At 38.5% G+C, this 215,304-nt stretch overlaps 1 protein-coding gene and 1 long non-coding RNA gene across 6 annotated transcripts; one reads left to right on the top strand and one right to left on the bottom strand.

Moving 5' to 3' along the window:
• Positions 1-20,153: 20,153 nt before the first annotated feature.
• On the bottom strand, positions 20,154-114,188 carry TNFRSF19 (TNF receptor superfamily member 19). 5 transcript variants are annotated; one of them, XM_079138868.1, is made up of 10 exons: positions 113,650-114,188; positions 96,758-96,859; positions 94,688-94,798; positions 80,230-80,408; positions 67,809-67,894; positions 33,325-33,489; positions 32,364-32,489; positions 28,043-28,145; positions 27,045-27,450; positions 20,154-22,928 (listed from the first exon to the last, which is right to left on the bottom strand). In XM_079138868.1, exons 2-10 carry the CDS (start codon positions 96,824-96,826, stop codon positions 22,920-22,922), a joined length of 1,254 nt encoding a protein of 417 aa, XP_078994994.1. In that variant the 5' UTR covers positions 96,827-96,859; positions 113,650-114,188; the 3' UTR covers positions 20,154-22,919. The 5 variants fall into 5 exon arrangements, with proteins under 5 accessions (XP_078994994.1, XP_078994993.1, XP_078994996.1 ...); XM_079138867.1 differs by having other exon boundaries at positions 113,681-114,187; XM_079138870.1 differs by lacking the exon at positions 113,650-114,188 and adding an exon at positions 105,911-106,062 and having other exon boundaries at positions 27,045-27,396.
• An 81,872-nt stretch (positions 114,189-196,060) lies between these two features.
• LOC306659611 lies at positions 196,061-208,769 on the top strand. Its single transcript, XR_013763351.1, has 3 exons — positions 196,061-196,163; positions 207,703-207,756; positions 207,961-208,769. It is a non-coding gene; the product is annotated as an uncharacterized lncRNA (long non-coding RNA).
• The last annotated feature ends 6,535 nt before the right edge of the window (positions 208,770-215,304 follow it).

The following is a 215,304-nucleotide window of genomic DNA, read 5'->3' as shown; positions in this document are numbered from 1 at the left end:
TCTCCTGGGTCTCAGTTTTCCCATACTGACATATTTATATGCAGGATTTGAATATATATAAGGTTCTTTCCAATTCAGATTTACTCTGTAGAGTTAAATTGGCAGAATACTTCATACCATCTCATCATGACTAAAGTCCATGGAATTGGGTGGATCTTCAAAGAATGGGGTGGTTAATTCAAAATCTTGTAGTTTGAGTATCCCTAATTTGAAAATCCAAAATCCAAAACACTTCAAAATCTGAAAGTTTTTGGGGGTCTGACATGAAGCCCCAAGGGGAAAATTCCAAATCTTGCCTCAGTTGTAGCTGAAATGCAAGTGCACTAAAAATATTATAGAAAATTATCTTCAGGCTAGTGTATAAATTTCATAAGAAACATGAATGAATTTCATGTTTAGACTTGGGTTTCATCCCCAATATACCTCATTACATGTATGCAAAGATTCTAAAATCTGAAGAAAAAAATTGGAATTCAGAAACTATTCTGGTCCAAACACTTCCGATAAGGACTACTCAACTTGTATTTTCCATGAAGTTGAACTTTTCTGGTCTTTTTATTTTTGAGAAAGAATGATTTGAGGTGCTGTGAGATCTAGAAAACAATGTAGGATTCGAGTGTTCCCTTGACCAATTCGTGGAGGTTCACTCAATTTTCATACCTTTCTTCTAATTTTTTCTATCACTGGGGCTCCACTGACTCCTACCTCCCCATGCTGTTTTTCAGGACTCCTTTGTAAGGCACAGGAAGTAAGGACCGAGCCCAATCCTCCAGAACACCAACAACAACAAAGAAAAAAACAAAACCAAAAAAGCCAAAGTAATCATAGATCCTCAAGTAATCAGTTGCATTCTCTTGGATCTAGCCATAAGAAGTGCCATTGGTTCTCCAGTCTCTAGTGTCTTGGCAGCCCTACAAAGCCATTGCCAGCTGTTTTTTTTTTTTTTTTTTTTTTCTTTTTTTTCTTTTTTTCTATACTTAGGAAATCATCTGGTTTCCTCTGATTGAGCAATATCAGGATTTCAAAGGAAGGTTCAATCCTCATTTTCAAGTTAATTTGAGATGCTTTCAACTCAGTGATACCAGAGGGAGCGGGGCATGTGACTGAGTTCCTGTGGACAGGTTGTCCAACATTCTTCCAGACCCAGAGTTCCAGTAACAGGCCAGGCATATGCAGGGAGAAGAGGTGAGAAGGGGAAGTGATGTTTCAGTACATGATAATGGAGTGCCCATTCAGGGCATGAAGGAGTCCAATGTGAGCACCACCCCCTTGTTAGGAGAACCACATTCCACCTCATCATGTGCTTCCCTTCAGTCTCTCCTGGGCATCCCTCTGATCTTGCCACTCAAATGAAAATGCTGACCAATTCACTGACCAGTTAGGCCCAAAGTTTCCACCCCCAGAGCATGCCCAGTATCTTGGGAAATGGGTTCATTCCATAATTTATGGTGTCCTGTTAGCAATGAGAAGATGGTGTCCCTTGTTTAAAAATTTTTGAACTTTATGAGGTTGACAGTAAGCTAAGCATGAATCCAAGCTCTGGGTCCTCCTGAGTACAGGGCCACATGTAACTGCACAAGTTCTGTGCCCCAAAGGCAGCCCTGACTCCAGGCCATCGCCACAACAACCATGTGGCTGTGGAAAGGCCAAGGTGGTTTTGTCAACACTCAGGCCTAGACTGAGCCTGGATTAAATTGTCCCCTGCTTGTACATGTGAGGTTCTTCTCCTCCCCTTTCTGGGCCCAATCAAAGGCACCCAGCTTCCCTGAGGGCCCTTTGTTTGGATGAGAAAGGGCAGCAGTGTCTGGGATGGAATGTGCTGCAGGTAGCCATCTAAACGTCACCAGCAGAGGCACAGAAAGGGAGGGGAGGGAAGGGCACGCAGCCTGCTGCTTGGAGAGACTTCAGAGGAATGTAAGCCGAAGGACCTCAAAGAAGCCACAACAAGGAAGAAATTCCTCCTCTCCCAGGCTCATGCTAAGAGGACTGGTATCAGATTAATCAACCCAGCCAGCTGGCCTCCTGAAAAGAAAGAGCACACTGCTGAGTGTAATAGCTTGCACAGGGCCAGAGGGCTCCCTGGCCTTCCTGAACCCAGGCTGCTGTGAACCATGCTCTCTGTGTGGGTATCTGCAGTGGTAAGTCCTGGGAAAGGCACCCTCGGGCCATTCAGTCCTTTCCAAGGTAGAAGCTGTTACTGGCTTGGTATGTGTTATTTCTGAGCTGGGTGTCCTGCATTTGAACCCCCTTGGCTAAAAGAGGGCTCTGGGCCCCTGTAGGCTGTGGCAGAGATGAGGAATTTTTGCCTGGGCCTTGCTAAAGAAGCATTAGGAAACAAACTTACAAGTGTTATCAGTGACTTTCTCTGGATGCCCTTCCCAGGTTGTCCTGCTGTAATAAAAATCAAATGAAAATCAGAACATGCAGACCACACTCTGCGTGTGTGTGTGTGTGTGTGTGTGTGTGTGTGTGTGTGTTTTCAGGATCAAACCTAGGACCTCATATATGCTAGGCAAGTGCTCTACCACTGAGCTACATCCCAGCCCACAACCTTGCTTTCTTGTAAGCATTAGAATAGGACCTACCACAAGCTTGATTGGTTACCTGTCTGCATGGAGTCCCATGAATGAGTTCTCACCCTGGGTGTGGCTGTCTGTGGGCCACGGGGACTTTATCCCTGACCTTGCCTCACCTTCTAGCCAGTGACTCCTGATTCCTGCTCAGCAACTTTCCAACGATGCCACCATATGGCACAATGCCAATCGCCCATTCCTTGATCATTTCCCCTACTAAGCACTTCCTGTACCCTCTTTTAACATGCAGTAAACATTTGGAAAATAGATTAAATTCTTATTAATGTTTTTCCATAGTTGCTTCGGAGGTCTTTAAACAAAATTATAGTTTCAGCTACTCCCTACCTCAACTTCCAACTGTTGGTCACTCGTTTTTTCTTGAGAGTCAAATATGTCTACCATCTTGATAGCTTTCTTTTTTCATGAGTAAGAATATTCATTCTTTATTGGTTATATGCTTTGCAAAATCTTTTCCCTATGGTTTGTCTTATCAGTTCATGGTGACTTTAGTGATAAGCATGTTTATTTGAAATCTGAATGTCATTGAGTGTGCCCATCTTTTTCTTTATTGTTTGTGTTTTTTAATGTTTCATTAAAGAAATATTGCCTTACACAAGGACCCCAAATAATTTCCTTTCTTTTATTCTAAAAATTTCAAATTTTGCTTTGAACATTTAGATCTTTAATTCATAAGAAATTTATTTTGGGGCAAAAGTGAACTGGACCTTCAATTTTATCTAAAATGTCCACATAGAAATGAACTGACATCCCCTGATGGGCAGTGCCACCCATTGTATGATAAGTTTTCATGTGTCGCTGGCCTGTTTTCTGAGCTCTCCGATATGTTCTACTTGTCCCTTGGCTAATTCTGCATCATCACAACTGTATTCTCTTTATAGTGTCTTGACATCTGATATGCACTGTACTGTGCTCCTCTTCAGGAATGTCTTGACTGTTCTTCACTCTTCCAGAAAATTCTTAGAATCAGCACCTCTCATAGGAAACCATCAGGTTTTGATTGGAGCTTTATTAAATTTATTGTGAGAAGCGTGTTAAATCCTCACCGTGAAGGTCAATTAATCCTATTCACTGTGTCATTCTGTCCATGGTATATATTTTGTCTATATATTTTGTCATTTGTTCACTTACATATTTGAACCTATGCCATCGGGATCATACATTGCTATATTTTCTTGGTTTTTTTTCATGTTTATACAATGACTCTCTATAAAAACCTTAATGAAGATAGTTTTGTCTTATTAGATCAAGTTCACTTGATCTGTTATTAATAGATTTAGATTATTTTTCCCTGGATATTTTTCTCTGTCACTTTAAGCTTTCATTCTTTTGTTTTAGGTATGCCTTTTGTCCATAGCCATATTTTATTTTTATGTAATCTGATAGTCTTTGCATTTAATGTTTAGATAATTTACTGTAATTGTGGCAATTGAGATGTTAATAATATTATTTTGTATTTCATGCTTACCATATTTTTTCTTCTCCTCTCCATTTTTGCCTTTTTGTAACTTCAAGATTTGTTTGTTCCAACTATTTGGAAGTTATGTAATCTATCTCTTTTCTTTTAGTAGGTTACACTAAAATTTTTGGATCATATTCTTGACTTCACAGTGTCTAATGGTAGTATCTTTAACTTTCTTCTGAACAAAAGAACTTAGAAACTCTAACTCTGATCTTATTTCTGGTCTCTCATGGAAATTACTCTTGAGAATTTTAGTTCTACTTTTCTATCTTCTTCAAGTAATTTTGTTGACATACAACTTTTAATATAGTATCGACCTATTTAAAGTGTAAAACTTGAGGTATTTTAATATGTGTACATAATCAAGACAATAAGCACACACTTTGATCCAAAACCTCTGTCTGCCAGAATTATTATGGCCACATACACCTAGTTCATAATGATTTACCCAGGTAATAATTTGATTTATTGCTTCTTCCACTTCACCTTTCAACCAGGTTAATTTCTTTCGTTTTTTTTTTTTTTTTCCCAATTAAACATCTGGTTCCTCAGTGAGGTTCTGTGAGTTGTTAAGTTCTATTTTTATCAAAATGTCTATATTTTACCTTTGTATTTAAGTGAGGTTTTATCTGGTTGCAGAATTCCATGTTGATAGTTTCCTGCAGCATTTAAAGAGCATTGTTCCAAGATTGTCTGACCTCTATAGCTGTAGAGGACTCTGATGCAATAGCATCTTTTATTCATGTGTAGGCCACCTGTCTGATGTTCTCTCTGCCTTTCATGGCGTTAGCCTCTCAGTTTACCCTAACAGCTTTACTCATATATATTCATTATTGCTGATAACTGGTGGACTGTGGAGGGCCCTGAGCAAATATTTTTTGTGTGTGTTCTTGGCTCTAGAAACCATTTGAGTCTGACATCATGCGTCATCCTCGCTCTGACAGCCCAATCACACACAATTCCAAGAATTCCAATGAGTTGTACTTGGACCACAGAAAGGAATCTACTTGCCAGGCTGCCCTCCTGGAGCCAGTGCCCAGCTAGGGACCCAGGACTACCCATAGGTGCAAATCTTCAAATCTTTCAGAGTATCTATTGTCCTCATAAGTCAGGCAGAAGGACAGAGAGAGTCTCCTGAAGGGAAGACCCAGGACTGTACCCCACATGATACTTGTTCTCATCTCTGGGGACCTGCCTTTGGAGGGAGATGTAGAAAACTTCAAGAAAGGCACTCCAAAGTGCCAGGGTTCCCTGAGGTGCAGGGTCCAGAGCAAGGTCCTTTTCACTTGGGTCTCAGGGTGATACTATATATATATATATATATATAAAACATTCTTTCCATTTCCTCATATTCTATTTCCAATTTATTGATTTTCTGTATGACCATGTCTTTTCTGTATTTAAGTCCAAAATTTCAATTGCATTTATCCCTCTGTTTCTGTGTGTTCTTCATTCACTAATTAAACCAATTGTGGGTTGAAAATATCTGAAAAAGAAACTGGGTCTGCACTGAACATGTACAGATTTTCTTTTCATTATTCCCTGAATAATATAGCATAACAACTATTGCATAGCATTTATATTATATTAGAAATTATAAGTCATCTAGAGATAATTTAAAGTCTATGAGAGAATATACATGAATGCTATGAAAATACCACACCATTTAATATATGGGACTTGAGCATTCCCAGAGTTTTGGCATCCTTGGTGGTCTTGGAAACAACCCTTGTAGATACTGAGGGATGATCGCATTATATTTTTCATTTTCAAAAATTATCTTCATTTATTTTGCCAAATATGCTTGTTTTTCTTTCCCATCATTTTTACTTCTTTTATATCTAATCATTTAACAAGATATGCTCTTCTAGACAGTGGCTATATTATAGCAAGCCCTTGGAGCGTTCAGTCTTGCCCTCTGTTTTGTCTGCTGGTTTGTTCACGATGGCTAATTTTCTCTTATGAGATATTTTTGTGGAGGACAGGGAAGAGGGCTTTATGTTTGTCTTTCTCAGATGACTCTGTCTGGTCCTTTCTTTACCTTGCTTTTTTCTTCAGAGATTCCTCTGTCTCTGCAAGTGGACTTCTACAGAAGTTTTGCACGGGCAGCACCTTAGCTTGAGGTGAGTTGGCTTTTACTGCTGTTCCTGGCTCCCTGGCATTTCCTGATAACGAGCATTTCTCAAGTCAATCTTCATTCCCTCAAGAGTATGGACAACTTTACCCAATAGTGATGGATCAGATCCCAGATCCTAAAGAACCTGTGAATTGTGCAAACGCCTGGGCCCAGGATATGCTATGCCATCTGCTGAGACCTATTTCCCAGTTGCTGCCACTTCAGTGCCTCTTCTGACTCACTGCTTCCTTCACGCCTGCTGACCTGGCATCTGGAGTCCCCCGAGCCACCCACCTCCTGCTGAGGAAGGGACCTTTCCTTGCTGCCGTGACACTCCTGGAGGCATACAGGAGCCTTCCTGCCAGGCACTGGGAAATTCCCTGGGAAACCTCAACCAGTTCCTCCCTCAGCCTCCCACTTTCTTCATTTCTGCCCTCTGCATGATAGTGGAAAGACCTGTTGCCAATACTAGGGGCCTTTTACCTCCAGGTAAAAGGACTGGGTCCTTGCTGCAAAACTGGGCCCACTTTCTCTTCTCTGGAAGCCTACCACGGACTAGGGGATGAAACATCTTCTGTCTCTCTGCATTCCCACTCCACCCTACCCACCTGTCTTTGGAGAGCATGAGACCAGGCCCTCAAACCACCTGGTTATACCCTTTCCTACACAGCCAATGGAGCGAATGTATTAATGGTTGTAAGTAGGTTAGTAGAAAAATAGTTGGATTTTATCATTGGGGTAGGGTTGAGATGAATTGAGTCAGAGGCATATGGAGAAATAGTGGGAACGGTGTGTTGGACACAGTATCTCCCTATGGTTCCCTCCTGGTGACCATTGCATACATTTGGTTTCACAGTAACCTGGATCCTTCTGGAGCTCTTTGGTGACTCTAAAGCTGGCCTTGCATGGGTCAGGTTGGATCTTAAGGAATTCTGTAAGACCACACGCCTGTCAGGTCAGGCAGTCTGAATCTGGCCCCCAAAGAGCTCAGTCAATGGCTGCCATGCTGACTTGACCCTGGGGCAGAAAGGGACTCTCCTTGCGAAGGACCCCTCAGAGCTGACGGAAGCCCAGGCAACTACCCTATCCTTTCCCCACACCCTCAATGGCCAGCACAACCCTCGTCCTGGACACCGGCTGCAGAAGCTTGCAGACTGGGGCCACTATCAGCTCCTACCCTTTGTGTGTTCACCTCCAAATGTTCTTCCCTTTCCATTGGATGGAAACAGAGCCCTTGAAGAGGAAGTGACCATACTTCCCATCCCTCCCAAGGGTTACGGTTTAATATAAGAAGGCCTTTTTGTCAGCTCCCAGCTGCCGAGGTGACCTGGGCTTTCCTCAGCAGTTGTCTTAATAAACAGATGACACAGCGTGATTCAGCCTCACCTTGTCTGCCTGGGCACGCTCGGTGAGGCTCAGCCAACACCTCTGTCTGGCAGGCGTTTCCCTGCTCTTCTTCCAGCTCTTCTGTGGAGCCACGTGTCCAGATTATCTTGGTAAAGTGCTGGGAAAGTGTCCTCTTCTGGAGATGGCAGCGTGAGCTCTGGGCTGGGGTCAGCTACCATTTCCTCTCCTACTACCTGTGCACCTCAGGGAAATGGCCCGGTAGCTTTGGCTTCAGTCTCCTCCTCTGTAAAACAACAGTGGATGATCTGTTTGCAAGCCTCCTAGAATCACCTGCAGCTTGGAGGTTGTGGGGATCAGTCTGTTTGGGTTGGTCCCCAGTGAGTCCTGATTTAGGTAATATGTTACATTTAAAAAATATTTCCACACTCCTGTCAGGATGGCTATTAGCAAAAAGAGTGAAGGTAACAAGTGCTGGAGAGGGCATGGAGAAAAGGGAACCCTTGGGCACTCTTGGTGGGAATGTAAAGTAGTACAGCCATGTGGAAACCACCGTGGAGTTCCTAAAAATAATGATTGGAATTAGCATATGATCCAGCCATCCAGCTACAGGGTCTATATCCAAAAAATGAAATCAGCATGTTGAAGAGACATCTGCACTGCCACGTTCACTGCAGCATCATTCACTACAGACAAGATTTGGTCAACCCAAGTGTCCACTGATGGATGACTGGGTAGGGACAGTGTGGTATATGTATGTAATGGAATACTATTCAGGAAAAAAAAAAAAAAGGAAATCTGTCATTTGTAAAACAGGATGATCCTGGAGGTTATGATGCTAACTGACATGAGCCAGACACGGGAAGAAAAATAATGCATGATCTCACTCATATGTGGAATCTAAAAATGTTGGTCTCATCAAAGTAGAGGGTAGAATGGTGGTTTCTCATAACTGGAAGGAGAAAGGCTGGGGAGATGTTTATCAAAGGGTACAAACTTTCAGAGGACAGGAGTAGTAAATTCAAGAGATTTACTGCACAGAATGATCACTATAGTTAATGATAAATGATATTTTGAAAAATGCTAAGAGAGCAGATGTAATGTGTTTTCCCTACAAGAATGATAAGTATGTGAAGGGTTGCATCTGTTAATTGACTATATTTATTCATTCCACAATGATTTATACTTCAAAATATCACGTCGTACATGGTAAATACATATGATTTTATGTGTCATTTTAAAAAAATTAAAACATATATTGTGGTAACACAAAATTTACTGTTTTAGCCATTTGTAAATATGCGGTTCAGTGCTATAAAACACATTTGCACAATCATCACCATCTACACCCAAAGTTTTTTCATTATCTCCAATAGAAACTCTACACATTCAAACAAGAACTCCCTATGTTCCCCTCTCCCCAGCCCCTGGCAACCATTGCTTTACTTTCTGTCTATATGAATTTGACTAGTCTAGAGGCCTCCCCTGTATGGATCATACAGAATTCATTTTTTTGTGACTCTCTTATTTTATTTAGCATCAAGTCTTTAAGGTTCATCCATGCTGTTGCATGGGTCAGAACTTTGGTTATGAATGAATAATATTGCACTGCCTGTATTTTTCACATTTTTCTTATGCATTGATCCATCAATGGGTAAAGAACATTTTGGGGGAGATGAAAAAGAGAAAAAGAAGATTAGATGAACTCCCAGATCTCCAAATCTGTGGTCTGCAAACTCCCTTTATTTGTGGTATGGGGGATTGAACCCAGAGGTGCTTTACCACTGAGCCACATCCCCAGCCCCTTTTTATATTTTATTTAGAGATAGGGTCTCACTAAGTTGCTGAAACTGGCTTTGAACTCGTGGTCCTCCTGCCTCAGCCTCCCGAGCTGCTGGGATTCCCAGTGTGCTCCATTGCACCTGGCAGTCTGCAAACTTTTGATAGCATCCTGGAGCTTCTATTCCAACAGTGTCTGGAAGTAGAGGTGGAGGGGGAATCAAGCCAGGTCCTGCCATTTTCTGGGGATAGAAATAACAAGAGGAGAGGACCCTGGGACTGTCACAGGAAATTTCCTTGCAGAAGGCACATGGCAAGTGAAGAAGGTGAGTGCAGCAGGGGAGAAGTCAGCCTCTGGAACCCCTGTGACCCCAGGTTTCACCACACAGCAAGAGAGCCCCAGAGAGCATGTGAAATCGGACTCTTTTATTTTAAAGAACAAGAAAAGCAAGATCCAGAGAAGTAGAGAGATGTGCCTGAGCTCACTTAGTTGGTTTGCAGCAGAACTCAGACTAGAAGCTGGTCTCTTTGTCCTTTGTCTTAGCGTCCATTTTCATCAAGTCCTTGCCTACCCTCTTGGACAATAGTTACTGGGCACCTGGAAAAATGTATAAGACAATAATGGGAAATGGATGACCATTAACTCTGGGTTTTTGTGCATTAAGTTCTCATTTAATTCTCAAAACTATAGTAAGTTAGAGACAGTTGTTGTTTCCATTTGATAATGGAGGTACCTGGTGCTGAAAGAGACCACAGGACATTGACAGGGTCCCACAGCTGTTATGTGTTGTGGTCCTGACCAAGACTCGTATTTGGTCTATCTGCTTCAGAACCTAAGCTCTCCGCCACCATATTAAGTTGCCTCTGTATAAAATCCAGCCCTTCTTTTGCTGAAAAATCCCTAAGTCTGATAGGTTACTACTTCAACCTCAAATAGAAAATAGACATTTTGTGTAGTCTGATGATAAAACAATTTCAAAAAAAAAAAAATAGATGAAGGTCAGAAATAAATGTATCGGGAATCAGGAAAGGTCACATTAAGCAAATGGATCCATAAACCACATGGATTTCTTAACTTTATTTAATCATTTGCTAAACAAATATCTGTTAAGCATCTGTGTGCCATGTGGTGCTCCAGTCTTGGAATTTAATGATGAATAAAACAGATAAGGTCTTTCCCTGTTTGGAACTTAATAATTATTGGAAGGCAGACTAAGAACAACAAATATTAATGAATGCTCAGTGTTGTAAAGAAAGTAATTAAGGCAATGGGGGTGTTACCTGGTGTTGTGTTAAAAAAGATAAGGATGGTTGGGGAAAGGCTTTTCAGAGTTTGCACCACAGCAAAAGTCCTTGGATAAAACTGAGTTAGCTATCATAGCCCAAGGGAAGAGCAAGTGCAAATGTCCAAGGAATTGAGCTGCTGCTGAGAGGTAAGCATAAGTGGATTGGGAGGTGGACAAGGACCGACACAGGAGGGATGTGTCAATCAGAATAGCAGGTTTGTAATTTTTTCCAAGAACTAAGGGACTTCAAGGGATCTGAGAGTTATTCATTCAGTCAGCAAATGTGTAATAAATATATGTGCCAACCACTATTGTACATTAGAAATATGTCCTGTTTTGAGTTACTATAAAATATCCGAAATTGGGTATTACTACTTTTTGTTTGCTACTTTTCTTTTTTTAAATTTGTTCTTATACCTGACAGTAAAATGTATTTTGACATACATGGAGTATAACTCCCTTTCTTGTGGTAGTTCATGATGTGGAGTTATGCTGGTTGTGTATTCATATACGAATATAGGAAATTTATGTCCAGTTCATTCTACTGTCTTTCCCATTCCTATCTCCCCTCACTTCTTCCCATTCCCCCCGTCCAATCCAATGAACCTCCACTCCTCCCTCCCTGCACCTATTATGAGTCAGCATCCACATATCAGAGAGAACATTTGGCCTTTGTGTTTTGGGGATGGGCTTTTTCATTTAGCATTATAGTCTCCAGTTCTAACCATTTATGGGCAAATGTCATACTTTCATTCTTCTTTTTATTTATTTATTTATTTATTTATTTATTTATTTTCATACATTTACATAAAGTAATGATGTTTGATTAATTCCGTTATTTTTCCTTCCCCCCCATCCCTCCCACCCCTCTTTTCCCTCTATACAGTCCCTCCTTCCTCCATTCTTGCCCCCCTCCCACCCCCCATTATGTGTCATCATCCACTTATCAGTGAGATCATTCATCTTTTGGATTTTTGAGATTCGCTTATCTCACTTAACATGATATTCTCCAATTTCATCCATTTGCCTGCAAATGCCATAATTTTATTATTCTTTATGGCTGAGTAATATTCCATTGTATATATATATACCACAGTTTCTTTATCCATTCATCAATTGAAGGGCATCTAGGTTGGTTCCATAGTCTGGCTATTGTGAATTGAGCAGCTATGAACATTGATGTGGCTGTGTCTCTATAGTATGCTGATTTTAAGTCCTTTGGGTATAGGCCAAGGAGTGGGATAGCTGGGTCAAATGGTAGATCCATTCCAAGTTTTCTAAGGAATCTCCACACTGCTTTCCAGAGTGGCTACACTAATTTGCAGCCCCACCAGCAATGTATGAGTGTACCTTTTTCCCCACATCCTCTCCAACACTTATTGTTGCTGTATTCTTGATAATCACCATTCTAATTGGGGTGAGATAAAATCTTAGTGTAGTTTTGATTTGCATTTCTCTTATTACTAGAGATGGTGAACATTTTTTCATATGTTTGTTGATTGCTTGTAGATCTTCTTCTGTGAAGTATCTGTTCATATCCTTAGCCCATTTGTTGATTGGGTTATTTGTATTCTTGGTGTAGAGTTTTTTGAGTTCTTTATATATTCTGGAAATTAGTGCCCTATCTGCAGTATGAGTGGCAAAGATATTCTCCCACTCTGTAGGCTCTCTCTTCATACTTTCATTCTTCTTTATTGCTGAGTAATACTCCATTTGGTATATGTACCACATTTTCTTTATCCATTTCATCTGATGAAGGGCACCTAGTTGGCTCCATAGCTTAGTTATTGTGAATTGAGCTGCTATGAACAATGATGTGGCTGGGTCACTATAGTATGCTGATTTTAAGTCCTTTGGGTATATGCCAAGGAGTAGGATAACTGGGTCAAATGATGGTTCTATTCTAAGTTTTCTGAGGAATCTCTGTACCGCTTTCCATAGTGGTTGCACAAATTTTACAGTCCCACCAGCAACATATGAGTGTTCCCCTTTCCCCACATCCTCACCAACACTTATTGTTGCTTGTGTTCTTGATAATTGTCATTCTGACTGGAGTGAGATGAAATCTCAGTGTAGTTTTAATTTGCATTTCTCTAATTGCTAGAGATGTTGAACATTTTTTCATATATTTGTTGATCAATTGTATTTCTTCTTCTGTGAAGTGTCTGTTCAGTCCCTTTGCCCATTTATTGATTGGGTTATGTGTTTTTTTTGGTGTTAAGTTTTGCAATGGAACTGGGTATTTTGCAGAGGTTTATTTAGCTCAGTTCTGGAGGTCCAAGAGCATTTTGCCAACATCCATGTGTGATGAGGACCTCGTGGCAGATAGTATCACTAGGCAAGAGTGTATGAGAAAGAGATCACACGGCGAGAGAGGAAGCGAGAGGGCAGACTGAGAATGCCGAATTCACTGTGTAACAACAGACTCCTGTAGCCACCAATCCCCCAAGGCCTAATCCAGTCTCAAGTAAACCAAACCCAGCCTCTGCATCAAGCCTCAACACGAGTCTGGTGGTGTCCACATTGGAAGCACAGCAAACTGTGGAAAAGGAAAGATAAAAATCCTTGCTTGCAGGTCGACAGGAGGCAAGGCATGCACACACAATGATGAAATTGCTAGAATGGAAACATCACAGTGAATGCTTTCAGGGAAAGAATGTTGTAAACTGAGAAGAGAGTTTAGGGAAAACTTCACATAGGAATTAGTTAATGATTTGAGGCTTGAAGCTTGAATTCCTCAGGGAGACCTGGAGGTGAGAGCTGGTGAAGGTCATGGGCAGAGCAAATATCTGCTGCTGAGATGAAAGAAAAGAGCACACCAGAGCTTGGTCAGTTCAATGTGCCTCGAGCAGAGATTTGAGGCACGGGTGGGGTGAGAGATTGGGGCTGAATGGGAGGCAGAGGGAGGTGGAGCTGAGTTGGGGAAGCAGGGCTCACTGGGAAGGGGCTTGATGGCACACTCCATCTGGAGGACCTGGAAGATCAGAGAGGCACCATGGGGTTGGTAAAGGAGGTGCATGATCAGATTTGATGTTGGAAAGGGCCCTGAGTGGTGTTGGTGTGACTGTGGGACAGGTCAGGACAGTGTCCCAGGTCAGGGGGATGACTCATGGCTGTTTGGAGCTGGGAGAGCAAAGATGAAGTACCTCCATTTACAAAATGAAAGGGTTAATGGTCCTGTGTTTGGAATAAGGCCTAAATACTCTGATTTCCTCCACCTCAGACCCCTCTCTCACTCCCTGAAGCAACCACCTTCAACTCTGGGGCACGTGGATCACGGTGTCAAAAACCACTAGGCCCGGCAATCCTCTTAAGATTCTTTCTAGAGGGGGCTGGGTATGCAGTTCAGTGATTTGCATTTACAAAGTCCCGAGTTTGATCCCCAGCATTGTGATAAATAAACATTGAGAAAATTTCATGCATGTAAAAACATTCCTTCTAGTTCTTTTCAGGCTTAATAACACATCTTTTGTTTGTTGTAACAACCCTCTGACTTCATTCTGCATAGATATGGCCATGAAACCCTGGGCTTCTGTTCCTGTCCCAGTGGAACTGTACTGTGTGGCAGAAAGATCAGGCTGAGGCACGCAGAAATCCAGGATTCAAATCTCAGCTCTACCACTTACTGGCTGGAAACATCTGAAAACATTTTCACCCTTTCTACCATTCAGTAAGTTTGGGGCTAGTTACTTCATTTCTTCATAGGATTAATGTGAAGATCCAATGAAGTAATGGGTACTGAACAGAAGATGAATTATCACTGAATATTTCATATCATATCAGCAAAGCTGGGTGAAGACTATGGTTTGAATAGATTCATTACTTTCAACAGAATGTCCAGTGTCTAAGGTGAGGCTGTTAAGTATTGAAATATAAACAAACATTGAATAGAGAAATTAATACCATGAACTTCAAAGATGTCCCTTGGTGGTGAGACTCATTTTGATAAAGTGACTATTACTTAACTTTGAAATGTATCCCTAGGATGTGTCTTCAAAACTGGTGGTGAGCAGTATATCTATTCATGGATTTGTATTGAAGTTTGATGAAAAACTAATCATGATACCCATCAAACTATCGATTAAGAATATGAGGCAGGTCAAACTAGGTACCTCAAATGTGTTTAAAAACAAGGAGGGATACCTGCATGCTATTAGCATATTTTCTTGTGTTGTAATATTTTTCTAAAATTCAAGCACCTGATCAATACTGACAAATTACACCAGTTGTTTGAAGAAGTATGGAAATGGATAGTTGAACTGGTTTGTTTAGGAAATGGCATGTCAGGACTTTTGACCAAGAATGAAAATGTCCTGGAGGATACTAAATGTCAAAGCTGAAGAGCTACACAGAATGTGTGCTTAGAAGGGAAACAAATTGTTTCTCCAAAGGGATTTGTAAGATTGAGTAGGCGGGGTTGGCTTCTCTGGAAGGGGAAGTTAGCAAGTTTCTACTGGACTCAGGGAAATGATGCTTGGGAACTGTAGGAGACAGCTCTTCTGGGATTCTTCCTGAGTCACGGGGAGACCCCAGGCTCTGGGCATTGCTCTCTTTACTGCAAAGGGTAAAGAATTCCTTGGATTGTCTGAGAGATGGACTAATTATAAGAACTGTAGCTCTCAGCGGCCTGAAACCACATGCAGAGGCTGTTTTGCGTGTCTAATAAGTGACAGTAGTGTGCTTTAATGCAAGGGCTCATCTCAAATGAAATCATTTTGGCCATCCTTTCAGAAATAGAACCACCACTGTATTTCCCTTATTTCCCCCCAACTAATATCAGAAATGACTTGATCCACCCCTTTCCCTTTTATCATTGATGAGAGGCAAAGTTCACACAGTAAGGAAGAGTGGGGAAAGGGACAGGGAAAGGAGCAGAAAAAACTGTGGGCCTGAAGAAAAAGGTCAGAAGTTCTAGCCATTTCAGGCTGACAGATTGCTGGGCTACTTTTGGGCTATGTGACTTGGGCTTTTAAGAAATCTTTGAGCCCCTGGAGAGCCAACATTTTGTCCTACATAAACCATTTCCCTCAATTGCCACACCACACACTTGGTCTGGTTGACTTGGGGAATTATTGCTTGATTGATCAGTTCCTGTACAAGGCAGAGCTCTCCAGAGAAAAAATAGTGTGTAATAGTGTGTGTGTGTGTGTGTGTGTGTGTGTGTGTGTGTGACTATATCTCTGGATCTGTCAATCTCTCACTCCTAGTCACTCATCATCTATTTTAATCAATATACTGTTCTATATATTATCTATATCTATTCATATTCATTCATCTATTTCTATCATCTCTCTACTATTCGATCTACTCTTTCTTTTTTCTTTCTTTCTTTCTTTCTTCCTTTCTTTCTTTTCTTTCTTTCTTTCTTTCTCATCTTTCTTACTAGAGGAAGTTAGAATGGTTGTATGGAATTGCCTCATGCATTGTGAGGCTGTAGAGTCTGAAATCTGCAGGGCAGGCTGGGGACCCAGGGAAGAGCTGGTGATTCAGTGTAGAATATGCAGGCAGTCTGGGCAGAATTCCCTTTTCCTTGAGGAACTTCAGTCTTTAAAGTCCTTCCATTGATTGGATGAAGCCACCCATGGAGAGTTAACTGTATTACTCAACGTCTGTGTCGATCTCACCAAAGAATGTCTTCACAGTGACCTCTAGTCTAGTGTTTGACTATATACCCTAGGACTGCGGCCCAGCGAAGCTGACACATGAAGTTAACCTCCCTGGGCCCTTTCACAGTATCTGAGATCCACAGCGTTACTGGTAGTTGACAGGTTTATAAACTGAGAGAAGACATTTTCCAAAGAGATCTTCCATCACCTCCTCACCAAGCTTCCATCTCAGGAAAGGCCATCTGCAAATGTGCTTTTGTCCTCAGGGTCAACCGCCATGCTCAGAGATTCCTGTGCAGATTTATTCCACATTAGGTTCCTCCAGGGAATAGAATACACAGTAAGATGCGCAGGGATGTGGCCCTGAGCTGCATTTCATGTGTTGCTCTGTGATTTGAACCAGTGGCTGTTAGACCACGGAGGAAACTGCTTCTACATCTGCTGGGACAGACTGTGTTGCTGGAGAGCTGGAGACCAAGGTTCCGGGAGTGTTCAGATGCATGATGAGGGCTGTGAAACGAAGGAGAAGCCAATAACGAAAGAAGGAACAACTTCTTTCCTGCAAGAATTCATTCTAATGCCCCTCCTGCACATTAACCCCATACTTCCGGAATCTGCCATTTGAAAAGACATGTAGCTCCCTCTTAGCTTTCTCTCTCAAGATCCAGTGCTAGGTTTCAGCCACATTAGTGTCAACACCTTCATTCTGCAGAAAGAGGCAATGCTGTGGTCACATCACCATGGGAATTGATGCCCTCCAAGAAAATACGAGAGCTGGGCAAAGTGCTGCAGGCCTGTAATCCCAGCAGTTCCAGAGACCAAGGCAGGAGGTTTGCAAGTTTAAAGCCAGTCTCGGCAACTCAGCGAGACCCTGTCTCAAAGTAAAATAGATAAAGGGCTAGAGATGTGGCTCAGTGATTAAGCACCCCTGGGTTCAATCCCTGATACTGAAAAACAACAACAACAACAACAACAAAAATACTAGCATCCCTCAGGTCTGATAACAGAATCTGGGGAGAATTCTTGGGTTCCCTCAACTTTATGCTTGGGCTGCACCTCTAGTTGGCTCATTTATTAATCTAGAAGCCTCTTAGTGAATTTATTTGCAGTTAAAATATATGAAAAGTTCTTAGACATGACCAGAAGCTAGTGCTGAGGAGCAGACAGGCCAGTGTGATCTGGAGGGATGGAGGGCATGGCCCTGGTGAGCAGGCATGCATTGCTGCCCTTCCCAAGCCACGGGCCAGCCTCCTGGTCCTCCTAGATATCCTGGGGATGCTGCTCAGGCAGGACAAGAACGAACAACAAAGGCAGTAGCATTTCCAAGACAAGGGTGTTAGAAAAAAATAAATGATCAGGCAAGATGTTAGTCCTCAGGTAAGGGTGACTGGTTGAGTTAGAAGTGGGTAGACAAAGCTGTTTTGCCCCGGAGGTTGACTCAGACCTGCTGGCATGGTTGGCAGGACCCTGAGTCTGAAGCCTGGTGCTCTCCACTAGCACAGGGAGGGGCGAGACCACACAAGTAGATTTGTCATGCCTGCTTGGAGTATCCTCAAAGACTCGGAATATTGGCTTGATGTTAGTAGGTACCTCAGCCAAATTCTACACCTACACCTGATGGTCAGCACCGAGCAGTGGAAGTTGGGACGGGTCCAAGGTGACCTAGATGATGGAGGAAATGAGCTCACACTCAATATTTCCAACCAGGGTGCTGACTTTCCACCTCTACCCCTGGACAGTGGCCACTTCCTCTCATTAGTGGGAATTTTCTGCTTCTGGAGAGAGGTCAAATTCCTCTCACTCTGTGCTTCCAAACTTACGAAAGATTAGGAATTTTAAGAGTTTTCAGGTCATGCTATTTGTTTAAAGGTGAGCAAATCCTCTGGAGGGTGATGTTCAAGCCCCGGGAGGGGCACATTGGACCCGTCAGCCCTCAGCCACCTCATCCTGTTCCACGTGCTCCAGCACACCCTGCACGCTCTCTCAACAAGCTGGGCCTTTCCTCATGCAGTTCCAGCTCCTTCACCCCCACCCCCTCACCTGCCTGGTGAGCCTTCAGAGATTTCCCTCCCATCTGTGCTCCCTCCTGGCTGCCCAGAGCATCACTGCTCCCCTATGCTCAAGAATTTGCATTTGTGCCTTTATAGTTAAGAAGTATTTAATAAATAGTTAAAAGGTCTGCCACCCTCACATCTCAATATCTGCTTAAGCCCTGGCATTGTATTTAGAATCCAGCAAACACTCTATGCTACCATATAAACACCTGTTGAATGACTGAATTGAGGATCGACACAGGGGAAGCCCTCTTCTGAGAGTGCACCTTCTGAGAGGAATTAAGACTGTGTTCAGAACTTCAGGGGAAGCTTGTCGGATCTGACAGATGGAGGTGGTGGCACAATGCCTCACCTCCCGTGTGGAAGCTGCTCTCCTAACCTGCTATTAAGAGATCACCAGCAGTGTTCCGCAGATCTTCTGTTTACTGGCAATAGTCAACCCAGGTAAGGAAAATCCCTCTGCATAGTTCTGCTGGTTAAATTCCACCCTTAACAAAACCTGACAGGACACAGCTATTTTGGTCTGATCTAGGAATAGCTTATGCCATCAAAATCAAGGAAAAAAGAGAAAGAAGCCCTTTGTCTTTATTGACTAATAATTGAAACCTACTTCAGAAGACCACCCACCGTTCTAGAGAAAGTGTTTTTGCAGAAAAAGTTTTTAAAGACTTCTGGCAAGCCTAATTCGAAAGTAGCTGTAAATCACAATGATTCAAATGCTATTGGTAGTTTATGAAATGACCCAAACAGGGTCTTCTCAATCTTTGGGGTAGAAGGCTTGTGACCCTCCTTTGGCTGAAATGTGAGAGAATGAATATTACTGTGAACCATCTACTTTATCCAACATAATTATATCATAGAATACCATACCAGGTCTTACTGATGATAGGTTTTGGAAATTTTCAGACACCATTTAGTTTCAAAATGATTGACTGACACACTTAAACTTTACTTTCATAACTTTACTGGGTATGATTACTTGATTTTTTTAAGAAAAATTTTTCTTTGTGCCAACTTGATGTTTTTAAAAAACAGACAATAACTTCTCAAGTTACAATGGGACAAATTCACAATACCAAGTAGCTAAATGCAAAGATCTTATAATGGCAGTAATGACGAAAGCATGTTCCTACAGAATACTTGAGACCTCTTGTGGGAACCTCATAAGCTTTCAGTTATTTTTCTCAGAGTTGGTGGATGTGTGCTTTGTCCATAAGCTCGGCCCATCTTCATGGATAAGTCCACATGAAGAGAGGACTGGGCTTGGGGCGGGGTGGAAAGGGAAACAAACCAGTGTCCTTTCCACATGGAATCCAGTGCCATTTAACATGAGACTCACCAGCTGGGACAACATGGTGTCAAGTTAAAATAAGAAAATACATTTTTTTCCAGGAAGTGTAAACTCTTCTCTTAAAATCTAATAACGATCTTACAAGCTCTCCTGAAGGGAAGGAAGAGGTTGAGAAAGAAGAGAAATAGAACCATGAAAGAAAAAGAAACTCCTACAGTGATCACGGTGGCTCTGCGGACATTCTTTCCTTCTTTCAGTCTACTCTGTGGTTGGCACACACCCAACTGACCTACAAAAAGAAGGACTACAAAACTTTTTTAAAAGTTTTTTTCCCTTCCTCTTTGTGTCAAAAAAAATGAAGAGAAAAAATATAAGATCATGGTAAAATCTTGAAACCAAACTTCTCAAAGTAATTCTGGGAATCTAGCAGTAGCTTGACTGACATACCTGAGAAACATAACAAGGTAGCTAGTAAGGATCCGCCCTCTTAAAGTTTGAGGAACTGAAGAAGGTTCCCTCTGAAGGAATAGGACTTTGCACAATTCTCAAGTGACCTTCTGGTAAGAAATTAAAAAAAAATACCTATATCCACAAAATCAATGATTTTCTCACTGGACACATAAATAAGAATAACAAGTATTGATTTTATTCACAAATAAAAAAGTATTACAAAACTATTTGTATAGGAAAATGATAATTTACAAATTTATAAATTCTAGTTTGTAAAATAGTAATGAAATCTAAATTGATTCAAACTATCTTAAAGCAGTGATGGTTTTTTTTTTTTCTTTACTAGCACCAACAATGGTGCTTAACCTAATAGCAAAACTTGATCTAAAGTAGAAAAATCTATATTTAAAATATATATTCCATATACACAAAAGTAGAAAATCCATGACTTGACTTGGTTGTGCTTGAAACCCTTGTCTCATTCTTGTCATGAGCTTCCACAGCAAGGAAAATAGCACTGATACCCGCTGGACCACGTTTCTCCTTCAGCAACTGAGCTTATTGAAAGTTGTAGGATATTCCAACACTGTCAAATGCAAATTGTATTTTTTTCTTAATTGTTTACAAAGAATGCAAAATCTAACATTGTTGTATGTTTCTAGAGTTGGTGGTGGTGGTCAGATGTCTTCATCTTGACAAAAATAACCCAAGATATTTCAAATGCAGAATCAAATGAAATCAATTTTCAACCTCTACGGATCAAAAGTGATGTTTGATTATTTAGGCCAAAGTCTCCTTCCCATCGGTCTGGCTTTCTTCAGCAGGCATCTGTCTTTGAAATTAATCAGGGCTCTCCATATGGAAAATATATTCAGGTTACACAAAGGGACACAACCCTGCCTACTTTGATCATCCCTGTCATAACAGAGATGATCGGATTGCAAACAAAGGCACACATCTGTGAACTACATGAAGCCACTCAAGGAAACCAGACTTGCGTTTTCGTAGATGTCTTGTGGCCAAATCCTAAATATTTTACAAGAATTTCCTAAGGGCAATTTTCATAAGAGTTGGTGATTACCAAAGTTTAAGAACCATTGCCTTATGCTACAACAGGAAACAAAAAAAGAAAATCCATTGGTTATGACCTGGCACTAGGTAAATATGAATAACCATGGGTTATCATGAAACAGTCTGATTTCCTATTTTGGATAAAAGAATTGAAGTCATGAGCAGAAACAGACACAGGCAGTTAATATACCCATGTTAGAACCTAACTATGAATAGAGAAATGGCCACAGGGAAGAAGGTTCGCTTCTTAAATTTTACTAATGTCTTACAAAGAAAGAAAATGTTGGGGTAAATAAATGATAATATGATAAAATGATAAAGACAAAACTAGAAAAGACAGATTAATTTTAATGTTCAACTTAAATGTTAGGTGTTTACCTCACCTTGATTTTGAGCAGGGCAATACCCAGATTTTTCAGTGCCCTCTAACACATTGATGTTCAAAGGTCTATTTACTTTTTTTTTTTTCTATTTACTTTTTAAGTGTAAATGTGACAGCTAATGAAGGCCAGATCTGATTATGAATCTTGCAACAGGGAAAAAAATCCTGCTCAATTAAGGTTCTAGGGTATTTAAGATTAGGAGCAAATGAGCTATCCACTGCTTCTTGACTGAACTGATTTTGTTTCTTTCTTAGCCCTAGAGAAAATGCCAGTTTGTAAATACTAAGGTGATAGAATATGGAGCACCTTAATGGAAGCACCAGACTTCTAAATTCAATATTATCTGGCTAAAATGAGAGATTTTATGTGTAACCTCAGAAGTAATATTAGAGGGACAACCACAGAGTTCTGGTCAAACCACACAGTGCCAGTTACAGACTTTTCTTCTTTTTCTTCTACTATGTAGTGTAGTGTGTTCTCATTGAAGAGTACTTCAGTAGCCAGGGAACCTTATATGCTGAGATGGTCAAAACCTTTAATGTAAGATACAATACAAATACAAGATCACCATGTTTAGAAATATCCTCTTTTATAAAAGAAATCCTGAAACTTCTCAGCTCAGGCATACAGACAGATATGACAAATGGTTCCATATCAAGGAATTTAATATGAGTATCAATGATTTTAACTTGTGTCTAGGCTATGCATGTTAAGTGGTTTTTATGCCAAGGTGATGGGCCACCTTCTGCTGACCACAGTAACTCAGGTCCTTTCTCCTACCAGCACCAGAAGGTGTCCATGTGACAGAGGCTGAGGTTAGAAGTGAGATTCTGGAAAAGAACTGTTTTCTGATTCCTGGTCAGTTAACTGCATCTAATACAACTAAGATTTAGACAGGTGTTACAAAGTCAATTTTAACCACCTAAGCTAATCAGTTTTAGATGATGAAAAAGTTACCTTATTCAACAGAAATACTAAATTTCAAACCCATTCTACATAAAAACTAATGTAAAGAATCTGACATGTACTTTTAGCAGAATTACAGGCTAAGTGAAATTATTCCTGGAAAGAAAATGCCAGTGACAATGGGAACTCTGGGTCTTCAGTCTTGTTAGACCACATTCACCATGAAAATGAGCATGAACACCTGGTTGTATCTTGTTATGTGTCCATCATCTCATAGGCTGCTCTTAACCCACCAGTCTTTGAAGTTGTTCATGTAGATGGGAAACTTCTGGTTTAGGGAAGATGCAAATAATCATAAGTCTGCCTACAGGCTCTCCTTGCTTCTCACTGAGGTTTCGGCTTACAGCTGGTCTGGCTCAGACGCAACTAGTTGAAAGGCTTAAAATGCCGTCAGTTTGGTTCAGCTTTATTTTTTCTCCAGAAGCTGTGCAGGGTCCAGACTGCTCAGTCCATAAGCCTAACAGAGCAGTGCCCTTTGGGTTCCAGACACACACTTCCACTGCAGGAAGAAGCACGGCCTTTAGGCTTCCTAAAACAGCAACAGAAGAAGAGCTTTAAAAATAATCCCTTGCAAGCTGCTAAACTGTAATCATAAAAGATGACTATGCATGACTTTTACTAGTAGTCTTCATGAATTTAATAATACATGCACAAGAAACTCATTCAGTAGGATTGTAATTCCCAGGTACCCATATACTGAGAATAAAACTGAGCTTTCCATAACAAGTCATAGTCACTCAATCTTTGTGAAGATTACTTGAAAGATGATAATGTAACCCACAGTGATCACAATGAATAAACAATGCTTTTGCTGATTTCCAATCTCATCCAAGCATTGAAATTCTGTTTCTCCTGTGCTGTGGTCCTTTAAAGCATTCATAGGTAAAGATTTTAGGATTCTTTATACCCTTCTTTCAAAGAATAAAGATGATCAATGAATAGTGCTATTCTTCATCTGTCAACTTAGTCTTTGAATTCAAGACTTCCATTCAATTATCGGAGAATGTCTAGAATAGGGAATGAGATTTCTCTTATCATGATCTTCCTGGAATAGTCACAATCATCATAGGATGACTATCCTCAGTGAAGGGGAGTCATTTTATTTGTCCTTATCAGGAAAGGCACTGATCCCACTGAAAGAAGGGAGGAGGCCTCGGCCAACTGAGCATGACCAAAAAGGAGTGGGACCTTACTCTCGCTTACTGACTTATTTACCATTAATTAGCATCACTGACCTAGATGAATTTAGAGAAAATGTTTTTTTCTAGATCTTAAGAGCTATAACTAAAATAAAAGCTCCTGAAGTTCTTTTGAATACTAGGAGATAGTTTTATCAAATATGTTGATCAACTGACCTCATCATAATAACTACATTAACCCTGCTGCAGAAGGCAAATTATCTTCAGTTTGTCTATGTGGAAAAAGTAGATTTCAGTGGACTGAAAAACTAGAACCCAGGCCTTATCATTCTTTCTGTTCCTTTAGGTTCACATTTAAAACAATGTTTAAAAATTAACATCAAGAAAAGCTTTGCCTGTAAGTTAAGAGGCTGGTTTCATTCTCCTAAATATCTCAGCAAATGATGTGCCAAATGCCTCAGTTCTGTTCCCTCTGGGGAGAAGTGTATAAGGAAAACTTGATTAAAATTGAGTCCTATTGACTGAAGAAGGCTTTCACACCTATTAGCTTTATCCTGAACCATAACTCTCATCATCAAATTCTAGGTAGTCTTAAATGACCTACAAGAAAACTACCCTGTAAAAATATAGTTTTTGGAAACAAATGCATCTTGCATTAGAAATCACAGCCTCACACCCAGTAAAGACATAGTGCTGTTAAAGCTATAGCTACCCCTTTTATATCTCCAAACAGACACACAGTGCCTTCCAGAATTCTGAATGAGTCGATATTATAGATACAAACTGATTGAAAATGAGTCAAGGAATGGATAGAATTAACTAGAAGTCCTGTGCATTAGGGCTTTTAGTAATAAGCTGCTGAAATCAAATTCTTTATGAGAAGTAAATGTGTTCTCTCCCTTGGAAAATTGAACCTGCTAGGAGAAAATGTGATTGCTTTTTAAAATTTAGTATTTTAGAAAACCAAACAACAAAAAACTAATTGAGTTAAATACCCAGCTGACCCCTGAAGTGAAGCGGCCCAGCTCCTGAAGGTTTACAGCTACTGCCACCTCTATTTACTTTGGAATATTTTGGGTTCATTCAGTGTATTTCATGGATTCAGTAAATACAACCGAAGGGAAAATGCTTTGTAGAATCTGGAAAAGATTATCTCTTAAAACGGGCTCAGGGCTGGGGGTGTAGTTTGGTGGTTGAGTGCTTGCCTAGCATGCACCAGGCCCTGGGTTTGAACCCCAGAACCCCCCAACACACATAAATAAAATGGACTCAAACTATTATTTATTGTATTTTATTGTAGGGGGAAAATTGAAAAGGTTTACATTTTCATAATTCTTTATCAAATTTAGAATGTCATACTTAGATTTACCTATATGATCTAATAATTATAAGAACACATCTTAGAAAATTATTAAAAGCCTTTAATAAATTATGCAACATTTTCTCAGCAGGTTCATTTTAGATGTGATTACAACTTACTTTTCAATTCATAATAATTTGAGTTGAAAGTATCTTTAAGTAGGTCATGACAATTACCTGAACTTTCCTGAAAAGGAATTAATGTCACCTATGCCAGTTTTATGTACTAACATATGTTTCTCAAATCTCACATTCATAAAGCTGTGGTAACAGTGCTTACAAGCCGTACCCCCATCCTCCAACACCACGAGTAAAGAAAGGGAGCTGGTTCTGATAAGACTTAGTGATCAGATATTCCCTCGTCTCAGCAATTTACACCATGAGCCCAGGGACAAACTACAAACTTGATGGTAATTCTCTTTACTGACAAGCCTCTGCAAAACCCTAGTTAGTCAGCTGGGAGCTGATAATCCTCCTTACTCAGACTTTTCTGTGACAATGGACACACAGAGGATGCAACAGGCCTGGGGAAAGGTAACTCATTTGGGATAGCTGGCAAGGCATACAGGGCTTTGTTGTTCAAGGGTGGGACTCACCTCCACCCTGTGCTGCACCTGCCCTTCCCTTACATGGAGACCCGGATGGCAGGACTTGTTACCTGCTGGAGGCTGCTGGGCCTTCTCAGCCCCTAAGTTTTGTGGGGCACAATTCATTCTAAATTCTTAACCCTTTTCTTATTCATTATCATGAAACTTACATAAATTATGGGGTGGCTCAAAAAAAAAAACAAAAAAAAAAAAAAACAGGATTAATAAGTAAACTTCCCTAGCTACAAGCAGAGTTCAGATGAGTGTAGTTTATGTTTTTTTCAACTGCCCAACCTGTTTTTCCTCCCTTTACTTACCTCTTCTCCATTTCCCCCATTTTGAGACTAAAACCAAAGTCTTTCCCCTTTAAAGCCAAAAATTGTTTTCTGCATAGAATTCTCTATGAAGTCTTTAGCAAATTTCTTTGCAGTTAAAAAAAAATGATGTGATCTCTGCAGTGATCATAAAAGGAACACATCTACATCACGCTTGACCTTTGGCTAAGTTTTTGATACAAGTGGACAAGGATACCAAGTCTCCTGGAAATGGAGGCCACACTCTGGAGCATGTGCAGTGTGTTTCCAGCGTCTGCTCAGCCCTAAAGCCCTGACTTGGCACAGCAAGGACCAAACAGGGAGAGCAACACTGCTGCGGTGCAAGGCAAGGTCTCCTGGGTCTGAGAACTGATGGCACGGCTGTGACTTGCTCTTTCTAATCAAGGCTGACCTCATCCCAAGACTTATACTGATAATGCAGGCACTTCTATTTAAGGAAATATACATAAGTATCAAGGCAAATTCAGCAAAGGCCACATCACCTGGAGGAGAAAGCAGAGATGGTGCCAGTTCTCCCTGAATCTTTCCTGTCCCCAGCACTACAGGGTACCAGGAAGCCCCCATCTATCTGTACTGGCTACCACTCCCCCTCTTGCCCCTAAACCTGATTTTAAACCATTCAACCTGGGGGGATCTTATGATGCATTTGACTACAGCACAACCACCAATCAATTTCTGACCAGATCCATCAATTTGTCAAAGCTGAGTAATCCAGTAAACAACAGTGAAAGAGGGAAGAGGGGAAGAATAGTTTTAGACCTAAATTTTGATTACCCTGGCAGTGAATGAAGTGTGCTGAAGATTGGGCATAAGAATATATTTAGAAAAATGAAGGTCAGGAAAATTGTGAGATGCTCTGGTAACTAACCTCTCTAGTCAAGAAAAGAGACTGTACTAACTAATCAGACTTATAAAGAAGAATAAAAGAATGCAGCAGCCCTTTACAGTCTTATACAACAGCTCTGCTAGTTAAAAATAAAAGACTCTTGAAGTTTATTTTAAAACATATTCTATAATGTACTTTCTGAAATTATGAAAAATGGAAAAACCTTATCAGGATCCCCCCTGAAATCCAGAACTTTATGCCTGCTAAGGCAAATGCCCTTCCACTGAGCTACATTCACAGTCCAGATTCTTCCAAATTTACTGTAGGAAGAGTTCCATTCCCTTCCCTCTGGATTACAAGTCAACGTCAAGCTCATGCTGAAGTCAGACACTGCCTTACCTGGAGGGATACTGGAGTGGTGGGGTGCACAGTATCTCCACCCTCCGGATCTAGCTGGCTTCCAGTAGTTAGTGCATCCTGAGTTAGTGCTGATTCTGCCACTGTGTCCTTATGTCTAGATAAATCAGCAGTTTCTGTGAAGTTTCCAGAAAGAGCTTGAATTGAAACAGCTCCATCAACCAGATCTTGACAACTGCTTGAATCCAAAGACGTTGAGCTTTTGTTTTCTGGATTGAGAGAATCAATATCTTCTCCATTGAGTTCAGTATAAGAGTCACAAAAAGAGATGTTGTCACCACCCATGGGATTTTGTATCAGAGGCCAGGCATCCGAAAACTCACCACACATGGACCTTGAAAGGGACCCGAAGAAAGTTGGCATGGTCTCCCCGAGTGGCACTGCATTTCTGAACACATGTTCAAAGGATCTTTAAGTATTTCATGGTGAGAAAGAATACTACTACAAAGTAGCACTTCAGCTATGATTTTAAGTCTTCTAAATGAAATAGCAATTTATTAAGTCAGAATTCTCCTGTTTCCTGTTTTTATAAAGTTGCATCAATACAAGGACTCAGAATAATATGTTTACTTTAAAACTGATTTCCTATACATATTTCCAATTAATATTCTTAACTTAATGTATGATACATGCCATTTCCTATAGGTCTTCGCTGAGTTTCCTTGACTGCTGCTCTAAAATTCTAAACAAATACACAATAAGTACTCGGCATGTTAACAGTACTTGATGACAGAGGTGTCATGATATAGGACAAAAATAAACTTTTTGGGGAGAAAAATACAAAGAATATTATTTGTACAAAGAATTATTAGATATTAGCACCTTAAGAGACTTCCTTAATTCTTGCCAAAGAATTACTACTTTCCAATATCCAGAATGTCATTAATAATATTTAAAAAGCAACATTTCTATAGTTTCACATGAAAATTAGTAAGTTAGAAGAATGCACAAGGGAATGTGAAATCATGGAAGTGACTTACCTCTCTGGAAGGGTGGCCCTGGAATGCACCCCACAACCAAGCGCTGCCCGGTCAGTGCCGCAGGCCTCACCACAGCACAAGGATGGGATCAAGTGGACAGGCCCTGGGGAAGCCAGAAGAGGCATGAGACACAGTGCTTTTCTCTGGAACTTTCTCTTTAATACCAGTTTAGCAGGGTTCTGGGAAATTCAGCTAGTCGGCGTTGGGTGGTCTTTGTGTGGGAAAGAGATACAAAATTATTTTTTTCCTTACCTTAAAAAAATAAAAGAGATGAACCACTTCTGTGAGGTACCTAGAGTGGTCAAACCCACAGAGATAGATGTAGAGCAGGGGCTTCTAGGAGCTGTGGGGAAGGAATTGTTCCCTAGTGGGGTTTTTTTTTTTTTTTTCATTGTGGAATAAGTTTTTATTGTAAATGCTCCTCATTTCCTCAGAATATTTTAAATTGTTCTGGATTTTAAAAATTTTAAAATATTTATGCATTTATTGCTAGCCTTCATTTTTTCCTCACCTTATTTTATTGGTGCATTGTAGTTTTACAGAATGGTGGGTTCAGTTGTTACATTACACTAGTGTTTAATGTTGACAGCTTTGGCTTGGGAAGTTCTGGGGGTTCTGGAGACGGTGGTGGTGATTCCAGAGCAATGTGAATGTGTATGTGTATGCCACTGAACTGTTCACTTAGAAATGGTTAAGATGGTAAGTGTTGTGTTATGTGTATTTACCCCGATTAAAAAACGATGGAAGGTAATATTGCAGGTTATGGGAAGGCAAGTGAAATGAGACTCTCACGCTGCTGACAGGAGAACAGTACGACTTCTCTGCTGAGTGTGCAGTAACATAGACATGAGTCTAAAAAAGTTCAGAGCCCTTAACTCAATGCACACATATGCATATTTTTTATTGCTGGGAATGTAAGTTTAAGGAATAAGCAGATGCGTTCCCTCCACATCACAAACCACTGTGTTCACTGAAGAAGAAAAAAATTAAAAAAAACAAAAAGAGATGTTAGATGAGCAATTTAAAAATAAATCTTTCCCAGTCCCATAAGCTGCAAATAAATATTGTCAGACTCTCTAGACTTCTTGCTCTCTATGCACATTTAAGTATAATTTTGGTTTTATGAAACAATAAAGACATTCAAGCACACATACAAAGACACACATATATACATAGTGAAATCAGACATCTACACATATTAATATGTGTTTTTGTGTATATCAGATTTTTCTATGGAGAATAGATCTATTTTTATGAATGGGAAAACATTATGAAATTAATATTTATTTCCCTTTCAAAAAATGAATTTCATATATTGAGATGCAACTGCAAACCACTGTTAACAGAAAGGACAGCCAGGCAGACTTCACCTAAATCTCTCTCAAAGCAAGACCTCTGTGTCATACCATCTGAATATACCATGGTGCCTGGGAACTGTGACTGTGGGACTTGGTTTGTGTCTTCCACTAATCAACTCAACAAGTATGTCATGCTCACTGTGAAACATTTCAAAATTATTTAAAAGCAAAAGGCAATGCCATTCCTGGTAGAAATGGCTGACTTAAGAAAAATACAAGAAGAACCTGAAGTTCTTTTTGTGCCAGAAAGTAATAAGGTGCTAAAAATAAAAAGGGGACATATCAAAATGGTACATGACAGTCTGAGGGAACGTCTACTGGCCACACCTAGAAGAATTTGAACAAAAAAATTAAAAATGATTCCAAAGAATTGTAACCACTGAATAAGGTTCACAAGTCTGGAGTCTAGACTAACTGATTAATAAATAAGTGGGGAAGAAGGGAAAGTTCCTTCATATCAAAGGAAGCCAAGTCATAAATGTAGAAAGAATGATGGAATTAGAAGTCATTGGTAACACCAGTGTAACTCCACATCATGTGCAACCATAAAATGACATGTCAAATGATATAATGTGTCACAATATATTCTACTGTCATGAATAACTAAAAAGAACAAATAAATTATAATAATAATAATAAAGAAATCATTAGTAACAATTGGCTCAGGTAAGAATCATACGGGATGCTAACCTGCTGGGTCAGTCTGGGGAGGAACAGGATATTTACATAGTCTCTGAGTATCTTTCCCCATATATTTATTAACTTAAGAGAACAATAACTTTACAGTGGAGTAAAGCTGGCAGATACCCTTTAACTAAGTGCCAAAGTCAACCTGAGAAGACATGCAACAGAGGGACACCAGTGCCTCCTGATCCAGTGCACCAAGAAGGCTATGGCATTCCCTCTGCAATATTTCTGAGTCTAATCCTGAGGAAATAACAGGCAAACCCAAAGTGAGGGTCATCCTGCAAAATTACTGGCCTGTACTTTTCAAAAACATCAATGCCATGAAACACAAAGAAAGACTAAGGAAAAATTCCAGCTTAAAAGAGAACAAAGACATTTGATGACTAAATGCAACAGAGGTATCAGGTGTTCTTTGCCAGGAAGGACATTATTGGGATGGATAAGGAAACTGAATATGGCTGTAGATTGTGAGACGCATTGCATTAGTGAAAATTTCCTGATTTTAATACTTGTGCTGTTATGTATGAGAATGTTCTTAGGAAACAAACACTGACATATTAAGGGGCAAATGCACCCATACATGCGACTGAATTTTAAATGGCAAACAAAAATACGTATATATATATGCACATATATATGAGGGGATAAAGCAAATCTGGAAATGAGATAAAATATTAATATTTTTGAAATCTGGGTAAAGGATAGGTAGAAATTTTTTGTCCTACTCTTTCAATGTTCATATGACAGAACTTAAGTCAGAATAAAATGTAAAAGAAAAGGGGCACTGTCATTAGGAGGGAATGCTTGTAATGACAAGCTCTACTGAATGTGGGCATTGGTACAGGGAATCTGCTCTGTTAAGACTGTATACAAACTAGGCCATCTGTAGGTTTAATCTTTTGTATTACAGATGAAATTTTTTGAGTTAAAATTTAGAGTTCATCTCTCAAGAAATTATCCCTACTTACTCTGATTCTAGTGACAATGTCCATGGAATAGTATGCAAGGAGACACAACGCTTGGGTGTGTTTGGGGATCACAAAGTTACTGTCAATAGCTTAGAGCTTATCATCTATAGGCAAAGGCAAAACTGGACCCACAAACATCACAGAAAATCTTGTACCTTACTTTTTAACTCATTCCTAAAACCAAAGATAGAAATGATCAGTAGAAAATGAAACAGTTATGAGATTGAAACACAATATGAGATTGAAACACTTCAGTCTTCATTTTGTGAAAAGCAAGATTGGATGGTTCCAAGAGGACAAGTCAATCTCAGGGACATATTTAACTTAAAGCAAAAAAAAAAAAAACGTGCTTACAAGAGACAACATGGTGTTATTTAACCTTGCACTCATGGGTACTAACAGAAAGGCAAAGTTAGGGAGAGAAGGGGAGCTAGGATAGACCCAGGGAAGGATGTTGGCCACATGCAATTTTAATTTGGAGAAGTGAGATCATTTGGTGGGGACTGGAATGGGACATGTAGGTGTAGGAACCTCATGTTGATGAATGCATGTAAGTGGCAAAGAAAGTCAGTTTCAAACTTTGTTCCTATTTGCCCAAGTGAGAAAGCAATTTCCATTTAAATTACTTTCTTAAACTGTCAAGTCTGTCAATTCTGAGAAGCAATTATGGTTTGTGAAAAATCCTGGCATGAACCTCCTTGCTCCTTTTAAGACATCAAAAAAAGACATTAAAATAAAAACATTAGGGTCAGGCATAGAGTTTAGTGGTTTGAGTTGAAGGTTTTGTTTGAATTCACAAGATAACAAAGGATTAAAAACTCCTACTCTACAATAGGTTAACATGATTTCAAATCAAAGTGACTCAAAACAGGAAAGGCAAACTTGCCTAAAAAGTTGCTGAAAAATGTTCATTTCAATGAGATGCTTACTTATTTACTTATGGTACTGGGGATTGAACTTACGGGCATTCTATCACTGAGATAAATCCCCAGCCCTTTATAATTTGACAGGGTCTCATTAAGTTGCTGAGGCTGGTCTCGAAATTGCAATACTCCTGCTTCAGCCTCGGATTACAGGTATGTGCCACTGACCTGGTTTTATTTTCTTTTTAATAGTGAAGAGAGCTGAAATACCCCAACCAACAAGAGACAGTGGAGAATGATTTAGCAAGATTAACTGGAACTAGAAAACTGAGCCCAGCCACCTCACTGTGAGGCCAATATGGATAATTCTTTGCAGTTAATTCTTTGCAGTTTCAATCTCTGCCTTCCTCTGGTTGTCTGTCAGGCTAATAGTGGCTGAACTTACCGTAGGTCTGGGCAGAGTCCTGGTGGCACTGACAACATGTTCTGTGAGCATATTCACTGAGCTGAGTTCTGTCAAAGCATGACAGTTCAGAGCCATTGTACTGAATGTCCTGTGATCTCAGAGACCCTAAAGACAGAAATGACAGTTCTATCAGTGAACACAATTTCCTTTGTAAGGGAGTTCCAAGATCACCATCATGCAGACTGGAACCATTCTAGCTTTTGTATCTTTAGAGAAAAAGTCAGCTATCATTACAATTTTTGATTATAGATCCTGTTCCATCTAGCATGGGATCTGTAGTGATAGAAACCTTTTGCTGATATGAGTTCAAGTGACAGAGAAAGTTGGTATCACCTTTGCCCAGATCTGCCCAAGTAAGAAACCAATTTTCACTTGGAAACCCCATTGCAAAATGAAAATAATGTCGAAATGCATTAATACAACTAACCTACTAAACATCATCACCTGGCCTAGCTTACCTTAAATGTGCTCAGCACCCTCCCAGCAGCCTACAGTTTGGCAGAATCATCTAGCACAAAGCGTATGGATAATGAAGTGTCAAATAGCTCATGTAATTTATAGGATACTGTGCTGAAAGTAGCTGCTATGTGGGCATGCTTTCATGACATCATACAGTCAAAAAACTGTTAAGTTGTATTGAGGTAAGTTGAGGACTGTTCCTTCTCACACAGAGATATGAAACTAATTGGTTAAGAAAGCTCAGAATTTAGGGTACTTATATTGCCAATCTCAGGACAATTTTAATTTTTGCCTCGTGGCACAGGGACATCCCAGCCTTAGCGGTGTTGTTATGAAGTTGTGCCATTCCTGGTGAGGTCTATTTTCTTGTGCCCACTATACTTTAGCAACTGTTGATGCCTGCCTCAGCCAATGCTCTTGTCAAACACTTAGATGACAATGATAATTAATAACAAGGAAATAGAAAGAGTTAGAGACTTACAACTGGGTTTCTTCTCCATGAACTGTCTCTTACAGTAGATGACACACAGGATGAGGAGGGCCAGCAGCACAGTGGCCAGAGCACTGCAGATGACTGCAGCCAGGGCTGTGTCCCGAGGGCTGGAGGCCGTGGACGCGATCTTCACGAGGTTGACCTTGCTGGTACCTGAAAATCACAGGAATGGGGTCAGTGTGCTCTCAGCAACTCAAAGTGCTCACATCATAGTTGGTGGGCCCCTTCACATGAAGCAATGGCCTTCATGTGACAGACATAAAAGCTAAGAAAATCAGTGTGAGAGACTTTAAGATGAATGAAGTACTCTCCTCTTGAAGATTTTTTTTAATGCTTTATCTTCCACGCTATACCCCTAAATGTATTGGTTGTGCCTCTTCTGTTCCTTTAACACTACGAACACACACACACACACTAATACACTGTCTTTGGTCCACTAGAACAGAAAGCAAGAGTCTGTCATCTTGACCTCTGGATCTTCACTACTTGGCACACAGCAGTGGTGGGGTAAAGGGACATTTCCTCTCCTTGCTCTAAAGGTTCACTGACATGAACAATAATAAGTTAAATGGAGAAAAAACAATATACATTTATATTTCCATGCATATGGGCTCCGCAGGAGAGTGAATACCCATAACACAAGGGGTTTAGATGCCTTTCTTCAAGGGAAGAGGGAGATAGGGATGTAGACCATTTTTGAGCAGTAGTAGATGACTGTTGGGAAGAACGAATGGGCCCTGAGACAGTGATTCGTGGATGATTCTCTTTGGGAACTGAATGGGATCAAAGAACAGACAATAGCTTGCAATGAAGTCTATTCAGGTGCGGTGATACTTCTCAGTCTCCCTTCTTGTAATGTGAATTCAACTTTCTCTGGTTGATCAAATTTCTGGGAGGCGACCTAATTCAATTATGTTCAGCTTAGGCAGATCAGGCTTCTAGGTAGATAAGGGATTTCAGAGAAAAGTTTTTTGCCAGCATTCCCTGATCCCCAAGTGTCTTTAATTCAAAAATAATTCACACGCCAGTATCTGATATTTGGGGGGATGTTCTCCGAACTCCTTCATTAGGTATTTAATAGTGTTTATTTCATTGGAATTAGGCTATCTTTATTTTCAGAAATACTGACCTAAAATATACTTTTTTGGGCAACTATAAGGTAAAACAAGAAGTTGAATCATTCACAAACTAATTATAGGCTGCCCAATGCTGATTTACAATTGATTATTTTTATTAAATTAAAACCTCTATGTTTTTAGCAGAAAGAACTAATGTTATTGTATACAGAAGCAGATATGGTTACGCATTATAAAAGTCATCCCGGGACACCATGGTCTAAGTCAATGTCTACTTGTGTCACCTTGAGCCACTAAGTCTCTTTGAACCTCAAGTTGATACCTGTTCAAATGGAGATAATAAGTCATCCAGCTGTTAAGAGGATTAAATGAAGTATTATGGAAAGTACTCAGGAGGGGCCTAAGTGCACCTAGTATTACAGAATTATAAGCTATTGTGGTGATGATGATCATAACTAGCATTTCCATTATCCTTAAGCTATTCAGTTGAACAGACACATAAATCAGAAATCTGTATACAATGGAGTCACAGCAGATGCTATTTAACTCAGCCCAAATGAATCAGAGAAAAATAAATTTGAGAGAGAACTAGCATCTAAACTAAGCAGAAATTATGTTTTTTTCTACTCTTGAGTGAATGTCTCGAGTGAGTTCACTGGGGTGGGCCTGATTCTGCTCCCTCTTTGGGTCCTCAGTGCTGGATGCTGCTCCCGGGTCCCTCCACTGAAGGTTTCCCCCACGCCAGTGGTATCCAAAGAAGCACAATGCATGCCTCACATGTAATTTTAAATTGTCCAGAGGTCACATTTTTAAAAAGTAAAAAAAGAAACAGACAAAATTAGCCTTTATCTATTTTATTTAACCAGAATCTCTTAAAATATATATATATATATATGTATATATATATTTTTTTTTTCCCCTCTGAGGCGCCGGGGATTCGAACTGTGGGTGGCCCTTGCGGCATGCTAGGCGAGCGCTCTCCAAAACAAGCTATTTCTTCAGTTCCTTAAAATATTTTAACATGTATTCAGTATAAAAATTTTACATTCCCTATTTTGTACAAAAATCTCAAAATTCAGTGTGATTTTAAAAGGACAGCTCATCTCAGTTCAGACTATCCACATTTCAAGTGCTCAGTAGCCACATGTAGCTGATGGCTGATGGCCATCATAAAGGACATAAAAACTCCAGAGAATGAAGGCTTTAATTTATATTTGTACAGTATGGCACCTAAATGCAAGATAACTTGTAATCTGGGGGCCTTCTTTTCAGTCCTGGCTGCACATTCCCCATCCCTAGTAAGGCTGTTCTCCATAGTATGACATTTGAGAGACTGGAACCAGAGAGAAATATTTGGGTTTAATATTACTCAATCATGAAAACAGGATGCCGGGAACAATTATATTGGGGCATGAGTCCTAGAATTTCTAGTCTCAATGATTTGGGTCACACTGATCAAAGTTTCTTCACATCTGCATGCCTTGGGCTTGGATGAATAGGGGCCCAAATTGTGTGTTTTAAAGGCCATTTCTTTGTAAACATGTTTAAATCTCGCAAAATATTTTAATCACACTGCTATATGGAAATGCTGTGATAATCAAATAGGACATATTAAATGTTGTTCATACAGCAATTTAAACAAATTATACCCATAGCCTGATAGAGATTAAATCTAAATCTGAAACAGCCTCAATCAGTGCACAGAGTCACAAAAGGATGTATGAACACAGGCCCAGCTGTACAAACACTGACAGATAAATAACTAAGAGCTTACATTCCCTGAAAGTTAAAATAGCAGTCCACACTGAAGGGGAAGTGACTTGGAAGCATAAGCATTATCTATTTGGGCCAAAGGGTAAAGCTGTGGGAAACTGTCATCTCACTTATATTTGTCCACTTCAGAGTGAGAACAGTTTCCTTAGCTTAAACTCTGGATCACATAATCCAGCCCTGCTAAATATGGGGTTTCAGCAAAAGATGTCATCAAAAATAAGGCATAATACATTGACGTAAGTTGAAGCTCTCAAAGTTCCATATTGTAACTTTGAAGTTAAGATCATCAATTGATATATCACTGGATATTCAGGAAAATGCTCCTAAGAATAGAAATTGTAGGTTAAAGTGGAATTGCTTTTTAGAGTTCAAGTTGTCAATATTTAAAATCCTTCCAATTTGGACTGGTCAACTTATTTGCCTTAAAATAAAAGGAATTGTCTCTAACTTACAAATGGGTTTAAAATTTCTCTGAAGTAAGGATTTATTTTTAACTTGGTATTTTGTAACCATGGAATTATTTTCTCTAAACATAAAAGTCTTTATACTATACATCTTTTCGAGATGGAAAACAAATATAATAATTTCATTTTTTTCTTTATTTGTTCTTTTTAGCTATATATGACAATAGAATGTATTTTGACATATCCATCATACATGGAATATAACTTCCCATTTTTGTGGTTGTACATGATGTGGAGTTACACTGGTTGTGTATTCATATACGACCATAGGAAATTATGTCTTTTCATTCTACTGTCTTTTCCATTCTCATCCCCCCTTCCTTCCCTCCACTCCCCCTGTCCAATCCAGTGAACCTCCACTCCTCCCTCCCCCACTGCCTATTAATACTGTAATTTCAATGACATCAAGTTGCCATAATAATATCAGTTTTGAAGAAAAGTACACCCCTTGTGTTCATTCTCTATTCATTTTCCTATGCAGTGACATGTATCGACAAACAAGAAAAGCACACAAGTTTTATCTCCCAAATTTTGACGTTTATATAAGACAAGCCATCCTGTTAATTCTTATACCCTCAGTCCTCAGGAGAGGTAAGACTCTAGAACTGCCTTTTTGCTCATAGGTGCAAGTTTGTGACAACACTTAGGCAAACCACAATATTTACAGGAAATGGGCTCATCATTTCTGGTTCCTCATTTAGTTTTGTCACATACAGCAATGCTGATATAAATATGGAAGCTGCAGAGACTGGGATGAATATCATCTGATCTCCCCAAACTGATTCACGCTAAGTGTTTAACTTTAAAAGTCTACTTTTTTATAGTTAGTTTTCATTTGAACAGTAAAAATACAATGTTGAGGGGAAGCAGGGAGGTTTGTACTAGCTATAAAATGACATCTCTCTTAAGTTGTGGTTAACAGAGATGCTACTGAGAATTTCTCAGAAAATAACTTACCTACTACAAGCTAAAAAGCATTTGTTTTGTTGACCTGTGGCTACTGCAATAATGCTAACATTAAAGATTAATTCCACAAACACGCCTGGTCCAAATACCTTGTCCAGAGTTCACTAAGCATATTGACTGTCTGCAAGGAATTTTACCCGTACCTTATTAGGATTTTGACAGTACTTCTCAAGAATTGGGAATAGAAATGGCCACATTCTTTTGAAAACAACTTTTTCTAGTCTACAAAGGCATGCTTACCCTAACCAATTAAATTATTAAATTAATTAAATTAATTAAATTATTAAATTACTCTATGTAAATATATGAATATGCAGATGGTATGCTGTTACTCCATGTACAAACTGAAACAACATGTATCCCATTTGTTTATAATAAAAATAAATTTAAAAAAATGTATAAGTGTATCCCACTGTTCTGTACAACCAATTAGAACAAATAAAAATTTAAAAATTAAAAAAAATTATGAAATTGTTATTAATTACTTCACATTGTGAGTTTTTATACCCATGTGCCTTGCTAACATCCCTTCAGGGATTTCATCATCCTACTTAGTTAGTGTGGGGAAAGTTCACTGATGACCCCATTTGCCCTCCAAGCAGGCAAGACCTTGAATCCCTTGCTCAAGGTTACAAAGCAAAGGGACCTTGGGAGCTGGAATCCAATCTTCTGATCCCATCCAGGAGATTGTACTGCTCCATGGATATATGTATCTTCAAAGACAGTAAAATATTCTGCCAGGTAATGTTAAACCAAATGTAGTTCCTATGTGTTTATATAAAGGTCATGCTTGTTTCTATAGGGAGAAGCAGCTAGGCCACACAGTGACTGTAGGACTTTCTTGAGGCCAGACCCCTGCAAGTATACAGGCAGCTGGTTCCACATGAGCTCCTCTGCCCTAAGAGGAATGCTCAGTCCCTCAGTCTCACAGGGGATGTAGTGTCTGCAGAAGAGCCACTATGGGTGGGTATGGCAGCCATAGCATGCTGAGCAATGACCAGGTGGGTGTCACTGGGGCAAGGGGAGAGGACATTCTATGGGGGTGACTGAGTCTGGAAAGGCCCCACTTGAGAGAGAAATGGAAAAAAGGACATGCAAAGATGGTCCCTGGAAGCACCAGGATCATGATCACATCTGAACCCTGCCTGGGCCTTCCAGAGTCTATAGCTTTGCTTTCTATTGATTGCTCTACTTGTTTACCTTTTCAAACTTCCTAGTACCTGATGTTTAGAAACCTGCTAAACAAAAGATCCTTTTTTTCCAGAGAACATTGCTAACAAAGACCCTGTTCAGGCTGGGCTGGCTGGAGAAGGAAGAACTGGGGTCCAAAATTTGGCTTTTGCCACTTCCCACCAGGACTGTGAACAAAGTTTTTCATCTGTTCTCAGCTTCCTCCCAGGGAAGATGGAACAGTGGCTCATTCCACGATCCTTTGTGAGGCTGAGGCACTGAGCACTCCTTTTAAGACAGAAAGAGCTCATGCGGAATCAGCTGCAGTGCACACCTGGACACATGGCTGTCAGTGAAGTGCAGCCCCCACCCTGTGGCCTGGTGGCTTCTCTCTGCAGAAAGGAGCATGGCCCTTACATCAAAGATTGAGATCAAATAGGACAGTTCCACTACTCTGTAATTTATACTCCCTGCCTGAGCTGCTGTCCTGAGTTCCAGATTCATGCATCCAACAAACTACTCACCATCTCCGAGACTCAGATGATGGAGCACCAGAAACTCAACAGCCCAAAGAATGAGTTCCTCATTACAACCATGATCACCTCCCCTAATAAAACTCCCTGTTCCTCTCCCAAATCGTTCTCACCTGTCATTGCTGCTTTCTGTAATGCTCTTCACCCTGCTGCATGAATTATTCCCTCAGCTGTTGTAGGTCCTTCCTCAAATTCACCTACTCAGTAAGGTTTCCCCACTGAACTAAAATTGCAATCTCATTCCACTGTTTTCTACCTGCTTGCCTGCTTTCTTTTCCTCCACAGCATTTATTGCCATCTGACATTTTATATATTTGACTTGTTTGGTTCATGGTCATTTTCCCCACAGTGGGAGTCATGAAACCTATCCAGCCTGGCTATGGCTAGGCTGGTCCAGCAAGCGGCCAATCTTTCCAGCCTCTTTTGCAGCTAGGTGAGATAATGACCAAGGTAGAGTCACTAGGAAGGAGGGGTGGGCAGAAGAGATGTGTGTAACCTGTGAGTCATCTCAACTTAGGGACAAATTGCTTGCCCTGGTCTTTCCTTCACTGTGAGCTGGAAGCCGGGTACAGCAGCAGCCCAATTGTGATCAATGGGTGAGGCAGGTAGATATATATATAGAGGTTGCACAGCAGCAAGGCAGGAAGCTGGCCTTTGAATTCATCCAGCACAGCTGTCTGCCACGTGGAACTGGCTGGACTGTTACCTAAGAGAGAGAGAAAAACTTCTAGCTTACTTAGGCCAAAATACTTTTGGGTCTCTTTGTTATCATAGCTTAGCCTTTGGCCTAACCAAGTATTTCCTCCACCAAAATACAGGTTCACAAGGTCAAGGATTTTTGTGAGTTTTATTCACTACTGCATTTACAATATTTCTAAGGGATCTTGGCACATAGCTGGTTCCTGATAAATATTTGTTAAATAGCAGAATGAATGAATGTTTACAAAAGAAATGAAACACTCCGAGAAGTCCAAAAAGTTTATGGGGACTTGCCCAATCAATAAAACGAGATTATGGCAATGACATGTTTATTGGGTATCTCCTATCCTCTCACCCTTGGCAATTGCAGTTGGTGACAATGCAGATGGAAACAGCCTGGAGCAAAGGACAGTTGTGTTTGCATGCACTCACTTGTAATGTTAGTTTGACTACAGATGAAAAAGCCAGGGCTGCTCAGATTGATCAATTCACAAACCTGAAGGTTAGGGGCTCTATCTTCAGCCAATGAATACCAAACAAAAACAGCCTTCTCTAGACAATTTTAATTAGCACTCCAGGGAGACATCACAAAGAGATCTTACTTAAGTTACTAGATGCCAAATGTAATTTTAATTAATGATACATTTTAAATGATGCTGATTTATAATGGATGTCCAAAGAAGTCAGAAAACTCAAAGACCTTTGGGAGGCCAGTCACTTCTTCCAATGAAAGCTATTTTGAGCCAATTTCAGAAACTATTAGGAAAATAGGATAAAGGAAACAATGGGCCTTCACATCATTTTAATCAAATTCTGCATATGAATTTGATTTACCCCCAACCCCCAACACTACTCAGAGGTAGTATAAGATTGCCTAGAGTTGTTAACAGCAAGAGTGCCATTTCTCTTTGGTAGACAGTTTTCCAAGTCGTCACCCACACTGTCATAGCTATCACATGCCCAACATGTTAGTAAGGAAGGCCAGCCCCTTCCTTACTAACTTCCTAGGAGTCATAATGATGCTTTACAGTAAGGGTTTTATACTTGAAGAAAGCCATATGTATCCAGGAACATTTTTTTCATGTCAAACCACCAGTAGGTGGTTGGATCTAGATTTAAACCTAAGTTTGTCTGACTCTAAAACTTATGCTCCTTTTTTTTTTTTTTTTTAAGTTATACAATTTCTTTACAACCATCTGGAGTAAAGAAAAATACTGTTGTATGAAAGATTATTGGCTCCAATTTTGTATAGAAGAATAAATTCTAGTTAATTGGCTAATACATACAATATGGTTTGACCTAATTAAAACCACAAATACGACCTTGCAAATTCAACCTGTTTTATCCCAAAGATTAAAGAGGCTACTGCATTTTATTAAAGGTAAAAGCAACATATGGTTTTTAAACTTTATTTTTTAAATGTTATTTTTATAGTCTATATGGTATAAATAGGTGAGTACTGAATATAGTAGGGAAGAACAAGTTGTAAATGAACTAATTATGTTTTCTGTCTGGCTGATGTCTTGTGCTTTCATCAGAGAGTTTAGCATATGAAATGAAACCAGTTTAGCATCTGGTTTCCTGCTGTATAACATATCTTTGGAAACCCCAACATAATCAGATGTGAACATTTTTATTTGTTGATGACTACATTGTGGCATATGCAATTCAATTAATAGTTAGTTCTGGAATATAAGCATATAACTTAGACATTTAAAAATATTTCTCATTGAAATATTTTCTCTTGGACCTTTATATTTGTTTCAAGAAAACTACAATTCAATTCATTGCATTCTGTGCTATTCCACCATCTCCAACAAACCTCCCAAATCAAATAAAGGTTTAACAAATTAAAACCTGAAGATGAATCTATTTATAGCCTTGCTCTTTAATTAAAAAAAAAAAAAAGATTATTAACAATGAACTCTTTGCAATCTTAACTGAGGCAAGGATGTAGTTCTGGAGTACAGGCTTTATCTTGTTAATCTAAACTGGTTAGACAAAAATATATATGGTAACATTTAACATATGAATTCCAGATGTAATACAAAAGAGTTTTCCAATAAACAAATGGCTGGACTTTTTATCCACTTTATACCAAGCACTCTGACACTGGATAAATATGAACCTTCATTTACATTTTCTTTATTGTATACTTTGATCTTAATTTTTTCAATAACTGATAGAAATGTTATTCCAAAATGAGATTTTTCTATCTATATATATACCTATTTCTTGAAAATGTGATTGATATCCATACATTTACCCTTAGAGACACCATTGTACAATTATCACCAGTAATTTCAGAACATTTTCAACATTTCCCCAAAACCCCAGAAACCTAAGTAGTCACTCCATTTCCCTCAAGCCTCAGTCCCTGGCAAGCATTAATTTACTTTCTGTCTCTATGAATTTGACTACTCTGCACATTTCATGTCATACAATATTATGTATCCTTTCACGTCTGGCTTCTGTCACTTGGTTTCAAGGCTCATCTATGGTTTAGAATGTATCAGAACTTCATTTCTGTTTATGACTGAATGATATTTAATTTCATGGATATACCATATTTTTGTTTATACATTGGTCAGATTACAGGCATTTTTTAGAACTTTTGGCTATTGTGAATAATGCTGTATGAATGTACAAGCTTTTCCTACATATTTTAAAACTTTCCACAAAGACATTGTAAATGTTCCACATATTATCAAAAGATTCATTATTGCTATAACATTAATGCTTAAGTTCATTCATAAGTCAGTCAAAAATATTTCCCAAGAAGAGTTGAAAGAGATGATACCAGATGAGCTGAGCAAGGTCAGTTAAATTAGGAATGCAAACCACAGTGAGGAGTTGAATTCTATTCTAATAAAAATAGGAAGCACTCAACAATATTGGAATAAACTTCTTCAGAATAGATCATATGTAAGGTAAGAAAACAAGTTTCAATAAATCTGAAAAGATTGAAATTACATAAAATATTTTTTGAGTCACAATGGAATAGAACTAGAAATAAAGGAAAGAAAATTCACAAATTTTCACAAATATTTGGAAATTAAAAAACACACTCTTTAATAACCAATGAGTCAAAGAAGAGATCACAAAGGAAATCAGAAAATACTTTGAGATGAATGAAAATGAAAACACAACATGCCAGAACTTTCAGGATAGGGCTATAGTAGTACCTAAAGGGAAATTTATAGCAGTAAATGTCTACATTAAAAAAAAAAAAGAGAGAGCTGGGGTTGTGGTTCAGTGGTAGAATGCTTGCTTTGCATGTTATCCTCAGCACCACATAAAAATAAATACATAAATAAAGATATTGTGTCCATATACAACTAAAAACAATTAAAAAAAAAGAAAAACTAAAGTCAACAACCTAACCTACTTTGAAACATTAGAAAATGAAAACAGAACCAAAAAATATGTAATGGAATCATGTAAAAAGGATCATAGCCAAGATCAATAGAAATAGAAGAATAGAAAAAAAAATCAATAAAATAAAAAATTGCTTCTTTGAAAACAGAAGTAAAATCAACAAAATTTTAGATTGAAAAGAAAAAAGAGAATACTCAAATTACTAAAATCAAAAAGAAAAAGAGGACATCACTACTGACTAAACAGAAATAAAGCAGATCACATAAGAATTTATGAATGATTTTATGTCAACATATTAGAGAACTTAGATGAAATGGACATATTCCTATAAACATATAAATTAACAAAAGTGACACAAGAAGAAGTAGAAAATGTAAATAGACCTAAAATAAGTAAGGAGACCAAATTGGTAATCAAATACTTCCCAGCAAAGAAAAGCTCAGGACCAGAGGCCTTCACTGGTAAATTCTACCAAATATATAAAGAATTAAATCCAATCCTTCTCTAGCTCTTCCCAAAATCTAAAGAGAGAATGCTATTTAATTCATTCTACAAGGTCAGCATTACCCTATACCAAAGCCAGATAAAAGCACTTACAAAGGAAGAAAATTGCAGATCAGGATTCCTTATAAATATCTAGGCATAAACACTAAGCAAACCAAATTAAAAGAAGCATAATAAAGGATTGCACATCATGACCAAAAGGGATTTGTTCCAGACATTGATGACTAATCATACAAAAATCAATCATTACTATGTAATAATAAAATGAAAGGGGAAAAAAACTACAGTGTCATCTCAGTTATGCTGAAAAATTATTTGACAATCCACTACCCTCTCATGATAAAAACACTCAATTAACTAGGAAGTAAAAAGAACGTCCTCAATGAGATAAATGTCACACATGAAAAACACTGTATTTCGAAGTGAAAGATGAATGCTTTTCCCTAAAATGAAGAAGACGAGGATGCCCACTTACCATTTCTACCTAACATAGTACTAGAACTCCTGAACTAGAGCAAGTAGCCAAGAAAAGGAAATAAGATATCTAAATTGGAAAGGAAGTAAAACTATCTCTGTTTGCTGATGACATGATCATACATATAGAAAATCCTATGGACTGAAAAACCCCAAAAAAGAACTATTAGAAATAACAAAAGAATTTGGTGAAATTGAAGCATACAAATCAATATCTAAAAATCCATTATATATTTATATAATAGCAATGAATCAAAAAATTAAGAAATTCTGTTTACAAATCATCAAAAAGACTAAAATACTTGAAAATAAATTTTACTAAGGAGGCACAATGTTTATACAATGAAAATTAAAAAAGTGTTAAAAAAGTTAAAAGATCAGAATAAATGGAGACATCTAATGTTCATAGATTGGAAGACTTAATATTGTTCAGATCACAACAGTCTACCCCAAGTGACATGCAATTTGGAGTAATGCCTATCAAAATTTAATAGAGTTCTTTATGGAAATGTAAAAAATCTCCTAAAATACAAATGGTATTTCAAGGAACCCTGAAATAGGCAAAACAATCTTCAAAGAAGAAAAAATATAATTTAGAAGACTCACCTCCCCTTTTGATAACTACAAAATCTATAGTAATAAAAAAAAAGTGTGGTACTGGAATAGACATAGAACGATGGAACGGAATGGACAGCCCAGAAATAAACCCCTACATTCATGATCAAATAAATTTTGGCAACACCATTTAATGGGAAGAGAAAGAGTATTTTCAAAACATGGTGTTGGGAAAGTAAGCTTTTTTGCAGCTAGGAAACCTGCAAAAGAATGAAGTTGGATACCACCTCATATCACATTCAAAAATTAACTAAAAATGTACGAAAGACCTAAATTGAAGAGCTAAAACTAACATTCTTAGAAGATGTAGGGGGAAATCTCCATGACTTTGGGTGTGAAATGGTTTCGTACATATACACTGCAAGTATAGGAAAGAAAAGAAAAATAAATACATAAGGCTTTATAAAAGTAAAAATTTTTGTTCTTCATGGGACACCAACAAGAACATAAAATGACAACCCACAGAATGGGAAAAATCATTTGTGAATCACACACTTGTAAAGATTTAACATTCAAAATATATAAAGAATTCCTACAACTTGACAAGAAAAAGATACAAACAATTCAATTAAAAAAGGGCAAACACTCCCCTAGACAGAGAATTGGGTCTGCTAAAACAAATTGCTTTAAGATAGATTATGATCATATGCTAAATTTGAGTAGAATTATAATCCATGAAAAAAATGGACAAAGTACTCAAAATAGATATTTCTCCAAAGAGAATAAATGATGAATATGCACAGGGAAAGATGTTCAGTTAACACTCAGCTAACCATGGATATGCTGTCTAGTGTTTCAACTTGAGCAATATCTGTTTTCTGAGCAATTGGTATACTGATGGATCGTGAGTCAGGCACAAGGAAAGACAGTCAAGAACGGTACCTATGTTTTGGAATAAACCACCAGGTAAATTATGGTGCCATCTATTAACTTACAGAGATGGTGCAAATTTGAGGGACAGTGGATTTGGTGTTGGAAGGGGAGGCATAAAATGTTTTATTTGGAAATGTTGTTTGAGGTATCTATTATCTATCCATATGGCTATATGAACTAGAGCAGAAAAGAGATAGTAGCTGCAGATATAAATCTGAAAACTATAAATGCAAAAGCAAGTAACACCCATAGCTAGGGGTTTGATAAAACATCAAAATGTATAGTAAAGGTAAAGAAGAAAATCCAGGGCAGAACCAGGTATGTAGTAAAATTAGGAAATCAGAAGAGGATCTAGTACCTGAGATAAAGAGAGAATAAGTAGGTGCATTGTTAAGGACACCTGAAGAACACATTTCCAGAGAGAAGTAAGGTGAAGCTTAACTGGGTGAATTCTTTCTGATTCTTAAATAACGGGGCTACATTAGGATATTTTATTTTGAAAATTAACTACAGAAAGAAAATTTCAACATTCTGAAGAACAGTCTGATAGCTTGTGATTTTAGAAAAATTACTGACTTTGTCAGTTGGGAAATAAATTGATGATTGTATGAACCTGGACTAAAATGAAACCAAAATGTGATTTGGAAATAGAATGCCACAAAATAAGAGAAAAGAAGCAAAGTTCAGTGAAAATTTATAATACATAGTAATTATGATCCTTTACATAAGCAAGATTATTTAAAAAGAAAGCATCACTTTATGAATGAATTATACAAGAATTTGCATCTTTTTCTTAAGAATTATTCTTTGGTCCCTTTTGAAGCTTCTCCCAAATGCATACTTCTTTTTTTTGCTTGATTTCTCTTCTTGCCAGCATCTGGGACTGGTGATACCAGACCAGTCCATCTTCTAACATCTGTACCTAGGGCAGCTAGTGTGTGCGTGAAGTACAGGTAAAGCACATCATGTCAGACCACAGCCTTTGACTTGTGGCTGAGTTTCCAACTCAGCATCAGATACTGTTTTTATTGATTTTTGGTTTTTGAACTGGGAGCACATCAAAAACAGTGTAGCTATGGAAGCTGCAAGTGGTGTTGAGCAATGCTGTAGCATTTGTTTATAGATACAGAACTGAGCTTGATACTCCTTTTAAGTTCTCTGGGTAGGCACTGCCCTAATTACCAGCCCTTTCATGCTTTAAAGTGCAAGTGAATCAAGGCAGAACCCCACAGTGCCCCAAGCTGTCTTTGTTATAATACTAATTCTGATGATTCATCAGTATGCTCTTATTATGAGCAGAACCCACCCCTAAGAAGTACTGTTCCGTATCTTTATTTCCCACTTGGATCACTGTGTTTAAGTTGTATCTAAGAGCAGAGTACCTGAGTAAGTATAGTGAAAGATAAAAGTTGCCAGGATATTCCTGGAACAAAAGGAATCCATCCTATGTTGCAATGGCATTGACCTGCTCTCGACTACAGCATTATGGGATATGGGTTATTTTAATTAATTTTATTATTTATTTATTTTTAAGCTTGTAGATAAAAACATAAAAATTGTCCTTATTAATGGGGTACCATGCAATGTTTGCTATTTGTATACCTTGTATAAAGTTTAATTCAGGTTAAACATATATCTCCTCAAACATTTATCATTTCTTTATGGTGAAAACTTTCAAAATCTGTTCTTGCAGCTTTTTGAAATGTACTTAGTAAATTATTGTTATCTGTGGTCATCCTATCTTCTGTGCAGTAGCACAACGGAACTTCTTGCTCTTATCTAACTGTAGCACTGCACCCTTGAACAGCCTCTCCTCACCCCTCCCTTCATCCTCCCGATCCTCTGGTAGCCACCCTCTATTCAACTCATAGGAGAACAACATGTTGAGATTCTATATGTGAGTGAGATTGTGTGATACTTGTCTTTCTGTCCTTGGCTTACTGCACTTTATAATGCTCTCCAGTTCCATCCAGGTTGCCATAAATGACAGGATTTCATTCTTCTGATGGCTAAATAGTATTCCATGATGTATATGTACAACTTATTTTATCTTTAATTGACAAAAATTAGTGTACAGGTTTATGGGGTCCAAGTTGATGTTTTGATACATATATATTGCATAATGATGAAATTAATTAGCACATTAATCACCTCAAACATTAATCATTTTTTTGTAGTAAGAACATTCAAAATAATCTCTTCTAGGTATTTTATAAACTAAAAATAGAATTACCACATGACCCAGACATTTCACTAGTAGGTATTTATTCACCCAAAGGAAATGAAGTCAGTGTGTGAAAAAGACACCTGTGTTCCCATGTTCACTGCAGCATTATTGACAAATAGCCACCATATGGAATCATCCTAAGTGTCCATTAAAAGCTGAATGGGTAAAGAAATGTGGAATTACATGTACAATGGAATACTCTTCACTTAAAGATAAGTAAATCCTGTCATCTGTGAAAACATGGATGAACCTTGGAAGACAATATGGAAAGTGAAATAAGCCAGGCACAGGAAGGAAACACTGCATGATCTTTTATGTAGAATCTAAAAACGTTGATCTCATAGAAGCTGAGAGCTGAATGGTGGTTACCAGAGGGAGGGGTGGAAAGGGAGAGGGGAGACCATCCATGGGTACAATGTTTAGTTAGGAGGAATAAGTTCTGGTATTCTATTGCATAGTAGGGAAACTGTAGCTAATAATAATATACGGTAGGTGGTTATTCAGAACTTTACAGAGGAGAACACAGCCCTCAGATGCTCTGAGGAGGATCTTTGGGCTTCTCTCTTTCCATTAATCCCAATATATCCATTTGTTTTATCACTGTTTTATCACCATCTATCAGTTACCCTGAATGTTGAAGTGAAACCATGACAAAATACAAAATGTTTTTCTTAAAATGGCAGGGGGGAAGGGGTACTTATATTTGTTCTTAAGTTTAAAACGCTTAATGATTTACATTTATTCTCGAATTCTTATGAGTCATTTAAAAATAGTTTCCTTTAGATTATTAATAAAACATTACTTCTACCACAAGACATTTAAAAAGATAGCCAATGTTCTAAGATGGTTTCCATTATCACATTTTTAACTTTTGAATTATAGAAGGAAAGGTCCAAATCTTGCAATTATGTGAATCAAAGCCATCCATTGTATTCTGGAAAGCTTTCATCAAAATATGTTGCTGATTTTCTTTTAACAAAAGAGATATGTTATTAGAAAAGTAGAAACTTCTTTAAATAACAACTTCTTACTCCATCAGTTCTTAGCTGCTGCTTTATCTCTGCTCTTGAAAAATCTTAACTAAAGGCAGTGGCTTTAGATCACCTTTCAGAGAGAAAAATAAGGTATGTAATTGATTGCTCATAGTTTGGTGCAGACAGAACATTACTCCAAACCAAAGAGTGAACATAAGAATGCAATACAAAGAACTGTTGCTTTTAATTAGACCTAGTGATGAAGCAGAAAATGAGAGTAATGATAGCCTAGATAAATTAATCAACATAATAACAGAATGAAATAGCAGATTCAGTGTAATAAACATTTCACATATTAGAGCTGTATGTGCATGAGCCTGATTTTATTAAGTGAGAAACTAGCAAACACACACTCTGAAGAACTGACTTGATGCTTTTGTGAGGACTTTGGTGGAGGCAGATCCTGGAAGCGGTGCTTCATTGATCCATTTAAACACTTTGTTTTTGAGGGATCACAGATGAAATTTTGAAAGGCTTTAGATGGCCCAAAGTCTATGTGAATCAAAACACTGCACAGTATCTCACAAATATGCATAATTATTATACAGCAATAAAAAAATAACAAGCAGGCTTTAGATGGGAGCCTACCTCCACGTGGGCTGCTTATGGGTGAGCAGGCCATCAGTCCTTTCCCTTCTCTCTCCTCCTGGCTTTAAAACTTACCAGGAGGTGCTGCACACTCTAATGGTCAAGAGTTTTGCAGTCAACAATCGGGGTTCAAATCCTGGGTTTGCCATTCACTAGCTGTAACCACCAGCAAATGACAACCTCTTGCCTCAGTTCCTTATTGGTAAAACCAGAAGTGACAGTACCTATCTTAATAGGATTTTTGTGAGAATGTAAATGCATGGCACCTGGCACACAGTAAAACTTCTGAAGAGCAGGCCATGCATCTCCTATTATTATTTGGAATCAGATGTTATGTTATGTCAGGATCTGGATTGTCTCTTAACTGAAGCCATCTATATAGATAGTAGGTGGGTGACTGAGCAAATTGATGGAATCAATTACTTACAACAGATTGTTCCTGCACGTGTCCTCACGTCCCTAAAGCATGGCAAAGTTAATGATTAAAAACAAACCCAAATAGTTCTCTCTTGAAATTTAAACTTTTTTTTTTTTTTAACAAAAGACTTAGATACTACTACTTTTACCTAAAAATCTCAAAGGGCATTACCAAAATGATCTCTTAATTGGTAACATTAAGCAATAGTTGGCAAACACAAAATAATTAATCCTCAAAGAATATTGTGAATAAAATGGTAAAGACAGTACTGAGAAATCCTTTAGAAAAACATCTTTGCTAGGCAAGTAAGAGAATTTAAAAATATTTATCAGTTACTGAGATAGCTCTGACAATGCTGTGCCGAGGCAAACCTGAAAAATCCTTAAAGGAATGTTTATGGTTAAGATTCTCACTCCAGGGGAGTGGAAGACCATCTGTCAGATCTGTGCATACTTCTCCTGATATGCACCTTCAGAGTACTGTATCCGCACACATGAGGTGCACACTGACAGTATTATGACTTAGTAGAACTTCTGTGGCAATTTCAAAATCTATTCCAAAGGTTTTTATTAAGTATTGTTGGTCTAAGGATTTAGACAGACTGATTCTTTCCTCCCTAGCTGCTTGAGTACTAAGACCATGGCTTTGTTAGGTCTGGTCTAAAGCTACCCATGTACATATCTTAAGTATGGCCTAAAAGTTTCCCTGTACATAGTGAACTGCTCCCTAGCTTGATATGTAGAAGACTGTGACATTCTTATAATAGGTTAGTCTCAGTCTACCACAAGAGGCCAACACTACATACAAATAAGACAGGCAGGAGCTATAACCTCTTCTATTTTCTGGACCTTACTTCCTTTTCTGTGGCTATAAATATAACCTGTCCATGTGGTTGGGTGAAGCCATCTGACGCATTTTTGGTGGTGACTGCTGCCAGATTCTAGAATAGCAAATAAAGCCAATTAAGATCATAACAATTAGATTTGTTATAATTTTTTTAATGGTTTAGACTTAATTATAAAGGACAGGAACAAAAACAAATGTTAAGCAAAAATAGCACTGCATATTTAAATCACATGAAAAAGGGGGCATGGAAGTTAAAGAGATTGATAGAAATGAGCCTGAAAGGGAGAGAGAAGAAATCTACATTTTCTTAGGTACGTATATTTGTCCAGGTCTACAGTCAATATTCAGTCTCCCCTTACTGAAAACGATGGCAGTAGAAAAGAGGAGTTCCAAGAGCATGTGACAATTCTCTTTGAGGACAAGTCAGTAGGACTTAGTGCAGTCACAAGAGGGGATTAGTGACATTCAGATGAACATCTTTGACATTCCTGATGACCAACAGGAGAGAAATTCTTGCACTTGAGAGGAAGAGGATGACCGGGAGAAGGAAGACCAGAAGACCACCTGGCTCACCGCAGCATTTCTAACCCCAGACATAAACTGACCACGGAAATTACATCCAATGTTGGTGATATTCTATCCGACTCTATCTTCTCTCCCTGCCTTTACCTTTTAATTTTTACCTGGAGGGAATCACTCTCACTCAAAGCTGGATACACTTAGTAGTCAAGGAAGTTGGTGGTAGCATTTATTTGTCAATATGCCGGCAGTATGAAGTTAAGTAGAAATTAGGATTTCTAATTATTCTGATGAAATTAATTGGCTATGTTTTCTGACTTGTATTACTAACTGACTTGGTTACTAATACTGTTTTAAAAAATGAGCCAGTGTCCAGGTCTCTACTTGGTGTGGGCTTGTTTCCTTGTCTAATGGAGATCATCCTTTCCATCAAAACTCCTCCAACTACATAAACAGACGCCACATGTTTTAAACAGTCCCTTGGGCAGCCAACCCCTTCTTTTTAGATAGTACCTCACAGAACTCGCCTCACTGCTCCATTCTTCAGTATCCAGTGTGTTAGTCAAATGAAAACATCACGTAGGTCTATGAAGTAAATTGATGGTACTTAACAACCTAAGCAGAAATCACTATGCTTGTGCCAATATGGTTGTTTTTTTTTTTTTTTTGGCTGTTGTTCTAAGCTGAAAACCACAGTATCATCATTCATTTTGACTCCAATAATAAGCTCTTTATATTTCAATTTCTGGAAGAATAACGATTTTTGCATATACTTTAAACCCAGTAGTATATCATGCTTTAGAAATTGTTTTTCTAATCCCCTGGAGGTTGTTTCTCCTCTCCTTCCTCCCACAGTTGCCTTGGTTTTTGTTTATCTTCTCCTCTTTCAATTGCATGGCTTTCTACCTGACCTGTGTCCTGCCAGCTCAGGGAACACAGACCACTTCCCTGCTTGCCAGACTGGCCACAGAAGCCTGTTTGGCTCAACCAGACTTTATTGGCTAGGAAGCTATCTAAGAAATAAGCAGAAAGCAGGGATTCTGAGTAGTCATCCTTCATGGTTCACTCCCCACAGGTGGGAGACACCAGGGGCAAAGGGGTGGCACCTGGTAGAACAGAAGGAGTGTGACCTGCACAAGTATCCCAGCAACACCTGTCATCCCTCAAGAGCAGCTGAAACTGACTGACTAGTTACTGAGTCACTGTTAGCTTTATCAACAGTAAGTGGTAAAGATGTTTAAACTTTCTTTAAACTTGACTTTGGATTTATTAGTATAAAATGTGAATGTTTCTATCCAGACAATGAAAAGTCCCTTATAAGGGATTGAGCTGAACAGTTCTATTTCTTTTCTACAGGACAAAAGCAAATTATAGATGGACAAGATAAAAATATAGTTTTCCACTCTTTGAGATGTGTACATTATCTAATACTAGCAGAAATGCTATCATGATGCTTCAATAAAACTAAAGGAAAATAGCATGAAGGGATCCTCAGCAGCACAGGGACAGGATGTGGCACGTGTGACAGGAGGTATGGGGCCAAGAGGTCAGAAGGAAGGGCTGAGAGTGTAGATCAGTGGCAGAGCACTTGCCTAGTGTGCACATAGCCCTGGGTTCAATCCCTAGCACTGCAAAAAAGAAAAAGGCTGAGATTGGGAGGTCCTTGGTGGATGCATGGGGGGACATGGAGGATGCAGACTGGCAACACTCAGGAAGTTAGGAGGCAGCAAGAGTGACGGCATCCTGAAGTTTAATCATGAAACAGAGGTGCATTATCACAAAGGAGAAAATCTAAAGTAGGGACCTGGCTGCTGGAAGGTTGAAGGTCATAGTAATTCAGACCTAGTAAATAACTTCATAAAATTTAGTCCCTACAATTCTCAATCTTGCTTCCAGATCATTTAGCCTAGAGATCTGTTTCCCACTGGGATTATATAGACCAAATATTATCATGCATGTCTTTGAGGTAAGAAAAGAAGAAAAAAGGAAAGACAGGAAAAGCAGTTACCACAGGAGAATGGCTGGCCAGGCAGGGAGGTGAACGATAGGCCATCATCGCCCACAGTTCTGACTACATGATTGATTGAAAACATTTACCACCATGCCCTGTTCAAAGAAAGACTGTTATGCCAGGAGCGAGCTCATTACTTGAGATTCCTCTTTGGCACTTGGAGGATTCTAAGTATAACTGTTTTGTACTTTAATTACCATAAATGCCATAATTAACACTGAAAAAATTATAAGCCACAAAATGGCAGCAGATTATCTACATCTTTCTGTGCAAATACAATAAAGTTAAAAGAAATTTTCCTGCTTTCAAGGATGTTTTTCTTCTTTTTATTATCCCACTGACCTATACGGTCTTATAGTGTTTATTTGATGAAACAATGAAGCTTTTAAACTTCTACACCAAGAAACAGAAAAGACACCATAAAAGAAACACATTATTATGGCCTTGAACATCTGTGCTGAGGGCTAGCAAGCTCAAAAATAGTTGTGCTTCAATTGGGACTAAGACAGGATTGCCATTTGGGAATTGGAACAAAGACACTTGTTGGGTCTCTGCCCTCCCCGTTTAGAGCACGAAAGCTCCTTAACTCTTTGAGTGCCAGACTCCATTTGGAACTCTGACTCCACATCCCTATGAAACTATGGCCTTGTCCATTTTATCTCATCTGTGGAGAAGGCCATGCTGAGATGGGCATGCTGTAGCCTAAGGACCCTTCATCCTGTAATCCTCAGGTTCTCTGTCATTAGTAAAGTGGATAATTTCACTGCAGTATTTAAAGAAGTAATCTCCTGTGAAATTATTCTCAGATGATGAAACTCAAATTATTTCCACCCATTAACTTCCAACTAAGAAAAACTGTGTATATGTGCACAATTTAACCTGACTGATTTGGTCTAGTTTGTGAAAAGAGAAATCTAGACTAGACAGTGTTTGCAGCTACCTCTAATTCCAGCAGAATTGTTTCTGCTTATTGATTTACAATTTTACAATTGATAGAACTTAAAGGAAAGAGCAAAAGACTCTGGGTTAGGCCAGACAGACTACACTTTTCTCAAGATTTGGAACATGAAATGATTAAGGAATTCAATTCATGTTTTGTTGCCTCTTAAAATTATTAGAATCTTCTGGTACATGAAGAAAGAGAGACACAAAAATTAAGTTGTTTGTCTGAAAGTTAAGTGTTAGGACCAGGACTCAAAATCGAACTTTCTTCACAGTGAAGAGTAAATGAGCCAATCTAAGAAAGACATCAAATACACACCAGTTTGCATTAATCTTGAGATGATCAAATGCTGTCATTAAGCAAAACTACCAATTTCAGTTCCAAATAGTGTTAGAGATTAGAGAGAATACCCCTGATTTTAGTTTCAGACCTTTATCTGTGTCCCTGGGGTCTAAAATAATAGATAATATTTATGATGATGTAAAATCTTAAGGTATGATGTAAAATCTTGTTAACCTCTTCCAAACGTGTTTTTTTACCTTGGTTTAGAAAAAATAATCAACGAAATGCTATTGCATGATTTTCACTGACATCACAGGGAGCCCCCAAAACATAATTGTCCCTTGATATTTTGGGGAGATCAGACCTCAGATATCCGCCCCCCTCCATCCTTTGGTTTCCAAAGTCTAAGAATGCTCAAGTCCCTTATTTATATAAGGATGGCTAAGTTTACACATATAACCTGCACTCTTGTATACTAAAATCATTTCTAGATAACTCATATTACCTAATACAATGTAAATAGTTGTATACAGTATTATTTAGGGAATGATGACAAGAAAAAAAGATTTGCACGTTTGATGCAGACATATTTCTTCTTCAAATATTTTCTTGGTTTGTTGAATCTGCAAATGTGGACTCTAGAGATGGAAAGCCAACTAAATAACCAATATGTCATTCAAAAATGACACAGTTAAATCAATCAAGTGGACACAGTTAAATCAATCAAGTGGACACAGTTAAATCAATCAAGTGGAATATGTTTAAGCTAAATTAAATAAATTGCAATGATTAAATTAATTAAACTAATAATTGACTCTTGAAAAAGGAGTGGAAAACCTGTTCCTCAAAGTGCATACATTCATCATATCTGCTAAAAATATTCTATTTAACTAGAATATTAAGTTTCTGCTTCCTCACTCAATCCCTGGAAGCCTATTTTCAATGGCAGCCATTCCTGTAGTGAACATTTCCCAGCTCATAGGAGCCTCTTGGATGGTCTAGCTGATCTACCACCCACTCCTTCCCCTACACACATTGGGCTCCAGCCTCTGTTGAGGGGGCTGTTGCCCCTGCTCCTCCTTCAGGCCCTGACCAAAAACCACCTGTAGGCCTTTCTTCAATACCTATTGTAAATCACACCTCCTCTCTGGATCATTGGTATTTCAACTCCTGAGGACAAGAAATTTAGTGTGTGGTTTTCACCTGGGGTCCCTACTACCTGCACCTGTGCTGGGGATATTGTCACTGAAGAAGAAGGAAGTCGAGCCTCCCAACACAGGGGAGATGTCTTTATGAAGCACTTTGCCTTCCTGCATTCAAAAGGTACTCCTTGACATACTTCCTGAGTTGACAGTCTAATACTAAGAATTTTAAAAGCATTTTTTTTTTTCTCATTTTAAGGAAAGCAAGACTTCTAGCAAGTGCTTTGGGAATTATTAATTTTCAATGACATTTTTAAAAGTTCAATATTGAAGATTTTGTAGAAAATCATATAAAGACAAAATTTTATACCATAACCTTTAGGTCTCTTGATGGAAAATGAGACATGATTAGAACATGATCATACATGCATGAATTTTAAAATAACACTAGAATAAAAAGATGCCTAAACAACATCCTGAAGACAGTTCATAGAGAGAACTCATCTGAGGCCACTCCAGGAAAGTCAATGCTTAAAAGGAATCACTTTCCTTACAGGGGTGACAGAAATATCCTGTATCGTCAGGTGTAGGGGCAATCATTAGTGAAATGTGTACACATTGTCAAAACTCACTTAAAATAGGTGCATCTTCTCATATGGAAGTTAGGTTTTAGAAAACTTACGTTGAAAAAGTTAAAAAAAATCACTTCCTTCCTTTTAAAATTACAATTGTGTACCAACAAAAGATGTTTGTTGAATATTTAATTAAGAAAATGTCTCTATGAATCATAATATAGATAAAACACTTATGCAAATGCAAAATATCTTCTCCAAGATGGTCAAAAGAAATGAAGCAGTTAACATAACGTTTTAAAGTCTAAAAATAGGATATTATCTTTTAAAAAACAAATTCTTATCTAAAATTCAACTTCAAGTTCTATTTTTTATTTTCTAATAACTTTTTAACCTTTGAATTATTTTTGCTTTTGTTTGTCAAGTAGGATGACTTATTTACATTTCATTTATAGTTTCAAATTTTTTTCTTAATTTTTATTTATTTATTTTGATACTAGGGATTGAACCCAGAGGTGCTTAACCACTGAGCCATATTCTCAGCAATTTTTTATTTAAAGACAGTGTCTTTCTGAGTTGCTTAGGGGCTCACTAAGTTGCTGAGGCTGGCTTTGAACTTGTGATTTTCCTGCCTCAGGCTCCCAAGGTGCTAGGATTACAGGCCTCTGACACCATGCCTGGCTTAATTTTTAAACTGTAGCATTTGAAAAAATAATGTAGCTTTACTTAACACATGCAGATTTTTCCTTGTCATTATTCCCCAAACAATATAGTATAACAATTATTTACATAGCATTTATGTTGTATTAGGTATTATAAGTCGGCTAGAGATGATTTAAAGTATACAGGAGGAAGTAAATAGGCTCTATGCAAATACATCATTTGATATAAGAGACTTGAGCATCTGTGAATTCTAGAACCCTGTAGAGTTGGGGGTGTGATCCTGGAACCTATATCCTTGCCAAAGGATGACTGTGTTTTTTTAAATTTTGGAGGCGCTGGGATTGAACCCAGGGCCTCACACATGCTAGGCAAGTGCTTTACCATTGAGCTACATTCCCAGTCTGGCTGTACTGTTTAAACTCAGATAACAATAGTCCCTTGAAGTTCACCTAAAGAGGGAGTTTTGACAGAGTTGGGAAGGTATCCCATGGCCTCCTCCACACGATCCTTTGTTGTGGGTGAAGTGAAGGCTTTAAGGAAACACATGCCAAGAGAATTACTTCAGGGACAGCCTGAGAAATGCGGATGAAGTGCCTGGCACCTTTCCTAATTCAAAAAGCATTTACTATTTAACACTGTCCTAGTACTTTCTCTTTTTCCTTCTTGGAATGATGTTTCTCAAGTTACCCCCTTCCTTAGGGACCTTGTGGCCAGACACAGGGATCCTAGTCATTGATTAAGTCCACAAAACCTGGTCCCCTCTAGCATGTGAGCCCACAGGGGACAGATTTCTCTCCTGCACATGCCACCTCACAAGAATAAATGCCCCAGGACTGATCTCTGAGCAAACTTTTGAATATTTCCATTGCAAAGTTGGCATCAACTGTTAGACTGCTTTTCTCCCTAAACTCACATTTATTTATTTTTAGCATTTACTAGGCACACACACAAATCACTGATCCATTTGTCCACAACTTCGTGAAAGAGGCCTGCTGGACTTTATATTTTTTCAGATAAACTTCACTTAATCTAAAATTCACTTAATTTAGTGATACCCTTAAACAAACCACAACCTGTTTCTTCACGTGTAAATATTTAAACCAGCTCACTGGCTTTAAATGCCTAAAAGAAACTGAGGATAAAAGCCAGAGAAGTTAGATTTATTGGAGACTGGGTAATAAGCAACTGGGACAATTCTCAGAGGACCTGATCAAAGTCTTCTGATCTCCTGAGCCTTTTGGCCTCCCAGACAGTCTCAGGCAAACAGGGACCCTCAGCACCAGCTCCAGGTTCAAGGGGTGCTGCGAAATTAGTCACGGTATTTAACTTTTTTTCTCTTTTTTTCCCCACTGATAACAGACAAAGTTAATGGCTTACAAATATTTGGCAGTTTTATACTGGGAGAAAAGAATGAATACAGAGCACATAAGTTTAAGAAACTTTTAAAAGAATTTTCTGTTTTTTGTAACTTTAATGAAATGGGTTTGGGAAAGACTTTTAGAAGATATGTGTTGGAAATAGCCAAATAATCATACAAAGCAATTATGTTGACGATGAACTTTTTCTCTGAAGAGGACAGGATGTATAAACTCCCCAGTTAGTGTTTTCAACATCTCAGAAAATGAGAAGTGTGCTTTAACAAATTTTGGACATATTTTAAAAAACAATCGTTGACCATTATCATCAAATAAGCTTAAAAAAATGCACATCATTCTGAAATGAATTGCAATGGCTTTCTTAAAAAGAGTTTAGCTGGGTGGGGCAGATAGCTCAGTTGTATATCACTTGCCTAGGATTCCTAGCCCCACAAAGGGGAGAAAGAAAAAAAAAAAAAAAAAAAGCTTCCACAAATGTAATTTGATCATTCTCTCCACCCTTTTTTGGGGGCCAGAATAAGAATGAGAACTATAATTATCATACTGAGAGGCATTAGAGAGAAAACCTCAGGGGTCAGTCATTAGGATGAGGAGGTCTGTTTGTTCTACACTAAATGTCACAAAATTACAGAGTGTTTTGGGTCCTTGTGGCTGCTTTTTGAGGGTTTTTGACTCCTCCCTCCTTGAACTGCAGGCTGCCCTTTCATTTCCTCTTGCATCCATCTCTCTGCCTCCAGGAGGTTCTTCCTTCTGTTACAATTCCCTCTACCATGGCTGGTTTGGTTTGGTTTAGTAATGCTTGCAAAAAAAAAAAAAAAAAGAAATGGATGCCGAGGGAGGGGCTTAAAAAGTATGTTCTCTCAACAGAGAACTGAAGTGCTGGGACTTCACAGGTAGAACTGGTTGATTTTTATGTTGTCAGCTAGGTTTCTTTCCAGTTGTTTTCAATAAAATAATGAAATCACATAATAATACCAAAAAAGAACAAGAAAGAAACATGCTAACACAAAAGCAAGGAACTACAAAAAACGAAAGGAAAGGCAGAAAGAGCGATCCTATTTAAAGCAACCAATGAATGGGTGAGTACAGGAAGGAATCCCTGCTCCAAACGTCAGAGAGCAGGGCTGGCTTTCCAATCTGTATTCCACAAGCCAGGGGCTTTTTTGTCTGTGCTAAATTTCCTTTGATCTTATTGTTTTATCTTCCCTATCCTACAAATTCTGTTTAGCAGGAAGGAGGTATATTTTTTAGGCTTCTCTATAAGAAGCTCCCCTCCTCTACTGCAGTAGATAGATATTTGTTTAAAATGGACAGGAGCACTCATCCTTTCTGAAGCAATCCCCCTAGCCAGGTACAAGCAGCAGCCCTGCCAGCAAACCTCTGGCCGGACATTCAGGAGCCTTGGTCTGAGCACTGTAGACTACTTCAAAACCCTCAGCAAACTGAGCCCTTCATTAGCACACTTTGGCTTTGTGGACCCATAATGCAGAGACTCCAGTAAATGCTCTGGAAAATCAAGCCATTAAGTATTAGCAAACTCATCAGAAAAACTGCTGCAGAAACAAAAATAAAACCATACCTACACATAATAAAAATCATATGCTGTTTCCAAAAAGTGATTTTGGATCCTATGTATCCTCTTCTGCATCCCATTATATGGTAATTTTCTCTGATCAGATTCAGCAAGTGTTTTAAGTCCCCAGGAATGATGAGTACTAGGTGCTGGGAGGGAACCAGGAACTGGTTTCTTAACCTCAGGGTTAGGACATAAAATATTTAGGAACAAGCTGAAGTCAACTTGGAATTCATCAAAAGGAACTTACTGCTTCTCCTCTTCCCATGCTTCTACTGCCCCTCCTTTCTCCTACAGAAAGCCTGAAACTCATATTGGTATTAATTTCAAAAGACTCACACACTTCATTTCCTCTTAAATTTGTTTTTGTTTTCTTTAAAAGAGGTGTTTGCCAGCACTCTTACTACAAAATATCTGAGCACTGCATGTTAAGAGATTAAAAATAGTAGTGTCTTTGGACATCAACAGACTTGCGGGCATCCATCTGTCAGCTCACTAATGACTACCTCACCTGCCTGCATCCTGCTCTCACTGGTGAACAGCAATGTGTGTACTGGAGACAGCCTTAAAAGTCAACTCAGTCCAAATACCTCTATGACACATTACTCAATAAAGCCTTTAAAATAATGCTTATGAATAATACATGAAAAACTATAACTGAAGTTGGAAAAGGATAAAAATAGCAAATATAGCCTAATTATATATACACATATATGTGTGTGTATGTATATGTGTATGTATATATATATATATATATATATATATATATAATTATTATTACTTTTTAATGCTAGGGATTGAACCCACAGCCTCACAAGTACTGTGCAGGTACTCTATTACATTTGTATTTTAAAAATTAGTTTATGAAAGAGAAAACTCAAATTGCTGTATTTTTGTTTTTTATTGTTGTTCTTTTTGCTGTATTTTATAACACTGGGAATGTTTTGTTTAGGGAAATATTGTGGTTCCCCACCTTTTTTATCTATTAAACTTTAAGAGTTATCTTTAATGAGCAAATATTTCTTTAGAAAGTTCATTTAAAAGTTCACTTTGAAATTACTTGTATTTGTTACCTAAGAAGGCACTTTAAATTTCCTTTGGAAAATACTCATCTTTTAATAATGTAATTTATTACTTAATGGTACAAGGAACTGTTTTCTGAGTACTGAGCCACGTAAAATTCTTAAACAGTTACAGGTCAACATAGCTCCTACTTTTTTCTCCCATGCAGTGATTTATCTGATCTCTATCTCTTCTGAATCACGTGGCTTGTTTTACAAAGCCCCTGAGAACAAAGCAAACATCTAGGTTAAATACACTTAAATAAAGTTGTACTCTGGTGAAAACCACTTTGAATTTTTTTCAAAACCATTTGTTCCAACCACAGTATTTGTTCCAAATTAAGTAAACAGTGCTGAAAGAAATCACACAAAATCTGCATTTCTTATCAGTCCCAAGGCAGGATATAGTTCTAAAATTTCATGTGTATTTTTCTCTACTTCTCCAGAATGTTCTAAATGGACACACATTATTAGGATCAGAAGATTCAATAAGAGCACAGCCTGCAGTCAGTATTTCTATATAGAGTGTGCCTTTTATTTATCTTCAATTGACAGTAATGTCACAATAATCACCCTGTGCTCCCTGCCCACAGTCATCGTCACCCACTGATGCTATCAGTGACCTGATGAAGGAGTTATGGGTGGACACACTGATTATCATCACTAATCCATCATTATTTCAGGGGCAGGGGTTTACTCATCTGGTGGGGCTTGGAGCCTCAGGAACAGGATAGAGAAAGAGACCAGCCGAAGGTGGGTGTCCTCAGCTTGGCAGTCTAACCACGAGCACTTTCCAAACACCACACTCGGTAGAGGTCCCTTTTCAGTATTGTTCCCTGCTCAACCACCAGCAGAGGTGAAGCACCAGCAAGAAAAACATCAAGGCCTCTGCATCACGGGATCCTGGCAGGAGGGGATACCAACCAGCCACCCTCCAAACAGCACACCTGGTGGGGCAGGCCCAGGCGAAGGAGGGCAGGTGAGCTCACTGAGGAACAAGGCAGCATGTAGACAGACTGAACTGCCCCTGTGGCTGGTATTATGTAACTGGATGATAGTTCACTTAGTTCTATCCCAAATTTGTAGACATAGCAGTATCATCTCTTTTCTAGGGAAAAAACAGGTTCAAAGAGGGAAAACAATCTGCCTGAACTTATGCTATCAGTATAAGACAGAGCCAAGATATGAATCCAAACTTTCTGGCAACGGGTCCAAGTTGCTCTACCCCACTCTGCCACCTCTGATTCACATCGCATGTTTTAGGACTCCTTAAGACTGTGTCAGTACCAAGAGTCATGAGGGACAGAAACTTCTTTCTTGTTTTTGAAATCATGTTATGGGGAACACCGGTATAACCTACAAAGAGAGAAACTTGTATTTAGACAGGTGTCTGTGGTGTGTCTGTGTGGTACCAGGGGCTGGACCAGGAGCCTTGTGCATGCTGGGCAACACTGAGCTACACTCCCAGCCTTTTATTATTTTTTTTTTTTGAGATGGGGTCTTACCATTTTACCCAGGCTGATCTAAGCTCCTGGGCTCAAGCAATCCTCATGCCCTGGCCTCCAGAGTAACTGGGACTCCAGGAACTTGCCATCACCCCTGATTTTAGACATTCAATTACACATTTGAGCTATAGAGAACATATTTGTTATCTGACAACTGAATTCTCCTCAACTTCCCAACATACCATTTCCTGTTGAGTGGAGTTGTACCCATACAATGCCAGTCGCACTGTTTTTCTTTGAACCACTGCCTCTGTTGAATACCATATGTCCTGGACAGTCCCGTGCTCCTTCCTCAAGATAGCAGCTTCCCCAAACAACAGAAGAGAAGAGCTAAGCAATCATTAAGAGCCCGGAGAAGCAAGCCAGGAAGTCAACAGATAGGAAACCCTGGTGGTGCCAAACACGGTTCAAGGCAGTCACATGATCTCACTTAGCACTTACCTTAACAGGTAGGTATCATTCCATTTAGTAGGGGAAGAAACCTACTCCTAAGGGAGTTACATCACTTCCCAAAATTACACCAGCCATAAACAGGTATGGAACCAGAGTGGCCCCTTGGATCAGGTGACAGAAACTTGGGAAGTTTACAGCCTTGCATTTTCGATTGTTAGTTTGTCTCAGATATTGCATAAATGTAAGAAAATGTACTTGCATTCATCCACAGTTATATTTATATTATTAACACTTGGATGGCCATCCTCTTTAAAGATTTGTTTGTAGCTTGACAACCCTGTAGCACACGCCCCTAGAAATGTCCTAGGAGAAGCAAACTAATGCCACACTTTGACGACTGCCTTCAGTGGGGCTCTTGGCACTCTACTTAGAAAGTCACAATTTTCCTGAACCAATGGCTCCTCCCCATTCTGTACTGAGAAACTCCAACACCTGTGCTCTTCCAGCCTGGGAGTTCCTTGGCTCCTGCCTCACAGAGAGACCCCTGCATACTCCTGCCATGGCATGAAGAAGCCCATGTTGGTGGGATGGCTAACCTGCGCCCTGTGCTTGGATCCTTCTCCATCTTCCTGGTTACACTCTCATTATCTCATATGAAATCCTCTATCTCACAAAAGAAAGCACAAGAAAGAAATGGATCCTTCCTTTCAATCTTAAAAAACATACAGATATGTCTCTTGCCTAAAAACTGAAAGACAGTCGTACAGCATAACAACATTTTAGTCAATGACATACTGTGTATGACAGTGGTCTCACAAGATCATACCATCTACTGACAACATAGGGTCTGAGTTTGTGTAAGTACAGAATACTCTATGGTATTCTATGAGAATCCACACAATGACGGAATTGCCTAATGATTCATTTCTCAGAACAAGTCCCATTGTTAAATGACACAAAACTGTGTAATTAAAAAGCTTGGCATCACCCATACAGCTTCTTTCACCCATCACCCTGTCGCTTCTTCACAGGCAAACATCTGGAATGGGTCTTCTACTGTGGCTGACTGCATTCCATCCCTGATGTTAGCTTCTACTTTCATCATGATCTTGCTTCTGATTCCATGACTCACTACATGGCTCTTATTGATGACATCAAAGACCTCCAGAGTGCCAAGTCCAGAGGACATTTCTAGTTGTCAACTGACTTATGCACACAGCATCCAAAGCTTCGGGGTATGCTTCATTCTTTCTTTGGTCCTTCTGTTTAGTCTCCTGTTCTGTTTGTTCTCCTCAGGATGATTCTGTCAATCATGACTCAAAAGTCACTGTTCGGAAAGCCATGCCTACCCTGCCTACACCATTATATATCCGTTCTTAGAACACCGTGGATCCTGCCAGGCATGGGATCCACTGCTGTCACATTTCGCACCTGCACGTGGGGTATGGGAATACTGTTTAACTCAGAGTCTGTATCTGACTACTCCCCCACTAGACGGTAAGCTCCACAAAGAGGGAGGGGTCTGCTTATTCCCCACGTGTGGCTAGCATTCAGCAGTCACTCAAGCGCAGTTAGGCATTGCTTAATGACAGGGATATGTTCTAAGAAATGCTTTATTAGGGGCCAGGTGCAGTGGCGCATGCCTATAATCCCAGCAGCTCCAGAGGCTGAGGCAAGCAGGAAAATAGCAAGTTCAAAGCCAGCTTCAGCGACTTAGTGAGGCCCTAAACAACTCAGTGAGACCTTGTCTCTAAATCAAATATAAAAAAGGGCTGGGGATGTGGCTGAGTGGTTAAGTGACCCTAGGTTCAAGCCCTGGTACCAAAAAAGAAAAAAAACTTGTTAGGCAATTCTGTCACTACATGAAAAACAGAGTGTACTGACACAAGCGTAGAGAGAGGTACAGCCTTCTACACACCAGGGCTATATGGCTATGGCCTACAACCGTGCAGCATGTCACTGCATTGAATACTGTAGATGACCAGAACACAATGGTTAAGTATTTGTGTATCTAAACATAGAAAAGGTACAGCAAAAATATGAGGCGACAGGAATTTTTCAGCTCCATTATAATCCTATGGAACCCATGCTATGGTGGCGTCCATCACTGAGTGAAACATTATGCCGCGCATGCCTGTTTCAACAGGTCAGAGAGAAAGGTCCTGCTTCACCAGATGGTGGTATTGAACTAGACCAATCAGACTGTGTTCTCAAGAATCATGAACAGGCAAGAATGGAGCAAAGTGGTGTGTTAGAAGCATGAGAAAGAACTAAAGATCATAAGCGATTGTACTGATGGCAGGGCCCCACACAGAACTCGGGACCTCCTATTGTAAGGAAGCTATGACCCTCAGGCTCCAGGGCCATCTGGGACTCCAGTGAGGGGGACTCCTGGGTTCCAGGAAGGCCCAGCTTCTTCACTACCCCATGCATTCTGAAAAAAAAAAAAAAAAAAAAAAAAAAAAAAAAAAAAAAAAATCTCTATTCCTTGGGAAAGCATGAGAGTCATCCCTTGCCTGCAGCCATGAGTCTCAATGATACAGGAACTTCTCAGGGGAAATCACTAAGAAGCAGCCTTTGTGGATGAGTTGAAAAGCCCAAAGTAGAAGAAATGAAAACATAAGGCGCCTTGCACAATTTCCTCCAAAGACTTCAAGATGTCTTTTGAGGAGATTATTTGCATTCTGGAATCATTCCCAAAAACAGAGCCAAAGGCAGTGAGCTTTCTTTTCCAGAGATAAGCATTACCATTTACTAAAGACCACCAGACTGTGGTGCTTTATGGCTTGAAAGGTCCTTAGCTGTGCACATTGTATTTTTTACTTTGACAAATGATTTGCTTTTCTTTTCTTTATAAAGAATTTCACACATGGAGAATATCTACTTATCTAGGTTAAACTAATTAATTTTCTTTTCAAAATTATACCTTCTTAAGGGCTTCATAATACATGAAAAGATGCATGTGACCTATGTTCAAAAGCTAATTTGTGATGTCTAAGCTTAGCCAGACCCCCAAAGGCAAACTGTTCCAAAGTTTCAAGCTCTTTACTATATTATATTTTATTTACACCCAATACCATAAAGGGTGGGGGGAAACCTTAATACTAACCAACTCTAAGTTGGGCAATACTAACTACTTCTCTAAGTGTCTGCATGATGCTTTGGGATGAACTTGCTTCATAATTAAACCATGGTGAAGCTGAGACCTGGGCATGGCCAGCTTGCTGATTTTACCTGGCAAGAGGACATGTCCTTTATGGACTGTGCAGCTGCATAAAGAAGACCTCTCAGGATCCCTTATATAACAGATTTTTACAGTTTTTGTTAACTGGCAAACATTACAACAAACAACATCAGAAAAGTCAACCTGTAGGACAGGTCATGTAGTTTGAGTTTTTGTACAGAGATATAGAGCCTGGTGGAAAGACTCCAATATTTGGCATTAAGCATATTTGGGTTGGAATACTGTCTCTGCCATGTACCAGCCAATAATGGAAAGCTATTAACATCTCTGAACTCATGTTCTCACTGATAAATTGGGGTTGATGATAGAATTTATTGAAAAATGTAAGTCAAACAAATAAGCAAAGCACCTGTACTGTGATTGACACCTAACAGGCATTCTATGTTTACATATTATAAAATGATGACAATACACATTTTCTATAAAAATCAGAGTGTCCCATTTTTTCCCCTTTTCTATCACTTCACATGAGGAATGGAGAGTACTACATTCTGGTAGAGAACATGATATTAAGAACATGGTATTCTTGGAAAGAGAAATAGTACTAGTGACCTTATCCAATGATCTAATAACTTTCAGTTCCTTTGGAGGGAACTTTTGTTGTACAAAGAAGAAAGAGGTCAGACTCCATGTATTAGGCATTGTAACACAACAGTCTTCCCTAGAAAGACTTCCATGACTTGGGCTCCTCCATCCTCTTGCCTGGTCTTAGCAGTTTCTTGTTTACTGTGAATCTTAGCACTGCAAAGCCCTGCTCAGACACAGAGGAACATGCCCTGGGCCCTCAGGGGAGCCCACTTGCTGACTGCTCCCCTGTCCCAGCACCTGCAGTTTTTCATTGGTCGGATTTAGAATTAAGAGGAGTGACCAGTACTTATCTTCCTATTAAAAATCAATGTGGTTGATAACTTGTAACAAATACCTTTTATAACTAAGGAAAATATATAGTCAAAAAGATTAATTTGTGTTACTATGAAGAGGCAAAGGTACCATTGTCTCATTAATGGTTATATCCCTGGCATATAATAAGTGGTCTCTTCTTATTCGTTAAGTGAGAAAAAGGAAGGAATAAATGAAGTGAACTAAGAGTCCACCTAATCATATGCTAATGAGGGCAGGGGATTCACAGACAGGACTGTCTTTAGAAAGACAGACACCACCACATGATCATGTCTGGAGACTAAGAAAGGAAAACCCAGGAATGCATGGGGCCACAACACAAAGACACTTAGCATTAGGGTCTGGACCACCTAGTTAATTGGAGTTGCCTGCATTATGTATCTAAAAGAAAGATAAGAATTGAATGGAGCACAGCAGCAGCAAAATGTCTGCATTTCACTTTGAGATTCAAATCAACAGCAGTTTACAGACTGAGACACACAACAAAGAGGCTTTATGTCCTGCTACGAGTGGGATAAAAGAGTGCACCCTATGAGCCCCACCGTAGAGGTAGATTTTGCTGCACTTGCCAACTGAAGAAAGGTTTAAGAAATAAAAACTCTGCCAAAGGCCCATTGCCCCTGCTGCTTGGCTTGACCGTGTTCACTCACAGTGTGGTTCGTAGGGAGGAGGGGGATCTCCACAAGGCACACACTCCATGTCTTGAAAACCAACGAGTTTAGTCTTCCTATAAAATCTGGAAGAAAAAGAAAAATAATCCTTGTTAGCACTGTCATATATGCTCACATTTGCAGCCAAAAAGATTTACATCATACTTTTCAGTAGTCTCCATTACCAGTTCTATGGTTAAAAAAAAAAAAAAGGTATGCGAAGGTTTTGATCTAACAGAGTCTTAAAGAGGCACATCTTGGAGAGCCTTCCTGAGCAGGCAGCTGACACTTAATCATTACCTATTCCATTAAATTACAGATTCTTCTCAGTCCACTCTTTTTCTATATTGAGGTTAGAGTACTAGTGGGGAAGTATGAAGTCAGTGTTCTTTGGCATTTCTATTATAATTTGAACTACAAAACTTTATAAGTAAAGTGCTGGTTTTTAACATTTGAAATGCAGGGACCAAAAAGCCACACGAATCATAAAAGCAATGGAAAAAATGTAGAGAAATATTCACACAGTTTTGACATGGGATTTTCTAGTCATGATAAGAAACCCAGGAGCCAGAGAGGAAGAGACTGATAGCTTTGACTAGGAGATAAATAAGGGAAATGAAGTAAAATAAAATCAAATAAAAACTTTTTTCTAAGTTTTTGAAATTTTTAATTAATTATTTTTTGAATTGGGAATTGAATCCAGGGGCACTTTACCACTAAGCTACATTCCCTCAAATAAAAACTTGAAGACATCTGAAGGGCGAAAATAAAGCATCATGAACATAGATACCAGGTAATAAAACTGAAAATTCTCCTAATTATAGCAGTATCTATAACTTAAGTCTGTAAGGGAAAATTAATAATCATTAGGGTAAAAGTGACACTACAATTAAAAAGCAGGCAAAGAACATTCATCCTAAAAGAACATAATCTTCATAATTTTAAGATTTTATAAATAAAATAATCCCAGCAATTTAGGAAACGGAGGCAGAAGGATGGCAATTTCGAGTCTAGCCTCAGCAACTTAATGAGACCCTGTCTTGAAAAAATAAAAATAAAAAATGACTGGGGATGTAGCTCAGTGGTAAAGTGTCCCTGGGTTCAATCCCTAGTAAAAACAACAAAAACCCTAAAAAGCTCTATGCAATTAAAAAATTTTTAAATCCAATAAATGCTTAACTTCATTATTAATCAAGAAAATGTGAGTTGAAGTGAAACTATAACATTTTTGCTTAAAAACTGGGGAAGTGTTGGTGTAATCAAAGGCTATAATAGGCACATATATACATTCCTAGTGGCAACTGGAATAAATTGCAACTTTTAAGATGGAAATTTAGAAATATACCATCAAAACTCAATAAAAGAGTTTATCTAGTACTCTCATTTTTTCGAAATGTATCCCAAAGAGACAATCACTGGGCAAAGGTGTATGTGCACCAACAAAGTCACCACAGTATTGTTTATGAGGGGGCAGGACTCAACTAGGCACAATCTCAATGCCCACCAGCAGGAATAACCAACCATGATAGGTCCAAGGCAATGGAGTAGAAGGTTGCCTTTAGAAATGATGGTGTGGATCTGCCATACACATTTTTTTAAAATTCATAAAGTACCATTAAGTAAAAAGAAGAGAAATGCACATAATTCTATTTTGTACAAACATGTACTTTCAGTAAATTCACTCAGATTATTAATCAATGCATGTGAAAATAAAAACATTTGTGTATACATTTGCATTTTAAAAAGTTTAGAAGGGTGTAATACACTAAATATTAATAGTGGCTATTTCTAGATGGTAGCAATTCATGTGATTTTTCTTTAAGACATATAACTTCCAACTTTTCTATGGACAAAAATAGACATATGGATCAAGTCTAAAAAGGATAGGTCAGGTGCAATTATTTTGTGAAATTTTATAATGTAGTAACAAATCTGTATAAATTTAATGTTGAAGCAAAATGTGAACTTGAAACTAGGTAAGTTATTTCAAATTCCCAGATAACACTCAGTAATTGCTCAACCTTCCATCTTTATTTGACTATGAAAATTTGTCCAAATGATATCTAATACAGTGACTTCCTATCAGATTTTAATAAAATTATTCATTTTGGAATTTATCAAGTAAAAATAAGAAAGTCCTGCTTCTAAAACACATCACAAAGTTAAAATAATCAAGCGTGTGGTGCTGGTATCAAGACAGATAAACAGATCAGTAGAATAAAAAAGAAAACCCAGAAATAAACCCTGTTTATGGTCAATGAATGTTGTTGACAAGGATGCCAAGACTACTCAGTGAGAAGAGTCTCTTCAAGAAATGGTGTTGGGAAAGTAGATGAGAGAATGAATCTGAACTCTCATATTACATCACATACAAAAATTAACTCAAAATGGGTTAAAGACCCCAAAAGTAAAAAGTATAAAACTCTGAGTATAATCTATTGTCCTGTACAACCAAAAAGAACAAATAAAAAAATGAAAAAATAAATAATATCACAAAACTGAGAAGAAAACAGGGGGAAGCTTCATGCCACTGGATTAGGTTGTACTTGTTCTGGATATGACATCAAAAGTATAGGGAGCAAAAACTGACAAACTTCATCAAACTTAAACCTTTGCACATCAAAGAACATACCAACAGGGTGAAAAAGACAACCTAGGGAATGGGAGAAAATTTCTGCAAATCATATATCTGTTAAGAGTTTAATAACCAAAATATATAAAGACTACAACTCGACAACAACAAAGATCAAATAACCTGATTTAAAAAGTAGGCAAAGGACTTTCTGCAAAGATGATATACACATGACCAACAAGCACATGAAAAGATGCCTACCATCACTAGTCATCAGGGAAGTGCAAATCAAAACCACACTGAGTTGGCACTTCACACTCATTAAGATAGCTGCTATCAAAAAACAAGACAAAATAACAGTAAGAAAATAACCAGTGTTGGAGAGGGTAGAGAAACTGGAATCCTGTGTACTATCGGTGGGACTGTAAAACGGTGTAGCCACTACAGAAAACATTATGGCAGTTCCTCAAAATATTAAAAATAGAACTACCATATTACCCAGTAGTCCAATTTCAGGGTATAGACCCAAGATAATTCAAAGCCAAGTCTTAAAGAAATACCTGCATGCACATATTCATTGGAGCATTATTCTCAATAGCCAAGAGGTGGAAGAAGTTCAAATGTTCATTGACAAAGAAATAGATAACTAAAATCTACTAAGTGCTACAAAGGAATATTGTTAACTGTAAAAAGGAAGTTGATCCTATCATATGCTATAAGAGGGATGAAACTTGAAGACATTATGCTAAGTGAAATAGGCCAGTCACAGACACTGTACAATTCATTTATATGAGATATTTAGAGTAGTCAAAGTCACAGAACAAAAAGTAGAAGGGTGAATTACAGGGCCTGGCAGCAAGGGAAAAGAAGGAATTGATTAACAATGGGTTGCTATTTGGGAAGTTGAAAAAGTTAGGAGATTGGTTTAACAACAACATAAATATACTTAAAAGACTAAAGTGTACATTTAAAAGTGGTTGAGATAATAAATTTTATGTTATACATTTTACTACAATAGGAAGATGCATATAAGACTTCAAAATAAAAATAACAGGGCAATATAAGAGATTTCTTCTTTAACATGTATGTCATGCTAAACATGGTAACATATTCAGATGAAATTTTTTATCCTTTCAGTCAGAAAATTTACAAAATTATAAGTTGATTAAATTATATATTGACAAAGTTCAGTAAAACTCATTCTGTATTAAAAAGGTAAAAAATTTACAACCCACATTTTAACAGCAAAAATCGAGGATACAGAAATACATCTTTTAAAACTTTTTTAAAATCAGGAATTGGGAATCAAATGTAGATATTACATAACATTTTTTTTGTTTGTTCCCCTCTGAGGCGCGGGGGACATTTTTAAAATAAGAAATCACCTTGTGGTGAAACAGTGTTGGTGTCTAAGCCTTTCCTAATCATCAAATGGGATCAATTTGTCAAAAATATATTTATTAAAATATGAATTTGAAGACCATCACAAAAATAGGGCTATAAGGTAAGCGAATCATATTGTTTTGAGTGACCGTTAGAGGCTAAGGGAAAGGTGTAGGAAGGAGGCTGAGTGGACAGGACGATTTACAGGGCTCCAAAGGGAGGGAGGCACAGGTGTGCTCTGACAGAAGCTACCAGCAGCTGTGCACAGGTCAAACAAGAGCATCCAGAACATGGTCTCCTTGCTTTTTTATTCCAATGGCTTGAATGCAGAATCTGAGATGTTTTATTTTTATTTAATTTGATTTTGGGGGGGTGTTCTGGAGATTGAACCCAGGAGTGCTCCACCGTTGAGCTACATCCCAACCCTTTCTATTTACTTATTTTTAAAAATTTTGAGACAGGATCTCACTAAGTTACTTAGGGTCTAAGTTACTGAGGCTGGCCTCCAACTTGTGATTCTCCTGCCGCAGCCTCATGAGTTGCTGGGCTTATTGGTATGCACCACTGTGCCTGGCAGAATTTAAGAATTTTTAACTCCAACGAATGTTTCAAAACCATCACTGACTTACTTTTTCAATCAGTGCAAAGAGAAATTAAGGTCAGAATCTTAAAGTACAGGATAATTGCTATCAATAATGATCAAGGACAACATTTTTAATTTTTAAAAAATTAAAAATCTAAGATGAAGATCTAGAAGTTAGTTTTTAAGATATGACTTAGAATAAGTGGATAAAAAACTCTATATTCAAAAATTAGTCCTTTTTTTTTTTTTTTTTTTTTTTTTTCTACTGGGGATTGAACCCACAGTCTCTTGCATGCTAAGCTCATGCTCTAACACAGAGTTACACTGGTTCCTTACTTTCTCTTTATTTTGTTTAGGGTGTCATGGCTTGGGGGGACATAGAAACATTTGCAACTTCATTTCCTGCTCAAGTGACAGGACACAATTTTTAAAAATGAAAAGAAATAAAAGGGAACAGAGATTTTATACAAGATGTCTGGTTAAACTGGTTTATAAAGCTCAACATTAACTTTTACTCCTGGTTTTCAGAGAGATACTGACAAAAGGCAAAAGAGAAGCACATTGGATTTTACTTAATCACTGTTTGATGAAAAGTAACATATAAATGTATTTATATGCTGACTGTGAATGTGAAATTTTAATTGATCTGAATCCAAATAATACTGGTTAACCTAGTGAATACTAAGTTTGAAAACTGCTATGTTAAGAAGACCTACTGTAGACCATCAATTCTACAATCGATACACAGATTTTTGCATAGAGATGACATAATTCCAAGCTCTGGTTTTATAATGACCTTGCTTAATACCAGATCAAATGCAGTTACTGTCCTGTGAATTACAATCAAATCAGGGTGGAATTTTCTGAAGTACACAGTCAGATGCTGGAGAAGACTTTGTTCTCTCCTAGTCTTGGCTTCAAATTGTGGCTAAATGACAACACAAACTATTAGGATAAGAGCCCCGGCCCAGACCTCATAGAGTGTCACGGTCACTAGACAGCAACAGGTAATAGCAGTGGGATCTAGACAAGAGGATGCAAAATGACCCAGGGTGATTCAGGCAGCTTTCAGGACAGGCGGGGAGGGGTGGGTAGGTGAGGACTTGGGGGCAGAGTGGATGCAGGGCACAGAATGAACAGAGACAGTAATTGTGATGAGCCATAAATCCTTATAAGAACCTTCCAGTGAAATCAAACACAAGCTTAATTAAACATGGGGCCCAGCAGTGCACTTGAATCCCAATCCCTACATTAACAAGTTGGGTGACTTTGGTCAAGTTGTTTATCCATGCTAAGGGTCAGTTTCTTCCCTTTTAAAGAGGGGACAATATTAATTCCTACTTTACAGAGTGGTTTGATGATTAATAAACTGCTTAACTCAATAAATATTTGCTGTTGTGGTTACTGGAAGCAGGGAAGAGCTAGGCCAGACTATTCTTTCAGGACTGGGTGCCAGTTCTGCTTAGAAGGGGGATGGGTCACGAGAGGCGCCTTGGCTATACTCCGAAAAAACAACTACACAATGCTTTTGTTGCCCTCCAAGGCATGACTGGGTGTAATGAGACAAGGAAATAATAGGAATTGCTATAGCTATGTGTTATGTACTAATAATAAGCTGTATTTGGTATTTGCCTGGACTTGTAAAACTAAAACCATAAAAGGCGCCTGGTGACAAACCTGCTGTGTGGCAGGATGACACTCCTGAACAATGCCGATATGAACCTTTATCTATGACTTGAGTGGTGGCTCCTAGTCTAGTTGTGTTCTGGTCTTTATCAATGAAGACCATGACTGGGCTAAAAATCACTACTTAAACCCTTCGACTTTTGGAGCAAACTGTCAGCAGCACCGTGACCAGAGAACTCCACGTCGCTCTGTCTCTTGACTGCCCGGGCTGCTGTCCACACTATTGCTGATTGCTGATCGACCATTGTCACCAAGGCCAGACCACTAACCACCTCTTCTGTGATGACAACTGCCATCCAACATCTGGCTTATTGGACACCCAAGGACATCCAAAGACATCCGAGGAGCTGAGAGGGGCTACGGCTAAGAAGAATCCCCTTGGTCTTGTTAACTAACTTCTTGGCTAAGAGACGTTGCATTAAGTCCATGGGGATTGGACTCTAGGTGAATAAGGGACTGAATCTTCAATGTATTTGTGACTTGCTATTATTAGGAATGTTAAGTTGAGTGTGCATTGCATGAATAAAATCCACTTGTTGGAACCAAACGTGATTCCTCTCTTACTCGCTGCTCGAGACCCTGGGTAATCAAGTTCAATATTTATGTAGTGCTTACTATGGACCAGGTAGCTCTGCTAGGCACTTTTCGTGTATTATATTTTTAATCCTCCCAGCAATGTATCAGGTGGTTGTGAATATCAGGTGACACTTTTATAGGGGAGAAGAGTGGATGTTGGAGAATTTAAGTAGCTAGCTGATCTGAAATTGTTGAACATATCTGGGAGCAAGTGGACTGGCTTCCTATTATCACCTAGGTTATGGGCATCAAAGTGGGGCAGTTTTCATACCAGCTGGTGTCCTGTGGGGCCTGAGCCTCTGGGCAGTAGCAGTCCTTTATTATAGCGGGGCTGAGGCTGCAGAGGGCAGAAATGGCACTAGAAATAACAATGCCCCTTTATGTGTGACCTTGGCATCATTTTTCTGGATGGAAGGAATAAGCATTTTACTTATTTCCTCAGTTCTACTGTTGGAAAAACGAGTTTAACTATTTTCCATCTTCACATAAATATAGTCAGCTAGAAGAGTACTTTTAAAATTATCTGAAAATAGCTGGGCATACCAGCACCCAGCAAGTCAGGAAGCTCAGGCAGGAGGTTTACAAGTTCAAGGCAAGGTGGGGCAATGAGGTGAGACCCTGCCTCAAAACAAAAAATAAAAAAGGCTGAGAGTAGAGCTCAGGGATAGAGCAACCCTGAGTTCCACACCCAGTACCACAAATAACAATAATAATTAACTAAATAAATAAATAAATAAAGTCATCTGAAAAGACCAGGTACAAGTCACTATATAATTATCACCTACTTCATGTATTAATGCTGGCTTAGAAAGGATGTAATTTTAAACTAATCATATAAACAAAGTGAAACATCATTCAAGCATCTATTCATTTGCAACTTTCCCTCATTTAAGTATTTACTTAAAGAATGAGCCAAGCCAACATTGTAAAACTAGCCAGGGGCTCAGATGACAATGAAGGGGGATAAGCATGAGGACCACGTTTGGAGGGAAGTCCTGTGGGAGAGACCTGCTCTCTCACTGGGCAGCACACACACTCTGGTTCTCTGTGTAAAGACTGAGGAGGTGGCTTTTATAAGCCAAGTCCTTGGATCCTGCCTTTTTAGCCACTGTCACTGGGCACTGCCTACCTCGGCCCATGCATCCCTTGGGGACATCCTCTTCTCCCCATCCCCTGGATGAAGAGCAGAGACATGCATAGACGTACTTTCATCAGAAAACTGTAGAATATGGACAACAGATGCGTCAGATGTTCAGGTCATGATCCCCAACTAGGTTTGCACAAGATCAAATTCTGGGTAATGACATCCATAGACATCATTAGAGGTCTCAGATTTTACAGACTGTTACTTCTTTTTAAATGACAGATTTATCGAGATATAATTCACAAACCATACAATTTACCCCTTTGAAAGTGCACTCAGTGGTTTTCAGTACATACACAGAAGTGTGTAGCCTTCACCATGACTGAATCCAGAATATATATATATATATTTTTTTTTTTTTTTGCAGTGCTGGGGATTGAACCCAGGACCTTGTGCTTGATAGGCAAGCACTGTACCAACTGAGCTATATCCCCAGCCCCAGAACATTTGTATAACTTCAAAAAGCAAGGTTTTAACCTTTAACAGTCACCCCAAGTCTTCCCAACCCTCCCCTCATCCCCAAGCCCCCAGCAATCCTAATCAACTCTCTAGTTCTATAGATTCACCTATTCTGGACATTTCATACAAATGGAATCATGTAATATGTGGTCTTTTGTGACAAGCTTCTTTCACTCAGCACAATGTTTCTCAGGTTCATCTGCTACAATGGGTCAGAATTTCCTCTCCTCTTATTGCTGAACACTATTCCATTCTTCAAACACACCCATCTTGCTTATCCATTCATCTGTTGATGGATTCTTGGGTTTGTCTTCATCTGTCTATAAAGAACAGGAACTGACCGCTCACAGTTCTGGAGGCTGGGAAGGCCAAGGCCAAGGAGCAGCGCCCAGCATCTGGTGGAGGCCTTCTTGCTGCCCCTTCACGAGGGGAGCCACATGGTGGCCTCACGTGGCAGAAGGCACAAGGGCAGAAAAGGAACACACTCTCTCCATGAGTGCCTTCTATACTATAAGGACACTTACCGCTGCTCTTGGGGGCAGGTGTCCCCATGACCTAAGTGCCTCCTGAAGACCTCACTTTTAACTGTCACATTTGTAGCATGTGATTTTTGGAGGGGACACATTCAAAACAGAGCAGGGTTGCTTCAGCTTCTTGGCTGTTATAAATCACGCTACTGTGAACATTAGTGTACGAGCTCTGCTGTGGATGTAGGTTTTCAATAGAACTGCTGGGTCACATGGTAACTGGATGTTTAACATTTTCAAGAAATATCAGACTGTTTTCCAATGTGGCCACACTACTTTATAGTCACAATTAGAGTTGAACAGTTTCCAACAGGTTTCTACATTCTGGCCAACAAATGTTATTGTCCATTTTTTTAGCAAGAATCATTTTAGTGGGCATAAAGTAGTACCTCACTGTGGTTTTGATTTGTATTTCCCTGGTGGTTACAGATGCTGGGCATTTTTTTTTTTATGTGTATATCGACCATTTGTTTTATATTTTTTTTGAGGAATATCTATTCAGACCCTGTGTATTTATTTTAATTGGATTATTATCTATCTTAAAAATTACTGAGTTGTGGTGGACATGGTAGCACACTCTTGTAATCCCAGCACCTTGGGAGGCTAGGGCAGGAGGACTGCAAATTCAAGGTCAGCCTCAGCAACTTAGTGTGACCCTGTCTCAAAATAAAAAATAAAAAGGGCTGGGGATGTAGTTCAGTGGAAAAGCACCTCTGAGTTCAATCACCAGTACCAAAAAGAAAAAAATGATTAAGTCATAAGAGTTCTTCATATATCCTAGACAGACATGATTTGCAAATATTTTCTCCCTTTCTGTGGGTTGTCTTTTTGCTTTCCTGATGGTGTCCTTTAAAGCATAAAAGTTTTTAATTTTGATGACGTTCAGCACAGCTATTGTTTTGATTCATTGTGTGTCAGATCCCTACATTTTGTAGCTTCTTAGGTGTTGGGTCTCTGCAGATCATTCTTGACTCATCAAGCTATTTCCTATGCATTTTCCACTCTCCAAGTCCAAAGCTTTATCTCTCCCTTGGCTTCAACGGAAGACTCATTGGGACATGTGGTAAAAAGTATCCTGATCCATAGAGTCCAACCAGTCTTTTGATTATAGTGGACACAACTTCAAACTTCACAATATGCAGGCTAAGATATCTTGCCTGAATAACCTTAAACCCTGGAGAAGACTTGGTTTCTTTATTTTGAAACATATGAAAACTACAGAAAATAATTCATGTAAAGTTACATTATAAGTAAGAAATGTAGTATGGTTTGGATATGTGGTGACCTCCAAAAGCTCCTGTGTTAATGCATGAATGTTCAGAGGTGAAATGATTAGATTGTGAGAGTTGTAACCTAAGCAGTCCATCCTAGTGTGAATGGACTGAGTGGTAACTAGAGGAAGAGGGGGTAAGGCTGGAGGAGGGAGGTTGCTGGGGTGTGCTCTGGAAGGGTTCATTTTCCCTGTGGTCCCTTTCTCCTTTTCTCTTTCTCTCTCTCCCTCTCTGTTTCCTGGCCACCTTGATCTGAACAGTATTCTTAGCCACACCCTCTACCTCACCTTGGGCCCAGAGCAATGGAGTCTGACCATGGATTGAAACTCTGAAACCATGAGTCCCAAAAAACATTTCCTCCTTTAGGTTGGTCTTGCTGGTATTTTGGTCACAGCAATGAAAAGCTAAAAAAAAAAAAAAAAGGTTTGCTACTCCAATAACATTGCTGTTTTTGTTTGTTTGTTTGTTTGTTTCTTTCTTTCTTTCTTTCTTTTTTTTTTTTTTGCAATAATCCTGGTTTTTGCAGCTCTAGTTTTGGTTTTGCTTCCTCTTCTGTCTTTGCTCAGTAACCCTGGCTCTGCTTGATGTGCCTTCAGTTATTGTGATATTCTGTTTTGTCTCTTTCCCTTCTCATCTAGTATAGCACTTCTCTTCAAGCCATTACATATGGACACCCTCACCTCCGAGTCTAGCCCTTCATTGAGATTCTACCCTCACTGTGTTTTATCTGGCATGTCTGGTCCCATGGGTACTAGAAAGCATTCTCCTCCTGGGCTTTGCACTCCTTGGGCCCAGGTATAGTCCCCATTCCTATCCAAATGGGATAGGAAATAGCCTAGTGGATCAAGTACAATTTTCTGCAGAGACCCAATACCTAAGGAGCTGAAATATGCACGCATGTAATACTAAAACATACACAACGAAAGAAAAAATAGCTATTCAGGATTTTATCCGAGTTAAAAACTTGGGTTCAGTCCCCAGAATCACCCCCACCGTCCCCCACACAAAGAAAATTAAAAACATTTGTGCTGCAAAGGACACCATCAAGAAATTGAAAATCAACACACAGATTGGGAGGAAATGTCAACAAACCATCTCTCTGATAAAAGACTATCTTTTCTAGAATATATGAAGAACTCTTACAAGTTTTTAATGTGTCTGCTTGCTTAAGGCTTTTACCACTTACACCTGCTCATCTCTCCTATTCTTTCCTTCTCCTGCCACTCTCTTGAACTCTCTGCAGTTTCTTTGGTTTTTTTTTTTTTTTTGAGGTGGAGCTACTGGAATTGAACACAGAGGCACTTGACCACTGAGTTGCTTAGCACTTGGCTTTTGCTGAGGCTGGCTTTGAACTTGGGCTCCTCCTGCATCAGCTGCCTGAGTCACTGGGATTATAAGCATGTGCCACTGTGCCTGGCCTGTGGTTTCTTAAATATACCAGATTCATGTTCACCTTGGGGCCGCTCGCTAGATGTTGCCTCCTTCTGCACTCTTCTTCCCCACATACCTGCTTGGCTAATTGCCTCCACTACTTCAAGTCTCTGCTTAGATCTCACCTTTGCAATCAAGCTACCCTGATTCCCTAGGTGAAAACTGTAACTTGCTCACCCATCATTTGGGCATGCCTAATTGCCTTTATCTGCTTTAAATTCTTTTTTTCTCCATAGCAATTATCGTCTTCTATCTCTCTGTACACTTTCCTTCTTTATTTTTTTGCATTTTTAAAAACCCTATCAGGATATAAGCTCCATATGGGCAGGGATCTTTGCCATGTTATCTTCTGACATATCCCAAAGACCTGGAGTGGTGCCACCTAGTTACTTGGCTAATATCTGTTGAAACAGTGGTGCATATCTGTGATTACTAAGGAGGATGAATGCTTTCATATGATTACTAGCTATATGTGTCCTCTTTTGTGGGTTCCCTGCTCATTCCTTTGTCCAAGTTTTCTTTGTGATTTGTTTGTAGGAACTCCAGATTTTCATGCCACTGCTGCTTTGTCAGTATGCCTCTTCATTTGATTTGTAAGTAGTCAATGCATGGCATATGGTAGGCACTGAGAATTTAGTGGATGATGTTGAGACCAGAAGTCACATGCACTCTGCAAACATCTTTGGGCTAGTATCAGTGTGCATTCACATTTGGAAGGGAACAAGAGAAATGTCTTTGAAAACATGATTTAATTAAATAATAACAAGAATAAGAAATTGCCAGACTCACCCTGGCAGGCAATCCCCGCAGACGGCATCGCTGGTGACTGAACAATTGGCCTTCTGAAAGCGGTTCACCAGTGCACAGTCCAGACAAGGCTTGCACTTCTGGAAGCCCCAGTCCTCCTTGAACCTGTGCGGCCGGCATGTCACACACTGTGCATCCTCCCCATAGCCAAAGCCACATTCCTGTGGGGATTAACAGGCAATAGAAAGCTATTCAGACTTTGCAAGCGTGAAAAAGCAAAGATTGCTGGGATAAAATGAAGACCTGGTCTAATAATTACCAAGTGTCGCCCTTCCTCTATACAAAGGCAACCCTTTCAGCAAGTTCAAATGTGTCTTCCACTGCTAATAATCTCTCTTACTGCGGTAAGTATACTTAGTCATCCACTTTATTCAAGAAGCCATGAGCAAGTGAATAAGAAAAGGTCTCCCGGACTCCTACTGTGGCATTATTGTTAGCTTATGGCAGAATTATGGCACTTTCTTCTTTTCTAATTAAACCAGTCATGTGAATGTCCAGAAGCTAAAGCCAGTGAAATGTTCAGACACTTACTCACTTATCAAGGCAGAAAGTAAGTCCAACAAAATCAAGGGTGATATTCTCAAAAATGAAGATAACTGCATGAAGATTTCATAAGCTTACAAGCCTAGAGATTTATCCAGCACAGACCTCTTTGAAATGCTTAGCAATTTAATTTTTTTTGAAAGTGGAAAGAGTTTTACACATTTGTTAAAGCAATGTGAAATTCTTGTTCAGACAAAACTCTGTGGGACTAATGGTCTCAAGCTTCTCCAGATGTGGACATCATAATACAGCACTGTTTCCAAGGATGGCAAAACAATTGTCTCTTTGACCCACAGATGATCATTTCCACACATTCAAGAGTGAAATATATTATAGTATGGCATATAACATGATTACAATGCAGCCATAAAAACAATGTAGACGTGTTTTAAAAATGTTATAACATGAAATTAGAAGTAGGATCCCATTGACTACAAACATAATAACCCTATGCCCATGTTTCTTTTGTAGAATCATTTCCTAAAGAAAACCACTCCTTGCCTGTTGCCCTGTCAGAATTGTGTGCACTCTGTAATCTCTGCGGTCATGGCAATCCAATCTTCCTAATAATTTTGCTAATGTGCTATGAAAGGTAGAAAATTTGAGGATGCAGTGTAGATGAAATTAAATTGGGAATTGGTTGGACTCATGTCTCAAAGATAATGGTCCTTGATAATCTCCTAAGGAAAATTTGCCTCCAAATTTGAAGCTGGAAGGCCTTTGGAACTGTTTAAGAAGGAATCATATTTCACAGCTTTCTAGATTTTTAGTAGTCACATTAAGAATTGCATACAAATTAAAATGCTACCTATTAATTCTCAGCACAACCAATAAAATCTCAATTATGGAAAAAAAAAAACAAAAAAAAAACAAGTACTGACATTTAATCAGTGTTTATTCCAGGGCAAGAACTTTATACATACTTTCTCAATAAGTGAGGAACATTGTCATTATGCCCATTGTGTTGAAAGAGATGCAGTTCTGAAGAAGTGATATACCTTAAGTAAGGTATCAGGACCAGGATTTGAACCTACACCATTCAATTCCAGAGTCAGGCTCCATAACTGTTTCACTCTGGGGTCAGCTGGGTGCTTTATGTACATGCATTACATATACATAGGAAGATGTCTGAAAGATGACATACTTGTAACTCATTATTTGTACTTTGTGATGGGCAGTAAAATAAAAATAGGTATCAGCTTGAGAGTTGTATGAAGAACACCTTTGCAGAGAGGGGCTGGGTCAGACCAGGAACACTGAATAGATGAAATACAGGGGACGGGGCTCAGATAAAAAAAATCTCTTAGCGACTCGGTTTCCCCATCTGTAAACCATGGATGCTCAAATAGAAGTCCAAGCTAGTTCAAAATGCCCATTTTTCTATAAAATTTATATATTTTAAAATTTCTCCATCTATTCATATTTATATGCAAAACCAATTAAGCAATACCAGGTGATCAAAAATTTAAATCAAAATCAACTAAAGGATAGTACTGCTTGTAATCAGTTAAACTACTCAATAAAGGATACTGAATAATCACTTCAATCTAGGGTTTTTCACTAATTAACTCATTCACATTTTGGAAGAGCGACATCTTTTCTCCTCCTCTCAGTTACTCTGCCTGTCTTTCAAATAAATGCACATCTCGAACATGCACCACAAAGAGCTGGGGAGAAAAAAAGTGAAGGGTCAACCACCCTCTTAATCCTGAGTGCTCCTGCTACACAATGTTTTAAACCAAAGGCACAGACAGGAGAGAGAGAAAAGCAACATGAGTTGAAGAACTGACTCACAAATCAGAATTTCTTTAAAATTCCATAGGTGGAATTATAATTTTTTGTAATTCTGTAATAATTCATTGTTTGCAATGAAGAAAACGATAAAGGGATATTTATTCAAAAAGAATTTCTCTGGACCTGTGCTAGGTCTTTGCGGGGAGGTCATTGTTAAAGGCTTTGGTGCTTTGTACTGGGCATTGTAGCTCTGTGCTGGGACAGATGTGTGTTTTTGCTGAGCACTTTTGTTGCTGAGAGAGCTGTGAGCATGCAAAGGCTTTCTGTAAGCATAGAAGAGAGCCTCCCACACACAGTGTCTGGGATCAAAGCACAGTGCACGTGACGTGGGGGCTGCATTGTTCACATGCTAGGCATCCCCATGGCAGAGGCTCAGGCAAGAGCAGAGGGTTTCAAAATCATGCTTTGATCCTAGCAGTTTGGATGGCAAGAGACTCGTGTACAAGGTTACAACACGACAAAGAAGGAAGTGCAAAAAGGAAGAGTAGAAGAAGGACATAAAGAGAGAAATGAGGTACACAGAAGAAGAGGTACATTCACAGGGAGTAAACATGGTATGGAAATTTTTTTTTCAACTCAGGTTGATATAGAAGAAAAAACTATGTAGTTTCCTACATTGGATCCAAATATTTATGAGTTTTCATGCCAACTCTGCCACATTGGCTAAAAGTTACTCTGAGAACTCTCTGATCCTGAGGTTCTTTATCTATGAAATGATAATATCTGCCCTATGGGATTGTTTTGAAAAATAAATTGGAAAACATATAAACTCTACATCAAGCACAGAGTAGGCATCATTAAATAAGTTATAACCATGGTTATTTTGGATTTTCAATAAACCAATAAAACAACTTTACTGATTAAAGTATAATAAAGCTTCATTAGGGAACCTGGGGAATCTCCTGACCCCAATTTTCTTCTAGGTTACTTGAAACACCACTTTCCATCTATAATATTTTAATTGAATAAAAATAATTTTAAAATGAGTTGCAATCCCCCCCCCCCCCAGTACTGCATATTGAACCCACAGTCTTACTCAGTAGGCAAGAGCTCAACCACAGAGCTACATCCCAGCCTTTTATTTTTACTTTTAGATAGGATATCACTAAGTTGCCCAGGTTGGCCTTGAACTTGCAATCCCCCTGCCTCAACAAATTACAAATTTTTACTTAAAAAATGTAAATGGTACACAAAATACCTGAGTTTGACTTCATCAAGTCACCTGCTACATTGTGCTATTACACAAAAGACATGGTACCCTGTATCTACACAGATGCTTCTGCTGGCTTAATCCCTGCCAGGCAGTCCACCTTCACTCTTGGCTCCTACTAAGAGACTGCCTCCAACAATCCACTTTTTCTCTCCATGGGGAAACTAGAGAAGTGATCCAATTGGACATGAGTTTAAAATAAATATCAATAGGAATTTTGATAGTCTCATTTTTTTGAAAAAGAACAAAAATGTTACTGTAGAAGAAGCATTTATACCTATTTTTGGATTCCTGAATATATGCTAGAATTGTACATAAGGAACATTTGCACCAATGTGTTTTTGCCATACAATGTTCTGTGTTAATCACATGACATTATATTTGGTAGAATAAACATCTCATGAACTTTTTCTCCCCCATTCTACACTGGATTAAATGATATGTAGAAGTCAAAGTCAAGACTCCACACACTTCATATTTTGCCTTCATTATCTGGATATGAACTTACTATGTCTATTTAGAGTTCATGTGTTTTGATATCAACAGCAATAAATTTCACTGGGGTGGGTTTAGGTAAGGAATTGAGATAAAGCCTGCATCCAGGACTAGTAACAAAATAATAAAATTTATTGAGCCTATATCATACACTTTCCTGAATACTTTTAACAAAATAATAACATTCATTGAACCTATATCAAACGCTTTCCTGAATACTTTTATAGAGATGGCTTATTTGAGAGAATTTTATTTAAATCGTTTATTTATGTTTTTTAGTTATAGGTGAACACAATACCTTTATTTTTATGTGGTGCTAAGGATCGAACCCAGGACCCTGCTCATGCTGGGTGAGCACGCTACCACTGAGCCACAACCCCAGTCCATCATCTTATTTTTAAACTTATAGAAATAGCTTATAGTTAGTTCCTGACAGTCTAAGAAAGAAATGAAGGGACCATTCTACACATTAACTGGAAAGCTTGAATTGACTAGAAATTCAGAGAAGTTGTTTCCAAGGCATTAAAGTATAGTACAGTGTCCATAGCAGCAATCACTTTTCGAGTTGACTGTCATAATTCTAAAGCACCATAAATAGAGACTCTGTAATTATTTGTAATCTAGGCTATAAAGTAAACAGCATATAAATATTAAATTACCCCCAATATAAACGTCTGCTTTGATGTTTTTATTTCACTCAGTAAAACCAGGTGGTTAAAATGCCTTGAAATCTTCCACAGTAAGTCCAATAAATAAGTGAAAAAGAAGCAAAGCAGCTGAAAGGGAAACTCAGCAGCCTCCCATCTGCCACAATACTGGTTGGCACAGACTGTGCCTTTACAAACTTGAATCGTCTCCCTAGCGAGAGACTATTCCTTTTCCCTTTTTATTACTTTGTGTATTAAAAAGTACTACATGTACAAGATTAAGAAAGAAAAAAAAAAAAAAAAACCAGTACGCCCCTCTTCCCATCCCGAGTCCTAACTTCCTACTCGCTCCACACAGGCAAACACTGGTACCAGTTTTGGGGTAACCTGCAGAAATACCCTGTGTGCACACACATGCACATTTACCACACTGTTTTGCAGCTATTTTTTTTTTCCCACTGAACGCATCTTGGAGAGATTTCCCTATCAGCAAACGGAGAGAGTATGCCAGTATATCAATATAGCTGAATTTATTTCCCTAGAACTGAGCTGGGACAGAGAGGGAATTCATGTTTGATCAATTGTATTGGCATTGATCAGATGACCTAATTGTGTATCTAATGAAAACAGTTTCATTTTTTTTTTGTCTTTCCCCCATAATTTACAGATAGAAAGAGGTCATTTCCTCTATATTATTTATTGCAGCAGGCAAATAAGTCAGTCAGTAAGTAAATGAATAAGAGAATGAGATGGTTTGGGTTCAGCCTTTTAACAAAGATTCTCCTTGATCAAATTCCAGCCATGCTCCTCTGAGCCAGTTTTTCGTGGAACCTTATGCTCAAGAAGCCAGTTACCCAAGAATCCTGTCAAGTCGGTTTAGCCAGAACTCCCCCTCCTCCATATCTGGTTAGGTACCTCATCCTGGGGGAGACCTTCCCCCAGGAGACATTTGTTCTGGTCACCCAGGCCTGTCTTAGTAAGAATCCTCTTTGGTCAGTTTAGCCAAAATTCCCCCAACCCCTAATGCTTTCTTTCTAGTAATTTTCCATCCACTGAGCCTCAACCTGCTCCTTGGCTACAAATCCCCAATTTTCCATGCTGTATTCAGAGTTGAGCCCGGTTCTGTACTAAGGTCTATCCCCCCTATAGCAACAGTCCTGAGTAAAATCTATTTTGCCACATTATTTTCTATCTCTGGGTGTTTTGGACATTTTCCAGGTTGCACTGGAGTTCTTCTCTTCATTTCATAAGAAAGGATGGGAGGGGCAGATGAGGGAATGGAAGAGAAAAGAAGGGAGAGGAAAAGTAAGTCATCACTGGTCTAGGTTTGAATTAGATATACTGTTTCATTTTTGTGGAGTATGGACTACCATTAATATCAATGGCAGAAATGCATCTTAGCTTTAACATACCTTAGTCTTTATTTTTGAGATTATGACATGGTATCTAAAGAGCTCAAAGGAAATAGCTAGCACTGCCCCAAATCCCTGATAAGATTTTTTTATGAATAAATTTTCAGTTCAGAAAAATATACACATATGTTAAATAATAATGCAATGAAAAAAACTATTGTTTGAGGGCCTTACTTCCTAAAATCAGAAGGGAGCAATCCTTGGTGTCTGAAGCTGCTCTCCATTTTCCTCCCTCAAAAGTCTGTCACTTTCCCTGACTCACAATAGGCCAGTGAGTGAGAAGTAAGTGCTGCTGAGTAAACAAACGGATATACAAATATTGTTTAAGGCAGCATTTCCTAAAGACTGACTTTATTTTTATAATTCTGGGGAGCAAAACATGTGAAGCCCACAGGAGTCGCTCCTGCTTGGTCAGGCCAAACAGTCCTCCTGGGCTGCGGGGTGGTGGGATGGGTGGGGTAGGAAGCGGGTGCTGGGTGGAGCTGGGGTGAGCAGCCTTCCTTATCTTGGTTCTGGATCCAGCTGGGCTGCTACCACCCCAGCTGGCGGCAGCAGTAGCTCTGTCACTAAGCCCAAGATTTTGAAGCCACATTTGGTGGCTGTCCAATAACAAAATGACTCAAAGAAAACAGTCCCCAAATCCCCTTTTCTCTTTTCTCCCTCTGTAAATCCAGCACTTAACAGAAATATAAGTTGGTCCCACCTAGGTGGTGAATATACAGTTTCCTTGCACCATGGTGGAGAAACCCATGGACCCCCAACATTTAGGATTTACATCTGGGGTCTTGGGTCAAATGCACTATTTATTTGTACAGCCAATATGTTATTAACTTTGGTTCTCTGAACTTTAAAAGTTAAACATTAAATTCCACATTTGGATGGGAAAGAAATTATTTGTGGAGAAAATCTAGGGCACACAAATGGAAATGACAAATTAGATTTATGTGGCCGGTACTTAGAAATCAACTTTTTAATTTCCTTTAATAAAACAACACCAAAGAGATATTTCCCCCCACCTTATGAAAATCTGTAGCGGAGTTTTTTAAAGAAAAATGACAAGTGAGAGCTTGTTAATATCTGCCAAACATCCCTAGGCTTGATCAAGTGTCATTAAACATAAATAAAGTGAGCAACGCTGTAATTAAGTGGCAGAAATAAATCTTTTTTTTTTAAATGCTTGCAAATTATGTGGGCTTTTGGTGACTTTCTTCATATGAATAAAAACTTTTCAAACATCAGACATCTTTAAAAATATGAAGTTGGACACGTACCCTGTGGAGGAAAGTATATTGTTGTTTACAAGAGTTAATTTTTTCACATTAACCAAAGTCATCCCAATAATTGGTTAGAAAAGCTTACTTTGAAAACCATGCCAGAGGCTTGAAGCCTGTTTCAAGTGGTTCATGCAAAAACTCGTTTCCTGATTTACTGCTGTGAAGCGATCATGTTAAAAGCACACTGTTGGCATTAACACCGTGAGGAGGAGGGGCGGCGGCTTGGCGCATTCTAGGCAGTGAGAATTAAAAGGCTAATGCGGTTACTTTGGGAAAACAAAAATCATCCTCTCCCACATATCCCAAAGCTAGGTTTATTTTCAAGAGCTGAAAAGATGCCCAATGGCTGAGTAACGCTCTGGGGCACATTTATGGTTCAAAATACCCACCAGGTGCTACTTAAGGAGCAAGGTAGACGATGTCTTGTCATTTCTGACTCTGAAATCCGGAAAATATTCTCTATCATCTTTATTATAAACTTTCAACAATGGAATTCTGTAGTGGAAGAGAAATAAAGTAAACATGGCCCAATGGGACAAAATCCTCCATACTCTGAATGGCTCAGTGACCTGTCATATATTTTTCCAAAAATACTATAAAGCTAACCATTTATTAAGCTGAATGACTAAATGAGAGGGAAGATGTTTGGGGCTTTCAGGGAAGCAGACTGGGAACCAAATTAGCTAAAGTGATGAGACTGTTCAAAATGCCACAGGGGAACATCATCTGGTGTGAGCAGTGTGGAGGAGTGGAAACAGATGGGTGTCAGTGTCCAGGAACTGGGAGGACAAGGGAACTTGGGGAGAGGAAGGAGAGGAAGAAAGTGGTCAGAAAGGCAACTTCACCTTACACATATGTTAGGCCGTCATAATTTGGATATTTCTGTTTAAGGAGCCAGAATTTCTGGAAGAAGATTCATCATTCTAGAGCTCCACCATCCATCCAATTCACTAGCCCTAACCTCATAGGGGCTTTCCTTAAGTTTCATCAATTAAAATTAAATATAGTTAAATATCCAGTTTCTCAGTGGCACTGGCTAGTCACATTTCAAGTGTTGATGGCCACAATGGCCAATGAATCCCATAATGAATGGCAAAGACATAGACCATCATGGCAGACAGTTCTAGTTGATGGTAATATACTGGAGAAGCATCAAAATAAGAAAGATCATTACCCTCAAGTGGCCTTACAACTCCCCAACTCTGGCACTATTTCTAGCAGCAGCAATGCACGCATCAATTAATTCCTTCATGTCTGTTTTCCCATCTATAAAATGGGAGTGATTATAGTCCCTATTTAAAATGTGTGGTGTAAGGATTCCATCGTTTAATATACAAAGATCACACAGATAGTACTTGGCTCATTATAGTAAAAGTCAGTGAGTCTCTTTTGGATGCATGGTATGTATTGTGATTGAATGATACCTATGATGGCATAACAACTAAAGACATATTTGGGAGAGTCCGTTTTGTTATGTTAAGAGATATCTTTTAGATGAACCTAACCCAATGTCCAGGTTTTGTGAAAGGTTCAAATCAGTAATCTAAAAAAAGTGGCCAAAGTAGGAGAGAGTATCAATGCACATAACCAATGTACTTCCAGAGTTGAAGCTGCTATGCAGACTTCTCACTGTCTAATAAATGAAAGGAGGCCAGAGATCCACTGACCAAACGCAGCAGGTGTGCCAAGGACACACTGTCTCCAGGAATGCTATTCCAATGCCCCAATGACATGTCTTAGATGGTAAAACCTAACTAACAATGGGCAAGGTAACCTAGACATCTCAAGAAAAAATAGAATTGAATGCCTTCCAAAGAAAATAATAATTAGGAGTAATAAAACCACAGATGGAAAGTATAACTAGGTCGGCTTACCCAGAGCATTTCCAAGCTTTAGTTTTAAGACACAGATACATGTTTGCAACGTAAAGAACTTCATGACCTAGAAGTATGCTGTTAGAGACCTAGACACCTGGTATTAGGAAACAGAGAGTTTAGTAATAGAGTGAAACAAGTAAAACAGGAATGTCAGCATGAAGGGTGTCTGAAGGCTCTTATGTCTGGTGAAAATGCACCCCCACCCCTTTTCCCTAAAAATAAAGAAAACTTTAGTTGTGGATATCAATAATTTGGTCTGGCTTTTCTATTTTTCATAACCAACTTTAGAATGTTTTCTGTTTACTGTGTCTTCAAAGTTTCAAGCGCCAAAGATAACCAAAATTGTAAGCCTCAGTTAAAAATGCAAGGACTCTCAGACTCACTGCTTCATTACAAATTAAAAGGTAGCCCTACAAATTATATGCTCAACATTCCAAATTAAGAAATACATATATGCATATGTATATAATTTATAAATAAAGTTTTCTAAACATATATTAGTCCTAGTAAAAAAAATAAAATTTCCCTCAATATCTAAAGCTTGGAATTGATTCTTAGCTTGTAAAATATATTTGTTAATTTAAGTGATTATCTGATTTTCATATACTCCTAGCTTTTCTTTTGACTGGAAGATGTATGCAATTGTTAGAAACTGAAAAGTACTTTGGAAAGAAGACTGCAATTTAATGATGGACTATGTAGAGCTTTCTAATTCCTAAGTAATTGCTTACAAAAACTCAAGCTCTTTGCCTTGATCAGTTAATTGAGAAATAAAAATATTAATATTATTTCTAGGTTGCATCTTAGAGCACGAGCCAGGTTCAATTGCTAATTTTATTTACTGTGAGCTAAAAACCAAGATTAAAGACTTTGCAAAACATACTATTCATACTATACACAAATTCATTAGTTTTTATATTACTGGATTTAACTGTTACCTTTTTTTTCCCCCATAAAAATAACCTGAGGTTGATTGACTTGTTCACTCCTTGGGTAAAAAGTACCATGCGTCTGTCAGGAGCTGGCCTAATAATCTTAGTAGGGAGGAGAAGCTGGGTGATCTCCATTGCTGCCCACAAGGTGGACATGCAATAACATGGTACACCTCTGTTCATCAGAGTTGCACCAGCAGAATTGTCAGGCCTGCTGCATTTTCATTGCTACCAACATAATATGGTTGAATGGCTGTTTGGGTATTTAGGGAAAGGTGAGAACCAGGGAGAAATATTTCTTCTGGATATCCATGGAATATGAAATACAGAAACTATTATGAATGATGTTCTCAGAAAATAGATTTTTAAAATATTTTTTTAAAACTTTCTTTTTTTGAGACAGAGCCTCATTAAGTTGCCCAGGCTGGCCTCCAACTCACAATCCTCTTGCCTCAGACTGCTAAAGAGCTAGAATTACAGGTACTGGCTACTGAACCCACCTAAGACCTCATTTTTTTAAAGCAGAAAGAGGTTCACAGAAAAAGGAAGGTACAAAGACATTCTATGTATTTGCTAACCTGCTCCTCCTCCCACATACATAGCCCCATTCATTATTAACATCCTGCACCAGAATGGTGTATCTGTTAGTATCCATGAAGACATAACTATCACCTAAATTCCATCATTTACATTAGGATTCAGACTAGGGGTAGTGCATTTTATGGGTTTGAACAAATGTTCAAATACAAAGTATTTTTGCTGCCCCCCAAATCCTGTGTTCTGCCTATTCATCTATTCCTTCCCTTTGTATCTGAAAAGTACTGATCTTTTTACTGTCTCCTTAGTTCTGCCTATGAATGTCCTACAGTTGGAACCATATAGGTCTTTTTTAGATTTTGCTTACTTGTATACACTTAAGGTTACTCCATGTCTTCTCATGGCTTGGCAGCACACATCTTTTTTGTTATCAATTTTTGTTTTATTCTGCTGTGGTCTGAGAACAGGTATTACATGATTTCTATTCTTTTAAATTTGTTAAGGAGTATTTAATGACAAAATGCAGTATAACTTGAATTTTACATGTGAGCTTGAGATGAATGTGTATTTTGCTGGTGTTAGATGAAGTTGCCTATAGATGTCAATTATATCCAGTTGATTGATGGTGCTGCTAACTTCAGCTATGTCCTTAAGTGACAATCTGCCTGCAGAATTTGTCCATTTCTGTTAGAGGGGTGGTGAAGTCTCCATCTATAATAGTGGATTCGTCTATTTCTCCTTATACTTCGATTGGTCTTTATTTCTTCTTCAGTTTTGAAGGATAATTGCATGGGATACAGAATTCTAGATTGGGGGTTATTTTCTCTCAACACTTCAAATACTCCACTCTACTCTCCTCCTGCTTGCATGTTCTCTGAGAAGTCAGATGTCATTCTCATCTCTGCTCCTCTGTAGGTAAGGGTTTTTTCCTGTAGCTTCTTCAGGATTTTTTTCTTTAATTTTTGTTCTTCTTATAGTTTGAAAATGGTATGCCTGTGTACAGGTTTTTTGGTATTTATTTTTCTTGGTGTTCTCTGACCTTCCTGGATCTCTGGTTTGGTGTCTGATATTGATCTGTAAAAATTCTGAGTCATATTGTTCTAAATATGTCTTCTGTTCCTTTCTCTCTTTGTTCTCTTTCTGGTATTCCCAAGATGCATGTTCATACCTTTTGTAGCTGTACTACAGTTCTTGGAAATTTTGTTCTTTTTTCTCAAACTTTTAACTTTTAGTTTTAGACGTTTCTATTGATAAATCTTCAAGCTCAGAGATTCTTTGTTTAGCAATATCCAGTTTACTTATAAACCCATCAAAGGCCTTCTTCATATATGTTAGTGTCTTAGATCTCTAACATTTCTTTTTGATTCTTTCTAAGGATGTCCATGTCTCTGGTTACACTTGCCATCTATTCTTGCATAATGTCTATTTTATTCATTACAGCTCTTGTCATATTAGTCATAATTGCTTTGAATTCCCTGTCTAATAATTCCAGCATCTCTGCTGTGTTTGATTCTAATGCTTGCCCTCTTGCTTCAAGTTGTGCTTTCTGCCTTTCAATATGTCCTGTAGTTTTTTGTTAAAATCCATATCTGATGTACAGGGTAAAAGAACTACTATAAATAGGGCTTGGGTGTTGTGGAGATAAGGCAGGAAGGGAGGGGAAGCATTCTATTATATCTGTGATTAGGTCTCAGTTTTTTGGTAGCCCTGTGCCCTGGACCTCGAAGTTCATAAGTATTTCAAGTTTCTCACACTCCACCCCATTGTGGGACACAAAGGACAGAGTGGGCTGGAATTGAGTATTTCCTTTCTCCCAGGTCAGTTGGGCTCTGATAAAACTCTAGCAAGTTACCCTCTGGGTTTACTAGTTTCTCTCCAGGAGGGGCCTTCTTAAGAACATAGTACTATGCTATACTTTCAAAATTGTACCTTTCCCTCTTCCCGTGTTGGAAGAATGAAGTGATTTTTCTGATATTTACTGTGAGACTCTGATTACCTTGGGTGTAAAACAAAAGCACGTAGGTCACTCTATGACTGGCTTTCTCTAGAGTTTTGAACTCTCAGATTTTTCCACACCTAAGCTCTGGCAATTTGTTCATTAAGTTTAGGTTTTCCTGCACTAGTACTGGTGCCAGAGGAGCTTTCTGCTACTGTGTATTGTGGTTCTCTGTATCTCCCCGTCTAGGGACAGTCAGTTTTCCTGTGAACCCGCTTCTCACAGATCTTAAAAGAACTGTTTTTTAGAACTAATTTTTCAGCATGTTCATCTTTTATACAAGCTCTTTACATGTGGGACTATGAATCAGAAAAATGATTTTGTTTTTCATTAAAAAAATTAGGGTTGATTGGATCTTCGTCTTCTGGTCTAATTATTTTAAGACTATATTCTTCAGATTCAAAGGATAAAGGTATGAGAACAACCTCTTAGAAATAATTTACTAATCTCTTAGAATCTGGAAGGTTTCATTAGGACTTCACAGAGATTTAGGAAAAGAAGAGGCTTTTTCAGGAATAGAAACATCATTGTTTATTTTCTTCTTGCTCCTATGGCATTTTTAACTACTGATACTAGTAAGTAGGTCTGCTACAATTGAATCTTTCCCCATCCAACCTGGTAAAACCTATGTCTCAAAATGCAAGTTACTGCAATCACTAGGGATTGAAAAATATCTATTGAGATGCCATAATTAACTGTCACAGGGAGCTTGAAGGTCAGCAGTTTCAATCCAAATATAATAGCCCAAGATACCACCACTTTAACACAACAACCAGAGAGAAAAGCCATCTACCAGGACCTACTTGTGGAATGCATGTTTTTTTGTTTCCTGCTGTTTATAGATCATTGATCAAAAATCTATGAATGACAAGACTCAACTTTAAATAATGGTAATCCTAGAGGAAAAGAACTTTAAATTAAAAAAAAAAAACAAAACTATTGTCTCTTTTCTAGCAGGAAGGCTTTGATGTTTTACTTAGAACAAAACATTACATCAATTCTTCACAACCAGTAACATCTTCAAAAGATCAAAGAAATGAAGCAAATGAATATCCAGCTCGAAGAAGCAAGACTGTGAAATATGTAAGCCCTGCAATAACTCACTGTTTCTTAATAAATAGCGGTTAAAATGAACATATTAAAGTGCTTCTGGAAGTAATATACCCTCAGAGTAGTGAGATTAATAATACTTGAGTCGTCAAACGAATGTTTCAAAATGCTGGTTTGGAAAAGAACTGCTACCTTGGGGCATTTTTACTAAGGCAACACTGGGCTATTCCCTGACGAGCAATGGTAACACTCAGTTTAAGAAAAAGAAGCCCCAGTAAATGGCAACATTACCATTTTTCTGTTATCAATGCCTTAAGTTTTAAAGGGAATATTGATTCTTTTTAATTAACCCCTAAAGACCTTGAAAATGTAATTCTTTCAATGAAACTCTATAAACAATTACATAACCCAATAACATTTGTCAAATTCTAAGTTTTAGATCCTATTTATCTCAGTAAGGCACATGAATCAGAAGTATTAAAAGGGGAATTGTATAATATTTGACTAAATGACATAATGAACCAAGAATTCTGTCATAGTATCCAAAATGTCACTAATAATTAACTAAAATAATTTAGTTTAAAGAATGCATTTTAAAAAAATAATAATAATAAAAAAAATAATGCATTTTACAAACACAGATATACAACTTTACCACAAATCCAGTATGTACCTTAGACAACTCCATGCCTGGCCCACACTGTTTGCAGAGAACACAATTTCCAGACTGGTCCCGGAATTCTTGTTGTCTACAGTCTCCGGTTTCACAAATCACTTTACATGACTGGGAAGAAAATGTTTCACAAATGTTATCTTAAAGTACTTTTATTATATTATTTTCAAGAAAGAAATAATATCTTCAGCATTAGTCACATAATTGCTTAGTGTAAATATCAACTTGGAGTGAGGTCGATTTAATTTTTACTTTAAGAAGAAAAACTACTTTCTAAGTGAGTTAGTGAAACAAGTAAAATCAATAAGCCTAATAATTATTCTCTGTATTCCAGAGAATATTCATTCATTCCATAAATAGGGTGTCTCTTTTTCTTGGAATTAACTATTTCCTCTGATATCCTTCTGAGGTCTCAGGATAAAAATGATCTAGGGGATGTTGTCTTTTCTAAGATGACATATTAAAGAATAGCTCTGAAGAGACCCAAGGTCCTTTTGCTACCTAAAAAAAAATTTGAATAAAATAACCAACTTTTTTGACCTTCAAGAAATATAAACATACTCAAGTATAATATGACAATCAAGTATAAAGTGACAATCATGAGACCAGTAAAATGCTTGATGATGTTGGTTGTGGTGGTGTAAACAACAACAGTGGCCAAACTCTCTGAATTCGTCAAAGCAAAAGCACTACCTAAATATGAACTTATGTCCTTACTGATCATACAAAGTCATTTCCTGGGACCTAGCAATATACTTGGTTCATAGACTAGGTCTTAAATGAAATAATCATACTTTGGCAAAAACAAAGAATATGAGTCATATTCCAAAATAAGCTTTTTTCCCTCTTATTTTACCAAAAAATAAGTTCACTTTATTTCTATCATCCTTCAAAAATGTATTTACCTGCTTCTTAACAGGTAATATTTTATGAAAAGTATTGGTATCAATATCATCTCAGGATTGGTCAGGACATTCAGTCCAGTCTCTTATCCTAAATAGGACTGCAATTGGCTATAATTTTGTTTTTCTAAATGAAAATGAAAACCTTAGGGAGTACTGTGGGAATAGACACTGTTGTGTCTAATACCTGTCACACATAGGTGCACAGAAAATTGTTTTTGATGCTTACGATAATGAGTGATCATTCCCTTAAAACATCCCTACCAAGCAGAAATATCTGTAATGATATCTACCAGACTCCTTAAATAAAGTCAAGTCTGATCTCCAGATCCAGTGGAGGGGAGAGTTTGAAGTGATAGTTGGGACTAGAAATTCTTGGGGGCTAAAGGTCCAATATCTCGTCCTCTCTTAACTCCACCTTACTACCATTCTTGGTAGACTGATTTTACTTAAGAGTAGGAATTTTCCCTTTTTTCTAGAGAGACTGTGATCTCTTTGAGAAAGATATTCTACAAACTCCCTCCTAGGCTATTTCTTCAATGTTTAACAACTTTAATGAACAGAAAGGAACCTTACATCTACATAGATTCCAGCCCCAATTTGATCCCATTTCCTCTTACTTTGTCTTCCAAGCTTTAGGTACTGTGCTCAATGTAAATAATTCTCGCTATTTTTGTATAACCTTGTTATATCTTAAGATTAAATAAATTGAATACCTTCATATCTTTTGTCACACTTTTAAACATTAAAATTCTCTATATGCCTTTAATACTTTTTGAAACCAAGATGGATATAAATACCTATACCAAAACAATAATTTAAAAAATCCATTCTAAAGTATTCATAAATTGTAAGTCAAGGACTCCAAGTTAGAATTTATGGTCTCATTGGAGTCTAGGATGTGTTAGAGATAGGTCCCATAAATCTGAGATAATGTCATTATCCTACTGCTATAAGTAACAGCAATTATTGACTTCACTGAAGTTTAAATAAAATAATTTCAATACTTATTATAAATCTCACAGCTTAGCAGCACTTTCATTTATTAATCAAATGCAAAAATGATCAAATGCCATTTGAAAGAAAGGAAAATAATATGGAATCAGAAATAGAAAATCATCTTACATGAATCTTTCACTACATTCTTAAGAAAGGAAAGTTTACTTACCAAACAGCCTAGTAAAAGTGTAATGGTGAAGAATGTTTTCTCTTGGTCTAGTAGTACTTTTAAAGCCATTGCTCTTATCAAATGTATTTATCCTGAAGAATTCTAAATCAAAGGTAAGAAAGATACAGTTAATATCAAAAGCTTTAGTGACTATGCTCTGTATTTACTATATAAATTCTACCTTTCTATAGGTGTAAGCTACTAAATATAACTTAGGTTTTAAAAGGAATCACTTTTTAAAAAGATACAATAGACAATATGTAATTCTTTAAAATTTAAAATTTAGATAATGAGAATGGTACTGTGCTTACCTACATATTACACACAAAACTCCTACTGATGAATTCTTAGGTTATACCAGCCATTATTTTCTACCCAGGTCTTTTCAGTGTTCAATCTTCTTCATCCAGAAGAGAATTAACATTCAAACAGTGATTTATAAACCTTTCATTTATATGAGGTCAGGCAGTGCCAACAGGATAATAACTGTGATAAAATAACAACACTTGCTAAGCACTGTGAGCCAGATGCTATTTTAGCATGCTAGCTTATTTAATCCTTGCAACGACTTCTTTCCATTTTAGAAATGGGAAAACTGAGGCGGCAAGAGGGCTAGATAACCTGCCAAGATCATCCTGCTAGTAAGAGTTAGATGTGGATCTGGATGTAAACCCAGGTGGGTGGCTCTTGGGTCCCTGTTCTTACATCTACTGGGTCACATACACCCTGCAATAACAATGGGCTCCATTGAATAAAATCACTATGCTTGGATCTTGGAAGCTTCATTTCACCACAGAGCAGACAGTTAAGACTGAGCATTTGTAAATTCTTCCCCAAAGCAGTACAATGCAAAATATGTACTGGCAGAAAAATAAGGATTCATTTTGAAACTTGTAGAAGTCACTTCTAAGTGATGCAGTAAGAGGCAATGACCCAACATTTCAAATAAAAGATAAACCCAGCCTCTTGATTTTTACCCGCAGTGATCTAAAACACAAAAACAAATCTGGATTTGTTCACAAATACAAGAGTTCAAGAGAAGACATTAAAAATAAATAAGGGAAGCCTCATCTGGTGGCCCCATTTATCAGGTAGAGAAACAATGGTTTCTTCTAAAGTGAACTCTTCCTAAACTTACAAGAGGACCCAGCAATCATCTGATTACTTGGAAAGAAATGAGAGCAGAGAACCAGAGAATCAGAACAATGGGTCAAAGAGCTCAAGGAAAACAATAACAAAAACAACAACAGAGGAATCCATGCCAGGCAGACCCCTGTCAGCTGTTCTGAGCAGCCACCCAGGGCTGAGCCTGCAGGCTAACCCGGAGTGCCAGACCCAGAGGAATCATTTCAGCTGCCTCAGCAGGTCACATTGGCAGGCCAGTGAGAATCACTTTACATTTGTTGAATGAATGGTCCATTTTGAGTGAATCTAAACTTTTTCAGTTTCTTGGTGGTAGCTTTGTCTCTCCTGGCATATCTCAAGGTCTTCTGGCAACTACCCAACCTTGTACCTTCCTGCCTGTGTAGAAAAAGGGTTGGGGTGGGTGAGCTGGTTAAAAGATAAAAATCACATTCTATGAAACATGTATTTAAGGTTATCTCTTTCTGGACATGGTCCTAAATGTTGAAAATTTTCATTTCTAAAAGTTAAAAGCTTCTAACTATATAAGATTAAAAGTAATATGGGAAAAGGGTACTTGGGTTGATTATACCTTTTCTGAAATGCTTAGGACCAGAAGTGTTTCAGATTTCAGATTTTCTGGGATTTGGGAATATTTGCATATATGCAATGAGATATTTGGGGGATAGGGCCCCAGTTTATACAATAAATTAATTTATGTTTCCTATATACCTATACAGATAGCCTAAAGGTAATTTTTAATAATATTTTTAATAATTTTGTACATGAAAGAAAGTTTCAGCGTGGAATTTTCCACTTGTGGTGTCACGTTGGCACTCCAAAGAGTTCAGATTTGGGAGCACTTTAAATTTTGGGTTAGAGGTTTTTCAATCTGTAATGTCAAAGCATTTACCGCCAACAAGACAAAAAAGAGACTGATGGTGAGTCAGTATGTGCAGAAGACAAATAGTGAAGTGTTTCTTAGCAATATCACACTGAGACTACACATTTATAAAGAGATAAAAATAGAATCTGTCTCATAGGGTGCAGTGAGAATTCACTGGAAGAATACACAAAAGTGCTTAACCCAGCGACTACAACAGAATAAATCTTACTCAGTGATGGGGCTGATGTTTGTGTTGTTGTTGTTACTGGGAACATCACTAATTAATTAACTGCATGAAAATGAACAGTTACTTCACCTGGGGTCTCAGTGCCTCACCTCTCCATAGGGCAGGGTGATAGTACCCACTCCCCGAGACTCCAAGAGGAATGAGTGAGTTTACCAGTCCTAAGGCAATTAAAGGATTTTAAGCACTATATAAGTGTTAGCAATTATTGTCCTTCATGCTATGATTATCCTTAAGGATCAAATGAGCCAATATGTGTGACAGGCCTTGAAGACTGTGAGACCAATGTGAGACATTTGATGAACTCTAGATCTATAGACCTGCAGAAAGCATAGGAAAGCTAAGAATTCACAATTTGAACCAAACATTTATAATGTCAAATACTGTGCTAATGCTTGATAAAAGTCTAACTTTTTTCTCCTTAACATCATACTTTCAAGCAGATATATATCCCCATATGATGGGAGGAAAAGAAACAGGTGAAAAGACATAAATACTAGAACTGATAAAAAACAAACTAAATCATGCCTGATGATTCCAAAACAGGGTTTCGAGTCAGGAGGACTGTATAACTACTGACCCTTTCCATTAGGGATAGTAGAACCTCATCAACACAAACTGATGATAGGTATAAAACAAATAACACATTTAATAATTTCTCTATTTAACCGACTTTGGGTAAGCAGTTATCAGGTACCTAAAAGGAGGCAGCATTGGGTTGGAGAGGATAACACAAAAAGTTGCACTTGCAGGCAGTTCACAGCTTAGCAGGAGTGGTGGTCTCCTAAATTGCTTTTAATATAGCCTGGCCAAGGAGCATTTAGAAATAAACAATTTTAGCTGGTAGAGTATTATGAGTGTGACCTTGAATTTCCTGGAATAAAATGAAATTCCTGACGAAGTTCTTGGCACTTATAAAGAAGGAAAATTTAATAAAATGTGTTTAAGTAATAATATTTAAATAAAAATAAGGTAATTAAAGGTTATTTGTTGAAATTGCTTTTAAATTCAGAATCTGGCCCAAAGATAGAAAAATGCTTCCATATGTTTAAGAGTTCTATTTATTTGGGATTGGCATGAGACTACAAATTATTGTATGTACGAGGTGTCTGTCCATTGGGGTTTTCATAGTCTGTCAAAATATCCAGACCAGACAACATCTACTAACAATACAGCATCTATTTTTGCAGAACAGTGTGTAGCTGCACTGGCCCTGGCTAAGCACTAAATAAAGGTTAATAATGCCTTACTCTATGCTAGTAGCACAGAATTTCTGCCTCCACTATCTGCCATTCAGCAATACTAAGTAGGTTGGCAGTATCTGGAGAACTAGGCAAGCAATAAAAGAAGGGACCCGAACCTAAAGCACAGAGCTGGCAAACATCCTGTTCAGCTGCACCAAAGTGGCTGCTTATCAAATAAAGCTGCTCAGTCCGCTCATTTGATGAATGGTTACTAATGCAAATGTGTCCTAATTGGCCTCCCTTAAAAGGCACAGAAATCCAACAGGTGCTATAAATGCCCGTCCCTTTTCTATTCCTTGACTAAAATCACAAAAACCTGCACTGGTGTGTCCAAAGGCAAAAGGGCAAGGTCTCAGAGGTGGTAGTTTATGGGAGTGTTGCTAGGGGGAAGCAGCTCCAGGTTTCATTTCTCATTGGCTAAGCAGATGACTAGATCTGTCTATCATGCCTGCCCCCACTAAACTGTCTAAGGTGTCTGGCAACTCCCTAAATCTAGGGTGGGATACCCATTCTTTGTGTTTCCATCGTACCTTGGACTTAATGTCACTGCCTCATTACCTGGTTACTTCTCTTTCTAGCCCTTGTGTTACATCTAACTGGCACTCATTTTTTTTAGCCACGGCAGCATGTGATTTTAAAATTTATTTTTTTTGATATTAAAAATGAAGAACTTTGGGACTGGGGTTACTGCTCAGTGATAGAGTCTCATTTGTGTGAGGCATTGGGTTCAATTCCTCAGCACCACATATAAATAATATGAATAAAATAAAGGTCCATCAACAACTTAAAAAAAAATGAAGAACTTTCATGAAACCGACAACATGGCAATGACAAGTCCACATCAAGGCAACATGAGCTGAAACTGAGCATCAGGTGCCTTTTTGGGGAAGAACACACACTTTCTAGTGTGCCTGTCCCCACTATGCTCTGCTGTCTTACTGGACCTCCTTCACTGATGTTAGCACCCATCCAGTCATTCAAGTTTGCCACCAATTGGGGTCTGGGGACTTCATGACAAGGAAACCAATTTCACTCCAGAATGGTAACTTATCCAAAGTATGTGCCCAATACATGTTAATAAAGAAATTCATGAATTAAGGATAATATTTTTTCTCTTAGAGTTATAAGGGAGGAAACAATATATGTGAAAAATATGAGCAAACATAACTAAAGATTGAAAGAAAAGTTACTGTGGTAGAGCCAAATCCAGGTCAAGATCCCATTTCTTTAGTATAGTACTCTACACTCAAGGCTGAGCACCCTTTATCCAAAATGCTTGGTACCAAATGGTTTCAAATTTTTGATTTCTTCAGGTTTTGGAACATGTGCATATACACAGTGAGGTTTCTTGGGGATGGGACCCAAGTCTAAACATGAAATTTATTTTTGTTTCATATATACCTTATCCACATACCCTGAAGGTAATTTTACACAGCATTTTAAGTAATTTGTGCATGAAAGGAAACTTCATGCTGTGGAATGTTCCACTTGTGGAGGTGTTGGCACTCAAAATGGTTCAGATTTTGGAGAATTCCAGATTAGGGATGCTCAACCTGTATTGACAAATATCACTAAGGAAGAAGGTCTGGTATTTATCTTTCTAATTTTAACAAACAATAAGTAACCAACTTTTTCTCTTTTCTGTTATGATTCTGGGGATTGAGCCAAGAGCCTCCTACATGGTAGCTCTACCAGTGAGCTACACCCCCAGCACTTTTTACTAAGCTCTAAGTTGCCCAGGTTGGACTCAAATTTGTGATCTTCCTATGTCAGTCTTCCAAGTAGCTGTGATTACAGGTATGTGACCATATGAAACTAACAATACAAAATTTTTCTGAGAACTATCTTTGTATCTGACATTGCAAACAACCCATATGAAGCTTGGAATAATTTGAATAATCTGGATACTTTTTTCAGAATAAATTATTTAATTTTCTTTATTTTCCATCTCTGAAAAGGTATGTATTATCTGGACGATGCAGTGTGCATGCAATAGGTAAGTTTTCATCTAGTAATGGTGTATTAACATTATGTAATGAAGCTCCATTCAACCCATACATTTTTTAATATGCAATAAGCTGAACCATTAAAGAAATATATCAACACTAAAGTAAACTGGCAGGCTTACAATTTATAAAATCAGCATTGAAATAAAGCCAATGCTATAAATATAGAATGTTACATTTTAATGGTGGAACATAAACTTTGGCATAGAAATATTGTCAGTCCCACATGCTAAAGAATGAAAAATTAATTAGAAATTTAGGATACTGCTGTTTCCAAAAAGGACAATAACCCCCAGCCTCTACTATTCTGCATCTTACCCTTTAATTTCACTATATTCCAAAAATCATTCTTTCTATGTGATAGAGTTGGCAGACCTTCTGCAGCCCAGAAAGCTCACAAAGGTGTGCTGTAATAAGAATATACATATTTCTGTTGGCTGAGGGAGGAGAATAGTTTCCCTTTCTCAAATCATGAACTGCTTTCTAATGAAAATTCTATAAGATTTAAAACTTTCAGTTGCCAAATACAGTATCTCCAATTGCTCCAAAGTTCAAAAACATTAAGGGTCACTGTCAGGCTCCTAAACTTTTTTTTTTTTTTTTAACAGAACTTAACCTAGGGTATGGTTTTTTGAGACGAATTGATTTTCTCTGAGTTGGAGGCACTAACATCTTTGCCCTAGAGAAACCATTGTCAGAATTCATAAAATATTCAATCAACAAGCATATTGTAAATAAGGTACTTTTTCCAAAATTCATTAAAAGTTTCTCTATTCTAAAGAACAAAAAGAACAACTATCATCAATGATGAAGGAAGCTTCAAATATCTACATAGTTGATCTTAAGAAAACTATGTACAATCATCTCTAAAACACAGCTGTCTACATTTTTATTTTAGAAGGAAATCTGGATAGAATCCAAAACTACTCTTTACACCATTCAGAGTGTTCTTCTCCAGTATAAGTAAGCTCCATTCTTTTAGAATTTCCTCATATTAGACCCATCCAAGCTGACTGAAGAGGGGCTAAATACTAATCTTCAGATATACAAGTTCCTTTGTCCCAAGTAATTGCTGATGGACGTTGGTTCCCTTTCTAAACCTCAGGTTTCAAAACTTTGGTTTAAAAGGTACATGCTTTGTGATGTGTAGACTGGAAGATAACACAATTCTGCTTAAACGTTTTACTTTTAAATGTAAATATTTTTGACAGATAAAATATGATGAATGAATTCACCACTCAACCAGTAAATCATGGAAAGAAATTCTGCTCATACTGCTTTACCTTTATTTTTCTTCAGCTAGAAGTTTTCTTTACAAAGTCTATGAACATTTAATAATGAGCTGCCATGGGACAGAAGTATTAACTGTTCCATGACTCTCTTCTCACATAGGCAGCTGTTGATTTATTTATTTGGAGCATACACTTACTGAAGGTGGGCATTCTTACTCAACGTGGAGTCAACACAGTTAAAATATGGTCTTTTCCAGAATTTTAAATGCTTGACTTTAAATATTAATTTGTCAGGTTTAAAATTTTTTTTCTTTTAGCATTAAAATTGATTGGATTTGTTTGGTTGTTTCATGTTAATTTTTGAGGCTGGCTCTGGTCCATGGAGATTGAGCTAAGCTAGGTGCTGTTCAGAGATTTAAATAAGTGCAAAGGGAAACTCAAATTCTCTTTATCAGTGTTAGTAGAATTCCTCACTTAGGTTTTAAGTCTCCAATATGGTCTAAATTTCTACAACAGAGCTATAACTAGTAAATTAAACTAATATATTAAATATACATGTGACATTAGCTATCTCAACTCATTTATACTCTTAAAAATACGTAAATTAAAACTCAGAATCATCCGTTTAATCATCATCTGACTTATCTTCTATTCTTTTGAACAGCTTCTTTCATAGCTACTTAAATGTTAGCAATGACCCTTATTCAAGTCTTTTGATAGGAAAGGCATTTTACACTGTAGTTTCTAGTGAATAAGGGTCTTTCATCTATCTTTAACTTCAACTTCAAGATCCAGCCCAGCCTGAACCGTCAAAAGACACTCTAGTGGGGAAAAAAAAAAAAAAAAAAAAACAGCAACTTCCATTATTGTACCAGAAAACACTAACACAATATCCCAGCTAACACCTACTGTAAAAAAAAAATTCTACAGTCTACAAAGTCATATGGTCTTGGTAATAAAGTAGATGTCATAAGATATTTTCATTGATTAAAAAGAACTTACAGAGCTCATGATAACACTCTATGTATTGATGTCAAGGTGATATTTTGAAAATGCATATCTATGTTCTATATTATCTTCAGAACAACTTGATAAAAATACACAAAGAATTATGTTTAGTTACTTACATCTCTGAATATATCAAAAACAGTCTTCTATATTAGAACTCAATTCTCACCCTTCTCATTATATATTTTTAAACTAGATAATAAGCAGTGCATGAAATAAAAAAAAAATTTTGAAAGCTGCATTGGCAAAAATGCCTGAGGTGAAATTCTTCCATAGACAACATACTTAGTAAATCCTGAACTAATGCAATATAATCCTCACTTTCGAATCTAAATATCTGCTCATGAAATAACAACACTAAAATAAATTCTTCTGTTTACATAAGTCATGTTTAACAATACTTATTTCCTGTTTATATAAAGAAATTGTCTTGTAGTCAAAGAAACTCATTGGAATAAAAACTATGTCTTCATAAATATTCTGGGTTAAACTGTTTAAAGAAATACTGAGCAATACTTATGATTGTTTGCAAACTGAGTCCTGTTATTAAAAGGCAAAAAAAAGTGACATGAAATTTTCACAATGATAGATGTTAAATGTTGATTAATTTACTACAGTCCAATCAGATGATTAATTTACTACTATCAAATCAGATCACAGAATTTTGACCCCACCAAACTTTAATCTCTAAGAATATACTAGCTAAATTTCTATTCCATGAAATGACATGCGAACATTAATAAGGGCTGACTTCTTTTCTCTCTAAATCTATTACCTGCTCTGCTCCTCAATGTACTGGTAAATACTGCTGACGTTTAAGAATCTTTTCTTTTTCCATGGAAGGAACAGGATAGAATTAAATGTTCTCTTATTACCTCCTGGGCTGCAATTCTGCAGTGGAGCCTGCAGATAAGTGCTCCAGAGACCCACCTTCGCGTCGCGCGCCAGTCAGTGCGCTGGGGAATACCTCCCGCAAGGACGTAGGGCAACTACGTGTAAGGCCCGGGAAAAGCATTATGCATATTTATTTATATACTCACATATATTTGCTCTACAAGCAGATTTTCTGTTCACATGATCCCTAGATAAGAAGTCTAAATGCTGTCATTCCCATCGCCAAAGGAGATCAGCCGGCGTTCGCAAGATCTCGGCCCTTCTGCGGCTGCGGGCAAAGCTCTGCATCCCAGTGCCTCCTTGCCAGCTGCCCCTGACTGTCACTCCTTCCTGGGGTCTTGTGGCCCAACACAGTCTGCCCGCTCCCCTCTTCTACAAGTGAGCTGCCCCGACTGCCCTCTCCCTCCGTCAGGCAGTCGCTTCTTCTCGAGGCTCCTATCTAGAAAGGATCAACCGTGAGCAAGGGCTGGGGTCCCCGCGCAGCGCAGCTCAGTTCGGGGAGGAGCTGGGCACCTACCTTCCCAGTCACCAGCAAGGTCGGCTGGCGCGCCTCGTCCTATCCTGTGGGTCCGAGCTGAAGCCAGGGACTCAGGGGTGAGCAATACCGTTCTGGATGAGGGCGCAGGGCGCAGGTACAGGGTGCAGGGCGCAGAGTTGGATAGGGTCCTTTCTACGCGCGCAAGCGGAGTACCTCCCCGCGCCGCCGGCTCGGCGCTCTCTGGTAGCCGGGCAACGGCCGCCGCCTCCCGGCGCCCCGCCCATCGCTCCGCCCGTCGGTTCTCGCCCCGCCCCCCGCTAACTTCAACTGGGCTCCTCCTTGCTCTTCTATTCAAGTCTTCCGCGCTGGGTGGGGTGATCAGATCCCAGCAGCTGCAGAAGCAGGTGAATGCGGGAAGGTTAGGGGAGAACAAGGGTAGAGGATGGGGTAGCCAAGACCACCAAAAGCATGAACTTTCTTTGGAGAAAGGATGGAGCCTTCCTTTCCACACCGGGTGTAATTCCCCAGGGCCTTTGTGCCTTTCCCGTGCCGTTTCACATCCTATGCAGAGTCCGCTTCTGCATAAGAGGAAAATTCCTACAAAACGAAGGTCAGATCTATGAGTGTGGCACTTTCGCTCGGGTAGGTTAAGATCATGATGGCCAAGCTATCAGCCACCTCACTGATTAACCTGCAGTTTTTCAACAGATACTCTCACAGGGCTCACTCACTGGGCAGAATCCTCCATAGGGCAGGGGGTACGTCCTAGCCAACACGTGTCCCTCTCCTACATGCCAACCTAGTCCAGCAGCTAGTCACCCAATAAACCCAAATATGCCGACCCGAGGACCTGGAGAACAGGGTCCGGGCTCTGTGACTTTAATAGTACTTTGTGTCAGGTTATTTATATAACCTCGGCTTTAGTTCATGCATTTACGAAGCAGAGCTAATAATGCCTACTTTACTGTTGTGTTAAAAAAAAAAAAAAGGTTAAGTAGATAATCGTGGGGTGAATGAATGACTTGTTATCAGTAATTGCACATCTTGTGATCCCACATTTCAAACAATGTAGTGTAACAGGTACCTGTGAAAAATACTTTAAAATGTTATCATTCCTAAGTATAACACTTCAATATTTTATGCTTTAAATATAACATGTTTGGAACATAAATCACAACAATGACTTACCTGTAGACAATTTACAAATGCTGTGCATTTCCTTACTTGAACCTCAAGGTACCTGTGTATTCCCCTAGCCTATCCGCTTGCCCCCTCACCTGGTACCCCTAGAACCTCCATGAGCATTACTCATATACTCTTTCGGCACTATGTTGAAGTAATGTCTCTATTGTGTTCCTTTCCCCAACTAGATTTTAATCTCTTTAGAATGCATTTTACTTTCTTGATATTCCATAGCCTATAACATAGAGGATACTGAATTTATCTTTAATAAACTGAATTGTTGCTTCTTTCTTTGCAAGGTCTCAGGCATTCACCTTTCTGCATCTCTTTCTCTTCAGGTCCTCCACCTCCACCACAGTCCAAGTCCTCCCAGTCCCTCACCAGAATATTGCCACAGCCTGTATTCTGTTGCCTGCCTTTCAGGTTGCCACTATTCAGTGAAGATTTGCAGGTGGTTCCTCCTTGTAAAGAATAGCTTCCACACTCCTTTGATTAGCATTCAAAGATTTCCCGCTTGGGCTCCACCCACTTTTCCAGCCTTATCTTTCTCTCTCCTAGACCTCCACTTTATATTCTGACCAAACTGGTCTGCTTGCCTTGCCTCATATGTGCCCTGAAGTTGCCCTTCCTTGGATTTCACAGCTTCCTCTTAAAGCTCACACATCTTCCTTTCTGACTTCTTTCTCCTATGTCAGGACCAACTCCAAAGTCATGACTCCTATGAATTCCCCCCTAATTATGAGCTATAATTCCTCTCTACAAAGTTTGGGATACTTTAGCACTTGCCACATCCTGCCTTGTGTCATGAATATATGTGGACTTAGTTTCTGTCCCAAGGACTTAAAACGCTTCCAAAGAAGGAGCCTATTTTGTTCTAACTTGTATCTCTGATAGTATCAGTCATTCAAACAAATGTTCAATGAACATTTTCTGAACAGAATTCAATCTGCCAACCCAGGAACAACTTTCTCTGACTTCAGCCAAGTGCTCCTTTCCTCTCTGACCTTCTTTTGTATTTAGAGACAGTAGCACATTATTTAGTTCATTAGTTCTTGAATCATTTCATGTGTCTTTGATTGATCTTCTCAGCCTGTTAGTTCACTATGGAGAGAGACTCCATTGTGAATGCACATGGGCTTTGGCACCAGACAATCTGGTCTTGATGCCAACTTGGCAATCACTAGTTGTATAACCTTGGAAAAGTTGGTTAACTTCCCTAAGTTTCCTGTTCTTCATCTGTAACATGAGTTCCTTCCTTGGTGGTTGTTAAATACTGTAAGGTATTTAAAGCACTTGGCTAATACTTCATACATGGTAAGTACTCACTAAATGGTACCATTTTCCAGGGCAATATTTTGCTTTTGTAGGGCATAGGACACTTAGCATCAATCGATAAATGACACCTGAAATAATAATTGACAGTCGGGGGAAAGAGCACCAAACCTCTGCACTCTAGATTGCACATTTCATTCTTTAGAGAAGAGGCCCATTAAGTTAAATAAATATTCTACACTTTACCTTACTTCGAGTGTTTATATGATCTGAAGACAGTATCTTAGCATAAACTCAGGCCCACAAATGAGCATCAATGGCAGTTCCAAAAGAACATATATGATCCTAGGCTCCTTCGGAATGAAAATGATGCTTTGAATTAGTGCTGGGAATATTTTTCACCCCTTAAAAGATTGGATAGAATTAAAGTGTTGAAATTTTTACTGGAAAAGTCAAATTGCTATGAGGATCTTGGTAGAGGTGTTTGTTTTTAAGATTTTGTGTAAGGTTCATTTTCTGAAGCTAGTTTTAACATTATCTGAGCTGATAAAAAATGTGTTTGTTTAGGATATTTTCTCCACAAAGTTGAGCTAACAAAGTAACATATTTCTTGGACAAAAATCGTTTCAGGGATAAACTGGCTCACTGGAATCTCAAGTGGGAAATTGCCTGACTCCTAGTAATCTGCATTGTAAATCACTATTCCTTGGCAAAATGAAATAGAATGCAAATTACTTGAGAAAGTATGGAATTTAATTGGTTTAGTTCACAATGCTTGGCACATAGTAGGTATTCATTAAAAATTTGCTCATTGAATTAATAATTGGGAATGAGATTCTGAAAGGGTGATAGTTTGCCAAATACAGTTAGGAAAATAAAGTGAAAAAGAACCCTCAAGACCCAGCCATTTGAGTCATACCCAGCTCCCTGTCATGTCAGTTATAGACTATCAGTGGAAGGTTGGAGAGGACTGTGAGACCAGAGGCTGAGTGATAGGCTCAAGGTCATGCCAAAAGTTACTGATAAAACTGGGATCAAAATGTGACCTCCCTGAATCCTTACATAATCTTTACTATACCAATAGTGCATAAACCAATATACATAAAGATCAGGAGGCTGTTTTGTTTATATAATGTTAAACTCATTACATTTGTAAGTTGGTATAAGTTGCAGCATGTACATTGATCTTTATGAGTTCATGACATGTTGGACCCAACCATCTCCATTGGCTAGACTCTTCATGAGTTTAGGGAGAAAAGAGATAACGATGTCTCTGTTTCCCCATAAATGTGGTGGACTCATCCACAGAGGACTAGGTTAAGGAACAGGCTGAATGGATGACAGCCTATATGGTGTAAGACTCTGGGACTGTCAGAGAATTGGGGATATTGAACAAGATGAAGAAAACTGTACTTACCAGAAAGCCTCTTAAAGAGAGAGGTTTATTTTGGAATAAATAGTTTTATAGCATCACTTAGCCCCCCACCTGCCCTTCCCTCCCGCTCATGTCTCATCAAAGAGCAAATTGAATTTGTGATGTGTGGTATAAAGCTACCTGCTCAATCTAGAATGTGAGTGAACTCAAGTAGCTTGTGATGGTAGTGGGGACATGAAGCATGGCCACCAGGGAGCTTCCTGTCCCTGCCTTCATCCTTCTCATCTATTCCTCTAAAGTAGGCTCACAAAAATCTAAAGAATCACTCTTTAAAGGGTCACCAAATTGTTAGCTTTTCCAGAGTGGCTTGGACTGATGTTGCCTTCACAGGGAGAGATTCTGACTAACCAACGGTGGTACTTGAGTTCAATCCAGTCTTAAAGCTGAGGATGAATGGATTATGTCTTGAGATTGTATGGCTCAAGATTCTAGGTCAGCTGAAGCAAAAGTCTACTAAAAATGTTTAGTCATTTTTATAAGAGGTATCAAAAGAGGGAAAGAAAGGGAGGAAGGAAAGTAAGGAGGGAAGGGAGGCAGAGAGGGAGCGAGGGAGGGAAAGGAGCAAGGGAAGGAAGAAAGAAGGAAAAAAAGAGGTGGAACACATTATTTTGGTCAAAATTTTGGCTATAATGTTTGCTGACAATCAAGTTCAGCTCTATGTAATAGAAAGAATTAACAGGCTAGCACTAGAAGAAAAGAATCTAAGATTTGAAACCAGATTCTAGTGCTGCTACTTAATTACACTTGTGATCTTGCAAATGTTATTCAACTCTTAAGACTCAATATCTTCATCCATACAATAGGGACAAGAGATTTGTTACTAGTGAATTGAAAAGAGATGTTTAAAAAATATATTGTTAGCATGCCTGGCACCTAAGTATTCGAAACCTATTATGAAACTGATTAATAATTAGTGAATTAATAAATATTAGTGAATGTTAACATCTGTAAGGATTTACATGAGCCTTTATAAGGGTGATGACATATTGTGAGGGTCAACTATTTGGTCTTAAAAGCAGCATATAGGCATAAAATTTCATCAATAACTTAATTAATTTTTAAATCACAAGAAATATTTTCCCCAAGATGGGAAAAAAAAGAGTTAATAAAAGGCATTCAAGGATTCACAACATAATCAAATATGGTATGTAACATGTATCATGTATGAAACCATGTTGAATTTGCAAACTGAAATTTCACAAAATTCCACTGCAGATCTACATTGAGGAATAATAAATTTAAATCAACTATTAAACTTTTCATGGATTCCACTGGCATCTCCTAAAAAATTATCAATTTTTTTAAAAACACGCATATGTGTTATGTAAACACATACACAGAGACACACACACATAACCTCACATGGCATTGATATATTCAATTTTTTAATAAAAATTATTTTCAATGTATGGTAAATTACATGTTGTAATTGTGCTTAGATAGCTTAGAAATACAAAGCAAAGGAACAGTTGGGAATTAATTGGACAAATCCATTTGAGTGACAGTTCTGTCATGGAAACAAAAAAAAAAAAAGGACTGCAATAGGAAGTGACTATCTTTATCCTTCAAAACAACATTGTTCTCTGATCAGCTCCACAGTGCATTTGTTTTAGCAGTTGTTGGAAAAGAGCCCATGCATGGTAGACTGGACTAGTCCTCAGAAAAGTAGCTGTGTGACCTTAGCTAATATTGCAGTTACTTTTCTATCATCTCAGTTTCCTCATCTGTACAATGGCTATAAAAATTCCAGTCATGCTTATTTCATGAAAATGATCTGATCAACCTCCTCACTTCACACATGAGAAAGCTGAGTAGTGAAGTGACTCTCTTAAGGCCACATAGCTAATCAGTGACAGAATCAAGACTAGAAATAAAAGTCTTTTGAAGATGGCCTTTCTGAAGTAACAAAGCTGCCATTGAAGCAATGGAAAGGAAAGTACTTTGAAAAATGTAATATAAGCATTCTGTTCAGTACAAGTATGGAGTCTATCTACTCAATCCCAATCAAGGTCATCTTGTGGCAATTAATTAAGAAATGCCTTTTAAGACTGTATCTATACCTTCAGCAATAGCCATCTTTCTTTTAAAATCAAATGCACTTTGTTTCAAATCTCTACAAAGACACAAGAAGTAAACAATTAACTGAATTAATTCAGACACTGAAGTGGGCTTTTCAAGGACTTGACTTGCCCAAGCTAGTTTTCTACAAAGCCTAAATTAATCAGATAATTGCCAATTCTCTCCTTTGTTTTGTGTTAAGAAGAGTATTCATTTGTTAAAATGAACCTAGTAACCAAATAAACGGTCATTTTAAAAAAGTTTTAAACCCCAAGCCTGAACTAATGAGCAAGTTCCCAAGCACACTATTTCATAGGTATCACTTGTAGGCACTACCTTAAAAACACTAACTTTTCTTCTCTGAAAGTGAACATTAATACTGCCTTTTTGATTTAAAGAGGACTTTTAGACAAAGTTTTAAAAATCAGAATATTATCAATATGACTTGTTGCATTATTGGTAGAAAAAATTTTAAAATGATCTCCTGAGTAAAAAGAGTTAAATCTTTCAGATTAAATTCTTACTGACAGACTTTTAAAAATATAGTCAGTTTAGAATGGTCTAAATAATATCAACTTAACAACCATCAAAGTTTTAAAATTAAGCAAACAATGCTAATTAACCTCCTAATATCAGGAGGCAAATTTAGAAAGTCATTTAATTAATTGGCTCTGAAAAATTAATTACATATGAAATGAGACTCTTTAGATCTTTCCTGTTTCATCAGAATTTCAGAGTCAAGAATAACTGGTTTTATGGCTTATAATTTCTTTGTGGCTCAGCTAGCATAAAATAGGCTATTGTGATGATAATTAAATATTTTGACCAAATAAACTTAGGACCAGAACATTAAAACAAACCAGTGTGCACGTGGAGAGATCACTTTCCCCTCTATTGAGTTCTTGCATTTCAGTCTAAAGATTTTACTTTGGGGAGGGGAGAATATCATTGAATTGACAAAGAAATAACAATTAACTTTGAAATTCAGTGCAGCAACATAATTTGGTTTTGTAGAGCATTAACTAAAATGAAATTGTTACTAAAATACTTTATGTAACATAATAACTGTTGATTACTCAGATAGTTTTCCTAAACAGTTGGCAAATTGTAACCTACAACAGCTGTCACTATAAATTAAAAGTAAATGTTAATTTAGGAATATTAACCTTGTGAATGTTTCACAAGGCTTGTGCTATTTCCAAAGGTTACAGAAAATCACTAGAGTATTTTTAGCCAAACCTAGTGCCACATTTCCCCCACTGTTTTTAAATTCTTCGGTTTTACACATAAAAGACTTTAATCACACTCCAATGCCTTTTCAGCAATTCCCTTGTGTATACAAACTGCATAAGGAAATGTATTTGATAGATTTACATCTTGGAGGTGAAAGAGTAAATAAACTAAAGAAATAGGATTGCCAGAGATCCTTTTTTCCTTTTTATATGAGACAACAAGGAATGCATTTTCAACAAGCAAAGTTCTACTGCCTGTTGACTAACTACAGTAACCTGTAAATACTTAAAGCAGTTACAGTGTACAGCTCTCAGGGACTAAAGCAGCGGTTGTGTGCTAAAGCTAGTACTGTTCTGTTTTGTCCTGTTGGAACAACTTATTTCTAAGTAAAATTTACATGACAGATTGCAAACCCTCTTGTACAAACTACTGAAAAATTGCATCAAGCATCAAATTTACTCTGATGCATACATACAGCATAATGTAGTATTCGGCTACAGATATGTTCATTCTTAACTGATTAAAATCATCATTTTCTTTCTTAGAGCACATGTGGAAAAATGCAGTGGAAGCAACAACAAAAAATAAAACCCAGTACCTGCAACTGCTGAGATCCTTCCAGTACTCACCCTTTCGGCAGCTTGGTTTCTCCTTGGCAGCACTTCTATGCCAAATGCTTCTACCTTCCCAAAAATGTGTGTCAGCACAAGCCCGGACGAAACTTCAAATCCAGGAAAATGAAATTAACCATGCAGATCAAAGACAGACGAGCAGGGAGATGAAATGCCTGTAATCTGATCAGTGATCAGTTGCTGAACATCAAAGGCTGGGCCGAGCTTATATATATGCACGGATATCAAGAAAGTTCGCTTTCAGCAGGTAGGTAGTTACCCTCCCGCCTCCCGTCCACACATTCTTTTGTTAAACACGGATCACGTTGCTTTCCTCTTTTTTGCAAGGAGGCAATGCCGGTGGTTGCCCCATGCTTGGGTTGAGTGGCTGGATCCGGAGCTTTCTTGGTTCCCAAGCTGTGTTGTGGATTGTGTGTTGGAAGCTTTTCCTACTGCCAGCGGGCTCTGCTTTATCCCTTTCATCTCGCTGAACTGCAGATCCCATGACATCATTCAGCGCCCTGGGACTGGTAGGAGAGCTATAATTCAGCCTGTGGGGGAGTTGCGCTCAAGAGAAGCCAGAGTTTGCCTGATTTCTAATCACCTTCGTCCATTGTGCCTCCCATAGGACGGTTTCTGTTATCTGTCTCCCAGCTAGAAGGGACAGGCAAGTGTCCCTGATGAATGGGGGTTCCAAATGACAGCATTTAATTGCCTTTTGGTTGATTAAAAAAAAATCGCCATTTCCTACAAAGACTGTATGTCAAAGATTCAGAATAGTTACACAGCAGCATTTCATTCTTAGACCATTTCCCCGAACACTCAGGTTACATTGACAGAGGGACAGGATAACATTTAATTTGTTTTTGTTTTCGATGCAACAAGTCTTTAAGGATATTAAGGAAACTGTCTTTCCTTGAAAAGTAAATTATTAGGATTTGGCTATCAATCAAATGGTTTTCATTAAAACAGTTAAGGAGGAGAAAACTGATAATGAATTCATTAGAAGACTGATGTCTGTCACCCTCTCACTACCAGCTTGTGCAGAAGCTTAATTTTAGTCTTATTCTCAGTTTGGGGCTCTGAAAATTCAATTTTAAAATGTCTAATTCTTAGGCATAATTCATTAATACTTCTTGAGCATTTTAAAATTCACAAAAGAATGAGGACTTACCCTTTGATTACTTGAAAGCTGTGTTCCTTGTCTTTTAGGGCTTTCCTCAAACTCACAGTGTGGATTCTTTAGTAAAACATTCACCACCTTAGTCTAATTTTCCATATTTTAAAATTAAATTTATTGTGTATTACTTTGAATTTTGTTACAATTTTGCTTAACAGTGGCAGATTCAATACAGTAAAATTATCTTATTTTCAGTATTTAATGAAATAGAAAAATAAGAAGAAATTTTATCTTTGTACAATCCAGGATGTGGTGCATTTCTAAACTCCAGCTAGTTCATTCATGGAATGAAAGAAAATTATTTCATTTTATATCCCCAGCACCCAAAATTTATAATGGAAACTTATCAACTTTTAGAAGGTCAGTAAGAAATATTTTTGGAAACCTTAGAGGACAGTAGAATCTAATCTGTCTTTCTGTAAACTCCTTTAATGGAATTCATCTAATTTTTTTGATGTAATATTTGAAGATAAAATTTATGATGTGTTTATTTCCAAACTTGTATGATTTTTTTTTTTTTTTTCTTTACGGTGCTGGGGATTGAACCCAGGGCCTTGTGCTTGCAAGGCAAGCACTCTACCAACTGAGCTATATCCCCAGCCTTTGTATGATTATTGAACAAATTTTAGTAGCAAAATATTTGATTTCAACAGTGTAGGAGTTAAGTATAACACATAAATAGTTCCACTTATTTTTTAATATTTCTTCTTTAGTCCTTTTCTTTTCAGGGGATGGAACCCAGGTCCTCACGCATGCTAAGCAAGCACTCTACCACTGAGGGATACCCCAGCCTCAATGTTTCTTTCATAATTTTTCTACATGAGACATCATTTCTCAAAGGCAGCTCAGATTGTGTTTTAACTAGACATCATGATGCTTTATGGCTTCCCTAAAGCAGACTGGGAAAATTCTTGTAGCACCTGGACTCCACACAACATTTCCTGGGCTCCTTGAACTCATGAACACAAAGAAAATATTTACAAGGAAAAAATGATTCAAAGAGGTCAAATGCTCATTACTTTTTTTTTTTTTTTCATCTTTAGTTAATTTTAAAAAAAAATTGTTGCTCATTTCCTTTCTGAGGTATTTTAACTCTTCCTCTAGTATGGAATTCATATTGTATCAACCTGGGATAAAGATTACTGATAAACTGATATGTTAATGATAGTAACTAGATGCTGTGTAAGGAAGGTTCTTCAGACAAGAAAGTGGATCCTGTCTTTATAGAGTTCAGCACCAAGAGAAATGGATGAGGGACTGGATTGGGATTCTCATAGTTCTATTGAAAGGTCGCAGGAAGTATTTAAGAGCAGGACCCAGATGAACTCGCTATTTGAGTTATCCTCAATTTATTCAAATCTCACCAAGCAAGATGGGTTGTTGAAGATACATCTAGTGATGCAAAATCACCATCAATGGAAGAGTTTCATCAAGTCACTGAAAATGATTTTGAATGGGTCCTTTTGTGGTCAAGAACCCACGTGTGAGATAAAAGATTAGGGCCCTGTCTGCCCAGGTGCAGAGTGGGGCTAAAGGCTGGCCTCCAGTGAGAAGTGACCTCCTGACCCGTGGACTGCACTCAATTAACAGAATTCCCTTCATCCTGAGATGGGCCTGGACTATTGTTATTTCGGAACAACACTGTGAAGGGGAGTATTTAGACACTTTCTAACCCCAAGAAACCTAGATTAGTGAAATTAAATCTGATGCTTTGGTAATAGCACATACCACTACACTCTATAGACAGTCACATGGCACTAATGGTGGGAATTTGTTCTGGGAAACGTGTTGTTGAGTGAACATCACAGAGTATACTGACACAAACCCAGATGGTGTAGTCTACTACACACCTCAGTCACCTATGTGTATGTGTGTGTGTGTGTGTGTGTGTGTGTGTTATAGCCTATTGCTCCCAGGGCCACAATGAACAAAACAACATAAAATTAGATCAAGCTCAAGAGAAAAATGATACAATCAAGTGATGATATAAATATGAGGTGTATAAGACTGCTGGCAGAATAATGTGGCATACTGTCTTACCTCTTGTTTTCATAAATAGAGTGAGTATACCCTAAAATAATAACAAAAAGTACAATAAAATACATAAACTAGTAACACAGTCATTGATTATCAAAAGAATAATGTACTGTACCAAATTTTACATGCTATATTTTAGGCGACTAGCAGCACGTGTTTATATTAGCATCAACACTCACACACACACACACACACATGAGTAATGCATTACTATGACACCATCAAGTGACAGAAAAATTTCAGGTCATTACACTCTTATGGGACCATGCTCATATGTAGTCTGTCACTGACTATAGCATCATTATGTAGGCATGACTGTGCTCACCTATTCTAATAATACTGAGTTATAGAATTTTACTAATGACTCCCAGTGCCTTGTCACAGTACGTATAGCCTATCTTATTCTATTTGCCAAATTGCATTTCAGCCACCTGGCTGTATAATGGAGCTGGGGCAGTCACCTGATGCAAAGTAGAGAGCTCAATGCTGCAGTTATAGCATTATGACTGAGACAACTTCAATTGCCCATAAGCAAGGATGGAGGTGACTTTCTGAGATTCTCAGTGGTCAAGGGCTTAAGTCCCCCAATTGCCACTGTGTCTTATTTTCCTGCCATCACCTGAATGAAACACACTTTCTTTGTTTCATTACCTTGATAGTAGATCATGTGAATTTCTAGAATTTTAAGATATCTATTTAGGTAATATTTTTCCCCCATCAAGTTTCAAAGTTTTGGGAGTTAGTTATAGAAAACTCTAGAAAAATGTCAACTTTAACTAAGTGTTCCGAGGATACACCCTGGATTATATCATGTAAGTACAACTTCATTATATAAATTGAGAGGAACCAGACTGGGCTCAGTCATGTGTGAGTGTGTGTGTGTGTGTGTGTGTGTGTGTGTGTGTGTGAACAGTTTTAGACTGATGGAAAAACTGAGTGGTTAGGACAGAGATTTCTGATATACCTCCCCTGTGCTTGCACAGTTTTCCCTATTGTTAGCATTTGCATTACTATGGTATACTTTCATTAATTAATGAATCAGTATTGACACATTATTAGCCCATATCCATAGCTTACACTACAATTCCCTCTTCATGAATATAGTTCTATGGATTTTGAAAAATGTATAATGTCACATGTCCTCCCTCAGACTCATAGAGAAGAGTTTCACTGACTTAAATATCCCCTGTGAGTCACCTATTTATTCCTCCCACAGAATATAGTGGTTCTATATATAATATAGTGTAATATAGTGGTAATAACAACAGTAATAATTAACTGATTCAGCAGATATATACTGTATTCGTTCATTTTTATGTTGTTATAACAAAATACCTGAGGTTGGGTACTATATAAAGAAAGGTTTATTTGGAACACATTTCTATTTAAGAGAATGACACTGATTCTGCTCAGTTCCTAGGAGGACCTCATGGTGAAACAGGTGCAAAAGACATCATATGGCAAGACCAGAAGCCAGAGAAATTCAGAGGCCCAACTTGCTTTGTATAATAACTTATTCTGGCAGGAACTTACTGGGGTCTCTTGAGAACTACATTAATCTCTTTTGAGAGCAGTGCCCCAATGACCTACCTACTTTCCATTAAGCTCTACCTCTTAATGGTTCCACCGTCTCTCCATATCACTGTGCTGGGGTCCAAGTTTTCAGTACATAAATCTTTGGGAAACAAACCACATCCAAAACACAGTACTCACCCCTTCCCCACCCCCCACAAAATTGGAGATTAAAAGTATGAAGTGTCCTCAAACCACCCAACTGTAGCCCTGCTACCTTCTGCTCTCCAACTTTGCTTAAGAGATTACAAATGTGTTCTTATTTGCCATATTGCTCTCCAGATACTTTTCTGAACCCAGGATGACTCTCAGACAAACCATTAAACTTATACTTTATAAGCAGCAAAATGATTTCCATTTTCTTTTCTGCTTGTTTCATATTTATCATGATTAACATACTATGAATCTTAATTCTGAGTAAAGGTCAATAGTGCTAACAAAAACTGCTGATGGAATGGAAAGAAAATATAGAAGTAGACACAAAGGAACAGTTTTCAGAATAATACCACCCTCACTCACCAGAAAAAAGATTTTTGTTTCATCAGGAATTAAAATGTTAGATTATGATAGGCCTGTCCTTAAAAGTCTACTTTAAGAAATACTGATATAATGTAAAAATATTTAATAATGCAACCATGTATGCAATTGTCAGAGTATCTAGCACTTAATTGGGTGCATAAACACACATTATAGTTAAAATTCCCAATTAAAATCAGGAGCCAGGTGCAATGGTTCAGAACAACAACAGGAATAACAAGCAAATTCCGCAGATATGGTATTAGTCCATTTTATGTTACTATAACAAAATACCCAAGGTTGGGTACTTTATAAAGAAGAAAGGTTTATTTGGAACACATTTCTATTTAAGAGCATGACACTGGCTTCTGCTCAGGTCTTAAGAGGACCTCATGGTGAAACAATTGAAAAAGACATCATATGGCAAGACTGGAAGCCAGAGAGATTCAGGGTTTATAATCCTAGTGGCTTGGGAAGTGGAAGTAGGAGGATTTCAAGTTCAAGGTCAGTTTCAGCAACTTAGTAAGGCCTTAAGCAACTTGGCAAGGCCCCATCAAAAAAATAAAAAAGAAAGAAAGAAAGAAAGAGAGAGAGAGAGAGAGAGAGAGAGAGAGAGAGAGAGAGAGAGAGAGAGAGAGAGAGAGAGAGAAGGAAGGAAGGAAGGGAGGAAGGAAGGAAGGAAGAAAAAAAGAAAAAAAAAGAATGAAAGAAAAGAAAAATATCAGAAAAACACAAAATATATTTTAGGGGAAGAAGTAGAATAGAATAGCCCTGCTAAGTAAAACTGAGTTGCCAGGGAAGGTGGTAGAGACAAGACTTTACTTTAGGACAATGAGAAATAGGCTAAGAAAATGTCTAGAAATCAGCTTTCACTATATTTTTAAAGCAAAATTTCTAAGGCCAGATTAGATTTTTTTTTCTGTTTTACTATTTAAAACAGAAAATAAAGACAGTTTAACTGTGAGAAATCCTAGTTGCACAGCCATAATATCACCTCTGAAAAAACAAAACTAGTTTTGAGATAATTTTATATTTATAGAAGAATTGCAAAAATAGTACAGAGAGCTCTCATACATATGTGAACATCTTAAAAAACTATAGGACAATTGTCAAAATTAAAATATTCATCTTGGTCCTATACTATCAAACCACAGAATTTATTCAGAAATTTTACTCTACAGTATATAGTTCTACAGGTTTTGACAAATTCATAGATTCATGTATCCACTACCATAGTTGCATACATGTGTCAAATCTCATACGGTCCCTGTGTGTTCAACTCCTCCCCTTACTCCTGGCAACCAGAGATCTCTTTTCTCTTCCTGTCATTTTGCTCTTCCTTTATGGGATTGCTAAGTCATTCATATGAAAGATAGGTTTAGTTTTGTGGTAATCTTCCAAACTTTTCCAAAGTGGCTGTACCATCTTACTTCCAACAAGGTAACACATTATTTATTCCCTAAATAGAAAATCACCTTTTCACACAAAACATATTTGGTGGCACAGGTGCTACTTCTCACTAGTAGAAATTGACTATCTTACAGAACACTTAACTTTATCAGAGTTTCAGCCTACCTTGTGTTGGCCTCAGAGTTTAGCTTCTATTTATTTTTCAGCTTTAAAGATATCTGAAAATCGAGTAAGAGATACAGACATAGTTGGAAGTAGATATAAGGAATTTTGTGAAAGGAAAACTATTCTAGCCAACTTTCCACTTTTTAATGTCCTAATTAGAGCCACACAGCTTTGGTGGATGGCTGGCCTCTCACATCTGGCTGCTTTGGCTGGAATTCCAAGGCTTCCATGTGAACTTCTGAGTATGAATAAGTCACTTTAAGCTTCAGCTGCCTTATTTCTGAAATGGGGAAAGTAAGAGTATGTGAGTCAGCTTTCCATTGCTATGATAAATACCTGAGATAAATCAACTTAAAGGGAAGAAAGGTTTATTTTTACTGACAGGTTTCAGAGGTTTCGGACCATGGTTGCTTGGTGATATTGCTTGGGCCTGTAGTGGCATGTTACAGCATGGCTGGAGCACATGTAGGAGGAGGCCTGTTCACTTCATGGTGGCCAGGAATCAAAGACAGCAAGAAGAGGCTATGTCTCAATATCTCCTTTGAGAGCATACCCCCAGTGTCCGAACTTCCTCTTGCTAGGCCCTGCCTCTTAAAGGTTCCATCACCTCTGAGGACTAGACCTTCAACATATGAGCCCCTGGGAGACATCCAAGGTACAAAGAGTATCTACCTTACAGGGTTCTTGGAATCTTAGAATTGCACTACGGTTTATAGTAATTATGGAACCCACACTGACTTTCAGCTACTTAAAACATTGCTAAGGGACTGGTGGTATTTACCTAGCATATGTGAGACCCTGGGTTTAATCCCCAATACTGAAAAAAAATGCTTTAAAAAAATAACCACTTCATTTTGGATTGTAGCAGGTGAGAAAGAAATGTTTCCCTTTGAAAGAAAAAGTCACTGTATTCTGCCTTTTCTAAGCATTTCTCACATTGAAGCCAAAAGATACTTTGCATTTTGGCTAATGATCTATTTTATAGCAATTTGGAAGTGAAATTTCACTTTCCAATCAATACTTTTATTTTTTAAAAATTGCTGCTCTGATGTTATAGTACTATACAGTTGAAAAATCCAAAGAATGTGATGACATTTCCAGAAGGGGTACTTCATTCCTGTTAGGATTCAAGGTTAAGTATGTACCATCCTTTAAATGAACATGTGAAATTATAAATGAGATTCTTTCAAAATAAGAAGGGTGTGTGTGTGTGTGTGTGTGTGTGTGTGTGTGTGTGTAAGCTTCAGGCTGACAGGGACTTTCATATGCATGTGTTCAGCTGGACAGTGAGCAAGCATTCCACTCTCTGAGGGGCAGAGAGCCCCAAAAGGGAGAAGGATGTTTGGTCCTTCAAAAGTACCCGAAGTAAAGATATGGCAAAGAGCAGGAGTTTCCATGGGGACAAGCAAGCACCTTTGCAAAACAACAGGGGTGGTCTGAGAACATGAGGTGGGAGGATTGCTGCCAAGAGCAACATTTGTGATGTTTCTACCCCTTTTGTATTTTATTGAGAGACAGGGTCTGGCCGAGTTGCTCAGGGCCTCACAAAGTTGCTGAGGCTGGCTTTGAACTTGCCATCCTCCTGCCTCAGTCTTCTGGACCGCTGGGATTTCACTATTGTCTTTTGTGGATTAAATATCTTTCTAAAATAGTTTTAATTTCCACAAATAGGTAGCTCTGCCAACTTAAGTTATAACTTGTAAATTAACCTAGACTCCTTGGACCATAGGAGTCCCTGAAGGGAGCCTAACTTCTTTTTCACAACGTTGTTTCTACCTACGTATATCAGAATGTATTTCTGGGGTGTATCATTTGCCACCTATGTTATTCACTTAATAGATGATGATAATTTTCCAATGTTACTAAAAATTATTTTATAATATTGTTTTGAGTATTTGTTAACTTGCCTCTTATTCTGCAATACATTTTGCTAATCCTTTGTTTTCAGCATTTATATTTTTTCCATTTTCCTGTATAATAAGTAATGCTTGATAAATATCTATGTTGCCAAAAATGTTAAAATTCAAGTTCTGTTTTTCTCTGGTTACAAACACTGTCTATGTAGAAAAATGGGTAATTATAGAAAAACGAAGAAGTAAAAAAAAAATCATCCAGATTACCCGTAATTCTCATTTATTCTTTTTTCAAAAAAATGATTTAGATGGAAAAAAAAATCAAAGCAAGAAGCAAAAGCCTCATCCTGCCCCAGAAGTAACCCCTGCCAATGGTCATTGCACAGGTTTCCAGACAGATAGTCCTTTGATTTGAGACCACTAACAGCTCAGCCACTTTTGTTGCTTCCTCTCTTTTCTTCTGGCAAATTCTGAATAGAGAAGGTAGCTCCACACTGTGATTGCTGCCAAGAGTGTTCTTCCTTTCCTGTTTATTTAACCTTCTCGTTGGGGTCTTGAGCACTCCTTCAGTGTGACATTTAATACGTGAAATATGTTGCTGCTGCTTTATCTGCTTCATCTCACCACTGCATCTATGGCAAAGCTTTAGGAAACAAACGCCTCTGACAATCACTCCCTTTATTAGGTACATCTCTGACACTTGAGGAGAGGCTGCAAAATAAGACACTGTCCTCAAACGAGATTCCTGAAAGAAAGGTCTCTTGTGTTGGAACAGGACAGAAATCGCACCACTTCCTCTCTGAAGGTCTAGCGTGAAAAGAAGAACCTGACTGAGATCAGAACACCAGAACGGGCGTCTCAGAGGACATGTGCATGCGAACACACGCACCTTCCTCCTCACTCCATGCTGGTCTCTCTATATACACCCACCCTGCCCACCTGCAGAGCAGTTTCCTATGCAGGTGGGTACATACGCCTCACATAGACACCAACAACACATTCCACATGCCACAAACATACTGCACACACACACACATGCACACACACACACATATCAAACACAGGAATAGAAACACACACATACCATATGCCTCACATACATATACACCAGACACACATCTTATATAGACATGCCTTTCACACACACATCACACACCCCACCCCATAAACCTCACACACTAAACACACCTCCCACACATACAAACCTCACACACATGACATGACCCCTACACATACCTTATACCCACACATCACACATACCTCACACACTTAACACTGCCATATGTACGCCACATGCAGGTGTCATAGCACACCTCACACACACCACACACACCCTACCCACTACACATCTTACATCCACACAACATACACATCTCACGTACACACCTTCCGTATATACACATCACACGCACACATACACACCATACACACCAGGTACACAGTCCCCATACAAAGACACACAGTATGCACAGCATACCAATTACACAACCCCCACACAACACACATAAAATACACATACAGAGGCACATGCAGCACACATACCTCACATAGACCTAGGTACCACACACACTCCTACAAGTACCTAGGCACACTTAATTTTTACACAAAAGGTGATCATGCTATAATCACTAATTATAATATGAATTTTTATATTTAGTAAATATCGTTTTTCCAACTATTTAGTTATTGTGAACAATGTGGTATTTAACACTTTTGCCTATGCATGTAAATATTCTTAGTAAATATAAATATTTCTAACTATTTAGTTATTATGAACAATGTTAATACTTTTGCCTGTGTATGCTACTGTTTCTTTAGGGAAGATTCCTAGAAGATTGTTAGGTAAAATGATAAGCACATTTAAAATGTCCTGGTACTGCCACATCACTCTTAGAAAAGATGTATCAGTTCATACCATTGCCAGCATTGCATGGAAGTGAAAATATGGCATTTGCTTAATCTCTGTTAACATTAAATTTTATCAGTATTTTCAGGGTTTTTTTTTTTTTTTTGTTCACTTAGGTGAAAAATATTATCTCACTTTTTTAACTTGCATTTTTTTTCCTTATTAAGTTAGACAGTTTTTCACATAAGTAATAGACATTTGTAAGTCTACTATTATGATTTCCTGTCTCTTTTCCATTATTTAGCCTCTTCTTATTGATTTAAAACAATGATTTTTACTGAAAGGACCAAACAAAAATAAAATAAAATAATTATCTGTTATATTTATTACAAATATTTTCTCCAAATCTGCTACTTGCATTTTGAAGTTGTGTGTATACATGTACATAACACAATCAACTGAATTCTCAACTCAGGGCATACTATTGTCTGCACAGACTCTTCTAGCTTTGTGTTGTATTATGTTGTATTTTACTCCATTTTACTTTACAAGTTTCCTTTCTCATCTCATTTCTAATGTCATTTTCTATTTCCTTCCTTCAGTGTCCACTCTTGTTATGATTCGGTTCTAGAAATGTTCCCACAAAAGCTCACATTTTGAAAAACATGATCCCCATTGTAATTTGGGCATTTAGATAATGATAACTACTGCAACATCATCAGTAGGTTAATCCATTTGATGGAATAGTAATTCGAATGGACTATTGAACGGTATCTTTAAGTACATAAGGGCATGGCTGGAGTAGGTAGGTGACTAGGGGCATGCCCTTGGGAAATACATTTTGTCTCTATCTCCGCATTCTCTCTCTTTCTGATTCCTGGCTGCCATGAGCTGAGCAGCTTTCCTCCACCATGCTTTTCTGACATGAGTCCTGCCTCAGCTCAGGTCCAGAGTAATGGAGTTGGCTGACTATGGATGGAACCTCTGATACTGAAATTTTTCACTCTCTAAGTTACTCTTATCAGGCATTTTGATCACAGCAATGAAAACCTGATAATATAACTCCTGTCCATTCATATAAGTGAAAAAAGTTTATACTTCCCCTTTTCCCTCATTTCCAAATTTCATGTTATAATTAAGAAAACTTGACCTCCCTGAATTAAAATCTTGTTTCTAATAGCAACATCATGCTACCAAGTTGCTTTCTGAGTGCTTAGTTTAAATGCTGAAAATATGTCTTAGAATGTTTTAGAATAATTGCTTATAAGGTATAAATAATTTATTTAGATGTGGCAGTGCAGCATGGTTCCTATGTTAGAATGAATTCACCATATTCCATTTAGAAATCTACCAGGTTATCACCTTTCCCAAGAGGGCAAAGACAAGCATCTCTTGTTACCAAGCCTCTCAGTCTTGGCTCCCCTGACCATTTCTATGGTCATTGGTATGGGCCATCTAAATCTTCTGTATGATCATGAAATTCCCTCTTACCTACAGAGTGGAAAGCAAGCTTACTAACAAGGCTGTGTGTCATCTCACCCCACTGGGTTCCAGCCTGATTCCATTGCACTCTGAGCTTTGTATGCCAGCAGAATAAATCCCATGTCTTGTTTAGCAATGTGCACCCAATGCCTTGCGTGCCCACTACTGGGAACACCCACTGCTGGCATGTAGTGAACATTTCAAGAACATTTGATTGAATAAATGAATGAGTAGGTGGATGCATGTATTGATCTCCTCATGTACCATCCCAGTGTCCCCTGTACCTCCTCAATGCTGCCTCATTGAACAGTGCCCCGTCTCCTCCTGTCCTTGCTCTTCTTCATTCCTAGTTTTGTCCCAGACTCCAAATCCCTTCTACAAGTATGAAGAACTGCTCATTTACGGGTAATGAGTTTCTGCCATACACAAATGGTGGAATTATACATTCGTGAAGGATGATATAGCTGTATATACTGAATTTACTCTCTTGCATGCAAACAGGGTTGAAAAGAATATTCATGTCCACATCATTTGTGTGGTAGGAGGACAGCTTGGACTCTGTTCTCAGTTGGAGACTCTTGGAAATCAAAAGGGAAGTTATTGTTTGTGGTGTCATTTGCCCTGGTGGCTCACACAGAGAGATTCTTGGCTAACCTAGAGATCTTTGTGGCAGAAATCAGACCAGAAGAGGTTAGTGTGCTTTTGACATAGTTCAACCAAGGTCATTGCTTTTTAAGGAATAGAATCTGAGGGCCGGGTTTGTGGCTCAGTGGTAGAATACTTGCCTGGTATGTGTGTGGCACCGGGCTCGATTCTCAGCACCACACATAAATAAATAAAATAAAGGTCCATTGGCAACTAAAAAAAAAAAGGAATAGGATCCGAGTCAAGGTTGTGGAAGTCATAGACTTCATTACAAATTCCTCATGTACAGTAGTGGTAAATTTTGTTTTCTTCAAGTACTTGAGATTCATCTGCCTGAGTTTTCAGGATGAGAGAAATCAGGAGATGTACATTTATGTCCCTTCTCTTCCAGAGGACAAGAGTTTATTCATTTTCCAGAGAAGAAAGCATAACACAGAGAGAGGGTGGCTACGCTCAGTCAAGGCATTGTCTGTGTCCTACAGGGTTGGGTCAGCTTCCCTGAGTCACGGGTGGGGACAGGAAATAGGAGGACTGAAAGATAGGGTTAGGAGACATAACCCAGAATGTCTTCCAAAGGACTAGAGAGACATTACCCCTGCCTGTGTGGAACAAGATGGGATTCTGGGAACCAACAGACAACCCTTTACCCTTTCATTTCTCCTCAGCTCTGGCTTCTGTATTTGGTTGAAGGTATTTAAACCTCTCTAATGAGAGTGGGCCATCCCAAGTTTGCTTCTGTTTCTTAAAATTCTGTGATTTTAAACTATGCACTCCTGGATTTTGAACTGTGCACTACATATGGCATATGGAATCCATCTAGTGATAGCAACTATTCAAATACTTTTCTATTTACATATGTCTACATAATATTGACACCTGAACCATTCTGCCACAATGTAATGTAATAGTTCGCTTGGTGTTACTACAATGGAATACCCGAGACAGCTAATTTATGAAGAAAGAAGGTTTATTTACCTCACAGTTTTGTAAGTTCAAAGTTCAGGATTGGGTAGCCCCATTGGTTCAGCTTCTGGTGAGGGTGGTGCATGACCTTACATTATGTTTGGAGAGTATATAAGAGCATGTTGTCACATCTCAAATTGGGAAGCAGAGAGAGATGGAGCCAAATGCAACACTTTTATGATAACTCTCTCATGAAAAGTAGCTCATAATACTTTATTCTCTTTAGAGAACATACCCCTAACAACCCACTAGGTCCCATTTCTTAAAGGTTCCACAGCACTTCCCTATGCCTCCACAATGGGGACCAAGTCTTCAACACATGAATCCTTTAGGAAATGCTTAAACTATATCCAAACTATGGCAAATAGGTACAATGTCACTGGTATGACCCAAATGATATTTAAAAAAATTGAAGTATTAGGTAGAAGGAGGTGGATTAGTAAGTAGTAAATGATGGGCAAGAAAGTCCACAAGATACAGAAATTTTCAAATGAGGGAAATTATTCATTAGTTTCTGCTATGGCTGTGGTGAATATAATGCTTCACATTATGTAATTCTGCCAAAAACCCTTATTGTTTGTTAGAAATAGTTCCTGATCTTCTGTCCACATTGTTCTCTCTTTAGTGTTACCTTTAAGTTTCACATTACGTCACCTCCAAGCAGGCAAAATCAGAACTTGCTTTCCTCAGTTAACACTTTTAAATATTTGTAGACTCTTATCAAGTACCCTTGTATCCCCTCTCCACCGTTACCTGGCCTATACTGCCAGGTCTTTTAATCTTAATGTGCAAGTCACTCCTTTGATCATTTTGGTGCCTTGCTCTGGATCCTCTCAATGATATCAACTTACTTTTCTTAACAAATATTGCTCTGAGAATTCCAACTGTAGTCTTTGGAAAAAGCAGATCATAAAATATTCCTTTACTGTTCCATAATGTAAATCCCTGGAGTACCTAAGCCAACTCAAGTCTTTCTTTCTCACTGTAATTGAAGTTCTTTCAAGATTAATGTTAGGTTCCATCTACTCAGGAGTTTGAGGAAGGAGGATTGTTTAAACTCAGGAGACCAGCCTGGGCAACAAAATGAGACCTTGTCTAAAAAAAAAAAAAAAAAAAAAGAAAAGAAAAGAAAGAAAGAAAAAGGAAAAAAAAGTTACCGTAGTTACAGTTAAGTAGCCCTTCAAGTTTTTATCAATAATAAAAAGTGGGGCAGCTTTACTTGTGGAATAACAGAAAGAGCCCTTTAAGCATTCTCCACTGACGAATTTGCCTCCAACTTCTTCTGGTCTGCTTCACTGGAGCTAGCTAAGTATTTCAATTGAAATGGATGTTACAAATTATGAATACTACTGAAAGAATATTGAGGACTGAATATTTGCATTCCCTAAAATCCATAGGTTGAAGCCTTAACCCCCAATGTGATGAATATTTGGGGATGGGGCATTTGAGAGTCATAAGGTTTAGATAAGGTCATGGGATGGGGCCCCTATGATGGGATTAGGGCCTTTGTAGGAGTCAGCAGAGTACTTGCTTCCTCTCTCTCCGTTACAGCACAGAGGTCTTGTGAACACACAGCTACATGGCAACTGCCTGCAAACCAGGAATGTGGCCCTTACCAGGAATCAAATCTGCTGGCACCTTGATCTTGAACTTCTCATCTTCCTGGAGTGTGAGAAATTAACTTCTGTTGTTTAGACCTCCTAGTCTATAACATTTTATGACACCATAAGCTAACCAATACAGAGAGGATACATTGGTTTAAATTCTCATTAAGATATAACCATATTAGCTATATATATATGAAATTCCTAAAACAAGTTTTTAATTGCAGTGTCTAGGATTAGAAAATGAACCACAGAGAGGAAAATGGCTGGGAGAAGGTAGAAAAATGAGGAGTGAGAAAAGGCAGCCTTTTAAACAAATGGTGCTAGGAAAACTAGATATCCATGTGTAGAATGAAACTAGATCCCCCTCTTCCACCCTGCACAAAAATCACATCAAAGTGGATCAGAGACCTAGGACTCTGCAACTGCTGGAAGAAAACATAGGCTCAACACCCTAACATCAAATGCAAGCACTGACTTCCTCAACAAGATCTCTAAAACTCAAGAAACAAAACGACGAATCCATAAGCAGGGCAGCATTAAATTAAAAATCTTCTGCACAGCAAAGGAAAAATGAAGAACATAAAGAGGGAGTCTACAGAATGGGAGAAAATCATTGCCAGCTATTCCTCTAACAGGATTAATAGGCAGAATATATAAAGAACTCAAAGAGCTAAATATTTTAAAAAACAACAACAAATAACCCAATCAGTAAATAGGAAAAAGAACTTAACAGACATTTCTCAAAAAAAGAAATACAAATGGCCAACAAATACATGAAAATATATTCAACGTCCTTAGTAATTAGGGAAATGCAAATTGAAACTACATTGAAATTTTATCTCACTCTAGTTAGAATGGCAATTATCAAGAATAGAAATAATAATAAACACTGGTGAGGATGTGAGGGAAAAGGTACTCTCATACACTGTTGGTGGGACAGCACATTAATGCAACCACTTTGGAAATCAGTATGGAGGTTCCTTAAAAGACTAGATATAGAACCACCATATGATCCAGCTATTCCAACTCCTTAGAACTTATTCTAAAGAACTAAAATCAGCATACTACAGTAATACAGGCATATCAGTGTTTATAGCAGCACAATTCACAATAGCCAAGTCATGGACCCAGCCCAGATGTCTGTCAATGACCAATGGATTAAGCAAATGTGGTATATATACACAGTGGAGTTTTATTCATCCATAAAGAAAAATGAACTTATGGCACTTGCTGGTAAATGGATGAAAATGAAGAACATCATGCTAAGTGAAATAAGCCACACTCACAACGTCAAGGGTCAAATGCTTTCTCTCATATGTGGAAACTAAACCAAAATAAGGGAAAAAAGTGGGGTAGGGGGAATCCCATGAAAATAAAAGGGAGATCAGCAGATTAGAGGAAGGGGAAGAAAGAGATGGAGGAGGGAAGGGAAAGAGAAAGTACTGGAACTGAAGCGGAGCAAATTATATTCCATGCAAGTTTGGTTATGTCAAAATATTATGTATCACTATAATGCACTGATAAAAGCAAAAAATAAATTAAAATATAAAAAATGAGTATGAAAATGAAAGACACATACTGTATATTTCACCATTTGACTCAGAGCAAAGTTGCCCTTCTCTGGGCAACTTTAGGGATTACATAAATGCCTTATATAAATTGATATTCTTCCTCTACATTTCATATGAGGTATGGCACAGTATGGGTCCACAAAAAAGTGGTTGAATAAATAAATTTTGTTAGAAATTATCTTTTTCTCAAATCTGATCCCTTGATTCTCTTGGATTAACATGTATTTTTTTTTCTAAGATACACTTTACTTTGTAATATGCAAACTTTCCTTCCTCAATAAATTATTTGGCAAAAACATACAATGGAGAAAAGACAGTCTTTTTAAGAAATGCTGCTGAGAAAGCTGGTTATCCATATGTAAAATAATAAAACTAGACCCTTATCTCTCACTCTGCACAAAAAAATCAACTCAAAATGGATCAAAGACCTTGTAATTAGACCAGAAACTATGCAACTCCTAGAAGAAAATGTAGGGTCAACACTCCAGCATATAGACACAGTCAATGACTTTCTCAATAGGACCCTTAGCGCTCAGGAAATAGGCCAAGAGGTAATAAATGAGATAGTATCAAATTAAAAACTTCTGTAGAGCAAAGGAAACAACTAGGAATATGAAGAGAGAACACAAAAAATGAGAGAGAAAATCTTTGCTAGCTACTTTTCTAATAGGGGATTAATATCTAGAATATAGGAAGAGCTCAAAAAACTTTGCACCAAAAAATTAGATAACCCAAATAATAAATGGGCAAATTTGCTAAACAGATACTTCTCAAAAGAAGAAATACAAATGGTCAACAAAGACAGGAAAAAATATTCAACATCCTTAGCAATTAGGGAAATGCAAATCAAAACTACACTGAGATTTCATCTCACAACTATCAGAATGGCAGTTAAGAATACAAATAATAGGGGAGTTTCAAGATGGCAGCCTAGAGGGTGGCTGCATTTCATGTTGCTCCAGGACTCAGGATTCAAAAGAGGAGATATTGAGACGCTTGGGACCAACTCAAAGCAGCCGGGTGACTCTCACCCGTTGGGAAGGCATCCCGGATGGGACGGTGGTCCCGGAACGCAGGAAACTCTGTGAAGTAGAGCTGCCGGCAAGACGCCCCTCCCCCCACTGGAGCAGTGAACTCGGACAACTGGGAGCGCCGAAAAGGAGGCCGCTCGGCACAGCGCTGGGACTCGGAGCAACCACTGGGGCTCCGGCGGCTGCCCAGGGGAAGAGTGGCGAGGAGAGCTGTGTGGACTCAGGACACCGGGGCCTGCCCTGAGGAGGAGGAGGAGGAGCGTGTCCGCTTGGATTTGGAGTGACTGCACCAGAGCTACAGGCGGTTGCCAGAGGAGAAGCTCCGCGGCGAGCTGTTTGGACTCAGAACGACGCTTCTGAACACCGGGGCCTGCCCTGAGGACGAGGAGGAGGAAGAGGAGCACGGCCGCTTGGACTCGGGGTGACTACACCAGAGCTGCAGGCGGTTGCCAGAGGAGGGGCTGCGTGGCGAGCTGTTTGGACTCAGACCACTTCTGAACCCCAGGGCCTGCCCGGAGGAGTAGGAGGAGGAGGAGGAGGAGGAGCGCAGCGGGTCATGTGGACTCCCAGAGACTGCATTAGCGCTCCAGGCGGCTGCTCAGAGGAGAAGGCGAGTGGTGAGTTGTTTGGACTTAAAGTGACAGCTCCTGAACACAGGGGGGCTGCCTGGAGGAGAAGCGTGGTGGGACACTTGGTCTTGAGTGGCCGCACCAGAGCTCCGGGCGGTTGCCCAGAGGACCCGTGCAGCGGGTCACGTGGATTCAGAGCCACTCAGAGCGACCGATCCTGAACACCCGGGGGGTTATCTGGAGAAGGAGGAGGAACGGGGAGGGTCACTTCGACTCGGAGTGATTGATTGTCCAGGGCTACGGGTGGTTGGTGGGAGGTGGAGGCACGCAGTGAGTTTCTTGGACTCCTAGTGACCGCACCGGAATACTGGGCGGCTGTCTGGAGGAAGAGGCGTGTGGCGGGTCTCTGGGACTCAGAGCGATTGTACGGGGCCACAGGTGGCTGCTCAGAGGAGGGGCCACATAGCCAGGCGATTAGGTGCAGAGCAGGGTCCCAGGATCTAGGAGGCTTCTTGGTGGAAGAGCCGCACAGAGACAGGCTTAGGGCGGAGCGAAGGTTCCAGGCCTGCGGGCAGATTCTCTCAGGAGGGGCAGCCTAAGGAGATTCATCTGCAAAGGGTGAGGCTCCCAGGCCCAGGAGGTAGGGCCGGGCCCCTGGGAACTTTGCAGAGGAAGGCAGCCCAGCCCAGGCGGTAGCTGTAAATTGAGGGGAACCTCTAGGAGGGAACTGACCAGCGAGACCTCCCCACCGGGTGAGTCTTCCCTGCTGGGTGAGGTTTCCCCACAAGGACGGTAAAACCAGAGACTCAGGCCCAAACAGGCCTTGCCTCAGCCCGCAGCCTAGGTCCCCTTTGGATGACCATTGGTCAACAAGTGGAGGCACCTCTGCCCACTAGCAGGGATTATACCCCACCTGAAGGCCACCACTCCTAGAGAGGCAGCTTCCTTGTGGAGCACCGCATTATCAACTTCCTCCAAGACTTCAGCCTACTGAAGGCTAAGGGGGGATATATATAGAAATCTTCAGGGACATTGTAAGTCAATAGAGGAAATCTGCAATATCTCAGCGGTCCTCTGATACCTGAACAATATGAGAAAACAAGGAAAGAAAATGCTGCAAACAAATCTAGATGTTACAGCAATAAAACCCAATGACAGCATGGCAGAAGAAATGACAGAAAAGGAGTTCAGAATGTACATAATTAAAATGATCAGAGAAGCAAACGATGAGATGAAAGAGCAAATGCAAGCATTGAATGATCGCACCAATCGACAGTTAAAAGAGCAAATACAGGAAGCAAAAGATCATTTCAATAAAGAGTTAGAGATATTGAAAAAAAACCAAACAGAAATCCTTGACATGAAGGAAACAATAAACCAAATTAAGAACTCCATAGAAAGCATATCCAATAGGATAGAACACCTGGAAGACAGAACCTCAGACATTGAAGACAAAATATTTAACCTTGAAAACAAAGTTGAACAAACAGAGAAGATGGTAAGAAATCATGAACAGAATCTACAAGAACTATGGGATATCATGAAAAGGCCAAATTTAAGAATTATTGGGATTGAGGAAGGCCTAGAGAAACAAGCCAAAGGAATGAACAATTTATTCAATGAAATAATATCAGAAAATTTCCCAAATCTGAAGAATGAAATGGAAAATCAAGTTCAAGAGGCTTATAGGACTCCAAATACACAAAATTACAACAGACCCACACCAAGGCACATTATAATGAAAATACCTAACATACAAAATAAAGACAGAATTTTAAAGGCTGTGAGAGAAAAGAACCAAATTACATTCAGGGGGAAACCAATATGGATATCAGCAGATTTTTCAATCCAGACCCTAAAAGCTAGAAGGGCCTGAACAACATTTTTCAAGTCCTGAAAGAAAATGGATGCCAACCAAGAATCTTATACCCAGCAAAACTTACCTTCAAATTTGACGATGAAATAAAATCCTTCCATGATAAACAAAAGCTAAAAGAATTTACAAAAAGAAAGCCAGCATTACAGAACATTCTCAGCAAAATATTCCATGAGGAAGAGATGAAAAACAAAGAAGCAAATCAGCAAAGGGAGGAATTATCCTAAAGGAGTACGTCCATGGGGAGTGGACTCTAGGTGAACACGGGAGTGAGTTTCAGTGTACTTGGGACTTGCTATTATTAGGAATGTTAAGTTGAGAGTGCACTGCATGAATAAAAGCCACTTGTTGGAACCAAAAAAAAAAAAAAAAAAAAAGAATACAAATAATAAAAAAAAGCTCTATTCAGTTTTGAATGCTCTATTCAGCATTCAAAAAAGACAGATGGAGATTAGTCAAAATGTACTTGCTTAATCTAATGAATTAATACATAGGGCATTAATAATACTTAGGCTATTATCTTCTTCAATACCAAATTTCATATTCCCTGGAGCTCAGATATTTGCTTCCTAAGCAGTAACAACATAGCATCTAATTGCTGTGAAAAATATTCAAAAGAGAGAGGAGATCTCTAAGGAATTTCTAGACAATAGACAGAAGAGCTTTGTAGATTAAATCAACCCCTTATTTTGAGTTACCCTCAGAAGTAAAATAGAAACCTTCTGCTACAGACCAGAGAATCAGGCTTCAGCATATCTAACTTCCCAAAGTAGACATTGCTACTTAAGGATACTATTGAAGTTTGTGCATGAGATGCAGAGAAATTCCAGGAGGAATTTCCCAACTGGAAACAGCAAAAAAGCAGATTTCTGTGATGGCATCTACCATTTGAGTTTTAAAGGATTCACTCTTTTGTAAAAAGTTTTGAAATTAGAGATCTACTTTTCTCTCTTACCATATTTATTTTGCAATGTCATATGTTGTATCTGAAAAAGGGGGCATTTTCAGTCAGAATTGGTTCTTGTTCCTAGGGTGGTAAGAAGATAAGATAAAGTATATCCAAAAATGTTTAGAAAAAGACTTTCATTTTGGTATGCTATGTGATCACAACTTTAGTAAAAAAAAATATTTATTAAGTAGCTCTTAGAAAAATACTATGAGTGACACATCATAAAACACAGCTCTGACCTCGAAGAAACTTATACCTGGGGACAGGGACAGATGTGTACATAGATAACATATATCTTTATATAGAGAGCAGGCAAATATAGAGTTTGTGGGAAATATGTAAATGAGACTGTTAGAAGTTAGGCTTCAAATTCCAAATTGAAGGTGAGGCTTAAGTCTATCTAGTCGTGGATTCTTCCGGGAGTATAGGCACTGTTTTCTTCTTAGAAGATGTTTTCCCTGAACTCACAAAGTAAAGTTGAATTCTCAACCGCTCTTTCTGTTGCCCAGGCAATTATGTAGGTTATCAATCTGAGTGGATGTGAAGCCCATTAAGTTCATCCAGCAGAACGCTCATTTCCTCCTCCTGCCTTCCGTGTGAGCTGTTCCCTTCTCAGCACACTGATCAAACACGAGGTCTGTCGACTGCCATGGCCCTGTCTGAAGCCGATGAAGCAAAGACTAAGACTTAATTCGTCCCAAGCAGAACCTGCACATTCCAGCGTATTTCTGCAATCATCCTGCACTGCCAGCTGATTCTGTTACAGCATTGTCTGGGTGAACGTTTCCGAACCTGATGAAACAGGAGCCACAGAAACCTTTGCAGATGCTCAGGGCCATTCACACTTGTCTGCACCGCAGCCCTTACCTTGTGACTGATACCGAGTCCCCTCTCTCAGGGGCAGGAGGCCAAGTGGGCAGTGCCAGGCCCTTTGCCCCAGTCTCCTTCACGTGGTGCTGGGGGTCCTGGAGGTCCTGGGGCTGCAGGCAGTGGAGGCACTGCCCTGAGTGCTGGTACTAAAGAGAGCCAGAGGGAAGGGGAAGGGACCATGCAGAGCAGGAAGTATAATAGGAAGAGTGGATCCTGTTTAGAAATTATCCTCCATGTTGATCTTGCAGTTAGAAGCTAATGTAATAATATGAAGAGGTTAGGAAGAAAGAAAGAGGGAGGAAACAAGCAAAGGAAAAAGGAAGGAAGGGAGGGAGAAAGGGAAAAAGAAAAAAGAAACAGAAGAAAGGAAGGTAGAGAAAAAATATCAGGAAGGAAGGAAGAGAAAGGAAAAAAGGAGGAAGTAAGTAGAGAAGGAAGGAGGGATCCTTTGAAACATATATTCTAAGAAAAAAAGAGAACGATCTTTCATATTCTTTAAAAAAGTTTTTAATTAAAAGTATTTCAAATATCTAAATGCATTCAGGTAGACTTCATCAAAATCTTAAATTTGTATTCACCAAAAACATCATCAGGAAAGTGAAAAGCAAACGGCAGACTATGAGAAGATATTCACAATAAGTATACCAGACACAAACTTCTCCAGAATTAAGGAAAATGTCTTACAGATGACAAGGACAGGCAAATGACCTGATTTTTCAATTCTGCATTTCACATAAAGGCTCTCCAAATACTAAACAAGTAACTACAGGTGTTGTGGTTCAGATATGAAGTGTCCTCCACAGACTTGTGTAAGGAAGGCTTGGTCCCCAGTGAGTCAGTGTTCAGAAGTGGGGATTTGGGAAAGTGACTAGATTATGAGGACTCTGACTTTGTCAATGGATTAATCCATTGGGGAACTTATTTGATGGCATTATTGGGAGGATATGGAAACTCCAGGCTGTGAGACCTGACTGGGTCACTGGAAACATGCCCTGAAAGAGTCTATTTTTCCTCTGCACCCCCCGTCTCTCTCCCTCTCTTTCTGTTTTCTGCTGTCATAAGGTGAACAGCTTTTCTCCTTCACCCCCTTCTGCCATGATGTTCTGCCTCATCTCAGGCCTAAAGCAATGGAGCTGGTCAACCATGAACTGCAACTTCTGAAACTGTGAGCCAAAATAAATCTCTCCTCCTCTAAGTCATTTTTCTCAGGTAATTTGTCCCATGCAAAAAGTTGACTAACACAGCAGATGTCAAGCACTATTATTCCTAAGGAAAACACAAATTAAAATCACAGTGAGATACCACCAGACACCCACCAAAATGACCAAAATTGAAAATGACTGACAGTTGCATGTATTCATAAGGTTTGTAGCAGCTGAAATTCTCATCTATTACTGATGCTAAAAGTACTTTAACAAACTATTTTGGAAGTTTTCATTAAATTTTAGTATATAACTACTCTAAGATTTAGAAATTACAGTTCTAGGACATATTCAAGAGAAATGAAGGCATATGAGCACAAACAAAAATATCCAGAAAGTTACAGATGTTACATGCATAATGGCCAAACTTGAGGAAAAAATAAAATACGTACAATAGAGTACTAGATAAACAATTGTGTGACATTCATACAATGAAATACTGTGCAACAATAAAACAGTGAACTATTGGTACATACAAAAACAGGTATGAATCTCAAGGATGTTATGTTGAGTAAAAAAGTAGCAGATGGATTTATTATATTAATCCATTTATATGAATTTTAAGAAGTGGCATGATTGATAAATGAAGTCAAAGTTGTAACTTTAAGAGTGGCATAAACTAGGAAGGAGAACAAGCAAATCTCACAGGGTCATGAACATGTTCTCTATATTAATTTAGGTGGTGGTGATCTGGGTATATACATACATAAAAATTCATCAAGCAGTACCTTTTAGATTATTATCCTTTATATATAATATTGTTCAAAATTTTAAAGTAAGAACATGAACAATAATAGCATTTTGTCATATTTGTTTCCTTTTTTGTTAAAATATGAAACAGTGCACACTGTATGTGAAGCCATCCCCACATTCCATGCCCCTTCCTCAGTCCCCAGAGGCCACCGCTATCCTGAAGCAAGTCTGCATCTCGACTACTGTGCCTTTCTGTTTCTTTCTGAACCTTCCCTGGGTGATCAGGCATTGTAGTAGTTGCTGGGAATTCAGCAATGTATAAAATACAGTGTCATTGTCCCTAGAAAGGTGACATTTGAAAGGGTGTCAGGACCATGAGCAAAATACTAAGTAAAATATGTGTTTTGTTAGATGCTAAGATGTGCTTTGGAGAAAAGGAGAAAATTTAGTAGGAAAGGAGAATAGAGAGGGCATTGGAATTTGGAACAATTTTCCAGGGAGCAACTTACTAGAAAGATGACATTATAAGAAAACTGAAAAACGTGAAGGAACGAGGCACGAGGCACATAGATATTTGGAGACTGGTCAGAGGAGGTAGCAGAGGCGACAGATGAGAGTGCCCTGTGGGTTCTAGGAACAGCAGAGAGGTTGGTGAGCTTCTGAAGAATGAATGAGCTGCAGCTGAGAAGTGGCTGGGGCACACTAGCAGTCTGTTGTAAGCAGTTTTCCAGGAGGGTTTGCAGCAAAGGAGCGACATGATTGGCTACATACTTTAAGAAGACCATTCCAGCACTTGTGTTGAGAATAGATTCCAGGCAGGAAATGGACCAAACCAGTAAGGAGGGCAGCACAATAAACCCAAAGCAGAAATACATAGTCCCAGCGAGTAGCATGCATGTGTGGAGGAGCGGGTGAAGTGGGTGAATTTCAGGTGTATTTTGAAGGTATGTACAGTATCTATGTATGCATCAAAAATACATGACATTGTTTTATGCACTTTGAAAATCTACATATGTGGAATATACTGTCAGTTCTTTTGCACATAGAACAATTTATGTACAGTATAAAATACGATATACTTACTATAACTTACTTATTAATACATTTTAATACATTTAGTAAGTACTTTTTGAGCACCTACTATGAGCCAGGCATTGTTCAAAGTGCCAGGATTTCAGGGTTAAAAAAGACAAACATCTCTGTTACGGAGATCTTCATCTTTATTCATTTCCATGGTGATGGGTATTTAGGTTTTTTCCAACTTTTCACTATTTCAAAATACTGCAATGAACATTCACTTATCATCCACATGCAACTCAGATATGAAAGTTTTACTAGAGAAACTAAACAGAATTTAGAGATATTCCAACTATCATAAAATTACTTTCCAAAATTGTTGTGCTAGTTCTCAATGTTGCATGAGTTCTAATTCTCTGCAGCTCAACCAATGCCAGGTTTTAAGCTTTGGTCAGCTGATGGGTAGGAAATTACATTTCTTTATTGTTAATCATGTTTTCCTCACTGCTGTTATATATAGTTTAAAAAAATTTTTACCAGTGGTTATTAACCATTTACATTTCTTCTTCTGCCCTTTTATTCTACTGGTTTGCCTTTTACTTATTATTTTCTGAATGTTACATGCAAAGTTTGAATACTAATTCATGACTCATTATATGTGTAGCAATTACCTTTTATCATTACCTAAGATACCTTTTGTGTGCTGAAATTAAATGATAAATTTATTGAAGTTAAAATGTAACCTGATATTTCTATGTCTAGTTGGCTCCATTTGTTACAAAGCAAGAATTAGTTTAAAATTAAATATTAAATGATGGTATATCTTCTAAGATGATCATAACATCTTCTTTCCTTATTTATTAATGAGATAAATCACATCACTATATTTTTCTTTGGTTCACTTTCTTGGGATAAACCTAACTCGCTCAATTACAAGCTGATCTAAGTAAATTTGGCTGTGCATACTTTTAGCTACTTTTTGGTGAAAATCAGTAACCTCTACTAAGTTTGAGGTGGGTGGTTAGCTACTACCACATAACCTCCCTTGGAAGAATAACAAAAGCAAGTCTCAGTCCAAGTTCTGCTACACACAGCAACATTTACCAAACAAATATTAATTAAAAGGCAGGCATAAACTTATTCATGCACTCTCTAATCTAGATGAAATTCTAGCTCTCTGTTTATTTGGGTGCTCTGACTAGCACTTTGCATAAAAGACTTGACAACATTCCACAGTTGATGTCAGGCAAGCAAGAATTTGCCTAGACCAATGGCAAGAGACAAAACTGGTTACAGATCAGGTCTCAAAGCATCACTCAGGGTTTAGACTCATAGAATTTCTGTGTTTCGTGCACTATAAGAATGAGAAATATCTCTAAAATATTTTAGCTGATATCCATTGTAGAGAGTGGTGATTTGAATCGTGGCCTGAATCTCTCATGTCTGTGTTGTACTTCGAACTCTGTGTAAAGGTGCAGGTCAGGACGGCCCAGTTTTATGGGCCTTACCAAAGAAACTTGGTAAGGCTCAGAGTTATCAGTTGAGGCCTTGAGTTCAGGTACCAACTCCCTGGAATAGAAAATTCTGAGCAAAACAAGATGACCCCATTATCTCACCAGTCCTGCATCCTTCAAATTGCCTGCTTTGCTGAAACTTTCCCACAAATAAACTTTTGATGACAAAACCTATATGATAAACGTGCTGAGCTAGCTCTGAGTCACCGCTTCTCCACCAGAGAGCAGTACCCACAGGGCCCCACCTTTTACTCTCTATGTGTGTCTGTTTGTCTTTTCTTCACCCCCATCACCCCTTGTCCTTTTTCTAAATCAATGACCTCAGCTGAGAGATGATAGGACCAAGGTACTTGGCACCTGAACAGGGACATGAGAGACCCAGGCATTCCATACCCCCAAATATTTAACAATGAAGACTGAGATGGTTTCCAAAAGGAATCCTGTAAGATGAACATGCATCTTCTGGTATTTGTCTGCTAGAGCCTTAGGTATTGCAGAAAGCAAAGAGAGCCCAACCTCAGGGCAATAAGGTCTGTACAGGACCCACAGAGCACAAGGACTGGAAGGCAGGCACTGAGTGATGGGAAAGTCCAGAGGTCCAGGTGAGAGGAGGAATGTGGGAGGTGTGGTGCTTCCAGGAGAGTCACCTGTGCTTCCTTAACTGACAGAGGTCTATACAGTCTAGGAGTATTTCAGAAATAGAACTGCTTTAAAATAAATGAGTAGATGTGAATATAAGATACATTAGCAAAGAAAAGCCTACACTGATTTGATGATAGTCATGTCTAACTTCTATTGAATGCTTACTAGTTACCCTGCACTGTGTTACATGGTCTATATGGCTTAACTCCATGGGTTTCAAACTTTTGCATGCATCAGAAGCACCTGAGGACTTCTGATTTGGTGGGTCTTGTGGTGCCAGGAAATGTGTATTTCTAATAAGTTTCCAGGTGATAATGTTGCTGCTGGTTTGAGGACCCCACTTTGAGCATCACTCATTTGACTTACTTAATTCTGAAAAACCCTGTAAGAGAGATACTATTGTTATCACCATTTTACCCACAGGGAAATTAAACGTGACAAAAATGAGTAACTTGGCAATATATTCCCTGTAACCCTCATGCCAAAATAAGTGATGAGACTGGGTTTGAACCTAGGCAATCAGACTCTAGGGTCTGGATTTTAAATGCTATACCATACGGTGTCACATGTAACTAGTTCCACAGAGAAATCTCATCCACCAAAGATAGCACCCTGGCAGACATAGTTATCAAGCATAGTTTTAAAAAGATATTAACCCAAAGATAGCAAATATTCGACTGTGAATAAAATAAGCTGCAATATTTATGCAAAATCTTATAAAAATCAATAATTGTGATAATTGCTTTTCAAAGAGATTGTTAGAAACTAAAGGTAGAAGTTAACATAATGGTTGGTTAAGCTTTATAGAACCTTCAAATCTTTATAGAATTTCAAAGATATACCTTGAATTTTGACTACTATTTTCACAGAATTTAGATGCTTTTAAAACATATTTACAGTTTCTTTCTTCCTCCTGGACTGAGCAGGCCAAAGTGTGTTATATAAACTCAACAGAAAACACATTCAAATTAATTTATTATGTCATTATGGAGTCTATCATCCAAGGCATAATGGGCAGATAGAACCCATCACATATCTTAGGACGACTCTGGTTATTAACTGATATGACATATAATATATTCTAAATACCCATCATTGCTTTCAGGTGTTAAGACCAGAGTAAAGATAGCATTAATCCATGGTCAAGTCAGTTCAGAAAATAAAGAGAAAAAAAGAAGTCAGATCCAAATGTCTAAAATTAGATGAAACTTCAGTGAACCCTCCATGTGCTGGTGTGCCCCAAACTCTTGTCCACGAGAAAGACCATCTCTGCAGGAATTCATGTAAGGTACAATCACAGATTAAGGGTATTTGTGATCATTTCACAGCTTCGGTCGCTGGGAATCATCATCACCTATGTATCCCCCTGACTGTTTTTTCTGTTTCAAAAGATTGGGGACATTCTGCTAACAGTGCAGGTCAGACGCTGATAAGTGGGAATCAGAAAACTAATCTTTATGGGATTGGGAGGTGTAGTTCAGTGACAGAGCACATGTGTGAGGTCCAGATTTCCATCCCCAGAATTAAAAACAAAACAAGAGAACCTAACCTTTGGGTACAATCTAGACCAGAGTTTATCAGCCTGGCACTGTTGACATCTGGGGACTGATGATTTTTTGTTGTGCCAGAATTGTCCTGTGCACTGCAGGGTGTTCTGGCCTCTACCCTGGCATAACATCTTGGCCTCTACCCACGGCGTAAGAGCAACAGCTGTCCCTAAGCTTCAGTATTAACAATGAAAAATGTCTCCAGACACTGAAAATGTCCCCGGGGGGCAAAAACAGCTTCCATTGTGAGAACCACTGATTTAGACCAATTTGCCAGTTTTCTCTCTTTTAGATCTTTGCCACTAAGGATGAGGCCATGCTTTAAAGATGTTGGAAGTAATTATTAAGCCATTCTTTTGATATTTATTTCTCTAGATGAAACAATTTCAAATCATAATAAGTACCTTCACTTACCCGCTGGCCCCAATCCTCACATTTGGAAGGATGACTTGAGATCCTGTGCTCTAAACTCCTAATAGTTCAGATTAGGCTCATAAAACAATATATCTGAATCACTCCAAAAGAGAAGGGATAGAAAATAATGACTCAGAATGGCTTGAAAAGGAAAATGGTGAATTATAGAAAATTGCTGGTATAGTACTAATAAGGAATGCAACATTATAATTAGGCAATGCTGTAGTCCTGTGCCAACAGGAGCCCGCTAATTAAACATTCACTGAAGCTCTGAACATTTGATCACATTTGCACTGCCAACCGAATAGCTCCATTTGCTAGCCTTTGTTTTACTGAAAGTGAATAACGGCCAGCTCATCTGTCAAAAAGCAGTCAGGTAAGGAATCAGATTATCAATATAGTGGAGTCATTGAACTGAATTGCTATTAGAGATTACATAGAGCTTCAAAAACAGGCATACAGCTTACCAGAGAGGATTTCTGTCTGGTATGGGAATGTCAATCAGTATAAAGAAGGTGAAGGCATTAAATTTGTGGGCATTTTATCAACAGGAGAGGCATATTTGTGGGTTAAGTGGTGTCTGTCTGTTGTTTGATGTTTTAAATGAATCAAACAATATCAGTACTTAGAAAAATACATCCATACAAGCAGTCAATAAAAATAGGTCTTCTTTTGCCAGTCCCTACGCTGGACATTGGGGCTAGAAGGCTTGTAGAGAATGCAGTTGCAGAAGCTGGAGAAAACTGCAGTAGTTTCATGAACTCTCTCCTCAGGGATGGTATTTTCAAGTGCTCATGTGGCAGAGCAATATCACAGCAAGTTCTTCCTGGTACCTCAGGCATGCTGAATACCTAATGCATTCATTAACATGGCAAACGATTCTACTGTGTCCAGGTTTCCAGTGCAATGGATTTAACTTTACAATAACTAAGTGAACAAGAAAATTAAGAACGCCATAATAGGAAGAATTTCTACAAAATTTTGTCGGGTAATGATATAGATTGAAAAAGAATAATTTTTAAAAAGTCAGAATAAAAACAAGTCTGATATTTATTAATTTTGGACTTCTCTGAACTTCAGTATCCTATCTTTGCTGTCTCATCCCTGTCTTTGCTATCTCAGTTCTGGGCTCCAGTGAGTTAAAATGTAGGACAGTGCTTTGCACACTGTTAAGAACTACACAAACTCTACTTTATAATAACAACATAATGAATGATACTGCAGAGGTCACTTTTTCTTTTTTTTTTTTAAAACACCTTTTACACTAAGCACACTAAGTGAACTCAATTTTGATCATGACAACTCACCTTTACAAAAAACCCAATGGATTTCTATTTTTAACATTGTAACATGGAAGTGGCAAAATGAGAACATATGAAATTCCCCAGGACAATCCCTGTTCAGGATTCTCCAGCCTGTCTGCATGCCTTCACACCTAACACCCCATACTGCAGCACCACCACCACAGTGGCAATTCCTTACAGTAGAACTAGTGCGTGGGAAGGTGAGAACAGATGTCATAAGACCAGAGAGTTTTGCTCTGGGCAAATATATCAGGTCAAATTCCTCTTCAAAATATTTATATGTGGAGAACCAAAGCTCTGTATGGTCACCTGTGTCTCTCACCCAACTCCTTGCCCTGGGGTGGATTTATCCAAAAGGAGGCAGGTGTTCTCAGTGCTACCCAAGTCCAGCTCTTTGCCACCAGCCAAAGAAAAGAGGTGAATAAACCACAGAAGCCGGGAAATGAAATGAACTTGCATCTATATTCTATCTAATGCATTTATCTTCTACATAATACATATTTACATTGACTCCACTATATTCTTAGATATTTCTTCATGTGTGTGGGATTTTAATCCCAGTATTCTCTTGGCATAAAGGTCCCAGAGATTGCCTATGACAGGTGATTTTTATAAATTTCAAGGATTGAACGAATGGGCACAGTATTCAAAAAAATCATAAAGGAGCTTTAAACAGAAGGACTACAAAATAAATTTGTACATCAAATTGATGGAAAAGATGAAACATTAAATGAACTAACTATAGTCAGAGAGAATTTAGGAAACCCCTAACTGGTACTTAGCTTTGATGACATTGAGAATTATCACTCTGGTTAAAGTTCTGAGCAAGATTCTTTACACTGTTTTGGCAACACTATTTAATTTCCACCCACAGCTACTAAACTACCCTTTGCTTCTTTTGAATGAAGCAGTAATGTCCTGTACTACCTTGAACAATTCTGAAGGAACTTTCCAGAAATTCTCAGGGAAATAAGATGCTATTTACTAAAGCTTTCAAATGAAGTACTCCATAACCTCTAAAGAGCACTGTCTTTGAAATGAAACAATGATGAACATCTCCAATGAAGAATGTGTTGCAAACAGTTATTGAATTAGTGCAACATCCGTTTATTCTGTCATTAGGAAATAACAGACTGAAAAAAGAGAAACTCCAGTTTTGAAATGTTTTCATTTGTGATGGATGCTGTCCATAAACATGCACGCACACCACGTACTCACACACTTACACACTCAAATCCATGTTGTGCTATGATAAACACATGAAGCCTTGTGGACAGTTCTTAGCCTTCTTATCATAATTTCCACTTTATAGATGAGATAACCAAATCCTGGAAGGGTTGAATGCTTATCTCAGTTACCCAGTTAGCCTTCTAAGGAGGAAAAACAGATGTCCTTACCAAAGAAGCTCAGACAGGCAAGACTAACCTCATGGAAGAGATTCAGCTGAGTGCTTTCCTGGCATTTGGTAGGTGAAGGTAGAAATCAGCTTCCATTATCTTCTGTCTCCTGAGGCCCTCATGTTGGCTCGCCAGCAGCCAACAGCCAGAACAAAATCACCTCAGGTTTTCAAAAAAATCTACTGGATCTCACAGGACTTCAAAAGACACCACAGTTGGCAATAGTACTAATGGATGCTAATGGACATGACCTTAATTGATTAAATCCAGTAACAGCTACCTGGCCCCTGTGCCATTATAGCAGGCTTTTAGACAAACAAAAACTTTTATCTTACCTCTGCACTGAGTTTTCCATAAAACATTAAGTGCTACTACCTGAGCTATTTCCACCATGTGCCTTTGAGGATCTTCCCCTCCCACAGTGCTCATTCTTCAGAGTTCAGGAATTCCAGGAGATGGGGAGCGAATGTGCATTTCCATGTGTTGTGCCTCCAATTCCTCCACACCAACTCATTGCTAGAATCACTAAGCACTTGACACCATTTCAGACCATTCTGTTCTCTCAGCCCTCATCTTTGACTGGAGGCAGAAAACTGGCTGTCTTCAGGTCATGTTGGATTTGTTTAACGCACACAGTGCTGACTATCATACTTTAATTTTTAATACTTCTTTTTGTGCTCTCCTTTAATTACTTTTTCCTCCCTCTCCTATTCTTGAAACGTAGGTGCCCCTTAAAGGGCAAATCTTTCCTTGGTCTCCTCTTCCCTCTCTCTCTGCACTCCCTCTTGGAACCTCATGTATCTCTGAGATTAAAATTAACAATACCATATAGGGCTGGGGTTGTGGCTCAGTGATAGAGCACTTGCCTAGCATGCATGAGGCACTGGGTTCCATCCCCAGCACCACGTTAGGGAAAAAAAAAAAAAAAAAAAAAAAAAAAACAAAAACCCTAAATAAACAAAATAAAGGTATTGTGTCCATCTTCAACTAAAAATATTTTTAAAATAAATAAATTAATTAGCAATACTCTAAAAGTGATACATCTATTTATCAAGTCAACCCCAAAGTGTTGAGCATATATGCAAAGATGAAAATGACACACTCTTATTTTCTGTAAGGGGAAGGATAAGACAGATGTGTAAACACACACAGTGCAATTTGGTAAATGCTACAACAGCAGAACAACACAAGTTTCTACAGAAGGGGAAGCCTTTGAGCTGCATTTTGAAGACTGAGTAGAAAATCATCAAGGGAATAATGACAAATCTTAGAGGCTTTTATCTTGCATTTTAGAAAGAATTTCAAAAACTGCTTTGTTATGCACTGTACTTGTTAATTTGCTCTCACTACTGATCACATTAAACACACCCAAATCTGATTTTCTTATTTCTTAATAAATACAAACACGTTCTCTTCCAAACACCAGTACTTTCTTATACCCATTGCTGGCACCCCCATTCTACTGGTAATCAGTCTAGCCTTGAGATATTCTTTTTTCTTTTTTTTAGGGGGGGATGCCAGAGGTTGAGCTCCGGGCACTCAAGCACTGAACCACATCCCCTGTCCTATTTTTTATTTTTTTAGAGATAGGAGCTCACTGAGTTGCTTAGCACCTCACTTTTGCTGAGGCTGGCTTTGAACTCTCGATCCTCCTGCCTCAACATTCCAAGCTGATGGGATTACAGGTGTGCACCATTGCACCTGGCTACCCTTGAGATATTCTTGATGCTTCTCTCTGATACCCCACCACTTGTTAAATTCTGAGATTCTTCCTTTAAAAATCTCTTGAACCCAGGACATCATAGCAATAGTATAACCTCACAGCCTTGTAAGTGCTCAGGCCCTTCTTGGTGTCTCACTTTCTGCACACATGTGGTCCAACCTGCCAAGAGCCCAGCTTAAAAATGCCAATCTCTGTCCTAAATGCCTTACATGTATTAATTTATTTAATACCCACATAAAACCTGAGTAGGTCGTGCTACCTGTCATGGGCTCCTTAGTTCTTGTCTTTCTGAAAGATAGATTTCAGTTGAGAGACACAGGTGGAATCCTCATAACGGGTTTACCTAGCTAAATGCCACAGAGAATGGCAAGGGATGATTCCAAGTGAGGAGGCGACTTTGTCTTGTGTTGTGGGCTTTTATGGCATGCTTGGGATCCTCCCACCTCAAGAATTGTTCATTTGGATGATTAAAACTTGTTCCCGCCTAATTTTAGTGCAGGACATTTCCTCTTGTTGGCAATTTTCCTAGCACAGGCTGTAATCCATTTCTGTAGATTGACAGAAAGCTGTCTGACCACAGGAAGGCTCTACCACCAGTGGCAGAGTCTGAATTTTCTTCCCCCTCCTCTGTTGCTCATGTCTGTCTACCTAGTTACCTCCTAACAGTAGAACTAGTATGAGTCCTCCTACTACATGGCCCAGGTGGACACATCTAGAGGGTTGTACAGTCTGGCTTCAAGCCTAGACAATTTATCCCTAGAGCCCACCCACTTACTCACATGAATGGACCACGTTCTTGCTGAAAACCTATCTTGACTCCACTTTGCCTCCAGAATTCTGCTGTAGTTCCTTAGAGCCCTGAAGGCACTTGGCAACTAGATCTCAGCCAGCTCTTTCATTGACATCTCTGTTTTTCAGTTTTTTTCATAGTATGTCCTGAGGTAGCTAACACACCTGATACATTCCACACAGGGCCTGGTGCTTACAAAAGGCACTGGGAAGCTGGTGTTGAGGCGCACACCTGTAACTCCAGTGTCTCTGGATGTTGAAGTAGGAGGATCACAAGTTTGAGGTCAGCCTGGGCAATTTAGTGAGACTCTGTCCCAAAATAAAAATGAAATGGCTGGGGATGTAACTTAGTGGTAGAGTGCTTGTCTAGCATATTTGAAGCTCAGAAACACTTGTTGGATTCTGGGGATTCCTCTTTAAATGTCTCCTGAACCCACACCTTCCTTTCCAACTCCCTGACTGTCAATCTTCAGTCTCTCTGATCTTCCTCACCAATGGTAGGCTTCGGTAAAAAGCTAATAGCAGCTTCCTGACATGCAGGGTCCTTTCCTCTTCCCTGACTTTAGTCACACTGTCCCCCTGCCTGAATGTCTCCTGTGTCTCTTTTGGCTGATGCTGTTGACATCGTCCTCAACCAGCATGGATCTCACCCTCTTTCCTGATTTTGATTCTATTTCTGTTCTCTAGCTCTGTGCTTGGTCAGAAAAAAATTCTTCCTCCTCTCTGTTTCCAGACCACCTTGTTTTATACCTCTGAGACAATCCTACCTCATTCTGCATTTAAATAACCTATGCTCTTGATCTTTTCCCTTTTCTAGATAATAGACTCCTTGAGGGCTGAGGAACTTTTAAATTTTTCATTCGTACCTGGGGCTAATCTCAGTGACTTGTATTTGCTCTCTACTTAATAAATATTGGCTGAATAATGTGGATAATATGAAAATATCCATGAGGGCTCCAGTCTAACCTGGATCATTCATTTGATAAACTTAGTGCAAACACTGAATATAAAAATTAGGCACAAGTAGAATCAGCAATGATAATGATATGTATCACATCAAACATTTACATTCTTCAGTGTGCTATTAAAACATATTAGGATCAAAATGTTTCCTAAGATAAGTCATTGGCAAACATTAATGAGAGTCAATGGAATAATATATCAATATAAAATATGTTCTTTAATACAAGTTTAGAGGGTTAGATATAAAACTGATATTCACACTATAGGTAAATTTAAAAACTGCACTTGTAGAGCATTACAGTCACTCTCCATAATTTCAGGTTCTGTATCCTTGAATTCAATCGAGAATGAAAATATTTTTTGAAAAATTATGTCTGTACTGAATATTTATAGACTTTTCTTGCCATTATTCCCTAAACATTACAGTATAAAAAGTAATTCCATAGCATTTATGTCTTATTAAGCATTATAAATCATCTAGATTATCTTTAGTATGTAGGAGTATGTGGGTAGAATATGCAAATACTATAACATTTTATATGAAAGAATTGAGCATCCATCCATTTCGGTTTCTGCTATGTGGTCCTGGAACCAATCCTTTTCAGATACTGTAACAACTGTAAAATTCTTTATTTGGTCAGAATTAAGTTGGAGGAAGTGTTTTTTTTTTGTTTTTTTTGTTTTTTAAGATCGGGGGCAAGTATTTATTTACTTATTTTTATTGGCTCTTTTTAGTTATATATGACAGAATTCATTCTGATATAATTATACAAGCATGGAATATATCTTATTCTAATTGGCTCCCAGTCTCGTGGATGTACGTGATAGTGGAATTCACTGTATTGTATTCCTTTATGTGTATAGGAAAATTATGACCTTCTTTCCATTGTCTTTCCTTTTTGGAGGAAGTACTTTAGAGATCTTTAGAGATGAATTTCAGCTGCCTTTAATCTTTTTTGAAAGGTAAGTGATAGAAACACAAAGGAGAGCCCAAACCCATAACTAAAGCAGAGGTTAGTCTGAGAACCTAGGAGTCTTAGGGACTGGGCAGGAGAGACCATTTGGATCCCCAGGAAGGCTCATGAAAAGGCTGGGTGGTGAGGACTAAGGAAGACGGGGACAGCAAGTTAAGTGAATTTGTCCTTGACGGACAGGACATTCTGTTCCACATCACAAACAGCTCGCTGCTTGAGAGTGATATGTTTCCTTTGAACTTTTATTTCCATAGGGATCTTGGGTGAGTCTGGGGAGGGTGGTTCCCCAGTCTGTAGTAGCCCTGTCACAGTGACATTCTTAGCAACGAAGGAGGACCATAGCGCTGAGGTTCACCTTCGACCTCTGGGTTCTCTGGGCTCTGAATACTAGAGCCTGTAATCTAGGATTCCAGTCAGGATACTGGAACGCAGGTGCAGATAAGGAACGTGAGCTGGGGTGGAGGGGTCTCAAATGTGGGCTTTGAAACTGAAGAAGCAGAACTTGGAAGTGGTTCCCTGGTAGTGTGATCTCTTAAAGTCTGTCTAGGTCACCCAAGGACGTCTTTGACTATCACAAACTCTGGGGAGGAGTGAGGGAAAATTGATCTGTTCTGCTTGAGTCTGAGGACTTGGTACTATGGAGATACAAGTTGAAAGGAAATATATCCTTGATTCTCGGGCAGGCAGCTGTCTCTGTGATGCGGAACAGAATATTCTGTCTTTTAAGAATCGTTTTTCATTTGTAACGTTGGTGTGCCCTGTAAACTGTGTGTCTGTGTGTGTGGGGGGGTGTGTTTGTGTGTGTGTGTGGAGGGGTGGTCTTTCCCCAGTCTGCAGTCCTGTAATCGTGGCCTTCTCAATAACCAGGAGCACCATAGCAGTAAGGATCACCTTCAACCTCTGGGTTCTCTGGACTCTGAAAACTAGAGCCTGCAACCTGGGATTGAATTAGCATTTATGAATCAGCTTATGAAGAGCAAAGCATCGGGAGACAGGAAACTTGGACTCGAATCCTGGCTCTTCCCCTAAGCAGTTTATTTATTAAAGTTTGTAAAGGTCATGGGCACAGTGCCTGGCACAGGGAATAAGAATGAAATGGAGACTAGTTTATTCTTTTCTCTCTGGTACTTACAGTTCCTTTCCCTACCCCTTCTCTTGTCAGGAAGTAAAAATAGTGTATGTCCCAAAAATAAGGACATATGTTGAGGCGTAGAAGAATAAGGAAATTCAAATGAGATCAAGTAGGAGATAATCCAATAGGTCTTAAGCTGTTCAAAATTCTATGATCACTTATGTAAAAAGAGCTTTATATTTTAAACCAATTTTCTTTTCCACAAAGCATTCCATTGTCTAATATTTCTGTCTTTAAATTATAATAACAGTAAGATTTTGGTTACACTGGATCTCATCTCTTGAAGCAGAGACAGAGGTATAGAATGGGATACAAAAACATGGCAAACAGATCTATCAGATCTGCAGGCTCTGATTGCATCGAGTCTAGTAGATGGAGAAAGAAGGGTATGAAGCTCGAGGGGTCAAATCACAAATAATCTGCTTCTTTAGGGCAGGTCTAGTTAACTTCAGGAACCTAGGAAAAGAGGGAATGAGACACAACTAATAAACAGGACATCTGAGCCTATCAAAATGATTAAAATGGATTAACTCTATGTCAACCAAATGTGTTAAATTGGTAAGGTAGATGGGATGGGGAGAGGGTGACACATTCAGGAAGTGCCATAAATTGATGTCAAATAAGGAGTTCAACCATTGCTTCTTCCAAAAGCAATGTCCCCATGTACCGTGAGCACCCAACTTGAGATGTCCTGTTGCTTTTCTGGCATCAGTATTTCTTCAATATGGTTGTTGCCCCACCTACTGGCAAAGAATTGTGATCCCACCTCTCACAGAAAGAAAATTGGGTGCTTAAACTGCTGGTGAGTAAGGTATACGGAGATCAAAATCACTTTGTTTATGAGGAACATGTAGCTACTACGGCTACACAGTGTCCAATTCCTTGTCACCACCTTGTTAACAAGTTTTAAATTGTGCAAGGTGATTGCACAGGTGTTCTTTCTGAAAGTGTCATAATAATGTGAGAAGATTATTCTGCATTATGTTAGTGGGAAAGAGAACACTATTTTCCATGGTTAAGAGAGACAGTCTCTATTGTACTCCCTTCTAACCTAGTCTCATCGTTTTTGGAAAGCATTTCTAGGCTAGCTCCATTTTAAATGCAGCAGCTACATTATTTATAATTTGTTCTATTGCCAAGGAACCATTTAGACTTCCATGGCTAAGCAACACTTCTGGAACAATCCAAGAATATCATGTTCTGCCTTGAGTCTTTAAAGTATCTTTTCTGGATAAGACTTCAGAGAACATCATTGTGCTCATTCGGACCCTTGGAGGGAAACTGGCTTTCCTTTTTTTTTCTTTGGAGATGAAAAAATCTAAGCTAAATTTATTGAGGGTCAAATCGACTAAAGACCTTACACCAAATTATTTTCTGTTCAACCACTCTTCACTGTGGTTCTTTTATATTCTACAGCTGGAAACCCAGGTTGAGGGATGGAGACATAAGGGGTGCTTGGGAGAAAACTTGGTGAGCAGAATGGGAATATTCTTTTCTCTTTTAGGCACACACAAATTTTGTTTTATGTGAAGGAGAAGTGGCTTATGAATAAATGTGATGGAACTCAAGAACTTAAAAAAAAAGAAGAAGAATAGCCATGCCATTCCCTACACATGGGTGATGCACAATTAGAATTAATTTCCTCTTCTGGTCTCATTTTTGTGAACCTCAAATTTTGCTTCTGACCTCCCATGCATCTTCATTCTTCACTGTCTCTTCCATCTGGTTCATTCATTCTATTGCATCACACTCCACTTCAACTCAACATTTATCAAATGGTAGTGTCCAGGATCTGTTCTTGGAGAACAGTAGGGCAGACATAAATGTGAAGATGTGGATCACACCCTCAAAGAACCAAAGAACTTTGGGTGAAAAGACTAGTACCCAGATCTCCTCAACCATCAACACCATCCTTCTCCTGAGATGAACACTTCAAATGTCCTAGAAATGCTGAGGAGAAGCAGATTATTTTGACTAAGTGAATTAGAGAAGAGCCTAGAAAGAGAACCAAACAAAAATGTTAAAAAGGAAATCCATACCTTGAATTCTCTCTTTTTAACTGACTTCCTAGTATCTAATTTTTTCCTAATAAAAGTATTTTCCCCAGAATAAAATTCCTATTTATTTGTCTCACTATCTTCCTTCTCCTGAAAACAGACATAGTGCCTTAGTAGAAGGACCACAGAGGGTGGACCTTTAATCCACTGCTAAACTCTCTTTTTTGACAGGTGCACAATATTTCACGAGCCTTTTGTAACAAACTGGTTAATACTTTTCACCAGCAAAAGTTGGAGCTGTGAGTGACAAGCATTGTTCTAAATGTTCCCTTTATTGGGAAGGAAATTACAAACCTGTTTGTTATTTTAAAGTGGCATCTGGAAAGATGGTTTAACATTGAAGTCCTCTGAAATTGCCTAAGTAGTCCCACATGGAAGCAAACACATAGAATGTGTCTTCCAAAGTTTGTTCAGAAACTGCAGAATTGAATTCAAGTTTGGAGGCAACACCAATGTCTCCCAGGCTATTAGAACTCTTTAGTTATTCAAATAAATACATGAAACAGATGTGACTAATGGATATTGAAGAGAGGCCAACATGAAACAAACTAGCCGTGGTAAAGACAAGCGGCTTCCTTCAAAGACATTACTTTGGTTTGGTAGCTTTAGACCAATTGGAATTCTGCCATAAGTGAATGAACTCCTCCTTAGTGCCTTTTGAAACAAAGGCCCTAAAAGAAAAAAGTGACAGTATTTTGAAATCACTTTGAACAAATCTGAACAATGCAATGTGACTGAAAACCTCAATAGCTTTCATAGAAGTGGATAAATTCAAGGAAATTATTTTCTCTAAAAATATTTTATATTTTTAATCATTTACAAATTCCCTGATTAGATAAAATCTTGAATATTTTTTAAGTGAATTAAGAAATGGGGTCAGGCACCGAGGCATACACCTGTAATCTCATCAGCTTGGGAGCCTGAGGCAGGAGGATTGAGAGTTCAAAGACAGCCTCAGCAAAAGCAAGGCACTGAGCAACTCAGTGAGACCCTGTCTCTGAATAAAATACAAAATAGGGTGGGGGATGTTTAGGGAGGGGGATGTATAGGGTGGGGGATGTGGCTCAGTGCCCAGTGCCCATGAATTCAATACCCAGTACACCCCCCAAAAAACAAAAAGAAATTGGGAAAAGTTATTTAAAATAATTCTATTTTTTCCCAAAATATTCACATTCTGAATAACTGTTACCATCAAAGGAAAAGTATACAGTCAGCTCAAGGATAAAAGGTAGCATAAGAAATGAGACTGAATTTGGATAATGTTATCAATTCTTAGAAAGTTAATATCCTAATCCTAAAGGTATATTTTGTGGCATAGTTTGATTTAGTTAAAATACTCACCCATCTGGCATTTGTTTTTCCTTCTAAATGAATTTTTATTTAAAAATGATTAACTGCTCATCTCATTTTAGATATAAAAAATTAACATTCATGTCATGTCTGCAGAGGGGTTTGGAACTAGTTGGCTTCCAGAAACACATTCTTGCTCTGCTATTCTGCAAAAGGCAAATTTGCATAGCTGGGCACAGAAGAAAACCAGACCTTTGCTGTATTCCACTAAAATGGCACCTAAATTCAACAGTGGTGGGGATGGGGGTACAGCTCAGTGATACAACATGGCCAAGTATGTGTGAAACCCTGGGTTCAATCCCTAGTACTGTAAAAACAAAACAAAAGAAAACAAATCAAAAAAACTTCCGGTGGAAGGCAATCTTACCTTAATTCATTTCGTCACCTTTCGGCCCTCATTTTCATTGATGTATACCATTCACTTTTTTGGTGAGAAATCAGATCTCTAGCCTACCCATCATGCACAGAATGTGTTGGCAACTTGGTGGCAAGAAAACCCTACCTCCTTTCCAGAATTCAGTGTTCATCATGGATTGTGCCAATTTGAGAAAGGAATACTGGGCACTGGCTGGACCAGTGGCAGGGAGCCTTCCTGATGTTCTGAACATTAACAGAACACATGCTTTGCTTGGGGCAAAGCAGGTGGGCACAGAAAAACAGGCCAGTACTGGGCAAGCTTGCTGACCGCAGTGATCTGCACCAGTCTGCCATCTACCCCACAACATCCCTTCTCAGGATCGTGTCTGTTGGCCTTAATGCTTCTTCAGAGGGCAAGAGTTTTCTGGAAAGACACAGGACCAGGGGAAAGCAGAAGTTTTCTGAGTAATCAGATTGTTTGAGATATGCGTTTTGGGGCTAAAGTCTCTCACCCCTGTGAGAGACTCTTCCTTAGCCTCATCAGGGTCTTTAGGAAATAGGTAGGTGGGTGCCAGGACCTTGGGTCAGGGCACAGACTTCTTGACTTGAGACCCACTGGCACTGGGAAGTTGAAGAGGTCACAATGTGGAGTCCCAGGACCCCAGTGACACCCTACATGCCATCCAGCAGGACATCAAAGCAACTCACAGTGGCCCATGAGAACCAGAGGTGTGTCCTGCTTCAACTGGTGTACACACCTGGGACTGAGTGCCAGAGGTGGTGTCTCCTGCCCACCCTGCCAGAAACTGATGTGCCTGAGTGTCCTGCAGGCTGTCAGCTGTGGCCAGTAACCCTGTGCTTACCTGAATTTACATCACCTCATCCACTGGCCCCAAATGTCTTGCTGTGTAAGAGAAAAAGGATGTGGCAACCATCTCCACTCCCCTAGTGTCACCCAGCAGCAGCCGGCATTGCTCAGGACACAGAAGGACCTTTTGTTAAGCTTGATAATAATCACTCTACCTTCATTGAGTCCTTATTTTATTTATTTATCTTTTTGCATTAGAAAAGATGTTCTTTCTCTGTTTTGATCAACATAACAATCCTGAACTTAGGTATCAAGCAACCCAAGCATTAGTACTGTTAAATATTCATGGGTTTTACATGGTGACAGATGAGTTTGGAAAATGTTGATCATCTGAACAGTGATATAAATGGTAGTACTCCAAGAAAGGAGTCCCTGTAGAATTTTCCAACCTTACTTAGTCTTAGGCAACTTGGAGTAACTGTATTTTATGGAATACCAATCTGAAGCTTGAGCAGACTATAGAGAAGTGAATCAACATGAAACATGGTGTCCTGTGAGGAGTGGTTGAAGAAGCATGGAGATGGGTAGAGTTTAAACCATCATGGTGGAACTCATTGCACTGTCTTAGAAAATGGGCGCTCATGATATACATGGGATGGCCAGTGACTCCTGAAGGTAGCTGTGGCTTATTCTGAGAAGTGTGGGATCTATTTTAAAACTTCCCAGAGGAGGCTGCGATGATATCACAGGAGCAAGAGCTTCATCTGCTTCTCACCCCCAGTCACATGTGTAAGGTAGAAAGATGCTGAGTCACTGAGATGTTCCCAGGCTGCCCTTCTGCTGTGTCCACCTTCTCCAAGAATGTGGAAGGCTCTTTCCTGAGTGCAGCACTACACAGAGCCCAGGACCAGAGCCTCTAGGTGTCTTTACACCCCAGGACCTGTGCAAGCTGCAACCTAACCCTCATTAAGTTTGTTTATCTAAATCTGCATCCTAAACACACCCTTCTTTTCTTTTCTCCTGATACCATCAAAATATTTCAGTCTGTTTTCGCAGCATTCATACATCTTGTATACAACTTCATATCTATTCCACCAAATGCCTTTGAAGAACCCCCATTTGTGATTGTAACGTTTCACATCTTCTTAACTCTCTAGTGATTCTGATCAGATCAAAATTGACCATATGTTTAGGACTTGGGGAAGGTGGGGAAGGAAATTTCTTTTCATATCTCCCAACATAAAGGTAGCCATAGTTGAACACAACATGTTTCTAAAACCAGTCCTTACTTTGAAATGGTGTAATCGTAGTATGAGAAATCATTTATTTATTAAATTATACAGACATAAAACTTTGAGGGATGATGGCAAGCATGGGTTTGAGCAATATCCAACTTCTAAGTTGAAATCTTAGTCCTTTCAGAAGTACCTATTTACTGCCCACATGTCATATTTGTAAAAACAAAACACACAGAGGAAGAAGCTGCTTTAGAGTCCCAGATCTGCAGTCATGCAAGGGTTGGAGGGTACAAAAAGCCTCCTGTCCAAACTTGAGTGTTTCTTACTTTGTGTGTACATGTCTCTTTACAAAATTCAATGTCAACGGAACCCAAAGATAAGAGCAAGTCCACATGGGTGCACTCTGCTTTTACATAAGTAGCATCCCTGAGAATTCACACCTCCGCTCCCCAAATTCCATGGTTTCTCTCTCCTGGACCTCTCGCTGCGACCAGGAGCTGTTGGGGGTGGGGGAGAGGCTGCATGGCACATGGAGAAGCACACAGCCACTGCTGCAGGCAAGCCTACCCCTGCTCACTGGCCCAGATCTCACTCTCACTTCCCTGCACATGGGATTATTGAGATGAAGCCATAGAACACTCTGATGTTTTGCCAGAGGTGACTTCTCCAACAGCTGCAACCCTCCTTACCCACACACTTCAGGGAGGGGCCTGAAGACCAGGAAAAGGATTCCTTCTGACCAAAGCAACCAATTCACAGTGAATCATGTCTACACTGCCTCAAAGGGAAAATTTCTGTCTGTACTACCTCAAGGAGAACAGGTCCCCGTCTACATTGACTTAAGGCAAGTGAGTCCCCATCTACACTGGCTTAACGTGAACAAATATATACAGTGGCAGCAGAGGAAGGCACAGTGGCTCGGGCCTTGGAGAGGATGGCTGCTGGGCTCCGGCCCTCATCCCGAGGCCTCTCTCAAAATAACCCCCCCCAAAAAAAACAAAAGAAAAAAAAACCTGTCTTTTCAAAATCTTTGCAACATCAATTTTATTATACAATTTGTGAAAATAAAAATTAAGAATAAAATTCTAGCAAAGCATGGGAGAAAGAACAAAGAGCAGGGCAGGGGGAAGTGGCCCAGAGAAAAGTCTGTATGTGATTCTTTGCAGGTGGGGGTAGAGGAGACTCCTGCTGGATGCAGGTGGCCTGCTGCCTGGAATCCGTGCAGAGAAACCTCAACCAGTGAGCACACCTCACACCTACACCCTGATGTCAGCATCCCCAGAGCTCAAGGTCTTCTGGCTGTCCGTCGGTTTTGTCTGTCTGGGCTGGGCATTTCCACTGGAGCTACTCTGTTTGTGGATGCTTGCTGGGGTCCAGCCCTAGCAGGAGTCCATGGGTTCCACACTGGTAAACGGGGTGCGGGGAGACAGCGTCGGCGATGGATGGAGAATGAAAGACACAGACTCTAGTTCTGGTGCAATCAATTCCACTTTATTCTGGGGAAGGCTGGGTTTATATACATTTTTCTTCAGGCTTTGATGACAGGCTTATGATTAATAAAATCAAAGAAGTTTCCAAAGCATAGGCAGAAATTGTTTTTACTGAAAGATTATGAGAAAACAGTAACCTTACAGATTATCCTTACCTAATCACAATTATTTTAAAAAATCTAACTACGTCAATGAGCTAATACAATGTTTATTTCCTGAATATCTAAACTCTATATGACCTAAGACTATTCTTACTATTTTTGCAGTAAAGCGATAGACAAATAATCTCACGTGACCATTTCTACTAGGTCCTTCTGGTTAATATCTAAATTGCTGAATTAAGGGTTACAGGAGGGCAGTGGTCCCAATGGTTATTGTGTACCAACGTTTATTATAGGGGTGACATATTTTTTGTAGGAAGGAAGGAATGTTGTGAAACCTTATTTTTTTACCTTACCACCACACATAAACAAAACCATCATCTGGATTAAACCACCCTGTAGGAGACAGGGGGAGATCTATAGCTACCTTCTCTAAGGGCTTGCCTTTAGGGGGGCACCAGGGCTTGCCATAGATAAAATAAGCTGGTCCATATCTAGTAGCTACTGTGGGAGGTGCTTTGTGTTTAGAACTTGGGGAAACATTGTTATATATAAATTTCTGTGCCCCAACAGGTTCTGGCTGTGCCAGTAAATGCAGTGTTTGATTTTTAACATAATAAAAACATTCTCCTGTAGTGAGGTTAACATCACAGGGTTTCAACATGTGTTTTGTCTCCGTGATGTTTTTCTGGAAATTTGTAGAATTATTCCCATCACCTCTAGCAAGATCCTCAGACTGAAGTGAGTAATATATTATTAGGAAAACTCCACAGAATAACATCCAAGCTAGGGAGGCATACATCTGGCTACAATCCTTTTAGGATGAGTCTCTGCAATCATCCTTGAGTGGAACTCTGTCAAGCACTGCAAGGAGAGCCAGGTGCCCCCGCAGATGCTGGCTGACGGAAGCAGGGTATGCAGCAGAGCTGTCACATGCATTTGGCGATCCTCCTCCTCCTCCAACTCCTGCTGCTGTGGTGGGATTGCTCTGTGGAGGTACCTTGGGAGGATGAGCTGCTGGGCACAGGGTCATGCTGGGAGGATGAGCTATTGGGCACACAGTCAGACTGGGATGCTAGGCTGCAAGGGAGTGTTCACGTGGAGGAAGGGAGAGGAATGGCAGGCACGCTGGCACTTCCTGCACCCTTCTGTAGGGACTGCTTGACCTCCCCTGGCCGCTGCTATTCACAGGGCAAGGGAAGGGTGGGCTCATGGGGCCCCTCTTGAGGTAGACCCTGGGAGGATCCGCAGGGCCCACCCTCTGGGTTCTCTGGTGCTTGAGGATGTGGTAGGTAGCCAAAGCATCATTAAATCTACTGGCCACAGACATCCAGGTATCATAGGGGTGGTATCCCATGTGGATCATGATTTTCATGATTGTGGGATCCGGGAGTTTGGGGAGTGCCTCACTAGAAGGACTGGGCGAAGCAGCTTCCTCAGCCTGGCTCAGTCATGGGTGCCCCATTATCTACTCTATGGTGGGCCTCTGCATGGGGTCCACACTCAGGACCTCATGGATGAGGCTCTGTGCTCCCTCGGACACATGCGGGGGAATGTCATAGGTTCCCTGTGAGATCAATTTCTTCAGCTGCTTTAGGCTGGTGGCCCTAAATGGGCATCTCCCTGTGAACATAAAGTAGAGAATGATGCCCAGTCTCCAGACATTTGTGGGGGGAACCTTTGTTTCCCATTTCCTGGGTGAGTTTTGAGGCAAAGAATAGACAAGTGCCCCAGATCCTCATCAGCTTCTCCCCAGCTGTGAATCTGGTGCTCAGGCCAAAGCTGATGAGTTTGACCTCGCCACTGGTATCCACCATGATGTCCTCTGGCTTCAGGTCCAGGTGCATGATACCCTGCTGGTGGTAGTACTGCACAGCCAGCAAGATCTGCCTGAAGAGTCCACAGGCCTCCTCCTCCTGCAAGCCATCATGTGGCATGAGGTCCCATAGCTGTCCCTTACCTTCGTGCTCCATGATAATGTAGAAATACTCAAAGGTCTCAATGACCTGGAAGAGCTGGATCACGTTTTGGTGGTCCAAGGCCACCATCTTCTCCAGTTCAGAGAAACACGAGAAGTTTGAGGCAACTTTTGCCAAGACCTTCACTGCAACCTCTATCCCAGTGAGCAGATGGTGGGCAAGTTTCACCTGGGCAAAGCCCCCTTTCCCAATGTCCTGCACGACTCTCTAATGGTCTGTGAAGCATGAGCCCCGCCCCTGAAGAACTACACTGCTCTCACAACTCTCACTGCTCATCCTAAACCCGAACAAGGATGTTAGCTTAAAAAAAATAATAAACTAAAACAGAAAAACAAAAAACCAGAAAACAAAAGCAAAAACCAAAAAACTACTCCATTTAATCAGCCTCCAAAAAAAAAAAAAAAAAAAAAAAGAAAAGAAAAAGAAAGAAAAAAGAAAACAACTTGGGAATCAATCTACCAAAAGAGGTGATGAAAGACCTCTACAATGAGAGCATTTAGAAACAAAAGCTACAGAGTATTTAAGAAATAAATTGAAGAAGACCTTAGAAGATGGAAAGATCTCCCATGTTCTTGGATAGGCCGAATTAACATTGTCAAAATGGCTATGCTACCAAAAGCATTATACAGATTTAATGCAATTCCTATTAAAATCCCAATGACATTCTTCATAGAAATAGAAAAGGAAATCATGAATTTTATTTGGAAAATAAGAGAGCCAGAATAGACAAAAAAAATCTTTACCAAGAAGAGTGAAGCAGGAGGCATCACAAAACCAGACCTTGAACTCTACTATAGAGCCATAGTAACCAAAATGGCATGATATTGGCACCAAAACAGACAAGTAGACCAATGAGACAAGCCCACATAAATACAGTTATCTCATACTAGACAAAGGCACCAAAAACATACATGGGAGAAAAGATAGCCTCTTTAACAAATGGTGCTGGGAAAACTGGAAATCCATATGCAGCAAAATGAAATTAAACTCCTATCTCTCACCCTGCATAAAACTCAACTCAAAGTGGATCAGAGATTTAGGCTCTAAAACAGAAACCCTATACCTAATAGGAAAAAAGTAGGCCCAAATCTTTACCATGTCAGTTTAGGAACTGACTTCCTTTACAAGACTCCTAAGGCACAAGAAGTAGAATAATCAATAAATGGGATGGTTCAAATGAAAAAGCTTCTTCTTAGCAAAGGAAACAGTCAATAATGTGAAGAGAAAGCCTACAGAATGGGAGAAAATCTTTACCACATGCATCTCAGATAGAGCATTAATCTCCAGGATATATGAAGAACTCAAAGAAGTTAATACTGAATAAATAAATAAATAAACAACCCAATCAAAAAATGGGCAAAAGAACTGAACAGACACTTCACAGAAGAAGATACATAACTGATCAACAAATATATGAGTTCAATCCCCAGCACGTACCCACCCCCAAAAAAACAAAAACAAAAAAAAGAAATTTGGGAAAATCTTTTAAGATAATTCTAATTTTTTTTCCAAAATATTTACATTCTGAATAACTATTACCATCAAAGGAAAGGTATACTCATTGATAAAAGTTAGAATAAATCACGGGATTGTGAATTTGGATAATGTTATCAATTCTGAGAAAGTAACATCCTTATCCCAAAGGTATATTTTGTGGCATGGTTTGGTTTAGGTGAAAGACTTATCCATCTGGCATTTGTTTTTCCTTCTAAATGAATTTTTATTTAAAAACAATTAACTGCTCATCTCATTTTTTAGACATAAAAAATTAACATTCCTGTCTTGTCTGCAGAGGGGTTTGGAACTAGTTGGCTTCCGGAAACACATTCTTGCTCTGTTATTCTGCAAAAGGCAAATTTGCATAGCTGGGCACAGAAGAAAACCAGACCTTTTCTGTATTCCATTAACATGGCATCCTAAATTCCAAGTGAGGGCCTAGGATGCAGCTCAGTGGTAGAACACTTGCCTGGTATGTGTGAAACCCTGGGTTCAATTCCTAGTACTGTAAAAAACAAAAACAAAGAAAATACAAAAAATCAAATCAAATCAAACAGGGCTATCAAGGCAGTGCTACTCTCCTGAGTAACCCATCGGCTCCGAGGTGGGCTGCCCCTATGGAGGACACTGCAGACATGCTGCCTGCAAGAGCATGCCTGATGTCTTGCGACTCTCCCTACAAGTCCCAGCCCTGTGAGGCAGTTGCCTCCAGCTCTGCCCAAGTCTTTTTGCCACAATACTCAATTACCAAGATCTGTGTTCCTTGTTTGACATTCTGGAATTAGTGACAACAGAATTCAGTCCTTTGATTATAAACATTTGACTTCTGGTGTTTATAATCTATACTACAAAAAAAAAAAAATCACGTCAGAAACAGCTGTGGCATGTGGCCCCCATAACACAGTAACTGCATTTATAATTTTATTAAGGAAGAAAACATCTTCAATTGTTTAAACTGAAGACAACTGCTTCCAAACTTGGAACAATATATTTTTTTGTACCATCTTCAAGCAACTTAGTGAAAGCCGGAATTCACCTCACTAATAATGTATGATAGTTCCAATGGACATTTTCCATGCTTTTCCCAGGCCTGATATAACACCAACCAGAAACATTAACTATACAAGTTACAACCATCACAACAACAGCAAGCAACAAGCAAGCTGATTATTGGCAAAGATATTTTTATAACAGCCTCTATGATTGGTAAAAAAAAAAAAAAAAAAAAAACTTTCAGGAAGGTTCCAAACTTCCATTTTCTATATAGACTATGTTGAACTATTAAGTATGGGCAAGTTGGCCATTTGAAATAGCCAGGAGCCCAAACAGAAAGGAAGTCCTTACTTACCCACCTGAAAGTGTCACTCATGAGCTGGCCTCAGCTGCTCACAAGGGAGATTGTGTAGAGGCCCTTCACAATGGTGGATATAGATCCTGCTATTATCCTTATTCTCCTACCAAGTTAAACCCTAAACTTGGGAGTAAACCCTCCACCTAGGGCCATACCATAGAGGTATGGACTAAAATTTGTACTCTTGACATCTAGATCCCCAATGTAGTAAAAGGTGGGACCTCTGAGAGGTGATTAGGTGATGAGGGCAACACTCTTATGAATGGGATTAGTGCGCTTAAAAGATGTTGAAGAGACTAGAACCCCTCTTACCCCCTCCCCCTACTCAACACATGAAGCTAAAATGAGAAGACAACCATGTGTAAAATAGGAAGTGACCCTCAAGAGACAGAATCTGCCAGCACCTTGACCTTGAACTTTCCAGCCTCCAGAATGGTAAGAAATAAATCTCTGTTGCTTAATCTCCCTACTCTGTGGTGTTTTGTTATAGCAGCCCTAGCTGATTAATATAGACCCTTTGCTTTTGCAGGAGTCAAAGCAAAACCCACTGCCCTGGGAGATGAATGACAAATTCTCCTGCCCCTGGGACCAAAGTATCACTTCATGACTTCTCTGGGAGACAGAAAATCTAAGTTTCCTTGCCTCTGGAGGAGGGACAGGATATCTTCTTGTACCCAGGATCCTGCATCTATATACACAGTGCAGAGTTGTTATTGTACACAAAGGGTGAACACTCTCCCTTTCTCACCTGGATCAAGGCACGGTTCTGTGTCTGGGGATTAGGGACAGGGACAATGGGAAACCACACCCCCCCCCCCCCCAGGTTCAGGGTCTGAGTCTAACCTATCTGAACCTATACCAAAGACCAAGACATAGTGTCAACCCCCAGAGGAGGTGCAGGAGCAGAGGGAGAGACCCTCTCTGTGGCCCAGGTTTCTGGGGGTTGCTAGAAGTGAAGAGTGGAGTGGAAACACTGGAGAAACCCTTCCAGCATGCCAGACCCCACTCTTAACAGGTGCTCGCAGCCCATACTGGAGGTACTTGGAGTCTGCAAATGGGAAATATTGAAACATCAAACAACCTAAGGACATAACCCTATACAACAGCCAGGCAAAAGAGGGGTCATGAACATTTCTCAGCCTAAAAACAGCACAATTCACCTCTGTTTCCTCTGTTCCCCCACCCCATGGTGTCTAGCAAGCAACACACACACACACACACACACACACACACACACACACACATTAGGAGACACATTTAAAGGCAAACAGAGTGTCATCTTCATTTTTAAAGATACCACAACTTCAAAACTTATTCTGGAGAAATTGAGGTTTGTTGATTTACATTTTCCACTTACTGAACTTAAAACAATCAGATTAAAAACAAGAGCTTTGCATTTTCTGTGTAAATGAAACTTCTACTTGTGATTTTATATTTCAACAACTGTTTTGTGAAATGAGTTAAAGATGCAAAGATTTAAAAATTCTGGTTTGTGATGAAGTGTGATATGGCTTCATTCTCAAGAAAACCAATATGGCTTGAAGTAACCAATAAATCTGTGATTTTACTTATTTAATCACTGCTATCTTTCTAAATTTGAGATAGCTTAAAATAAAATATAATTAACCAACAAGCTTAATAGATCAAAATCAGAGATGAGGTCATTCTTGTTATGAGGACTAGAATGATTTATTGATTGGTTCTGAGTTTGGCAGTCAGACAAAAACAATCTAAGTTTGTGGACCACATAATTCTAATGTAGGGCACTCCAAATTCCTTTAATGAGATAATCTTTTCCTTTTTTGCAGTGGTGGTGGGGTTTGTTGTCTTTTCTGTTTTGGAACTGGGGAATTGAACCCAGGGCTTCATGCATACAAGGCAAGTGCTTTGCCACTGAGCTACATCCCAGCCTGAGAAAACCTTTTCTTGATGCCAAATTCTGAAGGAATCACGTTAGATTTTATGCAAGGGGACTTGCAGGTGATAAAATCATGTGACTTACTCATCATCCACTTTTTTGTTCAATGAGTGTTTATCGAAGCACCTACCATGGGCAAGATGTTGAGAATGAGAAGCCAGGATTCCTTCTCCCCAGGAACTTCCAGTCTAGCCTTTAGGAGAACTCATGCTCTGGTTGCCACGTGAGTATGTGAGATCTCTTGTTATAAATGTCCAGAACATTCCAGCAAGGGCTCTCCCTGGACTAGAAGTACATACCATCCCAACACAAGGTGAGTAATTGAAGCCATTCTGCAGACAGAATCAGGATTTTCCTCAAGAGGAAGCTTTGAATTCTGCTGAATGTTTAGGTAAAAAGTAATCTATGGTTCCAGCCCAACTTTAATCTCCTTTAAAATTATCACGATTTATAATTCTATTGGGAAAGTTTTTAGATAGCAAAGATTTCAGGTGTTAAACTTATAAGTCAAGTTAATATAAAAATTGAGTCAGTTATATTACTGACCATCCATGTATAAAAATTGCTTTGCTGATTAAGTCTGAATAATGGTAGTGCTATGATGTACTACAACCAAATTTTAAGCTGTGTTTCTTGCATAGAAGGGCCATGAAAGTAGAATAATTATGTAGTAGGAGATAAGGGATTGGTTTGGTCATTTTCAATAAAAATAGAAGTTGTGGATGTTTTCTGAATTAATATTAGTCATAGATTGTAAACTTTTATATTTCATGTTGAACTCCGTGTTATATTTCTTAAAAGATAATGCTTGAATATGAAGCTTTGGTGTGCTCTTCATGTTAATATGGCAGAGTTTTGTAAACTAAATTGAAACTATTGATGTTCTGAACTTTGAGCCAAAAAAATCAGTTCTATCTTTCCAGATGTATTAGGAGTCAAAGCTTATTTTGAAACAGTCTGCCCATTGAGGTTATTAGCTTTCTGGCTTGCATATATATGCTCTGTGCTTGAGAAGAACTGGAGGAAAAGCAGGTAGAATTCTTATTTAAATACATATACAGCAGTCTTTGTTTATAGTGTAAAATTCTTTATATTTTGTACAAAAACTAATTCTTCTGGTAAAATGAACCATTTACAGTTTTTTTGGACTCTGAGTCTAAGGATTTTCCTTTAAATGCTTGTCTCAATTTCAGTCTGGTCTTTTGTACTTATTTCAGAAAAAATGAATTAAAGGGTACAGCTGCACAAAGTGGGTATTTATCCTAATGGATTGTAAATAAATGATAAACTTAAAAAAAAAAAAAAAAAAAAGTAATCTGAGACTGTGGAACCCCGGGAATAGACAGGCTTCATTGCCTGTGGGTCAGTAATTTGTGTGGGGGAAAGAGCACTCAGCAATCACCTGGGGGAGAATCTGCTCTGAACTCCAGGTTGTCTGATAGAATAAATTAGTTGTGAATATTTATAATGTTGAATTATGTGCACGACGAGAGAAGCTATGAGTGCTTCAGAATATTGCACTGTAGGCATAGGCCTGGGCAGTTTATGTGGGAGTAAGGTTTTTCAAACAGAACAAGTAAAAGCGGATATTCTGGTTAGGATAAAATAAAAAATTTATATTTGGTAAGAATGAAATAAAACTAAGATGTTTTAGGATGCTATTGGATGCAGAGTTACTTGGGTTCTTGAAGAAGAAGGTGAATTAGTATTTTTAGGATGTTAGGTTTAGTTCTTTGTCCCCCTTCCACAATTGTGAAGAAAGAAGGTCTTGGGTAGAGAAACATCTGCTATGATTGGTACTCACTGGTCACTTTGTGGGACTGGATGCGCAGGGATGGAGAAGTGTACTCCATCCTCATAAACCATTTCCCAATCCTTGAGAAACAATCAGAAAACACTTGCTTAGCAAATTTTCCTTAAATCGACATGGTGGAGATTCATTAGAATTCATTATTCTGGAAAGCAAAAGGCTTATAACTGAGTGTTTATCCCTGGATAAATGATCACTAGCTGAATTAGTTTGCTGCCTTCAGAAGGAGGTGCCTGAGAGTCATTCAGTGTGTTGTCAGTGCCATGTGTTAAGGACTTTGAGATTCATCAAGAAAAAAAGGCACCATAAATGGGGTCGAGCATATAGTTTCCGCTCACCCACAAACATCTGGACTCATTTTCCATTTCGATACCTCATTTTTTCATTGTACTTCAAATTATCCAAATAACGATTAGTTGAACTTTTAAAAAGAAATTTGTGCATCAGTCAATACCTTTTATCACTTCAGAGAGCAAAATTTCCCATGGGCAATAGTATGAAAATTACCGTGGAAGCAGATGACTATCTACAAGGCTTCTGGAACATCTCCTGGGGTGCATTTATCAGTGATCTAGTCATCAATAACTCATTTTGCTTATTTTTAGTTCAAAGAAATTACAGTCATCTTACATGAGCTTTCATTTATGCAACAGCTTGCCAGTGAACTCATATGCCAGTCACTCTGCTTCCTGGAGGATGAGCTGGCTCTAATTCAGTAAAGCAAATGGAAACATCCAGATGTCCATTTCATAAAATGAAGCAGAAAGGTTTGCATAGTCTTTAGCAATAGGAACTTTCAAAGAATGGTTTATAATTTAATTAAGACTCAAGCTAATGTTTTTTTTAAAAAAAACTTTTAGATACTGTAGAAAGTACCAACAGCTCTAATAGATATTTGATCTTTAATTAAGGTGTTATACTTTTGAAATTCCTGGAAATTAATATTGTTATGTCACTATTAACTAATCTCTAGACTTTATTCAAATTTCAACATGTTTTCCCATTAATATCCTTTTTCTGTTCCAGGATCCCATCCTGTCACAGCACTGCATATCACTGTCGTGTCTCCTTGGCTCTTCCACCCCATGAGGATTTCTCAGGCTCTCCTTGTTTTTATAACCTTGATGCTTTTGATGAGTACTGGTCAAGTGTTTTGTAGAATAGCCCTTGATCTGGGTTTGTATGATGGTCTCAAAATTGAGTTGGGATTATGGGTTTTTTAAAGGAGTATTAAAAGAGTCCTCTCACATACCTTGATATATCTATGACATGGCTGGTGATGTTAACCTTCATCTCCTGGTTCAGTTTGCTAGGTTTCTCCACTGCAAATTTATCTTTCTATATTCTTGGAAAATGAAACACCTAACCTCAAGTGAGGACAATTCCCCTAGAGAGGGGAATACTGGCATATACTATTTGGAATTCTTCTGTAAGAAAGATTTGTCTTTTCTTCCTCGTTTGTTCATTCAAGGGCTGGGAGTGTAGCTCAGTTATAGAGTGCCTATCTAGCATGCATAGGTCCCTGAGTTCAATTTACCAAAAAAAAAATTATTCAGTACTGATCTATATAATTGTGGACTTGTCTATTTTATATTTTGGGTTATAATTTATTCTGTTATTCAAATTGTTCCTGTTTTGGCTATTGGGAGGATGGTAGGCCTCTTTAATAGGATTCTACTCTTTTGTCAAGCACTTTCTTATATTCTGGGACTGTAAGATTCTCTAGTCCCATCTTTATATATGCCCTGCACCAGCCCTAGAAACAGTGGTTTCTCCAAGGAGAATGGTATTTGGAAAGTAAGACCTGGATCTGGGGTGTACTCACTGCTACTGGACTGTCAGTCTCTACACCTTCTCAGCAGATAGTTATTATCTTTGAAGTGCTTAGAATTTTAAATGTTTTAAAGAGACCTTATGTAAGACTTCCAGTCTAATCTTGGCCACACATATGCATGTTTCTTGTCATTTCTCCCCTTCCCCTTTTCTTCCATGTCTTTTAGAAACTGTCTTTGCTCTCTTGAACTCTTTTCTTGACCTCTTATCCCTTCCTCATATCTTCCCCCCTTAACCACTCTTTATTTTTCTAGGTCACCAGGGTTTGACCTAATCATTAGGAAGAAAATAATCTGCTGAAATGAATCTTGCCTTAGGTGTGAATGATGGAATAATCTAATGAAATGGGTGGTTCTTGTAATTTTGCCGGCAATGACTCAATCATTGACCTGTTGAAAATACAACTACCTACGTTCCTCATTCCAGACTGACTGGGAGTCTTGGAGGGTGTGTGGGTGGGGAGGCATGCTATCACTTCCATAGTTTCGTGACCTAAAGAGTTTTGTGACTATATGTAAGCTTAGATCATTTTAAGGGCACAAAATTATTAGTGTGTGTATGTATATATGGTATATGAATCTATTGCACAAATGTACTTTCCAGTTTCTGAAAAATTCATTTGAGATGAAAAAAAAAAAAATCCTTTTTTTTTTTTAATTGAACTTAGGGACACCCAACCACTGAGTCACATCCCTAGCCCTATTTTGTATTTTATTTAGAGACAGGGTCTCACTGAGTTGCATAGCACCTCACTTTTGCTGAGGCTGTCTTTGAACTCATCAGCCTCCTGCCTCAGCCTCCTGAGCTGCTGGGATTATAGGCATGTGCCACCATGCCCAGCTTAACTAAACCTTTTTGGTCCAAATACAAGGTGTGCTGGTTATTCCCATTTTCACCTCTCCCAGGTCCATTCTCACTCTTCTGTCTGAATCTGGGTAACTATCCCCTCTAAACTTTGTTTCTCAGCTGATCATCAGCTAACTTCCAGGCTTAGTCAGAGGATGGAGCGCAAGTAGAGAGAGAAGTTAGAACTTTTCTTCCCTTGCTCTCCCTGTGTTGGGGGCCATAGCTGTGTCTCTCCACGATTGCAGTTACTGGGTTCTGCCCACACTTACTTCTTGCTCCTTCAAGACTTAGGACCATAATGGCTTCCTCATCTCCAGCAGTCTCAGCATTTTTAACATTGCCCAAATTTAATGTGACCTACACCTCTGTGAAGAGTCCGTGCATCAAGTCTTATAAAGCAAATGTTGTGAATGAACATCTATCTCCTGCAGAGAGCTGGTGCAGGAAGAGTTAAGTGTGCCTCTTCTATCTGTGAAGACTGGTGTGGCTTGTGGGGTCAGAGGAAAAAGTTGAGACTTACTGTTTTGGTTGAGAAGCCCAAGTATTAAGATTTGTGAAAGGTTAGGCTAGGACATACATGCTTTTAAGGAAGAAAACTTTTTTTTTCTTTCTTTCTTGGTGTTCAGAGGACAGAATTAGGATTTATAGCCCAATTTTATAGTTGCAGTTGACTTCATCTCAGACATATAATTAAATCAGCAGAGAACCTAGTTGAGCATTTCTAATGACATTATCTCTGGAAAACCTGCTATAGAGTTCTTGAGATTAGGAAGTTGGCCCAGGAAATTCTTTCCAGAGCCTTTTTGGATTGTGATGCTTCTGGGAAGAAAAAGTAGAAATGCTGTCTTGGGAATCTCAGCAATATTTTATTGAAGGAGTCAATCCTGGCTCATGTGTGTTGGCTTTGAATTTCTACAGGATACGCCTCCACTGTTTCCATGAATTGGTTTATTATATTTTCTTCCTGATTACCCTGCCTGCCAGAGATGGAATGGGATTGTTTTTATGCACTTTCCCAATTTTGCTGGCAACGTACAAATCAGTAAACCCAAACAGATGGGAGCAGAATTTACTGTCAGTCACTGTAGGGCCCGATTTTTATCTGTACTGTTTATTTCTTGTTTCTACCACCTTGTGCTAAGGTACCCTATATCTGATCTTTTCTTTTGCACTCCAATTGCTTAGTGGTTTTAACTTTTTCTTCTCAGTCACCAGGTGATCGCATTTCCTGGAAGAATTTTTTTCTTGAGTCTCCTCTGTCATCTGTGCCTCCCTCTAGAGAGTCTCCTCACTGAATTGTCCTTTCTTAAAAACAGAGGGTAAGAGTTCCTGGATATTTCTGGAGTTTAGATAATATCTAATCAGAAATTAGAAGTAAATTGGAGAAAGATCAAATACAGTCCTCACATTCCTTATTATTATATGAGCACAAGGTCATTGCTTGCCATAGATACAAATAGCCTGAGCACGATTTGTCTTCTGTGAAAGCTTTTATGCATTGACACTGAAGCACCAACCAACCTAAAGTTACAATTCATATTTTCATAAAAATCATTTGAGTGCTTTAAAGTTGATTTTGTTTCATAATATGAGCTACCTTATTTTCAACTTCTAATATCTTTCTTAATTTTTACTAATTCCAAAGTTTATTATTTTAGAAAATTCTGGTATTTTCTAATTCCAATGACTTTAAGCATATATGTCAAAGTCTTTTTTATTTTTTTCCTAATTTAATCCAGTTTGGAGAATAATTTTGCTAGTGGAAATTCCAGCTTTCCCCTGTTTTATGGTATCAGGAGCAAATGCTCCACTAGTTTGATTATTTCTGCATATGCTTGTTTTAGTTTTACTTTTTATCAAAGTCATATATCCCTGTAGGTTAAGCCAGTGAGCTGGTTGTGAAAAAACAAAAGGTTCCATGTCCTTTTCCCCTCCTTTACTCCCCAGACATCCCTTCTTACTCTTTTAGCTGATGTTCCCTTTCTCTAAGTGGCATGCCTATAATGTTACATTTCCCCTGCTCAGTTGCAGGTTATCATCCCACCAGTTATTTAACTGTGTTTTTTCCTTCCACCCATAGCTTCATGCAGACTCTTCCTATTCTTGCAACTCCCCAAATACTTTGTAACATAGTTACTCAATGTTCCGTTTATCATTATGACTATGTAAATGTTTTTCGCAGCTGAACCATGTAGTAAATTTTGATTGCTTTTTCATTTCTGTACAAGTTTTGCTTTTCCTGGAGTTAATAATCTTTTTTTTCTCCTTTATTTTCTGTCACTTTGTTAATTCAACTCAAATTTTTCACAAGTTATCTTTAAGTTTCTCCTCAAGTCTTCCAGGAACCTCAGGCAGTCTATCAACTTCATTCTTCTGGAGAAATCTCTTTGCTTTCCCATTTCCTTTGATCTAGACTGTGTGTCCTCCTCACCTGGCACCCAACTGTCTTCCTGAGATCTCTCTTTACTTGCACTTTGCCTCTTCCCACGCCGATTTCTTTTTTCCTTTCTTCCACATCTTCCTCTTCCTGGGTTAGCGCCTTACAGAACTGGTCTTCTGGTACCTTTGTGTGAGATGCTATATCAGCAGAAAAAAAAAAAAAAATTTTTTTTTGAGGACTTGTATATTTTAAAATGCTCTTCTTATGTCCTCACACTTGATTTAAAGTTGAATTCAGTGTATAATTTTTGGGATGGAACACACTTTCCTTTCCAATTTCAAAGGCATTTCTCCACTGGCTTCTGGCTTCCATTGCTGTTGGTGAGACGTGTGAAGTGATATGATATTTTCTCTTTTTTTTATCCTCAGAAAATTTTAAGATATTCTATTCTGAAATGTTTTGTTAATGCTCCCCAATATGATTGTTTCTTGATTTCTTGGCTACTAGATTGGCTCCCTAAAGGCAGAATCTCCTGACTTCTAACTCTAAGAAATTTTATTGTGTTGAGGCTTCATCATTTTGCTCTAATTTTGTTTTTATTTTTATTATTTATTGTTTTGTGGAACTCCAGTATTTAACTTTTAAAGGAAAGCAAAAAGAAGAAGGGAAAGCTTTCTTTATTCTGGAGGTTTAAAGATGCCAAGGGAAAGAATTGGTGGAACAAAAAATTAATACCAGTGGAAGTCAAGAGAAGAAAATGGAATCCAGGGAGAATGATAACTTATCTATTCTTTTCCTTTCTTGAAGAATAAAGTTATTTGACTGGGATGAAAGTGAAGAGTGATTTGGATTATTTTTCCAGAATTTTCTACGGGTATGGAGAGGAGTGGAGCTGCAGGAAATAGGATCATGTTCTTTATCTACCTTGGGGCTTATAGGTGACTGGTGAGCCCCACAGGGAACCTGGGCAGAGTAGGCTGGTGAATGGTCAGGGAGTCCAACCCTTCTGGCCTTGTCCATGGTGAGCTTGCCAAATAGTTGATATCAAGAATCACTTAGACCTGGCCCTTAAGAGGATGGGACATATCAGCAGATAGGGTGGAGGAAAGGACCGTCAATGAGTCAGAAGAAGCAGTATTCCTCATGTGTTCTTATTCATTTTTTCCAAATTTTTGTTGTGTCCGATCTTTAGCATTACTACCATCTTCTCAGAGACACACATACACACACACTGCTGGGTTCACATGCCCAACACCAAAGAGAAACTGAGCAAAACTCAGTGTCCATACATTTCTATAGCACATGGGCACTGTTATGGTTTGAATCTGGGATGTCCCTCCAAAGCTCATGTGTTGAAGTCTTGGTACCCAGTGCAGCAATGTCCAGAGGCAGGGTTTTGGGGAAGTGATTGAAGCATGAGGGCTCTAATGTCATCAGTGGATCAATCTGGTTGATGGATTACTAATTTGAATGGACTACCAGGAGAAGGCAGAAACTGTAGGCATGGGCAGAGGAAGTACATCACTGGGGGACATGTCCTTGGGGACATATCTTCTCCCTGGTCCCTTTCTCTCTCTGTCTCTGTCTTTTTGTCTCTCTGTTTCTCTCTGCTTTCCAGATGCCTTGAGCTAGCAGCTTTCCTCTGTCATGCCCTTCTGATATGATGTTCTGCCTCATCTCAGGCCCAAAGCAATGGTGCTGGCTGACCATGGACTCTGAAACTGTGAACCAAAATAAAATTCTACACTCTAAGTTGTTTTACTTGGGTATTTTGGTCACGGCAATGAAATGATGAACATAAGAACACACATACTAATCTCTGACACAGTATTCTAATCTCTATTATCATTTCTCATTTTGTTGATGAACCCGGTATAAATAAGCCATTGAGGACTAAGACATTGCTTTATGACTCATGAGATGCTCTATACCATGCCTGGCACTTTCCACTTATACACCCATAAATTTTATAGTTGGTGATGACCCCTTTACATTTTCTCTTTAAGTCTGAGAGAAAGCCAGAAGGAGATAGCAATACGCAATTGGTGTGTCCATCAGATTTTCCAAGAGTCAGTCACATGGAGCCTTACCTAGTAAGCAAAAATAACTCTCTTAGTCCATTTTGTGTTGCTATAACAAAATACCCAAGGCTAGGTGCTTTATAAAGAAAAGAGATTTATTTAGATCACCGTTCTAAAGTTTCAAGGACATAATGTGGCATTGGCTTCTGGTGACCTCCTCCCTCACCTGACGCATCACAGCATGGCAAATGGTATCACATAGTGGGAGCTTTGGAGAAAGAGAAATGTCACTGGATGAGACAGGAAGCAATCCAGGAAAGGGTCTTCTTTATAGTCAACCCACTTTTCAAAAACTAACTTGGTTCCATCCAAACTGTGTTATTCCCTTCTGAGGGTGGAGCCACCTAAACTAATCACCTTCTACCAGGCCCTGCATCTAAAAGGTCTACCACGTCTCACTACTGTCACCATAGGGACAAATCTTCCAGCGCATGAACAGTTAGGGGCACAAACCACATCCAACCAATAAGTGAAAATGCTCTTCTGAGCTGGACGACTATTGTTAAGGAAATCGACTCACCATAGGAAATGAGTTGATAGATTTTCCCTTGCAACTCATCGTAGTGTTTTCTTGGATTTCTTGGGCATCTGCCCACCTCCTCAATTTCTACCAGACTTCCACAAATGAACTCGTTTGTGACTTTAGTAAACAATGATGAGAGACTGATTGTGTAAAGAATTCCCTCTGGAAAGTTAAATAAGGATAAAAAGTGACAGGAGCAGTTGAAGGAGTGGTGGGCGGGCAAGAGCACAGGGGCCCTGGGGGAATTGTCACTGACAGCAGCAGATGTTGAATGCCTGCATTCCAGGGCTTGTGCTGAAGCCAAGAGAGGCCCTGAGCGAGCAAGCACAGCCTTGGCCCCGAAAAGAAGAGCATGCACGCACTCATGATCAGACTGGGGAAGACAGCAGACTCCCGTCTGCCTGCCGCAGTGCTGGCTTCCTCTTATCACTCAGCTTCAGAACTGGCTGAAGGACGATTGAAGTAGAAATAGGATTCTAAACAAACAATGGCAAAATCCAAGCACACGGTGACTGTTATTAAGCAGAATTGTACATCCCAATTAAAAACTTTAATTCAGATAAAGAGCAGACTGCCCAAACTTAATTTCTGGTAATTTCACTGGAACTACATTAAAATGGTCTTTTTTTTTTTTCCCTAAGAAAATAAGCATTTTCAAAAGTAGCTTCAAAAAACAATTCCCATTTTAATGTAATAAACACTTAGTTTTTGAAAGTTTATAGCATCATGTTCCACATTTTAGTTCAAAGGAAATGGAGCTAATGGAGCAGGAATTTGCTGCCACTCCACTGCCAGCTCTTGGAAATAGACACGCCGTGGGCGCCGGTGCTGGCGGAGTGAGTGTAAGCTGCCTCCTGCCACTGGGAGGGCTGGAGGCTCCCGCAGTCCCTCTCCACCTCATGGTAACACCTCCTTGTTAAAGTGCTTTTATAAAGATGATAGACACTAACGAATAATAGCAAGGAGTAGACTACCCCCGGTCCTAGGCACTTTCCATGTATAATCTTACATTATCTCATTTAACCCCCACACACATACTACCATCATAATCCCCACATCAAAGACGAAGACATCTTCCCAAAGCCCCAGAGTTCAATAACTGCTGAAGCTGGAATCAAACTTAAACCAAATCCATCAGGGGACAGTATCAAAACCTGGTGGGGAACAGCTTCAGTTTTCTCTGCTTTGCTTAAGAGACAAAAGACATTCTCTGCCACCTCATACCCAAGTCTACAGGGTTCTTTCCTTCTAGTGCTTATGTAAAACTTGCAATCAATGCTCACCTTGTAAAACAGGCTCTCCATCTTTTCTTTTTAAAATTTCCATCGTTGTTTCTTCTTTATTACAGGGTGCATAAATGGGGCGATTTTACAACTCCGGAAGGCTAGGATGACTCAAAATTTAAGAATCATCATCACGAAGTTCCATAAAAGAGAAAAAAAAATCAGTACGAAATTAGAATGCCCAAGAAGCTTGCAAAGATTTAGATCTATCTCTTCACCTGTGACTAAACCCACTTGGAAACGTCATTTTTATATCTGTATTACTGCTACATGCCTCTTCCAGAAAATACAGTTTTCCCATCAGTCTGGATTACAAGGTCCTAGAAATGGAATAAATTCAAACAGTTGATTAAAGACTATGTGAACATGTATATGAGGGCTTCTTTTTATTTTTTATTTTTCTGCAGTGCTGGGGATGGAACCCAGGGTCTTGCACACACTGGGCAGGGGCTCTACGGCTAAGCTACATCCCAGACCTGTGCCTTCAGTCTTGAAGCAAAATAAAGGAAAGGGCTTAAAGAGCACAAAAGCCAATGACATCATAATACAGGAGCTAATCTCCATTGAGTACTCTCTCATAACCAGGAATTTTCCAAGTGCTTTCCATAAATTAACTCACTTATTATGTAAAACAGCCCTACTATTGCCAGCCTGCCTTCAGATCCCAGCTTTGTGACTTCAAGCTCTCAGACCTTATGACACTCTATTTTTCTGGGTCTCAGTTCTCTCATTTGTAAAATCTGAATTATAGTTATAGTATCTACTTCTTACTGTGTATTAGAACTGTGCTATTTACTTGTTATTTATTTGCAGTCCTGGGAATAAAACCCAACGCCTTGCATGTGCCAGGCAAGCGCTCTACCACTGAATGACATCCCGACCCTTGTGCTATGTTCTTACAGACATGCTCTCCTTTAAGCTCGTGACAACCCTGTAAGGTATAAGGTGGGAGAAGTGAAAGTTTAAAGACCTCCCAGTGCAGAAGGTGGCACATGTAGTAGGTCAATCTGACTATACCTGAACCTGGGAGTGGGTGCACTCAAGCTTTAAACTTTAGGGTGAAGATTAAGTAGTCTGCTGAGTGCAGTAAGGTTAGAGCAAAGGTTGCTGCAGTCTGGTCTCCATGAGACGTCCGTCAGGACCTTCTCTTGATACTTGGAGTGAAAGCAATGCCCACTGACAGTTCCATTTATTAGCTCAAATGTGTCTATTTTGACACAGTGAGAAATGTTTAGGAATTTTATTGGTAAGAATTGGTCTCTTACAAGATTCTTTAGCCAATGAATGTTTATCTGACGTCCATCTGGGTGGGTTGCTACACACACCAACTATTGATAGTAATTGACTTGCTAGTTGATTTTATATTTGTATTTTTAATTTTGTATTTAACTCTTTATCTTGGAATATTTGTCTTATGGTAGCTCTCTCTTCCATGGATAGAGTGGTATGTTTTTAAATTTTCTCTAAGTAGTATTGCCTTAAGGAAAAGGTGCCAGTCATTTTTTCTCTCTTTCACATTTTTTTAAACACCATATAAACAATAAATGAGAAATTTATTAAATCACTTCCACTCTTGTCTGGGAGGATGATACAAAGTTCTCCCCTGACTTGTACATCTTGGGTATATTTCCTGCCTCCTGGGATTTGTCTAATAACCCCATGCCTGGGGAATGAGAAGGCAGGGGTGTGGGTACAACCTGATCTTAGAGCACAACTCTCACCATGAATGCTGTTGGCTCACTCTTTTGCAGAGGAAGGACCTGGGAGATATGCAGATGACAGGGGCAACGCAGTCTTAAACTCGATGGCTAGTGGGCTCCCCCCATTTGCATATCCAGGTAATGAGATGAAGCCTGGAGTACGTACAGTCATCCCTGGATATCCACAGGGAATTGGTTCCAGGACCCCTTGCAGATACCAAAAATCCACAAACACTCGAGCTCCTTTTATAAAATGATACAGTATTTGCATGAAATGTACTCACAACTTCCTCTCTTCTTCAAGCCATCTCTGGACAACTTATAACACCTAATACAATGCACATGCTATGTAAATAGTTGTCATATTGTATTGTTTAGGGAATAATTATAAGAAAAAAGTCTGTATGTATGCAGTAGAGATGAAGATTTTTTAAAAATATTTTGATCAGCAGTTGGTTGAATCAGACGGTATGAAACCCACAGATCTGGAGGGCCCACTGAATTAAGTTCAGGAGATTCAGGCGACAAAGCTATGGAAGGTCTGGTTTCAATTTGCTATGGGAAATAATTGGTTGGGTGGATTTGACCAAAAAGCAATCAGTTTCCTACTTCTTGTTTGCTTACGTTCAGAAAAACTGTGCAAACTGTGTGTGTGCCTGGCTGCATGGAATCTCGCCAGTTGGTTTATTACCCCTGTTCATGCTCACTTTATTTGAAAGGGAGTCCATGTCTGAAAGCTTCTGGGTGCCCAGAAAAATGATTCTGAAAACCCCCATGCATATTGCAGTAGTGAAGATACATTGGTTATTAAACCAAGAGTTTGGCTGTCAGTGTGCAGCTTGAAGTCCTCAGGCCCCTCATGTTACTCTGAATCTCAAAAACTTCTTACTATGTGTTTTCCACAGCCAACAGTCTCTCATCAGCCACCTTATCAGGTTAAAAAGATTGTGTCATGAGGCCAAAAACCCAAGCATATCGATGGTTACTTTGGCAATGTTCTTGTACAAACAGATGACGACAGCTGATAACATTAGCAACTTCACTTGTCATCTCGTTTTGCTGGGGCACTTGCTTCCCTGAGAATTATTTATGTTTGCTGTATTAATCCATGGCAACCACTTAACACAGCTGTACCAAATGTCGCTGCTGACATGACCAGTTGCTTAGTCTCCTTTCCATGGTTCTATTTTGGGGGTGGCATGGACTTTTGACCATGCCCAGTTGAGTTCTTGCCCCCATCAAGTTACTAAAGTGGCTTGTAAAAGAGTTTTCCACTTGGCCTTGGTCTTTAAGAGAAAAGAAATAAATTCTACTCATTTACCCAGAGGGCATGCTTACTCATATTTAAATTCTAAAAGATTAAAAACAGGCAATGTTTCTTCCTGCATCAAGGAATTTAAAGGTTTAAAACACTTTAATAGTGGATTGTGGTAATACATGCGTTTTTGATACACAGAATCAAAAGAGTCTAGAAAAGCATAAATGATAAACATTTGCCTCTATTTCATGCTTCTTCAAGCTGTTCCGTGGCTCCTTTACGTTCCTTCATTAAAACAATGAGAAAAATTGAAAAAGTCAGAATGCACTTTTTTATTTCTCTTGAAATTAACCAAAGGCTTTCAGCCACACTGGAAACATTTATTCAAGAAACATATCTGAATCTCAGTAAGAACAGTAATCTCTATGGCATTTTAACTTACCCTAGTCCCATATCCCATTCTCCAACTCAGCAAAAACTTAGAAAAATAAGAATGGCATTCTACGTATTGAGAAATCAGAACAGAGCTGGGGCCTTTCAAAGTCCCATTCCTAAAGGCTTGTCATTATTTGATCTCTCTGGTAGATCTGTGAAAGATAGTGGGATGGTATTCAGAGTATGGAAAGAAAGAAAGAAAGAAAGAAAGAAAGAAAGAAAGAAAGAAAGAAAGAAAGAAAGAAAGAAAGAAAAAGAAAGGAAGAAAGAGGAAAAGAAAGAAAGAAAAAAGAAAAGAAGGAAAGAAAGAAAGAAAAAAGGAAAGAAAGAAAGAAAGAAAGAAAGAAAGAAAGAAAGAAAGAAAGAAAGAAAGAAAAGAAAGGCCTGTGGGGTGGTAATAGAAAGATAGTGAATGAATCAGATGTTACTTTTCTATACTCATGTATGAATACATGACCAATGTAACTTCACATCATGTACAACCACAAGAATGGGAAATTATACTCCATGTATGTATAATATGTCAAAATACATTCTATAACTAAAAAGAAGAAATATGAAAAAATTAAAAAATAAAATGAAACACACACACACACACATACACACACACACACACACACACACAACTGCCCAAATAATTCTATATCCACCAAATCAACCTTTAAAACTGAAAGAGAAATTGAAAAATTTCTACGTAAATAAAAGTTGAGAAGACTTGTTGCGAAGATACCTAGTTTATGTGAAACACTAAAATAAGTCCTTCTAGCTGGAGTTAAGAGACAATAGGTGATAACTTAGATCCACATAAGAAATAAAAGAAATGATAAAGGTAGATAATATGTAGGGGAATGTTTTAGTCAGTTTTGCATTGCTGTGACCAAAATACCTGACAAGAACAATTTAGAGGAGGAAAAGTTTATTTTGGCTCTTGGTTTCAGAGGTTCCTTCTCCTGTCAGTTGACTCCGTTGCTCTGGGCCCAAGTGAGGCAGAGAAGGGCCTGGTAGAGGAAAGCTGCTCAGGACATGATAATCAGGGAGCAGAGGGAGAGGGCTTTGCTCACCAAGGACAAAATATAAAAGCACAGCCCCAGTGATCTATTTTCTCTAGCCCCACCCTACCTGCCTATGATTACTGCCCAATTAATCAATATCAGTGGATTAATCCACCAATAACGTTGCACCTTTCATAATCTGATCATCTCACCTCTACACATTCTTCCATTGTCTCACAATGAGCTTTCACCACATGTCCAAACTATAACAGAGACTGTACATCCAGGATAAATGTGCTTTTTAGTTGTAACTTACTTTTTCCTTTCTATATAATTTGAGAGGCCACCACATAAAGTAATAATTACAAATCCACATTGAATATTGCACAATGTATAAAGATGCAAATTGTGACAATAACTCATACAGGAAGGATAAATGGAGTTACATAGAAGCAAAGTATTTATATACTATTGAAATTAAGTTGATACTATATGAACAAGGTGGTTATTAAATAAGATGTTACTGGTAATTACTAGAGTAATCAGTAATTTAATTAACTCAAATTAGTAAAAATAATAAAAATTAAAACGGCACATTAGAAAATATGTTTAACACAAAGGAAGTTGATAATGGAGAAGTGTAGGAACAAAAAAGACTAACAGATGTAGAAGGCAAACTATAAAAGGACAGATGTTAATCCCAATTTATCATAAATGATGCTAAATGTGAATGAACTATGCATTCCAGTCAAAGTGCAGAGATTGGGAAAGAGATTTAAAAAAAAAATCCAGCTAAATATTGTCTATAAGGGACATAATTTAGGTAAATAGATAAATAGATTGAAAGTTCAAGAAAGGAAAAAAGATGTGCTATGCAAACAATAACAAAAAGGGAGCTGAAGTTAATATCTGAGGAGACAGGCTTTAAAACAAAAATTGTTACTAAAGACAAAGAAAGACATTTCATAATGATAAAATCATTAATACATCAAGAATATATAATAATTATAAACATTTATGTACCTAGAAGAACTTAAAAATACATGGGCACAGACAATATAATAGACTTGAAGTGAGAAATAAATAATTCAACAACAGTAGTTGGAAATATCAATACCCTAATTGATAGAACAACTAAAAAAAAAAAAAATGAAGAAAGTAGAAAACTCTAAGTAAATTTAAAACACTACAAGTAAATTAAAACTACGAGACATCTACCTAGCCACATAACAATAGTAGAATACACATTCTCAAGTGCATTGGAACATTGTCCAGTACAGACCTCATGTTAAGGCATTAAAAAAAGCCTCAATGGCTGGGTCCCATGTTGCACATCTGAGATCCCAGCACTCAGGAGGCTGAGGCAGGAGGATCACGAGTTCAAAACCAGCCTCAGCAACTTAGTGAGGCCCTAAGAAACTTTAGCAAGGTCCTATCTCTAAATTAAAATATTTTTTAAAAGGGCTGGGGATGTGGCTCAGTAGTTAAGCGTCTCTGGGTTCAAGCCCTGGTACAAAAAAACCAAACAACAACAACAACAAAGTCTCAATAAAGCTAAATGGGTTAAATCATATAAGGTATGTTTTTTGAACACAATGGAATGAAACTAGAAATCAATAACAAAAAGAAATATGAAGAATTCACAAACATGTAGAAATTCATGAACACACTTTTAGTAAACAATAGATAAAAGAAGAAAGCAAAAGAAATTAAGGCATAATTTAAGATGCATGAAAATGAAAACCTGATGTACTAAAATATATGGTGTGTACCTAAAGCATTACATAGATGGAAATTTATAGATACAAACTCCTATTAAAAAGAAAGATCTCTTTTTTTTTTTTTTTTTTGCGGTACTGGGGAATCGAACACAGGGCCTTGTGCTTGCGAGGCAAGCACTCTCCCAGCTGAGAAAAACAAAAAAAAACAAAACAGAATGAATCAAACAACATTACCCTATGTAAATTTATGATTACACAAATGGTATGCCTTTACGCCATGTACAAAGAAACAACATGTATCCCATTTGTTTACAATAAAAATAAATAAATAAATAAAAAGAAAGATCTCAAATCAATAGCCAAATCTTTAAATGCTAGAAAAAGAAAAGCAAACCAAATCCAAAGCAAACTAAACAAAGGCAACAGTAGAGCAGAACAGAAATGAATAAGACGCAGGAAAAAAAAGAGAAGTTAAATAGAATCCAAAGTTGGTTCTTTGAGGAGGGACAAAATTGACCTATTTTCAAGATTCACCAGGAAAAAAGGGGCAAGATTCAAATTACTAAAATCAGGAATGAAAGAAGGGACATTACTATGAATTTTCTAAAAATATAGAGGATTATAAAGGAATATTATGGGCAATTATATACAAAAAAATTGGCTATCTTAGAAGAGAGGAAAATTAATTCCTAGAAACACATAAGCTACAAAAACTGACTCAGGAAGAAACAGAATTACCATAAACCTATAATATCTAAAGAGATTGAAGACTTTCCACAAAGAACATCTTCTTTATAATTTTTTTTTATTTTTACAGACTGCATTTTGATTCATTATACACAAATGGGGTAGGTATCTCTTTTCATTTCTATGATTGTGTACAATGTAGATTCATACCATTTGTGTAATCATACATCTACATAGGGTAATGATGTCTGTCTCATTCCACTGTCTTTCATACCTCTACCCTCTCCTCCCTCTCATTTCCCTCTGTGAAATCTAAAGTTCTTCCATTCTTCTCTCACCCCCACTATATATCATCCCCATATATATCATCTTCCACTTATCACGGAAAACATTCAGCCTTTGGTTTTTTGGGATCAGCTTATTTCACTTAGCATGATATTCTCCAAATTTATCCATTTACCAGCAAATGCCATAATATTATTCTTCTTTATGGCTGAATAATATTCCATTGTATATATATACCACAGTTTCTTTATCCATTCATCTGTTGAAGGACATCTAATAGGTCAGTTCCACAATCTAGCTATTGTCAATTGAGCTGCTATAAATGTTGATGTAGCTGTGTTACTGTAGTATGCTAATTTTAAGTCCTTTGAATATAAACCGAGGAGTGGGATAGCTGGGTCAAATGGTGGGTCCATTTCAAGTTTTCTGAGGATTCTCCACACTGCTTTGCAGAGTGGCTGCACCAATTTGCAACTCCACCAGCAATGTATGAGTGTGCCTTTTCCCCCACATCCACGCCAACATCTATTACTGCTTGCGTTCTTGATAATAGCCATTCTAATTGGAGTAAGATGAAATCTTAGAGTTGTTTTAATTTGCATTTCTCTAATTACTAGAGATGTTGAACACTTTTTCGTATATTTATTAATTGCCTGTATATCTTCTTCTGTAAAGTGTCTGTCCAGTTCCTTGGCCCATTTATTGATTCACAAAGAACATCTTAAGCCCAGATGGCTTCACTTGCAATGTCTACTACATGGGTTTTAAAGAAGAATGAACCCTAATCCTTCGTAAACTCTTACACAAAAAATTGGAAAGGAGAAAATACTTCTTAACCCATTCTATGAGGTCAGTATTATCCTGATGCCAAAACTAGGCAAAGGTAACACAAGAAAACTATAGATCAGTATCTTTTATGAATATAGATGAAAATCTTTAACAAAATGCTGGAAAAACAAATACAGCAGTGTATAAAAATTGTTAAATACCATGATGAAGTGGGATTTATCCCAGTTACATAATGGTGGCTCAATATACCAAATCAGTCTGTGTAATATGTCACATTAATACAATGAAGGGGAAAACCCCCATGATTACCTCAATTGATCCAGAAAAGGCATTTGACAAAATCACATCCTTTCTCGATTAAAAACACTCCAAAAACTAAGAATTGAAGGGAACTCCCTCATCTGATAAAAAGGTATCTCTGAAAACTTCAGTCAACATCATATTGTAGAAAGACTGAAAGCGCCCCCTTGCATTTCAGAGATAAGATGCTATACTAGAAGTTCTAACCAGAGAAATGAGGCAAGAAAGTGAAATAAAACGCATGCACATGAGAAAAGAAGATGGGAAACTATCTGTATTTGCAGATGATATATTTTATGTATAGAAAACCTCAAAGTATTCACCAAAAAAAAAAAAAAAAAAAATCTGTTATAACCAATGAATGATTTCAGCGAATAGACAGGATGCAAGACCAATAAGCAAAACTCACAAGCAATAAAGATCCCAAAAGCGAAATTAAGAAAACGATTTTACTTAAAATATAATAAAACTATTCAGAATAAATTTAACAAAAAGTTCAAGACTTACATTGAAAACTAAAAAATATTGAAAGAAATTAAAGACCTAAATAAAATGTAAAAATATTCATGTGCATGGATGGTAAGAATTAATGTTGTTAAAATGGGAATATTCATCAAATTAATCTGCAGTTTAGTATAATCACTATCAAAATCTCTGGAGCTTTTTGTAGAAATTGAAAAATTGATCCTAAATTCCACACAAAAATGCCAGAGATATAGAACAACTGAAACAATCTTGAAAAACAGTTAATTTGGTGGATTCACCTGTCTCACTTTCAAAACTTACTACAAAACTATAGGAATCAAGACAGTGTGGTACTGAAATAAGGATACACATAAAGACAATGGAGAAGGAATGAGAATCCAGAAATAAACAATGTATGTTTGGCCAACTGATTTTTGACAGGGTTGTCAAGTCCACTCAATGGGGAAAATAAGTCTTTTCAACAAATGGCTGGGACAACTGGGCATTTAAATATAAAAGAATGAATTCAGACCCCTTAAAACCTCACACCTTATTCAAATAATCACTCAAAATGGGTAAGAGATCTGCTGGATGTGATGGTGCATGCCTGTAATCCCAGTGGCTCTGGAGGGTTGAGGCAGGAGGATTACAAATTCAAGTCTAGTCTCAGCAATTTAGTAAGACCCTAAGCAACTTGGTGAGAACTTGTCTCAAAATAAAAAGCAAAAAGGACTGGGGATATGGTTCAGTGGTAAAACACTCTTGGGTTCAATCCCTACTACCAAAAAAAAAAAAAAAAAAAAAAAGATTGAGATCTAGATTTAAGAGCTAAACATAAGAGACTCTTGAAAGAAAACACATAAATCTTCATGTTTTAGTCAATGGTTTCCTAGGTAGGATCTAAAATGCATACGTAACCAAAGACCAAAACAGACAACTTAGACTTTTTCAGTATCAGGAAGTTTTTTGCATTGAAAGAGACTATCAAAAGGTGTCCACAAGAAAAGAAAACCAACAAAATGAAATAAAATATTTGCAAATATTTCATATATTGGACAAACATCTAGTATCCAGAATATATGAAAACTTCTGTAACTTAACAATGAAAAGATAGATAACCTAATTTAAAATGTGCAACTGATTTGAATAGATATTTCTCAAAATAATATATATGAATGCTCAATAAGAATGTGAAAAATGCTGATCATTAATAACTAGGGAAATGCAAAGCAAAACCACAATGAAGTATCATTTGACACACATTAGGAGAGCTCTAATAATAATTTTAAAAAGGGAAATAACATGTGGTGACAAAGATGTGTAGAAATTGGAATCCTCAAAAATTGCTGGTGGGACTGTAAAATGTTACAATCACTGTGGAAAATAGTTTGGTAGTTCCTGAAAAAGTTCAACTCAAAGTTGCCATATTATCCAATAATTCCATTCCTAGGAATATACCCAAGAAATTAGAAAATACATGTTTACACAAAAACTTTTTGATTAATGTTCATGCCAGCAATATTCACACTAGTCAAAAAGTAAAAACTACTCAATTGTCTACTACCAAGTCAATGGATAAACAAATTAGTCTATATCCATACAAAAGAATATTATTCAGTCACAAAAATGTAATGTGTCCTTGATATTCTATGACATGGATAAACCTTGAAAATATTATACTACTAGAATAGCTAAAAGAAGCCAGAGACAAAAAAAAATCCATGTGTATAATATTCTATTTATATGAAATATCAAGAATAGGTATAGAAATAGAGAGAAAATAAATTAGTGGTTGCTCTGGGTGGAAGTAAGGGAAATTGGGGAATGATAACTATATGAGATTCCCATTTGGGGTGATGTAAACATCCAGGTATTAAATAGTGCTTATGGTTGCATGTCTTGTAAATATACTGAACACCACTGAACTATGCATTTTCAAATGGTAAATTTTATGCTTTGTGAATCATATTTAGAAAAAGGAAAAAGTACATATAGATATAATAGAAATAGTTAGATATACATTATCTTCTGTGACTAGCACTGTTAACATAGATTAAATAAATTCAAATAAAAAAATAAAAATTGGGTATTTATTTTACAATGAAAACTTCCATGCATTTATATCTGATGCTCACCCAAAACTCATAGGGGAATCACTAACTCATGGGGAATCACTATTTCCTTTATAATCTTTTATTTAGTTAAAATTGAAGAAAGATATAAATGTATTAATGTAATGATTATCTGTTTTTATGACCTACATGTACTCTTTCAATCAATGAACACCATATTTGTTAATTCTTTTCTTTTTTCTATTTTTAAGTTTGTTCTGATTTCATTGAGCAAAATATAATCTTTAGACTTCTGAATCGGATAATAAATTGTTTGGATTTGTGTTTTGTGAGTCTTGCTTTTTAAATTTAACATTTCTGGTAACTTGTTTTTTATTGCATTTTAGAAAGTAACAGTCAGCAATGGATTAGAAATTTTAAAATAACTTGTCTTTCACTGCAGAGTGATTCAGAAGCACTGGTATGACCCTGTTTTGTTTTACATTGTCAGACTTTTTAATTAGACATCTTCTACGGGTGTATTATAGTGGTATCTCATCATGATTTTAATTTTTCTAAGCACCAGTAACATGGAGCAACTTCTAATATGCTTATTTGCAATCCATAATGTATTCTTTGGTGAATTATCTGTCCAAATCTTTTGTCTATTCTTAATGGATGGTTTGTCTTCTTTTACAGAGTAATAAGAGTTCTCTATTCCAGATATTAGTATTGGCTAGAAATTACAGAACAATGTTAAATCATAATGACATCAATAGGCTCTTTTTATTTTAGATCTCCATAGGAAGTTGGTTACTACTAGGAAATATATTTCATTTTTATATTATGCCAAAACTATTGTTTGACATTTATTAGAATTTTGGAGCAGTTATTAAATATCATTTGACATTTATTTAATTTTTTATTTTACTTTTTGATGTGTACTATTAGTTTAATGTTTATATTTCAAACTAATGAATGCTTTCTGTGGGGCTGGAAACATTGCCTATCCTATGTATTCACTGACTTGTACAGTCATAACCACTTTATGATGTTCAAAATTATTAAAGTGGGATACATTACAATAACAAATTTCTCAATATTACCCAACCTTCCGTTCTCCAAATGAGTTCTACATAGCCTTCTTTTTAATATACCTTAACTATTTATGTAATTTTTCTTTATGACTTCTATACTTATATTTGTACAAAGGTTAATTTAAGGCTTAATATTTGCTTTTAGGTTTTTATGTTTTGCTATTAAGATTGTTCTTGCTTCATAAAATGAACCCAGTAGCTTGCTTTGTCTGGTTTTTCTCTGTCTTAGTAGAGTCTATACAGTTGGTGAATTATGTATCTCTGCAACATTGAAAGGAATTTATTTCTAAAGCCACATAAGACTAGAATGGAGGTTCTCAAATCTAATTGCATATTAAAATCACATGGAGACATTAAAAAAAACTCAATGCCTGGGCCATATTACTGACAAATGAAATCAGAATCTCTGGGGTAGCATTAGATGTCAACATTTTAAAATGCAAAATAAAAGGAAAGACTTGAGGTTTTATAAAGTTAGTGCTAGACCTTATATTTTCTATTTTTGTCCATAATCAGTCCAGTAGTAAATCCTGATTCATCTGTAATCTTTTGGCACCAACTAATAGAATCCAACTGCCATGACCATAGCAATCATTCTATAAACTAGTTTCTCCACTTTTGCTTTAATCTTATACCAACTCAATAAGTAAAGCAGATAATATAATCACTGTTTTAAAAGCAAATAAAATTGGACTTGGGAAGGTTAAGTGGCACAGCCTCTTGACTCCCATCACTTTGGTATTTCAATCAATAATAGTCTAAGACCAAACAATAAAACAATGGGTAACACACAAGAAAAGAAATACGAGCTCATTAACTAATCAGTAGGTTTTATTTCCAAAGAGCAAATCTGATTACATTGCTTCCCTTTAGAACCCTTCAATGGCTTCCTTATGTCTGAAGGGGGAAAAAAATTCCAAATTCCTTTGTGTGGCATAAGAGGTTCTTTGTATGACATAAGATCTGGCCCCTTGCTGCCTCTCTAGCTGTACTTCTCAAAGAACTCTCTCAGGCTCCCCATACTCAGTCATGCAAAATGTTTTTCAGTTTTCCAAATGCTTTGGGTTTTGCTCAAACAAAAGCCTTTGCTCAAGTTATTTGCTCTTTCCAAAAAGTCCATCTTCCAAAACCTTCTTTTCCCTCTCTCATCCCTTCCAACTCTGTTGACCAAATTATCTTTAAAATTGGACTCAGTTTTAGGGCTACTCCTTCTGAGACCTTCCTTCCTGAATGCTTCTAGAGTTCTCCAATAAAAAACAGCGACTGCCTGAAGGGCAACAGCCACTGGCTAGTTATTTTATGTCTACTGCCTACAACAATGCCACCATTGGTGCTTAATAAACTTTATCAAATGAATGAAGACTGGTCATTATTAGTCTTGATCCTCTGCAACTGAAATATGTAAAAGATACAAAGTAAACTATGTTATAATTTCTGATAGGGGTGTATCAGGGACTGCAGGGATCAGTTGACTGAACCTAGGTCAGTCTCTGCTTTTGACCACATCTGCCCCTGGATTCTCAATGAGTCTCAACAGAATTAGCAAGTTGATGAGACTGGCCACTACCCCACCATCGATATATTGTTTTGGTAATTCTAGCACTTACTCCTTTCCTCACTAGTAATCATAAAACATGATCACTAAATGCAATGTGGCATCCTGGAGAGCATCCTGGAAAAGGAAAAGAATATTAATGGAATAAATGGTGAAATTTAAATCAAATCAGGTCTGAGGCTAAGTTAATAGTAACCGTACCAATGTTTCTCAGTCATTGTCCTATGGTCAAAGAAGGTATCAACATTAGTGAATTATGGTGAAGGATATAAGATGATTCTTTAATACTCTTTTTCAGGTCTCCAATGAGTTCAGAATAAAATTGGTTTAAAAAGTTAGGAAAATGAAAATACTCTTCACTAGAAAAAAGTAAGCATTTCTTCTTCAGTTGATGGTTACATTTTTGGTGAGTTGAAAGTTTGAACAAAACCAGAATTACAAAGGGTATAATTGTTCTTCTCTATTAATAACCATCATAGACAATTCGATTGTGAGTGTGTGGCATGCATGTATTGCGCACATGAGCTAAAGTTTCTATGTGCTGTATTCTTAGCCTCACACCCATAGGCTGCAGGACAGCTTCACATATACTGCGCCAGGTATGCGTGATGTGGTCAAAGCTGTGTAAGAAGCCTGAGATGTAATTCCTCTGCACAAATTTACACTCTAGGGTGCTGGCCCAACCCTGTTCTCTGTGTGCTCTGTGGCTACACACCTGCCTGAGGACAGGATTAATGATGAGAAGAAACGTGCCTGTTTCCCTGCACAAAAGGTGATGCCTAAGTGGAAGGTCGCCAAGGGAGGATTAAAAGAAAAATGTGAGAATGTGCTCAGGAATCTGTGTGAAGAAGACAAGGAACTTGTGAGCTGATGTTGGCTCTGTGTGGGTCCAAGTGTCTTATTCATGGGCAAGATTATTTTACTCTTTATTCAGCCTTCAACAATTCATGGAAAGATTTCAAAAAAGATCTAACAGGAAACCAGGAATAATGGCGAAATATGAGGAGGTCAATTTGGATCTGAATAAATATCCAATCTGTCAGATTGGAGAAAAGAAGAGAATAGTGAGAATCATGGATATTTCTTCTTCACCTTGTCAAAAACTTATTGTAACAGGGAAACACCATGAATTCTTCCTGATCCCCCTTTTCCAGGATGGTTCGTCCTTCTTTGGATTTAAAATTAGGATTTAAAATCTAAAAATAGTAATATCTTTGGGAATAGAAAAATAGAAGTCCATTTTATTTTGTAGCCCAGCAGTTCTGTTTGTTTGATTTTGTAGCCCAGACATATTAGAATCTGATACATAGGTATTCATTGGTATCTTAGTTTTCCATCACCATGACAAAATACCTGAGATAATCAACCTAAAAAGTAGAAAGGTTTTTGGGGGTCATGGTTTCAGAGGTTTCAGTCCATGATTCCTTGGTTAGGTCTGTCATGGCATAGGGTATCATGGTGGGAATACTTGGAAGATACTTGGAAGAGGAGGCCTGTTAACATTATGGCAGCTGGGAAGCAAAGAGAATATATATTGGCATCCCAATATTTTCTTCAAGGTGACTCCTCATATGACATAGCTTTCTTCTATTAGTCTCCACCTCCTAAAGGTTCCACTTCTTCCCAGTAGTGTCACAGGCTGATGACTAAGCCTTTAACACATGGACCTTTGGGAGATGCTTATCCAAACCCAGAAATTGGTTTATTCATTACAAATGCTTTAAAAATAAAGTAAAGGCTATCATTAAAAAAAAAAAAAAAAAGACTACAAACTATAAAGAACTTCTTTCAGTTAGTGGAAATTTTCCATGTTTTGTTTTTTTTTTTTTTTTTAAGGAGAAGGAAGGCAGTGGGCATGTTGGATTTTCAGTAGAATGTTAATGTTAGAAAAAAAGAAAAAAGAGAGAATCTTAGAGTATAAGAAAAAAGAGAGAATCTTAGAGTATAAGAAAAAGAAAAGAAGCCAAACAAAGCTGATTTTCTTTGCGTGCTTATTTAATTTCAAAAGCACAGCATCTTCCATTGCTTTCTACCTTTAGAAAGAGAGCAATGCACATCTGCTCAAAATTCAATCCAGAAATGCAATTATGAAATAAAGTTGTGTTACACAGGAACAATTCAGATGTCCCCTGTTCGTGTATGGCGTCTACAGATGACACTTAAGCAGCCTGGTGTCATGCAGAATGCCGCCAAGGGACCAGACACATGGCTAATGAAAATCATTCATCATTCAAATCAGAGATGCTGAATTCTTGCAGACTCCTGTTTTGAACAATGCCATTTGAGTTTATATTGGAACAGGCTGTCTTCAATATTCAGGATTGGCCTCAGTCCCAGTGACGTAGACAGAAAAGGCATCTCTTATGCTATGTCTCCATTTGCTGGAATGTTTAAAAAAATTGTTTTTTCAGAAGTTTGCTCCTGTTAACCTAGCCTCCCACAAGATTAACTTTACTGAGTTGAACTTTATTATCAATTCTTATCCCTGTCAATATGTGCAAAGACTCTGATAAGGGATATCGTCCATGACTTCTTCACTTAAAGCCACACTTATGAATTATTAGAGAATAATTCACTTTAGATTTGGTTTCTGGGGAAAAAATTTTTAAATCTGCATTATCTCTTCTGTAGGCTAATGATACTGCACATTTATCTTGTTTCCGCTTTGGCCTTGGTCTCAAGGAGATTCAAAACTATGTCAAGTGTTAGCATTACCATGTTCATTATTTTCCTTTCTCTTGATCTTTAGTTCCCATTTCCATTCTTCTTTTATTAAACCTATGGTGGCTTTTTTGTTGTTGTAGAGCTATATCAGAACCCTTAGCAGTAAAGCAGGGTTTAGATAGAATGATAAAGTGTAACTGTCTTTTATTGTCTAGCTAAGAGGCCTTCGTTTTAAATTATACACCTCTAGAAGAAATCGTCTCCTTAATTAAGTGAGAATCAAGCAGCTTGCTTCTTCATGAATTTAACTATAATTTATCATCCACATCGGCCTGACAACTGACTAGGATTGCGTTTGATAACTGGGAGATTTATCGTGAACGTTCTCAAATAAAACTATAACTAAGTTAGAATTACCATGATTGAATAGAGCACAGTTGTAATAAAATGAAATAAAGAAGATAAATTAAAATAAAAGGAATGTGCCCATCTCAGGGCCGGCTCAGCAGGCCCTGGGGCCACCAGCTTCACTCTGGACACTGCCTTGCCCGATCCAGCTGCATCTAGTTAAGCACTTCTGAGTACCATGTGTTTCTGTGAGCCGCTCTTCCTGTGCTTTGTACTCTAAATTTTCCCATTACATCAAATGTTCCTGAAATACAGGGAAGATGCTGACTTTTCGTTCTATGAAAAGTTCTGCTGAGCTGAAAGCGGGCCTGCCCTCTCACTGCCTCGGTTGGGTCCTGATGGTATTCTTTGGAGAGATGATCCGTGTAGCACCAAGCATTTGTGCACCTTGGGGAAACTCCCCGGAATTTATTTTCTCATTGGCAAAATGAGGGGATTGGAACAGGTTCCTAATCTGAACAATTCTTATTTGAGTTTATATCAGAACAATCAGTTATTAAAAAAGAAAAAAAAAAAAAAAAAAAAAATCCGTGGGTCTATTCCCAAACCTCGTCTTCCGCCCCTGTGGATCGTTTTTTAATGATACCGCAGCGCCCTCCTGTGGTTGAAAGTAAAGTCTTCGAGTTGTTCAAGGGTGCCGGCTGAGTTCAGAGAAACGAAGGCTTGGACTAAACTTCCGAAGAGCGAAGCAATTTACAGACTGAGGGCGCTCAATTTCCGTGGCTTCTGCATCTGCGAATTCTACCAACCCCGAATCGAAAATACTGGGGAAAAAATTGCTACTGTACTGAATATCTACAGACGTTTTCCTTGTCATTATAAACAATTTAACGTGGCTTTTACAGAAGTTATCTGTAGATAATTTAAATTCTATGGGAGGATGCGCCTAGGTTCTATGCAAGTACTACACTGTTTTATTTAAGGGACATGAGCACTGGTGGACTCTGGTATCTGCTGGGGGAAGAGGGCCCTGGAAAGGATCCAGGGACAACTGTATAAACCAACTACCTAGAAAGCCCAGAATTGTGGTGTAGAAGGGTTGCCAAGTGCAACTGAGAGCTGGCCTGATACTTTGAGTTCCTCTTTTGCTGGCTAGGAGGAAAGTTTCCTGTTTCTTCAGGAGAGTCCTTCCACAGGCTGCCACCTGCTGAGAATTCTTTGCTACTGTCACTCTTCCCTTTCCCTTTCCTGTTCTTTCTTCCTGTGCTGGGGATGAAACCCAGGGCTTCCTGCACACTAGGAAACCACTCTCCCATTGAGTCTTACTTCCAGCCCTGCTTCATTTTTCTTCTGGGACGAGTAAGGCAGTCTTGGTCTGCTGCCTGCCGGATCCTGACACCCAGCAGCCTGCTGTAGGACCTTCTAACGACACGCATCCTCCAACTTTTTTTTAGGCGGCCTGTGGAGCATAGTCTCACCTATGTCTCCCCATCAGCCATCAGTTTGCCAGGTCAGAGGAGAACAGCCTTCCTTCGGAATTGCATGAGACCCCGAGGTGTGGTGGAGGAAGCATTGACTCAGTGCCCTTCACAGGTGGGCCTCCCTCTGCAGGAACGTTAGTCAAGCTCTGCGAGCTTCTCTTTGCTGTATTATAAAGACGGCTTTGATCATGAGGTTTCTTGGGAGGCTGAAATGAATAACCACATTGAATTCTAGGTACCCACTCAGATCTCAAGGTATTCAGATCCATTTTTAGACATCTCAGTGCAACACAGAATTGGGCATCAGTGGAAAGGAGGGACTTATTATCTTAATCCATTTTGTGCCACTATAACAAAATACCTGGGTCTTGGTAACTCGTAGTGAAGTGATACTCATCAGGTTCCAGTTCTGGAGACTGAGAAGTCTGAGACAGCAGAGCTGCATCTGGTGAGGGCTTTTGTGCAGCCTCATGGCCTGGTGGAGGGCATCATGTGGTGAGATAGAGAGGAGAAAGGGTCTGAATTCACTCCTGGTGAATCCATTCTTATGATCATGGTATTAACCCATTCATGAACCCTAATGGCCTCTTAAAGGGCTCCCCTCCAAAAACTGTTGCACTGGAGACTAACACATGAACTTAGGGGACACGTCTGTCAGAATCATGGCATTTACCTAACTTAAAGAATGAAAAAGAAAATGGCAGGTTGAAACAATTAGAGCTCTGTGTTCTAGTCAAAGTGTAAATCCTCAGCAAGTGATCTGGCAGATATTCCTAGATGGTGAGAAGAATGACCATTTAGCCAGTGAATGAATCCCCATGAGCTGCCACTAGGAGAGAGAGAAAAGCCGAGAGACCATTTGGGTTCTCCTTATCCCAGATGAATGTTTACTAAGCACTTACTGTCTGTAGAGCACTGTGATAGAGGTGAGGTAAAGTAGGAAGAGGAATAAGCAAGGCAACCCTTTGGGTGTCAAGAGTTCACTCACTCACTCCAAGGGTTCCCTCCTGCAAGCTCTCTATACTGGTCAGTCTCTGAGGCCTGGCTGTGGGTTCTAAAATATGCTATGACATGATTTCTGCCTCCAAGAGATGTATATTCTAACTGAGAAGACAAGGCAGATATACAAAGAAATAACTAATAGCTGAGACAGTTATAATTTTTAATTATGCTAAAACAGCATAAAATTTAGCATCTTAATCATTTTTAAGGGTGTAGTTCCATAACATCAAGGGCATTCACATTGTGGTACAACTAGTCTTCAGAATTTTTCATTTTACAAAACTGAGACTCCATAGGGACTAAACAGCATCTTCCCATACTCCATCTGCCAGCCCCTGACAACCACTTTGTCTTAGGAATTTGACTCTTGTAGGAAGCTCATATGACAGCAGTCATATAATAGTTGTCCTTTGGTGACTGGCTTATTTAACTTACCACAAAATCCTTGGGGTTCATTCAGGTTCATGGTATGGGTCAGAACTTAGTTCATGTTTTAAGGCTGAATAATATTCCATTGCACGGCTATTTCACGTTTTGCTTATCTGTTCATCCATCAGTAGATTCTTATGTTGCTTCCACTATTGCCAATTGTGAAAATGCTGCTAAGAACAAGAACATACAAGTATCTGTTCCAGTCCCTGCTCTCAGTTCCTTTTGGCATATACCAAGAAGATCAAATGTAAATAATTCTGTGTTTGATTGTTTTAAGGAAACGCTCTATAGTTTTCCGCAGCAATTGTACCATTTTTGCATTCCTACCAACAGTACTTAAGTGTTCCCAAGATGTCATTTTTAGCCTGTAAAGAAATCCACAGAACAGCTTCAAGAAGAGCACAAAGAACACTCCTATTTCCCTCGCCCATGTTCCTCAAATTGAGCATCGTTCCACCTTTGCTCCGTCACCCTTTGCTTTCATGTATAGACGTATTTGTTTTTTGCCACGGTGCTCATCATCCCTAAAGACCTCAGGGTGGAGCTCCCTAGACCTGGGGCACCCTCCTAGATAACTGCCATGAGACCACAATCTAGCCATATGATACCCAGTCCCAAAGCAGCTCCTCAGAATCCGCATCGCCAGAGTTGAGCAGACCTATCTGCCCCAAAGCTGAGATCAGTTCTAAATTTAGAGTCCCCATGACAGAATGGTTTCCAAAACTGGAGAGCAAGTTTTCCATCCCCTATTCTAGTTAAAATTCTTGAAGTGCTGTCTTTGTTTTGTTTCCAGTTTCCGAGTTTTGTTTTTCAGAGGAAACCATGTTTGGACTTTCCATTTTGGCCAGGCAGCTTGAGGAGAGGATTGGACTCACTGCTTTGGAGTAAGTACTGACCTGAGCATTCAGAATCAAAGTAAGCAGTGGAAAATGAAAGTCAGGGAGTGAGTCAGCTTCTCACACACAAGGCATGGCCTGACCAGCAAAGGAGGCAGGACCAGAGCACAGACATCACAGGAGGGGGACGTCAGACCAGTCCCATTTCCTACCCAAGAGGAAATTCAGCAAGCGTCTCTTGAGACCAGCTATAGGCTGAACTGGAGCTTTACAGACTTCAAACAGCTTTTGAACTTGACATTTTCATCTTCATTTTCCTTCCAGAAAAATGAGTGCAGCTCATAGAGATTGGTAGGTGGCCTCAGGCCATGTCAGTGTTGGGGCTCAGATTTAAACCCACATTTGTCCTCTATCCCAAGATCTCATGTTCTTTTTATTTATATCATGATGAATACTATTTTTTATTTGAAAATTCAATTTTATTTACAAAAGATGCCATTCCACTCCTTCAAAATAACTGATAATTTTCACAAAAGCCATTTACATAGTTTTAACCTTTCTACATAAAACTGTTTTATGGGATGAGCAAACAATCTCACAAGATGCTCCAAGATATATAAACAAAAAAACCCCAAAAATTAAAAAACAACATCTAGCATGAATGCTCTATTGACAGAATGAAGAATTCAGAATCACACTTTTTAATGTACTGCTTCACCAAGAAACAGGGGCATAATATTTTAGGAGGTAAAGGCTTCACAATAAACAGTCTTCTTACATAGGATAGTTTAATTATAATTGTTTAGAATTGATATTGTAGGTTAATATTTATGCTGATTTTATAAAATAAGTCATGATCAATGTAAATAGGGCACAGACATTTCTACACAGGTTTGGTTTCATTCAGGCCAATTAATAACAAATGCATAAAAAGAACTAAAACCCACAATCATAAGGTGACCAACTTACAAAATTCAAATTTTCCCTGAAATCAGAGTATTGTCTTTTATAGTATACGCAACTTCAAATTCTTCATAACTAAGATGATATAGACTAAATATTTAACCAAACAGTTCAAGATAAAATTATCCAACTTACTTATTTACCATGTATTTGTAATAATTACTTTTTAAAAAATCCTTTAAATTTAATCTAGGGGAATAATCACCCTCACATCACAGCTAAGTCACAAGGAACTTCAAAACTTTGGAAAAAAATTTCATCTCTGAGAAGTGAGAACAAGAAGAACATCTAAACAAACAAACAACCCAGAAGCGACAGTCCTATACCCTTTTAACACTCTTTATCATAGCATGAACTATTATTAACAGCTAGCGATCAAATGGATTTCAATCCTGGAGAGCAACTACCTCTGCTAGTCTGTTCTTCTTGTAATTAAACTGCAAGAGCAACATTAGAAAAAATCAGATAAATAGAAACTTTGGTTTACTGTCAACTTTATTATTTGTCAAGTGCAAGGTCAGCCTGCTAAGAAATGATTTACGTGATAACTTCCATTGGCATCTCTTCTTCTGGGACTCCATTTCTCCCACTGATGTTTGCCCAAGTAATAAACGCAATACAATAGCACCGAGATTACTGTTATCAATGGCACTCATGTCACAGTTCTTACAGATCAAATAAATTCAGCTGAGATTTCATTTCTGGCTCCTCTCTGAAGGCGCCAATTCCCTGGTGAGTGATATCCCAGTAGGATTTGAAAATATTTGTATTTCTCAATTCCCCAAATACCATCTGACGAGATCTCCTATGCTCTGATCCTAATGCTGTGGGTTAGTAACTGAGAGGCGACCTTGTAGAACAAGGCACCTGAGATAAGGGTGCTGAAATCTTGTTGCTGGAATGAGAATCCAGACTCCACTCCCACAGTGTGACTTTGAGTGCCTCCTTTAACCCATATGCTCACCAGTGGCCTCATCATAGAATGGGAGTTATGTTTACTGCACAGAGTTGTAAGGATGAAATGAGATAAGATATATAGCAAATTTATAATAGGGCCTTGCAAATGGTAAGTACTCAGTGAAATCTTATGGTTCGGTTCTGGAATGCCCCCTGAAGGTTTGTGTGTTGAAAGCTCAGTCCCCAGAGCAGCAATGTTCAGAGGTGGGGCGTTTGGGAAGGTGATTGGATCATGAGGGCTCCAACCTCATCAGTGGAATAACCCACATAATTGGCATTATCGGGAGATGGTAGGGGTGGAGGCTAGTTGGAGGAAGTAGGTCCAGGAGGTGTGCCCTGGAAACATATCTTATCCCTGGACCCTTCCTTGATTTCCATGGTTTTCCTGGCTGCCCTGAGTTGAGTAGCTTCCCACCACCACATCCTCTGCCATGATGTTCTGCCTCATCTCAGACCCAAGCATTGGAGTCAACTGACCATGGACTGAAACCTCTAAAACTGCAAGCCAAAAACATTTCTTTCCTCCTTGAAGTTATTTTTATCAGGTATTTGTCATAGTAGCAAAGACCTGATAGCACAACTGTTATTACTATTTGTTACAACTAAATGGTCTGATCAAATAATGCTGATTAAGTTATCAATTTTAACCTGGAATGCTGTTCCCAGGAAGTTGCAGAATTCTTCCCTAAGCCAGATCCTACTCATTAGCTTAAATGGGACTTGAGTGGGTGTGTGTATGATCTACATACTCATCTCACTTAGGGTGACCTGAAGCTGGGAGGAGCAGAAAGCATACTAGGAGGTATGGTCAGGTTTAAATAGCCTACAATTCCCAAGGGGCAGATGGGTCAGTCTGTGCTAACACCTACATCCACTCACTTACTGTCGCTCTAGCCTGGGCACTTGGTTGCAGTGGCTATGCACCCAGTGTCTCTCATCCTACTCTTGGTACCAGCTTCTTGGGATCTTTCCTCCTTTGAATTGTTCTTGTTGAGTATTTTGGTCACAGTGACTAAAAGATGACTAACAATCATATAAACAATTATATAACAATCATATAAACAATCATATAAAGAAGAAATTAGACATATTTTGAATTTTTTCATGTGCTAGAACTTAAGACTGATGTTTTAAGAAAAGATATTGAAATTTGAATCAGAAAAAAATCATATTTTATCACTCTATCAGTTATATGACCTTGGCTAATGCAACAGCTTCTCTGAGTCTCTATGTCCTCATTTGTTAAGAAACAATAATGTAAATAGCTCAGTCTTAATGTGAGGATTAAAAGAGATTCGTGACTCTATAAGGAAATAGATCTAAGAGATGATATATAGATATAGAAGAGGATTTGCTATGGGAATTGGCTCATGCAATTGTGCAGGCCAAGAACTCCCAGCATCTCTCATCTGCAGACTGGAGAACCAGGAGATCCAGGAGCATTGTTCAGTTTTAGTCTAAAGGCCTGAAAAACTGAAGAGCTGATGGTGCAGCTCTCAGTCTGAAGCTGGAGGCCTGAGGAGAAGGGTAGGGATGGTGGACTGCTGTGATAAGTCCCCGAGTCCAAAGGCTGAAAAATCAGGTCTGATGTAGAAGGCCAGGTGAAGATGGATGTCCCAGTTCAAGCACATACACAGAGAGAAAGAGAGAGAGAAAGAATTCATTTTTCATTGTTTTTTTTCCCCACCTCTGCTCACAACTGATTGAATGATGCTCACCCACATAGGTGAGGGTGGATCTTCTTTACTTAGTCTAATAATTTAAATACTAATCTCTTCTAGAAACACCCTCACAGATGTACCTGTAAATAATGTTTTACCAGCTATATGGGTATCTCTTAACTCAGCCAAATTGGCACATGAAATGACCCATCAAAGCATCTAGGATAAAATTCTGTATATTTCAGGCATAATCATATAGTGCCAGATTCCTGTCTAACTTAGGAAAATGGCCTCAAGAGTTAGGAAGGCTGTCTAAGCTGGTTGGAGACTCCTAGGAATCTCTGGCAAGGATGTGTGGGTTTCAGGCAATGGGGGAATCCTCCACCAAATTAACTACCAAAGTCCCTTTTACTCCAGGTCATCTGCAATTCTGCTAAAGAGAGAATGTGCCAATTGTATAAAGAGAAAGCACTGGGTAGTTTCTGATCTTATCTGTGACCTGGGATGGGGATTCAGGACACTCAAGTGAAAAGTCCTAGAAAGGACTGTAATTTTATCATCCTGGCAACTGTTGCTAGGTGCTGCCTCTCTTAGGTCAGAACCATGCCCATTGATCTGCCATTTCACCTGAAATATTACATTTACTTCCCAGACCCAGTCCCGGGGCTAAATGTAAGTGAAAGAAATAAGCTGGGTGGGCACTGTGTGAACTGAAGCTGACACAGCCCCTTAGAGAGAGACCACCACTTCTCTACCTTGGCTGATTGATGACTACTGGCTATTTGAGAATGTGGGTCATGTGTTCTCAGGCCTTTTAGTTGTCAAGGGAAGCCAGGAATCTGAGTTACATGTAAAAACTCCCATATTCTAAGGATTGACAAAATTCTTTAAATGCTAATTATGTATTAAATGGTAGGCTGGCCAAATAGCATATAGGCCAACTGATACACATCTCAAGTAGTGGTTGCACTAGGGGAGAAGCAAGGGAGAATATCAAACTTGTGAGCACATTCTTGGAAAACAGGCAATAAGTTTGCATATTGGATTTTAAGATTGTGCTAAATAAGAGTAATGACCAAAAAGACATTAAAGCACTGTGAAAGCTAAATATCAAAATAACTAGAGAAGTTAAAGGGTGACACTTGAAAGAATATTGTAATTATTTCATCATAATCCTTTGGAAGAAACTTCCTCTCTCAGCTTGTTTGTCTGTACCTGTCACTAAATGTCTTAATGTGACTTAGTTTATCTAATATTAGTTTCATATTTTCCCACCAAAAAAAAAAAAAAAAAAAAGAGGTACAGAACTCTACAACACTTTGAGTAGCATAGATTGAATTTCATGGGAAGGAGAGAATAAGCACGCTATTGGCCTGGAATCCAGAGCCCAACCATGAAGACTGCAAACCTCCCTGGGACACTACCAATATAAGTGTTGAACAACTAGCTTCCTGAAAGCCCTTGTTTATGGCATCTGCTTTTTTCCACTTCACAACCATGGCTGATTTTTGATCCACCAATGTGATGTCACCACAAGCAAGGGTTAGAAAGAGATGGCACAGTTGGCTCCATATTCCCTCTGGGCCCATTGCAGCAGGACCCTGGGCAGCTTAGCAGAGAGTTGGTGTGAGGAGGTCCCACTAAGCTCAGTCCAAATGCGTCCTTCTGCACAAGGCCTTATCAGAATCTTCTATTTGAATGTGGAAGGCATATCCTTAACTGGTTAGGATATCAAACACAAAATTTAATTAAGCAATATAGTTAAAATTGACTGGCAGTTATAAATATCCATGATTAGTTAAGGAGATGACTCAAACCTAGGCCTGAGATTGTGGACTCCATAGACATTCCTTTCTATGAAATATAGAATCCATCCTTTTTGTGGTTGGGATCATAGAACAGTGGGTCTGGATTTGTGGAACCTCTAAGCTCAGGTCCTAGTCTGTATGTCTCAATGCTAGGTAACCCTACGAGTTAGTTATCTCCAAAAATTGTTGTAGTTACATAATTATCTTTTTAGAGGGTAATCACCTTTTGCCCTTGGGAAGATTGTGAATTAAATATAGAAATATCAAAGAGATCAAAACCCATCAACTTCCTGAGATTTATGGATTAATGCTGAGAAATAAATTGTGCATGTTTGGTGTTTTAAGAACAGTTATTCCTCAGTCTCCAGGAATATTGGCTCCCTATGGATATTAATATCTGCTCATGCTCAAGTCTCTTCCATGGTTCAGTTTCTGCCTAGAACCTGCACACATCATCCCCCATACTTTCAATCATCTCTAGATTACAATAACCAATATAATGCAAACACTATGTAAATAGCTGTTATGTTGTATTGTTTAGAGAATAAGGACAAGAAAAACATGTACATGTTCAGTGTAGATGAAATTATTTTTTTCTGAATATATTTGGCCCACAATTGATTAATTTTACAAATGTGGAGCCCACAAATATGGAGGATCAACTATATGTATAATGTTTAAAGAAATTGACCCATGGGCTGGGGAGATAGCTCAGCTGGTAGAGTGCTTGCCTCACAAGCACAAGGCCCTGAGTTTGATCCCCAGTACCGGAAAAAAAAAAAAAAAAAAAAAAAAAAAAAATTGACCCATTGGAGTCAGAGATTAGCCTTACAAGTCTATTAAAATGTTATCAAATAACACATATTAGTTTGTTTTACATTATAGTCTTTACATCACATTCTTTCTAAAATGACACACATTTAAGATAAATTTAAGAATCATTACATTCATAAGTATATTAGATTTGTAGGAATTTTTTAAGCATTCAGATTTTGTTTATTAAATCACAGTGCTTAAAAGGAGGATTAAATACTTTATAAGTAAGTTTAAATTATTTATGATCATCAAATTAAGTTGTAAATGTTTCCTTAATAGGGACTGCTGAAATTTGCTAAAGTCATACTATTCATTTTACAAAATAATAAGATTCATAAATTGAATTAAGAACTAAAGGAAAATTAGATTTTACATTTGTAATCTAAATGAAATGAATATTAATTTTGGAAACAAATAACCTTTGAGCAATATTTTGGGGCACAAAAGCCACTCTTGGGAATACCCAACAATCTTTCATTGTCACTGGACTCCCACAGGCAGAGTTATTTTCTGCCTCCCTGTGTCTTGTTCTCCAGTACTTGTTCAATGCATTCAACTGTACCCAGGCCTTAGTCACTGGTTAGTTTGCAAAATTCCCTTTTTCATGAGACTCTGTATTCTCCTGGGACAAGTGCAAGACTTGGCACTAGGGGGGACATGAAGAAAGATTTGCTAAAGGAATACAGAGTGGGGAGAAGGCTGAGCAGGGAGAAGGAAGGAACCCCAGGATGGACTTGGGGCAGGTGTGTGGAAAGGAGGCCAGGAGTTGACCTACACTTGCTTTCCTGGCCTGGCCTCTCGCAAAACTTCTCTTTCAAGCTCCATGTGATTCTGCAGCTGTTTGTGTGTCTTAGAGTTGGGCTCCATGTTTTGATAAGTGGCTCTTCTCCACATTCCAAACACTCATTCAGCATGAGGTTATGCCAACACTTGCCCAGTCGTCATTTGTAGAAGGATTCACAGAATTATGTCACCCCATGCCCTGATGCAGCTGCTCCAAGGCCATCAGAAGTCACTGTCTCCTTGACAAAGTGGCCTCCCTGAAGTAACAACTGCTTCCTTTATCATTTCAAAAGGAGAATCATGGTCCATTTCCTGTTGCTATAGCTGAACACCATAATCTGTGTAATTTATAAAGAGTAAAGGTTTATTTGATTTTGAAGGCTGGGAAATTCAAGATTGGACAGTTCCTTCTGGTGAGGTCCTTCTTGCTGGTGGGACTCTTTACAGACTCTGAGATGGTACAGAACATCACATTGGAAGACAGAGCATACTAGTTGATGTCTTTCTCCCTCTTGTTATAAAGCTGTGGTCCCACTGGATTGAGACCCATCCTTATGGGCTATTTTTACCTTTGACATGCCCAAAGGAGTGTCACCTCCAAATATAGTAATTGGATTAAATTTCTACCTTGTTAATAATCACAATGGAGATTAAATTTCAACTTCAGTTATGATGACAGCACTAAGCCTACAGCAGAAAGAAGGCCAGATTTGGGCATTAAAAAAAATGAATTTGTTTTAGCTGAATAGTTGGCTATAAAATTAAGAGAAAATTCAGAATCTTGAGTGACTGTTCTATCCATCTCTATGCTTCCACCTTGAATAGAAGCATAGGAATGAAAGGCACATGGTAGTCATTGAATTGTTTGTTGCTTGAAGAAATAAGAGCATGGATAAATAAAGCAAGCATGCTTCAACATAAGGAGTTGAAGTCTATAAAGGTACTTTCATAGATGATGGTGGTAACTGACAGCTCTTGCATCTGCTTGCAATAGCATCCCCTCTTCCTCAGGAGCACTGTTGATTCAGGTAAGAGTCGAAGCTAACCTCCTTCCTCAGATTCCATGCGCAGGCCATGGGGATTAGACAGAGCTAGGCACCTGAGCAACCTGATCCAGTCTGAGTTCCCTGGACATTCCCAGGGAGCCTCTGTCATTCAAGGCCTCCTGTGATTAGAATAGAATTGGCCAAAGAATGAAATACATACAAAACAAAGAGAATCTTAATGGCATTAGGAGCCCCAGTTTTAGTAATCCCCAATATCTGCTTTTTGTAAATTTTATTTTTCCCTCAGTTTGAGGTAGTATTTTTGAAATGCAGAGTCCATTAGTAGAATGGGCAATGATGGTGCTAATAATAATAGTTTAGTATTGAGTGCCTTCTGGATACTGAGTATTTCTTACAGCAACAGAAAGCTGACACAGGTATTCTTCTCTTGGTCTACGTGTTGATAGACTCTTAGGAGAAACTAAAGAAAAGGAAGAAGAATATTTAGAACATGGCTGTTGAAGTAAGGGAGGCTGTAAGGTAAGAAATGACAAGAATATGAAAGAGAGAAGTGGAAGTGAGGACTCATTCTGGACTCTCCATCCTACAGGATGGAGTAACAGCAGGCAGAGGTTAGCAATGGCTCCCCCGTAAGGCACTTACAGTGCCCCAAGCACTGTTCTATGGTCTTCACATACATTAAATAGCTTAATCCTAACACAGGACCTAGAGGTGGGAACTGTTAATAACTCCCTGCTTCATTTGTACCTAGGACTGAATTTATGGGAATGACTGAGTGACAACACAGAGAGGTCAATGCCATTGGAAGAAGTTTATTACTTGCTGATTCAGAGGAAAATGCTTGCCATGCCATGCCATGCCATGCAGGGCCACAGGGCCATAGGGAAGTACTAGGGCCATTCAGAAGTCGGAGGATCAAGGAGAATGCATTCCAGAGTGGACTATATGAGCTGCCCCTAAATGTTTGGTACTGGGTCCAGGGGTGATTTTGGACAGGGAAAATTTTGGTTTGGTGTGTGAGAATTAGAAAAAGAAGGTTGCTGGAGACATAGATTTTGAATTGGTTGGCGTGTATGTGAAAGGCAAGCTAAAAATTAAATGGTTAGCTATCTCTAGGCATTACCTAGCCTTGAAAGGGGCAGTCTCTCCCTGGCCTGCAAGATGTTAAGATGTCAAAACAGCATAAGACATAGAAAATTAAACTCCACCCCCTGGCTTGATAGGTGAGGGAATTGTGATGAAGAGGGGTAATTAGCTTGTACAAGATCACGCATCCAGTGAAGCTGGATATTCAATGAAGGGATGATCTCTATGCTTAATCATTGTGATAACCATCTCCAGATTCATTTAAACTTTCTAAAAATGGTAACATGCAAGAGTTCGGTGACTCTGGCAAACTTTTACACACAAATAAAATTTATTTTATGGTACATAAGAGTATTGGAGACAGGTTTTCAGCATTCACATGAAGTTATAATGTGCTATTGCAACTTGAATAAATATGTTTCACTTTTGAGATCAAAGGAAATACGATGTCATTATGCAGCAGAATGTCTTCCTGAGTCCCAGAGGGCACGTTTGACTCCAGTGGCATTTTTGATTAATGAGGAGCAGGTGGTATGAATGTGGCTAGGCCAACATTCATCTCTCATGGGTAGTTTAGATTTAGGCTGGACCGAAACAGAAAGATGGTCCTTAATGACCTTTCAAGGTTTACTGGGAACATAACATGATTTTTCCTAGTTTTCTTGTCTTGCTAATCCATTTTTCTCCTGGTTTACACAAAAGGAGCCAAATGAATTATTCAAAGTCACTTCCACATTTTTCAAGTGAGGTGGACTAGCAAAGCATTTTGTGAACAACTCTTCACCTTGTTTCATCCCTTTTTCAAAATCTTTAAGTGGAAATACCTATTTAGATGAAAATTGTGAATTCATAAATTTCAGTTATTTCTTTCTGTGAAAAAAATTATCATTGGTATTTTCCAAATATTTTTATTTCAAATAATATTTTGTTCATTTGCTTTTATGCAAAGAAAGAACAAAAGCTCACAAGTAAACTCTTTGTTTAATGCAGATGTGATGTAACTAAGCACACATTTCTCGTATATCTGTCACATATAAGGTTTCTTGCTGTGGGCTATTATTAAAATGCCTTATTTTCCTTATTTTGGTGTCTTGTTTATAGATGTGTTACCACATCTAACTCACGTAACAATCTGTGGAGTCAGGCAGGGATGGGTGCAGACATGGTGGTGGGTGCTCTTTCTCTCTGACCAGTCACATTTCTTACCCTGTGAATGACAGAGCACCTTCACTGGCTTGCCGTTGGTGAGACCCAAATGCTTTTTGTACATAACCAGAAGGTTAGGGGCCTGTAGTGGTTGGCATTGACTTGATTGCTCTGTGAAATCGTTTGGTATCTACCTCCTTCCATCTTTCCATCCTTAGTTACCTCTCCACACTTATGGGATCCAATGTACAACCTCTTGTTTACATTTTACACGGAAAACCCTGATAGGAATCAACTCAGTTTGACCCCTTCTCACTGTGCAGCAGCTCCTTTATTTTTAGCCTTAAAAAAAATATTATGTGGTTCATGGATCCAAGACATCAATTGCACAAAATTGTTCTTCTTGGGAGAAGGAAATGAAGGGGAAAAAAATTATCTTTTCACTCTCTAGTTGAGAAGTTGACTACAGAGGGTGGTGAAAAGAATTTGATGATTATTTTTAGCTTTTTAACATACAGCTTTGTCATATTTTTCCTGACATCCTTCTCTATTCTTAACCAAGTTTTGGTCTGTAAATCTTGTATGCCTCTGGGGATAATGAGTCATAAGGTCTTGGTCAGAATTTTTAGAAGGAACAATAATTTCTGAGTTAGAAAGCCAGTAGATGAGCTAGTGACATAGGTCAGTGGTATAGCAATTGCCTAGCTCTGCCCAAGGCCCTGCATTATATACCCAGCAACAAAAGGGTGGGGGAAGCCAGAAAGACATCTAGAGTGCACAGATTCCAGCACAGAACCACTGAAGACTCCTCTAAAGTAATACTTGGGAAAGTACGGTGGTTTTGCTGGTGTCCAACTTGGTGAGATGACCATCCCTGTTAGTTAATCCCACACTAATGTAAACATTGCTTTAAAGGTATTGTGCAGATATGATTAAAGTCCCCAAACAGTTGACCTTCAGTAAGGGAGATGATCCTAAATGGTGTGGGAGGGGCTGATTCAGGCAGTTTTAAGGCCCTAAAGGCAGAGTTGAGGCTTCTCCGATGAAGAAGAATGTCTACAATGGACAGCAGGCTAGCCAGTGCTAAGGTGGCTTGGCTACCCTACAGATTTCAGACTTGCTTAGCCCAGCTCACATTCAGGTAAGTCACTTCCTTCTAACAAACCTCTTAATAAATGTCTCCTACCTTGGTTTAAACAGATGATATTACTCAATAACTTGAAGAGAGAGTCAGAGTTTCAAATCACTTAATAAAGTTTTCAATTTGGATCGATTTTTAATGGGTCTGTAATTGTACAAAGAATGAATTCTGATCATCGGTGACCTCATCAGATTTTTTTTTTTTTTTTTTTTTTTGCAGGAGTCATTACTTTCAAGGTCACAAATAATTTTGAAAACACTTGAAAAGATGGAGGTATGAATGTAAAAATAAGCATGAATATACCTACATACCACAATATGCTTATTCTCACCTACAAATTGAATTTTATTTGATGTTAAAAATATAAAATATATCCCCCCCATGAGTTTTTTATTCCACCTTAAGAATAGAATTTTTAAGAACATGAGAGTTGTCTTCTCTGTGTAATTTTGACTTTGCTGCTGTTCTCAAAAGCAGAATGTAAACCTCCCAAATTTGGAAGGCTTCAAGGAAGAAAAACAAGAACTCTACTGGAAAAGGCAGAAACCAGAAACCAGAAAAGCCGCAGCGTGAAGACGCAATGCCCAGTTCTGACTCTGTGAAGCTGCGGGTCGCCCTTCAGGACTTCACTCGCAGCCCTGCCTCCCACCCAGTCTCTCACTGAAGCACTGATGCCCATTTGCTCAGGAGCGAGTTTCAGAGATCACTTGTCATCCTCGACTCCTCTCCGTAGCTTGTCAATCTCCCAGTAAAATTAATCAATGTGGACACTAAATCTGTCGACTTGTCACCATCCTCAGGTTTACAACCTTATTTCAAACCACCATCATTTTTCACCTAAAATGATTCCAAAGCTTTGTCTGAACCTCCTGCCTTCACACTTGCTGAACTCAAAGGGAAACCAAAGTGACCTTCCATAAGGATCAATGGGACCCAATGCTTTCCTTGTCATTAAAACAGAAGCTGCTGTTTTCCATGCTGTCTAGTCCCTCTGTAACCTGGATCCTGCCTGCCTTCCTAACCCATCTCCTGCCACTCTCTCCTCTCCTCTCTGTGCTCTCTAATCTGTGCCTCCCAGCCCCACCCCATTTCAGAATCTTTGCACATGACACTCCTTCTGCTCTGAAGGTTCTTCTTTGGCAGATCTTTATGCAATTGCTTCCTTCTCAGCACTGAAGTCTTATCATAAAGGTCCCATTAGTACATAAAGGACAGAGACATCAGCCATCATCTTATTCCCAGTACAGCAGGTGTCCACAAATTTACTAAGTAAGTTAAAATGTCATTCCCTTGGAGAAACCTCTCTTAGCAGCCTATATAACCTCATCCCATAAAACCCTCATGTAATTTTTATCATAAAAATTACAAGTATGGGAATAAATTATGTATTTAGTTTAATGTTTGTTTTTTTTTTTGTTATTGGCCTTCCCCAAGCTAAGGTAGACTCAGAGAATTTAATCCAAACAAAGGTATGTTAAAAGTGTCAACAGGATAAATTTGCATATTAAAAAAAAGAGAAGTACTAAAATAAGTAAAAGGCTAAATTCAAACTACAGACTATTACATAAGACACAAATCTAAATAGACTGTCTTAGGATGTTCAAACAAATGATAGGGGAAAAAAAGACATTAGGATAGTGATAATACCAGATCAGATTGAATTCAAGGCAAGATCTATTAAATGAGATAAAGAGGAACACTTAAAAAGAACAAGTGTGTAATAACAAAATATCTTTAATCTTTATGTAGAAAAAAATACCGTAAAATACATAAATCAAAAACTGCAGGAAATGCAAAGAGAAATAAAAAGAAACATAAAAGTTACAGAAAACTTGAATTTACCTTTCAACCCTAGCAGAGCAAGTAGACTAAAAATAACAGCATTGTTTTAATCCATTTTGTGTTGCTATAACAAAGTATATGAGGTTGGATAATTTATAAAGAAAAGATGTTTACTTAGCCAGAGTTTTAGAGGTTCAAAGTTCAGGATTAGTAGCCACATCTGGCAAGGGTCTCATACTGTGTCATAACATGGCGTCACATGGTAGGAGTTGCAGGTCAGGCCATGAGCAGCATGCATGGAAGACCTCACACGTGAGAGAGAAAGAGAGTTGGTGAAGTCAGGCTTGCTTTTTTTATAGTAACCCACTGTCATGGGAACTAATCCCCTCATGCAAGACCTAACCTACTCATGAGATCAACATTAATCACTTCAAGAGGATGATTGTGACCCAATCACTTCCCACTAGGTCCCATCACTTAAATATCTCACCACTTTTCAATATCATTTCACTAGGGAACAAACTTCCAGCATATGAGTCTTTTAGAGACAAACTGTATACAAACCATCGCAAACAGGGAAGGTCTGAAGACTCTACTTAATAAGGTTGAGGTCATAATCACATGTTTAACAACATTATAATACTGTAACAGAAAATGCACAGGACTTTTTTAGACCCATAGCCTGATGAAATATTCTTAAGGTCACAAAAAAAATCGCCACAAATTAATAAAAGTTAAAAGAACTTAATCCTGATATCTGACCACACATTTTTAACGTAAGTAGAATCAAAATGAATATTTGCTGCTTGAAAATGACAAAATATTTTGTTAAACCACATATGATTCAGAGAAAAACAAAACCACTCTCAATTATCTATGTAATAATGATGATTAAAACATTATATGTCAAAATAGAAGAATTTGTTAAAGTTGTACCCAGGGGCACATGCATCACCTTAGCACATATATTTATTTACAAATAAAGAAAAAAAAAGTAAGCAAATAAAGCATTCAACTCAAAAAGTTAGAAAAAGAAAAACAAAAAGTCAAGGGAAAATAAGAAAAAATAAATTAATTACACAAATAAACTGGAATGCGGAAAAAAGAAACAACATATCCAGTTAGTAGTTCTTTGAGAGATAATACAGATAAACTTCTAGGGAGTAACCATTGAAACTGGGGCTAAATCACAAAGAACATAATTAAGATAGACCAAGGGAATAAACAATATCAATAGGGGAAGTCAAAACATTTATGGAACTATCTTGCAAAACTCTATGCATTTACCTTTGAAAATTTTCATGACCAAACACCATAATTCAGCTTAAAAACTGCAAAAGAAGAAATGCTACTGTATGTTTCAGTAACTATTGAGTACATAATAGCTGCGTAATGATGTTGGGGCTGGAATAAAAGAAAAACATCCTGGATGAGGCACGATGAGGCAGAGCTTTCTGGAACCCTGGTGCTTTTTTACTGTGTTCTCCTTAGGCAGTCACTGAGCTTCTGCATACCTCAGTTTTTATTGTCTATACAATGAAGGTTTGTGATTCTAAAACAGTGGACCTGAAAAAAGCCCAAAGTGGGAAATATCACTGCCTTTCAAAAATGTGTAATATAGTGTTTCCATCTACAACTAAAAATAGTTTTAAAAATATGTAAGGAGAAGTTACCCTATTATTTTACTGTTTTAGCAAATTCTTAATGATGGAAATCCAATTTATGTGACTTCAGACCTAACTAGAGATTGAGTGAAAAGCATTGATTATGGGGTGGTTAAATCTGGAAGTGGCTCCTGTGAACAGTCAACTGGTTTAACCAGGGATATCTCCATGCCATGTGAGAGAGGACTGGAATAGAGCCAGCTGGCCATGATGGCTGTTCAGCTGGCATCAGCTGGATGTGAATGGGCACAGAGGAGGCAGAGTACTCAAATAGGGCTTGAACATCTAACATCAAGTGTGACTGGTACACAAGGCAGGGAAAGGGAACAGAAATGTTCCGTAAACACTCATGCAAGAAGAACAATGTGCTGAGAAATAACAGCATTCAAATGCCTGTAGGCAGAGATGGTGATTCATTTGGATGGACACAATTCTCAGAGCCTGAGGTCTGAGTCCTGGCTCTCCAAGTCACTCCATGTGATCCTGGGCAAGTTTATTTTTTAACATTTCTGCATGATCAGAGTGGTGAGTATACCTGTCAGGTGTTAGGAAGGAGCTGGACAGAGTCTGTATAGTTGGTTATTTTGGATTTGCCTTGTGAAGCATCATGTGGTTAAAAACTGTATTACCCATAAAGTCCAAATAGGCCTCCAACTGTGTAGTTATCAGCAGTTTTCATGGTATTAGGGTCTTCCTTAAAGCATCTAAGGCCAGCATCTATAGGAGAAAGCGATCCTGAAGAATCCTCCAGGGAAGGCTAGGTTGATTTGAAACATCCCCACTCATGTTGTAAGGCTATTTAGTGAGCCCTCTAGGCTTCCAGACTTGGTACCTGGCAAAAATAAGCATCCCCACAGCTTTTTGCACTATTCAGTCTTGTTTTGCATGACTCTCAACAGAATATGTGTTTGTTTTTCCCTCCCTGGCTTTGCTCACTTTTGGAGATAGTCCTAAGTAACAGGCCTGACTGGCTCCCTGGCTCTGTTCACTGACTCCTAGGCTCAGTTCACACTTGGCAGCAGCAACACACCCAGGCCTGCCCAGCCTGAGACCGGTCACAATGTTCTCAGATTGTCAGCTTTGTACAACTGCAGATGACAAGAAGGGGGTTGCTCCACCATTAATACAAAGGAAACCTGATACAGATGGTATAGGGAACAGAGCAATGTGAGACACAGTGAGGCTCAGTGAGATACCTGGACCAGGTAGGCCCCTGAGAACCAAGACAGCCCAGGATGTTCACCAACATGGCAGCCATGCACAGAATGGTGCCTGGATGAGGTGACTTCCTGTGATCACAGGCTACATTGCAGTTAATCCCAGTGAGGACAGCAAGAGAACTGGCCTTAGAACCACACACAGATCTGCAAGACCACATACCTCTTTCACCCACATTTTTAGTCTTGCTCATTACCCTCCTTTTCCAGACATAGATTCCTATCCTGTTTTATTAAAAATAATCTTTTTATCACAAGAGTAATATAAGGAAAATATCATGGGGGAGTTTGCTACAACTCCATGGTTACACCACCTTAACATAGCTATTTTAGTTATTTGAAGTGCACTCCCAGATTTTTGCATGTGCATATTTATTCTGTGATTATAATCATGTTGCATTTATTCCTCTATTCTGCTTACCCTGTAATATATTACAAATGCTCTCTATGTTTGTCTGTTAGAAATGGCTTAATGAACTCACAGAAGATCCCATGCTTAGAAGGCCCCTTACCTTAAATGTTCTGTGGTCACCATCTCAAAATTCTTTATAAATTTAAACAAAGTACACAATATTTTCATTTGGTAGTGGGACCTGAAAATTATATAGCTGGTTCTAGTTTCTATTTTATTTTGTTTTTATTTTTAGGACTATGTTATTTCATAATTTACTCTATGCTCAGACATTTAAGCTGTATTGTTGTATGGTTAGTCTTGCAAGAAGATGTCTAGAATTTTGTTTAGTAAGTTATTCAGTATATACTCAGAGCATGATCAGTGTGTGTGTGTGTGTGTGTGTGTGTGTGTTTGTGTCATGTGTTGCCTTCTGATGTAACACCTGCATTTCTTCATATTCTTTATTGAAATAGCACTATGCAGTTCATTTCTTTTGAGTCAAGAAGAAGATCACTCAGCTTCAGGCCTCTTGAAGAGAGCCCTAGCCTTGACTGTCTGACTGTCTGATTATCAGCCCTGGAATAAGGGATGTGTATAGGAGATGCCACTGTGCACTGCTGCTCACTGTGCCTCTGGGAAGGAGGGCAGTGGTTACAGTCACCTGGGAAGGAACCCCTCTGGACTCAGCTTCTTCTGAAAATGGAGGATCAGCTGAACAACTCTTTTGGGTGGATTAAGAAAAGCATTAGAGTAACCTACATAGTGCCTGGAATGCTGTAGATGCAAAAAACATGCTAGTTTTCATTCTTCCTTAAAATCAATTTCCTCCACTTATTTGCTCCAGTACTGAAGAAGGCAAAGACTAAAGAGTCTCAAGCTCTTCCCCTTGTTTTGATCTTTTCTGAATTTACATAGATGTACATTATAAAAATTGGTTCTGTCTTCTCTTATTTGATATTCTTTGTAGTTTATTACAGTTTTTTGCTTTCAACTTTTTTTCTGAACCCTCTACATCTGTTTTGATGATGAGATTCCTTATTTATAATTCAGAATGTACAGAAGTGTACAGGGGCTTAAATAAAACTATATGGGAGATCATATATATACATGTACATATATGTATATATATTCCCAAAAATAAGACTAATAAAAAACATTAAAATGACAATAAATATACTAAAGGCATATGTCAATAGTATCAGTATTATTCTAATTAAGCATTGACCTAGAACAAAGGCAAAAAGGCAGATACATAGTCATATACAGTTGGATCAAATATATTTGGGAATAAGTACTTTTAACTCATTGCATCTATGTTGAACATGTAGTCTTTCCCCCTTGTCATTATTCTCTAAATATTATAAGAGCTATTTATACAGCACTTAATTGTATTAGGTATTATAATCACCTAGAGATTACTTAAGTTATTCAGGAGGATGTACACAGGTTATATGTAAAAACTAGCTCATTTTATATAAGGGACTTGAGTATCTGCAGATTTTGGTATCCTCAGAAGTTCTGAAACCAATCTGAAACCTGTAGATACCAAGGAATGACTATACAATTCCCTCTGCTGATAAAACAAAGAACTTCTTTTAGCAAAAAATCTTCCTAATAAAATCTCAAAAAAATTTGTCATATGGGTGAAAATATTGTCTACCTTACTCACTTCATAGGAAGTAGTCAATGGAATAAGTTGAGAAAGGAATTTTGGATGTTTTTGCTGCTGACAGTAAGTATGGAAAACAGCAACGATATAATCACTTGTTGCTAATATTTATATGAGAACCGAACTAGGTGTTTTGCAAAAAGCTTTAGCTCATTTATCCCCCACGAACACTCTATAGGGTATGAGTACCATCCCTACTTTATGTGTGAGGGAATTGAGGCTTGCAGACAAGTGTGTGCCTCAAGGGCCCAAGTTAGAAGTGGGAAGCCAGGGCTTGCACAATCTGTGCATAGTACCCTGCCACTTTGGGCACATCATGCTGCAGGGCCCCTTCATAGGTAGAGAGTTTGCCACCTTCACAGAATCTTTCACAAGTGAGTAAAACTGGAGGAACATCCTGGGTGCTCATCTATAAATGATAGTGGTTACTCCCATCCCCTGCTGTTGGGATTGTCTTTTCAAAGAACCATTTGGCAAGTTTTGTGTAAGATGTCCTCAACTTGTCCATCTCTTTGGTCTCAGTATTAATTTCAAGAAATGTGTTATCAGGAAACTCCTATGTACACACAAAGATTCATAGCTACAAACTGGATATATCTGAAATGTTCAATAGATAAATAGTTGCAAACACTATAATGTAACCAATGAGATGGAATCATATGCCTCTATGTGTCTTTTTAAAGGACCTTTAAATATACTGATAAATGTTTATGGTATTTTGTTGTGTAGGAGAAAATGTAGCCTCATTATATGTATATAAAATTTAGTCTAATTATATATATATTGTGATTCTAATTTTGCAAAAGACACACAGTGCTTTAATAGATAAAATAATTAGATAGTGTATGTTAAAATTTAAAGTTCTATGGTCCAGTAGTTTTTATTCATATTATCACCCATAGGGTCATAATCACATGAACATAAAAATCAAGTACACAGATATTAATTGCTGTCTTAATTTTCAATAATGAAAATTGGAAATCATATTAATACATATCAAGAAAGGAAGAGTTAAATACATGGAAGTTTTCTGACTGTGGAACGCTATGCAAAATTAGAAGGAATAGGATATGGGCATGGAAACAGCAGACTATT

The sequence above is a fragment of the Sciurus vulgaris genome (assembly GCF_902686455.1).
Source record: "Sciurus vulgaris genome assembly, chromosome: 4".
NCBI lineage: Eukaryota > Metazoa > Chordata > Mammalia > Rodentia > Sciuridae > Sciurus > Sciurus vulgaris.
The sequence above is the reverse complement of the archived record's forward strand: the minus strand, read 5'-3'. Positions and strand labels throughout refer to the sequence as shown.

Coding starts and splice junctions, on each gene's coding strand:
- TNFRSF19 (XM_079138868.1), bottom strand. CDS start 96,826: ATGGCTTTAAAAGTACTACTAGACCAAGAGAAAACATTCTTCACCATT. Junction 33,490..67,808: donor TCCTCCCTACGAACCACACT/GTGAGTGAACAC, acceptor TGTGATTTTCAG/GTACCAGCAAGGTCAACCTC. Junction 28,146..32,363: donor GGACTCTGCCCAGACCTACG/GTAAGTTCAGCC, acceptor TGGCTTCCCCAG/GGCCTGTCCACTTGATCCCA.